The 288,358-nt window shown below is 45.1% G+C and overlaps 8 protein-coding genes and 2 gene segments (V, D, J or C); 6 read left to right on the top strand and 4 right to left on the bottom strand.

The window, feature by feature from the left end:
* Positions 1–7,691: 7,691 nt before the first annotated feature.
* LOC311168968 (T cell receptor beta variable 9-like) lies at positions 7,692–8,223 on the bottom strand. The segment is given in 2 exons: positions 8,175–8,223; positions 7,692–8,050 (listed from the first exon to the last, which is right to left on the bottom strand).
* A 2,787-nt stretch (positions 8,224–11,010) lies between these two features.
* Positions 11,011–12,334, bottom strand: LOC311168967 (T cell receptor beta variable 6-3-like). The segment is given in 2 exons: positions 12,265–12,334; positions 11,011–11,363 (listed from the first exon to the last, which is right to left on the bottom strand).
* A 41,711-nt stretch (positions 12,335–54,045) lies between these two features.
* Positions 54,046–59,998, top strand: LOC311168966 (cationic trypsin-3-like; the record flags this gene model as incomplete). Its single annotated transcript, XM_084230673.1, has 5 exons — positions 54,046–54,085; positions 57,767–57,935; positions 58,639–58,804; positions 59,672–59,761; positions 59,840–59,998. 5 exons carry the CDS (start codon positions 54,046–54,048, stop codon positions 59,996–59,998), a joined length of 624 nt encoding a protein of 207 aa, XP_084086799.1.
* Positions 59,999–63,097: 3,099 nt separating this feature from the next.
* On the top strand, positions 63,098–66,909 carry LOC311167996 (trypsin; the record flags this gene model as incomplete). The annotated part of the gene is made up of 5 exons (XM_084229218.1): positions 63,098–63,137; positions 64,728–64,887; positions 65,546–65,799; positions 66,072–66,208; positions 66,760–66,909. The coding sequence occupies 5 exons, from the start codon at positions 63,098–63,100 to the stop codon at positions 66,907–66,909; spliced, it is 741 nt and encodes a 246-aa protein (XP_084085344.1).
* Positions 66,910–70,562: 3,653 nt separating this feature from the next.
* LOC311168965 (putative inactive serine protease 58) lies at positions 70,563–75,210 on the top strand (the record flags this gene model as incomplete). Its single annotated transcript, XM_084230672.1, has 5 exons — positions 70,563–70,572; positions 71,509–71,665; positions 72,183–72,433; positions 74,554–74,690; positions 75,061–75,210. The coding sequence occupies 5 exons, from the start codon at positions 70,563–70,565 to the stop codon at positions 75,208–75,210; spliced, it is 705 nt and encodes a 234-aa protein (XP_084086798.1).
* Positions 75,211–78,545: 3,335 nt separating this feature from the next.
* Positions 78,546–84,887, top strand: LOC311168964 (serine protease 58-like; the record flags this gene model as incomplete). The annotated part of the gene is made up of 5 exons (XM_084230671.1): positions 78,546–78,585; positions 81,127–81,265; positions 81,479–81,735; positions 84,512–84,651; positions 84,738–84,887. 5 exons carry the CDS (start codon positions 78,546–78,548, stop codon positions 84,885–84,887), a joined length of 726 nt encoding a protein of 241 aa, XP_084086797.1.
* A 21,819-nt stretch (positions 84,888–106,706) lies between these two features.
* LOC311168963 (maltase-glucoamylase-like) lies at positions 106,707–258,159 on the bottom strand (the record flags this gene model as incomplete). Its single annotated transcript, XM_084230670.1, has 93 exons — positions 106,707–106,727; positions 107,752–107,801; positions 108,820–108,908; positions 110,021–110,145; positions 110,942–110,998; positions 111,376–111,460; positions 111,571–111,719; positions 112,215–112,331; positions 112,434–112,468; positions 112,741–112,874; positions 113,626–113,764; positions 114,784–114,868; positions 115,089–115,223; positions 115,932–115,994; positions 117,406–117,513; positions 118,735–118,863; positions 120,321–120,446; positions 120,985–121,097; positions 121,523–121,619; positions 122,165–122,333; positions 123,312–123,466; positions 125,469–125,744; positions 127,100–127,255; positions 128,306–128,473; positions 129,220–129,269; positions 130,251–130,339; positions 131,094–131,218; positions 132,307–132,363; positions 133,145–133,229; positions 133,362–133,516; positions 134,198–134,314; positions 135,668–135,839; positions 139,840–139,957; positions 142,453–142,537; positions 143,720–143,833; positions 145,160–145,258; positions 145,350–145,481; positions 147,770–147,895; positions 149,127–149,239; positions 149,976–150,075; positions 151,201–151,372; positions 155,406–155,560; positions 155,864–155,973; positions 156,108–156,231; positions 162,168–162,250; positions 163,401–163,503; positions 175,989–176,159; positions 176,989–177,038; positions 178,321–178,409; positions 179,507–179,631; positions 184,621–184,677; positions 185,571–185,655; positions 186,264–186,412; positions 188,830–188,946; positions 189,037–189,071; positions 189,206–189,339; positions 190,247–190,385; positions 191,039–191,126; positions 191,586–191,720; positions 195,520–195,582; positions 195,877–195,987; positions 196,199–196,327; positions 197,466–197,591; positions 198,340–198,452; positions 199,804–199,900; positions 200,141–200,309; positions 201,333–201,487; positions 204,168–204,368; positions 204,729–204,878; positions 207,622–207,789; positions 208,284–208,333; positions 208,979–209,067; positions 212,293–212,417; positions 213,283–213,332; positions 214,362–214,450; positions 215,135–215,289; positions 216,891–217,007; positions 218,269–218,440; positions 220,074–220,191; positions 221,746–221,830; positions 223,364–223,477; positions 224,311–224,427; positions 224,557–224,688; positions 225,840–225,965; positions 227,217–227,329; positions 229,330–229,429; positions 230,318–230,489; positions 230,986–231,137; positions 231,503–231,612; positions 232,833–232,953; positions 239,298–239,365; positions 241,244–241,364; positions 258,085–258,159. The coding sequence occupies 93 exons, from the start codon at positions 258,157–258,159 to the stop codon at positions 106,707–106,709; spliced, it is 10,692 nt and encodes a 3,563-aa protein (XP_084086796.1).
* A 162-nt stretch (positions 258,160–258,321) lies between these two features.
* Positions 258,322–259,317, top strand: TAS2R38 (taste 2 receptor member 38; the record flags this gene model as incomplete). The annotated part of the gene is made up of 1 exon (XM_084230669.1): positions 258,322–259,317. One exon carries the CDS (start codon positions 258,322–258,324, stop codon positions 259,315–259,317), a length of 996 nt encoding a protein of 331 aa, XP_084086795.1.
* A 16,853-nt stretch (positions 259,318–276,170) lies between these two features.
* LOC311168961 (putative inactive serine protease 58) lies at positions 276,171–280,479 on the bottom strand (the record flags this gene model as incomplete). The annotated part of the gene is made up of 5 exons (XM_084230668.1): positions 276,171–276,320; positions 276,718–276,854; positions 277,668–277,915; positions 278,528–278,666; positions 280,476–280,479. The coding sequence occupies 5 exons, from the start codon at positions 280,477–280,479 to the stop codon at positions 276,171–276,173; spliced, it is 678 nt and encodes a 225-aa protein (XP_084086794.1).
* A 3,996-nt stretch (positions 280,480–284,475) lies between these two features.
* Positions 284,476–288,358, top strand: part of PRSS37 (serine protease 37) — a gene marked incomplete at both ends in the record, with an annotated part of 5,132 nt that continues 1,249 nt past the window's right edge. Inside the window, 3 exons of the mRNA XM_084230835.1 lie at positions 284,476–284,509; positions 286,355–286,496; positions 288,016–288,273. Coding sequence (XP_084086961.1) covers positions 284,476–284,509; positions 286,355–286,496; positions 288,016–288,273 — 434 coding nt within the window. The remainder of the gene's footprint in view (positions 284,510–286,354; positions 286,497–288,015; positions 288,274–288,358) is intronic.

Raw genomic sequence — 288,358 nt, 5'->3', positions numbered from 1 at the left:
TGCGTGACTTCAGAATCCACTGGGCCTGTGGGAGGAGACACACAGGAGCTGAGGCAGAGCCAGAGGAAGCTTCTGCTCAGCATCACCAGGGTAGGCTGGTCACCTGGCAGCTGAGGCCCTCCCGGGCTCCCCAGGGTGCCAGGACCCACCTGCTCCCAGGAGACAAAAGGCCACACAGCAGAGGAGTGTGGAGCCCATGGTGGCCTCAGGCCCTGGTAGCTCCTGGCTCGGGGGTCTGTTAGTCTCCTCCTGGGCCCTGATTGGGCACTTGCCGCTGATGTCACTGCTGTGATGTCACTGCCCTGCTGTTCCTCTCCCTGCAGGATTCCTCTGGCCTGCTGTGCCTTTAGCAGGACCCAAGGCTGGTCACTCTTTGTCCATTCCTGTAGGCACAGCCTCACGTGGTTGTGTGTGAGCTCAGCCCCTCTTCATAAGCCCAGAAACTTCTGATCTCCACTGCCCGTCTCTCCTCACACCAGCCCATGATCCCCCAACTCCTTCACCCTCTGTTTCCTTTGCAGGTACTGGAGCTGCCCCACTGGTGGCTACTGAAGTTCAAGGCCCATGTTCATTTCCATGGGCAGAGGAGGCTTATCATTCCAGGTCCTTGTCCTCCCAGTGTTCGATCCACCTGCCTGGCTAGGTATTTAGCTGAGACTTCCCTTCAGCTGGGCCCTCCTGGGCTCTGTCCCCCTCTGGTGCATCCCTACATCTGTGGGCCCACAGCGCCTCTTAGTGGCCACCAGCCCATAAGCTCATAGATTCATGTTTTCTGTCCTAAATGGAACAGATTTTTATTCTGAACCACTCTGAATTTTACTCTGACATGTGATCCCAACGTTCCCATCTACAGAAATGAGCATTTTACATTCCCCTCCTGGCCGATGCAGGGTCCCCTTCTATGCATCCATAGCCCGGGACCAAAGAGTGTATGAACCAGACTTGGATTAAGGCAAAAAAAATCTGTACCATGACAATTAGTACAGTCAGTGGATGAGAAAAGACAGAAGAATTCAGCTTGTAGATTATGAAGTCTATGGTGCCTGTGGATTCTACATGGAAACACCATTTTCCGTTGCCACCAGGGCTGTGACTCAGTCGCCCTGGTTCACAGCTTTGGCGGGGACCCCAGGGCTTCAGAACTCACTGTGCTGACAGTGTACAAGTGCTCTGATGAGCCCCGGGGTGCTGGCCCCGCCTTCTTGTGCAGAGAGGAGTTGAGCCTGCAGCGCTGTGCATAGCTGGTGGCACAGAAGTACACAGCTGTCTGGGAGGGGGCGGCAGACTCCAGTGTGAGCAGGAACTTGGCTTTATCTGGTCTAGAGACCTTGGACCCACCAGGGATGTCTCCTACGGCACTGAGATTAGTATTCGCTGAGTAATAGATCAGCCTTAGCCCGAGTCCCAGGTCCTGGCGATACCAGTACATGTAATCATAGTCCATATCCTGGGCACAGCTCAGCTGCCCACGCTGTTTTGTCTTCAGGATCTGGAATCTGGGGATCTGAGAGACCCCAGGCTTCACCACACCTGTGCACAAGGAGATGAAGCTGATGGAGCTGCAGACACAATGGAGAGGCGGAGCATTGAGGCCTTGACCGTGTCGCCCAGGACTCACCTGCCTGCAGGAGACCCCAGACGCCCCAGCACAGGAGGGCGACGCTCATGGCAGGGCCAGGAGACTGAGGGTGCTGGGGCTGTGGGTGCTGAGAAGGGAGTGTGGCTGTGAGGGAGTGTTGTGAGATGTCACAGGCCTCCTGGCCCAGGACCAACCTGTGACAGGGCCACGCCCCTCCCTGGGGTCCAACGCAAAATGTCCAGTGAGTGGGAAGATGCATCTTCCTGGGTTGACACAAGTCATACAGTTTCTTCACCTCTGTGTCATCAGTGTGTTGCTTTTCCTACGTGTCATTCTGGAGAGAGAGTTCACATCACCCTCGTTTATTCCTCTCAATATTTCTTTTTTTTTTTTTTAAGTTTTACTTATTTATGCATACAAGAACTGGGTACAGGCCAGAGATGCGGGGGTGGAGGGGTGGAAAGATTCACCCGAGAGAGAGTGGGGAGCAGAACAGGCAGACTGACTGAAACACACTGCTGAGAGGAGCAGCGGGGAGACAGGAAAGGTCTGCTTTGCCATATGGGCTGCTCCCTGGCTGGCCGAGGTTCAAGCTTGCACTGCAGAGCCCGCGGATAGCTTCACAGTGCTGCCCTCAACCTGCTGCACCACCAGGGAAGCCCTCTCAAACATTTCTATCCTTAGAGAGTCCCAGGGATTTTCATGACGTCTGTGTCCCAGATGGTCCCAAAAGAGACTCATCCTGTCACTCATCTTCCCCTGGGAGGGATTCCCCTGCTGTCTGATCCCACAGCTCAGGGTGGGGCCATTAGCATTTCATGACAACACCCTTTTCTCTGTTTCTGGTCAAGTCCCTGACATGGACACTGGCCAGGGCAGCTGGAGACTGCCCTGCCCTTGAGCCCAGACCCGTGAGTGGAGGGGCAGTGGCAACAGACACACCTCATGCATCGCTGCTCTTCCTTGGGGAGACAGTGGGTGCTCAGAGCTCACAGGACCCCAGGAGCACAGCTGGGGAGGGTGACTCCAGGGTGAAGGGAAATGTTCTTTTTTCCTTGGGTCATCCCATATCACAGGGACGTCTCCTCATGGAGAACAACTGGCACTGAGTGATGCAAAAGTGGGGCTCACAGTGTTCTGGGTTGCAGATCCCCTCCGTCGAGGGCCTGCGCCAGCCCAGATCTGTGGCTGTGCCCTTCATGTTGTGAATCAGGTTTGAGCCTGGGGCCCACAGATCATGAAGCCAGTCCTGTGGCATGACCTGACCTTGTGCTTCTCATCTGAGGGCCCTGAGGGGGTGCCGGGTTCCTGGGGCTCAGCTCCTGTCCTGGGTCTGGGGAGTCAACAAACCTGGCCTGGAAGGAGCCGTGAAGCCAGAGTCACAGGAGCAGACTGTTCAGGACACTTCCTGCAGGTGCATAAATAATCAAAGTCTTAATGAGTGATTCTGTGTCTTTCCCCCAGGGTGAGGTCCCTGCTGCAGCCCTGCTCTCGCCCTCACTCCTGAGCTGGGCAGGAGGGTTTGTGCTCTGGGCTGCTGACCTGCTGGGCTTGCCATGCTGCTGGCACAGAGATAAAGGCCCACATCCCCCAGCTCCACACGCCTCATGTTCAGCTCAGAGTGATGGTCTTTGAATTTCTCACCTTCGAATTGTTTAGGAGGACTGCCTTTTTCTTGCTCTTTCCACCATAACGCTGAAACAGGAACTCAGGGCCCTGGCCTGGGCCTGCTGGTACCAGTACACAGACTCGTGTCCATTCTCATAGGAACATGTGAGGTTCGTATAATGTCCTCTCGCTGTGAGCAGATACTTGGGGTTTTGCGTGACTTCAGAGTCCACTGGGCCTGTGGGAGGAGACGCACAGGAGCTGAGGCAGAGCCAGGGGAAGCATCTGCTCAGCCATCACCAGGATAGGCTGGTCACCAGGCAGCTGAGCCCTCCCGGGCTCCCCGGGGTGCCAGGACCCACCTGCTCCCAGGAGACAAAGGGCCACACAGCAGAGGAGCCTGGAGCGCATGGCGGCCTCAGGCCCTGGCAATTCCTGGCTCAGGGGTGTCTGAGTTATTCACCTCCTGGGCCCTGACTGGGCACTTGCTGCTGATATCACTGCTGTGATGTTACTGCCTTGAAGTTCCTCTCCCTGCAGGACTCCCCTGGCCTGCTGCGCCTTTAACAGGACCCAATGCTGGTCACTCTCTGTCCATTCCTGTCTGCACAGCCTCTCGTGGGTGGGTGTGGGCTCATCCCCTCCCCACATGCCCACAAACACCCCTTCTGCTCTGCCTGTCCTGACTACTACTAGTTTCTCATCCCTTGTCCCCCAACTCCTTAACCTCCACTTCCTGTGCAGGTGCAGGGATCTGCCTCCTTGGTGCTAACTAAGGTCAAGGCCGACATTTAGTTCGCTGGGCAGGGGAGTGTCTCTGGCTCCAGGTGTTCCATGAACTACTAGCAACTCAGACCCCTCCCTGACAAGGCAAATAGCCAAGACTCCCCTTCAGCTGAGCCCTCCTCAACACTGTCTACCCCTCTGGTAACCCACATCTATGGTCCCACAGCGCCTCCCAGTGGCCACAGGACCTCAAGCCCATGGATTCCCCCCCTGTGAGGGAATCAGAGCTGACATTCCTCCTCCAACCAGGTGCCCAGCTCTCCATTTACTGCCCTCTCAGCCTGGCTGCCCTGAGATTGTGTGAACTCATTGTATGAACCAGCATTTTGGTTAAGAAGGGAGTGATTATTACACCACTGCAATTAGGATGTGATGGTGGAAAACACCATGCAGAGATGCAGGCCATGAAAACCATGTTTCCAAACGCAGCTCCTCCTGAGCACAGACGAGATGAAGGACTGTCCCTGAGGGCGATTCCCCTGTTAGAGTCCAAAAGGCCAAGAATTGAGCCAAGGGTGTGTCTGAGACGAGGTCTCATCCTGCTGTCTCCCCTGACCCCTCACTCTGTCCAGGACTCCTGGTGTCCAGGCTACTCCAGCATCAGAGAAGCTCATGAAGAGCCAGAGCCCCCCACTGCCTATGGGGGAGTCTGTGTGTCCCCTCGATGAGATATTTCTTAGTTAGGGTCTGGAAATATGATCCAAGTATCACCGTTGGGGGACAATTCCCCCCGGCCTGGTGTACAGGGGATACACCAACTTTACCTACTAAACATTATTTGAGGGGAAGAAAGTGGTGAAGCCAAGTCATGGTTGACACCGTGTGAGCAGATGTCAGACCTGAGGATCCATGCTGGGCTAGTAGGTGTTGCGCTACCAGGTGGAGGGAATCAGCATTTCCCAGATACCATTTCCTTTACATCCTGGTCTAGAGTGTGTCAAGGAGGGACTTGTGCAAACTTCATTATGTGGAGTCACAGCATTTGCCTTATAAGATTAACATTGAATGAAGATGAAAAATAAGCAGACAAGAAGCTGGGAAATTTCACCATTCTACCATTAAGTCCCCAGGCTCCACGAGAGACGAACACAAGTTGAGCTCCTCAGTGAGGAGGGTGAGCGCCTGGGGAGCAGGTGTGGGGCTGCGCTGCCCAGAGCGGGAGTGAGCCTCTTCTGGAAGGAAGAGTCCATGTCCAGGCCGGGGAAACAGACCCAGACTCTAGGATAAGAAGGGGTGATGGGTGAGGACAGGGGGCTGGAGCAGAGAGACCAGGTGAGCTGTGCAAGATAAATCAGTAGCCACGGGGGCATCTGACCCCAGGGCAGCTGAGGGGTGACTCACTTACCCAGGTTCACACCAACTGCAGGGACCCCCTATTTTAGGGTTCCCTGAACTCATAGTCTGCAAAGGGCTCTGCTGTGTCCCAGAGTGCAGGGCCCCCGCCTTCTTGTGCAGAGAGGAGGTGAGCCTGCAGCACTGTGCATAGCTGGTGGCACAGAAGTACACAGATGTCTGGGAGGAGGTGGCAGACTTCAGCATGAGTAGGAAGTTGTTCCTATTTTCTCTGGAGACATTGTACCCCTTGGTGATGTCTCCATTATATAAGGTACCAGAAGAAGGGGTGTAATAGATCAGCCTCAGTCCGAGTCCCGGGTCCTGGCGATACCAGTACATGTAGTCGTGGTTCATATCCTGGACACAACTCAGGTTCCTGCTCTGTCCTGTCCTCAGGATTTGGAATGTTGGCTTCTGAGAGACCCCAGCCTTCACCACACCTGTGCATAAGGAGATGAAGCTGATGGAGATGCAGACATAAGGGAGCGGCTGAGCACTGAGGCCTTGACCATATCCCCCAGGACAGGGGCCCTGCCCAGCTCTCACCTGCCTGCAGGAGACCCCAGACGCCCCAGCAAAGGAGGGGGACGCTCATGGCAGGGACAGGAGACTGAGGGTGCTGGGGCTGTGGGTGCTGATGAGAAGGGAGTGGGGCTGTGAGGGAGTGTTGTGAGATGTCACAGCCCTCCTGGCCCAGGGCCAACCCGTGACAGGGCCACGCCCCTCTCCAGGCTCCAATGCAAAATGTCCAGAGAGCAGCTCAGAGTGGGAGGAGCAGCATCTGAATCCAGGGCTCCCAAGGGGTCTGAACTCTCCATCAGCCAGTTGATAGCTGCATGTAGGTTTCCTTCCTATGCTGTAACTCTTCACAGTACACTGACATTCTCATCTAGATGGTCTGTAGTTTCTCTTGTAGGAAAATCCTGATGTGATCCTGGTGGTTTTTATGACTCCTGTGTCCCAGCTGCTGCCAATATTCTGTTTGAAATTTAAGTCTGGCTCATCCTTTCCTGTCCTTCCACCCCCAGAGTCCCCTGCTGTCTGGTCCCAAGCCCCAGGGCAGGAGCTCCAGCAGTTCACACTCATTTTGCTGTTTCTTGTAAGTCACTGACCCGGGACACTGGCCTGGGCTCACATGATTCGTGTTTCTAATCTGAGTCTCCTGATGTTCAGTCCATGGTAAAACCACAGGGCCCGGGTCTGGGCGAGGCAGCACCCCCAGGGCTGGCGTGAAGGACAGACACTGAAGCAGAAACTGAGGGGGGCCCTGATGCTGTAACCACGTCTCGGACCTTGACCTGGGTGGGAGTCGGTTCCATGTCTGCGTCCAGGATTTTCAGCCCCAAGAGTTTGAAGGCCTCGCAGCAGGACAAAGGGAGCTCAGCTTATTTCTCCATTCTGCACCCTAGTGCATACTTGATTCCGTCATGTTGTTTAAGTTAAAAGCCCATTTCCTCTTCTTCAAAATGGAAGCAGTCACTGCATCTGCCTCTTGTCTCACTCTGTTCATTGACATTGTAACTTGCATACCTTTATGCTATGCAGCAAATTATTCCTGAGCTCCAGCATCAGTTATCTTCTGAGTTCTACCAGAAAAGACTTGACCCAGGAAAGCATGATGCTGTTCTCTTCATGTGCATCCCCAATGGCTCTACACCAGCGCAGCTGGACACTTAGTCAGGAAGAGTCAGATAGTTTGCGTAAATACCTAGCCTTTCTCATTGTAGACCGTAAAACTCTGAAAGCCAAGAAACACTTATTTTCATTATTTATTTTATGTGCTATGGCATCTTGTACAAAATTAGGGATGTAAAACTGTTGCATAAAGGAGTGTAATGAGCCCCCCATGGGTGTGGTATGACTTGGGGGCTGCACTTGCCTTGCAGACATCATGTGTCAGTCCCCTGTGGGGAGAACCCTCCTGGGGGCTCCCGCCCACAGCGGCACCAGCAGATCCCGGTGTCCTGAGACAAGGAGGCTGCAGTGCGGGATCCCGTGTTTCCTCCCTGTCACAAGGAAGGATCCGTGGGCATTTTTGTTACCGATGTCCATGTTCCTCGGAGCTTTCAGGGTGGAGGTTGCGAATACCCTTACAGAAGCATGAGCTGCCCAGTCCCGCTAATGCGGACCTGGCAGAGGGACCCTGATGGGGGCCAGTCTATGGGGTGGGGGTGGGGCAGGAGTTGAGGAACAGACATGAGGTTGATGTGTTACTCCATGGTTTGAAATGTGTGCCCTGGAAGGCGACCTCTGTGCAGACATGTAAAGAGTAATCCATCCTTGCCTTTTCATTTCCGTTGTCATGCAAGCAGGTCACACAGGAGCCCAGAGACACTGTCCTGCCCCCAGGGCTGAGCCTGCTGTCTCAGCCCCGCCCTCCCCCTCACTTCCTGAGCTGGGCTGGTGGGTTTTTGTGCTCTGGGCTGCTGCTGCTGCAGGGCTGTGCCTTGCTGCTGGCACAGAGATACAGGGCCGTGTCCCCCAGCTCCACGAGGCTCACGTTCAGCTCAGAGTGTCGATGGTTTTCGAACTGCCCAGCTTTGAACCGGTCAGAGTTCTTTCCTTTTTCTTGTTCTTTCCCATCATAACACCGAACCAGGAACTCGGGGCTCTGGTCCGGGGCCTGCTGGTACCAGTACACATACTGGTGTCCAGTCTCATAGGAACATCTCAGGGTCACGTTCTGTCCTCTCGCTGTGACCAGATACTTCGGGGTCTGCGTGACTTCAGAGTCCACTGGGCCTGTGGGAGGAGACACACAGGAGCTGAGGCAGAGCCAGGGGAAGCCTCTGCTCAGCCATCACCAGGGCAGGCTGGTCACCAGGCAGCTTAGCCCTCATGGGCTCCCCAGGGTGCCAGGACCCACCTGCTACAAGGAGACAAAGGGCCACACAGCAGAGGAGCCTGGAGCCCATGGTGGCCTCAGCCCTGGCAGCTCCTGGCTCAGGGGGATCTGCGTTAGTCACCTCCTGGGCCCTGATTTGCACCTATCGCTGATGTCACTGCTGTGATGTCACTGCCCTGCTGTTCCTCTCCCTGCAGGATTTCCCTGACCTGCTGCGCCTTTAACAGGACCCAAGGCTGGTCACTCTCTGTCCATTCCTATCTGCAATCTCTCACTTGGATGATTGTGGGTTGCACCCCTTTCCTTGTGCCCTTAAGCACCCCTTCTCCTCTGCCTGGTCCTGTTGCCTCTAGTTACTCCCAACTCCTGGAGATCCACTTCCTGTGCAGGTACAGGGAGCTGCCTCCTTGGTGCACTCAGAGGTCAAGGCCCTCGTGGGTCCACTTCCTGGGCAGAGGAGTCTGTGTGGCTCCAGGTGTCCAGACCACTCAGTCCATGCCCACGCCTCCCACACACACACAGGCCTGTGTCCTCCCTGTGTCATAGCTCATGCCTCCAGGGTGCCTGCAGCTCTGTGGACCCACAGCGCCTCCTCGTGGCCAACGTCCACAATTGCATCCATTCCCATCTTCTCTATCAGGACAGAACCTGCCCTGCCCTGCACCCTGCAGCCCACAACACCCCAGTCTGCTGTTTTGCCCGTGGGCAGATTTAGGGCTTATCTCATTCCATGGTGGCCGTTGCATTTGCTTTTAATGTAATAACTTTTGTTCCTAGAAATACTAAGCAAGACCATAAGAGAAGACAGAATAATTTAGGCCATAGAGATAAAGTCCAATGATATGAAATGGAGCAGCCTGGACACACTTTATCCCACACAAGGCACCTTCCACCAACCCAGCCAACATTATGCATCTCTGTTTAAGTTAATTTTCATCAAATGCAGACAGTGCATTCATAAAGAGGGCTATACATTTTTGATATTTATTCTGAAATCATAAAAGTGAAGTGAATACCTCGTCAGCGCTAACAAAGGCAGATCTGGCTGGGACTGACATTGGTTCTCAGTATCTTCAAGGACCATGTGTAAGTTCCCAACTCCATAGATCTCCTCCAAAGCTTCAGGAAATCTCCTAAATATCAAAACTATCTTTGTAGACTATACTCCTTCTGGTAAAACAATGTGCCACATTTTATTTGGAAAACGTCCCCACACACGACACTTGGCTTGCTCCGGCAAATGCACCCTGTGGCTAGGCAGGTATGTGGACTGGTTACGTCCATCCCTCTGAGCACAGGACTGGTAACCAGGGACTAAAGCATGAAAACCACCGGGACATGAAGTCCGTGCATCACAGTTCAGTGTAAGTCTAGAGGGCTCCTGCACTGTCAGTTTTCTACTTAGTTCTGGCATTTTCCTTTTTTCTCATTCACTCCAGATTCCCACCACCTCTGCCCCTTGATGCCCTGTCCATTCTCCCCAGCCCCTCCAATTCATGCCTCAACCTTTCATTCAAAACACCTCAGCACCCATAGTCCTCTGTGTCCTCTGCCCCCCACCTGCTTCCCCGCCCAGCCCCCTCCCGCTCTGCATACCTCAGTCTATGGTCAGCTGCAGGCTGGTTTTAAAGTTTGTCTTCTTCTGAGCCTGTTTCGTTTCTCGATGTTCTACACGTTTGTGACACCGTCCTGTGTTGATCTTTCTCCTACTTGCGGCGTATTTATTAAACAGTTCTTGATTTTCTATTGTTGAACTGTACATGTTCTTATATAATCGTTTATCTATCATTTATTAGCCCCTTGTCAATCAGCTTTTGTGGATATTCGCTCCACTCAGTTGCAAGTCTTTTTAATTGTATGTATTTTGTTCACCTTACAAAAGCCTTTTAACTTGTGAGAGCCAGGTGGTATATTTTTGCTTCTTTCCCTTACTATAGGGTCTGAGGGCCCAGTAACATCTGTATGGTTGATGTCAATCATATGATGTTCCATGATATGATGGCGCATACCACTCATGTTTTCCTCACGATGTTTAATTGTGGCAGGGTATATATCTAACTTTTAATGCATTTGGAGTTCATTTTTGTGTATGGAATTAGAGTGATCCAAATTCATTCTTTTTGGTGTGACCTTCTGGCTTCCCCAGCACCATTTATTAAAGACTCTGTATATGTCCCCCATTATGTGGTTCATATATATCATATGATCAGGCAGGTACTGAGGGGCCTGCTCACTTCTGTGACCACTGCCCCGTCCAGTCAGTGCTTGTCATTCATTCATTCATTCATTCATTCCATCATTCACGCCCCCATCTCTCCTCACCATTCTCTCTGGATGGGATCCCTGTAAAGCACACTGTAATGAGCACAGAGTCAGAGCATTTACCTTCATGGGGTTAACATCTACTTGAGAATCAAACCCGTACAGGTACTAGAAACTCCATCGAGCCTAAATTTACCCACAAAGGGCACAGGCAAGCAGGACGGATTATGAGAAGGAGGCTGAGCTCCACAGTGGGGGAGGGAGAGTTCCTGGGGAGCAGGTGTGGGTTCACAGCCCACAGCAGGAATGAGCCTCCTCTGGAAGGAAGGGTCCATGTCCAGGCAGGGAAACAGACCCAGTCTCTGAGATGAGAAGGGACACAAGTGAGGGAGGATGGGGGCTGGGGCAGAGAGGCCAGGGGAGCTGTGCAAGATAAAATCAGCAGCCACAGGGGCATTGGCCCCAAGGCTCTGAGTCAGGTCAGGACAAATGATTTCTTGTGCATGCGACACCCTCACCAGGAAAACAGCACCTGCTGCAATCCAAGTGCTCCAGGGTTCCTGAACTAAAAGTTTGCAAAGGGCTCTGCTGAGACCTAGGGTCCAGGCCCCTCTGCCTTCTTGTGCAGAGAGGAGGTGAGCCTGCAGCACTGTGCATCTCTGCTGGCACAGAAGTACACAGATGTCTGGTTGGGGGTGGCAGACTCCAGCGTGAGCAGGAAGTTGTCCTGTTTTGGTCTGGAGACGATGTACCCATGGTGGATGTCTCCTTTGTCTGTATTATTGACGTCAAGGGAGTAATAGATCAGCCTCAGCCCGTATCCTGGGTCCTGGCGATACCAATACATGTAGTAGTGGCTCATATGCTGGACACAACTCAGGTTCCCACGCTGTCTTTTCATCAATATCTGGAATCTGGGGCTCTGAGAGACCCCAGCCTTCACCACACCTGTGCACAAAGAGATGAAGCTGATGGAGCTGCAGACACAATGGAGAGGCTGAGCACTGAGTCCTTGACAGTGTCTCCCAGGACTGGGGAACTGTCCAGGACTCACCTGCCTGCAGGAGACCCCAGAACCCCCAGCACAGGAGGGGGACACTCATGGCAGGGACAGGAGACTGATGGTGCTGGGGCTGTGGGCGCTGAGAAGGGAGTGGGCTTGTGCAGGGAGTGTTGTGAGATGTCACAGCCCTCCTGGCCCAGGGCCAACCTGTGACAGGGCCACGCCCCTCCCCGGGCTCCAATGACAAATGTCCAATGAGCAGCTCAGAGTGGGACAAATCCATGCTGTCTCACAAGTAAATGAACTCTCCATCAGTCAGTTTACAGTTTCATGTAGATTCACTTCTATGGTGTAATGCATGCTAACAAACTGACTCTATTCATGTAAATTCACCTTTAGAAAGAATCCTGATCTTATCCTGGTAATGTTTATGAACTTTGTCCCAATATTCTGTTTGAAGATCAAGTGAAGCTCATCCTGTCACTGACCTTCCCCTGGGAGGGATTCCCCTGCTGTCTGATCCCACAGCTCTGGGCGGGGCCATTAGCATTTCATTACAACACCCTTTTCTCTGTTTCTTGTGAAGTCTCTGACATGGGACCAGGGCAGCTGGAGACTGTCCTGTCCCGGAGCCCAGCCCCGTGCGTGGAGGGGCAGCAGCAGACACACCTCACATGTCACTTCCCATCCCTGGGGAGACAGTGGGTGCTCAGAGCTCACAGGACCCCAGGAGTACAGCTGGGGAGGGTGACTCCAGGGTGAAGGGAAATGTTCTCTTTTCATTGCCACAGTGACATCTCCTCATGGAGAACTACTGGCACGGAGTGATGCAAAAGTGGGACTCACAGGTGCTCTGGGGCCAGATCCCCTCCTTAGAGGGCCTGCGCCGGCCCAGATCTGTGGCCATGACCTTCATGTTATGAATCAGGTTTGAGCCTGGGGTCATAGATCATGCAGCTATTCATGCAGCCTGACATTGTGTTTCTCATTTGAAGGCCCTGAGGCTGTGTCTGGTCCCTGGGTCCAGCTGCTGTCTTGGGTCTGGGGCAGTCAGCAAACCAGGGACTCGAAGGAGCCATGAAGCCAGAGTTACCGAGTAGCCTGTTCAGGACACTTCCTGCAGGGGTACAAATAATCAAAGTTACGATGAGTTATTTTTGTGTCTTTCCCCAGCGCTGAGCCTCCTGCTGCAGCCCCCGCCCTCACCCTCACTCCTGAGCTGGGCAGGAGGGATTTTGTGCTCTGGGCTTCTTCTCCTGCAGGGCTCTGCCAAGCTATTGGCACAGAGATATAGGCCCGCGTCTCTCAGCTCCATGGGCATCATGGTGAGCTCAGAATGATGGTCTTGAACTGCTTAACTGTGAATCGTTGAGGGAGACTTCCTTTATCTTGCTGTTTCCCATCATAATACTGAACCAGGAACTCGGGGCCCTGGCTCAGGGCCTGCTGGTACCAGTACACAGACTTGTGTCCAGTCTCATAGGAACATGTCAGGGTCATGTTCTGTGCTCTCACTGTGACCAGATGCTTAGGGTTCTGCATGACTTCAGAGTCCACTGGGCCTGTGGGAGGAGACACACAGGAGCTGAGGCAGAGCCAGGGGAAGCCTCTGTTCAGCCATTACCGTGGCAGGCTGGTCACCAGGCACCTGAGCTCCTCCCGGGCTCCCCAGGGTGCCAGGACCCACCTGCTCCCAGGAGACAAAGGACCACAGAGCAGAGGAGCCTGGAGCCCATGGCAGCCTCAGGCCCTGGCAGCTCCTGGCTCAGGGGGGTCTGAGTTAGTCACCTCCTGGGCCCTGACTGGGCACTTGCCGCTGATGTCACTGCTGTGATGTCACTGCCCTGAAGTTCCTCTCCCTGTAGGACTCCCTTGGCCTGCTGCGCCTTTAACAGGACCCAAGACTGGTCACTCTCTGTCCATTCCTGTCTGCACAGCCCGCATGTGGGGGGGTGTGGGCTCAGCCCTCCCCACATGCCCACAAACTCCCCTTCCCCTCTGCCTGTCCTGCCTGCTGCTAGTTTCCCTTCCCTTGTCCCCCAACTCCTTAACCTCCACTTCCCGTGCAGATGCAGGGATCTGCCTCCTTGGTGCAGGCTGAGGTCAAGGCCCACATCTACTACCCTAGACAGGGGAGTCTCTCTAGCTCCAGGTGTTCTGGGACCCTCTAGTGACTCAGTCCCCTGAGTCACTGACAAGGCATGTGGCCAAGACTCCCCTTCAGCTGGGCCCTCCTAGACACTGTCTCCCCCTCTGGTGTAACCACATCCCTGGGCCCACAGCACCTCCCAGTGGCCACAGGTTCTCAGGTCCATGGATTCCTCTCTGGTGTGTGAGCCAGAGCAGACAGTCCTCCAGCCACCCAGGTGCCCAGTCTCCATTTACTGCTCTCTGGCTGAAGATTTAAGTTTGACCTTCAATTGCACCCTTAGCTTGTGTGAGTTGGTGTTGTAACCAGCATATTTTTTATACCTTTGCAATTAGTATGTGATGATGGACAAATAGTCTGTGATGGACCAGCCACAAAAACAACTTGGTTCTAACCACAGCTCCTCCTGATCCATGAAATCTAAATATTTCCTCATTTTTTTTTACTAGTTATTCCTGAGTATTAGATACTGCATTTATAAAGAGGATTTATATATTTTACACATAATTTCTGATTTTGTGAAGTCTTAAAATATGTCAGCCCAAACTAACACATGCAGCTAGGACTAAGTCCTTATATTTAATTCCCTTAACCTATAGACATCCTTGTTCTTTTCTGTTATATCCTATCCCTAACCTGAAAATATATCTCATTATCAGAATTACATTGGAAGGTTTTAAATTTTATGTATTTTTTATTATAAATTTCATAGCAGAGATGTAAGGCTTATACGGACTAATACACAGATGCTTGTTCCACAAGACACTATTCTATGCAAGCTCTTAACATACTCTCTCTGCCTCGTGCTCACTCACGCTCACACTCGGGAGCTCAGGCTGGGAGGCCAGGACCTGAGTGTGAAACCCCACGCAGAGTCCTTGCATCAGAGAATTGTTCGTGATCAGTGAATCAAAACTAGCAGAGGCCAAAAGTCATAGTTTACTATTTATTTCCGAGTCTTTCATAGTAAAATCTCTCTCTCCCTCTGAGGCCTAGGCTCTCATTTCAGTAGATGAGCACATTGTGTGAGTCCTGGCTTAAGCCACAGGTGGAATGTGGTCGGGTGACCAGGCCTGGGTTGGGAATTGCGGCCTGAGCACATGTGCACCCCGGGCACAGGAGACCAGGCCTCGGGTCTTCCTGGACATGGCAGATATGGCCTGAGAGTCTGAGGGGCTCAGGTTGGTGACTGTGGTCAGAGGAAGGAGAACATTTGGGGATCGTCCTCCATCCTATAGGTGTTTGGGTGTTTCCCTTTCCTGGCTGGTGTAGGGCCTCCATAAGGGGCAGGGTCACCAGCTCCCCCAGAGGGCAGGCTGGTCCCTCAGCCCTGATCTACCTTTGATGAGTCAACAGATCACAGAGGACATCAACTCCCATCAAGGAAAAGCAGAGAAGCAAAAGAAAGTTCCCATCTCAGCCAAGAAGCAGCGAGGCCTGGTGAGCCCAGCATGATCACCAGTAACCAAGGACACAGCTGACCCAGAGGCATGCAAGGTGTGACTTGTCACCTGGGTTCACACTGCCCAGGGCCTCAGGGCTCCAGGGTTCCCTGTTCTGGGTCAGCAAAGGGCATGATGAGTCCCGGGGTGCTGGCCCCGCCTTCTTGTGCAGAGAGGAGGTGAGCCTGCAGCGCTGTGCATAGCTGCTGGCACAGAAGTACACAGCTGTCTGGGAGGTGGTGGCAGACTCCAGTGTGAGCAGGAAGTTCTTCTTATTTGGTCTGGACACGTTGTAGCCTTTGGGGATGTCACCTTCGTTTATACTCTCGGAGGTAATGGAGTAATAGATCAGCCGCAGGCCGAGTCCCGGGTCCTGGCGATACCGGTACATGGAGTCGTGGTTCATCTCCTGGACACAACTCAAGTTCACCCTCTGTCCTGTCCTCAGGATCTGGAATCTGGGTCCTGAGAGACCCCAGCCTTCACCACACCTGTGCACAAGGAGATGAAGGTGATGGAGCTGCAGATACAATGGAGAGGCTGAGCACTGGGGCCTTGACCATGTCCCTCAGGACAGGGTCCCTGCCCAGGACTCACCTGTCTGCAAGAGACCCCAGACCCCCCAGCACAGGAGGGGGACGCTCATGGCAAGGATAGGAGACTGAGGGAGTGGGGCTGTGAGGGAGTGTTGTGAGATGTCACAGCCCTCCTGGCCCAGGGCCAACCTGTGACAGGGCCACGCCCCTCTTCGGGCTCCAATGACAAATGTCTAGTGAGCAGCTCAGAGTGGGAGGAGCAGCATCTGAACCCAGGGCTCCCAAGTGGTCTCTACTCTCTGTCAGTCAGTAGATCATTGCATGTAGATTTCATTCAGATGCTGTAACTCCTCATAATACATCACCAGAGCAGGCTGGTCCGCAGGCAGGTGAGCCCCTCCCGGGCTCCCCATGTGCCAGGACCCACCTGATCCCAGGAGACAAAAAGCCACACAGCAGAGGAGCTTGGATTCCATGGCGGTCTCAGGCCCTGGCAGCTCCTGGTTCAGGGGGGTCTGAGTTCGTCATCTCCTGGGCCCTGACTGGGCACTTGCTGCTGATGTCACTGCTCTGATGTCACTGCCCTGCTGTTCCTCTCCCTCCAGGACTCCCCTGGCCTGATGTGCCTTTAACAGGACCCAAGGCTGGTCACTCTGTCCATGCCCTGTCTGCACAGCCCGCACATGGTGGGTGTAGGCTCAGTCCCTCCACACATGCCCAAAACTACTTGTTCTCCTCTGCCTGCCCCTCCTGTCACCAGTTGCCCAGCACGTGACCCCCTACCTTCTTCACTCTCCAATCCAGTGCAGACTGTGGTCAAGGCCGTGTCCACCTCCCTGGGTGAGGAGTCTCAGTCTCTCCAGGGGTCCTGGGACCTCCCAGTGACTCAGTTCCCCTCCCTGACAAGGAATGTGGCCAAGACTCCACTTTGATGGTCCCTCCTGGGCACTGTCTCCCCCTCTGGTGTAACCCACATCTGTGGTCCCACAGCACCTCCCAGTGGCCACAGGTCCTCAGGCCCATGGATTCCCCTCCTGTGAGGGAATCAGAGCAGACATACCTCCACCAGCCAGGTCCCCAGCTCTCTGTTTACTGCTCTCTCAGCCTGGCTGCCTTAAGGCTGATCTTCAACTCCACCCTGAGATTTTGTGAACTCATTGTATGAACCAGCATTTTGGGTAAGAAGGGAGTGATTATTACACCACTGCAATTAGGATGTGATGGTGGAAAACACCGTGCAGAGATGCAGGCCATGAAAACCATGTTTCCAAACGCAGCTCCTCCTGATCTAGACAAGATGAGCAACTGTCCCTGAGGGCAATTCCCCTGCTAGAGTCCAAAAGGCCAAGAATTGAGCCAAGGGTGTGTCTGAGACGAGGTCTCATCCTGCTGTCTCCACTGGCCCCTCGCTCTGTCCAGGACTCCTGGTGTTCAGGCTACTCCAGCATCACAGAAGCTCACGAAGAATCAGAGCCCCCCACTGACTATGGGGGAGTCTGTGTGCCCCCTCAATTGAGAAATTTCCTAGTTAGGGTCTGGAAATATGATCCAAGTATCACTGTTGGGGGACCATTCACCTGGGACAGGTGTGACTCACTCAACCGGGTTCACATCTCTTGCAGGTCCCCTTTACTGCAGGGTTCCCTGAGCTCAGCGTCTGCAAGGGTTCTGCTGTTTCCCAGGGTGCAGGGCCCTTCCTTCTTGTGCAGAGAGTTGGTGAGCCTGCAGCACTGTGCATCACTGCTGGCACAGAAGTACACAGATGTCTGGGAGGGGGCAGCCGACTCCAGCGTGAGCAGGAAGTTCCCTGTACTTGGTCTGGAGGCATTATACCCATCGGGGAAGTCCCCTTTGTCTTTGGATCCAACAGTATATGAGTAATAGATCAGCCTCAGCCCGAGTCCTGGATCCTGGCGATACCAGTACATGTAGTCGTGGTTCATATCCTGGTCACAACTCAGGTTCCTGCTCTGTCCTGTCCTCAGGATCTGGAATCTGGGGCTCTGAGAGACCCCAGCCTTCACCACACCTGTGCACAAGGAGATGAAGCTGATGTAGCCGCAGACACAGCGGAGAGGGTGAGCACTGAGGCCTTGACTGTGTCCCCTAGGACAGGGGCCCCGCCCAGGACTCACCTGCCTGCAGGAGACCCCAGACCCCCCAGCACAGGAGGGGAACGCTCATGGCAGGGACAGGAGACTGAGGGTGCTGGGGCTGTGGGTGCTGAAAAGGGAGTGGGGCTGTGAGAGAGTGTTGTGAGATGTCACAGCCCTCCTGGCCCAGGGCCAACCTGTGACAGGGCCACGCCCCTCCCCGGGCTCCAATGACAAATGTCCAGGGCAGCTCCGAGTGGAGAGTATGTTTTCCTAAATGTCTTAAGTGTTAATCTTTGCTCAACTCTTTGTAAATCAGTATGAAAGTTTATATATATATATATATATACACACATATATATATAACGATATTATTCTTCACATCACATTAGTCTTATTATATTTACATCTTTAAAACTTAGTAAAAATCGGGCCTCCCCAGTGGTGCAGCAGTTAAGCGCTGGGTTGCGAAGCTGCCCGCAGCCTCTGCAGTGCCGGTTCGATCCCCGGCTGCTCCCCAGTCACCGGAGGAGGGTCCCGCATGGCGCGCAGACCTCTCCTGCCGCCCGCTGCTCCCCTCAGCAGTGTGCTTCGGTCCTTCTGCCTGCTTTGCTCCCCGCTCTGGCTCTGGTGAATTCTCTCACCCTCCCGCGCTTCTGACTGTACCCAGTGCTTGTATAAATAAATAAATAAATCTTTAAAAAAAAAAAACTTAGTAAAAATGTTTGTAGGATCCTGATGTGTGCTATGGCTGGTGAGTTCCAAATAATCCAAGATTTTTTCTGGCATCCAGTGACCCGGTCCTGCTTCTGTCCTTCGGTCTTCAGTGGTGCCACTGCTGTCTGGTCCCCAAACCCCAGGGTAGGATCATCAACATTTCAGGCTCATTTTGCTGTTTCTATTTTTTTTTAAAGATTCATTTATTCATGCATACAAGAACCGGGGTACAGGCCAGATGCGCGGGAGAACAAGAGGATTCACCAGAGACAGAATGGGCAACAGAACAGACTGACTGACTGAAATACCCTGCTGAGGGGAACAGTGGGAGATACAGGAGAGGTCTGCCGTGCCATGTGAGTAGCTCCTCATCTGCCAGGGATTGAACCCGCACTGCAGAGGCTGCGGCCAGCTTCACAGTGCTGAGCTCAACCGCCTGCGCCACCGGGGAGGCCCACGTTTAGCTGTTTCTTACAAGTCACTGACTTGGCACACTGGCTCGGCAGCTGGAGACCATCCTGCCCCAGAGCCCTGCACAGTATATGGAGGGGCAGTGGCCACAGACACACCCAGCAGGTCACTCTCCTTCCTGGGGGATCAGTGGGTGCTGAGAGCTCACAGGACGTCCTGCCCAGGAGCACAGGTGGGGAGGGGCTCAGAGGAAGGGCAGATTCAGGGAGATGGAAAATGTTCTCTTTTCATCTGGAACATCCCATGTCACGGGGGCATCTACCCGCAGAAACGCTGTCACTGACTGATAAATGGACGGGGGTGACAAAACGGAATCCCGACCTCAGAGGATGTGGGTCAGCTCAGATCTGTGGCCCTGACCTCCACGTTCTGAATCAGGGTTGAGCCTTGGCCCCACACCATGCAGCCGGTGCTGAGGCCGTGACCTTGTGTTTCTGAGGTCCTGCGGGTGTGCTGGGTTCCTGGACCTCCAGCTCCCATCGTGGGTGTGAGATGTCAGCGTCCCAGGGGCCAAGAGAAGGACACAGACCCTGAGCCCAGAATCACAGGAGGAGCCTGATGTTGGAGACTCAAGTCCAGGCCCTGGCCTGTGGCCTGGAACACCAGGGGGTCCTGGTCGGTGCCCAAGACTCTGCCCAGGATGGAGGACACGCAGCAGGGGACTGGAGGCAGCAAGGCCAGAGCAGGAGGGGGCTCCCCTCTGCACTCTGTGTCCTGGGGAGCTCATCTGTCACCCATGTCACTAGAGCACCTCCTCTGGAAGGTCAGATCCTGAAGGAAGGAATGTCCCTTTATTTAATGCATCACAGGGGAGAGTTTCCAACATGGGATTAGAGCCCACGGGCCAGTAATGGGCCCCTCCCCCTGCATCCTAAGGGTTGTTGCTTTTGGTCACTTTGTCTATTTCAAGGGCTAATCCCTAATGGTTCTGTGTGGAGGGAGAAAGGTATTACATTTGTCTTCAGGTTGTGTAAAAAAACTGAAGTTTTAATGATGACGAAGGCATTTTAGGGGCACAGGCAAGGGTCAGTGACGTGCGGTTTTCTCCCCATGCTGCTTTTACCTGGAAATATCAGTTTAGCAGTGAACGTGCCTCTCCCCTGACAGGTGATTTCCTTGCGACGTCAGATATTTAAGGTCCATCGTGCACATTTCACATGACAGCCCTTACATCTACAGCAAGACCATGGTTATTCTCATTTGCTCTTGGGTGGAGACACAGCAGAAAATTAATGATGCAAAACTGCAATGAAAGGAAGCAACGAATGAGTATCAGCCCTTGAGGACTTTGCCTCAGAGTCACTGCCTCAGGACAGCGCACTCACGCGCTGTGTGGACGCCCCTTCTGGGCTGAAAATTCATTAAAGCCTCCGGCTCACACACCTCCGCGGAGGTCACGTGTCCTAGGCCCCCGCAGGCCATGGGGCTGAAAGCTGTGACCTTCCTTTTAGTCCTTCCAGGGCTGAGCCTCCTGCCCCAGCCCCGCCCTCACCCTCACTCCTGAGCTGGGCAGGAGGGTGTTTGTGCTCTAGAATGCTGACCTGCAGGGCTTGCCAAGCAGCTGGCACAGAGGTACAGGGCCGCGTGCCCCAGCTCTATGGGCCTCATGTTCAGCTCAGAGCGATGGTCAGTGAACTGCTTAACTGATAATCAGCCAGGTCTGTGTCCGTTGTTGTTTTCTTTCCCATTGTATCGTTCAACCAGGAACTCGGGGTCCTGGCCCGGGGCCTGCTGGTACCAGTACACAGACAGTTCCAGACTCATAGGAACATGTCAGGGTCACGTTCTGTCCTCTCACTGTGACCAGATACTTGGGGTTCTGCGTGACTTCAGAGTCCACTGGGCCTGTGGGAGGAGACACACAGGAGCTGAGGCAGAGCCAGGGGAAGCCTCTGCTCAGCCATCACCAGGGCAGGCTGGTCACCAGGCATCTAAGCCCCTCCCGGGCTCCCCAGGGTGCCAGGACCCACCTGCTCCCAGAAGACAAAGGGCCACACAGCAGAGGAGCCTGGAGCCCATGGCGGCCTCAGGTCCTGGCAGCTCCTGGCTCAGGGGGGTCTAAGTTAGTCACCCATGGACCCATTGGGCACTTGCCGCTGCTGTCACTGCTCTGATGTCACTGCCCTGCTGTTCCCCTCCCTGCAGGACTCGCCTGGCCTGCTGCGCCTTTAACAGGGCCCAAGTCTGGTCACTCTCTGTCCATGCCCTGTCTGCGTAGCCCGCATGTCGGGGGGGGGGGGTGTGGGCTCAGCCCCTCCCCCTATGCCCATAAACACCCCTTCTCCTCTGTCTGCCCTACCTGCCGCTAGTTACCCAACCCTTGGCCCCCAACTCCTCCACCTCTATTTCCTGTGTAGGTGCAGGGAGCTGCGTCCTTGGTGCAGGCTGAGGTCCAGGCCCACATCTACTACCCTGGACAGGGGAGTCTCTGTGACTCCAGGTGTTCTGGGACTTTCCAGCGACTCTGTCCCCCTCCCTGACAAGGCATGTGGCCAAGACTCCCCTTCAGCTGGGCCCCCCTGGACACTGTCTCCCCCTTTGGTGTAACCCACATCCCTGAGCCCACAGCGCCTCCCAGTGGCCACAGTTCCTCAGGCCCATGGATTCCTCCCTGGTGTGTGAGCCAGAGTAGACAGTCCCCCAGCCAGCCAGGTGCCCAGCTCTCCATTTACTGCTCTCTGGCTGAAGATTTAAGCTTCACCTTTAATTCCACCATAGCTTGTGTGAGTCGGTGTATGAACCAGCACGTTGATTAAGAAAGGAATGATTATTACACCTTTGCAATTAGTGTGTGATGATGGACACACAGTCTATGATGTTCCAGCCACAAAAAAATTGATTCTAACCACAGCTGCTCCTGATTCATGAAATCTAAATATTTCCTCATTTTTTTTTTACTAGTTATTCCTGAGTGTTAGATACTGCAGTTTTAGAGAGGATTTATATATTTTACACATAATTTCTGATTTTGTGAAGTCTTAAAACGTGTCAGCCAAACTAACACATGCAGCTGAGACTAGAGTCCTTATATTTAAATCCCTTAACCTTTAGACATCCTTGTTCTTTTCTTTTATATCCTATCCCTAACCTGGGTGATGAGTCTCACTATCAGCATTACATTAGAAGATTTTATATTTTATGTATTTTACATTATAAATTCCCATAGCAGAGATGTAAGGCTTTTACGGACTAATGCACAGAAGCTCGTCCCACAAGAGAACATTCTATGCAAGCTCTTAACACACTCTCTCTGCCTCGTGCTCACTCACGCTCACACACGGGAGCTCAGGCTGGGAGGCCAGGACCTGAGTGTGAAACCCCACGCAGAGTCCTTGCATCAGAGAATTGCTCGTGATCAGTGAATCAAGATGAGCAGGGGGCAAAAGTCATAGTTTACTATTTATTTCTGACTCTTTCAGAGTAAAATCTCTCTCCCTCTGAGGCCCGGGCTCTCATGTCAGTAGACCAGCACGTTGTGTGAGTCCCGACTTAACCCGCAGGCGGGACGTGGTCAGGGGAAGACAGGACTGGGAGACGCGGGCCAGAGCGCATGTCCACCCTGGGCACAGGAGGCCGGGCATCGGGCCTCGCTGGACATGGCAGAGGTGGCCTGAGGAGTCTGAGGGGCTCAGGTTGGTGACTGTGGTCAGACAGTCAGGATTGTCCTCCATCCTGTAGGTATGTTTGGGTTTTGCCATTTCCTGGCTGGGGAAGGGCCTTCATGAGGGACTGGGTCACCAGCTCCCCCAGAGGGCAGGCTGGTCCTCACCCTGGATGTCACTTTGATGAGTCAACAGATCACAGAGGACATCAACTCCCATCAAGGACAAGTAGAGAAGCAAAAGAAAGTTCCCATCTCAGCCAAGGAGCAGCGAGGCCTGGTGAGCCCAGCATGATCACCAGTAACCAAGGACACAGCTGACCCAGAGGCATGCGAGGTGTGACTCATCACCTGGGTTCACACTGCCCAGGGCCTCAGGGATCCAGGGTTCCCTGTTCTGGGTCAGCAAAGGGCATGATGAGTTCCGGGGTACAGGGCCCCGCCTTCTTGTGCAGAGAGGAGGTGAGCCCGCAGCGCTGTGCATAGCTGGTGGCACAGAAGTACACAGATGTCTGGGAGTGGTTGGCAGAAACCAGCATGAGCAGGAAGCTGTCTATGTCTTCTCTAAAGACCTTGTACCCATCGGGGATGTCTCCCTTATATATCTCATCACGGATTGAGTAATGGATCAGCCTCAGCCCAAGTCCCGGGTCCTGGCGATACCAGTACATGTAGTCGTGGCTCATATCCTGGACACAACTCAGGTTCCTGCTCTGTCCTGTCTTCAGGATTTGGGATGTGGGCTTCTGAGAAACCCCAGCCTTCACCACACCTGTGCACAAGGAGATGAAGCTGATGGAGCTGCAGACACAACAGAGAGGCTGAGCACTGAGGCCTTGACCGTGTCCCCCAGGACAGGAGCCCCGCCCAGGACTCACCTGCCTGCAGGAGACTCCAGACCCCCCAACACAGGAGGGTGACGCTCATGGCAGGGACAGGAGACTGAGGGTGCTGGGGCTGTGGGTGCTGCTGAGAGGGGAGCGGGGCTGTGAGGGAGTGTTGGGAGATGTCACAGCCCTCCTGGCCCAGGGCCAACCTGTGACAGGGCCACGCCCCTCCCCGGGCTCCAATGACAAATGTCCAGAGCAGCTGAGAGTGGGACAAGCATCATTTGAATCCATGCTGTCTCACAAGGGTCTGAACTCTCCATCAGTCAGCTTACAGCTTCAAGTAGTTTTCACTTCCATGGTGTGATACATCACAACAGACTGACTCTATTCATGTAAACTCACCTTTAGAAAGAATCCTGCTCTTATCCTGGTAATTTTTATGAACTTTGTCCCAGATGCTCCCAATATGCTGTTTGAAGATCAAGTGAGGCTCATCCTGTCACTGACCTTCCCCTGGGAGGGATTCCCCTGCTGTCTGATCCCACAGCTCAGGGCGGGGCCATTAGCACTTCATGACAACACCCTTTTCTCTGTTTCTGGTCAAGTCCCTGACATGGACACTGGCCAGGGCAGCTGGAGACTGACCTGCCCGGAGCCAGGCCCCTTGCGTGGAGGGGCAGCAACAGCAGACACACCTCACGTGTCACTGCCCATCCCTGGGGAGACAGTGGGTGCTCAGAGCTCACAGGACCCAGGAGCCCAGGCAGGGAGGGTGACTCCAGGGTGAAGGGAAATGTTCTCTTTTCCTTGGGTCATCCCATGCCACGGGGACGTCTCCTCATGGGAACTACTGGCACTGAGTGATGCAAAAGTGGGGATCAAAGGTGCTGTGGGGCCAGATCCCCTCCTTAAGGGCCTGCGCCAGTCCAGATCTGTGGCTGTGACCTTCATGTTGTGATCAGGTTTGCGCCTGGGGCCCACAGATCATGAAGCCAGTCCTGTGGCCTGACCTTGCGTTTCTCATCTGAGGGCCCTGGGGGGCTGCTGGGTCCCTGGGCCCAGCTCCTGTCCTGGGTATCGGGGAGTAGCAAACCCGGGACTGGAAGGAGCCATGAAGCAAAAGTGACAGGCACAGCCTACTCAGGACACTTCCTGCAGAGGAGGAAAGAATCAAGTCATATTGAGTGATTTCTGTGTCTTTCCCCAGGGCTGAGCCTCCTGCTGCAGCCCCCACCCTCACCCTCACTCCTGAGCTGGGCAGGAAGGTGTTTGTGCTCTGGGCTGCTGCTCCTGCAGGGCTGTGCCAAGCTGCTGGCACAGAGATACAGGCCCGCGTTCCCCAGGTCCACGGGCATCATGGTGAGCTCAGAGCGATGGTCTTTGAATGGCTCAACTTTGAATAATTTAGGGAGACGTCCTTTCTCTTGCTCTTTCCTACCATAATACTGAACCAGGAACTTGGGGTCCTGGCCCGGGGCCTGCAGGTACCAGTACACATACGGGTGTTTTGTCTCATAGGAACATGTCAGGGCCACGTTCTGTCCTCTCGCTGTGACCAGATGCTTGGGGTTCTGCGTGACTTCAGAGTCCACTGGGCCTGTGGGAGGAGACACACAGGAGCTGAGGCAGAGCCAGGGGAAGCCTCTGCTCAGCCATCACCAGGGCAGGCTGGCCACCAGGCAGCTGAGTCCACCCAGGCTCCCCAGGGTGCCAGGACCCACCTGCTCCCAGGAGACAAAGGGCCACACAGCAGAGGAGCCTGGAGCCCATGGCAGCCTCAGGCCCTGGCAGCTCCTGGCTCAGGGGGGTCTGAGTTAGTCACCTCCTGGGCCCTGACTAGGCACTTGCCACTGATGTCAGTGCTCTGACATCACTGCCCTGCTGTTCCTCTCCCTGCAGGACTCCCCTGGCCTGCTGCGCCTTTAACAGGACCCAAGGCTGGTCACTCTCTGCCCATTCCTGTCTGCACAGCCCGCATGTGGGTGGGTGTGGGCTCAGCCCCTCCCCATATGCCCACAAACACCCCTTGTCCTCTGCCTGTCCTGCCTGCTGCTAGTTTCCCATTCCTTGTCCCCCAACTCCTTAATCTCCACTTCCTGTGCAGGTGCAGGGAGCTGCCTCCTTGGTGCTGACTAAGGTCAAGGCCGACATTTAGTTCGCCTGGCAGGGGAGTGTCTCTGGCTCCAGGTGTTCCATGAACTTCTAGCAACTCAGACCCCTCCCTGACAAGACATGTAGCCAAGGCTCCCCTTTGATGAGCCCTCCTCACTGTCTCCCCCTCTGGTGTAACCCACATCTGTGGGCCCACAGCGCCTCCCAGTGGCCACAGGTCCTCAGGCTCATGGATTCCCCTCCTGTGAGGGAATCAAAGCTGACATTCCTTCTCCAACCAGGTGCCCAGCTCTCCATTTACTGCTCTCTCAGCCTGGCTGCCTTAAGGCTGATCTTCAACTCCACCCTGAGATTTTGTGAACTCATTGTATGAACCAGCATTTTGGGTAAGAAGGGAGTGATTATTACACCACTGCAATTAGGATGTGATGGTGGAAAACACCGTGCAGAGATGCAGGCCATGAAAACCTGTTTCCAAACGCAGCTCCTCCTGATCTAGACGAGATGAGTGACTGTCCCTGAAGGCGATTCCCCTGCTAGAGTCCAAAAGGCCAAGATTTGAGCCAAGGGTTTGTCTGAGACGAGGTCTCATCCTGCTGTCTCCCCTGACCGTTTGCTCTGTCCAGGACTCCTGGTGTTCAGGCTACTCCAGCATCACAGAAGCTCATGAAAAGACAGAGCCCCCCACTGCCTATGGGGGAGTCTGTGTGCCCCCTTGATGAGAAATTTCCTAGTTAGGATCTGGAAATATGATCCAAGTATCACTGTTGGGGGACCATTCACCTGGGACAGGTGTGACTCACTCAACTGGGTTCACACTCTTGCAGGACCCCGCTACTGCAGGGTTCCCTGAGCTCAGAGTCTAGTCTGCAAAGGGCTCTGCTGTTTCCCAGGGTGCAGGGCCCTTCCTTCTTGTGCAGAGAGGACGTGAGCCTTCAGCACTGTGCATCACTGCTGGCACAGAAGTACACAGCTGTCTGGGAGGGTTCGGCTGACTGCAGCGTGAGCAGGAACTTCTCCTTTTTTGGTCTGGAGACATTATACCCATTGTGGATGTCTCCTTTGTCTGTACTATTGATGCAAAGGGAGTAATAGATCAGTCTCAGTCCAAATCCCGGGTCCTGGCGATACCAGTACATGTAGTCGTGTTTCATATCCTGGACACAACTCAGGTTCCCACGTTGTCTTTTCGTCAGGATCTTGAATCTGGGGTCCTGAGAGACCCCAGCCTTCACCACACCTGTGAAGGAGGAGATGAAGCTGATGGAGCCAAAGACACAGCGGAGAGGCTGAGCACTGTCCTTCACTGTGTCCCCCAGGACAGGGGCCCCGCCCAGGACTCACCAACCTGAAGGAGAACCCAGAACCCCCAGCACAGGAGGGGGACGCTCATGGCAGGAATAGGAGACTGAGGTTGCTGGGGCTGTGGGTGCTGAGAGGGGAGCGGGGCTGTGAGGGAGTGTTGTGAGATGTCACAGCCCTCCTGGCCAGGGCCAACCTGTGACAGGGCCACGCCCCTCTTCGGGCTCCAATGACAAATGTCTAGTGAGAAACTCAGAGTGGGAGGAGTAGCATCTGAATCCAGGGCTCCCAGTGGTCTGAACTCTCAGTCAGTCAGTAGATAGTTGCATGTAGATTTCATTCAGATGCTGTAACTCCTCATAATATATCACCAGGACAGGCTGGTCAGCAGGCAGCTGAGCCCCTGCTGGGCTCCCCAGGGTGCCAGGACCCACCTGCTCCCAGGAGACAAAGGGCCACACAGCAGAGGAGCCTGGAGCCCATGGCGGCATCAGGCCCTGGCAGCTCCTGGCTCAGGGGGGTCTGAGTTAGTCACTTCCAGGGCCCTGAATGGGCACTTTATCGCTTATGTCACTGCTGTGATGTCACTGCACTACTGTTCCTGTCCCTGCATGTTTCCCCTGGCCTGCTGCACCTTTAACAGGGCCCAAGCCTGGTCACTCTGTCCATGTCCTGTCTGCACAGCCCGCACGTGCTGGGTGTGATTCAGTCCCTCACCATATGCCCAAAACAACCTGTTCTCCTCTGCCTGCCCCTCCTGTCACCAGTTGTCCAGCACGTGACCCCCTACCTTCTTCACTCTCCAATCCAGGGCAGACTGTGGTCAAGGCCGTGTCCACCTCCCTGGGTGAGGAGTCTCAGTCTCTCCAGGGGTCCTGGGACCTCCCAGTGACTAAGGTCCCCTGTCTGATAAGACATGTGGCCAAGACTCCCCTTGGATGGGCCCTCCTGGGCACTGCCTCCACCTCTGTTGTAACCCACATGTGGGCCTACAGCGCCTCTCAGAGGCCACAGGTCCTCAGGCCCATGGATTCCCCTCCTGTGAGGGAATCAGAGCAGACATACCTCCTCCAACCAGGTGCCCAGCTCTCCATTTACTGCTCTCTCAGCCTGGCTGCCTTAAGGCTGATCTTTAACTCCACCTGAGATTTTGTGAACTCATTGTATGAACCAGCATTTTGGGTAAGAAGGGAGTGATTATTACACCACTGCAATTAGGATGTGATGGTGGAAAACACCGTGCAGAGATGCAGCCATGAAAACCATGTTTCCAAACGCAGCTCCTCCTGATCATGCACGAGATGAACGACTGTCCCTAGGGTGATTCCCCTGCTGGAGTCCAAAAGGCCAAGAATTGAGCCAAGGGTGTGTCTGAGACGAGGTCTCATCCTGCTGTCTCCGCTGACCCCTCGCTCTGACCAGAGCTCCTGGTGTCCAGGCTACTCCAACATCACAAAAGCTCAGGAAGAGACAGAGCTCCCCCAGTGCCTGTGGCAGAGTCTGTGTGTCCCCTCAATTGAGAAATTTCCTAGTTAGGGGCTGGAAATATGATCCAAGTATCCCCATTGAGGGACAACTCACCTGGGACAGGTGTGACTCACTCAACTGGGTTCACACCTCTTGCAGGACCCCGCTACTGCAGGGTTCCCTGAGCTCAGAGTCTGCAAAGGGCTGTGCTGTTTCCTGGGGTTCAGGGCCCTTCCTTCTTGTGCAGAGAGGAGATGAGCCTGCAGCACTGTGCATCACTGCTGGCACAGAAGTACACAGATGTCTGGGAGGTGGTGGCAGACTCCAGTGTGAGCAGGAATTTCTTCTTACTTGGTCTGGAGACGTTGTACCCTTTGGGGAAGTCTCCTTTGTCTATGGATCCAAAAGTATATGAGTAATGGATCAGCCTCAGTCCATGTCCGGGGTCCTGGCGATACCAGTACAAGGAGTCGTGGTTCGTATCCTGGACACAACTCAGGTTCCTGCTCTGTCCTGGCCTCAGGATCCGGAATCTGGGGCTCTGAGAGGCCCCAGCCTTCACCACACCTGTGCACAAGGAGATGAAGCTGATGGAGCTGCAGACACAACAGAGAGGCTGAGCACTGAGGCCTTGACCGTGTCCCCCAGGACAGGAGCCCCGCCCAGGACTCACCTGCCTGCAGGAGACCCCAGACCCCCAGCACAGGAGGGGGACACTCATGGCAGGGACAGGAGACTGAGGGTGCTGGGGCTGTGGGTGCTGCTGAGAGGGGAGCGGGGCTGTGAGGGAGTGTTGGGAGATGTCACAGCCCTCCTGGCCCAGGGCCAACCTGTGACAGGGCCACGCCCCTCCCCGGGCTCCAATGACAAATGTCCAGAGCAGCTGAGAGTGGGACAAGCATCATTTGAATCCATGCTGTCTCACAAGGGTCTGAACTCTCCATCAGTCAGCTTACAGCTTCAAGTAGTTTTCACTTCCATGGTGTGATACATCACAACAGACTGACTCTATTCATGTAAACTCACCTTTAGAAAGAATCCTGATCTTATCCTGGTAATTTTTATGAACTTTGCCCCAGATGCTCCCAATATGCTGTTTGAAGATCAAGTGAGGCTCATCCTGTCACTGACCTTCCCCTGGGAGGGATTCCCCTGCTGTCTGATCCCACAGCTCAGGGCGGGGCCATTAGCACTTCATGACAACACCCTTTTCTCTGTTTCTGGTCTAGTCCCTGACATGGACACTGGCCAGGGCAGCTGGAGACTGTCCTTCCCGGAGCCCAGCCCGTTGTGTGGAGGGGCAGCAGCAGCAGACACACCTCACATGTCACTGCCCATCCCTGGGGAGAAAGTGGGTGCTCAGAGCTCACAGGACCCAGGAGTACAGCTGGGGAGGGTGACTCCAGGGTGAAGGGAAATATTCTCTTTTCCTTGGGTCATCCATGCCACAGGGACATCTCCTCATGGGAACTACTGGCACTGAGTGATGCAAAAGTGGGGCTCACAGGTGCTGTGGGGCCAGATCCCCTCCTTAGAGGGCCTGCGCCGGCCAGATATGTGGCTGTGATCTTCATGTTGTGAATCAGGTTTGCGCCTGGGGCCCACAGATCATGAAGCCAGTCCTGTGGCCTGACCTTGCATTTCTCATCTGAGGGTCCTGGAGGGCTGCCAGGTCCCTGGGTCCAGCTGCTGTCCTGGGTATCAGGGAGTAGCAAACCTGGGACTGGAAGGAGCCATGAAGCAAAGTGACAGGAGCAGCCTGCTCAGGACACTTCCTGCAGAGGAGGAAAGAATCAAGTCATATTGAGTGATTTCTGTGTCTTTCCCCAGGGCTGAGCCTCCTGCTGCAGCCCCCGCCCTCACCCTCACTCCTGAGCTGGGTAGGAGGGTGTTTGTGCTGTGGGCAGCTGCTCCTGCAGGGCTGTGCCAAGCTGCTGGCACAGAGATACAAGCCCGCATTCCCCAGCTCCACGGGTATCGTGGTGAGCTCAGAGCGATGGCCTTTGAATTGCTCAACTTTGAATCATTTAGGGAGACTTCCTTTTTTTTTGCTTTTTCCTACCATAATACTGAACCAGGAACACAGAGCCCTGGCCCAGGGCCTGCTGGTACCAGTATACATACTGGTCTTTAGTTTCATAGGAACATCTCAGGGCCACGTTCTTTTCTCTCACTGTGACCAGATACTTGGGGTTCTGCGTTACTTCAGAGTCCACTGGGCCTGTGGGAGGAGACACACAGGAGCTGAGGCAGAGCCAGGGGAAGCCTCTGCTCAGCCATCACCAGGGCAGTTGGGTCAGCAGGCAGCTGAGCCCTCCCGGGCTCCCCGGGGTGCCAGGACCCACCTGCTCCCAGGAGACAAAGGGCCACACAGCAGAGGAGCCTGGAGCCCATGGCAGTCTCAGGCCCTGGCAACTCCTGGCTCAGGGGGGTCTGAGTTAGTCACCTCCTGGGCCCTGATTGGGCACTTGCTACTGATGTCAGTGCTCTGACATCACTGCCCTGCTGTTCCTCTCCGTGCAGGACTCCCCTGGCCTGCTGGGCTTTAACAGGGCCCAAGGCTGGTCACTCTCTGTCCATACCTGTCTGCACAGCCCGCATGTGGGTGGGTGTGGGCTCAGCCCCTCCCCATATGTTCACAAACACCCCTTCCCCTCTGCCTGTCCTGCCTGCTGCTAGTTTCCCATTCCTTGTGCCCCAACTTCTTAACCTCCACTTCCTGGGCAGGTGCAGGGAGCTGCCTCCTTGGTGCTGACTAAGGTCAAGGCCCAGGTTTATGTCCCTGGGCAGGGGAGTGTCTCTGGCTCCAGGTGTTCCAGGAATTTCTAGCAACTCAGACCCCTCCCTGACAAGACATGTAGCCAAGTCTCCCCTTTGATGGGCCCTCCTCCCTGTCTCCCCCTCTGGTTTAACCCACATCTGTGGGCCCACAGCACCTCCCAGTGGTCACAGGTCCCCAGGCTCATGGATTCCCCTCCTGTGAGGGAATCAGAGCAGACATACCTCCTCCAACCAGGTCCCCAGCTCTCTGTTTACTGCTCTCTCAGCCTGGCTGCCTTAAGGCTGATCTTTAACTCCACCCTGAGATTTTGTGAACTCATTGTATGAACCAGCATTTTGGGTAAGAAGGGAGTGATTATTACACCACTGCAATTAGGATGTGATGGTGGAAAACACCGTGCAGAGATGCAGGCCATGAAAACCATGTTTCCAAACGCAGCTCCTCCTGATCACAGACGGATGAGCGCCTGTCACTGAAGGCGTTTCCCCTGCTAGAGTCCAAAAGACCAAGAACCGAGCCAAGGGTGTGTCTGAGATGAGGTCTCATCCTGATATCTCCGCTCACCCCTCGCTCTGACCAGAGCTCCTGGTGTTCAGGCTACTCCAGCATCACAGAAGCTCAGGAAGAGACAGAGCCCCCCACTGCCTAGGGGGGAGTCTGTGTGCCCCCTCGATTGAGAAATTTCCTAGTTAGGGTCTGGAAATATGATCCAAGTATCACCGTGGGGGACCATTCACCTGGGACAGGTATGACTCACTCAACCTTGTTCATCTCTTGCAGGACCCTGCTCCTGCAGGGTTCCCTGAGCTCAGAGTCTGCAAAGGGCTCTGCTGTTTCCTGGGGTGCAGGGCCCTTCCTTCTTGTGCAGAGAGGAGGTGACCTGCAGCACTGTGCATAGCTTGTGGCACAGAAGTACACAGATGTCTGGGAGAGTTTGGCAGACTTCAGTGTGAGCAGGAAGTTGGTTTTGTTTGGTCTAGAGACCTCGTACCCCTGGAGGATGTCTCCTGTGGCGATGCTATTAGCAAACGTTGAGTAATGGATCAGTCTCAGTCCAAATCCCGGGTCCTGGCGATACCAGTACATGTAGTCGTGTCCCATATCCTGGACACAACTCAGGTTCCTGCTCTGTCCTGTCCTCAGGATCTGGAATCTGGGGTCCTGAGAGACCCCAGCCTTCACCACACCTGTGCACAAGGAGATGAAGCTGATGGAGCTGTAGACACAACGGAGAGGCTGAGCACTGAGGCCTTGACCGTGTCCCCCAGGACAGGGGCCCTGTCCAGGACTCACCTGCCTGCAGGAGACCCCAGACCCCCCAGCACAGGAGGGGGACGCTCATGGCAGGGACAGGAGACTGCTGGTGCTGGGGCTGTGGGTGCTGCTGAGAGGGGAGCGGTGCTGTGAGGGAGTGTTGTGAGATGTCACAGGCCTCCTGGCCCAGGGCCAACCTGTGACAGGGCCACGCCCCTCCCCGGGCTCAATGACAAGTGTCCAGGGCAGCTCAGAGTGGAAAAGTATCTTTTCCTAAATGACCTAAATGTTAATCTTTGCTCAACACTTTGTAAATCAGTGTGAAAGTTTATATATATGTATATATTTTTCATATGATATTATTCTTCCCAGCATATTAGTCTCATTATATTTACATCTTTAAAACTTAGTATCAAATGTTTGTTGGATCCCGATGTGTGCTATGGCTGGTGAGTTCCAAATAATCCAAGATTTTTCTGGCATCTTAGTGACACGGTCCTGCTTCTGTCCTTCGGACTTTAGCGGTGCCACTGCTGTCTGGTCCCCAAACCCCAGGGTAGGATCATCAACATTTCAGGCTCCATTTCTTGTTTTGTTTTTTTTTTTTAAAGATTTATTTATTTATACAAGAACCGGTGTATAGGCCAGAAGTGTGGGAGAGTGAAAGGATTCACCAGAGACAGAGTGGGGAACAGAACATGCAGACTCACTGAAATACCCTGCTGAGGGGAGCAGTGGGCGAGACAGGAGAGGTGTGCTGTGCCATGTGGGTAGCTCCCCAGCTGCCCGGGATTGAACCCGCACTGCAGAGGCTCGGACAGCTTCACAGTGCTGCGCTCAACCGCCTGGGCCACCGGGGAGTCCCGTACCTGGCTGTTTCTTACAAGTTACTGACTTGTCACACTGGCCCGGCAGCCAGAGACCATCCAGCCCCAAGCCCTGCACCGTTTGTGGAGGGGCAGCGGCCACAGACACACCCAGCAGGTCATTCTCCTTCCTGAGCGATCAGCAGGTGCTTAGAGCTCACAGGACCACCTTCTCCTCTGTCTGCCCTACCTGCCACTAGTTTCCCTTCCCTTGTCCCCCAACTCCTTAACCTCCACTTCCTGTGCAGGTGCAGGGAGCTGCCTCCTTGGTGCAGGTTGAAGTCCAGGCCCACATCTACTACCCTGGACAGGGAGTCTCTGTGGCTCCAGGTGTTCTGGGACCTTCCAGCGACTCAGTCCCCCTCTCTGACAAGGCATGTGGCCAAGACTCCCCTTCAGCTGGGCCCCCCTGGACACTGTCTCCCCCTCTGGTGTAACCCACATCCCTGAGCCCACAGCGCCTCCCAGTGGCCACAGTTCCTCAGGCCCATGGATTCCCCTCTGGTGTGTGAGCCAGAGCAGACAGTCCTCCAGTCAGCCAGGAGCCCAGCTCTCCATTTACTGCTCTCTGGCTGACGATTTAAGTTTGACCTTTAATTCCACCCTTAGCTTGCGTGAGTCGGTGTGTGAACCAGCACATCTATTAAGAAAGGAATGATTATTACACCTTTGCAATTAGTGTGTGATGATGGACACACATTCTATGATGTTTCAGCCATAAAGAAAATTGATTTTAAGCACAGCTCCTCCTGATTCAGGAAATCTAAATATTCCCTCATTGTTTTTTTTGATAGTTATTCCTGAGTGTCAGATACTTTGTTTATAAAGAGGATTTATATATTTTACACATAAATTCTGACTTTGTGAAGTCTTAAAACGTGTCAGCCAAACTAACACATGCAGCTGGGACTAGAGTCCTTATATTTAAATCCCTTAACCTTTAGACATCCTTGTTCTTTTCTTTTATATCCTATCCCTAACCTGGGTGAGAGTCTCACTATCAGCATTACATTAGAAGATTTTATAGTTTATGTATTTTACATTATAAATTCCCACAGCAGAGATGTAAGGCTTATACAGACTAATGTACAGATGCTTGTCCCACAAGAGAACATTCTATGCAAGCTCTTAACACACTCTCTCTGCCTCGTGCTCACTCACGCTCACACACGGAAGCTCAGGCTGGGAGGCCAGGACCTGAGTGTGAAACCCCACGCAGAGTCCTTGCATCAGAGACTTGCTCGTGATCAATGAATGAAGACGAGCAGGGGGCAAAAGTCATAGTTTACTATTTATTTCGGAGTCTTTCAGAGTAAAATCTCTCTCCCTCTGAGTCCCGGGCTCTCATTTCAGTAGACGAGCACATTTTGTGAGTCCTGACTTAAACCGCAGGCGGGACGTGGTCAGGGGGAGACAGGACTGGGAGACGCGGGCCAGAGCGCATGTGCACCCCAGTCATAGGAGGCCGGGCCTCGGGCTTTGCTGGACATGGCAGAGGTGACCTGAGAGTCTGAGGGGCTCAGAGCGGTGACTGTGGTCAGAACAGTCAGGGATTGTCCCCCTTCCTGTAGGTATGTTTGGGTTTTGCCGTTTCCTGGCTGGGGCAGGGCCTCCATGAAGGGCAGGGTCACGGGCTCATCCCAGAAGGCAGGTCAACTTCACCTCAGATGTCACTTTCATGAGTCAGCAGATCACAGAGGACATCAACTCCCATCAAGGAGACAAGCAGAGAAGCAAAAGAAATTGCCCGTCTCAGCCAAGGAGCACCAAGGCCTGGCGAGCCCAGCATGATCACCAGTAACCAAGGACACAGCTGACCCAGAGGCATATGTGGTGTGACTCATCACCTGGGTTCACAGTGCCCAGGGCCTCAGGGCTCCAGGGTTCCCTGTTCTGGGTCTGCAAAGGGCATGATGAGTCCCGGAGTACAGGGCCCTGCCTTCTTGTGCAGAGAGGAGGTGAGCCTGCAGCGCTGTGCATAGCTGGTGGCACAGAAGTACACAGATGTCTGGGAGGGTTTGGGAGAATCCAGCGTGAGCAGGAAGTTGTTTGTTTTTGGTCTAGAGACCTCATACCCATCGGGGATTTCTCCTTTGTAATTCGCACTGCGGATTGAGTAGTAGATCAGCCTCAGCCCAAATCCTGGGTCCTGGCGATACCAGTACATGTAGTCGTGGCTCATATCCTGGACACAACTCAGGTTCCTGCTCTGTCCTGCCCTCAGGATCTGGAATCTGGAGTCCTGAGAGACCCCAGCCTTCACCACACCTGTGCACAAGGAGATGGAGCTGATGGAGCTGCAGACCCAGCGAGAGGCTGAGCACTGAGGCCTTGTCTGTGTCCCCCAGGACAGGGGCCCCGCCCAGGACTCACCTGCCTGCAGGAGACCCCAGACCCCCCAGCACAGGAGGGGGACCCTCATGGCAGGGACAGGAGAAGGAGGGTGCTGAGGATGTGGGTGCTGAGATGGGAGTGAGGCTGAGAGGGAGTGTTGTGAGATGTCACAGTCCTCCTGGCCCAGGGCCAACCTGTGACAGGGCCACGCCCCTCCCTGGGCTCCAATGACAAATGTCCAGAGCAGCTGAGAGTGGGACAAGCATCATTTGAATCCATGCTGTCTCACAAGGGTCTGAACTCTCCATCAGTCAGCTTACAGCTTCAAGTAGATTTCACTTCCATGGTGTGATACATCACAACAGACTGACTATTCATGTAAACTCACCTTTAGAAAAAAATCCTGCTCTTATCCTGGTAATTTTTATGAACTTTGTCCCAGATGCTCCCAATATGCTGTTTGAAGATCAAGTGAGGCTTATCCTGTCACTGACCTTCCCCTGGGAGGGATTCCCCTGCTGTCTGATCCCACAGCTCAGGGCGGGGCCATTAGCACTTCATGACAACACCCTTTTCTCTGTTTCTGGTCTAGTCCCTGACATGGACACTGGCCAGGGCAGCTGGAGACTGTCCTGCCCCAGAGCCCAGCCCCGTGTGTGGAGGGGCAGCAGCAGCAGACACACCTCACATGTCACTGCCCATCCCTGGGGAGACAGTGGCTGCTCAGAGCTCACAGGACCCAGGAGCACAGCCAGGGAGGATGACTCCAGGGTGAAGGGAAATGTTCTCTTTTCCTTGGGTCATCCCATGCCACAGGGATGTCTCCTCAGGGAGAACAACTGGCACTGAGTGATGCAAAAGTGGGGATCACAGGTGCTCTGGGGCCAGATCCCCTCCTTAGAGGGCCTGCACTGGCCCAGATCTGTGGCTGTGATCTTCATGTTGTGAATCAGGTTTGCGCCTGGGGCCCACAGATCATGAAGCCAGTCTTGTGGCCTGACCTTGCGTTTCTCATCTGAGGGCCCCGGGGGGCTGCCAGGTCCCTGGGTCCAGCTCCTGTCCTGGGTATCGTGGAGTAGCAAACCCGGGACTGGAAGGAGCCATGAAGCAAAGTGACAGGAGCAGCCTGCTCAGGACACTTCCTGCAGAGGAGGAAAGAATCAAGTCATATTGAGTGATTTCTGTGTCTTTCCCCAGGGCTGAGCCTTCTGCTGCAGCCCCCGCCCTCACCCTCACTCCTGAGCTGGGTAGAGGGTGTTTGTGCTCTGGGCTGCTGACCTGCAGGGCTGTGCCAAGCTGCTGGCGCAGAGATACAGGCCCGCGTTCCCCAGCGCCACTGGCATCAGGGTGAGCTCAGAGTGATGGTCTTTGAATTACTCAACTTTGAATAATTTAGGGAGACTTCCTTTTTCTTACTCTTTCCTACCACAATACTGAACCAGGAACTTGGGGTCCTGGCCCGGGGCCTGCAGGTACCTGTACACAGACAGCTGTTTAGTCTCATAGGAACATCTCAAGGCCACGTTCTATCCTCTTGCTGTGACCAGATACTTGGGGTTCTGTGTGACTTCAGAGTCCACTGGGCCTGTGGGAGGAGACACACAGGAGCTGAGGCAGAGCCAGGGGAAGCCTCTGCTCAGCCATCACCAGGGCAGGCTGGTTATCAGGCAGCTGAGGACTTCCCAGGCTCCCCAGGGTGCCAGGACCCACCTGCTCCCAGGAGACAAAGGGCCACACAGCAGAGGAGCCTGGAGCCCATGGCGGCCTCAGGCCCTGGCAGCTCCTGGCTCAGGTGGGTCTGAGTTAAGTCACCTCCTGAGCCCTGACTGGGCACTTGCTACTGATGTCAGTGCTCTGATATCACTGCCCTGCTGTTCCTCTCCCTGTAGGACTCCCCTGGCCTGCTGTGCCTTTAACAGGGCCCAAGGCTGGTCACTCTCTGTCCATTCCTGTCTGCACAGCCCGCATGTGGGGGGGTGTGGGCTCAGACCCTCCCCATATGCCCACAAACACCCCTTCTCCTCTGCCTGTCCTGCCTGCTGCTACTTTCCCATCCCTTGTCCTCCAACTTCTTAACCTCCACTTCCTGGGCAGGTGCAGGGAGCTGCCTCCTTGGTGCTGACTAAGGTCAAGGCCCACGTTTATGTCCCTGGGCAGGGGAGCTTCTCTGGCTCCAGGTGTTCCATAAACTTATAGCAACTCAGACCCCTCCCTGACAAGGCATATAGCCAAGCAAGAGTCCCCTTTGATGGGCCCTCCTCACTGTCTCCCCCTCTGGTGTAACCCACATCTGTGGGCCCACAGCGCCTCCCAGTGGTCACAGGTCCCCAGGCTCATGGATTCCCCTCCTGTGAGGGAATCAGAGCTGACATTCCTCCTCCAACCAGGTGTCCAGCTCTCTGTTTAATGCTCTCTCAGCCTGGCTGCCTTAAGGCTGATCTTTAACTCCACCCTGAGATTTTGTGAACTCATTGTATGAACCAGCATTTTGGGTAAGAAGGGAGTGATTATTACACCACTGCAATTAGGATGTGATGGTGGAAAACACCGTGCAGAGATGCAGGCCATGAAAACCATGTTTCCAAACGCAGCTCCTCCTGATCACAGACGGATGAGCGACTGTCCCTGAAGGCGTTTCCCCTGCTAGAGTCCAAAAGACCAAGAACCGAGCCAAGGGTGTGTCTGAGACAAAGTCTCATCCTGCTGTCTCCACTGGCCCCTCGGTCTGACCAGAGCTCCTGGTGTCCAGGCTACTCCAGCATCACAGAAGCTCAGGAAGAGACAGAGACTCCCACTGCCTATGGGGGAGTCTGTATGCCCCCTCGATTAAGAAATTTCCTAGTTAGGGTCTGGAAATATGATCCAAGTATTTGGTCCCACCGTTGCGGGACCATTCATCTGGGACAGGTGTGACTCCCTCAACCTGGTTCACACCTCTTGCAGGACCCCGCTACTGCAGTGTTCCCAGAGCTCAGAGTCTGCAAAGGGCTCTGCTGTTTCCTGGGGTGCAGGGCCCTTCCTTCCTGTGCAGAGAGGAGGCGAGACTGCAGCACTGTGCATAGCTGGTGGCACAGAAATACACAGCTGTCTGGGAGGGTTTGGCGGACTCCAGCGTGAGCAGGAAGTTGGTTGTGTTTGGTCTAGAGACCTTATACCCCTGGAGGATGTCTCCACTGGCGATGGTATTAGCACTCGTTGAGTAATGGATCAGCTTCAGCCCGAGTCCCGGGTCCTGGCGATACCAGTACATGGAGTCGTGTCCCATATCCTGGACACAACTCAGGTTCCTGCTCTGTTCTGTCTTCAGGACCTGGAATCTGGGGCTCTGAGAGACCCCAGCCTTCACCACACCTGTGCACAAGGAGATGAAGCTGATGTAGCCGCAGACACAGCGGAGAGGCTGAACACTGAGGCCTTGACCGTGTCCCCCAGGACAGGGGCCCCGCCCAGGACTCACCTGCCTGCAGGAGACCCCAGACCCCCCAGCACAGGAGGGGGACACTCATGGCAGGGACAGGAGACTGAGGGTGCTGGGGCTGTGGGTGCTGCTGAGAGGGGAGCGGGGCTGTGAGGGAGTGTTGTGAGATGTCACAGCCCTCCTGGCCCAGGGCCAGCCTGTGACAGGGCCACGCCCCTCCCCGGGCTCCAATGACAAATGTCCAGAGAGTAGCTCAGAGTGGGAGGAGCAGCATCTGAATCCAGGGCTCAGGAGTGGTCTGAACTCTCCATCAGCCAGTTGATAGCTGCATGTAGGTTTCCTTCCTATGCTGTAACTCTTCACAGTACACTGACATTCTCATCTAGATGGCCTGTAGTTTCTCTTGTAGGAAAAGCCTGATGTGATCCTGGTGGTTTTTATGACTCCTGTGTCCCAGCTGCTGCCAATATTCTATTTGAAATTTAAGTCTGGCCCATCCTTTCCTGTCCTTCCACCCCCAGAGTCCCCTGCTGTCTGGTCCCAAGCCCCAGGGCAGGAGCTCCAGCAGTTCACACTCATTGTGCTGTTTCCTGTAAGTCACTGACCCGGACCCACATGATTCGTGTTTCTAATCTGAGTCTCTCCTGACGTTCAGTCCAGGGTAAAACCACAGGGCCGGGTCTGGGCGAGGCAGCACCCCCAGGGCTGGCGTGAAGGACAGACACTGAAGCAGAAACTGAGGGGCCCCCTGATGCTGTAACCATGTCTCGGTCCTTGACCTGGGCGGGAGTGGGTTCCATGTCTGTGTCCAGGACTTTTTTTTTTTTTTAATAAATTTTATTGTTATATTCCCCATACAATTGCAGCCCCCCCATTCTGACCCCAATCCCTCCCCTCCCGCCCCCCTAAAAGTGTCTCTGGTTCATAGTTTTTTGTTGATTTTGATTTTCACTTTCTTATAGTTATTCATTTTCCTGGTCCCTTATTTAAGTTTTCTAGATTCCTGCTATGAGTGAGACCATCCGGTATTTTTCTTTTTCTTTTTGGCTTATTTCGCTGAGCATGATCCCTTCCAGTGCCATCCATGTTGCTGCAAACGGCATGTGTTTATCTTTTTTGAATGCTGAGTAATATTCCATGGTATATATGTACCACATCTTCTTGATCCAGTCATCTATTTTTGGGCATTTGGGTTGTTTCCAAAGCTTAGCTATTGTAAACAGTGCTGCTATAAACATAGGGGTGCAGGTGTTCTTTGGAATTGATGTTTCTGTGTCCTTTGGGTAAATACCTAGGAGTGGAATTGCTGGATCCTATGGAAGCTCTATGTTTAGTAGGTCCAGAAATCTCCACACAGCTTTCCACAGTGGTTGGTGTGTCCAGGACTTTTTGCCCCAAGAGACTGAAGGCCTCGCAGCAGGGTGACGGGAGCTCAGCTTATTTCTCCCTTCTGCACCCTAGTGCACACTGGATTCTGTCAGGTTATTTAAGTTAAAAGCCAATTTCCTCTTCTTTAAAATGGAAGCAGTCTCTGCATCTGCCTCTTGTTTCACTCTGTTCATTGACATTTTTAGTTGAATACCTTTGTGCTATGCAGAAAATTATTACTGAGCTCCAGCGTCAGTATCTTCTGAGTCTTCTACCTGAAACGTCTTGACCCAGGAAAGCAGTTACTGTTCTCAGCATGTGCATCCGCAGTGGGTCTGCACCAGCACGGCTGGGGACTTAGTAGGAAGAGTCAGATAGTTCGGGCAAGTACTGAGCATTTAGCAGTGCAGACCCTAAAACTCTAAAGCCAAGAAACACTTATTTTCATTATTTATTTTATGTGCTATGTATAAAATTAGGGATGTAAAAATGTTGCATAAAGGAGTGTAATGAGCCCCAGGGGTATGTTATTATGGTGCTGCACTTCCCTTGTAAACATCATGCTCCATTTCTGCTGCTGGAAGGGCACCCTTGGGGGCTCCTGCCCACACAGGTGCCAGCAGATCCGGGTGCCAGCTGATCCGCTCCAGGCTGCAGTACTGGAGCCTGTGTTTCTTCTCTGTCACAAGGAAGGATCGATGAGACTTTCTGATCCTGATGTCCCATGTTCCTTGGAGTTTTCAGGGTGGAGGTTGTGAATATCCATATGAAAGCATGAGCTGCCCAGTCCTGCTAATGTGGACCTGGCAGAGGAAGCCAGATGGGGGCCAGGTGTATGGGGTGTGGTTTGGGGCAGGTGTTGAGGAACAGATGTGAGGTTGATGTGTTGTTCCACGGTTTGAAATGTGGGCCTGGGAAGGTGACCTCTGTGCAGACATGTAAAGAGTAATCCATTCTTGCCTTTTCATTTTCTGTGTCATGCAAGAGCCCCAGAGACACTGTCCTGCCCCCAGGGCTGAGCCTCCTGCCCCAGCCCCGCCCTCCCCCTCACTTCCTGAGCTGGGCTGGAGGGTTTTTGTGCTCTGGGCTGCTGCTCTTGTAGGGCTGTGCCTTGCTGCTGGCGCAGAGATACAGGGCCGTGTCTCCCAGCTCCACGAGGCTCACATTCAGCTCAGAGCTACTATTGCTTTTGAACTGCCCAGCTTTGAACCGGTCAGAGTTCCTTCCTTTTTCTTTCTCTTCCCCATTATAACACCGAACCAGGAACTCGGGGCCCTGGCCCGGGGCCTGCTGGTACCAGTACACAGCGAGGTGTCCAGTCTCATAGGAACATCTCAGGGTCACGTTCTGTCCTCTCATTGTGACCAGATACTTGGGGTTCTGCGTGACTTCAGAGTCCACTGGGCCTGTGGGAGGAGACACACAGGAGCTGAGGCAGAGCCAGGGGAAGCCTCTGCTCAGCCATCACCAGGGCAGGTGGGTCAGCTGGCAGCTGAGCCCCTCCCAAACTCCCCAGGGTGCCAGGACCCACCTGCTCCCAGGAGACAAAGGGCCACACAGCAGAGGAGCCTGGAGCCCATGGTGGCCTCAGGCCCTGGCAGCTCCTGGCTCAGAGGGGTCTGAGTTAGTCACCTCCTGGGCCCTGACTGGGCACTTGCCGCTGATGTCACTGCTGTGACGTCACTGCTCTGCTGTTCCTCTCCGTGCAGGACTCCCCTGGCCTGCTGAGCCTTTAGCAGGGTCCAAGGCTGGTCACTCTCCATCCATGCCCTGTCTGCATAGCCCACACGTGGGTGGTTGTGGGTTGTACCCCTTTCCATGTGCCCTCAAACACCCTGTCTCCTCTGCCTGTCCCTCCTGCCTCTAGTTACTCCCAACTCCTTCAGCCTCTACTTCCTGTGCAGGTGCAGCGAGCTGCATCCTTGGTGCAGACTGAAGTCAAGATCCCTCTCTACTTCCTGGGCAGAGGAGCCTGTGTGGCTCCAGGTGTCCTGGGACTCGCAGTGACTCAGTCCCCCTCCCTGACACAGGCATGTGGCCAAGACTCCTTTTCACTGGGCCCTTCTGGGCACTGCCCTCCCCCCACAGCACCTGCAAATCTGCGGTCCCACAGCGCCTCCCAGTGGTCATTGCCACAGACACAGGGATTCTTGTCTATAAATCATAACAGAAACTCCCCACCTCCACCTATGGGACTGTCCCCCATATTAACCCCACCCACCCTTCTGTCTCACTCTCAACTGCCAGTACACTCACACACCACACACACACACACACACACACACACACTCACACTCACACACACACACATCCTTACCGAGCTGGCTGATTTGGAATGCATCTCATCCATTTCAGCCAGTGGAAGCAAAGATTGTATCAACCAATAATGGATTAAGAAGGTAATAATTTTTATATTTTTGCACTCTTCTGCTAATGTGGCAAAGACAAGCCAATATAATTCAGGCCATAAAAATAAACAGTCAGATGATCTCAGTTGAATCCATCCTGGAAATAGTATCCAGGGGGCCACAGCCCCAGACCCCGCTCAACCCTCCTATTCCACAAATGAGTTAACTGGGCCCAATCCACAGCCCAGCGCCCTGAGGCAGGAAAGCTGCAGAGAGTCTAGAAGCTGCCAGGTGTGTGTGAAGGCAGGGAGTGTCCCTGAGAGGCTATGGCTGAGCTGTTGGCTCAGGGGTACGTGGCCAGCCTTACTCCCATCCCTCCGCTCACCCCTCCCCTGCACCTGCTGGATCGTCGGCAAGCAGAACAACCCCTCCCCGTCTCAGCCAGGAATCTATCTTTGAAAAAGTCGGCCTTCCCTAAAGAAATCCTGTCATAGAAGGAAACCAGAAACTCCATTCTCTTTCTAAGGGGTCTGTTGGTAGCGGTAGAGATAGGGATGATGACAAGTGGGGTCACATCTCAGAGGCACGCTCTGCCCCATCTCTGCAATCTAGTGGCCAGGGAGGGGATGGGCGGACACCGGGCTCCATTTGTCCTGTGGGAAGAGGCAGAGGCCAGCAAGAGAAGGGGGTGAAGTCTAAGCTGCCGTAGGGAAGGGAGGGTGGGGATCTCTCACACCTATTCCTGGGAGCACAGACCACCAGCATAGGAGCTGGTGGTCCATGGAGGGCCGGGGGAGCTGACGCATCTCTCAGCGAGCAGCGGGTCAGTAAGGTCAGGGCAGGTGCGATGACATCACCATCTCAGATGGCACCCTGAGACTCGGGAGCACCCCCACTGCAGGGGGAACCTTCGTGTGGCTGTAAAATGTTCAAACCCCGGGTGTGCTGGACGCCTCCAGCGGGGGCAGACACAATGTGACCACACACAGACCCTCTGAGAACTAGACCCGCCTTTCAGATCAACGTCAGAGGTTCCCTCTCTCCACCGCCGTGGTGAGCACCCATCCAGCCAGCAGCTGTCTGGCTGATACAGCACGAGCTAAAGACCCCAAGAATTAGCATCAAAGAGGCGGGAGGAAAAGAGCTAAGCCTGAAAGTGTTCAAGCTCCAGAGGAACAGAAGCCAGTGAGGACCCGAGACCCCGGCCGTGCCGCAGAGAGAGGGATCCAGAGACCCAAACCAGATGGGGGGCCTCCTCCTCCGTGAGGAGCCAGGGTCAGGGGGTGCGTTTCGAAAAATGTGGAGTATGTTGGGAGGTGGGGCTGGGGCTGAGACCGGGTGTAACCTGGATGGAAAGAGCAGTTGGGGGGTCCCTGTGGAAGGAGGCAGGAGGGCTGCTGAGGCACAGCGGAGTCTCACCAGAGCCCCAGGCCGATGGAGGATGCCTGGGGGAACTTGAACTTGAACCTGCCTGTCCTGTCTTCACCCTCAGACCCAGTGCTGTCAAGACCCAGCCAGGCCACAGCTGTCGCTGCCTGTGGGGGTGCCCCTGAGCCAACAGGTGGTGTGTGGGGTGACATCTGTGTGGGACCCAGTGGGAAAGGCTTCTGAGCCTCGGGGGCCCCCAGGGCTTCCTGGCTGGGGGCAGGAGGTTTGTGCATGGGGAGGAGCTGGCTGTGTGGCTGTGTGGGTGCTGCTGGCGCACAGATACAGGGCGGAGTCTTCTGGTTTCAGGGAGTCCAGGCGAAGGTCTAAGCGGGTCCTGTGTGGGCTGTCAGGTGAGAAGCGAATGGGCACGGTGTTGTTTCCGGTCATTTTTTCATAACTGTAGGCAAACATGAGCTCCGGTGGTCTCTTTGCATTCTGCTTATACCAGTACATGGCGTTGTGGCCCAGGTGTTGTTCACACTTCAGGGTCCCCTTAGTTCTCATCCCCATGACCAGGTGCTTTGGTGTCTGAGTAACTTCAGGGTCCATGCGGACTATTGGCAAAGGGACAAAATTTAGACAAAACCCCCGAAGAAGGAGATGGCTGCAGCCACAGGGAAATGACTCGGAGTCCGAGGACAGCCCCCTGAACCCCAGACTCACCTGCCCCCAGAAGACAGAGGGTCACACAGCAGAGCAGCCTGCAGCCCATGGCAGAGTCAGGGCTGGGGCCTCCCTCTAACTAGGATGTCCTGGTCAGGGGGCTGGGCTCTGGCCTCCTTGGCCTTGGTTGGTGGTTTTGCCTGTGATGTCACCATGTCTCACGGCTTCCCAACCCCTTTCGGGCCTTATATAGATGCTGATAGATGGTGGATTTGTAGCGAATGGGCTGGGGTATTCTTCTGACAGTTGCTCTTTTACTACTAGCTGCCCTCCTCATAGAGAGTCTCCATGTGTCCTTCCAAACACCCTTCTCACAGGGAGAGCATTCCGCGGTCTCAGTGCCCAAGTGTGATGGAGGCCTTGGCCCTGGTCCCTGGAGGGCGTGCCTCCACCCTGCACCAGGGCCTGTTTCTGACTAGTAGAACTATGAACCTGGCAGGCATCAGACCCTGGGAAGAGATGGGGGCACCATCCAAGGGATAAGCCACCCTCATTCCCTATAATTGAGGGTGCTGATCTTGGCTGGATTTACCTAGAGCAAACAGATTGCAGCATGAGCAACACCAGGCATCCAAGGCAAGACAAGGGACCATCAATTTAATTCAGAAAATGACTAGTTTAGTAACTTTGCAAAGTCTAAAATTGATGCACCCAACTGATGTAAGGATGGAGCCCAATGTCTTCACTTCCCTCTTTGCCCCATCCCTCCACTCCCAGCCCCTTTACCACACCCCTGCCTCAGATGTGTCAATAGAGCCACTGTGCCTCCTTGTGGCCAAAGCTGCACTTTTCTTGGCCACTTGTCAGCCCATCTACAGAATCCAGGCTCATCCAGCCCTCCTTCCACAGACTGGGGGAACAGCTAGAAGAGAAGGGTATGAAAATCTAGGGGAGTGTGGAGGAAAGAAATAACAAAAAATCTAAAACAACAAAAACAGTGGCCATATTTTCACTCATCCAGACACATTCAATTTTTACTCAACAGAGACTGTTTGTATCTGTATTCTTAGTAATGAGCAAAACAGAAATTATTGCAGGCCCTGTGGAGCTTATAGGCCATCTTAAATACTCGCTGAGGAATCTTTGGGGCAAGCACATAATGCCACATCTTCACACACAGGATTCTATTTTAGTGGGTAATTACACATAGTCACATTAACCGTTACAAGGGCATAAAATAGTTCCTTAAGAAATGGAACATAAGCAATGGATTCAGAATTTCAGTATTTAAATAGCTTTATATATGTGATGCCATATTTTCTTATCTGTTACATCAGGGGAACTGAAACAAAACCATCTCTAAAACTCATCCTTTTCTAACATGTTGGAAATTAAATCACTGGATCTATAGAACGTTTTCTAATTTGGAACCAGCAAGGATGACCCACCAAGAGTCATTTCTACTTTACTATTTAAACTCTCTTGATGTTCCTTGTCCTTTTAATTAATAAAATAGCATTTATTTTTGTAAAATGTATGGTTATACCAGTACTGAGTTTTCATTTTAGGATATTTGAAGATAAGAATGAGCGCAAATATAAAATGATCTATACTTGCTTACCTATTTAATAATTACTTACTATTATAGTACATTTTTGTTATCAAATTGAAATAAGAAGAATCTATATAAACCTATGCTGGAAGTAAGGAAGATAGTTACTATACTTTAAGTCAGGAGTTGATAATTAAAACTTTTTTCTTTTAACTTAGAGATGTACAAATGTAAAGGCATAGGGTTAGAATTTAAATGGGGTCAGATATCTTCCAACTTAGCAGGTCACTTATATGATGAGTTTCCAATCTGCTATAGTTGAAATACTCCATTCTTATGTATAAATCTAAAATTAACCTTAGTTAAAAAGCTAGCACTCTTACTATTAAATTATTATGATGAACATCCACTCTAACAAGGATATACTTCACCTAGTCCTTCTGTAATGAACAGCAAAATTTTGAATCAACAGCATTTTATTCTATTATTTGGCTTCCAATATGTAACAAAATCACAAAGATTAAGAAAATAATAGAATTTAAACTGAAACCTTGGACAAGAAAAAAGTGAAAAACTTGGTTGCCCTGAGAAAAATAGCCAATATAAGCATTACTCAAAGCAAGGGGTGGGTGAATGGTGAATTTAAGTTATCTGGATTCTGGATGTACCTGAAGAAGGAAAATTATCTAAGGCCATTCAGAAATGCAACTAGAACTAATAAAGACGTAGAATGGTCAACATGTAAATAAACTCAAACATCATCTACAAAAATAGTAATGGTATATGTTGCTTGAACATAAATAGAAAAGATATAACCAACTCCAACTTGACTGAGATTTAATATAGAAAACTGAAAAGAGGCCCCAAGAACATGTGGAAGGAGATTCCCTTTTTTCTTGGTCACTTTCTAGCTTGTGTACAGGCAGAGTGGGCCTCCAGAAGGCTGACCAAGAACAGGTTCTGAAAGACTTGGAGAGCTAAGTAGAGATTGCAGAAGACACACATAGCTGGGTGACTTTGGCATTCAAATTGGTAGAATGTGAGACATCAGTGAATATGTTGTGATTCATACTGAGACCACACACAGGCCATGCACTAGCACCAATGACACAAGCTAAGACTCTCCGAAGCGGAGGGCAAAGCTGAAACAGATCCCAACAAGTCCTTTATGCAAACCCACCCAAATTAAACCAAACACTCTCCAGAAGAATATAACATAACCCAGAACCTCTACACTATATCATCCACAATGTCCCACATACTCCCTTTATACACTTTCATGTATAATATTTTAGAAATTTCCTAATTGTACATTCTACTCTAAATCTCTCTGCTTTCTGATCCATATGACTACTACATTGAACCAAAATACAAATTTGGTTATATTGCCTCACTTAAGGTAGGATTGATGAATAACTACTGCCTAGATAGTTATGTCCAAAGTCCTTTCCATGCCTTATAATATCCTCCATCATCAGGCTCTGGAGGAGGCTTCAAAGATGACACAATGAGAATTGGAAAGCCTCATACTGGTCATCCCTCTTGAAGGGAGAGTCTATGATGCACACGCCTGTCTCAACTGGTGCTTTACTTCACCCTTTCTTTCGAGTTTACCTATCACCAACTTTCAAGTTTATTCAAATATTTTTCTGTTAAACAGTGAACTCATTGAAAACCTGAATTTCCTTTTAGTCTTAGAAACTTTTACTATCACTTTGCTTTTAGGCTTTTCTCATCACACCTTTTTGACTGTTTGTTTTCTTTATTTACATTGAAATAACTTTTCACTATCACATTATCTAAGTTTCAGGTGTGCACCATTATTAATCAACATATGTATATATGCACCAAGTTCAAACTGCTAAAATTCTGAATCTATCATTCCATATCATCATTCCCTTTTTCCCAATCTATTCACCTTCTCTTTCCTCTGGTATCCACTAAGGGGTCTCATAGTTCCAAAATGTATTTTTGTTTTATTTAGTTTATCTCTTTGTTTTCTCTATATGCCATATCCACTTCTTCAATAAAAACATGTTTTTCATCATAACAGCATATACATGTGCATCAGAGAAAGGCAAGGAATTGTTTTTCCATCAGTTAAGATCTTCAGTGCATGGTACAGGATCATTTCTTGTTTGCAGCATTCTGAGTCTTTGGTGTATTTACTGTGAACCCCTGTTTTCACTGAAAGGTAGGATTCTGTTTGACTTGTGTGTGGTACATGGGCTATGTTGGCATTCTATCCTTTAGACTGAACCTTTAGCCAGGGGCCTAACAGGAGCAAACAGAATCTCAAGTGGGGTAAACAGGTTGCCAGCACCCCTTCTTGCCTGGGCCATGGGGTTGTGCTTGGGAAGATGGTGACTGTGCAGGGTTGTGCCTCAGCTGTTGGCAAAAAAGATACACGGCAGAGTTGTCCAGCTTCACGTATCTACTTGAAGGTTTAAATGAGATTTGTCAGGGGATTCAGGCAGGAAACATCTTGGAACAATTTCATATAAAATGAAGTCCTTATTATCGTCAATAAACATAGATCTTCACGAATTTCTTGGAGTCCTGCTTCTACCAGTATATAGCATCACAGCCCAGTGTTTGTTCACATTTTAGGACTTCTTACTTCCTGTCTGTGTGGCAAGGTATTTTGAAGTCTGGAAAATGGCTGGATCCAAGGGGCCTGAGAAAGAAAGAGGCAGGATTGAGACAAGTCCCAAGAGATGCCTACTGGTGTGATGCAGAGGTTCAGACACAAAGCACGATTGTATCACTTGGGCACAGGACTCACCTGCTTCCAGGAGGCAGAGGACCACAAAGTGGATGAGCCTGGAGCCCACAGCAATGTCTGGAGCCACCATACAGGGCCCTTGTCCAGGGTCCAGGTCACCTTCTTATAGAAAAACCACCTGCAGGTCCCCTCTGTCCTGACAGTTGCTTTGCTGCAGGTCCCCTCTGTCTGACAGGTGCTTTGCCTGTGATGTGACAGCCTGTAAGTTGCTCCCATCTTCAGGGTCTCCTCTGTCCAGTCCTTCTCTGTTCTCAGATTTCTAGTGGGTGCACGTTGGCTCAGTGGAGAGGTCTTTCTTGTGTTTGCAGCTGCCTCCCTCTCCTATTCCTGCTCCAGGGTCAGCCTCCTCCTTCCTGCCTCCCCTTGGGGGTCCTCTCCCTGAGATAAGGTAATTTCTCTTCTCTGGACCACCATTTTCTCCCTCCTGATAATACAGGATGATCCCACTCATATCCTGCCTCCTTTGAATGTCCATTTTGCTCCTAGTGGACCCCTGATTATCTCAATGCTGGGGGAGAGCTGTCCTATGAGGTCTCCCCTGAGAACCAGCTGCAGACCATTTAAAACGCATGAACTGTTGGCAATCAAGGCAAACCCTGCTGATGAGCCCCTGGGAGGGGGGAGTGGTGCTGCAGCCCCTTCCTGTGATGCTGTCTTGGGGGGCAGGAGTCACAAGTCAGTGATGGGGGTGGGCAATGGCATGGGCGTGGGGGAAAATGTAAGTGATTTGCCATCCCAGAGATGTCTACAGGCCACTTTCTTCAGGCAAAGATGACAGCTCAGGGCAACAAGGCCTAAGGTTTCTCCTCTTGGCATTATTGACATGCTGCACCAGGTAACTCGTGGTGGGGGCTGTCCTGTGCACTGGAGGTATTTAAAGCATTCCTGGTCTCTGTCTACCACGTGCCAGTAGGACTCCCCACCCCCCTCAGTGACAACCTAAAAATCTCCAGACGTTGCTGAATCACCCCTATGGAGAACCACCTGCATTCCTGCCAACTGTCCTTCCTCTGCCCTACCAGGCTTCCTTCCACCCGCATCAGGGACTATGGTAGAACCACAGCTCCTCCTAGCGGTCAGCTCCCAGACCCTCCCCTGCAGCCAGTGCCCCAGGTCAGCAAGGACCAGAGAAAGGCCCAGGAACAAGACCAGGGAGGCAAGACTGCCCAGCGCCACCAAGGAGGCATCCTGTGTCTCTTTCTCTTTCTTCTTCCTGTCTTCCTCCTTCTCTGGCTCCTTCCTTCTTCTCTGTTCACACACGCACAAATACACACACACGCACAAATACACACACACAAATACACACACAAATAGGCACACAAACACACACAAATACAAACACAAATACACACACACAATGCTTGACAGCACTATCTACTACTTCAAAGAGAGTGAAAGCCCCACAAAGACAGGTGGTGAGTTGGTTTTTTGACTCAATGCAGAACAAGCACTAGAGACACACGAGCAAACAAAGCAGAAAGAACTGTCCACCCTCCTTCCGGGAACATGGAGTTCTGTCCATTCCTTTGCAGTCATTGAATGGGTACTCAGGGCAAAGTTGTAGGAAGACAATACTCTGACTCTCGTGGTGTTTGTATTCTGATAAGAACAAAAAGAAATTCATGGGTTGCCCTAGACTGGAAGATAAAAATGTGTTATGTGGCTGATAGGAAGAAAATCTGATCTATAAGCCTGATGGTAGATCAGTCATAGTTTATAGCTCTGGCAGAATGGGACAAAGGAGACCCTCTTTTGATCCATTCTGTTAAGTCTGGCCACCTGGCCAGAGAGCCCATGAAGTGTCAGTTTTATCATATTCTGTCTCTCTTCCCTCATGTTCAAAGTTTTCTCTGATCTAGGAAGGATCAAAGACTGACAAGGATTGTGACCTCCTATTTATTCTGCTCAGTTGGCTGCTAGTTCCTAGTAGCTCTGACCCTGAAAAAAAATTCCCCTTCTTTTTGACAAAAACACAGAAGTCAACATATGTGCCAGCTCTCCAATCATACCCCAGCAGGTGAAGCGATGACCATCAGCTTGTTTTCCAGATGAAAACCCAAATCAAAACCAGATGGACACCCTGATTCTGGCCATTCACCCTTCGCCTTCACAAGCCATCATCTTGGCAACCAAAGCTCGTCTATCTACTCACGATGTCTGTATTTACTATCTCTAACACCATATAGATCATACATATTTTCATCTTTGTCATTTGAAAGTAACAAATGACAATTAGCAAATATTGAGTGAAATACTATGATGACATTAGGCATTATTTATTAACTTTCAAGAATGATTATGTGCCCTCTTGTTGTGTTGTTGAGGAACTATGGCTGTTCTGTGGGGAGGAAGCGTTTGTGCCAACACAGACAGGTGAGCCCCAAGATAAGACTCTGCTCAGCCTGGGGACGACAGTGTGTGCAGACTGAGGTCACTGCAAGGAGAAAAGCTCCTAAACATGGGGCTCATTGAAGGGCCCCAAGGATACAGTCCAGCTCTGAAATGTCAGAGTCCCTCTGTCTCTCCACCGCCGTGGTGAGCACCCATCCAGGCCATCAGCTGTCTGGCTGATACAGCACAAGGTGAAGACCCCAAGAATTAGCATCAAAGAGGTGGGAGGAAAAGAGCTAAGCCTAAAAGTATTCAAGCTCCAGAGGAAGAGAAGCCAGTGAGGATCCGAGACCCCAGCGGTGCCACAGAGAGAGGGATCCAGAGACCCAAACCAGATGGGGGGCCTCCTTCTCCGTGAGGAGCCAGGGTCAGGGGGTGCGTTTTGGAAAAGGTCGAGCATGTTGGGAGGTGGGGCTGGGGCTGAGACCGGGTGAAACCTGGATGGAAAGAGCAGTCGGGGGTCCCTGTGGAAGGAGACAGGAAGGCTGCTGAGGCACAGTGGAGTCTCACCAGAGCTCCAGGCCGATGGAGGATGCCTGGGGGAATTTGAACTTGAACCTGCCTGTCCTGTCTTCACCCTCAGACCCAGTGCTGTCAAGACCCAGCCAGGCCACAGCTGTCGCTGCCTGTGGGGGTGCCCCTGAGCCAACAGGTGGTGTGTGGGGTGACATCTGTGTGGGACCCAGTGGGAAAGGCTTCTGAGCCTCGGGGGCCCCCAGGGCTTCCTGGCTGGGGGCAGGAGGTTTGTGCATGGGGAGAAGCTGGCTGTGTGGCTGTGTGGGTGCTGCTGGCGCACAGATACAGGGCGGAGTCTTCTGGTTTCAGGGAGTCCAGGCAAAGGACTAAGCGCGTCTTGTCTGTGTTGTTAGGTGAGAAGCGACTGGGCACGGTGTTGTTGTCAATGAGAACCTGGTTGTTGTAGTAAAACATGAACTCCAGAGATTTCTTAGCATCCTGTTTGTACCAGTACATGGCGTTATGTCCCAGGCGTTGTTGGCACTTCAGGGTCCCCTGGCCCCCGACCACTGTCACCAGCTGTTTCGGTGTCTGGTTAATTCCGGTGTCCATATGGCCTGTGGGGGCAAGAAACCGAGTACAGAAGTTCCTCTCAGGCAGTTATGAGAAGGACCAGAGTCTGAGGACAGAGAAGACCCCCATTTCCAGAACTCACCAGCTCCCAGGAGAAAAAGGACCACACAGCAGAGGAGCCTGGAGCCCATGGCGGCGCCAGACACGATGGGACCTTCCTGCTGGGCATCCTGGTCCTTTCTGGCTCTGAGCGAGGACTTTGCTAGACATCTCTGTCCCTGGTGGTTTCTAGAAACAGTAGTTTCTAGCTCACATTTCCTCTTCCCCTTCATGTCCCATGGGCCCCTTATTGGTTGGTTCAGACTGAGCGGCCACAGGCAGGCCCAGAGGAATGGGTGAATGAGAGCGAAGTGCTGATAGTGCAGGGTCGCAGGAGAGCGACTGTGTACCTGAGCTAAGGCACAGGGCACTGACTTGAAAGATAAGCCAAGGATCCTCAAGACAGGCGAGAGCTTCCAGACTTGACATGTGAGTGCAGGTGGTTCAGACCACAATCACCATCTCGGTTCCCCTTCGCCAAGAAGACAGCATTTTGAGGAGAAGGAAATTGGTTTCATTTATTCATTGACCAATGAGGAGGGGAGCTGACTAGAGTCTGAGAAACGATTGTCCTGCGCACTAGCAGAGAAGAGGGGGGCTTAACTAGAGCTACAAGGACATGAAGGGGGGGGTGCGGTCAGCCCCCCGTCACACCCATTCTCGTAACCTAAGTGTCTGGTGACTCAGTTGACACCAGCTGGTTTTCGTCACCATCTGGCGACCAGCCGTTCTGACGTTGTCTTTGCCAGGTTCTGTCCTTGGCTTTGTCTTGAAGCGAAGGCCCTTTGTCCTCGGAATGCAAGCACAGAGCAAGGTGTTAGTTCAACATGTCAATCAAGGTTTGTTATACTTTGAGGGGAAGAGTGTGTCTCTCTCCAAGGCAGAGAGAACCCTGTATCACTGGGGGTGAATTCCACATTTCAGATTTGGCCAGCCCTGGGGATGAGGGTACATGGCGCTGACATAGGCGAGGAAGGAACAGGGAGCCATGATGAATTCAGCTCTAGATAAAACGACCTGAAATGCAAGAGAACACTTGACCAAATAGGTTCAGGTTGAAGACCTACAGGGGGCTTAAGAGAGAAGGTATTCGAAGGACAGGTTATGAACCATAAAAAAAATATATAAAAAATCTAAGAGGAGGAATGTACACAGTGAGAGAATAATTTACACATCCTTGTGCCGGAATTATTTTATTCTTTAACAATGCAGGGTTTTGTTTAATGCCACTTTGTGTCATTATTTCAGTAAAACCTTATTCAACCAAGTCCCTGGGTCCTTAACCATATGGGGTCTACTTCTGAAAATGCCATTGTCCCTGTGTACTCATGTTTATGATTAACTCTAGCAACAGCATTGCCATATTTGAAAAATGGAAGCCTCCAGATGAATACATGGGTGTCTCCTCTCATCCCCCACCTGCTGCCTAGAGGCCTTTGTACTCATGTTTATGATTAACTTTAGCAACAATGTTTGCCATATTTGAAAAAATGGAGGTCCCTCTAGATGAATATGTGGGTGTCTCCTCTCATCCTCCACCTGTTGCCCAGAGGCCTTGGATTAGCGATAAGGTTGGTTGGTTGGGGGGTATATAGGGGACGATCCCTGGTCTTCAGAATCACTCCAAGCGCATTTGGAGAAATTCCCACCATGAAGACCATCGTCTTTCTTATGTTCCTAGGAATTGCTGGTAAGTCTTTTTTCCCCTTTAATATTGAAGTGAGAGACTGATAGAGACTAAATTTCTAGCCTCTGTTGGTCTCCTGTGTTGGTCAGAAATCCAGCACAAATATGTGGGTCTCTTTGCTCCACCTGGAAAAAAGAGGGAGGATGGAAAACAAATGGCTGAGAGGAGCTAAAAAGGCACAGGAGAGCAAACCAGCCCTCACTCTCTCCTCCAGGTGTGATATCACATGAGACTTTGCTACGTAATAAGGGTGACCATGTAATTTATTGACCAAATAGGAATGCTTTTCGAAAATAAGAAGTGACATAGTTAGTACCAGGATTGTTGGCATAAACTGTGCCTGGCAAATCAAGACCTTGAGGCCCAGTGCTCAAGGTCAATGCGGTGGGCCTTACCCTTCTCAGCTTCCACCCCTCCGGCTTTTGGGCTCCAGAGTAGAGCCCAGAGATGTGTCTACTTTGGGCAGTGTTGTTTCTTTTAAAGATGTGTTTATTTATGCATACATGAATGGGGGTACAGGCCAGAGGTGCAGGGGGTGAGAGGATTCACCAGAGACAGAGTGGGGAGCAGAACAGGCGGATCTACTGAAATACACTGCTAAGGGGAGCAGCGGGCGGGACAGGAGAGGTCTGCTGCGCCATGTGGGTTGCTCCCTGGCCAGTGGGGGATCAAACTCATGCAGAGGCTGTGGATAGCTCCACAGGGCTGTGCTTAACCCCTTGCACCACCAGGGAGGCCCTGGGCAGTGTTGTTCCAATGCAAAAATTAAAGTGGGAGGGACCACATCCCGTTGAGATCTTCCTAGAATTGGTTAGAAAAAGGTAGACTCCCTTTCACAGGTGAGACTGTACCTCACATACTGCCCTACAGAAATTAACCCCTTTTACCACCAGGCAGAGGTCGGGTATTTTGTCCAAGTCACATTCTTCTCTGCGTTGGTAGCTGCTTGGGAGAAGCAAAAAATGTCTTCCCCACTTGCCCAGGACAAATAGCTTAGGAATAGTTTCTTTATATGAAAAAACATTATTTTTGGCCTCAGACATTTTCAAGTTTTAACAAGACCACACAAAAGCATCCCTCTTCCTCCTGTACTAGCCCCCTCTTTTCTTTAACTTCATGTCTTCTTTCCTTCCTTCCGTCTTTGCTTCCTTTAAACAATTTAAAGTTACTCCCTTCCATGAACCCTTTTTGATCTAACATGAAAGTCCAGGTAAAGTACAGTTTTCTGGCTCTTTCTTGGGTCACAGCACAGTTTCAGGGCCTCTTTTTGTTCCAATAGGCTGTGCCCACAGGGTTCATATTACAAAAGGTGAACGTCAGGCATGTCCTTTCAGATAATGCTTCTGCTTTTGGAGATAACGCCTCCCCTAACACAGGACCTGTGTGTCCAGGGAAATCCCTAGATGCAGAGTCAAAGAAAGCTGGTCTCCACCCGGGGTAGCTCCCACTCTCACCACCTCTCTGGCGTCACGCAGTCATCACCTTTCCAACATGATGCTTCTGGAAATTTCGAGCTCAACCACCCCCTCATTCTATGTATTGATTCACCAATATAATCATCCATGTTGATGGAATTGTTTACTGCAGAATTGTAGAGTTTTGCTGAATCATGCCAGTAGCTCTGGCTCTGGTCACCTTGCCCCAGGGCCATGTTTGTGCTATTCTGCTGGGCAGGTGTGTCCTGAGGGTAAGACTGTGATGTTTGCTTTGTCTTTTAGCATATTTTAGAGTAGGAGACATCAGTGTTTCAAAATTTCTGTAGAGGGCCTCCCCGGTGGCGCAGCGGTTGAGCGCTGGGTTGAGAAGCTGCCCGCAGCCTCTGCAGCACAGGTTCGATCCCCGGCCACCGGAGGAGGGTCCCACATGGCACGCAGACCTCTCCTGGCACCCGCTGCTCCCCTCAGCAGTGTACTTCGGTCCTTCTGCCTGCTCTGCTCCCTGCTCTGGCTCTGGTGAATTCTCTCATCCTCCTGCGCTTCTGACTGTACCCAGTGCTTGTAGAAATTAAAAATAAATAAATAAATAAATAAAAACCACAAATGTTAAAAAAAAAAAGAATCAAAATTTCTGTAGAGTAGCATGTGAGACACATACACTGGACACATGTGAAAAACGTGTCCAGTGTGTGTGCACCATGGTGTAGAGAAATACTTGCGAGAATGCGCAGATTTAGAGTGGTTATTTTCAATGAGTCAAATTTAAGATAATATTTTATCTTCTGTGTTGCGGAGTTGACTGTATGGTACTTTGCTTCATTTGCTACAAGAATGTGTGTTATATGTAAAAACAGAAGTTTTAAAAATTGTTTTCCACCTCAGGATGTTTACCTCTGTGGTGTTCAATGTGCTGCGTATTTTTACCCATTCATTTGCTACAGAAGAGATCAAAACATTTATTCTAACTTGAATTTTTTTAATTTAATTTTTTTTTATTTATACAAGCACTGGGTACAGTCAGAAGCGCGGGAGGGTGAGAGAATTCACCAGAGCCAGAGCGGGGAGCAGAGCAGGCAGAAGGACCGAAGGACACTGCTGAGGGGAGCAGCGGGCGGCAGGAGAGGTCTGCGCGCCATGCGGGACCCTCCTCCGGTGGCCGGGGAGCAGCCGGGGATTGAACTGCCGCTGCAGAGGCTGCGGGCAGCTTCGCAACCCAGCACTCAACTGCTGCGCCACCGGGGAGGCCCCTAACTTGAATTTTTTAATTACTACAAATTACATAATCTACACTTTGGCCTCTTGTAATCTTCCATAACTTGTTTCAGCCGCTGTTCTATGGCTTAATTCATCATAATTACAAATTTCTTTGCTGTGGCTTTTCTAATCACTCCTCAACTGGCTAAATCTTGTCCAATATTGAGTTCCTCATCTTTCTGAGAACAAGGACAATGGAATAATCCCTTGAATCCCTCTTAAAAATATAGGTTGACAGGTGAGTGGCTTAGGAAATTGTGGCACTTTTGGTCAATTTGCTTCAGTTTCCTACAAGAATGTGGTTATATTTAAAAACAGAAGTTTTAGTACACCAATGGAACACTACTATAAATACTATAAAAATGTGAAACCTTGACTTTGTGACAATGGGATGATGCCAAGTGAAATAAGTCAGAAGGAGAAAGAGAGACAGGATGGTGTCAGTTATGGGTGAAATACAGAGATCAAAACAAAGGGTCAGATAAAACCAAATTAATAGCAATAAACTCTAGGATTCTGCTTCCAGAACTGAGGCTACCAAAGGGCGAAGGAGAGGGGAGAGCAGAGTGGGGAGTGACACGGGCTGTGAGGGAGGACTCTGGGGGCCTGCGTGGTGGCGAGGTGTGGGAGCATAATCCGAAGGGGGTGAGCCCGTATCTCTAAGTCATATTTAATGTGTAAACCATTGTTGCCTCATTAAAAAAAAAAGAATAAATTTAAATTAAAAAAAAACTTTTATATATATTAATTTTTTTAATGTATTTAAAATATATTTGAAATATACTGGTTGAAGTAAACTTGTAGTTCTGGACAGCCTTCATAAATGACATATTCTTTAAAAAGTTGCTTTCTTGTGGGAAAAGACAAAAAGAAGGTCTAGGCTGGCGGCCTCCCGTGCCCCCTGAGGAGCTGCGCTGCCCCTTCTCAGGTCTGCCTTTGGCGGGAGCCTTGGGGACCCCGTAATCTGCAGGGGCGTTCCCTCTTCCTCTGCTAGGGGCTTTACCCACAAGTGATGATGACTCGGATGACAAGATTGTTGGGGGCTACGTCTGTGCCAAGAACGCGGTTCCCTACCAGGTGTCCCTACAAGTCGGCTACCACGTGTGCGGGGGCTCCCTCATCAGGCGCCAGTGGGTGCTGTCCGCCGCCCACTGCTACAAACCGTGAGTGTGGGCCCCGAGCCTGCGGCGGGGGTGGGGGGTGGTCTCCGAGGCCGCTGGCTGGTCCTGGGCACAGTGGTGCAGTGCCAGGAAGGACATCTCTGGACCATCACCTCTGCTCACCCCACTGAGGAAAATGTCCCCCGTGTTCTCAGACGCTCCTTCTTCTGAGACCCGAACCCCAATACTTTTAACCTTCACTGAGCCCCGAATATCATTCTAACGGACGTTTTCTTTTCTTTTCTTCCTGCTTTTTCAAAAGACTATGGGATGGTGTATTTACCGTGAGCTCTGCCCTCTTAGCAAATGTTTACGCACATGAGAGTGTCAGTGCCACTAGCGATGCCCCTACTGGCCTGTGGCTGGGGCCCAGCCGTGAGCCATCAGAGGCTCCACTCCACGGACTCCTGACCTGCTCTACCCACACGTGACTCTTTCCTCCCTGGACGCGGTCTGGCAGCCTCCAGCTGCTTCTAGAGAGATTCACCATGACCGCCTCCTGCCCACTGTCTCCATGTCTGCAGGACATGGTCCTCCTGCCCCGCCCCCCACCCAAGTTTTCCTTCCAGTCCACTGGTGGGCCCGGTCCTGCCTCTGGGTTGCTCCGTGGGCTTGTAGGTTCTGATGGGGTGGCCAAAAGGGGGCTGTGAACGTAAAAGCAACACCTGGCCAATGAGCAGGCCTGTGGCCTTCCTGCTCTTTCCAGGAGCTTCCAGGTGAAACTGGGTAAACACAACCTCGCAGTCTCTGAGAGGACTGAACAGATCATCAACTCGGTGAAGGTCATCAAGCACCCTGGTTACAATCCTAAAACCTTGAAGAACGACATCATGCTGATTAAGCTGGCCAGGCCTGCCATCCTCAACAGGAGCGTGAGAACCATTGCCCTGCCCAGGGCCTGCCCCGTGAGCGGAACGTGGTGCCTGCTCTCCGGCTGGGGCAGCACCAGGCCTCTAGTGTCTAAAGCGGCCCTCGGGGCAGAACAAACAATTCCAGCTGCGGCTCAGCTGGAGCCGGGTATGGCGGGCTCAGCCGTCTTGGAGAACTTTGTCTGAACTCAGCCTGGTTTCCTCTTCTGCAAAATGGGGCCAATAACAATCCCTAGCTCACTCGTTGAGTTTAAGGACTACGTGAGATAATCTATGTAATGAGCCTAGAAGAGTGAAGGGCACTACTGAAGATATGATAGCTATTATTGTATATCATCATCATCTTTACTATTTTTATTTTTTAAAGATTTATTTATTTATGCATACAAGAACTGGGGTACAGGCCAGAGGTGTGGGGGTGAGAGGATTCATCAGAGACAGAGTGGGGAACATAACAGGCAGACTGACTGAAATACACTGCTGAGGGGAGCAGCAGGGAGACAGGAGAGGTCTGCTGCACCATGTGGGTAGCTCCCTGGCCGGGGATCGAACTCAGGCCGCAGTGGCTGCCGATAGCTTCATAGGTTTTATCTTAACCCCTTGCACCACCAGGGAAGCCCCATCTTTATTATTATAATGTTATTGCTGCCCTGCCCTTTGGGGGAATCCTACCCTCTGGGGAGTTTGGAGAAAGGGTTTGGAGAAACCCCTATCTGTGTTTTGGGGTGCTGGTCGGTGTCGACGAATAATCATCACTATGCCCTTTCTTCAGATATGAGCTCCCCCTCAAAAAACAATTCAGAAGATGAGGACAGGGCTGGATCCAACAGCTCTAATGTCCTGCGATGCCTGTCTGCCCCGGTGTTGCAGTCCCAGACTTGCCGCTGGGTCTACCCTGGCCAGATCTACAGCAGCAGCATGTGCCTGGGCTTCCTCCATGGCGGGAAGGACACCTGCAAGGTGGGTCTGCCTGCATCCCCAGGCTCTGCGTCTGCAGGGGGTGGACACGCTCCTAATGTTCTCTTCCTCTTACTGCAGGGTGACTCGGGGGGGGGCGTGGCCTGCAAGGGAGCCGTGCACGGCATTGTTTCCTGGGGTGCAGGCTGTGCCCAGAAAGGCAAACCTGGCGTCTATACCAAAGTCTGCAAGTACCTCAAGTGGATCCGCAGGACCATGGCGGCCAACAGACGCAGCTAATCCTCCCTCTCTCTTCCCCCTCACGCCCCCCACCCCACTCCCCTCCCAGGCTCTGTTCTGGGCTGGAGCCCACTGTAACTTTGTGTTGGCTTTGGAGGGGCTTGTAGTTCTCACATAGAGGTGTCAATAAAATTCCTTCATGAAAACTATTGTCATCCTTCAAATTCAATTTAGCCGAGCCGCTCAGATTAACCTCAAGTTTAGGCAAAAACACACACTTTATCGCTGGACTAGGACATGAGCCAATAGTCACTGTTCTGATTGTTTACAGCAGTTGGTTTTTTTGAAAGTAAGTTTCTTAGATCATCTTCTTTTCTGGGAATGAAATTACTTAAAAATTTCCATGCCTATCAGAGAAGTAAAGTGCCAGCCCACCTCAGTGGCTAGTGAGGTATTAACTGGGAAAGTGGCCAGAAAAGTTTTAGAAAAAGAACAAACTCTGGGAGAAAAAAGGGAAAAAAATTGCCTTTCGATGCTGGTGACTTGCTTCTGCCAATACAGAGGTCAACATACTTGTTGGAGCCCAGTCAACCCCCTTCAGGCACAGGTTCCTACAGTTCTACAAGGCCACTAAGTCACGCGCCTGGGAAAGAGATGACAGACACAGATTAATTAAATACAGACGGATCTGGGCCACCACGTCTTGAAGATAGGAAAAGAACTGTGGTTCCCAGCGCTCTGTGCTGGGCAGGAATGTGGGCATTCCCCGCGCGTGGTTCATGGCCCTTTTCCTCGGGGGAGGCCGAGGAAGGAACCCCCCACTTCCAGTGGCATCCTCAGTGTTGATTATGAATGAGAATTCATTATCTTACTGAGAACAGAAGTTTTGCTCCTAAGGTGCAGATGAGCATGCTTATTGAGTCTGGAAACTGTCAACCCACTTCTCCAAGTAGAAGGGATCTTGTAGTCCCAAGCTCCCCCAGGACCATGCCAGACCCTCAGATTTGCTCATTCGCTTTGCATAACTGGCTGACAGGTGCACGCACACCGCGATGCTTTTAGGGGCCCGGCCTCTCCCGGGTCCGCATGGGAGTGTTCTGCTAGTCACTTTCACTTAGAATACCACATCCCACTAATATCCACATCTGCTCTGCGCCACGCCACTCCCGGCAGCCCCCAGCCACCCCCATGAGCGAGGCTTGGAATTTCCCACCCTCATTTTGTCCAACCACCTGCAGATCCATCACTAGCGTCTTCAACACAAGCTTAGGAAGTGCATTGGGGATCGTTATTACTTAAGTAGCTATTTTATTCAATATCCTGTGTTCATTTTAATGTGCATCGGATAAAACTTCACCAAGACGCAGGAAAAGAAGTTTGTTTAAAAATCACATTGTAAGCACATCCCCAGCGCGTGCTTTCATTACACGCAACCAGTGTGAGAGTTGTAGGGGAAAGACTGAAGACTGGAAGCCATCACCTGGCATTTCCCCTGTACCCTTAACCCTCCAAGGCTTTAGTGACTGGAGAACCATCACGCTGCAGCTGCCAGGCAGGCCCAGCTTCCTTTGCCTCGAGGTATTTATTTGGGAATTTGCAGTCAAGCCTTGTTAAGTCCCTGCTTCTGGAACGCTCACTTTTCCCTACCTCAAAGAAGGGGTTCAAGTGATAATCCCAGGACTCGCCAGAGAGAGCTCTCTAGGACATGAGCCAATTATCATGAAGAGCTCTGCCCTGGATGCTTTTCCTGGGGCCAAATCTCAGATGAGGTTTGGGGATGTTTCAGGGGTGACATAGAATCAGAAAACATGCAGCACCTTATTGTGGGGGCATCAGCAGTGGACAATAACTGGACAGCATGAGGAGGCTCCCCCTTCCCCACCTTAGGCCCCACCTTTTCCCTTCTTCTTAAAATTTCCTGATCTCCAGGTTTCGGTGGAAAGCAGTTCCAGGCCCTGGGTGCTAATCACACAGGAGTGAAGGGGCCTGAGGCCCGTATTGTCCCAAAGCTCAAGGCACTGTCCCATGGCCATAGCCAGAGAAGCTCCTTGGCCCATTCCCACCCCCAGGCCCTCAGTTAATTCTCTCCAGGGGGGACTTTGATGTCCAGGGGATATTTGGTAAAACTTGGAGACATTTTTTTGGTTGTCATAATTGGGAGGATGTGAGAGTGCCACTTGTAACTAGAGGCCGGGGTGTTGATAAACATCCTACTGGGTGCAAGGCAGTTCCTTACAATAAAAATGGCAATAGTGCCAGGGCTGAGAAGCACTGCTTTCTAGTAAGTCATCTTCATATTTGCAGAAGCTCAAAGGGAAAAAAAATACAGAAATTACTTCTGGGGAGTTGACTTGCTGAAGCAGAAGCCTTAACTGCTAGACTGCTCAGGTGTGCTGTGCCGGTGGAGCACCCGGCTCTATCCAGTGGGGCTAGTTCTCACTAAGAGCCATTTATTCTAGATAGTTCTGCCATGCCCATTAATTGTGACAATTGAAATGACACAGGAGCCTACATCTTGGTTTTTTCAGATTCCCACAGGCTCCTTGGAGCCAGCCCTTAATTTGGTAAAGTTTAGATTGTTCTCCTGGACTATGCTTATGGCATGGGCCTGGACCATCACTCTTTTACCTGTTTTGAGCTATTGTCATTTCCAATCAGAATAATTTTCTCTTTTCTCAGGGGAATATATGGTTCCTATGAATAATGGAAGTTAACATGGAGTTTCAAGGCCAGAACTCAGGACAAATTATGTAAGCGTGAAGGAGCCAATGTCAATTAAAGATCAGGAGTGCAGGTTCACGATGGCCTTGGGACAAATCTTTATCGTGAAGATGGCCAAGAGGCTAAAGTTTCTGACTGGGAATCAGGACACCTGTCACCCTGTCCTGTGACCTTTATCTGGCTTAACATTCTGTTACAGGCAATAGTCCTCACCAGGTGGGCTCAGGACTTCTATTCCCATAACCTTTTGGAAAAGTGGAAAAGGTGACTGTTTAAATTTGATGTTGAATTAGCTTCCTTTTGGCACAGACCTGAATTCTAAATTTGGATTCATGAGTTTTCCATGAAATCATTTTCTGGCACATGTGGCCATGGGTGTCTCGAGGTATAAATACCTGTGGATGAAAACGCTTCATCCTACCAAACCCAGTGGCAACCATGAAGACCCTCATCTTCCTCGCTCTCCTGGGAGCTGCTGGTAAGTCTTGGCTATTCAGAATATCAGAAAGTTACCGAGACAATAGATCTTAAAAGTGCTCCTCACAGGAAGAAAAAACTTTCTTGTAATATGTCAGGTGACAGATGTTAACTAGATTTATTGTGGTGTTCATTTTGCAGAATATATGAATATTGAATCATTATGTTTATACCAGAAACTAATATAATCTGCTAATTACATCTAAAAAAATGTCTGTTATGTATGCCCATTGCATTTTTATACTGGAAGACAAAAATGAATATAGAATATCATCTCTGTGCTCAAGAAGCTTAGATGTTGAAAGAAGAGTGTATAGTACATTTTTATAGATAACCAAATTTCACTTATTGGGGACAACCACAGTGGGCAAGAATGATCAAGAATGATCACCTGTCTTAGAAGTTTCTAAGAGGCAGGATTTGCCACAAACATTAAGGTAAAGTCTATGACGAAAGAGAGCAAGGGGTAGTGAACATTAAGGCAATGGTTGTTTTGACCTTCCTAAGGACATGTGGTTAAACGATTGGGACTAAGGCCAACTCTGTACCCCTTGCTCTCTGTCCACTGTGAACATCAGTGTGGAGTCTCCTCTATAATCAAGGGCCAAGGGACCTCAAGACAAAGATAGTTTATTTCTCATGAATACACACTATGAGCTGAGTTTTAGATGGTTGCTAGTGAAGTCTCTCCAGTTTAAAATAATGTCATTCAACCATGAAAAAATGGACAAATGACTATTTCTATTTTTATACCACTAAGAAGTACTACTAAATTTCATCAAATTGAGCAGGTATAAATTTAAAACACCTCTGTCTATACCTTGAAATGTTTTTCCCAAAATTACTTTAAAATACTTAAATAATAGGGGATGTAATAATATGATCGCAGTCTTTTAGAGCTATAAGAAAAATCTCAACATTAGTGGATCAGACTTCACAGTGCTGTGTTAATTGGAAATGCTGGAAAGATCACTGGGATGAGGAGAAAGATTACAGAAGGAAATCTTAATAATGGTCAACGAAATTATTTCATGATAATTTTAAGTGAGAACCAAAAAGAGAAATTGGAGGGACAAAAGTAGAGAACCCCAATTTCCTTCCAGGCCAGAACATTCTCAGGTAGCCTCTACAAGCTTCCTTGTCCTTATACCATGCCCATATCCGCCCTTTACTAACTGCAACAAATTAAAAAAAAACACACACATGGTTATTAAAAATAATTTGAGCACCTATTTGCATGGTTGCTGGGCTGGATTTTGTAGGAGAACTATCCTTTACATCCTCAGAGAGTGATGGTCAGGGCTTTTATTGTGTAAGGGATCTCTGATCCATGTGGATGTGAGTGTATGTATAGAGATGTTCATCACATTTAAAGAATAAATTAGATACGCCTAATGGCATATGTATGTTACATGTTAAAGGTGTAGAATAACAAGGTCTTGAAAAAATTGCTTTAAAACCATCACCCGCTGATTGTGTGTGACCAGGGAACTTGGTCTGCTCTTTTGTGGTTGATTGGTAATGATTGGTGGCGAGTAGAATTCCAAGCTGAATCTGATTCACGGATGGTTTCCAACTTTTCTCTTGCCAGTCGCTTTCCCCACCAACGACGATGACAAGATCGTCGGGGGCTACACCTGCCAGGAGAACTCCATCCCCTACCAGGTGTCCCTGAACTCTGGCTACCACTTCTGCGGAGGCTCCCTCATCAACGACCAGTGGGTGGTGTCCGCTGCTCACTGCTACAAGTCGTAAGTGACCAATCTCCACATCTCTGCTCTCTAAACTGAACTCACTCCCCATCTTGCCATGTCACATCAGGGCAAAGTAGTCATGCCTGAAGAGTAAGCATTGCCATTCTAAGAGCCTCATTTCCCCAAGGGCATCGCACAGCTTTCTCATGGAGGCATGGGAGGGATGTGTGCGGGAAATATCCCTAGAGCTAGTTCAGAAGTATTAATCAGTAAATAGTCCTAAATGGCTCAACCAGAGAAAAAATACAGGTCATTTCTAGTACAATATTAAAATTAAGTACAGTCATTCTGCTTCCTTCATATTGCACTTCTCTGACTCCAGCCTTCTCTCCCTACAATCATTGGTAATCCCTACCAGGTGCTGATCAGTTGCGACCAGTTTCCTCCTCAATTCTCACTGCTTTTTAATTGGGGCCATTTGGTTCCCATTCCTTTGCTTTACTATTTAAACAAGATGGCAGGCGAAGGGTCTATACTTGTGTGACACCTCCCCGAGGGACACTGGTAGGGCTGCCTTCAGTAAGGATTGTACTCTCGCTGGTGTGCATGGATGCTCAAAGGGCATGGTCTCCCCAGTTATGCCATGACTGGAGTGTGCTGGCAAGGGGAAGAAGCTCAAATTAGATACTTAGGGAATGTTCATCTATTCATTTAGCCGCATCCAGGTGCGTCTGGGAGAACATAACATTGAGGTCATCGAGGGCAATGAGCAGTTCATCAACTCTGCCAAGGTCATCCGCCACCCCAAGTACAACTCAGCCACCATTGATAATGACATCATGCTGATCAAGCTGAACAGCCCTGCCACCATCAGCAACCGAGTGTCCACCATCTCTCTGCCAAGATCCTGTGCCCCCGCTGGCACCCAGTGTCTCATCTCTGGCTGGGGCAACACCATGAGCAATGGCTGTAAGTGTCGCCACATCTGAGAACCCTGGAGGTGAAAGGCAGAGAGGGAAATCTTATCATGGTCAATGAGACCAGGTGTCAAGGAGAGAACCAGTTGTTGGTTAGATTAGCTGTTGATTTGCAAGAGCTTCCACAGGTGAAATGTGTTCTCCGGAACTAGAGGTTATTGACAAATGCAAAAGAAAGAATGGGGAATGCAGGGAGGGATATTGAAAAAGAAGTTTCCAGGAATCTGGTGGGTTAACTTCCACTTTCATCCTTGCGTCCCACAGACAACTACCCCGAGCTCCTGCAGTGCCTGAACGCTCCCATCCTCTCTGACGCCGACTGCCGCAAGGCCTACCCCGGCCAGATCACCGGCAACATGATCTGCGCTGGCTTCCTGGAGGGCGGCAAGGACTCCTGCCAGGTGAGTTTCTTTACCTTCCTGCCTCCATCCCTCCAGCTCTGTATCATGCATTCCCACCAGATGTGCCCTTTCCAAAAACACAGGGGATTGAAAAAGCGGTCATTGGGATGGATTGTGAGGAGTGAGGGATAGTTGTGGGATCAGAGAGAAATTTCTTTTTGTGATATTAATGGTTAGGGCTATGGGTGAAAAAGACAGAGATGATGGTGTATGAGCGGGACAGCTAAACGCGCTTGTTCAGGGGCATGTTGCAGAAGAAAACTCTTTGAAAGGCGCCAGGCTAGCTGGGAGCATTCTACTCGCCAGTGTTGATGTCTTCTTGGTCCAACAAGTCTGCAAACTGGTTCCTCAAAAAAAAAAGGAGGAACCAGAAGGAGGGAGGAGAAAGGACAGGGGTGGAGTATGAAGGTTGAGGGTTGGAAATCCAGGGGAAGATGAAGTGGCTTGTGGAGGACCAGTGGGCTGGGAAGATGGCCCCAGGACCTTGAGGAGCATCTTTGAATCTCCCATCTGGGTAGAGTTGAAAACTCTGTCTCTTCCCCTTTTCTCAGGGTGACTCTGGTGGCCCCGTGGTCTGCAACGGAGAACTCCAGGGCATCGTCTCCTGGGGCTATGGCTGCGCCCAGAAGGGCAAGCCCGGCGTCTACACCAAGGTCTGCAACTACGTGGCCTGGATCCAGCAGACCATGGCTTCCAACTAAGCACCTCAATCTCCTCATGACCCTTCCCCTGCTAGTCAAGTTCACCTTCCTTCTATACCTGAAAAAAATGTCTAAATAAAAACATATTCTCCTGTACCAAAGGTGTCCAAGAACTGTCTTTCCTTGCTATTTGTGACCTTTTTCTTGAAACTGACTGATAACTAAGAGGGTGGACATAGAACTGAACTCTTATATGGAGACTGCATTTGAAAGATTATTCTTCAACCCAATCAAAATGGTAACTGATCACCTATGGACTCCAGACTCTGAGCAGGACACTGAGGACAGAAGGGGGACAAGGTTAGGGGTCATTCAGCAGATAATGACCGGAAATTACTGAAGCTAAAGTCTAGTACTCAGAGTCCTTCAACTCGTTCATGGAAAAGCTGGGATGAAGACCACACTGTTCTCATTCCCAAGCCTTGTGACTGATATGGGGGTCCTCTCCCCGTTCTCTCTAAGCTACATGAACCTTCGTGAGGGTAGGTCAATATGGGAAACCTTTAGATGGAGACTGTCTTAAAAATCAGAGATTCCCTGTATTTTCCAAGATTTAACTTATTGAAATGTTCTACTTTTCCAAGACCTTTCTTGCTGGCATTTGGGACTTTACTGCATAGCAGGCACCATGTCTACAGGAGACTCTCCTGCCATCAGTCCCCCAGGTCCCAGACTTTTTTTTTTTGCCTTGAGCAATAAGAAAAAAAAAGTACAAGTGGAGGTAAATTTGCATAAAATGTTCTCAACTGAGGCCCTGGAAATATTGAGACAAAAGTGTTCAGGGAGCTCTGAAACCCGCAAGAGTTCAGTAATTCCGAACCTGCAATTTCAGAAGGAAGAAACCGTGTTCCAGAACCATCCTCACTTCAGAAAGAACCACTTTCCAGAACACAGCTGGAGCCAACACTCTGTGAGCCTGGAAGGTTTGCTCTTGCTTAGTGCCCAGAACTCAGTTCTCACCTCTGCAGAGGTGAAACTGTAATAATAAAAATGACATTTGTTAAGCATGCTCTTTGTGCCTCTGTATGCTTACATGTTTTTTGGTTATTATTTTATCCTCATAACTTGCCTATGTGGTAGGAATTCATAGTTCTCCCTCTTAGAGCCCGGGATATGAATGCTTAAAGAGTTTAGTGTTTTTCTCAGTAAAAGGCAGCTACTAAAGGGCCTCCCTGGTGGCACAGAGGGTTGAGCGCAGCGCTGTGAAGCTGTCCGCAGCCTTTGCAGTGCCTGTTCAATCCCACTGGCCTCGGAGTAATCCACATGGTGAGCAGACCTCTCCTGTCTCGCCCGCTGCTCCCCTCAGCGGTGGATTTCATCAGTCTGCCTGTTCTGTTCCCCGCTCTGTCTCTGGTGAATCCTCTCGCCCTCTGGCACATCTGGCCTGTACCCCGGTTCTTGTATAAATAAAATAAATCTTAAAAAAAAAAAAAGGCAGCTACAAATCCTGAAACCAGGAACTGAATCTTTGTAGCTTATCTCCAGAGTCCACAGTCCTCACTGTTATGTTAATAAACATTAAAATGTCACCAAGATTTAAGGGCTTCACAGCAACATTTAAACATTAAAATAAAAAGGTGTTCTCAGAAACCTGGTAAATATGAGGAACCTAAGGTTACAATTATTTTATTTAACCAGCATGTATATAGCATTTACTATTTCCCATTAAAACTCACTGTTCTAAGTACTTTATAAATAGAAAATCTGAACAGGTCAATAGCAAGGAAAGAAATCGAATGAATAATGAAAAACTTCCTAATATAGAAAACCCCAGGACCAGATGACTTCACTGGCAAATCCTACCAAACATTTAATAAAGAATTAACCCAACCCTTCTCAAATACTTACCAAAAATTTGAAGAGGAGGAAGCCTCTTCCAAACTCATTCTTCGAGGCTAGTGTGGCTCGGGCCCCAAAGCCACAGAAGGGCAGCATGCCTGATGGAACCCACCAGCATGCCTGATGGAACCCACCCCTTATTATCAACTTCCGGAGCAGCTGGAAGGTTAATTTTCCAAGAATAACTTATAAAAAGGACTGTGGTGAGTTGGAGAAAGCAAGAAGTTGTCAAAGACAAAAACAGAAGAGGTAAGGAGGTTGATTTTATTGACTATTGCAATAAGACCCAAAGATCGGCGTCTCAGGAGGACAGGTCTGCCTTCGACTTTTCTGGACACAAATAGCCAAGTCACAGGCAGGAGACTTACAGTGAAGGCTGTTTTTGCCGTGCAGGGAATTCAGAAGCAGTCAGCAGGACAGCAAGTGTTGATCTCTCTGGCAAGCTTCATGGCAAAGCAGTCTAAGCTCAGCTAATCATTCGTGAGACAAAGGATGGGGAGCTGGCGGTCTGTGTGTGACCCCATCAGCGGGTGCAGGTGGAAGGAGAAAGGTCAGTGTTTGACCTTGCACAGGCAAGCAGGGGAGTCGTCTTAGGTCTTATGGGAGCCATAAAAGTGGCAGAGTCTTCTCTAGCACACATGGGGAGGCATAATTCTTTGCATAAGCCATTTCCCAGAACACAGCAATGTTTACCCACCGCAGTTTTGTTTCGAAGGACTCAGGAGAAGTTCAGCATGTCAGAGACAATCTGGGGATTGAATCCTTCTGACTTATCTCTCTTGCATTGTCCTTGAAGACCTGTGTTGTCACAAATGGCAAGAGTTCATTTTTTCCTCTTTTATAGTTGAGTAGTATTCCACTGTGCATCTCGACCACGCCTCCCTAACCCACCCCTCTCTCCATGAGCATTTAGGCTGGTTCCCTAACTTGCCATTGTAAATAAGGCTGCGACGAACATAGGAGCGCAGCCATCCCTTCAAATCAGTGTTCTTGTGTTCTATCCTCGGAGGAGAAAGACAAATACCGGATGTGCCATATAGAGAAACAAACCAAAGGGCTGGATAAAACAAAACCAATAACAAACCTTAGAAATGTGACTGTAGAGGGCCTCCCTGGTGGCACAAGGGGTGAAGCACCGCACTGTGAAGTGATCTGGGGCCTCTGCAGCACAAGTTTGATCCCCGGCCAGGGAGCAACCCACACCACGCAGCAGACCTCTCCAGTCTCCCCGCTGCTCCCCTCAGCAGTGTATTTCAGTCAGTCTGCCTGTTCTGTTCCCCTCTCTGTCTCTGGTCAATCCTCTCACCCCCCCCCCCCCCCGCGTCTCTGGCCTGTCTCCAGCTCTTATATGCATAAATAAATAAATCTTTAAAAAAATAAAAGAAATGTGAGTGTAGAACTGAGGCCACGAGGGAGGGGATGGGGGAGGAGAGGGCAGTGGGTCCTCCCCACAATGGACTCTGCAGCCTCGGGTGGGTGCGATGTGGTAACAGACACCTGAGGGGTGAGCCTGTACCGCTAACTCGTGTACAGTGTTGTCAACCCATGTTATCCCAGATAAAACAAAAGCTCTGGACTTCGTTCCAAGCCCTGACATTGCACTAAGTTCCTTGAGGGCTGCAGATTTCTTGTCTCTAAGGTGACGAGGGGCCGGGGCGGGAGAGGATGATTTATCACACGTATTTCCTAGCCCAGCGGGCAGGAGGCTCCGGGCCTGACGGAGGGGCTGGAAGAAGAGCCACGGCAAGGGAAGGCCAGTGACCCTTCACAGTCACAAAGGGAGGAGGGGAAGGGCTGTGTCACAGAAGGGGGCAATGTCAGCAGGTGTGTAGGGGCCAGCGGGGGACCTTCGGGGTCAAGGAAGGGGCAGCCGGGGCTTGGCTTGCTCTGCTGCTTCCTCTCTCGCTCGCGCCAGCGGTCACGCCCAGCTGTGGCTGATAGAGCTGGGCCTGAAGAAGGCCTCGTCTGACGACGTCTCCACGGTCCTGCTTCTCCCCCTCAAGCCCCAGTGAACGGTTTTCCCTGAGTTGCTCTTGATAAGAGCACTTGGGCTGAAGCCAGGCCTGCCCACACGTGTGCACCCTGCCCGGCCCGCCCGTCACAGCCTGTCATGATGTGGGGGCTCCTTTTCGCTCTCGTGGGTGCGGCTGGTAAGAGCCGGGGCCCTGTGGCTGCCTAGGGAGGGAGGGTGGCGCGTGGAAGGGTCGGGAAGGGACAGGACCAGCCTACTGCCTGTGCCATCTCTCTCCTGGCACTCTGGGGGTGTGACTTTCTAGGGTGCCCCTGCCCTGTCTCTGGGCATGGACTGTAGAAGGAGGGGCGCAGGAAAGAAAAGTGGGCGGGGGCAGGGACTCTGGAAGCCCCAGGACCTCACCCCACGAGTTTCCATTCCTTTCACCACTGAGTCAGGTAGTATTTAATTTTTTGCTCCCATGTTTGGCAAGAGTTAATTTAAAAAATAATATTTTTAATGCAATGATCCATTGTATTACTCCACAGAGTTCAACATGGCGGAGTTTCTGGTAGGCTGGAGACACGTGTTGGCTTCCTCATGTGAGGAGTTTGGGTCATATGCCTGATTCCCTCTGTTTATTAAACATATTTAAAATCATTTAAAGAGTTTTGTATCAAAACCTTCTCTTTTAAAGGTTTTTTTTTTTAAATTTTTAAAAACCTTAGGTTGGGAAAAACTACTGTAGTTAAGTCTCACCCCTCAACCTCTTTACCACTCTTTCTACCTACAATTCCTCTGATTTTCAGGAATCATTCTGGCCAAAGATTTAGAAAAGGAAAAGCCGAAATTAGCAGAAGATTTTACTATTCCTTACATGGTGTATCTGAGATCCAGCTCAGAGCCCTGTGTGGGGTGTCTCATTCACCCTGAGTGGGTGCTGACAGCTGCGCACTGCCCCCGGCCGTAAGTATCCTGCTCCTCACATCCCCTTACCATAAGCATCCTTCTGCTCACACCCCCTTCCTCTAAGTATCCTGCTACTTCTGGGAGCTGGAAAAGGACTATTTATTTATTTATTTTTGTGTAGAAGAACTGGGGTATAGACCAGAGGGGTGTGTGTGAGAGGATTCACCAGAGACAGAGTGGGGAGCAGAACAGGCAGACTGACGAAGTATAGTGCTGAGGGGAGCAGCGGGTGAGGCAGGAGAGGTCTGCTGCGCCAGGTGGGTAGCTCCCTGACTGGGATCAAACTCAGGCCAAGGTGGTGATAGCACTGAGACTTAACCCCTAGGCCACCAGAGAGGCCTGGAAAAGGAGTATATGAACAAAAGCAGGTCTGTCAAGACATCCCAACAAATTTTAGTGGCATCCTATGGAAATTAGAAACAAAATGAAAGAGAAGTCATTTTGGCCATTTCTTTCAGTTTTGACATTCTGTGACCTTGTTGCTTTTCTTTTCCCTGCCCCGCTTCTTCTCAAGTGATAAAATAAGACTGGGAGTTTATCAACCCAGCATCATAAATAAGAAAGAGCAGACGCGAAATTGCTCACTGACCATCCCCCACCCTGCATTCAACGCCCACACTCTGGAAAATGACTTGATGATGATAAAACTGTCCAAGGCCGCTGACCTCAATGCCCACGTGGGAACCATTGCCTTCGCCATGGAGCCCCCAGCCTTTAACGATTCCTGCTTTATCCCAACCTGGACTTGGAACGACTTCAAAAACAGTGAGTGCTGGCTCTGTGTTCTTCATCCTGAAAAGGGTCTGGAGCTCAGAACATTGTGGAGGGATATGTTTGAAGGGATTAGCTGATACGAGGTATAATGCTCTTGACCTTGGTTAGTTACTGCCAGGGTCTTAAACTACAGGATTGAAGGTCAAATGATAAAACCCAAAGAAACTGATACAGGGCAGCCAACAGCAACCAATGGAGCAGGGAGTAATGGTTAAAGCTCTAGTACATTCACAACCAGAATTCAGGGAACTGAATTCAAATGCAGATGGAGGAACGAGGAGTCCCCTCTTTAGAGCAGCGGTCTCCTGTGGGAGGGTAGCTCAAGGATAATTGGGGAAAGTCACCAAGCAGTTAACAGTCACCAAGCAATTAATGGAATAAAGCAAAGAGGACTTGAGGTAGGGTGAGGCAACAGAGGGGACTTTTCACCCTCTCCCACAGGCAAGCCAACCTATTGATGGTGATTCATTCAGCTAGACCCTGACAGACAAGAGGGTGGCTGAGGGAGCCCCCATTTCAGTCACCAGAGCTATTGCCAGGGAGTGAGTTGTACTTCCAGATCTACTGCTTCATCCAGTAGTTCCCACTGAGAGGTGGAGACTGGGGTGCTTCACAGGGAACTGGCTATTATGACATGGTGTTGGTGTCTCTCTGGCATGTCATGCTTCTGGGAAAAGTTGTCACAGTCCTGTTGTGGACACACCTCTCTTCCCCTCTGAGCTCTAATTGGGATGAGCAGAGAAGATCTGGTCTCTGCAGGATCAGGGCACTTTAGGAAGACAGCAGCATTTTTATGCATTTTTTTCTGGCTCCATTTTACTGGCCATAACTCATCGCACAATCTTCAGGTGTTTTCAAAGGATGGTGAGACCATCCTTCAATGTCTGAAATGAAATGAAAAAGCTAAATGGAATGAAGAAGCTATTTCTTATCCTAGCGAGGGAGCGCAGTGCTGAGAAAGCCCCGTCTCACACAAGGGCTTAGAGGACTTTGAAAGTGTGGGGGTGACGTCACCCATGAAGGCATAGACACTTGGGTGAGACTTGCTGATCGGCTGTTCCCGAGACCAACCTCAGCGCTTACTGGAAGGGCTGGTGGAGTAACTGGTTGGCTCTCCAAGTGACATTGCTTGATTGACTTCTAGAGCTGTGTTCAGTGAGGCAAATGGCCAGGGGTATAACCAGGTTCACACCCAGCACTGGAGGCTGCAGGACAAGTCACTGTTCTGTAAACAATAAATCAGAAGTGACAACTTTTTAAAATCAGTCTGTTGTTGGCAAATTTCATTTTCAATTTAGAAACATGCTTGAGAATCTAAATATTTTTTTTCTGACCAGCCCATAGCTGTCTGCTGCAAGGTTCCCATTACTTTGAGGAATACTTTATTATAAATAACTTAAATTGATTGCACCTCACTGTTCTATGTATTTCAATTCAATTTCCATAAAAACTGAACACTGAACAAAAGTTCTTTTCTGCCTCTGACCTAGCAGGCGTTGGTCTTCTGTTTTGGGATGTCAGAGTGGGTACACTCTACCAAAACATTTTGTTCCATAAGTAACATTAGGTTTAGCTTGAAAAAGTTCTGGTCAATTTTTTTTTTTTTTTTGGTTTGGATATGCTTTCTCCTTGTCACTCTCTACCAGAAATTAAAATTAATTAAATTACAATTAATTAAAATTAATACACACATATGAATCACCATTTATAAATAATCTATCATTAAAGGGCAATTTTAGACCTATTGTAATACTTTTCTCCCTTTATAATTAAGTGTAAAGATGAAGCAGGTGCCCCAAACCGGGGGAGTCTCGGGAACAATCACTTCACATCTATCACTTCTCGTGGTTTTTCATAATCCCATGGATTTCCAACTCCCTCCCTATGCGCGGTGGAGGAACAGCTGCAGGTCTCATATCTGCTGTCAGCAAAAGCAAATGCTCTAGAAGCACTGCTCTGACACAGACAGAGCAAGGAGCCCTACGCAGGGTGAATGCCCACTACCTGCAATGAATATCATCAGAGACTCATGTATTTTTAGCAGAGACTAAAAAGAGTCTATGTGACCAAGAAAGTAACCTCAGGCTTCATTTACCTTCTCTTTCCCACAGTCAGCGACCCAGACATCCTGACCTGGATAAACGAACACATCCTACCCGCCCACGAGTGCCAGAATAAGCTCAATAAAAACCTGGCTGCATCCATCATGTGTGTGGGGAAACCCCTGAACATCATGTCTAAAATCAAGGTATTTTCCTTTCTCTGGACAGGAAAGCAGCAAGGGAATCAAATAACTGGTGGGAGTCAAATAACACTCATGCAATAGAGCCCCGAGTGCCTTTCCTCTTGTCCCTCAGTCTGTGGGTTTATTATTAATGCTCCCCTTTTTTTATTGGAAGAGATTCTGGGTAGAACCATCTGTTCTTTCTCCTCCTGCTTGCACTCAGGTTGAGTCAAGCTTGAACCAGGAGGTGAGGCCAGCATAGAAGAAGGCTCTGGCCCTGAGTAAGTGAGGCCAGTTCCTTAGCTGCCTCTGCACTATGATGCCCCCCCTCCTTGGATATGTCTTGTTCTATGAGGACAGTACAGCATTGACCTCCTAGTCCTTCTTTCTGCAGGAAGTGTCCGCCTCTCCAGCCATCTGCAGTGGGCGAGTGCATGGGATCTTGTCCTGGGTCAAAGGAAGTGTCATCCTGGGCAGTGAAGGATTCTTCACCGAAGTCCCTCCCTATGCAAGATGGATATTGAAGATCATTAGTGCCCACTAAGACCTCTGTTCCTCCATCCCTGCAGTGCAATAGCCTCACGAATCCAAATGGAAAATATTCAATTACAAAAAATATGGCACTAAGAACTCACCTTGTGACTCCTGCTCTCTCTGTCATATAAGCTGCAGGGCCAATGAGAAATTTAACAACATCCCCACCGTTTGCTCATTAATTCCAAAATTATTGAACCATTAGCTATTTACTAGGCACCACTGCGCTAGGGATACCTGAGTAAAGGTGACAGTCTTGGCCATCCATTTGTCAATTACAAGACTTTGTTACAATTGCTCTAATGAGAAAAGCAGTACGTTCCATGAGAGTATAGAAAAAGACATCCTGAGGGGTAGTCAAGAGAGGTGTCACCATAGAAGCAATTACATGAGGGGACAATATGGTAAAATGGCAGAGTGAAGAGGTCAGGCCTGGGGTTTCCTGCCTTGTGGAAGGCACGTGTCTGCAGAGACTGAAGGATGTGGGTTTTCTTGCACAATTGTTTACTTTGAGCCTGGATACTTTTTCTCCCCGACTAGAGCAGAAAAAAAAAAAAAAAAAAAAAAGAGACGGATAATGTCTAAGACCCACAGCTTAGGGCCTCCCCTGGTGGCGCAGGCAGTTGAGCAGAGCGCTGTGAAGCTGTCCGTAGCTTCTGCAGCGCCGGTTCCATAAGGGCCGGCCGGCAAGAATTCCACATGGCGCGGCAGACCTCTCCTGTCTCGCCCGCTGCTCCCCTCAACAGTGTGTTTCATCACTCTGCCTGTTCTGCTCCCCGCTCTGTCTCTGGTGAATCTCTCACCCTCCCGTGAGTCTGGCCTCTACCCCAGTTCTTATATAAATAAATAAATAAATCTTAAAATAAAAAGACCCACAGCTTATCCAAGCACCTACACAAAACCACCTCAACTGTGTGTGTTAATGCCTTTGAATTCAACAAGGATTTTTCTTGTCATCTTCGACCCACCCATTTGCCTGTCTCGTCCCTATCCTCTTGCTGCTTCCTGCTCTGATTCACTGCCCAATCTTCTGTTCCCTCTTTTTGACTAAATTTTTCTCTTCTCATGCCCGACAATCTCCTCCTCCTTCTCGAAGACGTAGACAATGTGTAACTTCCAAAACCCCCTTTTTTCACACAAGATATAGACTGAGGAATTGTTATTAGCTCTGGGCTATAAGGCACATACCTCGAATTTAAACAATTTCCTCCCACAATTTATTGTGAAAATCTTCAAACTAACAATAAGGGTGAAAGAATGGTTCCATGCACACCTGCCACCTAGATTCTAAAGCTGAGTAATTCATTTGTTAAATTGTTACTTTGCATTGGTGCAGTGTTACAATCAGCAATTGATATTGATATATTATCATTCATTAAAGTCCACAGTGGATGTCATAATCTGTTCTTTATGTTGTTCAGTTCTATGGATTTGGATAAATGCATAGTGTCAGGTACCGCCCATTACGGTATCACATGGAATACTTTACTGCCCTAAAAATGCCCTGTGTGTGCGTGTCCCCAAGATCACTGATCTTTTTTTGTCTTCATAGTTTGGCTTCCAAAAATTGGAATCATACAATAGGTATTTTCTAGGCTGCCTACTATCACTTAGTAATACTCATTTAACTTTCCTCCATGACTTTTTGTCACTTAATAGCTCTATTTTTTTAAATCACTGAATCATATTCCACTGTAAGGATGTGCCATGCTTTGTTTATCCATTCACCCATGGATAGACATTTTGGTTGCATTGCTGTTGTTGCTGTTTTTCATATTTATTTATTTATCAATCTATTTATTTATTTATTTTTATATCATTGTTCATTTTTAAACAATATTTGCTTCCCCCCACCCCCTCAGGTGTAGTCCCCCTGAGTTTCCTTCACCAATGCACCCGTGCACCATCACCTCAGTCCCCTGGGCTCCTCCCTCCCTACCTCTCATCCCTCTCCCGCCTCCCCCCAGCAGGATGTCTCTGGTTTATAATTGTCCGTTTTTGCTCTGTTGTGTTTTGTACTGTTATTTTTTTACACTGATGTCTTATTTGGTTTCCCTATATACCTGCTGTAAGTGATACTGTTGCATCAAGTTTTATCAAGAAAATTTTCAACATTCATGTGTAAGTTTTTCTGTGGACATAAGTTTTCAACTCATTGGGGTAAATACCTAGGAGTGCATTTTCTGATTACATGGTAAGATTATGTTTGGTTTTACAAGAAACCCCCAAACTTTCTCCCAAAATGGTGCACCATTGTGTGTTCCCACCAAGTAATGGGAGTTCTTGTTGTTTTTCCACATCCTTGCCAACACTTGGTGTTGTCGTATTTTGGATTTTCACCACTCCACCTTCTATGTAGTGGAGCTACACAGAGGAGCTGCACCATGTACATTCCCACCCACAACGTTCCTTTTTCTCCATATCCTCCCCAACACTTGTTGTTTCTGATCTCTTTAATATGTGGCCCACTTTTAATCAGGTTCTTTCCTTGTTAAGTTTTGTGATTTCCTAATACATTTTGGGTATAAAACCTTGATGAGGTATATTATCAGATGTGTGTGCAAACTTTTTCACACAATCCATGGTATACCTTGATTTTTAGTTCTGAATACTTTGTTTCATTAACACCTGCCTATGTACCTATCACCCCCTTTATTCTATAAGCTCCTTGAAGGCAGGGGCATGGTCTTCTACCTTGACATCCTCAGCAGTGAGCAGAGAGCATAGCTCAGTCACATATACTATGAATTACTGATCGCATGGTTAAATGGGTAAAAGGATGAGTAACAATATGAAGGACAAGGCTACTATAACTCACTGAGCATTAGGCAGAGTGGTCAAGGTCAGCACCAGAGGCCTGGGCAGCGTCCTGGAGATAAAAGTCCGTGCCACACAAATGAGGGGTCAGCATCACACAGGCGGGAGGGGTCAGTGTCCTTCATGGGGTTCAGAGAGGGACCTGTCCACAGAGTTTGACAAAGTGGGGACAGAGAGGAGGAGGCTGGGGGAGCACTCCCGGTGCCAATGTGTTCCGGGCTGCCTGCCGTCTTCCCTGAATTCCAGACACAATCTCAACTCTCAGCAACCAAGTCACCAGGTATCTGTTCTTGTCCTTCCTACTCCAGACAACTGATTGCTAGACCCCATTCCTGGAGCTGTATCCTGTCACTAGAAGAATCCATTGGGATTCCAACCTCAGGACCCCTTATTGCTTCGTCTTACATGCACACACAACCTTCTGTTCTGGAGGCTCCACTTTACATAGTCCTTTTCCCTCCATCCTCTCCTTCTCTTCCAGAGACCCTGAGCTAAGCCTCCTCCTTCAAAAAGGCTTTTGACATCACTATGATGTTTATCCTCTTCTGGATGCTCTTGAACCTGTCTGGTGAGTGTACAATTTTCTCTTAATTTGCCCAAGAGAAATCCTGAAGGAAATATGCAAAATGGATAAAGAGATAAAGACAGGAGGAGGGGGCCTCCCTGGTGGCACAGGGGTTAAAATCTCAGCGCTATCAAGCTCATGCCAGTCATTGCAACACAAGTTCGATCCCCAGCCAGGGAGCAACCCGCATGGCGCAGCAGACCTCTCCTGTCTCACCCACTGCTCCCCTCAGCAGTGTATTTCAGTCAATCTGCCTGTTCTGTTCCCCACTCTGTCTCTGATGAATCCTCTCACCCCCTCTGGCCTACACACCCAGTTCTTCTATGCATAAAAAACAAACTAGGAGAAGGCGTTCCAGACTTCAGTACAGCTCTTGCTCCTCCTTCACCTGTGTCACCCTTCCCGCCAGCTTTCCTCCTGGGCTCTACCTGCCTACCTCCCCTTGGAGTGATTGCTTGAGTGTTTCTGGGGAGGCATGGACACTGAAACCCCCAGACCAGACCTGCTCTTCAGGAGGACTGAGATGAGACCCGTGAACTGTCTAGAACAGGATTGGTCGAAATGAGGGAATGGGGAGTAGGGGTGGGGGTTGAAGTAGGGGTCCAGTTAACACACAGCAAGACATTCAAGGGTTTGGTCTTGTCCAGGCCTGGTCCCTGTTACTTACACAAAAACATCGAGGATATTTATTGATCCTTTTTGTCTCACACCCACATCCAATCCATCTGGAACATTTTGTTGGCTCTATTTTCTAAACATATCTCAAATCCAACCTCATCTATCACCTCCAGCACCCACCACGGTCCAGGACCATCTCTTGACTGGACTATCAAATTATGTTAACAGTTCTCTCTGCCTCATTCTCCATCACGCAACACTTGTCCAGAGGGAAATGCTCATGCTTCCTTTACAGAAAACCCTGAAGAGCTTCCACATTTCACTCAGAAGACAAGACACTAAACAAAACCTTAACCTTGCACCTCTTCTTTGACCTCTGTCCTATTGACTCTTCCCAGCCCTCATCAGGCCCCCTATGCTGACCTCGGGGGTTATCCTTAAACAGCCCAATTGACTCTTTGTTTTTATAATTAAAACATATAATTAATTTCTTTATTTGTTTATATTTTACATCAGGTGTAGGCCCCATAAAATTCCCACCACCAATTCACCCGTGCACCATCGCCTTAGTCCCTTGTGCTCCTCCCACCCACGTTTTGATCCCTCTCCCTCCCCCTCCCCTGCAGAAAGTCTCTGATTTATAGTTGTCCCATTGGCTCCTGATCTAGCTGTTTCCTTGGCCTGGGTCTTGTCTCCCCAGTAAGGGATTCTCTAACTTCCCCACCTTCATTTCATTGCTTGTCTCACCTTGCTCAAGAAATCTAGCTGACTGGGATTTAACATTGCACAATGCTCTCCCCCCCACCGCTGTGCACACACACATGCAAACACTAATACATATATACTTGCACACACAAACATACACACAAGCACACAGACTCCTCTGATACCACCTAGCCCTCTTCTATCTTTTTCCCCACAGCACAAATCACCATTCAACACACCACACCACTTACTTATGCAGTGTGTCCATTATTCTGGAAGGTATTGAGGTAGAATGTATGAAGGCAGAGTTATTTGTGTTTGCTCACTATATAATCCAAGCACTTAAACGGACTCTAGCACATACTAGCTGCTTGATATTTACTTACTGAATGAATGGTTTTGCTCCCACTCACACTCTGTTAGCATTTGGTTTGTTCTTGAAATCATATTATTCTGCCTTATATCAGTCTGCCTTATACAGAAAGAGCTAAGGTTGGACAAAGCTTTCTAAAAATGGTAAAACTAGGACCTCCCTGTGGTGCTTAACAAAAGGTGCTTAACCTTTTGTTAAGCACCACACTATGAGGCAATCCGCAGCCTCCACAGCACGAGTTTGATCCCTAGCCAGGGAGCTACCCACATGGGGAAGCAGAGCTCCCTTGTCTCACCTGCTGCTCCCCTCAGCAGTGTGTTGCAGTCGATCTGCCTGTTCTGCTCCCCACTCTGTCTCTGGTGAATCGTCTCATCCCCCGCATCTCTGGCTTGTACCCAGATCGTGTATGCATAAATGAATAAAAATTTTAAAAAAATGGTAAAACTAATAAACCCCCCAGGATTTATTTCAAGAACAAACCAAATGCTAACAGAGTGTGAGTGGGAGCAAAACCATTCAATCAGATTTAAGATATGTCCTCTGAATTGTGGAATATATTTAAGAAACCTCATACTGTAATTTGAAAAATTATTTATTTATTGACTTCTACATTTATTTATTGACATCTAAAAGGGAGAACACATTTTATCTTTTGAAACGGGTATATTTCTATAATTTTTTTCATGTTTTAGAATAAAGTAAGCCAGTGTACAAATTCAATTAACATACAAAGGTCCTGGGGAAAAGAACAGAGGAAACTTAGGAAACTATTAGTAATTTTCTTTTATTTTTTTCTCATAATCCTTCAACAAAAAAGTCTCAGAAGTTCCTATCTCTGCCTCTTTCAGTTGCTCTGGCCTTTGATCCGGATTTCACAAATGGCGTCTCTACACCCTACTTGGTCTACTTGAAATCTGACTACTTGCCCTGCGCTGGAGTCCTCATCCACCCCCTTTGGGTGCTCACAGCTGCCCACTGCCACCTGCCGTGAGTGATGGGTCCTGCGGGCTCGTCAGGTTTTGGGTTCCAAAGTTGGGCACAGCGCAAGCCCCGCTTGCAGTCACTGCCCAATTCTACCGTATTAGGGAGGCCCCCGGGGTTGCTGAGAAGGGCAGAGCCAGGGTGGGGGAGACGGTAAGGACGCTGAGGAGGGATGAGCATTCTCTGTAAGTCCTCTCATGCAGCCCCACGACATTCCAGGAAGCTTTCGGTGATCCTGGGAGTTTCAAACCCATCAAATCCCAAAGAAAATAATGTCCAAGAGGTGGGCTTTGAGAAGATGATTCATCACTCAGGCTTCTCGATCACGTCTATCGATCATGACCTCATGTTAATCAAGCTGAAGGAAAATATTCAACTCAATGAGTATGTACAACCAGTCAGCCTGCCTCGTGAACCTGCCCCGGAGAATAGCACGTGCACGGTCTCCACCTGGGCCTACAGCAGCTGCGAAATCAGTGAGTCCAAGTTCAGTGTCTGCTCAGGAATGGACGTGCTTCTCCGTTGCTCCCCTTGAGTCCTGAAGTCCTTCCCAATGAGACTTTCTTCTGAACTCTTGGTTCATCCTTTTCATCCCTTCTCTTCCCCTGTACTTCAGTTGAAGGAGTCCTGCAGGTTTCCCCCACTCGATCTTTCCCTCAGCCTGGCTTTCACAGATGATGCAAGTGATGCTCATGGAAGACACTTGTTTTCCAGCCCAGGTGTGCTGTGTGATCGCAAGTCCTTTTACCTTTGGAATCTTAAGGTTCTTAACTCTAAAATGTGGCACATGTTAAGTTGGATATTATATTGTCAGACTCTTCCAGATAACAAGGAAACATAAAACTTTAAAATATGAAGTAAACACAACGCACTAAATAGAAGTAAATACTGCTGCATTAAATCAGAAAGAACTTTCTTGTACAAGATGGCGACTCAGATAAACAAAAGCTTAAGAAAAATATCTCTGCAACAGTTTGATAACATTCTGAATGTTCTCTTATTTCTTTAGTAAAATGAAAAAAAAAAAACTTCTGTTATTTTCACAAGGGGAAATCTTCTATGTATAAGATCTGAAATGACTGAACAAGATGTTCTACCTGATCTTCTATGTCACATGTTTCAGAGTCTATGAAAAAAAGCTTGGGGGAAATTAAGACCACTTTCTCTTTTCTAAATTTCATCCCTGTCTGCCCACGATCCTACCCCAAAATATTCATGCAAATTCATATCAACCATAGATATTAATCAAGATAATAGGGAGCACAAGCAAAATTGAACTATGTTAAGGTCCTTGAGGAAGAATTATTGATACAACTCTACTCGTGAGTAAATTTATTTGAGTATAATTAATACCCACCACATACTAGACACCAGAGTATGGGAAGAGGGCTCAGCTGGCCTGCATTCACCCACTGTCCTTTTTTCACCCGTTAGCCCTCCTTTTGTGGAAGCCAAGAGCAGTCACTCCCCACCCCCCAGTGTTGTCACGGCTCAAACCTTTTTAAATTGCCCTTGGGTAAGTGTCTTCAGACCTTCAAGTACATTTTATTGACTATATCACAAATAGAAATTATTTTTTTAGCTTTATTAGGAATAGTTGACAAACACATCATCTCTAAGGTACATGACCTGAAGTTTGATATCTGTGTACATTATGAGATACATTATGAGATGATTCACCATCACCTCACACGTTTACCTTCTGTGTGTAGGTGTGGTTGAGAACACCTGAGATTTACTCTCTTAGGAAATTTCAAGACTCCACTATAATATTATGAACTGTAGTCAACAGGCTGTCTATGAAACCCCCAGAGCTTCTTCATCTTATATCTGAAAATTTTGTATTGGATTAACATGCTTCCCGCCCCTCCTGGCAGCCACCATTTTCTACTCTCTGTTTCCATGACTTCAACTATTGAGATTCCACACACGTGAGGCCACGCCACACTTGTCTTGCTGCATCTGGAAATACCCCTCTTTCCCCTGGTGAGCGGTGTGTTTGCTTCATCTGGGTTATGCCACTGAATGAAAAAGAGCTGTGTCCACACAAAGCATAGCTTATCTTAATCGGGCTCAGGAAGTAACTAAGCATTTCCCAAAGGAAATGTGGAGCTGGACAATTATTGCTGGGCTAGAAAATAAAGCAGAGATTCTCAAATGTTTTCTTATTAAGAATTCATCTGTAGTTTTCAAATAAAGGCATTCCAATGAACACACCCCTAATAGAAACAAAGATCTCGATCTCAATATAAAATGCTTCTTCCAAAGAAGACGCCTTAGCAAGAAACTCTAGCCATGAACAGATCAGACTGTGTTCTTGCTTTCTCATTTTGTTGCAGGTGAGGAAGGACTTTGCTGTAACTTGCACAGTCAACAGCATTTGGGAGCCACTGATAGATAAGCAATAATTTGATTTTAGGAATCGAGAGACCCAGTTTTAAATCTTAGTTTTATAGGCTTAAGAAAACTATTTGTTGAGTACTTTTTTGAACAGATACTTGCTTTTCTGATTTGACACATGCAGAACTAGGCTCTGAACCCTCTAAAGTCCAAACATTGCCTCAGAGTACAAACTTACAACTAGTAGATCATTAAATCCTGGAGTTCTAATGCACAGAAAATGAACACTCACAGTATTTTATTATAACCAAACTTGGCAAGAGACTAGAGCTTAGGAATTCCTCCACAAACAAGAAATGATAATGATGTGATGTGACAGAGATGTGACCACAATAGCCATCCTATTGCCATCGACAAGTGGACCCCATCAACACGTGATGACTTTACATTTACATGATAATAGATCTCAAATACTTTTATCAAGTAAATCGTAAATAGGAATCAGTAATGAATGAAAAACATGGCACAAATAATAAACACGAACGCTCAAGAGAGAAATAAAATAAGATCAAATAAACCTCCATCTCAAAGGGCGCGCTCTCAGTGCTTAAACTTCCAGAAGACTTTCATTCGCTTCACTTCCCAGCAGATGCCTCACACTTACACACAACTTCCAAGAGGTGCATCTCTTGCAGAAAGAAATAGATACTTGTCTCTTGAGAGTTTGTTAAGCTAATCCTTTCCTCACGCCCTGTCCCTGTCCTGCTTTTTCTTGGTGTTTTCTCTCTTTTCTTTTCTGCCTGGAGACACAAATGTGTGTGTGTGTGTGTGTGTGTTGAGAAAAGGGGAAAAGGAAGAAGAAGTCTTGGTGTGTAATGATTCCTAAGGGGCGTCGACCTCTCTCTCCTGCAGCCCAGGACCCCACCTCCCTGCAGCACGTGGACATCTCGGTCATCTCCCCGAATCAGTGCCGCGACGCCTACAGAAGCGTCAGCATCAAGGACACGATGATGTGCGTGGGCATCGTGCCGGGCAGGAGGCAGCCCTGCAAGGTGACGAGCTCTCCGGGCCTCGTCTCCCCACTTTACTCCTGCGTCCTGCACCAGAGGCCAGTAACCCCGTGTCCTTCCTCCCGCAGGAGGTCACGGCCGCCCCCGCGGTGTGCCACGGCGCGCTGCAGGGCATCCTGGCGCTGGCCGACGGGTGCGTGCTGAGAGCGGACGTGGGCGTCTACACCAAAGTCCTCGACTACGTGTCCTGGATGGAAAACGTGATCCAGAACAACTGAGCTCCCGGGGCAGGAGCTCCGGGCGGTGCAGCCCAGCCTGGCCCCGGGCCCAGCCGCAGAATTAAATCTAACAGCCCCGGGGGCTGCACCACAGACATGTCTCGCTGCTGTGACTCTGCACGAGAACCTTCTTGCTCCCCTGTTGACGGGCCCACGTCCAGCACCCCTTAGACAGGCAGGGTTCACAAGGGGGGCTGCGTCTCAGTAAACACCGGAGCCCCGTGAGGGGGCTGGGTCTCCCCAACGCCCACGGTGCAGCTCCAGAACCGTGGGCCGATGGCGCCCCCTGGTGGAAAAAACTCCCCTCCCCACATGCACCCAGCTCGCACCCCCTTGGCTAAGGTGCCCTTGAACCGCCTTCTCACGGGCTCCCCCCCACTTTGCACCCCGGCCACCTGCTCCTTCTGCCTGCCCTGTGGCGTCCAGAGGGTCGGAGGTAGGAGCAGAGCGCCCCGCGCCAGGAGCACCTGCCCGGGCCCGGGCTCCCCAGGGTCTCGGCACGACTTCTCCCTCCCCCATGCGCCTCCCGCACCCCTGGGTGCTGGCGAGTTGCCTGCCCCAGGCATCCCTCCAGGCTACCTCAATAAAGAATAATTTAATATAAAATGATCCACTTGGAATTAGGGTGTGGGCAAGCCAGGTGGGGGCAAGGCCTGAGGATGGGGGGCTAGTAGGCAGCATGGTGCTTATGTGTCCTCGGGATGCAAGCGGGGGACCGCCCTGAGATGCTCATTCCTCCCCTGCTCTGAGCTCCCAGCATTTCTCCGGGTTTCTTCCCAGTCCCTGTGGGTTTTGTTGTGGGTGTTAAAGTGCATCCATGTTTAATGAGTGCTTGGAGAAAGCAGCCAGCCCCTGCGCCTGGGTGTTGTGCCAGGAGCTTCACCTGCATTGTGGTGCTTAATCCTCCAAGCAACCCTCTGGGCGGGTCAGGTACCCCTGCCTGTGCAGGCACAGAAGGGAAGGTTCAGGGAGGTTCAGTCTTTTCCCGAGTTCAGGAGCAGCAGAGTCCAGGTCTGTGGCTCAGCTCTGGGGAGCCCATGGGGGTGCTGCAACCTTCACGCAGGGGCCTCCCCGATGGGCAGTGGAAGAGCAGCAGGGCATCTGCTCCTCATGGAGAGCCCAGAGGGAGGGTTGGCTGGGAGGAGGCAGGTCTGGGGGCTGCCGGGCAGAGGAGGAGGAGCTGGTCGTGGCTGGGAGCCAGGCGTGGTTTTTGCCCGCGCGCCCGCGGAGGGCGTCTCACTGTGTCTATGCTGCAGGTGCAGTACAGCGTCCTGCTCTGGGTCACGTTGGCCACGCGCAGCTCCAGTTCAGTGCTGTTGACCCGCTTGACCCTGTAGTCCGCCCCAGGGAGGGTAGTGACCTTCTCGTCCCCATCACTCCGGAGGGCAGCCAGCAGCTCCAGTTGCCCCTGGAGATCCTGTTGGTACCAGCTCATCCAGGGGTACAGGCTATCCTTCAGGGTGCAGTGCAGGGTCTTGGCCTGCATGCGAGGTACCAAGACCCACCGGGGCCTCTGCTCCACCAGGTTCGCAGCGGCGTCTGGAACACAAGGCAGGCAGACTGAGGGTCACGGAGCAGCCACCCGGGTCTCCGCGCTGCTGGGGTCCCTTCCCTCCCTCAACTCACTGCATGACTCTCTCTGCCTGGCCTCTGACCTGTCCTCACGGCTGCCATGAGCACACAGCCCCACAACAACACGGGAAACACGGCCATTTTCTGGCCCCAAGGTCCTCCCGCAGGACAGAGTGACAGGGCTGTGGGACAGCCAGGCAGGCAGGAGAGCAGGATCCTGGCCTGTAACACGGCAGTTAGTGGCTGACACTCTCTGGGCCTGAAACTTGACAGGGAGTGGCTTTCTCAGGAAACTCAATAGTTTGTTTCATCTTCTCACTGAGGTTCAAAGCACCTTCCTGTTTCCTGTGGGCTTGTTGGTGGGACGAAGAGGGGTCTCCCCCAGCAAGCTTGGCATCCCCTTCCTGATAGCTGTGGGGCAGCGTGGGTGCGGACGTGGACACCCATCTCCAGTTCCCCGTGTTGGATGCTGAAAGGGCAACACACACTAAATGTAAGAGGCATAATTCTCCCAGCTGGAAATCAGGGAAGAGACTTCCCCCACCCCTGTTTTCTTAGAGCACTTACTTTAGAAATGTGGTCAATTTGGGAGCCTCCCTGGCAGCGCTGGTGGTTGAGGGCAGCACTGTGAAGCTGTCCACAGCCTCTGCAGTGCCCGTTCGATCCCCACCGGCCTCAGAGCAATCCACATGGCGGGTGACCTCTCCGTTCTCTCCCGCTGACCCCTCAGCAGTGGATTTCGTCAGTCTGCCTGTTCTGTTCACTGCTCTGTCTCTGGTGAATCCTCTCACCCTCCCACACATCTGGCCTGTACCCCGGCTCTTATATAAATAAAATAAATCTTTTTAAAAATAAATAAATAAATATTTAAAAAAAAGAAATGTGGTCAATTTTATTTTTTTAATTTAACTTTTAATTTATTTTTAATACTGGTTCACAACACTGGGTATGACTTAGGGATACAAGTTCATACCCCTTCAGATGTGTGTACCACCCCACCCCACCCCAGGCACCCATATTTTTCCCGCACAGTCTATTAGCCTCCTCCCCCCATGCTCCCGACCCCCACCCTCCCTGTCTTGTAGCCTCAATTCTTTTTATAATATTTCTCCAACAGCTCACAGTGTGCCTACCACCGAAGAGGGAGGCCCTGGGCTCACTTTCTTCACCTGAAAGATGAAGGTAACAATGAAATCTATTGCATGGAAAAAATGGATGAATAGATCAGAAATTCTTAGAATAGAGCTTGGCACAGACTGAGCACCCAGTAAGAGCTGCCTTCTATTATTACAGTGGTGAAGGTCAAGTTCAATTAAAATGTCAAAGCATTACCAGTAGCTTTTCTCTTTCTTTTATCGCCTAACAGTACTCAAGTGAGATCAACAAGTTCTCATAACAATTTTTTTTTTTGACCGAGGAAACATTAGCTTACAACAACATATGGGTCCAAGGTTCATTTTCTCACCACACCCTCCACCCAATGTCCAGTCACCCACCTTCTACACCAACCGCCCCCTACAGATAACAGTATGGGCTGGGCAGACAGGCCTCTGGCCGGCCTCACTCTCTCAAGGCCTGGGACTACACGTCATTTAAATAGGCACTGGGCACCTGGTGTCCTCCCCTTGCTCTGTGGCAGGATAAGGGATCCTGGCCCATCTCAGTTTACCCGGCTGGCTGTGCTGTCTTCCCGTACCCCCACCCCTCCCTTAATCCCCAGAGCAATTGGCATCGGAGGGTCGCTGTCACTGCTGTCATCTCCTGCCAAGATGCCTGCTCCTCAGGCAGGGTGGCCTGGCACCTTGGGGCTGTGCCTCCCCAAGTTTACTTTTTTTCAATTTGCAGAAGCTTTAGCAGCTGTTGCAACGTGGCCCCATGGCTCCGGCCAAGGCTGGTGGCTCCAGGCGGGCCTTGCCGACCTTCAAGTGGTGAGGGCCTTGATTTAAAAAAAAAATAAATACAGATTTTCATTATTTGCAACTCTGTATAAAGTGACTTCACCGATCATGTCTCCATTTCACTCCTTCGAATGCGCACAAAGGTCCACCCAGACCTTGGAAGTGACACGTGCCGATTCCCTTTTCACTTCGGGCTCCTTTGCCTATTCCTGGTATCGTCCGCTCCAGAGGGGAAGGCGATGAAGCTCTGGGAAGCTTGGCCCAAAACAACAGCTCGAATCCTAGAACAATCTGTAGGCCTTGGCAAGCCGCCTACTCAGAATTCTGAGTTTTGCTCTGGAAAGGGTCACTCTGGGGGCCAGAGGTGAAGGGGGAGGAAACCATAACTGGGCAAAAGGAGGAACGATCACCCCTGACGGCAGCTGGCCCGGAGCAGTTCCCCGAGTCCCGGGCTCCAGCCCTCCTCGGCCCTGTCTGAGCCCGAGGACCTTGCTCTGTGGCAGGATAAGGGATCCTGGCCCATCTCAGTTTACCCGGCTGGCTGTGCTGTCTTCCCGTACCCCCACCCCTCCCTTAATCCCCAGAGCAATTGGCATCGGAGGGTCGCTGTCACTGCTGTCATCTCCTGCCAAGATGCCTGCTCCTCAGGGTGCGGCTCCCCACCTCCCCAGCTCCTCCCCTGTCTTGGCCCGGCTCCCACCCTGGGCCCAGGTAAGCCTCTTCCTTCCACCTGGCCGCCTGGCTCCCCGCCGTCTCAGCCGTGCCAGAGCCGGGTGTTAGAGCTGCCCCCTTGGGAAATGTGTCTTCTCCTCTTACACACCCAGGTGCCGCTCAGGTGCGCCCGGCAGCTGCCGACCCCCTCAGCCGTCCCCTGCAGTTTGACGAGCTCAGTAGGTAAGAAGGAGAATTTGCATGAACAGGTGCCCAGCTCCACGGTCCCCACGGAGCCGGTGCCCACGCGCCTCCAGTGCATGCTGGGAGGCCCTGTGGACACCCACACATATGAATTTTTCAGACTCTCCGCTGCCTAGTGGAGGAGGGCACGGGGCTCCCTGAGTGACCTCCAGCTCCGGGTCAGCTCAGTCAGACAGTGGGCGGAAAAGAACTCGGGGGTCCAATGAGACTTTGGGCCTCCCTCTGGGAAGCAGTGAACAAATGACACCAGCGCCCTCCTCCAGGACCAGCCCTGGTGGAAAGGCAGAGCCGGGTGGGGCCTGTGGGTGCCCCGGGGCCTGCGGGAGCAGTGGGGAGCAGGACGGCGGCAGGTTCCCTGAAGTCACTCCAGCCACGTACTTGAACTTCATGACTCTTGACAGAGAATCTCTTCTTCTTTTTAAATATTTATTTATTTGTGCATACAAGAGCTGGGGTACAGGCCAGAGGTGTGGGGGGTGAGAGGACTCACCAGAGACAGAGTGGGGAACAGAACAGGCGGATCTACTGAAACACACTGCCCAGGGCAGCAGCGGGGAGACAGGGGAGGTCTGCTGCACCACGCGGTAGCCCCTGACCAGCAGGGGATGGAACGTGTGGCAGGGGCTGCAGACAGCTTGATAGTGCTGTGCTTAACCCCTTGGCCACCAGGGAGGCCTGACAGAGAACCTCTTTTTAAAATTTGATCCCCGAGTTCTGCTGCTATTTCTCCTTCGGCCACACCCGTGACTGTCTCCCTCGCTGAGCTGGGAGGCCCTCCCTGTGGTCTACGGGACATGACCTGACGCTGCCAAGTGAGGGGTGGGGGGGTGCCCTGGACTGGGGCCCTGCCCCCGCCCGCCAGCCCCATGGGGGCTCTGATGCGCCCGAGCAGCGTGGAGCGCGGACCCCAGAGAGCACCCCGACAGCCGAGAGAGTCTGCAGGGCGGCCCGGCAGGGGGTGGTCATCAAGCCAGTGACGTGAGCATCTGAAGGAGGCCGCCCCGAGGGCCGGGCGCGGGGCGCTGCTGGGGGCGGGAGCGGTCGGCGTCTCCCCCGGGCTAGCAGGATGCGGGGGGCAACCAAGAAAGGCCCAGGAAAGGAAACGGGGTGGGGGTGCTCCCACTGCTCCCCACTTTTCCCTCCTCCTGCAGGATAGTGGAAAACACAACGGGTTTGATCCCGACATCACCCCTACGCCTCGGGGGCCCCGCGTCGAGTCCTCGGGAGGCAAGTGGAGCCGCAGGACGAGACCCCGCAGGCTTCGGGGCGGCGCCCGCGGCCCTCGGGGGCGCTGCTGGCCGATGCCCCCCGCGGACGGCCTCGCGTGTGTGCGGGGCGCCCTCTCCCGGCTCCTCGCCGCCTGCAGGCTGGGGTCCCCGTCTCCTGGGGTCACCGGGCCTCTGCTCAGCCCTCCCTTCCCGCGGGCACAGAGGGCGCCCTGCCCGGCCCCTCCACACCCCCACGCGCCCGTCGCGGGCCGGCCCCGGCCCCTCCACCCCCCACGCGCCCGTCGTGGCCCGGCCCCGGCCCCTCCACCCCCCACGCGCCCGTCGCGGGCCGGCCCCGGCCCCTCCACCCCCCACGGGCCCGTCGTGGCCCGGCCCCGGCCCCTCCACCCCCCACGCGCCCGTCGCGGGCCGGCCCCGGCCCCTCCACCCCCCACGCGCCCGTCGCGGGCCGGCCCCGGCCCCTCCACCCCCCACGCGCCCGTCGCGGGCCGGCCCCGGCCCCTCCACCCCCCACGCGCCCGTCGCGGGCCGGCCCCGGCCCCTCCACCCCCCACGCGCCCGTCGCGGGCCGGCCCCGGCCCCTCCACCCCCCACGCGCCCGTCGCGGGCCGGCCCCGGCCCCTCCACCCCCCACGCGCCCGTCGCGGGCCGGCCCCGGCCCCTCCACCCCCCACGCGCCCGTCGCGGGCCGGCCCCGGCCCCTCCACCCCCCACGGGCCCGTCGTGGCCCGGCCCCGGCCCCTCCACCCCCCACGCGCCCGTCGCGGGCCGGCCCCGGCCCCTCCACCCCCAACGCGCCCGTCGCGGGCCGGCCGCGGTGCCCGTCGCGCGCTCTGGCGAGGCTCTCGCGCCGCCGCTGGAAACGCCCTTTGCGCACTGGGAATGGTCCCTGTGCGCCGCGCCGTTCCCCCTGGCGGGAGGCGTCTCTCCGCGGGGTGTTGACGGGCATTTCCCCGGCGGGCAGGGATGCCCAACATTCTCCACACGCCTGCCGGCCTCTGCAGTTCCCTGCGGAGAAAGGGCTTCTGAGTTCTCCTGCCCATTTCTTGACTGGGCTGTTTATTTTGTTTTTCTTGAGCCGTGAGCTCTTGGTGGGTCCTTGTGATCCGTCCCTTAGGTGACTGGAGTGCAAAGATGGGGGACCCGATAAGACAGTAATAACAGGACTAAACACAGCAAAGCAAAAACGGGCAATTATAAACCAGAGCCACCCTGCAGGGGGGAGGCGGGAGAGGGACCAGAGGGAGGGAGGGAGGCGCCCAGGGGACTGAGGTGATGGTGTGGGGGGGCCTTGGGGAAGGAAACTCTATGGGGCTACTCCGGAGGGGTGGGGGAAGCAAATATTGTGTAAAAATGAACAGTGATGTAAAAATTTTTTTAAAAATTAATATAAAAAATTCCATGTCAATGTATGAGAAAAAAATACATGTAAAATATATTTTTTCTCCAGGATTAAATAAAAATAGTTAAAAAATAAAAAAAACATTGGAAATACGACCAAAAGAAAGAACAAAACGCTAGAAGCTCTGGCAGAACCATGCATTTTCTGACGAAATCTGGATCGTTGCCTGAGGCAATGGGCGACTCTCTGGATGGGCCTCAGCAGAGGGGTCCTGAGTGGCGAGGGAGGGCCGTGGGCCTCCTCCTCAGCCTGTGCCCGACCTCCAGGGAACTCCAGCTCCTCTCCTGAGGGTTTTGCCCAGACCTCTCTGAGGTAGAAGCAGGAGCCACCTGTGTGATTCGTGGGTTAGGGAGGGACAAAACTCAAATTCAGGAGAACTCAACTCACTTCCAGTTTCCTTCTCCTTCCTCTGAGCCTTGGGTCCAGGAGAGGCACCTGGCGGGCTCCTGCAGGCAGCCCCAGAGGGCTCCAGGGGCCCGGTGGCCACAGTGTGAGCCCTGATGCAGCCCTTGCTTTCCTGGGGGGGGTCTCTACTGTTGGCTGATGTGTCTCCATCCCCCCAAGGGTCACGTCTCAGCACCCAGGTAGCCAGGTGCCAAGAGCCTAGCCAGCCCGGTGGGCTGAGCGGGCCTGAGAACACGCCAGGCCGAGGCAAGAGGTGGTCCTTAGCCCTGGAGCCCGGAACACGCAGAGCAGGGACGCGGGAGGCCTGGCTTGTGGAGTCAGGGTCAAGTTGGCAGCCACAGTTGACAGGAAAGGCCCAGGGTGGTGGCCGCTTTAAGAGCTGCTGGGGACTTCTGTGTCTCCCCTAAGAAGCTCCTCTGTGCCCCCCCCCCCCGACCGTGGAGACTTATAGTCGCCATGCTGGTCTGTGAGCCGCCTACTCACTGTTCACGTCCCTGCAGGGATCCTCCTCTGGTGACTGATCCAGAGGGTATCCAGGGAACTTCGTGGCCTGGAGACCAGGGGTCTGGCCTCAGCAGACTCCTTGCCACGGTTTGAGGGGCCGAGCACTGGCCTAGCACTGCAGTTCCTGCCTCCTGGCCGAGCGACACCGTCCTGGAACTGGTGAGGAGCCCGGGAGGTAGCGAGTGCGTCAGCTCTGCCGTCACTCCCCACGGAGAGTTCTGGATGCTCCATTAAGATCTCCTGCAGCTGGGGCCATCTCAGACCAGGGTGTTTTCGATGCGTGGGGGGTCACTTCTGGGCCTCCAGATATTTACACAGAGACTGGCTCTCCTCAAATCCAAGAGTTTTTTAAAAGTTCGACATGAAAAATCCTCGGCCACCTGACGGGTGGTCAGTGTTTGCTGTCAGGCTGCTCCATGGTCACCACGCACGGGAACTGGAGGCTTTGCTTTTAGGTAACCACTGCTACTCCAAGGACCCCACCCCCCACACACACACAAGCAAATTCTTTTAACCCCAATGTTCAGGTTAGAAAACAGCTCCTTGTCTGGGTTCCAGATGCCAACCCCAGCATCTCTGCTGCGGCCCCACTCACATGTCCGCCCTGACAGACCCCGGCAGCTGGGCAGACCCCCAGACTTCTACAGCCAGAATCTTCCGACAGCTCCCTCTGCTCAGCCCCAGATCCAGGGTGGTCCTCATTCTGCTTCTCTCCTTCTCTTCTCTTTCAAGTCTGGGTCACCTTCCTTCTTTTGTTTCACTGTCCCCTCCATCTCCTGACCTCAGCGGTTAGTCCTCACCCACATGTTCCCTGAGCGTTCCTGTGTGCATGATGTGAGGTCAGAGGAGGAGCTACCAGAATGAAGGGCAAATGGGACAGGCTCACCCTGCCCTGGGGTGATTCTCTCATCTCTAAGATGGGGTGAACACTGTGACCACAGTGTGCATGGGGGTGCATTCCAGGCTGTAGAATGTTATATAAAGATGCAGGGGTGGCATCTGGAACCCAAGGGAATGTTCTATAAAGACTCAGCTCAAGCTTCCAGAAGTCCCTCAATGGCCGTGCTCTCTCTGAGCTCACTCTGTCCACGCTGAGCTCATTCCCATCCCTGGCTTCCTCTGATACACCGAGGAAATCCGTATCAGCCATTAGAGAGTGACACTTCCTCTAGTTTAAAGAGGTGCATTTAGATCAGACATATTCTGGACAGGGGCTGAGATCAGCACAGCTGGGAAAGGTTTTAAGTCTTTCTGCACAGGGTAGGAGCCCGAATCAGTTGGATGCACGTCATCTTTGGGAAAGCTTCGTGACTGTCAGTGCTAGCACGGAGGCCAGGAAAGACCCCTCTAAACAACTTCATCCAGTAAATCACCCCCAAGAACTGACGTTCTTTGCAGAACACGATGGAACACTCATATGTCATTTTATCAATATCAAACCAAAGAAAATTTCATTGGCAGACCGAGGGAGTTGCCATATAGAAGCTTGTGCATGAACACACACATACACACTGTCCAGACGACCTCTACCAGCCCTTCTAAAATGACTCTGGTCTGTGGTTTGCCCACATTTTAATCTCAGCCAAAGCTCCCAGGAAGGCAACACACGAAGAGCAGCAAGTATGAAAAGCTTAAATGATAAATGGAGAAAAATAACAAAATCTGCATAATTATATCCATTAGCTTAATTATTTTACAAAGCGAGAAAAGACAAGCAATATTTAATTTAGCAATGACATATTTTGTTCCAGTTCAAATAAAAGGAAACCTTTTCCCCAGACTCACAATTTGAGATGCAAATTGCATCATGGCCATGGACGCTGAAGCGCCTACCTGCTGGGGGAGGTCACCGTGTACTTGACCACGACCTGAGAACAGGGCTAGGATATTGCTGGCCCAGGTAGATAACTCTCCAAGTCTTTGGTCAAATGGTTACAAAATTTTGGGAAGTTATTTTTTTTAACATCTATAATTATTTTTTTTTCTGTGATAGTAAAAGGAATGCATGATACTCCCAAGTTAGTCGTTTCAGTTCCTGAAGTCAAAGTGTATGCAAGGTCTGTAATGGCAGTGTTTCCTCTGTTTCTAACTACAATTACCATCTCTCTAGAGGCAATAACACTTCCAGCATATGAAATAGAAATACTGTCTTGGTAACCATGGTATCTAGAAAATCCATAGGAAAATAAAGTGCAAATTTAGTAAAGATCCTGTGCTTTGTTTCTGTGTGTTGTATCTACTAATATTTACTAAGTTAGAAATTAAAAATAGTCACTTGTAAAATATTTAGTTTTAATTCACTACAAATAATATTAACAACTGCATGTCAATATAAATAGTATATTTTTATAAATAATATTATTTTCTTAAGCAAAAATAATCAGTAAAAACAATGGTGTCATTTCATATTTTTTAAATCTGTGTAATGTCTGATTTAACAGAGGACAACTAGATTCTTGTGTCTGTATATTCAACTAGCATAAACCCCACACAACAAAGTCTCTGGACGATGCCATGGTATACTAATGAATGACTGAATGAAAACAGCATAGAACAACTTAGCATTATTATCAAAATAGGTCTGAATGTGGCTCTCAAAAAAAGTTTGGGGGCCTCCCATGGGTTCCCAAACTACATTTTGAAAATACTGTCCCAGCATTAAGCTTTCAAGAGTAGCCACTGGGTATATTTGGTTATGACTATAAATCTGTGCACAGGAGTCTGGGTGAGCTAAGAATGTGATAGATCAAGGATAAATGGTGAATCTGGATATGAAAGACAAAGAATATGCTGAGTCTTAACACATTGAAGAGATGTCAAATAATAAATGAAAATCTGGTAGCTAAAAAAGAAGAGAAACAAGGGTATGAAATATGATCCCATAGCAGGAACCATCTTTCTAATATTATAACTTTATACACGCATCTCTGTCTGAGATATTTCTGGTCTATGGATGAGTTAGAGACTTGAAGTAAATCCAGTCATTTGTAGTAATAGCAAAGGCCTATAATAGTCTCATGAGTAAGGTTAATTATAATTTCCTGGAACTGCTTTAATATCTATAAATAGATAGTTATCAAATATGTGGAAAGAATATCAACAGTATCCATAGAAGTAATGGTAGCAAAGTTTGGGAAGTTACTTTTTTTTAACATTCATAATCATATCTTTATTTTCAACATGGTAAAGTAACAAAATATTCCTAATTATTCCATTTCTGATAAAAATATATACAAGATCTATAATGGTAGCATTTCCCATATTTACAGTTACAGTTTGGATTTTTTAGAGAAAATAATAACTTCAATGTAGGTAATACAAAATTATTATCTAGGTAGTCACAGTATTTGGAAAAGTCCATAGGAAAACAAAGTGCAATTTTTAGCATTATTAAGTAAATAAACATCTGTGTTATTGACAACGGATGCTGGAGCACCCATGGGAGGGCCAGATCACAATTATAGTATTATGTCCTGACATCCAAGAACAAGAACGAGTCAGACTGCTAAATAACCGCACCAAAGCCAGTATTTACAGAGCACTAGTTGTAACGTCATGAGTAATTGTTTTTAAAGTGCTTGTTTTGATAGGCAGAGAAGCTTAATGGCCATGGTAGCTGTACTTATAGAAAAAGATGCAGTAGCATATGTATTAGCATTAGAAAAAATGGTTTTAGGTATAACTCTGAAAGTAGTTTTTAGGAAGAACTACTTATTGAGAAAGAGGTTGTTGTTAGTATTGTTGAGGGACTGCTTGATGAAGTTACAATAGCACTAGTGTCTTCAGTAGTTGTACTTGTCAGGAAGTGTAATAGCATTTAAAGTGTACAACGGTACTAGGTGGAACTTCTATAGTAGTTGTTGGGAAAGGATTATTTGTTGGGATAGTGGTTGTTGTGATGGTACTGTCTGTTTAGGTATTGATTTTGGCAGTTGGAGTAGGGCTAGTGTCTTCAGTAGTTCTGCCATTTGGGAAATGTGTAGTAGCATTTGTAGTGGCATTGGGAACAACTGTACTAAGTGTAACTTCCAGAGTAGTTACTGAGAAAAGAGTTGTTGTGGTAGGACTGTCTGTTGAAGTATTGCTTGTGGTAGTTAGAGTAGCAATAGTGTCCTCACTAGTTGTACCTGTTGGGAAAGGTGTAGTAGCATTTGTAGTGGCATTAGAAACAGTCGAACTAGGTGGAACTACTGTAGCAGTTGTTGGGATAGGACTGATTGTTGGGAAAGGAGTAGTTGTGGCAGTACTTGTTGTGGTACTGCCTGTAGAAGTCACAGTACCTCTAGTACCTTCAGTTATTGTACTTGCTAGAAAAGGTGTAGTAGTATTTATAGTGGCATTAGAAACAGTGGAATTAGGTGTAACTACTGCATGACTTGTTGTAGCAGTACTTGTTGAAAAAGGTATAGTAGCATTTGAAGAGGCACTAGGAACAGTGGAAATAGTTGTAGCTTCAGTAGTAGTTGTTGGGATAGGACTGATTGTTGGGAAAGGAGTTATTGTCACAGTACTTGTTGAAAAAGGTGTAGTAGTGTTTGTAGAGGCACTAGGAACAGTGGAAGTAGTTGTAATTTCTGTAGAGTTGTTGATAGAGTACAGATTGTTGAGAAAGGACTTGTTGTGGCAGTACTTGTTGAAAAAGGTGTAGTAGCATTTGTAGAAGCACTAGGAACAGTGGAAGTAGGTGGAGTTTCTGTAGCAGTTGTTGAGAAAGTACCGATTGTTGAGAAAGGAGTAGTTGTGGAAGTACTTGTTGAAAAAGGCATAGTAGCATGAGGAGGCACTAGGAACAGTGGAAGTAGGTAGAGTTTCTGTAGTAGTTGTTGAGAAAGTACGGATTGTTGAGAAAGGAGTTGTTGTGGCAGTACTTGTTGAAAAAGGGGTAGTAGTGTTTGTAGAGGCACTAGGAACAGTGGAAGTAGTTGTAGCTTTGGTAGTAGTTGTTGGGATAGGACCGATTGTTGGAAAAGGAGTTGTTGTGGCAGTACTTGTTGAAAAAGGTGTAGTAGTTTTTGTAGAGGCACTAGGAACAGTGGAAGTAGTTGTAGCTTCGGTAGTAGTTGTTGGGATAGGACCAATTGTTGGGAAAGGAGTTGTTGTGGCAGTACTTGTTGAAAAAGGTGTAGTAGTGTATGTAGAGGCACTAGGAACAGTGGAAGTAGTTGTAGCTTTGGTAGTAGTTGTTGGGATAGGACCGATTGTTGGCAAAGGAGTTGTGGAAGTACTTGTTAAAAAAGGTGTAGTAGTTTTTGTGGAGGCACTAGGAACAGTGGAAGTAGTTGTAGCTTTGGTAGTAGTTGTTGGGATAGGACCGATTGTTGGCAAAGGAGTTGTGGCAGTACTTGTTAAAAAAGGTGTAGTAGTGTTTGTAGAGGCACTAGGAACAGTGGAAGTAGTTGTAGCTTTGGTAGTAGTTGATGGGATAGGACCGATTGTTGGCAAAGGAGTTGTGGCAGTACTTGTTAAAAAAGGTGTAGTAGTGTTTGTAGAGGCACTAGGAACAGTGGAAGTAGTTGTAGCTTCGGTAGTAGTTGTTGGGATAGGACCGATTGTTGGCAAAGGAGTTGTGGCAGTACTTGTTAAAAAAGGTATAGTAGTGTTTGTAGAGGCACTAGGAACAGTGGAAGTAGTTGTAGCTTCGGTAGTAGTTGTTGGGATAGGACCGATTGTTGGCAAAGGAGTTGTGGCAGTACTTGTTAAAAAAGGTGTAGTAGTGTTTGTAGAGGCACTAGGAACAGTGGAAGTAGTTGTAGCTTCGGTAGTAGTTGTTGGGATAGGACCGATTGTTGGCAAAGGAGTTGTGGCAGTACTTGTTAAAAAAGGTGTAGTAGTGTTTGTAGAGGCACTAGGAACAGTGGAAGTAGTTGTAGCTTCGGTAGTAGTTGTTGGGATAGGACCGATTGTTGGCAAAGGAGTTGTTGTGGCAGTACTTGTTGAAAAAGGTGTAGTAGTTTTTGTGGAGGCACTAGGAACAGTGGAAGTAGTTGTAGCTTTGGTAGTAGTTGTTGGGATAGGACCGATTGTTGGCAAAGGAGTTGTGGCAGTACTTGTTAAAAAAGGTGTAGTAGTGTTTGTAGAGGCACTAGGAACAGTGGAAGTAGTTGTAGCTTCGGTAGTAGTTGTTGGGATAGGACCGATTGTTGGCAAAGGAGTTGTTGTGGCAGTACTTGTTGAAAAAGGTGTAGTAGTGTATGTAGAGGCACTAGGAACAGTGGAAGTAGTTGTAGCTTTGGTAGTAGTTGTTGGGATAGGACCGATTGTTGGCAAAGGAGTTGTGGCAGTACTTGTTAAAAAAGGTGTAGTAGTTTTTGTGGAGGCACTAGAAACAGTGGAAGTAGTTGTAGCTTTGGTAGTAGTTGTTGGGATAGGACCAATTGTTGGCAAAGGAGTTGTGGCAGTACTTGTTAAAAAAGGTATAGTAGTGTTTGTAGAGGCACTAGGAACAGTGGAAGTAGTTGTAGCTTTGGTAGTAGTTGTTGGGATAGGACCGATTGTTGGCAAAGGAGTTGTGGCAGTACTTGTTAAAAAAGGTATAGTAGTGTTTGTAGAGGCACTAGGAACAGTGGAAGTAGTTGTAGCTTTGGTAGTAGTTGTTGGGATAGGACCGAATGTTGGCAAAGGAGTTGTTGTGGCAGTACTTGTTGAAAAAGGTGTAGTAGTGTATGTAGAGGCACTAGGAACAGTGGAAGTAGTTGTAGCTTTGGTAGTAGTTGTTGGGATAGGACCGATTGTTGGCAAAGGAGTTGTGGCAGTACTTGTTAAAAAAGGTGTAGTAGTGTTTGTAGAGGCACTAGGAACAGTGGAAGTAGTTGTAGCTTCGGTAGTAGTTGTTGGGATAGGACCAATTGTTGGCAAAGGAGTTGTGGCAGTACTTGTTAAAAAAGGTGTAGGAGTGTTTGTAGAGGCACTAGGAACAGTGGAAGTAGTTGTAGCTTCGGTAGTAGTTGCTGGGATAGGATTTAGTGCTGGGAAATGAGTTGTGGCAGTACTTGTTGAAAAGGGTGTAGTAGTGTTTGTAGAGGCACTAGGAACAGTGGAAGTAGTTGTAGCTTCGGTAGTAGTTGTTGGGATAGGACCGATTGTTGGCAAAGGAGTTGTGGCAGTACTTGTTAAAAAAGGTGTAGTAGTATTTGTAGAGGCACTAGGAACAGTGGAAGTTGTTGTAGCTTCAGTAGTAGTTGTTGGGATAGGACCGATTGTTGGCAAAGGAGTTGTGGCAGTACTTGTTAAAAAAAGTGCAGGAGTGTTTGTAGAGGCACTAGGAACAGTGGAAGTAGTTGTAGCTTCGGTAGTAGTTGCTGGGATAGGATTTAGTGCTGGGAAATGAGTTGTGGCAGTACTTGTTGAAAAGGGTGTAGTAGTGTTTGTAGAGGCACTAGGAACAGGGGAAGTAGTTGTAGCTTTGGTAGTAGTTGTTGGGATAGGACCAATTGTTGGCAAAGGAGTTGTTGTCGCAGTACTTGTTGAAAAAGGTGTAGTAGTGTTTGTAGAGGCACTAGGAATAGTGGAAGTAGTTGTAGCTTTGGTAGTAGTTGTTGGGATAGGACCGATTGTTGGCAAAGGAGTTGTGGCAGTACTTGTTAAAAAAAGTGTAGGAGTGTTTGTAGAGGCACTAGGAACAGTGGAAGTAGTTGTAGCTTCGGTAGTAGTTGCTGGGATAGGATTTAGTGCTGGGAAATGAGTTGTGGCAGTACTTGTTGAAAAGGGTGTAGTAGTGTTTGTAGAGGCACTAGGAACAGTGGAAGTAGTTGTAGCTTTGGTAGTAGTTGTTGGGATAGGACCGATTGTTGGCAAAGGAGTTGTGGCAGTACTTGTTAAAAAAGGTGTAGTAGTGTTTGTAGAGGCACTAGGAAGAGTGGAAGTAGTTGTAGCTTCAGTAGTAGTTGTTGGGATAGGACCGATTGTTGGCAAAGGAGTTGTGGCAGTATTTGTTAAAAAAGGTGTAGTAGTGTTTGTAGAGGCACTAGGAACAGTGGAATTAGTTGTAGCTTCGGTAGTAGTTGCTGGGATAGGATTTAGTGCTGGGAAATGAGTTGTGGCAGTACTTGTTGAAAAGGGTGTAGTAGTGTTTGTAGAGGCACTAGGAACAGTGGAAGTAGTTGTAGCTTTGGTAGTAGTTGTTGGGATAGGACCGATTGTTGGCAAAGGAGTTGTGGCAGTACTTGTTAAAAAAGGTGTAGTAGTATTTGTAGAGGCACTAGGAACAGTGGAACTAGTTGTAGCTTCGGTAGTAGTTGCTGGGATAGGATTTAGTGCTGGGAAATGAGTTGTGGCAGTACTTGTTGAAAAGGGTGTAGTAGTGTTTGTAGAGGCACTAGGAACAGTGGAAGTAGTTGTAGCTTTGGTAGTAGTTGTTGGGATAGGACCGATTGTTGGCAAAGGAGTTGTGGCAGTATTTGTTAAAAAAGGTGTAGTAGTGTTTGTAGAGGCACTAGGAACAGTGGAATTAGTTGTAGCTTCGGTAGTAGTTGCTGGGATAGGATTTAGTGCTGGGAAATGAGTTGTGGCAGTACTTGTTAAAAAAGGTGTAGGAGTGTTTGTAGAGGCACTAGGAACAGTGGAAGTAGTTGTAGCTTTGGTAGTAGTAATTGTTGAGAAAGTACCGATTGTTGGGAAAGGAGTTGTTGTGGCAGTACTTATTAAAAAAGGTGTAGTAGCATTTGTAGAGGCACTAGGAAGAGTGGAAGTAGTTGTAGCTTCGGTAGTAGTTATTGGGACAGGACCGATTGTTGAGAAAGGAGTTGTTGTGGCAGTACTTGTTGAAAAAGGTGTAGGAGTGTTTGTAGAGGCACTAGGAACAGTGGAAGTAGTTGTAGATTTGGTAGTAGTAATTGTTGAGAAAGTACCGATTGTTGGGAAAGGAGTTGTTGTGGCAGTACTTATTAAAAAAGGTGTAGTAGCATTTGTAGAGGCACTAGGAAGAGTGGAAGTAGTTGTAGCTTCGGTAGTAGTTATTGGGACAGGACCGATTGTTGAGAAAGGAGTTGTTGTGGCAGTACTTGTTGAAAAAGGTGTAGGAGTGTTTGTAGAGGCACTAGGAACAGTGGAAGTAGTTGTAGATTTGGTAGTAGTAATTGTTGAGAAAGTACCGATTGTTGGGAAAGGAGTTGTTGTGGCAGTACTTATTAAAAAAGGTGTAGTAGCATTTGTAGAGGCACTAGGAAGAGTGGAAGTAGTTGTAGCTTCGGTAGTAGTTATTGGGACAGGACCGATTGTTGAGAAAGGAGTTGTTGTGGCAGTACTTGTTGAAAAAGGTGTAGGAGTGTTTGTAGAGGCACTAGGAACAGTGGAAGTAGTTGTAGATTTGGTAGTAGTAATTGTTGAGAAAGTACCGATTGTTGGCAAAGGAGTTGTTGTGGCAGTACTTATTAAAAAAGGTGTAGTAGCATTTGTAGAGGCACTAGGAACAGTGGAAGTAGTTGAAGCTTTGGTAGTAGTTATTGGGACAGGACCGATTGTTGAGAAAGGAGTTGTTGCGGCAGTACTTGTTAAAAAAGGTGTAGTAGTGTTTGTAGAGGCACTAGGAACAGTGGAAGTAGTTGTAGCTTCGGTAGTAGTTATTGGGATAGGACCGATTGTTGGGAAAGGAGTTGTTGTGGCAGTACTTGTTGTAAAAGGCATAGTAGCATTTGTAGTGGCATTAGGAATAACAGTACTAAGTGTGAATTCTATAGTAGTTGTTGGGGAAGGACCACCAGTTGTTGAGTAGGTACTTGTAGGTGTGGCAGGAACTGTAGAACCACCGAACAACCATGTAATCTCAGTTAACTTTTCTAGACTGATATTCTTGCAGGTCAATTCAATTGATAGTGTCTGTGAGAAAAGAAGAGGCAAAGTTGTATTTAGGATATTTTTATCTCATTTGAGTCATACCTTAAATTATAATTTAACAAAAAGCAATGCATTCATCCCTCTTCCTGAGAGCAGGAGGAGGATATAAAAACACCTTTTTAGGGCACTGATTCCAGACACATAGATATGGAGACCTTCCTGTGTACAGAAGCCTTGTGCTAGAAATCTCTTTCACCTTCATTTAGGGAGTGTTCCATGGCTCACAAGTATTTGCAGCTTTGATTAAAACCAATGTTGATGAAAATCTCTCTGCTTTGCCACCGGATTTTAATCTTCTTGAGGGAAGATGGCTTCATGTCTCATCTGGTGCCTGGCACACAACAGGCATCTGATATGCTACTTAGAGTCCCCAAAAGAAGGTGTTCAAAGATTTTCTGGACCAGTCTTAACTGGAACTATAATTTTCTTTTGAACTTAATACTCCAGGAAATATATTGTGAAATGGAGAACTAGAAATGACTACTGAGAAAATCAACTGGAGTTTTCAGAAGAGTGTTTTTCCAAAATCCAAATACCCTTAGGGCACTACTTGACCTTTTAGAAAACAGGAACTATAGTGATCTATTATCACTCTTTAAGCCCCTCCCCCTTGAGTTACTGGGTGCATATTTTTGGTATATTTAGCAATCTAAAGTGGGATATTTTTCCCTCCATGTTTACTCTTGATCATTCTACTGCTAATTTATCTTCCAGTGAGTTGGTCTGGTTCTGGTAACTAAAATGAATGCTACTAAAAGTTCCAACAGGGTCTGCTATTTATGTCACTCTCCTTTGTTAACAAGTAATTTTATCTTATACACAGGTGGGACATTTTGATGCTTAGCACAAATCTTACCAAAACATGAGATTTATAGATTTAAATAAGGATACAAAGGAAGGGGGAAACCCAAAACAATTTTAGGGGATCACTCTTTCCTTTGTTTTAGCCCCTGCCTCAGAATTAAGTAAGTTTGGTGATGCTAGTCTGAGAAACCAAGCTTAATACACAGCACAATTTCTTTGGGAAAACCATGGGAAGGATTTCATCAGACCATTTATCACTGATCTCTGGGTGACACTGGGAAAACCTGTACTGTGGTGCATTTTACAATATGATTCAACACACAACTTTTCAGGAACATGATCTACTGCACATATCTCTAATCCTTTCAAGGGTGATTTATATAAGTAAATATAACCACAGTAAAGATAGTGATGAAATTTTGCCGAATGATAAAATTAACTTATGGTAACATTCTTTGAGACATACCTGATTGTTAGGGTCACTGCAGAAATTTGTCTCCATGAATTGCTGATTGTTATAGGTGACTCTGACTTGTGTCACAGAAGTAGAATTTATCCCCCAGATTAAAATATCTCTAACATTCAGTGAGTTTGATTCATTCAAATACTTATTATGTACAGTGTGGATTTGCAATACGTTCTGTAAAGAATGTACAAAGAGAAAAATTATATAATGTATCTACTGCCAGACTATGCTCCACATTAAAATGTTAAGAAAACTGGCCTTCCCAGTGGCGCAGCGGTTGAGCGCTGGGTTGTGAAGCTGCCTGCAGCCTCTGCAGCGCTAGTTCGATCCCCGGCCCTGGGACGAGGGTCCCACATGGCACGCAGACCTCTCCTGTGTCGCCTGCTGCTCCCCTCAGCAGTGTACTTCGTCAGTTTGCCTGCTCTGCTCCCTGCTCTGACTCTGGTGAATTCTCTCACCCTCCTGTGCTTCTAACTCTACCCAGTATTTGTATAAATAAATAAATAAATCTTAAAAAAAAAGTTAAGAAACTTCAAATTACTGTTATGCTGGTTGCAGTTTTTATTCTTAATAAGCACTTCATAAAGATCTATTTCCTGAACCTCTGCTATAATAAATAAAATTTGATGATGCCAAAAATAGCTCTAGAAAAGCATTAGGGAAAGAGATTTTTGCCTATATTATTACTAATTCTTATAATGGTTTTGCAGAAAGCATCACTTCTCTGTTTCACAGATGAGTAGCCTAAGGCCACAGAGTCAAGTGACATGAATGTGGCTGCAGTCACTAGGGGCCTGTTTGCAAAGTGTTGTGCAAGATGATACAAGCGGAACAGCAATTATGGCAAAGATTGCCCAGACTAAGAACAGTCTGCCACAAATATAGTCATTTACCTAGACCATGAACTGTTTAAGTGTCAATACAGGGTTAAAATAATGTAAAAATCAAAATCAACAATCAAAATAAACCAGAGACACACTACAGGGTGGGGAGGAGGGATTAGGATCAAAATAAGGGGGGTGGGAATTGTATGGGGAATATAACCAAGATGAAAATGCATACATTGTGCAAAAATGAAAAATGATGTAAAAATATATAAAATAAAATAAAATTTCACTAAAACAATAATGTAGACTTAGACCTCAAGTGGCACGTGATTAAGACCTCAATGAAAATGACAGCGGATATTTGTTATGAGAAGTAAGAAAAAAATAACATCTCTGTGGGAACAGGAAAGTCAAGAAAGGACTTGGAAGAACATGGAACTTCAGAACACCTGGAAGGATGGACAGGGGTTTTAAAAGTGACATGGAGACAGGAATGGTGGGAGGAGCAGTTTGAACAAAGGCACACCCAGGGAATGCAATGGCTGCTGTAGCTGGTGCTAAGCAAAGAGAGAAATGACCTGGGCGAGTGTGGAAGATAAGATTACGAAGATGTTACATGATCAGTCAAGGAGACAGCTGCCAAAAAAAGAAGAAGAAACTCCTCAACTTTGATGGTGGCAGTGTAAAGAAAAAAGGAAAGAAGTTCAATTGGCATTCTGAAGAGGTCACGGGACTCTTGTGAAAATGAGAAAGGGAGATATAACGATGTAAATGCGCGTGCTGGAGCTACTCTTATTGACTTGGGAGAGCTTATTTGTAAATTTTCTGCAATTTTGCAAACCAGTTAATAGCTTGAAATAATCTTGAAGTTCATTAAAATGGAGAAAGTACTTACACCACAGAAATCTGCAAATACTACAAATTTGACCCACATCCCATAACCCTTACAAGTCAACACACAACTTATAATTATCCCCAGGGAAAGCTAGAAGCTTTCTTTCATTTCAGGCAACCGACCCTTAGGAAGATTCCACTAAATGACACATAGAAATTAGAAGCCGTGAATCATGACTTTGGAATAATAGAAGAATGGAATTCTAGAGTTAGAAGTTATTAAAGGGAAGTTTTGTAATAAAGAAACAGATTGAACAAGATAAGGAGTTAGCAGTAATGAACTACTTTGGAACTTCCAGATCAATGGTGTCATTAAAAGCAATATTTATAATGTTTTCTATTTAACTTTCCTAAATTAAAAACCAACAAAAGTGTATACATTTAATTAGTATGCAGAGTCTTGCACTTAGTTTCCAGAAGGCAAATGTAGGATGGTGTCAATATGACCTGATTCTAATGTATACGGAAAGAATTTCAAGGTTTCAGTTGGCCTGGAGAATTATACATATCAAACATCTCATACATATGTTTTTTAAAAATTAACATAATGTGAGGCAGTAACAGTAAAAAAAAAGATATAAAATCTAGCTAAAAATAGGCAACAGTCAATGAGTTAAACAAGTGCTTATTGTTATATGCCACTGAGGTTTTGAGGTATCTGCTTTGCAAAAGGAAGACATTATTTCCTGTGGAAATGTCATACAAATGATGTGTGTAATTTTAAATTCTCTCACCACCACATTTTGAAAAGCACAAGGAAACAGAAGAAAATGGTCTTCAAGTGTATTTTATTTAGTCGACTATATCTGAAATTTCATTTTCTCTACATGTACCCAATGGAAAAAATATTCATAAGGTATTTAACAATATTTCTAAGTGGACTAGTGACACCCAAGTGATACATTTCACTAGCTGCATGTGGCTAGTGACCATGATATTGGGTAGTGCAGTTCTAAGATATTCTCTCAATCCTGGGCACCATTGTTGTAAAAGAAATCTAGATTAACTGTAGTCCAAACAAAGTAATCAAATTTGGTAACTAGTATAAGCACAGAACAGAGAAAATGTGAAGTTAGCCTAGAGAAGCATGATTCTGAGACAAGAAGACAGAAGGGTCATATTAACAGATACCTTCAAATACCGGAAGCACTATGATGTAGAAGACACAACAGATCTGTGCACCAGTCCTTAGTGCAAATCAATACATAAAAATTGAGAGCAGCAGATTTCAGACTGGACATAGAATGATCTTCCTACTCTAAAAGTATGAACTCATTTAGCATACATGGTTGAATGACTGGATAATAGTCTCAAATTATCACCCCTCCCTATCCAGAACATTTTCCATGTAATTTTGCAAGCCTCCCTCACTGGATGAAGCATTATATTCTACCTTTGTCTCTGGGCATGGCCACATGACTTTGCTTTGCTAATGAGATACTAGTCAAATTGACGCAAATGAAAATTTTCAAAATCACTCAGGTATTCCACTTCTATTTTTGCCTTCTTTCTAAATCATGAAAAGGTAATGCCCAGACCTGAAAAAAAAAAAGACCTACTTAGGTCATCCAAGAGCCAGCTGACTGCCCAGGGGTGTGAGGAAGTGTGCCACAACCATCCAAGCAGCCCCACAGTCCCACTGCAGGTATATATGAGCCAGCCAAGATCGGCCAAGTCCAGCCCAGAGTCTGAACTCTGCAAACCCTGAGCTAAGTAATTCCTGTATTGTTACATGCAGCCGAGGCATTCAGGTACATTGTTATGCACCTTATGGTGCAACAGGTATCTCAGACAGCATTTATTTTTCAAAATTTTATCATCAGGTAATGTTTTTCAACCCATGGGAAACATGTCATACATTTAAGTACTCATTTCCTCTCTGCCTGGACATTACAAGAATTATTCTAAGTTTCTTTTTACAGAGTAAGGGTATACTGGATAATTACCGCAATAAGGACTATTTCTTCCTTACTTTAACATCAACAGACCTGATTTAGAAACCTAAAGGCAGGAAGGGCCTCTTAGTAAGAAGTGAGCCACTATATTTATATAGTTAGCTAATAACATTTAATGTGCAACTGAGAAACTATTTACAAAATTCAATAAAACAGTCTTACCTTAAATGCTGTAAAGTTTGCCAAGAAATACTTTCCATTCTCATAGGTATCTATAAGTAAGAAGAGAGAACCCTTTATATGATGCATTGTATACCTACTAGAATGGTTAAAACTATTTGAACTGACAACATGAGTGTTGGTGAAAATGTGGTCTTGTGGGGCTCTTAGTTACTGCTGTTGGCAGTAGGAAACACACAGATGCTTTAGGAAATAATTTGGCATTTTCTCCAAAAGTTAATGTATCATATGACCCAACGTGAAATTCTATTTCGTGTTCCTTAGCCCAGGACAAATGAAAACATATGATCACAAAATGACTCATACTGAAATAATCATACAGATTTACCTATAGTGGTGAAAAACATGAAATCAATATCCATCAATCAGTATGTGGATAAACAATCGTGGCATGCCCACACGATGGAACATTATGCGGGAGTCAAAAGAAATGAATTGCTTTTATATGGATGAATTTAAAAAGATACATTTTGCTAAAAAGAAGCTAAATGTAAAGAGTATGTACAAGATGACTGTATTTATGTAAATCCTAAAAAAGCTAAATTTAATCTACAGTGACAGAAAACAGATGAGTGATTACTAGGACGCAGAAGTGTAGCCAGTCGTGGGGAGCACTCACCAGGGAAAAAGTAAAAAGTGAACTTTCAGGGTGATGGAAATATCCTGCATCTTGACGTGGTGATGACTTTACAACTGTATACATTTATCAAAACTTCCAGCCCTGCATGGGGACCCTCTACTGTTCTGCAATAATTATAGTGCAGTCTCAGTGAGTGAGCAAAAGCTGCAGAACTCCCAACACCACCACTTTATTAGCAGTAGCAGAAATAGAGATTCTTCAGCTGTGACATCTATGGTATTTTTTTTTGTAGTTCATATTTTTATTTTTTTATTTTATATATTTCTTACATCACTTTTCATTTTTGCACAATGTATGCATTTTCATCTTGGTTATATTCCCCATACAATGGCACCCCACTTATTTTGACCCTGATACCTATGGAATTTTTTTTTGAATGGTGTATGGGGGCCCAGAACATTCACACTCACCGATGCTTTCTCCATCATCCCAGAATATCTGACCTTGCGCGGTTTCATTCTCATCCAAAGCAACAACCAATCCCATAAAGTTTTGTCGACTATGAAAAAAAAGTTATTTTTCTAAACTGGAGGTTATAAGAATGAAGGACAGCTTCTGTTAAAACTATTATCCAGGATGAAAAAAAATAATAATGCATTGAAGTGCACAACGTTCTAAAAATAAATATAATACAAGCTACTTAAAAGCTAATAGAACAAAATGCTTAAACTTTAATGAAGTATTTGGTATAAATTCAAATTTCAAATAGATATATACAGTGTGTATATCTATTTTTGCCTTCTTTCTAAATCATGAAAAGGTCATGCCCAGACCTGAAAAAAGACCTGAAAAAAAAAAACACACACGCAAATATATGTTCTAAGTAGCAAGATAAGATACAATTTTCTTAGAAACCCCCCACCAAAAAAAAACCTTCAGTAACTTCCAATTGCTACAGAATAAAATACGAAGTATTTTTCCCTTTATCTGCTCCAGGACCTGACTGGAACCTGCTGGAGCTTTATTTATTTTATCCCTCTCCCCTGTGTATGTTGCAATAGGATGGTTTACTATTCGCTAAAGCCAGCTCATTATTCACCTTTACTTCTGGAATCTTCCAGAATGTCTTTCTATTGTCTTCAAAAACCAGATTCTATTTATTATTCAAGACTCGTTCAAAGCCCTCTTTCATGTGAAACCATGTTTATACCACAAGGTTAAAAATTCACTTTTCTCCTTTGGAGTCGTTACTATTATTTTTATGTGTGTATCTCTGGACATAAAATGTTTTCGTTAATGTGTGACACATATATGTGTGTGTGTGTACATGTGTGAGTGTGTACGTGTGTATACTTAAATATAGTCTGGGAAGGAGCACTAAATTCCTGGATATCCATCACAAATCAATGAGCTCATTAAATTCCCAACACTTTTCAGTGTGGAAAGAAGTAAATGCTGCTGCCCTCAGGAGAACATTTGTCCTAGAACTTTGACCCAGACCTACAGACAACAGCTTTGCTCAAGGGTGGCTCAAGCTCCTCCTCTCCCGGGCCGCTCAGGTGACACTCACAGAGACAAATCAATGACACAGTCTGTCATTTAGTTCACTGACCCCCACAGCTCTGGTCAGGGGGGTCGCCTCATGATGGCAGAGCAAGGCCCCCCTCTCACCTGGCATGAGTGTTTATCCCAGAGACTTGCAAAGGCAGGATGTGGCCTCCTCTGATGTGAAGGTTGATGAGCTCAAGGGGCGTGGTTAGATTCTTCCATTCACCTCTCGACTCAACTATCTCCTCCTAGAATGGAGAATACAGGTAAAGGATGATGACAGAAAAATGGATGGAATGGACGCACGCTTTATTATAAGCCCTCCTTTCCCAGGAAGCCTGGTGGGTATTCAACAGGAGACTGGGTATTCAGCCAGGTGGGTATTCAGCACATCTAAGGGTAAGAGCTCTGATTTTCAGCTTAGCTCAGAACCCTGGCAATGTAATTTTTTCTCTATTCTCTTTATTCTCTGTATTTCTCTATTTCCCTGTATTCTCTTTTTTCTCTGTATTCTCTGTATTCTCCTGAACAGGCGGGAGTGGTGGCTGAGGGGACGAGTCAATGTGATATGGTGTCAGGTTTTACCTATTTAAGCTTTGATGGATACTTTTATTTAAACAAACTAATCATGGCTGAAAGGCTGAAAATTACTGCCTTCGAAAATAAGTGTCTGGGGTCTCCCCGGTGGCACAGCGGGTTGAGCACAGTGCTGTGAAGCTGTATGCAGCTTCCGCAGCACGGGTTTGATCCCCAGATGGCCAGGGAGCTACCCACAAGGCGCAGCAGACCTCTCATGACTCGCCCGCTGCTCCCCTCAGCAGAGTATTTCAGTGGATCCCCCTGTTCTGCTCCCCATTCTGTCTCTGGTGAATCCTCTCACCCTCCACATTGCTGCCTTGTACCCCAGATCTTGTATGCATAAAATAAAAATAAATCTTATAAAAAAAGGAAAGAAAATAAGTGCCCTAAATTCAGAAGAAAGCTCCAGGCCCTCCCCACCCTGCACAGAGCAATCTGGTCTTCACGGGACAGGGCAGAGCTTACCCTGAATAAGTCATACCAACGGGCTCTGGGGAAATAAGCCTCAATCTCAAAAGTGTTCTGAAACATAAAAGCAACACATCGTTATGAACAGTCCGATATTTCATTTTATTTTTTAAAGTTCTTTCTGTTGAATTAAGATAGAAAAGAGAATGTTATCGATGATTTTAAGAGTTTGGGGGTTTGACTGAGAAAGATCCAGAGAAATTCTTCTCCAGACACACAGAAAAGTAATTTTTTTTTAAATGGTTAACTTCATAAGGATGCAAGGTGACAAAGAGACTAGAATGAGATGTCAGTTTGCATGTGAAGTTCTGTGAGTGGAGATCCTGAAAAAGGAGGTTTTAGAAATAGTGTTTTGACAGATAATCTTTAAAATGCCCATCCTGTCCTTTGATTATGTGTCTGAGGCTCTCTATGGAGGTGGGGAGACTCACATGTTCCAGCACGGGGCTGATTAAGATGGCAGGACCCAGCATGAATTGACGGTCTATGTCCCAAGTTGTGTTGTCATTTGTAAACCTTAAAAAAATACATATGAAAACCTCATCTATATTGTTAGGACTGTTGTGGAGGGTTATTCACAATACATGCTCAGATCTGCTACTTGGGGCAAGAGGCTTTACACTCACTCGTGGAGAAGGGGCCGGATGACAGTGCTGCCCTCCACATGAGCCTTGTGCATCAGTGTGTAGAAATAAGGCAACATGATATATCTGATCCTGATGATGCCCTTTAAGTATGTCTCCAAGGTTGAATTCCAGGCCATGGGATGTTGATTCTAAAGAGATAAAGGAGCAGGTGACAGGTGACCTCTCATTTACTTGCTGCTAGCGGTGCCAGAAAAGGACTAGCAAGCACAAATCCTTTATGCAGGTTACACACACTCTCTCCATTCATTTCTAGCCTGCCCTGCCCCCATGCCAGCCAGTTACTGAAGCAGAACTTGCCTCCCACTTTGTATGGTGGACTCCTATGTCCTCTGCAGCCTTGAGTCCATATATGAAAGATGGGTCCCTATGCAGTACATGAATATAATTGAGTGTAACACAAACTCAAGTTGTGAAAACAAAGGGAACTTCTCCTTATTTTGCTTTATATAGGAAGTCATACAATCTCCTCTGATAACTCCAGGGTTTTAAACTCCATGGATTTCCAAGGCGTAGAGGCTCTGTCCATTTTTATGATTTTTCTCAATGAAGTATGATACTTGATGGTTAAAACAGAGTTCTTATTTGAGGACACAAAACACCTGCAGTATAAAATGGTGTCTCACCTTTGTCCCAATGGTGATGTGGCTCCTAGAAAGTGGGTAAAAGGCCCCCAATTGGATCCAGCGAACACACATCTCATTATCAGCATCTCCAAAGAGGCCACACATATCTGCTCCTGTCTGATAGAGTGCAAAATCAGAGCATGAGGTGTGGGACTTTTGTAGATGACAGACACATTGAAGTCCAACTGGATAATTAGTAATGGATCCAATATAACTTACATAAGGTATTCCAAAGAGACTGAACTCCATCATGCCTGCAATGAGAAGATACAGCTGTGAGGGACAAAGCAGCCCTTCAAGCGGTTAGGTTAGACCTGTCTTTCCAGTAACCCATTGAAAAGCCTTGAGACCACTTATCATGAGAATGTTGAAATAGGGATAAAGATTAGAATCCACACCTATAACTCAGTTCCTGTTGATTTCACTGCCCACATGCATGACGATCAGACACAATCAATGCAGCAGTGACCACACACCCCTGGCCCCCTCTCTGCCAGCAGACACCCCAGGGAAATTGCCTACATACCAATGATTGATTTTCTCATCTGGTCCCACATGGCCCTGCTGTCACCCAGCCAGTGACCTCCCCAACGGCCAGAAGAGGGGAATGTGGAACGGGTGATGACGATTCCTCGCTGTCCTGTCACCTCCTGCACGGCTCTGGTTGGAGGAGAACAAGGTGAATTGAACCTGAAACTTACATAATTGTATAGTGAAATGTTACTTCAATGAAAAATAAATTAATTTTTAAGAGATGGTGAATTTGAGGATGGACAGCCATGGAACTTGGGAAACCTACTTTGTATCCTATAGGCTCCATTTTGTCTCTAATAGCCTTTTTGAGACTTTTGGGTGAGTTGCTGAGTGCAGCTTCACTCAGCAGTTGCCTGTTTTCTCCTTAATGGAGAGTATAAAAGGAAAAGAAGCACGGGCTGATTTTTACACAAGACCGCACACTGCACTATTTTGTCAGAAGACTTGTCATTCAGTCCAAAACTTTTAAACCAAATTAAACTCACACCACTTCTTTGCCTGACACTTTAACATTGTCCTATGCCCTGACCCTGGTGGAACACACCTTGGGACAGCCCCTTGGTTTTGGACATGGGTAACGATCTTGATTACATTATAGCCTGATTCTTTCTTGGTTGGGGATGATGCAAACATTCGAAAATTTAGTTACAATGACTGCTAACAATTCCACGAATATACCAAACACCATTTGCTTACTCACTTGAAATAAGTGAATTTAACAACCTTCAGAGGTGCTGTGGTTACGTGAACAACCACACCTGGTATTTCGACATCCATGCATTGAAGTGACATCATGTAGATCGAGCTCAATCAATTTATGACAAAAGCAGCAATGTGGAAAGTGATCCTTATTGCTGGTGACACAAGCCATACTCACTCGTATGTGGGTCTGGTCTGGGACCACCCATACAGGCTGTGCACGTCATAGTGTCGCACCTGGGAGCCGTCTGGCAGCACCTGCTCACTCTCCATACACAGGGTCTGGCTGCTCAGACCCCTGTCCCTGGATTCCAAAACTGAGAGGAAAGGCTGAGTTATTTTCCAAACAATTCCCACATTCACTAGAAGCACCCAAGGACTTGACATTTATTTCAACCAAAAACTTGCTCCAACCTCAAGATTTTTTTTGTTTACCAAATCAATATCCTGTGACTTTATAAGTAATAAACACAAGGACAGCATATAGAGCTGGGAATATACCCGACTTTTTACTCCAACTCTGATGTTGATCAAGTGCTATCATAGCCCGTTCATCAACATAATAAAGTCCTTTGTTGTTATAACCGTCATTTCCACTAGATGGTAATATTTTCATGGGAATAGATATTGTTTCAATCAACTTTGTATTAATGTCTCTAAATCTATCTAATTTGTCAGCACTTGCCTGATACACAAAAATTAAGGGAGGAAGGGAAAATGGGAGGCAGGAAGGGTGATATAAAAGCAGGGAGAGAGGAGGTGAGGTTCCATGAACAACAGAGAGCTCAGCAATGACCTAGACATCCAGAAACTTGGATTCCAGATTCTGTCCCACAAATTCCTGGTTAAGTACTTTTTGGAAAGTAAGTCTCTTCCTGCCCTGGGTTTCTGTGAGGTGAGAGGGTTCAACTTTCTGAGATACCTTTACTGGCAAGGTCCTATTTCTGTCTGGTCTTCAGGACAATCAGAGAATGCCCTAAAGTATCTGTGAACCTGGGGAAAAAGAATGCCTGGACTAGATTATCATTCTCTAATCAAAAGTGGTGGTGGGTGGTATGGGGGGAGCAAGGTTATTTACAGCTCTAGCACCAGTTTATAGAGGAGATCCTATGAGGCATGCGTTGTCTGGATTCTTTCCTACCACATCATGTCATTATTTCTAGACTTGATGAGTAATTCATTTATTTGCACTTATTCAAGATATTCTATCTGAGATTTTATACCATGTATAAGAGAATTTTCTGTCTCCAAAAATTAGGTTCTAGTTTGACAATTAAAGGAAACCTTTTGGAGGTTTGAGCAGGGGAATCATTGGAAGACGTCTCCATTTACATACGTGGCATATAGGGTGGCTTATTAAGCACTTCATCTCTGCAGCCCCCAACAGATCCATTCACATAGTTCGTTGGTTCATTCATATCCTGCAGTTAGTTAGTGAGAGATTCCTTGATGTCAGAGAGTGTGGTCTCTGCTAGGGAGGACACCCACCTCATGGAGATGCACAGTCCCAGGACCTTAATTCAGTAACAAGTAGCCTCCCTTTCCATTCCCCCAAACCCGCCCCCCTTCTGGTCTCTGAATTGCTTCTCCATGTCTTGATTGCTAAGATTTCCAAACCCAAACCACTAAGGGTTCACTTACAATCCACAGGCCATCAAACTTCAAGCTCTTCTCTGGCTTTCCAGGGTTTTTATAGAGCTCTTCTATTTCCTTCTTCCACCACGCAGCTGTGCTTTTACGCAAGAAGTCAGGGAAAGCCACGTGGGCTCTGTAGAGCTGCAAGAGTAACACATACTCTCCCGTTGGGTCTCAGCGGATGTTTTGCAAAGACACCTGACCTAACCTCAGCTCTGGGGCTGGGGCTGCAAGTTTGCTGTGGACAAAGGTTAGGGAAGACTGATCCTATTCTTCATTTTTCTAGAAGTAAGTTAGTCTTCAATTCCTTATCAAGAAAGGATTCATTTTATGGCAGGACATTTAATCCTATGAACTGGAAAGTTAATTTCCAGTGTTTAAACACTGGAACTTCAGAGATATACATGCTTTTTCTATACTGGTTTAAATGAAGGAGACCAGTTGCCCAGGAAAATGAGTGGAGGGGATGCTACATGCCCTGGCTGATGTGGCACTGAGTGCCAGGAAGGACAATCCTCCTTTTCTCTAGGAGGTGAATTCTTTTGTACATAGACATTCACTAAAACCCTGTGTGCTCATAACATATGCAGTGAAAATAGTCTAGATGTTAGTTCATTATTTTTCAAACAACAATGGTTGTAAATGAAGCACAAGTCATTAAAGGCACACATGAGAAGGTACTTCACTTTTGAGTTCCTTTTACATATTTCAAGCATCTTTTTTAGCTAAGAAGTTAGCTGTTAACAAGCACATTCGACTTAGAGCTACTTAAGCGAACATCAGGATAAAACTAACTCATAAATACCCAGTGGTCCAGGGCAATGTAGACTGAAGTCTCTGCAATCTTACCTTGACCTGAGTTTCATGGTCAAGGGAGTCATCCACCGTCACACCGGGCAGGACTGACCCAACCTAGAGAGAAAGAAGACAAATTCAAACCTTGAAAGGCATTGGGCATGGACGGGAAGATGTTTTACATGACAGACTTTCCTGAAAACCATCTCTACAAAATCCAGTGGAAGCCTTTGCCATTTAGTTGCAAGGTCTGAATAGATGAAATTCTTCATATATTTCAGGTGAAAATAGGCTGCAGTCTTTGGACACATCCTATAAGTTTTTGAAATTTCACTTTTGAATATAATGATAAACTAAATCTGTTTAAATCTATCCCCAAACAGTTACCTCTCAGATAATTAGCTCCTTAGATGCGTGTCATAGACCCACACCGATGCTTCCTTTAAAATAACAAATGTGAGCTGGGGCTACAAGAAATAAGATTGATTTTCATTCACTACCCATATGCTTAGCTTCACTACTTTCAAGCAGCATCACAACTTATTGGGAACCTCAAGTATACATGTATTCTTGGATTTAAACAAGCCATTAAAGGCACACATGAGAAAGTTCTACACTTTCAATTTCCTTTTACAAAATATCGACCAATTTCATCCATTAACTATGCCTATTCATAAACTCATTAATTCACCAAACACTTACTGGACACTTACTACATGCAAGGCTCTCCTACAATATTTATCTACTAATATTTAAGTTAAAAATACTCCTTGTGTTCAAAGAGCTCAGAGATAGAACCCAAGAGCTTAGTTGTATGTGATCTGCTGAGGACAATATAGAAAAGGGAGATGCAGGAAGCCACAGGGACACTGAAAGCTTCCTCAGAGGGAATCCTTGATTGGTCTTGAAGCGTAGATATTATTTGGGCAAACTAAGAAGACACCATTCAAACATTCACAGTCCCCCGTGATAGGAAACAGCACAGTTTGAACCCTGGCAAAGAGTCAGGAAGGTCACCTAAAATCTTGTTGCTCTAAGTCACACAATGAAGGTGAGATTGAAGCCACCCAAGGAATTAAAAGAGACAAGGAAAGAAAGAGAATTTACAGGATTTATTTAGACACGAGGCTGATTAAGCATCATTAAGTCTAAGATGAGTGCAAGTTTTGAATGTTGTGACTGGGAGACACAAATTTCAGAGTTATCCTCAAAGGGATCCTTTATGATTGTTAAATCCTAAAGTCTAGGAAAATAAAGAATGGCCATCCGTGACCAGCTGGAATATGGAAGGAGTAAGGCATCAGAATATTTCCAGACAACAGTTCCAGAATGTTTCCAGTCCACTGATATCTGAGAGGATTAGACTGTAACCTTGATCTTAGTAATGTGTATTGAGCTAATCAGTATCAGAAATATTTCTAGTCATTAATAATTTACTAACGAGCTCAATATACTTTGCCAAGATTGATTCTTTTAATCAAGACAGTCTGACGCTGAATAATCACAGGCACCTTCTCCCAAGGCTTACCTTTCCCCAGACAATGTCATTGCTCTTGGGCCATTTGATGAACACATCATTTTCCTGCCCTCTTGTGAATGTAGGATATGCAGTCTCGTTGCCAGAAATGGCTGGATCCTGCAATAAAAGAGTTTAAAAGAGAAAGCATAAGAAAAACCTCTCTAAGAAAAATTCCTCTCCCAAATCATAACAATTTACAGTGTCAAAAGAAATGGTGAACCTCAATGCAAAAATAAAACCCATGGATAATTTGTCTTACGATGACTGAGTAGCTGAAAAATAAAATAATATATTGGTATGTCCCTTTACAATTCCTGAGGAAAGAAAGTACGTTCATGTTCAAAAACAGTTTCTGGAGATAAATCAGGTTAATAAGACATCACCCTCGGGTGGAGAAAGCCAGTTTAGTGTGTTTCCAAGGCATGATAGCAGCAGTCTTGAAAATAGGAAACTTCTTTCTTCTATTCTGTGGACCAACTTGTCTATCTGAAGGGGCCTTCCCTGTTCCCCTTATCCCAAGCCCTCCCCAATTAGTCTCATTAATAATCTCCTATCTCACAGTTGTCATGAATGTCATCCCCAACTGAAATTATTTTTCTTTAATGTTTATTTATTGTTTGTCTCTTTCCAACAGAAAAAAAAAATCCCTATAAGTGAAAGGACATTGTCTTATTCATTAATTTAGATTACACACACACACCTTTTGGAACAATGATTTTCAAAGACCCAGTGTTTCATTAATACTTGCGAAAATGAATGAATGAATGAAGTCAGCAAATAATGCCCTACTTTCTAATTTTTTCCAGCTAGAAGGGAAGACCATTTGCAAGTAACCACTTCTGTTTATCAAGATGTAGATTTCAATGCAAAATAATTGTTGTTCCTTATCTGTTTAGGCTTTAATTAAGAAGAAATAAATCCACTGAGCCTCACCACTGCTGGATATCAATACAATTTATGAAGTTTCAAACCCCCTGAAATAAAGATGAGACCAGGATACAGTTATTTCCTCTGAGACAAAGTCTGAAACAGACTTTTTCCCTCTCTGCAATATATCACCCTCTAGTTTTCCTAACCAGCAAGAGAAGAGCAACAGTAAGTTGTATCCAGTAACACTCAGTGATGAAAAATAAACATGGTGAAATGTCATCTTTTAAAAGCCATTTGTACTTGTTCTTTCCTCCTTTACACACTTCTTAAAATTAAAAAATAATTATATAATCACAGAAAATTGTAAAAACTACAGGGTAGCCTCATGTACGCATCACCTGGTTTCCATCAATAGTATAATCTTTGCACTATGAACATATGAAAATGGAACCATATTGAAATACTTACCAGAACAAGAATAAATTTCGTGCCATTTTTCTTCATGCCATCAATCAGGAAACTGAGGCTTTGAAAGCTGGGGCTGAGGGTGAAGTCTAGCTTCCGGTCCCTGTAATCCATGTTTATATGTTGGACATCCTACAGAAGGAAGGAGCAAGCAAGGTGCTTGGGTCTGCTGCAGTACCCCTCTGGGCACACAGAGGGCGCTGCCAGACCCTGTGCTGCTGCTGGCTGGCCCCAGCCCAGGTCCTCCTCATTCATCACATCACTCTCCTAGGCTGACTTTTCAATTCCGCGGACTAAAACTGCTTTCTGATTCCAGCATACAGATCACCTGTCCTTGTTCATTCTCCTTCTGCTCCCCCAACTAGAATTATCTCCCCTTCCTTCCTCTCAGTTCATGTCTTTTCTACTCTTCGAATCTCAGATAGGGTATCTTTTATTTCTTCTAGTAAACCTCACTGAATTTACCCATATTTAGAACATCACTATTTCATAGTTTTCTGGAATGCACAAGTTTCTGCCATTCCCATTGGACTGATGGTCTTGAGATGATAACCTTATCTCTCCTTTTTCCTATGTGGCAACCACCCAGGTTTCTGTATATGAAATACCCTCAGTCCATGAGTTGAATGTTGGCTAACATTGTTTCCTTTAGTTTAAAGGTGATAATCACCTGTCCTGCCTTAAGATTCTAGGTAAAACTCATTTGAAGGAACAGACACTTGTGAGTAACCCAAAACTTGGAAGAAGATGAACCCACATATTATTAACATTTATTGCCATGGTGAGATAAATATGTGGATTTTATCCCCTTAATTTTCCTATCCTTTCCCATTTATGTTTAGTAAGTACATGGTAGAGTAGCTTATGAAAAAATAAATAAGCCTGGATGAATGATTTGAATTATCTTGGATGAGAACATCCTAACACCGTTTAGTATTTTCATCTTCTAATCACTAATTGTTCTCTAGAATCTCAGGAGGTGAATTGAAAGCAGAGAAAGAGCACAAGCAATGAGAAATTGATAATTATACAAGGAGAAAGGGCACACTAGTTGTGGACTTCTGCTTGTTGACAGCAATTGACTGAGCCTCTTGGGGCTCCCTTAGGGGACTAGCTTGCCCCTGTAGGATATACAGACCTGCATGGATGTTTTAGAGAAAGTGAAGACTTGGTTTTCATTGTTTTCTTCTCATTGTCACTTTATATCCATATTCTCCAAGAATCACCTCAGTGTAACCTCCTAAAATTGTCATCATCTCCATGTGATTATTACTTAGGAGTCCCCAAAGTCATGATCTAAGCCCAGTCATGAAGACTATTGAGGATATTCCTAGCAGGAGGCTGTGAGTGACAATATTCTCCTATCACACAGCTAATGGCTGAAGGATCTATGCAACTCTCAATTTTGAACCCTTGATTTAAAAAGGAAGCATAAAACAAATTTATAAAGCAATAGACTAGATCTACATAGGACTAGCTCCATAACTACATTTTCTTTATACTGAAATGTTCATCAGCAATTTCTATGAAGAAATTGTCTACAAATTCCCATTACTAATTTAACCACAGGCTGAGTGAGGGTTCCATACATGGGGAATATTGGCTGCAATTGTTGCACGATATAAATTGGAGATTCCAGTATCATTCTGGTATCCATAGTGGCTCAGCTGGAATCCCAAGGCCCAATATGGAATCATTGCTGGTCGACCAATCAACTAGAATAAAACAGAGAATTGGTTCCAGGTAAATCTTAGGGAAGAAGAGATGACTGGCTTATATTTGAAGTAACTTGAGTAATTCTATTGAGTACAGTCTCATCTAAGAGGTCTTATTCAAGAAAAATAAGAAAGGCAAATAAATGTGGAACAACCATGGGGATGCAGAATGATAGAAAATCTCCCTGTACTTTAGAGCTTTCACTCAAGAAAAAGGAGAACCCAGTGATTAGACTGATTAAACATCCTTAAAAAGTCTACTTAGCAAGTAGTTAAGAGACATGTGGTTTCAGTATGCACGTATCATCTCTTAACATTGAAGCCTGACTTTCAGAAAGGATATAAGTAATACAGCAGGGACACCAAGGGTCAGAAGAAAAACATTTACCTACCTCTGGGCTAAGAACATGGGAATTCACAGTAACACTTTATGGTTTACATGATAGATGGAATCTATCTATCTATCTATCTATCTATCTATCTATCTATCTATCTAATCTCTTAGCTATTTATGTGATGGGACAGAATGACTACCAACCTCGGTGTACTGCTGAGTTACAAGCTCTGGAGTTGGCCCCAAAACCATATAAAAGTCTAGAATCCCTCCCGTGGTCCGGTATGTCAGCGCAGGGAGGGGCTGGAGTGTCACATCTGTTCAAAAAAAACATAGAAAATGAGGAGAATCCTTGTGACTGTAAATTACTGAGATAGGGACTCTATCCCCAATATTTCTATTTCCATACTCTTTAATGCCCACCTCCTCTAGAAAGTCTTCTTGCATGCACTGGAATCAGAGATGGATGTGCAGATACCCAAAACATAGCACCAACCTTATATCACTCGTGAAAAGGTGCTAAAGTATCACAGTAAAATAAGGTCATATAAGAGTAGGAACCTATTTAGTCAAGTTTACTCCCAACACCTAGTCTACAGCTCCTAATGCAGTTGAATAAATGAATGAATGGAAGTCGGTTCATTTATGCCATTTCTCTTGCCTTTGAATTTCTCTATATCTATTGGCATTTCAGATCCCAATGAAGGTGTCACAGTCATGTAGAGTGGTGCTGGAACCTTACCCATGGCGTTGCTGTTCAGCAGGAGCACCCCATGGGCATTGCCATCCTTCTCCAGTGCCATGTAGTAGGGGTGGACACCATAGGAGTTCTTCTTGTGCTAGGAGAGTCATGGGGAAGAGAAGGTGGATAATCAAAAAGAGTAAATGCAAGAAACCCTGTCCCTATCACCCCCCAAACAGCAAGGGTGCACTCAACCATGAAGGCACAATGTCATGTCCTTTATCCAGGCTTCCTTGACCCCAGGTAAATGGCTAAATGGCCTCCTCCTCCATGCCCTCCTTGTTTGTTATTACACTATAATAGCATGAATTATACTGCTGCCACTACTTATGCATGTCTTTACCTCATTAACTTATAAATCTCTGGAAAACAAACACTGTGCATTATTAAATAAGACAGTGTCTTATTCTATGTGTGCCTGGATCATAGAATATATTAAAAGTGTATTAAATAAATAAAATTCATAGTCCACAGAGGAACTTTCTTTTTGAGAAGAGCACATAACATGTGACTTATTTCACCTAAGAGTAGAATTTATCAATGTAAGGTAAGGCGGATTAATGGGCTACCATCCAGTGCATATGGACTAAAATAGAATAACAAAGAGAGAAACTGGTTGATAATCTTATTTCTCCGTCTTACCGCTGATGACTCATGACGAGCAAACATTCCCCACGTGTGCCAGTTCACGTCTCTTTTGAAAGTTTCATGCTCATTTTCCCCCAAACCGTAGATGTAGGGAGAGGGGAGGCGAGTGGAAATGGAAAGGAACATGTCGTTGAAGGTGAAGCCAGGGAGCTGAGAGTCCCAACTGCAACACAAAGGGCACATCTGCTCAGGCCAGCACAAACACAGGGCATGTCGGGACATCTAGCAGATTCAGTCTCCTGAATTACTGCGCATTTATATCCAGGGTCAAATACCATGGGAAGAACCAGTACTAACAATGATTGTGGCGCCCCACAGGTGCACTGGTTTGCATTGTCACTCTGTAGTTTGCAAGGCTGAGAACCCCTTTTCTGGGTCATGGGTTTGAGGCTTGAGGGACAGGACCACGTCTCATTCACCTTTTTATTGCGACTTCACATTGCCGGGTGTAGCAGCTTACATGACCGTAGGCATACATGGGTATGGTCTAAGCAGAATTTCCAACAGGAGGGGTGAAACTTAGAATGACTTTTCTAGATTGGCCAAGGGACTTCTCACCAAAGAAGGCAAAAAAATCAGACATGTGGTCAAGGAGAGCCTGTGGCTGCCCAGATCCTCACACTTGGGGGACAGTTTCTGTTGAATGGAGGACTTAGTCCCAGGCCAAGTCCAGACCTTCACATCATTCCATTCAGCAGCAGACAGGGAGCGAAAGGCGACTCCTTTTGTGCTTAGCATCATGGAAAGACTTCAAGCAAAGTCTGTAAGGAGCCATTTCTCTGTCATGAGTCACCTTTGTCCCTCTCTGCTGACCTCCATCTTAAGCTGCTGTTGTCATTAAACAGGGTTTTCTGTTCCGCTTAGCAGGCACGACAAGTGGAGTGTGCCTTTTTCTTTCGCAGACATCAAGCAACACTTCACTTTTGTAAACCTATGATTGATTCATTTTCTTCTTGAGTTAATGGCTAATAGAGAACTAAATCCCCATGGTGCAAGTAGGTGGAAATAGATGTACTCTCCATTTAGTGAAACACACACTTTTACAAAGAGTCTCCAAGATGACTGTTTCGCATGCATGAATTAGAACCCCTGGAATTCGACCTCCATCTACTCTAATCAGAGCCATATAAGCAGTGCTTACATCACAGTGTTGGAGCTTTTTCGTCGAATCTGGATCCCAAAAGGATTGTTCTGAACGCTGACATCGTACAGGCGGTTTTCAGGGGAGCCAACAGGAGAGGGAGGGATGTTCAGCGGCACCGGGACTTCGTATCTTTTCTTATTAGAGTCATAGATCTGACAAGAAGAGACAAGATGGAATCTGATGGAATCTCAGAGCTAAAGTTCCTCATGCCAGTGCATATAACTCAGAGCCTGTGTTTTCTGGCCAGTTTGCATCGTAATAGGAGGCATCAAATGTCCCAAAGTGACTAGCTGGGAGGCCACCACACACTGTGCCCTGTACAGACCCTGAGCTCAAAAACTGCCTCAGTGACAGCACTTCAAAGCCAGGGAGGACACCTCTAAAAAATCTGTGATAGAAGAGAAACAGAAGCTGAAGGAGAGGGTATGTGAGTTTATGGGCGTGTGGACATGTATATGTATGCACCTGTGTAAGAAAATTATGTGTGAGCATAATCTTTTGAATTGTTTGGAATTGTTTGAAATCTTGAACTGTTTAAAGTGGGAGAACTAAGATTTCATGGGGACACCGAGGCCTCCCTGGTGGCACTTCCAGGGGTGGTCTGACGTCTCCCCACCTGAGCTTGCTCTTTGGTGCTAGTGACCTGTCCTACCTGCCTAACAGGACTGAAGGGTGGGAAAAGTGGAAGAAGTGAAAATCAGGGAGGATTGTCAGTTACCATCACAAGCCATCACCCTCTACCTTATCGCATATTGTGACACCTGATATCACACTTCAGACAACTTTATCTAAAGCCTTGCTTCTCAAAGGTGTGTTTCCCAAATCAAACACAGCAATTACACCTGGGAATGTGTTAGGAAGGCAGAATATCAGGCTCCACCCCAGACCATTTCAATCTGAACGTTCATGGTCACGAGCGCCCTAGGGTGAGTCATCCAACACTAGAGTGTGAAGAGCAAGGTGTAGACCTGAGCTGGCCAAGGCACTGCCCACCTGTCACATGTGGCCACTGAGCACCTGAGTGGGTCTGAATTGAGACTCACTGTAACTACGAGACACACACTAGATTTTGAAGATGCAATGTGATTAAAACATGCCGAGGTACCTCTATCCTTGTATTTGGGTTACACGGTGAGATGATAATATTTTAGCATGGTGGTTAAATAAAATGCTCTTAAAGTTAATTTCACTTGATGTTTTCAAATACCTTTCTTAGAATAGGACTGCTGGGAAGCATATGTGCGTCACAAGGTGTTTCTATTACAGCAGAATAGTGGGCTCTAAGTGTGACCCCTGGCAGCATCAGTAGCACCTGGAACCTTGTTAGAAATGCAAATTCTCAGGCTGGAAACTCTGGGGAGAGGCCCAGCAATCTGAGTTGGAACTCTGTCTTCAGGGAATTCTGATGTATGCTCAAGTGAAGAACCACTGCTAAGTGAGGTATGAAAAAAGATGAAATGCTGACATTTTCAATAATGTGGATGAAGCTGGAAGGGATTGTACTAAGTGAAATAAGTCAGAAGGAGAAAGACAAAAAGAAAGATGGTTTCACTTATATGTAGAATATAAAGAAACAAAACAAAGAACAGACTAAACTACACCAAAACAAATCCCAGAAATCTGACTTTAGAACTGGGGCCACCAGAGAGGAAGGGGCAGGGACCCCGCTGTTTATGGTGGGGGGCTGCGGGGCCTTGGGCGGTGGCCATGGTGTGCAGCAGACACTGGTGTGAACCTGTACACCTGAACCACAGGTGTGTCACCCATTGTTATCTCAAAAATATTTTTAAAAATACATTTAAACAATAAATAAATAAGTCTAGCAATTCTGATTAAAACCAAAAAAGAATCACTGCTAAGAAATACTCTAATGTTGGAAGCGAGTTAACGACATTCTCATGAGTTTACCAAAGAGCAGATGTGATTTTTCTCAGGATGAAAGGATGGTTCCCTGAGGATATTCATCACTCTAGAAAACTCATCACCATGGTAGAGCAAAGGGCATCTCCCAGGTCCTCTATCTCCTGATGGTCTAAGCTCTGGGGCTCAGCACCCTCCTTTATAAAACGACTGGGACTAGAGGTGACCATGGCTGCCGAGAGTGCAGGGCTGTGAGTCAGAACAGGCTGAGGATGGGGATCATCCCAGGGTTACCTTGAATTGCAGCATGTTTTCTGTGTGGTAGATCACGCTCACGCTGAGTAAGCGGATCTTTGCAGAGAAAGGATCAGAGGTGGCCTCTGCTGCTGCTGCTGCGCCCGGTGGCACACTCCGGGACGATCGAGGTGGAGTCGCTGATCTTGCTGATGTGGGGGGTGCCAGGTGGGTGAGTTGCATGCTGATGCCCTCTGGCTGGTACTGAATGTTACTGGCCATGTAACTGGGGATGGTGTCGTGGAAACAGGTGGGCACACCAGCAACAGTGGTGGGCTGCAACAAGGAGACATTCATCAGCCACTCCACACCACATGCAGGTTACCACACACGTCGCTGAACACAGATAAGTCTTCACACCAGGCCTGTTGTCGTGGATTGAATTACATTTCCCCAAAAATGCTAAGTCCTAACCCCTGGAGCCTGTGAAAGCAACATTTGGAAGTAGTGTCTTTGGAGATGATCAGATACAACGAGGGAATTAGAACAGGGCTGGTCCACCATGACTGGTGTCCCTATTAAAAGGTATACTATGGGCCTCCCTGGTGGTGCAGGGATTAAAGACAGCACTAGCTATTGCCAGCCACTGCAGCACAAGTTCAATCCCCCACCAGGGAGGTGACACACATGGTGCAGCAGACCTCTCCTGTCCCGCCCGCTGCTCCCCTCAGCAGTGTATTTCAGCCATTCTGCCTGTTCTGCTCCCCACTCTGTCTCTGGTGAATCCTATCACAGCCCCTCTTCCCCACCCCCCACACCTCTGGCCTACACTCCAGCTCTTATATGCATAAATAAACAAATCTTTAAAAAAATAAATAAATAAAGGGGGGGCATGTAGAGGCAGAGACACGTGGCTTGCAGAGAGAACACCACGTGGAGATAAAGGCAGGATCAAGGTGATGTTTTGTAAACTAGAGGATGTGGGAGAGCAGCAGAAACTAGGAGCGAGGCACCAACAGTTTCCGGAGGAATCAACCCTGTTCACACCTCCATCTCAGTCTTTGAGCTCCCAGGACTGAGATTAACAAATTCCTGTTGTTCTAGATTGCCCAGTTTGTGGTACTTTGTTGTGGCAAGTGGATATATCCATCTAACACGCACACACACACACACACACCCTGGCCTCCTCTGATGTCCAGCAGGAACCCTATCTGGAGACAGATCTGCTCCCCTGTCCCACTGGCCCAGTATGATCTTGAGGAAATCCCTTATTTTCTATGACTTTTTATTCACTTTTAAAATGGAGAGAAACCATCTGACTGCACCTGCCTGCTTGGAAACTCCATTCTCCAGCAGAGGGGAAAAATCTCTTACCCTCCTCAGTATACAATGGACCCCCAAGAATCACTGCTATATCAAAGATTAAAATGGGGTTTTAAGTGCTGTGGTTGGAGAAGAAGAGCCAGGGAGGCAGCCAGTTTCTTCTGGCTCAGGGTCTCTGAGGGGAACAGCGACCACTAAGGGGGGGGCGGGTAACAAAATAACGCACCTGCTGGCAGCGTGTCTTCCTCCTTGAAGAGCAATGACGGTTCAGCCCATCAACGCTGAGAAGTGCTTTCTAGATGCCTACTGACCCATGGGAGAGTTTCTACAGCTCCCTGGTCACTGTGGGACACTGTTCCCACCCTTACCTCCCAGAGGCAGCCGCGCAGCTCGCAGCTCTCCTTGGAGACAGCTGGGTCCTCGGGGAAGCAGTTGAACTTCTCCGTGTCCTTGACCGGAAGAGACCAGGAAATGGAGAATTCTTGCCCCAGGTCCAGACCCCTGACGATCTTGAAGTTTACCACCTGGGGCGAGAGAGGCCACAATGACCACCAAGATGAGACAGAGTCCCTGGGTAGTGTCCGTCCCTGGGGTCCTGGACGTCAGGACCCGGGGAGCTAGCCGTCCCCCCAGGCCCTCTCTGCATGGGCTACTTGGAACACTGTGTTTTCTCCTCTGAAGCCTTTCACCTCTGCAGGAGAATGTACTGGGCTTGTTCCTGACCGTGCTCGCCTCTCGGAGACTGTGGAAGAGGAGCCGGTGGCAGCGGTGGTGTGAGGGAGCTCAGAGCCCGACAGGCCAGTGCAGGCGGCTGTCGGGACAATGGCTCAGCGTTCTGGAGCATCTGTGTGAGTGGGCACCAGGATCACTCCTGCAGGCGCCTAATCGCTATTGACCCGGTAAGGGGACCCCATGCGGTGAGTAACATGGCAGTCTCCGTTGCACAAAATAGAAAACTGAGATTCCGAGGGCCTTGATGCTTTGCCCAAAACCTCATAGCGAGGAGATCGGGCTGGGGGGCGAGGGCGGGAAGCTGTCATCCTCTGCCCCAAGGAAGTAGTGACACTCCCAGTGCTGGAAATACCCACCAACCACTGGAATCTTTTGCAAGAGATGATGATGTAAAGGACTTATCCAATAAGAGCCAAATCAGACTCCCCTTGTCTTTCAGCCAACGCTCATTCCTGCTATGGTATAGAAACAGCTTATCGTACTGAGGAAAAATAGCGACCGTCTCAAAGAGAGTCTCTGTTTTCAATTCGGGAGGACAAATGAGTAAATACTCCTCTGAACTGTACCAATATTTGGATTTGGGACCAGCACACTCATTTGAAATTTGCCCAGAGCACAGCCTGCTATCGGGGCCCCACTCCCACTGTGTTCCTCAGTCCCTGCAAACGCAGCCGGGGGGCATGTTTATCCAGCGCCCGTTTCTCCTTCTGCATCCTCCCCATGTTGATTCCCTGGCAAGCCAGTTGTCTCTCGGATTGCACAGAGTCTGAGAAGGGGAGGCTGACCGCCAGATGTCAGGCCAGTGCTCTGGGCACGCGGACTGCAGGAAGAACACTCCCTACCTTGGCTGAAGCATTGTAGACGACGGTCAGTTTGGGAGAGCTGTTATTAGCATGCATGACAGTAACATTAGCAGGTTCCTTGTCCATCCCTAAGATTATGATGTCTGTGAACATGAGGTTGTGAGGATCCGAATAATTATTGTTAATAATAGTTGCTTGCAGGCGGTTCTGGGAGGAGAGAAAAGTCACTTTAGAGACCAGGGACGTCACACTCTAGTTGTGCCCAAGCAACACGCAACACCTCTCTTTCTGAGATCCATGGTTTGTCTCTCCGAGGCTCTATGTGTCATCAGAGGAGAACACCCGGGGGATGGGTTATGCGGACTCGTCTTAAACCTGTTGGTAATACTGATATATTGTGCTTGCTTTGGTTTTTTTGATTTATTGAATTAAACTATTACTTGATTCTATTATTCAAAAAATATGTTCTTAATATGCTGCAATTTTCAAGGACTCCTCTTCCCCCACCAGCCTTACCGCCTGGCTGCCTCTTATTAATAGTCCCTTTGGGAACTAGCAAAGAGGTGAGTCATGCTCAGTATCCTGCAGATTCGCAAAGCCATCACTTAATACCTGTGCCCAAGGCCAAGTTTAGAGGCTGGAAAGAACTTCAAAAAGTCACTGTACCTCCACAATCACCTCCACCCACACCGCCATATTCTTGCACCGAAGGACAGATCTAAGAAATCTAGGCTCATACTCAGATTCAAGAAAAAAGAAAGAGTTCTTTACAGAGCTCACACTGACTTTTTATTGGCTTCTGTGTCTAACACAGATTAAAACGTTCATTTTCATGTTACTCCTGTCTGGGAGTGTCACAGTCCAGCACTGGGCTATTCCTCAAACTGAGCAAACTTGAAGCTCAAAGAGCAGGCACAGAACAGACACACTGTGTTGCACAAAATGGTACTCACAGAGGAGACAGAAAACTCGTACAGAATGTAATTCTTTTTAGCCACAGCATCTAAAAACAGAAAGACAGAAGCACCTGTTACTACAGGAACATGCTTACGACCTGGCTCTGCTTACTCAGGGTCCACCAGTTTCATCAAAGGTCCACGGAGCTTTCCTGGATGGCTTCAACCTGCTGCCATCACTCCCTCCCTGAATTCTCCTGGTGCCTTGTGGCACCATTTTGCTGGCGTTTCAGACATTCTGACTTATGCTACCGTTACCCACATACGGTGTATGCCTCCTGCTCAGCCAGGAGTTCCCAGGGGCTAAATCTATGTCTTACTCATATTTAAGTCCCCTGCATACAGTGCGGCAATAAATAGCAATACATAGTTGTAAATGATCATTTTATTCAGGGCAAGATCTGTATTTAACACAGACCGCAACCTACGTGAGGACTTGCATGGAAATCTTTTTTTTTTTCTTTTCTTTCTTGCTTCTTACTGAATTAACATTGGTTTATATCATTGTGTTTTAGGACAGATTCTCCCCCTGAAAGTGTTGTTACTGCACCGCACCCACAACCACAGCACCCACAGGCCTTCCCCACAGTCCACAGTGCTCCCTCCTCTCTGCTTTTGCCCACTCGTTTGGGTCGCCTTAGTTCTGTTGTCAGATTTCTAGGGTTTGTCTTACCTGGAAAAATCACAGCAGGAAAACAACCATTACACAATCAGACACTCCTCCCTCAAAAGTAACCAAAGCAGTCTTTTACAAGTCTATGAATAAAATATATTATTTGCCAGTACTACTGATACCCAGAGAAGAAAAGAGTTAAGCTAACATCTGTGGCTTTGGGAGTGTCAGTAGCATTCAAGTTGCTCCTTTGAGGTCTAGCTTAACGCTCTGGGCTTGGTCAACTTTCAAGAGAAACTGACACAAGCTGCAGAAACAAGCGTCAGAGACAGGGAGGTTTGTGCCCAGTGGGGTTTGGGCAGCCGCGTGGGCTCGCCCCCCTGGGAAGCGTGGAGGGTTCCCCGAGGCAGCGCACCTGCAGACACTCCATCGTCCCAGAACAGCTCTCCCTTCGCTTCTCTCTTGTAGTCCAAGGCAACAATGAGCCCCAGGGAATTCTTCCGACTGTAAAAGAGCAATTCTAGTGTCAGAGAATCAAGGACATAGAACTGTGCTGAACCAGCTCCCTTCCCGCCCTGGGGACGGATCATCCAAGAGTCTATCCTGGAAACTGAGTAGGTTGACATTGTAGGGGGCCGGGGGGCTGGGTGTGGGCAGACACCTGAGGTCAGGGGAATGGTAGGGGGGCAGTGTCTGCTGAAAATTGGGTCGTGATGATAGAAACAACCTGCACTTCATGGGCGTCCCTGTGCCAGGCGTTCCTCTAAGTGTCCTGTGCTCGTTGCTATTCCTTAAAGTCTTGTGATAACTCCAGAAAGCCAGACTCGCTTCATTTCCAGTTTACAAATGATAAGCGGAAACTCAGAGTAAGCTGCCTATGGGCACACATCTGGGGCTTCACCTGACCTTAAAGCAATGGTGACTTTCACATGATCGCCCCTAGCTCTGTTTTGCTTGCATGAAGGGGGTCCACTTGAGGGCAACTCCTGACCACATAGATATCCTCAAGAGTGACTCTAACTTTCGTACAATACGAAAGAGTGAAATGACAACCGAGGCTACATTTACTTTCAGCTGCAGGAGGACGGAGATGCCAACTTTGGGCTGACCTTGAAGTTCCTTGAGGAGAGAAAGATTTCTGACCAGAGGGGTTTTGTGGCTTGTTCGCTTGCTTTTGTTTATCTAACTTCAGCCTCTGTTAGTGCCCTGGAGCAGCGCCAGGGCAGTCACACCCTAGAAGAGCGAGGGCACTGCTTACCTGGCGTTGGTGGTGACACTCGGCTCCTGGATGGGAAAGATGTAGCCCCCTCGGAGATGAAGGCCCATCTTATCCTCTGGGAGCTGCAGCTTCACCGACTGCTTCCTCCACGGGATGGATTCGTTCTGACCAACAGAAGAAACACATCAGTCGGGTCTAGAGGGGACCCTGAGATGGATCATCTAGTTCAGTGACCTCATCTCAAAGAAAAGAATAGCAGGGCCTCCCCAGTAGCGCAGCGGTTGAGCGCTGGGTTGCGAAGCTGCCCGCGGCCTCTGCAGCTCCGGTTCGATCCCCGGCTGCTCCCCGGCCACCAGAGGAGGGTCCCACATGGCGCGCGGACCTCTCCTGCCACCCGCGCTCCCCTCAGCAGTGTACTTCGGTCCTTCTGCCTGCTCTGCTCCCCGCTCTGGCTCTGGTGAATTCGCTCACCCTCCCGCGCTTCTGACTGTACCCAGTGCATGTATAAACCAAACAAACAAACAAACAAACAAATAAATAAATAAATAAATCTTAAAAAAAAAAAGAAATAATAAAATATTAAAAAAAAAAAAGAATAGCAGAGACCCCTCCCCAAAGTCAAGAGTCAGACCCCACACAAACAGGTACAAATGATCGCTGAGGGTGCAATTTACCCCATTTCTTTACATCATACCACCGTGATTGCACAACTGGGCTTTATTTATTTATTTTTGTTATGCTATACATTTTATTTTATTTTTTTGTGTGTGGGAAAAATATAATTATTTTTTTAATTGTTTTTTTAAGATTGTTTATTTATGCATAAGAACTGGGGTACAGGCCAGAGGTATGGGGGGTGAGAGGATTCACCAGAGACAGAGTGGGGAGCAAAACAGGCAGGCTGACTGAAGTACACTGCTGAGGGGAGCAGCGGGCGAGACAGGAGAGGTCTGCTGCACCATGTGGGTAGCTCTCTGGCAGCTTCACAGTGCTGTGCTTAACCCCTTGCGCCACCAGGAAGGCCCACAACTGGGCTTTAATTCTCTAGAGGATCACAGCCTCGGGCCAGATACAGTCCTGATAACCACATACAGCCAGGCTGATAACGATGAAAATTTCCATAGACCCAGCCCAGTTATTCCTGGAAAAGGAAAAAACCTGAGTGCCCCTAAATGGAGTGCCCCTCGTCCCCGAGACGCCCCATTCTGAGACTGCTGCCCCTGATGCGCTCTGTGGGCGCCGCCTCACTCACCGTCTCATAGTCGTACCAGGTGGCATCTGGTATGTAAGCCTCCACCTGGACCGCGTCCTGGGGAGACACGACAATGCACACCTGAGCACAGCCCTGCCCAGGGCACTCGGCACCCCCAGTGTGGCTGCATGCTTCTCTGGACAATCGAGGCAGAGCTGGGGTCACCCCAGCCCCGGGTGTAATACAGATGCTCAGAAAGACAGAGCACAGGAAGACCCAAAGCACAGCTAGAAAGGGTTGGTTCATGGGTCCTGAATTTCCTAACAGAAGCTAAGAAGTGTGCGTGGCTGAGTGATTATAACCTGACAGGTGGGAGGAAGTGGAGCCAGCAGGGACCCCAGAGCCTTCCTGCTGGACCATCTGCTGGTCAGCAGGACCGGCCAGAGAGGGAGCCAAAATGCACCCACACAAGAACAGTGGCCACCTTACGTGCTTACAAGTGCTCCTCCTCCTCCCCCCGGCCCGGATCCCTCGCAGGTGGGGGACACGTGGTCCTTCACCAAGGACCCTCCTCTGCCCAGCTGTCCTTTCCTCTGCTCCTCCCACCACCCCTCCTTGTCCCCAGCCAGTCTCAGGAGCACATGCCCTCTGGTCAAGGGAAAACACACAGATGGCCGAGGAGGTGAACCCACCAAGGCATTAAAGGCCCTGTCTGCTTAAGTCACCAGCTTTAAGGTAACTTTGCAAAAATGGAAGTTTTTTGGCTGGGTGAGCCCTGTGGCACCGAGAATGACTGCCTTTCTGATTTCCTGATCTCGCTGTCATTACCTCAGATCACTCAGTTCTAGAGTCACAGGCCAGTGTGACAGCCACCCCGCTGTTCAGATTAGAAACATACTTTTTGTAAAACAGGTGTGATGAGGAGTCCGGGCCCCCATAGGAACTGCTTGTACACGTCCCACGTAGCCGGGTCCTGGTAGAACCTGGAGAGCAGAGAAGGCAGGCACGGCCCTCAGGACAGTGGCACACGGCGTGGGCCAACCTGGCCTCATTACCATGAGCTAGGTCAGCGAGATTAGCATCCCCAAGGGTCCCTTGAGGGTCAGAACACTCACTCGTGGACGAGGGGCCTCGCTACCGTGTCCCCCCGGGTGTGAGCCCGGTAGAAGAGGGTGTAGAGGTAGGGCAGCAGTCTGTAGCGGATGTGCAGGTAGTGCTTGGAGGAATTCAGCAGCAGGGAGCTGTTACCAAAGGCAGCGGGATCCTGGTCCTAGAAGAAGATGTAGCGATTATGGACATTTCCATCAGACTTCTCATTAGATTGCAGACAATGTCATTAAAAGAAAGGGCATCTCATCCCATCTTACTTACTCCCGCCCTGACCATAAACAATTTTTTTAAAAGGGACCTTGAACCCACTTCTATAGATTTGCCTATCAGAAATATGACTTGGGATAAAAGTGGACAAAGGTTGGATAAGTCAGGAATGTAGTGGGGTGTGGTCTGCCAAGCTAGTCAGGGAATGATAAAATGCAACACAGTGGGAAAAAATGTTCCTATCACTGGACTGTTTCTTCCTACCTCCTTCCTCCTTGCTCCCTCATGCCCAGGAGGGGCTTCCTTTGAATTAATTGCAGCAAATTATCAGTAAACTCCAATTGTCCCATCTCATATAAGGCGGTCACAGAAGTGACAGCAGCACCAAAGGAACATTAAAAACCCTTCTCACCTTTGTAGGTAAGCTCCCAATAATAAAGTCATTTAATAGAAATCTACCCCTTCCGAAACACCCTCACCCAGAAATGCTGCTTCTTAGGCCCATCACCCAAGAGTCATCTACTGTGTTCTTGCTCTCACGACCAACCCGAAGGATTTTCTTCAAACCCTAACTTTGAAAACAAAGAGATTATACAATCCAAGAAGCTTCCACCACTTCTCTTGGGAACCTTACCCTGAAGTCAGGCCCATTGTAATTTCTGGACAGTGGATAAAAGGCTCCGAGCTGCATCCACCTTGTGCAGAGTTCCTCTGTGACATCATGTGTGTAACCACAGATGTTGGCACCTACCTGGAGAACCAGCACATGTACAAGCAGGGTGGTCAGCAAGAGAGAAGAAAGATTTGACTGAGTACTGATATAGTAAGAATGATTATAAAAGAATCTTTCACACCCATCAATCCTCACTTAAAGAGGTCCCAGGCTTTCAGGGCAAGCCCCTAGCCAAATGGGAGAAAGAAACAAGTAAAAAAGAAAAATATTGCATGGTTTCACTTATAGGAGGAATATAGGGAAACCAAATATGGGATCAAGAAAAAAATAATAAATAAATAAAATTAGCAGTCAACTATAAATCACAGACATTCTGCAAGGGAAGGGGAGGTGGAGGGATCAAAACAGGGGAGAGAAGAGCACAAGGGATTATGGTGATGGTTCACAGGTGAATTGGTGGTGGGAATTTTATAGGGAATATACCTGAAAGGAGAAAGCATACAAGCATATATTGTACAAAAATGAACAATGATGTTTTACACACACACATACACACACATAGGAAAATAGGAAAAAAAATAAACAAGTGTGCATCACAGGTTGACTGATGAGAGAAAGAATGATTGTTTATCAGGGGTTCTTCAAAATTCATTTCCCAGTTTCATACTTTGCTATATACACTGATGCTCTGTTGATGGAATTTTTCCATTGATACTAACACATTTTACCCATGGTATCTGATTCCTAACTTCAGACATTCCACAAATGTCTACCCAATTAAATAGTTATTCCATACTGTTTTCTAGAAGGTGTTCAAGGAAGAGTAAAGAGCAAAGTCTGAGCCAGTGAATGATATTGGATGAACTCCACCCTCTGATGTCTTTACAGACTCCACCCCCTTCCAAGCCAATGAGATCACAAGACCCAAGCATTACAATTCACAGCATGCCATGAACCTGATTTCCTGAACAGGGGGCCCCTGGGAACTAGAAGCAGAGTTAAGAGCCCATGCTTGGCTTCTAACATGTGTGCTCCCACTCTCTTGCTGTTCTGGCTTCAACTTGTGCCCTGATTTCTCTGATCAAATGGTGTTACTGATAGGAAATGTCAGCCAATAAATCTCTCTTTCTCTTCCTGTGTTCTTCCTCTTCTCGTTCTCCTTGTAAATAAATCTTATTTTAAATTTCTCTCTGCATGTCTGATTTTTGGTCTTGTCCCAAATTCTTAAACTTCATAAGCATGCAGGTGAGGACTCACAATTTTGGTTTCCCCTATAACAAAGGCAGCTCATGCCACACATTAAAAAATGACATTTGCAATATATATCACAATGAGACACACACTGCTGCTTTTCACACACTCTTGAGACTGGTAATGAAATGAATTTAAGAGGACAAGGTGTTATGTTCTTTGGTTGAGGAGGAAACTCACCAATGGGATGCCAAATAGGTTGAACTCAAGGATGCTGGGGATGGACCACTGGAGATCATCCCATGTGGCCGCATTGTCTCCCAGCCAATGAGCAACATATTTGCCAGATCCAGCAAAAGTAGAACGGGATAAAATGAAGTGTCTATTATTGTGGAATATATTCTTCAGGGCCCTGAAAAATGAATACAGTTAATTCAATATGAAATGAGCTCTGAATGCCTGGAGCTCACCTATATCAAGGGCAGCAATGGGCTTTCCAGCCAAACTGAGAAAAACATCAGGGTATTTTAAGGTGGGTAAGACAGTTGAGCATTTTAAGAATTCTTCTTCCAACTTCTGGATAAAGTTTAAAACCTCATGTTCAAAGCTCTAGATTCCAACCCCCCCAAGGAATCTCTCTAGGCTCCAATCCTCTTGAATGTAGTTTCTTCATCTTGTTGGATCTTGTTATGTTCTAGCACTTTTGGTCAACAACACAACGGAACCACGTTTGAGGTTCTTGGTCTAATCTTCTTCCTTTAGACAAAGTTTTCCCAACATCCCTAAGTTGCATGCCTTGCTGCCCATTCATAATCCTGTTTAGCACAGCACCAGCTCAGGCTGGAATCCTGAATGATGTATGCTTAAGAGAAAAGTTTATATACCAGCTGGTTCCCAGCACCTGGGTTCCTCTGGAGCTTCAGAACTTATTAGCAATTCCCAATGTTAGGGAATATTAATCTATGCAAAATAATATTAATTGAAATGAATAAGTCTCAAAATATGATATCTGATACTCTTTATATATCTTAAAACAAAATATCAATTATTGTCTTCATTGTACTAGATAGACTATTTCTTATTAAATAAAACCACACAGAAAGGAAAGGAATTATAAACAGAATTCAGAATAATAATTACTTCTGGATGGGAGGACATGGGGAGGGGGTAGCATGTTGTCAGATGTAGACCATTTGCTAGCTTTTATTCTCAACACTTCTAATACTCTGCTGAAATGCCTCTTCTGCCTTTCTCCTTCCATGATAACCAGCTCACACCTTCCCATAGTGTTCCAAAATTGAAAATTAGTACAACTACTGGATTCTAGTAGCTGAGCCATGATTGCTGCTAGCTCTTTGCAGGCAAGCTCTTCTCTTCTGTCTTTCCTTACAACACGTGGTCCAAGACCAGTGTATCACCAAGTACAAGGCAATTCTTCATAAATACTGTAAAAGACACTTATGCTTCCCTACTCATATTCCAAAGGGTGTTACGGGGAGTCTACAAATGAAAGTGACTTGTGTAGTAACAGAAGACTGGTTTAAGAAAGTGAAGTGCTCCACTCTGATCACTTAAAGACTAAAAATGGGTGCAGGTTGGAGGAGAGAACTCACTCTTCAATGCCCATTCTCATTTGTCTGTTGATATAGACCAGTAGATAATTGGCTTTTATTGCCATAGACTGGAAGGTTTATTGCACTCTGAAATCATCCATCATGAAAGACACACATTCAGGATTCTCAGAGTGAAACCAAAACTGGGAGGAAGTTATTTGAGGTCACAGTTTACTTAGAGACTGGCTATTTTGCTAGCACAAATTAAGTAACTGTCTATTCTTCTACCAGCACAGAGGAACAATTTTACTCAGGGATCCTTAAGTCTCTCTTATCCAGTGTTTGGGTTTGGCCTTTTTATAATCAGGTCCTGAGTTCTGAGAGGATCTGATCTCTTTCTGCATTCAGCGTAGTGGGTGGTGAATTTTATTCTCAGGGTAGATCAATAACCACTATCCCCAAATTAGACTTCCAGCTAATACTGAGCAAAATAGTCAATAGATCTATGACTTAAATTCTCCTAATATTCACAGAGTGGCATTCTTATCCATTTTTTAACCAGCATTATTATGCTCTGATAATACAGAACTGCTAATTGTTCCCATATCATATACCATATCATTCTCCTATATGTCTTCCTATGCTTTTCTCCCCACACAAGATATTTTTACCTGCCCTGTCCATTTGCAAACATACACTTAATGTTTAAACCTCACCTCAGAGGTTAATTCAGAAAATGTTCTGACAGTGGAAAAAGATGAAAGAAAAATATTCAGAAAGGGTTAGATTATGAAGTTCCTTATAGGTCTTGCTAAAAAGGGTTTATTGTACAGAAAACACCAACCCATAAATAATCTTACACAAAGCAGAGAAATGAGCAAAACTGTAATCCAGAAAGATCACTTGAGAGCAGGGAAGAGTGATGCCCTTTACCTGCACCAAACCTGAGAATTTTATTAAAATGAGATTGTGATTCCCCAGGTCTGGAGCCCAAGACGCTTCATTTCTAATATTTTCCCAAGTGATGCTAATATTTCTGGTCCTTGAACCACACATTGGGTGCCACGAAGATAGATTCATGGGAGATAAAACCTTAGTCATACAGAATAATATTCTTTGTAAGTGATCATGATGACCTTAATTAAGAAGTATAAATAAGGCCTCCCTGGTGGGGCAGAGGCTTGAGTGCTGCACTGTGAAGCTGTCCGCAGCCTCTGCAGCATGGGTTCGATTCCTGGCTGGCCAGGGAGATTTCCACATGGCACACCAGACCTCTCCTGTCTCCCTGCTGCTCCCCTCAGCAGTGCTTTCTGTCCTTCTGCCTGGTCTTCTCCCCGCTCTGTCTCTGGTAAATCCTCTCACCCTCCTACACCTCTGGCCTATACCCCAGCTATTATATAAATAAAATAAATCTTTTTAAAAAAGAAGTATAAATAGGAGAAAAGGGTATGTTTGTAGTCATGCTGTCAGATAAAAAGAATCAATATCTGATTGCACGTAAGCATGCGATAGGAAGAAACAAATCAGGATGATACCAAGTTTCTCACCTGGGAGTCGGGTAGATAAGAATGGTATTGCTACTAACCAAGATTGGGAATTTAACAAATTTCAAAGATGATATCAGTGCTTTTGGTAATGGGTGTGGTGTAGTAACAGCCATCTGAACAGATGCAAACCTATACCTCTCAATTATATACAGAGTTATAAACCAACGTTAACTCAATAATAAAATAATGCAATAAAAATGTGATTAGCCAGAGTGTGGAGGCTGGATAGAAACAGGTATCAGAGTAAGGTGAGTGCACTGGAGTTACTGTAGACATGCAGGTAGAGATCAGAGGGTAGTACTGGATATCTGGGTCTGAAAGTCAGGGAGGTTATCAAATCATCAGAATAAATTACTTCAAAAACCATGAGAAAGAATAAATGACCTATGTGGTGGCATAAAATGAAAAGAGAAGCCTGGCAATCGAGCCATTAGGTTCATCAATAGTGAAAAAGTAGATGAAAAAGATCCAAATGTAGAGGTTGAGAAGGGACAGTGTAAAGAGCAGGAGAGCCGGGATAGAGTTTTGTCTCAAGCATGAAAGCAGCCCAGTTTCAAGGAAGTCCCAAGGAAAGAAATTGGTGGGGGGAATTTGCTGGGAGTTCGTCTTCAATTTCCAAAGTCATCGGCAAAAAAAATCTACGTGATATGGTATAATAGTACTGAGTACTTTCTAGGATGTATCTGCCTCTTTGCTAGACTGTAATAATGAGTGGTGATGGTGATGGTGGTGGTGATGGCAGTTGTGGTGGTGATGGTAGTAGTGATGGTGGTGGTGATGGTGATGGTGTGTGCGTGTGTGTCTCTTGGGACACAGGAGACAATCAGGAGGGAGAAAGAGGCCAACAGTGGGAAAAGAAGTAAGGAGTCTAGAGAATTGCCAGATAAATACAGAGCATTTGGGTAAATTTGAATTCATATAAACAATGAATAATGTTCAGTGTAAGTATGTCCAGAGAGAATTTAACTGGGTGTCCTGTATTTTTACTTGCTAAATCAGGCAACTCCAGTGCAGTGGCCACAGTACATTCAGTGATGTGACCCAAGCAAGGGCTATTTCCCACTGGGCTCTCTAAGCACCTTTATATTACTGTTCACTAGTATCCTGGGAATAATGAAGTCCCTAGCCACAATTAAAATCATGCTGCACAGAAACCCAGAGGATACAGGAAGAAATGTCTTCAGTAGCCTCTGAGACCTGAGTTTCTGCATTCCTATAGCCACAAAAAATATTTGAAAAATATAGCCATGGAAGATAGTAGACACCTCCCACCTCCTAGAATCTGGAATTAGGGGGAAACACAAGTGCTTACGAGTCTGTAGCGATTGCCATCAGGTAGCCATACACGCTGTGGAGGTCATAGTGAAAGCTCAATTTCAGCTCAGTGTCCATGCAGAGGGTTTTTTCAAAGAGTATTCTGTCCACTACCCCTGTGAGGAAACATCCATTGGTGAGACATTTCCTCACAGCGACTCTAGCGACATAACCACCCAGTCGTTTGCTCCCTGGTGACATTTCCTGGCCAGTCTCCAGCAGACATAATTCTTTCCAGATTTCAAAGTCTACCTTCAAGGCCACTTCTTACCTGCAGCCTACATGGAGCCCCAGGTAGGTCAGTAAACATTGTTTTGCATTCCCATTAGCCGGGAATGGTGCTGAGTGGCGTCACCTGAGAAGCCGCTCTTAGCAAGAGCAATCTATGATTAAAAATAAATAAAAACTGCCCATGTATACGTAACCAAGAAGAAGTGAGTGTACAGAGTCCAGATATGAGGACAATGAAAAGGGAACATTTTCACACTCCAGTCACACTTAAAAAAAAATTGAGATGGTAATTGGGGTTTCATGAATAAGAGCTTAACTATGATGAGTAAATAAGTCAGAAGGAGAAACACAAATGCCAGATGGCGTCACTCATATGTGAAACAGAAAGAAACCAAAGAACAGACAAAGCTTAACCGAAACAAATCTTAGAAACCTTACATTAGAACTGAAACAACCAAGAGGGGAGGTTGGGGGACAAGAGGCAAAGGGCAGAGGGCCCTAATGGGCTGTGGTGGAGATGATGGGACCTTAGTGATGGGTGTGGAGTGGTGACATGCATCTGAGGATGTGTGAGCCTGTACCCCTAAATCATGTTGGGAGCCAATAAAATGAAAAGTCATACCAAAAAAAAAAAAAAAAAGAATTCAACTCTTGCCTCTAGAAATCACCATCATTTCTGTATCTTCCCTTTCTCATGCCTAAAATATTCAACCTTTTCCACTTGTGGCTGTATTCTCTTTCTTCTCCTTGTAGACCAATAACCCGGTCATATCTGTATCATTCAGGGAGACTTGCCTGCACACAAGGCTTCCATATGAGACCCAATTCCAGAAAGTAATGGAACCAGGATGCACAGAGGTTGTTTTTCTACCAGCCCATCAAAGTCAGCCCATCAAAGTCAGTTATACTGGAGTCAGAAATTAAGATGGACTATAAAACATAAAGTAAATTCTATTTCTTGCACAGCTCAGTTTGTAAAATAAGATTCACAACCACCCCAATTATGAGAAAGAACATTAATGCTTTCCCAGGGTCAGTAGTAATTCATCAAAATATTTGTGATACTAATGTGTACTGCCCAGTTCTGGAAAGGGGAGAAGCAGACCAGCTATGAGACCGATCAATCTGCCCTAAGTAGGTAGACAGATGCTTAGGGAGCAGTGCTCTGCCCCAGTGCTTGCCAGAAGCAGGAAGAAGGTGATGGGCTTGCAGTTTTCTGTAGAAAAAAAAAAAAAAAAACCTTAGTTTTGCCAAGAAGATTAAGAGATTGAAAAGGAGACATGACAAACTGATCCAGAGAGAGAAGATACAGGAAGAACATGAACTGAGCAGAGAAGAACACAGAATAAGTGAGGGGACCAAACCAGCGTTTCTGCAAGAAGGTAAATGGTTTGGAGTTGAGATTCCACCTAAAAGTCCTTCCCTCCTTCAGTGACAAAAAGGGGTGCAATTAAAGTTAGAGGTGCAATTGAAGTGGACAAACCAGAATAAACTGGCAGAGGCAGGCTAGATGCTCACCAAGCCTGTGGTCTCTTCCTGAAAGTATAAAATCTGATTTCACATTTTGGAATTAAGGAGTATGTTACTGGGTTTGGTCAAAGGAACTGAACAAATTGAATATACCCACTTCCAAGCCTGTCCAGAAAGCTCCTCTGCCCTCTCTGTCCTTCACCTAGGAAGCCAGAAGCAAAGGACTCCAAGATGGGAGAAACAGACAAAGGAAGTAATAGACCCCTGAGTGACTGCTTGGATGAGAATAGCTCATCCATCCTGGAGTACTAGTTAGGAGCAAAAAACACACTTTCATCATGTTGATCCACTGAATGCTGGGATTCATTTATTTTAACAATGAAGAGCATATTTAATTCTATACTATTTCTTATACACACACACACACATACACACAAATACACATGCATTTTCAGTCAAATTCAGGGAACGGAAAATTGACATTCACAAGAAATAGGACTTACAAATAGGCAGGACCTAAAAGGAACCATTGCTGCTTTAAAATGCTGCTAATGAGCTTTGAAATAGTAAAGTTACAGAATTAGTGCAGTGGAAGGTAGCCTGCACCTTCAACTGTTCTGATACTCTGAGAAATGCTGAAATTGAAGCATAAATATGACAGGATTGGAGGATGCAAACAGGGTGGAAGCAGAGCTCCACAGCAGAGGTGCACACCACAGATGTACCCTTTCCCCACATGCTCAGTCTGGGACAACAGTGCTCCAAGGTCATCACAGACCAGACAGTGCTGTCAGGTCTCCAGAAGAGGAGAGGTGAGTGTCTGCGAGCGCCCCTCAGACACACTGAGTACTACTTAGGTCATCTGAAACCTGTCCCATGACTACATCAATGGCAAAGTGTGAATACTTACGAGGCGTGAAGGGAGGGGTGTTCAAAGGGTTGTTTTCACACGTGTAACTAGAATTCAAGGGAAGGCTGAATAACTCATCCCTTTCCTTCAAAGACACAAAATACACAAAATGAAAAATGTTACTGATGTAGAGTGGGCTTTGAGGAGTATCTATGAACTGGAAGCCTACTGAATCTGGGGTTTCTTATGAACTGATTTGGGGATCTTAAGTATTCTTCCTCATCTGTCTTAATGTCTATTTTAGTGTCAGATTAGATGGTACTGTAAGCGCCATCCAACTCTAAAAAATACCAGGACTGGGCCTCCCCGGTGGTGCAGCGGTTGAGCGCTGGGTTGCGAAGCTGCCCGCAGCCTCTGCAGTGCAGGTTCGATCCCCGGCTGCTCCCCGGCCACCAGAGGAGGGCCCCACATGGTGCGCAGACCTCTCCTGCTGCCTGCTGCTCCCCTCAGCAGTGTACTTCGGTCCTTCTGCCTGCTCTGCTCCCCGCTCTGGCTCTGGTGAATTCACTCACCCTCCCGCGCTTCTGACTGTACCCAGTGCTTGTATAAATAAATAAATAAATAAATCTTTAAAAAAAAAAAAATACCAGGACTTTTAACCTTTTATACATTGATTTCAGTCAGTTAATTACTTAATATTCCAAAGGCAGAGCTTGTGTACCATGAGTTTTATAACTTTTATTGTTGCTTTTGTTGGCTACACCTTGCCCTAAAGAACCTAAGATATGGGAACAGTTCCATATCATTTCCTCTGCCTATAACCCAGTCAGTGTGGGGCAAGTGAAGATAGAATTGAGACCAAATCTAATTTTTTAAAATAGACTATAAATAGGTGAAGCTGAATCCTGCTAACAGATGATTTTCCAGATTTCAAAGATATATATCCAGCTAATAAAATATAATGGGCTCATTAAATGATTTCTTAATCATTAACTTTAAGTTGTAATGGATATGTGCAATAAATAGTAGCAATTATAGCTCCTAATAAAATATTTTTAAGTTGAAAGGCAATTAGTGGAAGAAAATGCTGACGCCATCAGAAAGCAAAGAACTTTCCCCAAAAGAAATAACTAGTTAGTGGCAGATACAGAATTAAAACCTGGGATTTTAAGGGGTTTAATTTACTGGACATAAGCTCAGCATTTAGTAAAAGGATTTTAAAATACTACTGTGTCAAGCTGACTGTTTATTACAGACCAGAATCAAAGTTCATCTCAAAACTTGGAATGTCCATTTCCAAAAGAAATTTGATCCCAGAACAACTTACAATCCACACTCCATCAAACGTCAGATTTTTATAAAATTCATTGAGCTGGTCTTCCCACCACTGAGTACAAATTGGATCACTATAATCAGGAAAAACTGTCGGTCCAGGATATCCCTATAGAACAAAGAAGAAGATGATATCAATTAGTTCTGTGGATGGTTCCCTTATGCATTCATTGCTGGTTATTATTTCTGTATTATGTATACACATCTTCTTGATCCACTTATCTGTTTGGCAGCATTTAGGTTGTTTCCATATCTTAAGACAATGGTACCTCATTAATAAAAAACAATTACAAAAGGCAAAAAAAAGGGAGAGGAAAAAAAGTTCAGCTTCCAAATGCCAAAAAATAGATGACTGGATCAAGAAGATGTGGCATATACACACAACGGAATATTCCTCCATAATCAAAAAAGATAAACTCATCCCATTCGCAGCAACATGGATGGAGCTAGAAGGAATTATGCTCAGTGAAATAAGCCGGAAGGAAAAAGAAAAATACTGGATGGTCTCACTTATAGGAGGAATATAGGGGAACAAAATAAAACATCAGTGTAAAAAAAATAATAACAGTACAAAGCACAACAAAGCAAAACAGACAATTATAAACCAGAGACATCCTGCAGGGCATAGGCAGGAGAGGGATCAGAGGGAGGGAGGGAGGAGCCCAGGGGACTGGGGTGATGGTGCACGGGTGCATTGGTAAAGGAAATTCTATGGGCTCTACAGCTGGGGGTGGGAGGGGGAATCAAATATTGTTTAAAAATGAATAATGATGTAAAAAACAATTCTTTTAAAAAGTTCAGCTTCCTTAAGAGGCTCTTCACCAGCCTACATTAACTCCTGAAACTGCTACCTTAAGTAAAGGTTGGACACTGTAAGTTTCATGTAAATTAAAAAGACAGTCACTGAGACATTGGCCTAGAGCATCTTGCTGCGTTATCACAGTTGAATTTATTGTTTTGGGAAAGAGAAACTAGGAGGTGGGAGGATGTTACGAAAAAATGAATTTTCTTTAAATAATATATTGCTTTTCAATCATGAGTAGTATTAGAGGGGCAGGAACTAGCTTTATAGAGACCAGATCTTAATTATTCCCACCACCAAAAAAAGAAGAAATGATAATCATATGACATGATAGAATGCTAAGTGCACCTATAATGGTAATCATATCCCAACATACAAATGCATAAAATTAACATGTTAAACTTATACAGTGTTGCATGTCAAATATGTTTCAATTTAAAAAGTAAATCTTTCAGAATTTTAATCACTCTCCAATTACACCTACTGCTTTAAAATAATAAAGGAAACCTCTAAAGCCATAGAAACGGTAACAATACTATAACTTGCCTTCCACCCACCATCATACCTAAGTGCCAACTTCCCTAAATCATCACCAATTACTCTGATTCATGCCATCAACTTCTAAGAAATTACCTTCCCGAGGACAAAGCCAGAGTTGTCTATGATCCATATTCTCTTTTCAGTTCCATCTCTGTAGGGCTGGTAACTAATATCACTGAAGATGCCAGGAGTCTAATAAATAAATATGAAAATAAAGCTTGCTTTTGTCAATTTCTTTTGCCCTTTGAAAGGTAAAAGTAGGCAACAGAGAGTTTGAACATACCACAATCATGACAGATTTCAGTCCCTTTTGATGTAGCTCCTCTACATAACTGGAGAGATTAGGGTAAGCCGTCTCATCAACAGTGAAATCCTTGTTTGCCTCCATGTAGTCTATGTCAAAGTACTGGACATCCTGAAAGAGAGAGCCAGCCAGTTTGGACCTAGGCAGTGTCGCCAGCAATATGACACCTCTGCTCCCTAAACATCAAATCAGAAGCCATCATTTCTTAATGGTCCTGGTAGCTCCAGGACTCAGCTGCCTCCAGAGGAAAGAGCCCTTTCTGAAAGGGCCTCTAATGTTGCAGTTGGAGCGCTTATGGCTACCAGATGCATGTCCTAAGATCACGGGTGAGACTGGGGGACAAGGACAAGGACTGTGTCTTGCTTATCTCTGTAACTTGAGGACTTGATACTTGTCCTACAACAGGTCCTCTCTCATTGTTAGTTTGAACATGTATGTTAGTCATGCTATAAGCACATGCTAACTGGACCCTAAACATCAAGCTAGAACACACCATTGGAGGAGAACAAGGTCTTCCTGTCCTTTAACACTGTTAGAATACAGCTTAACAATGATCAATGACAATGAGCTTTAGTTAACCAAACTCTTATACGGACACTATTATTGTGGTTGCACACTCACCTGTGAGGAACAGGTACTATTCTTAGTGAGAAGATTGAAATGAGAAGGGGTTAAGTAACATTTCAAAGGTCATGTGTGTGGGAAGGTTAGGAGGTCACTAAGGGCTCTGGTGGTCTACCCTTTGACCCCAAAGGTTCTCTTTCTCTTTTTTTCCCAATCTGACATGTGCAGGTCTTCTAAGAAAGGGTCTATAGAGTCATGCTTGACTCTGAGGGCAATGGTATTTGTGACTTGGGCCAAGGCAGCAGGAGCAGCTCTAATTCTGCGGTGATATAGGACCCAGGCACCCACCACAGCCACATGGTGGGAAGATGATGTGTAGGACATAAGCTCATTTGTTTCTACATAAGCAATACCTCAAAAAGACAAACTCCAAATGATTTCACGCATGTGTTGTATATATAGAAAAAACAAGGAAACGAATGAACTAAATAAAATGAAAATAAAATTTTGGATTTTAAGACCAATTAGTAGTTACTGAAAGGTAAGTGGGGAGGTGTGGGTACTCTGGGAAAAGGGGAACACCAGTATCATGAAGGATAGAATTGGATTTTCAGGGTGAACTTAATGTAGTCTATATGGGTGTTGATTTTCAACAATGTACAACTGATACGTACTTTTCTAATACAATGTTAATTTAAAAAATGTCCTCCCCATAAGAGGCAGAAGGACAGATTGAAACCAACATCATCAAAGCTGAAATAGCTCTCTTTGGAGCCTGGTCCTGCTGTTTCACCAGCTCTAGGGAACTCAGTAAAGTTACTAACCATGCAGTGTCTATTTCCTTATTTACAAAATACTGATGGGTAATAAAGATGTGGCAAGATTTGGTCTTATTCCTCCTAGAATTGGGTTCTTGCAGATAGCTTATATGGGAGAAGCAAAAGGAACACAGAATCAATTTTCCCTTAACACCAGAGCAACAGAGTGAGTTTTCTCACAGAAAGAAAATCATCTCTCTGCCTACCTTCATTGCTACTCTGAGTGGGGACTGAAAATTCTGAGATCAAAGTCAGCTCTACCCATAATCTTCCCTCCTTCCTTTAGATGTTAACCAAATATATGTTTGGTTAACAGTTCCAAACAGTTCAAAACAAATAGCCCCCCACCAAAAAAAAAAAAGTTTCATAACTTCATTAACCATATGTTACCTACCTCCTGGAGGAACTTATCAAATATTGTACATTTAATAGTTATCTTTTATTATCTACTAGTAAACTTTGAACACCATAAATACTTTGTAACAATAAAGCTTTCAAGATTAGAGTTGGCTCCACCAGGAAGGAGCATACAAAGTCACTGTGAGAATTCAGGGTATTAACCACATCACCCCAGGTGTTGCTTGTCTTATAAAATCATAGCTGACTTTGACAGATTTCATCCTCTGTGCTGCAGCCATTATATGCAGATATAAGGCAGTCCTCACTACCAGTCCACCATGTCAGTCTTACATTTTATAAAGCAGGAAGCTAAGATCAGAGATGCTAATTAACCAGCCCAGTGTTGTATAGAGCTCAGAGGTAAAGCTAAAATCTAAACTATATCTGACTATAAACTGTGGTCATCCCAGAAGATAGGAAACTTAGCTCACACATTTCTGACAGTAGTTGTGCCTGTCTGTCCATCTGTCTATCTATCTATCTATCTATTTATCTATCTATCTATCTATCTATCTATCTATCTATCTATCTTTCTCCTAATATCTATTAGATGCCTGAAGTCTAAAAAAAAAAAAAGGAAAGGATGCTTTATGCATGATAAGAGAAGTTCCAACTTACATAGGGGACACTGGCGTTACGAGTCCTGCTAACAACAGTTTTCAATTTGTTGATGTCACCATAGGCCCTGCGACCAAGCTGGAACCCAAGGCTCCAGTACGGAGGCAGGAACGGTCGTCCAACAAGCTGAAAAGATAAAGAAAGAGGCGTCTAAACATTTAGAACAAATGCTGTTTCAGCACCATGTAGACGCTGAAATGCTGTCTCCATTTCATTCTCTGGGATCTAAAATGTCAGATCCACAAGGAATCTTCTAGGATAATTTGCAAAATCCCACAACTCATATCTTTCTTTATTAAGTACTGAATATATTCCCAATAACTAAAACATCAGAAAAGAATGGAATTTTCAGAAAATCTGGGAGAAAGAAGTAAGATTCAGCCACTGAGTAAGTATTTTGTGAGTGTTCGTGGGTGGCAAAGGTGGATGTGGGCACCTGGGATAGAGGGGCATGAAGCAAGTAGACTTCCTGCTCCTGCAGAGCTTAAAGGAAATAAGCAAGTGAATGTCTAATATAAATTCAAGCAGTAGTATGTGCCAAGGAGAAATAATAAGATTAAGAGTGGGATAGACATAGAGATGTTGAAATAAGTGCACAACCCCAATCTACAAGTTATTGAGATAACATTCTGAGGAGATCCGGAGAATGCCCCAGGTTACATGGCATCCCGAGCGCTCAGATCATCCAATCTCAGTCTTCTCAGCACAGAGCTTTCTCTCATGTCTCTGAATTTCCAAATAGCTTATTTTCACCTTATTAGTGGGGGATTTATTCTAAGGTGTCTCCACTTATAATAAATTCAGGCAGTGTCAAAAATCTCCTATTGGATTTTAAATTGTCCAGTATCTCCAAGTATATTTCATAGACCTTTTGTGTGTCATCTTGAACAAATCACTTCACCTTTCTCTAGCTGAGTTTTTTTGATGTCAGAATAAGGAGCTCAGGCTAATGGTGCCTAGTGTTCTTTCCTGCCCTATAGTTTGAGCAAAAATTAACACAGTTTCTTTTATATAGTCTCATCTCAATGAATTTTATTCACTGAATGAGTAAATAAACTTTGCTGATTCCTGGCCTCAGACCTCTGGAATAGGATCACACAGAGAGGGACTAAGAATTCCCTGAAAACAGGATGGAATCTGACAACTTTGCATTTCTCAGTTTTTGCACAGAACCTCTGTAGCATGAAGACAGCTGATAAATGTACATAAAAATAAACATACAATGAATGAAAGACTCATAATCAGGGCATTTATAATCCATAGTTTCCTCACCAATTTTATTGTTCTTTTGTTGGCTTGTAATTAGCATATGAGATAATAGTGATAAAGAAAAGACTACCTAAATGCAAACCCGTACCTCCAAGTATTCCTGAACCACTTGTTCTGGAGTATTCCCCAGGAATACATAAAAGTCAAGAATGCCCCCAATTGTGCGGTAAGTGATTGCAGGAGCAGGCTGAAGGGTGACCTCTGAAAGGATTAAAATGAGAGTATTAGAATTTTGTGATTGAAGATACATTCTTCTCTAGAATAGGAATACCTGAGGCATCCCAAACCAATTCATTCTCATTTTGAAGGAGATGAAAATCACACACATTACATTTGTTAGATGATCACTGAACTTTATGAATAAAACACTAATGAAGAATTGATCTTTTAAGAGAAAGAACAAATTCTATTTTAATCTGGTTATATAATAACACAAGTGTCTGGGATTTGTGAGTGATTTCACCCATAGGAAAAGCTTTTAAAACATGTTTTTAACTACAGTTAAAAAATAAAAAGGAAATTAAACCCTTCATAGAACACCACTAGTCCAGAAACTAGAGGAAGAAAGTTCTGGAACAGGGAAGGAGTGAATTACGAGAAACAGAGCACACAATACAGCCTTGTTGCCTACCCAGACAGCATGGCCCATGTGCAAAATCTACTGCCTTGTTTGGAAGATGCCCATCAATGGATCTTATTGTCTATAGTATTATGGGAAAAGTGCATCAAAAAAGTGTCCTGGACAATTTTCAATAAAAACAGCTTTCAGCATGAAGTAAATTTGAAAACAGATGACCCTACTTTTGGCTTCCGGTTCCCACAGGCCATTGTACATCCAATACATCTTCCATTAAACAATGATCTCACCATGAAAGTCATTGTTATAAAAGCAGCACATCAAGCCATGTTCCTGCCAAGACAAAAAGGTGCTTCCTACCCATAGCATTGCTGTTCATCAGAAAAATCCCGAAGGAGGACCCACTGGTGTCTTCAAGGCACAGGAGGAATGTGTGTGCACCATACAAATTGCTCATGCCCTGTCAACAGAGAGGGAAAAATGATAGTGCCCTGTGTTGAAAACAATTTCATCCACCCTACAACAAAATCAAAAGCTGTGTACAACATGTACATGGTCTCTGGTTTATAATTGTCTGTTTTTGCTTTGTTGTGTTTGTACTGTTATTATTTTTTTACACTGATGTCTTATTTGGTTCCCCTATATTCCTGTTACAAGCGAAACCATTCGATATTTTTCTTTTTCCTTCTGGCTTATTTCACTGAGCATAATTCCTTCCAGCTCCATCCACGTTGCTGTGAATAGCATAAGTTTATCTTTTTGATTGCTGAATAATATTCCATTGTGTGTGTGTGTGTGTGTGTGTGTGTGTGTGTGTGTGTGTGTGTGTATACCATATCTTCTTGATCCAGTCATCTGTTTTTGGGCTTTTGGGTTGTTTCCAGGTTTTACCTATTATAAATAGTGCTGCAATAAACATAGGGGCACAGGCTGGCTTATATTTTCTATGCCTTTGAATATTTTTCTTTCATTTTCTCAGCAATACATTTTCATTATATTTACAAAGGCACTGCCCATTTCTAGATTTTAAAAAGGAAAGAAAAAAGAAATTACTCCACAATTCATCTTTACTGCTTTAACGAGCATGTGATTCATTTGGTGATCTTGTTAAAATGCGGAATCTGATTCAGGCAATGGCCTGAGATTCTGCATTTGTAACAACCTCCCAGGTGATGCCAATACTGCTGTCGCTAGAACATACTCCAACTAGCAGAGACCTAGAATAATATTCAACCTGTCCAAACAGGCATTTTTTTCATCCATAAAGTTCTGCTGAGACCAGTCACCGCTGAAGTCCTCCTGTAGATACTCCTCATTTACACAGACATAGTCATTTAGCAGAATTAGTTTCTAATACGTATGAGGCTATCATAGAGTCATTAAATATTTCTGCCTTAAAAAGTGAGATGTTTGAAAAGCCAATATAGAAGGAAGTATGAGTTTTTAGCCCTCAAGTATTCCCTAACACAAACAGGTCCAAACTGGACGTGAAACAACACAGCTAGAAGAATAGCTGGAGGGACTTTCCACAAGGCAGGGAGCTGTTCTGTCCTGGGAGCAACAAGCAGAAGGAAGGGAAGCTCACCTTGACCGGAGGGGTGTCCCGGGTGAATATGGGCCAGGTCTTCCAGGCCATGCTGTGGCGGTACTGCCCGTGCACGTGTTCTCCCAGCCCGTACACGCTGACGTTGGGCAGTCGGAAGGACAGCTGCAGGTACTGGTTGGTGAACAGGAGGGGCCCGATGCTGCTGTCCAACCTGGCCGTGGAGCAAGAGGCAGTCACCCAGCAGCGCTCTGTGCCAGGAGACCGGCTACTCCCTTCCCTGCTCACTTGGAGAGCAGCTGTGTTAGGTATTGGCAGCTGCTCTCAAGCTCCCTGGGAAGGACTTTTGAGGGTGTCCCTGATTCCTTAATTCCTAAGCAGCTTCACAAAGGAGATGTGATGCCAGAAACCCAAGTTGGATAATTGGGGAAAAGAGTAGATGTGCCCTTGCATTTCCTGGCATTTACTTGATGCCAGGCACTACTTTGAATGTTGAGGTGGTCCTGCACCCCAGGGTCCTTGGGGTTGCCAGTGCTGCCTAAGGGGATGGGTGTAAACTAGCTTTCCAACCAGCCCCCAGGACCTGGACAGAGCAGTGCATCTCAAATTCCAACACCTAACATCTGGACAAAATGCTGGGTACAGTACCCTGGCCTGAACTCACCCCCTGCTCTGCTGAGAGAGGAGGCTGCTGGGAAGGGGGCAGAGTGGCCATTTTGTGATCCTTTAATATAGAGGAATCACATGGGCTTGCTTGATTTGGTTGTGGGAGCTACTACAGGCAGCAGCTGGATGGGGGAGCAGCTTCACTCCTGGGGGAGGGGGTCTCAGCAGCTCCACTGTATCAGCTCCCATAGCCTCAACTCCTCTTCATACCTTCAGTAGGTAACTGGAACTTCCCCTTTCCCTCTGTTCTGCTAGTTCTCCCTCTACCCTGTTGGATAAAATAATATTTTTCTTTTTCTTTTTCTTTTTTTTCTTTTTTTTTTTTTTTGCTGCAACAAAGACTCTTTTACTTGCATTTGTGGTAGCCGGTGGCTGGACCCAGAACCAGTAAGAGATTCTGACTCAATGAGTTTTTAGACCCTTTGTCTAGTAACATTAGGGCTTTACCCAGGACCTGATGGATTTACAAATGAATTCTACCAAAGATTCAGAGACGAATTAGTGCCTATCCTTCACAAACTCTTCCAAAAAATTGAGAAGGAAGGGACAATACCAAACACGTTCTATGAAGCCAACATTACACTAATACCAAAACCGAATAAGGACAACACAAAAAAGGAAAACTACAGGCCAATCTCCCTAATGAACACTCATGCAAAAATCCTCAATAAAATTTTAGCCATCAGAATCCAACAATGTATCCATAAGATAATTCACCACGACCAAGTAGGATTCATTCCAGGGACACAAGGATGGTTTAACATCCGAAAATCAATCAACGTTATCCAACACATCAACAAAAAGAAATATAAAAACCATATGATAATATCAATAGATGCTGAGAAAGCTTTCGACAAAGTGCAACACCCATTCATGATAAAAGCCCTTGAAATTCTTGGGATACAAGGAACATACCTCAACATCATAAAGGCCATCTATGACAAGCCAACAGCCAGTATCATCCTCAATGGTGAAAAGCTGAAAGCAATTCCATTAAGATCTGGAACAAGACAAGGATGTCCACTCTCACCACTGCTTTTCAATATAATACCGGAAGTCCTAGCCAGAGCAATAAGACAAGAGAAAGACATCCAAGGAATCCAAATAGGAAAAGAAGAAGTCAAACTATCACTCTTTGCAGATGATATGATAATATACATAGAGAACCCCAAAAACTCCACAGAAAAACTAATTCAACTTATCAATCAATTCAGTAAAGTGGCAGGATACAAAATCAACATGCAAAAGTCAGTAGCCTTCCTATACACAAACAATAAATCTGAAGAAGAAGAAATAAAAAAAACCATCCCTTTTATTATCGAAACAAAAAAAAAATCAAATATTTGGGAATAAATCTAACAAAAGAGGTAAAGGACCTATACAAAGAAAATTATAAAACACTGTTAAAGGAAATAGAAGAAGACACAAAGAAATGGAAAGACATCCCCTGCTCATGGATTGGAAGAATAAACATTATTAAAATGGCCATCCTACCAAAAGCAATATACCGATTCAATGCTATTCCAATCAAAATTTCAATGTCATTCTTCAAAGAAATAGAACAATTACTGATGAAATTCATATGGAATCACCAAAAACCCCGAATAGCCAAAGCTCTACTGAAAAAAAAAGGAAATGGAGGCATCACACTCCCAGACTTCAAACTCTACTACAAAGCCATAATCATCAAAACTGCATGGTATTGGAACAAGAACAGACATACAGACCAATGGAATCGAATAGAAAATCCAGAAATAAACCCACAGATTTATGGTCAACTAATCTTTGACAAAGGAGCAAAGACTATGCATTGGAGCAAAGAAAGTTTGTTCAATAAATGGTGCTGGGAAAACTGGGTCGCTACATGCAAAAGAATGAAGCTTGACCACTACCTCACACCATACACAAAAATCAACTCAAAATGGATTAAAGAACTAGACATAAGACCTGAAACCATAAAATACATAGAAGGAAATATAGGCGAAACACTACGGGATTTGCACATCAAAGACATCTTTACAGACACATCACCCAAAGCAGTGATAGTGAAGGCAAAGATAAACAGCTGGGACTACATCAAATTAAAGAGCTTCTGCACAGCAAAAGAGACAATAACAAAAACAAAGAGAAACCCCACCAACTGGGAGAACATTTTTGCACCCAACACTAATGATAAAGGACTGATCACAAAAATCTGCAAAGAGCTGATGAGACTCAACAACAACAAAGAAAATAATCCAGTCAAAAAATAGGCAGAAGAGCTAAAAAAAAACTTCTCTGAAGAGGAAATGCAAATGGCCAACAGGCATATGAAAAAATGTTCAACATCACTTGTCATCAGGGAAATGCAAATCAAAACTACCATGAGATACCATCTTATACCAGTGAGAATGGCACATATTAAAAAAACTAGCAACAACAAATGTTGGCGAGGGTGTGGAGAAAAAGGAACTCTTCTGCACTGTTGGTGGGAGTGCAAACTGGTCCAACCACTGTGGAGAGCTGTGTGGAGATTTCTGGACCTACTAAACACAGAGCTTCCATATGATCCAGCAATTCCACTCCTAGGTATTTACCCAAAGGACACAGAAACATCAATTCCAAAGAACACCTGCACCCCTATGTTTATAGCAGCACTGTTTACAATAGCTAAGCTTTGGAAACAACCCAAATGCCCAAAAATAGATGACTGGATCAAGAAGATGTGGTACATATATACCATGGAATATTACTCAGCATTCAAAAAAGATAAACACATGCAATTTGCAGCAACATGGATGGCGCTGGAAGGGATCATGCTCAGCGAAATAAGCCAGAAAGAAAAAGAAAAATACCGGATGGTCTCACTCATAGCAGGAATCTAGAAAACTTAAATAAGGGACCAGGAAAATGAATAACTATAAGAAAGTGAAAATCAAAATCAACAAAAAACTATGAACCAGAGACATTTTTAGGGGGGCGGGGGCGGGAGGGGAGGGATTGGGGTCAGAATGGGGGGGGCTGCAATTGTATGGGGAATATAACAATAAAATTTATTATTTAAAAAAAACATTAGGGCTTTATACATATTTATAGATACTATAAATATCTCAGTATATTCATCCACAATGGATATTTTCATTCCCTTTCTATAGACAAAGAAACTGAAACTGATGAGGTGAGGTATTTTGCTTGGTATCACAGAGCTGACTGGTGATTTGGTACCCAGATTTGAATATATGTCTTGCTAATATTAATCCTCATATTTTTCCAGTATAATTTATGATTTAAGCTCAGACTGTTGTTAGGGGATTGACAGGAAGTTTCTCAGGAACTAATCATTTGGAATGATAAACAGTGAAGTTGAGTTCACTTCAACGTAAGTCAAAAAAAATTCCATATTTCATAACACACATGAACCACGAGAGTATTTATATACCTTAACAAAATAGCTCATTACATTTCAGTATCCTTGACACTGCTATCATGACAGATAAACAGTGCTAATGATTTATGGTGAAAGTATCATGGTCCCCCTTATTTTATTGTGGTGATAGTGGGAACACATATTCGAAGATAAAGAAAGAGGGTTGAAAACTCACAAGACTTTGTTGTTGCTTTTCCTCACGACTTTGAGACTGAAAGGTTTATCATTGACCTGCCAGTCATAACTCTTATTGTCAGTCTCGGCAGTCCCATTAAATGGCATAATGTTTCCATGGGGGACTTCATAGCGTCTGTTCTTGGCATCCGTGATCTGTCAGAAGGAAAACTTCCATGTAAGATCATTTCCTTGTGGTGTGCTACAAAAGATTTTCACTCTCGAATAACCCCTGAGGAGAGCAGCTTTGAATCCTCAACCCTAAAGTTTCTGATTGGTGAGAAGAAAACACCTAATCAGGTGTCGGCCATCAAATATAAATCAGCCCATCCAGGGATTCCAGAGGCCCCCTCCGGAGCCTACACCCCTCTGCACAGTTCACAAAGGAGAATGATCTGGACCCAATGTAGGGGTGCTTCTTTCTTCAGAGGTGTAGTCAGTGGTAACACCCAAACAAACCTTAAAATGGAAACGTCTGGCCGTTTGATTTTCAGCTGTGAAGCGGGCGTCGATGCCATCATTTCCAAACATTAATGGGGTCGGCAACCTCTTCAACTGGGCAACATATTCTGGGAGCGGGGAAGGGTGGGGAGGCAGAGGGGACGCGAGAGAGAAAGAGGGAAGCATTTAGCCTCTATTTTACAATTAACTTATCTGGACCATAAAGAGCTGATCCCTGGGAAAATATTAGCCCAGTACTCACGTGCGTTCACATTTTCCTGTTTGTTTCTGACTTCATAGCCCCAGTTGGTGGGGAAGAAGCAGCTGGGGACATTAATATTGGCCACAGGCGCCCAGCAGCACTTGTACATCCCTACGCAGACTTCCTGTATGACAGCAGAGTCAGCATTACAGAGATGAAGGGAGAGAATTATATTTGTCTTTTTATTTATAAGCAATTTTATTCTAAGAAGAATTAAAGATAGGTCATAATGATATTCAATCATTCATTTTTTTCTTCTTTTATTCAAGCATATATCCAGTTATCCACTATGTATTTATTAGTTACCAGACAAGACACAGTTCTTGTCTTAAGCAAACTTGTCAGAGGAACAGTAAAGAGCAAACTCTGAGCCAGTGAATGGCGTCTTGAACGGACCCCACCCCCATCTCCACACTGATGAGCTCTCAGGCACCAAGGACTACAACTCCCAGCATGCCAGGAACCTGAGTAGTCAGGTAGAAATTCAAGACAGTGAAAGTAAACAGGCCTTGCTGTCTTGCCCCTCTGGTGCCAATGACTGCCTGTAGCCATGTGCTGCCAATTCTCACTTTTCCTTCTCCCTTTCTCCACCCTGTCTCCCTCCTTCTAACTTCCCTTATAAATATATATTTTTTAAAGAAAATTCTATATATCCATCTGCTTTGGGGTCTTGTCCCAAGTTTTTAAGTGCAGGTGTGATGACTTACAAATCAGGGCACCCTCTTTTATTTCTGGGGTTGCCCACTAACAAACTCGGATCTGCTGATAAAGCCAGACAATTCAGTATGATGAGATGACATGAGACATGAATGCTCCATAGTGGGCTCAGGGGCTAAGGGAACACAGCGGTGGCTGCACCCAGCCTGGGAAGCTGCAAGTAGGGTGGGGAGGGCTTCCAGGCAGGTGGGTGGTGAATGCAGTCCTACAGCACTGGGGGAGGTTACACAAGGGACAGCGGAGAGGCATTCCAGGCAGATAACGCAGAAATGCATGATAGACTCAGGAAAAACACAAGTTCATTGTGCCAAATGCAGGAGTAACTGAACTGAGGCTGGGAACACCCAGGATCCACACCACATGTCTGATGCCAGACTACACAGCTCAGACTTTTTCATGAAACAAGAAGACATGGCAAGAGAGCAAGAATGAAGTGGAAAATAAAGAGAAAACAGAATTAAGACAGAGGGTGACAAAAATTTCACAGCTGCTTCTTGCTTTAAGTCATTTCAGCTGACAAGAGTTTTCATAGGCATGCTCTATTTTCAGATAGTAGAGGAAATGGGTGATGCTAAACTTGTTACTTTGGGGGTATCTTGAAGTATTTGTTTGTAGGTTGAGGAAGTGAGGAGAGATGCTGGCCATGCACCAGCTAATAAACTGCTCCCCATCCACAGACAAGCACCCACACTCTCTCCTGAAGTTCTTTCCCTCCCTCCAAAATACCCAGTGTGAGCCAAGGTAAAAAAGACAGGCAGTCATAGATAATTAAGTTCAAAGATGACAGTCGAGAACTACTAAACATTTGAGAGAAACCAACACCATGATAGAAAAGTAATAAACTTAATTAAAAAAAAGGGGAGGAAACAATTGATACAGAAAACCCATAAGCCTTCAAAATATATACAATTATTATCTTCAAAGAGAAGTACACATCCTTGGCATATATTTTTTTTTCAGGTATTGAAACTATTTTAATTTACATTTTATATAATTGATATTAATTTGTGTTTTGCTATTGGATTTCTTTTTTGAACAATATAGTTAATGAATTTGATTTAATGAATGTAAGTACATCTCTGAGCACAATAATTAGCAAGTATCAAATATTTTAAACAATTTGCTTAGACATCCCATATATTGTATATCCTCTAACCATATGCAATTATTTTGGAAATTAGTAATTAACAATGTACATAAAAATATCCGAAAATATAAATAAAAATATAATTCCCTATAAAGCTCAATTAAAAGATGATGATGGCAAGCAATGTGAATATGTTGCTTCTATTTTAAGAGCCACAGAGAATATTGAAAGTTGATATATCAGACAAGAAGATTTAGTACTTCCTAATATTTGGACCTAACAACCAGAGGAAAAAAATCAAACCAAGTTTCAGATGATCTTAGAACATAATACACAAAGATAAAGAAGTGGGGAGAATAAGAATGCTCTTGGCAGCAACAAAGGGGATAGAGACAGAGCAGCGCGGGGAGGGCCCAAGGCCAGAGAATGAGTGATGTCATAGCTAGTGAACGACCCAAAACATAGCCCAAGAAACGAGGCAAGAGCAAAATGAGCTCCCCAAAAGTACATGAAAAATTAATGAGGAAAAGTAATTCATGAAAGAGAGAAGCCAATGCCCACATTCAGCCATTCAAAACACTAATTGAATGGCTAGTTTGTCCAGGTCTTTATCAAGGTCCCGGATTACAGCTCTGCCACCAAGCAGGGCTGGGGAGACACATGGCACCATGAACTAAATGCCCCTTGTCTCTACCCATGCCTTGAGATGCCACACTTAGTATGACCAGATGTAAGTGCACACATGTGAGCACAGAAATCTGCTTCTGGGACTTCCCATCACATTCCAAGTCTGAGTAGGCCTTCCTGCTGTAAGGCCTTGCTGGTAACTTCTATAGTATAAGGGTATGGTTTGATAGAGTTAGACGATCAATAAATCTAAAGAAGATTCTGTAAGATCAAGGAAATGTAAACTCTTACCAAGTCCTATTTTAACAGAAAGAGGAGACAAGGTTAGAAACAAAAGGAGAGAATGACAATGACTACATAGGGTATTTTTAACATTAAGAAGAATTTCAGCAAAACTAATTGTACAAATGCCTGCCAATTAAAGTGACATTCTAACTTGAATCTTTAAATAGTAAAATATAATTAAAATTAGGTAAGAAGAGAAAGAAAACCTAAAGGGAGCAGTAACTATGGAAAATTTTAAGAAGTAGTCAAAGGAACTGTCTCTAAAAAAATAATACCTTGGCAAGATGATTTAGGGATGGAATATTCTCATTACAAGTATATATATGGGAATATATATCCATACATATACAAAAATATAGATAGATAGATAAATAGATAGATAGATAGATAGATAGATAGATAGATAGATAGATAGATAGATAGACAGAGAGATAATTTCAAAAGTAGAAAAAAGTGAAAAGTTTCCTGATTCATTTTATAAAACTGGAATAATTCTGGTAACAAACTAGGCAAGGACAGTCCAAATAAACAAGCAGGCAAAAAAATATATATGCCAATTTCATTTAAAAAACATAGATGACTAAAGCTTTAGTGCAGTACTAGCAATTTTAATCCATTTGGGTATTAAAAGAATTAATGCACTATAGCCAGGTAAGACTTTCCAAGTGAAAGTTAAAATAAGTCAAAATTAAGAAATCTTTAATTAATTAAAATTTTAAAATAAATGAATAAAAATTAAAAAGGAAATCTTTCAATGATTCCCAACATCAATAAAAAACAATGCTATCATGTCAAAGAAAGTAAAATTTTTAAACTTTAATGATGTAAATTTATTTTTTTAATTTATTTATTTATACAAGAACTGGGGCACAGGCCAGATGTGTGGGAGGGTGAGAGGATTCACCAGAGACAGAGTGGGGAACAGAACAGGCAGACTGAAATACACTGCCAAGAGGAGCAGGGGGCGAGACAGGAGAGGTCTACCACGCCATGTGGGTATCTTGCTGGCCAGCAGGGATCGAACCCATGCTGCAGAGGCTGTGGACAGCTTCACAGCGTGGCGCTCAACCACCTGCGTCACCAGAGAGGCCCTGATGTTGTAAATTGAAGTGCCCAAAATTCATAAAGCTAATTGAAAAATAATATAAGGTATAATCAAAACTGTATTAAAACAAAACTAAAAATATACAAACATATGTGAAAAATATGGAAATATATGGAAAGCACATAAAGACGAGGTTAGAAGGTTACACACTATGGGATTTGGACATAGGCGGACCACTCCGAACAAGAAAGCCCCTAATATCTGCACATAACTATAATGCTGGAATCTTTCTGCTTAAAGGAACATAGTCAGTATAGATTATGTAATAAGAAGGAAAAGACTATGTCACAACACTATTCCCTGGGATAAGGTAGAATCTATGTAACATCCGATGCAATTGCTGTAGGGAACTATAATATGAATATAGCTTAAATAAATGTCTCCTGCCTACTATAAAAAAGCAATCACAGTAAAATCACAAAATCTTCTTAACTGTGCTCACAAAGTCTCCATAGATATAATTAATATTCCTGCCTCATTCTCTTCAGTCAGGGACTAAGTAGAAAAAGGGATTGGGTTTCTGGAAATTTTCTGCATAACTGATTTTCCTAAGTCTGAGATAGACTTTAAGTACATTTGCAACCTCTGAGCTCTTGATATATGGAGTATAAAAGGTCAGTTTCAAGGTTTTAAATTGTTCCAAAGTCTTTAGACCTCCATAAAAAAAGGTGCAATAAGACAAGAAATCTAGTTCATTCAGGTAAATATACAATCTTCCCCAATAATCCCATGTCGTTTTAAGCCACTCCTACTATCCTAGACACCAGTACCTTTGAGATATTGTTGTGATACTGTCAACCTATGTGACTACTACAATAACACAGACCCTCATAAACTCATCCCCAGACTGTAAAATTGACTCATAATAAATCACTTCATCTCTTCTATTTCCTTAACATCAAACTTTTTTCTAGAGTATTCACTGGGTATCTTCCAAATAGATTTATTTCTATGTCATTTTCCACTCAGAAATTATTGAATTTAAGAGAAAACTGACATGGAAATTACCTAATCCAACTTCCATTTGATACAGAACTTTTTTCAATATTCTCTGAAAGATGCTTAAATTCTATACATAGTCCATTCCTTCCAAAATCAGAAAGTCCACTTTCATAGTTAACATTTTACTGCTATTTCTTATGCTTATTCAAAATCAGTCTCAAGAAAGTTCTAGTCTCTAAGACCTATTATACTGATAGATTGCCTTTTAGATAAAATATCTCAAACAACAGACCTCCAAGGTGGTCTAGGGGTTAAGTATCAGGACTATCAACACTATGACCTGAGTTCAATCCCCAGCCAGGGAGCTGACCCACATATGGCGCAGCAGACCTCTCCTGTCTTGCCTGCTGCTTCCCTCAGCAGTGTATTTTAGCAGATCCTCCTGTTCTGTTCCCCACTCTGTCTCTGGTGAATCCTCTTACCACCCACACCTCTGGCATACACCTCAGTTCTTCTACACAAAAAAAACCCTCAAACTATATTGAAAAATTAGAAGAAGGATCTTCAGTGTTACAAGACAAGGAGAAAAAGAAATGCATATTAAAAAATAAATTTAATTGTTCTTATTTGCAGGTATCATATGTATTAGAAAAATCCAAGAATCTATAGACAAACTAAGAGAATTAATAAGTAAATTCAGGAAGCTAACTGATTACACAATCAACATTCAAAAACATTAATTTTAAATCTGTATGCCAACAACAGTTGGACAGAAATTCTAAATTAAAAAAAAATAGTTATAGAAAAGCAACCATCGGATAGAGAAAATCTAGAGGGGCTTTGTACTGACAATTTTAAAATTCTCAAAAATGAAGGGATTTAACATGTACATGGATTGAAATATTTACTTTTGTAAAGATGACAATTTTTCCAAAATTATTCTGTAAATCTTATGTGATCACAGGTTTTATAAGGAAATGGGCAGGCTAATTCTACATTGCATTCAAAAATCTAAAGGATCAAATAGGCTAGGATACCTTGAAGCAAAATAAGAATCATTTGGAGGACTTAAAAAAGAGCAACATTCTCGTTGGCTCTTCCTCCTCTTCTTTTTAACCTGACCCTGACTCCCTAACTTCCTTATTGTTGCTTTTTGGTTCAATAGGGCAAGAAAGAGATAACTCCAAGCAAACCAGAGGTTCATAATTAATTCTCCCCCACCCCTCTCCCCACTTCAGATACTCGTTGCTTTGCAATAAACCCCAGCAGATCAATAGCATGAGCCCATTTCTCTGACCTCTGTCACCGCGCCACCAGGCACACACTCTATCCTATCTGATTCAGGAAGGTTGTTTGGGCACTCTGGGGTAAGTGAAGTACCTGTAGAGAAATTGTAGGACAAAGGTGAACATTGATACCATGATTCCATTTCAGAAAGAAGCAGTGAAGTCACAGACTTCAACCAATTTACTTCCCCAATCCCTAATCACTAACTAGTAGCTTCTATCTGCACTAGATAGAGTGTTCAACACTCCTCTGAGTTTAAACACGTTCACTTTTATTTGTTTGTATTTTTATTGAACTATAATTCACATATCATAAAATCTGCCTTTTTAAAATGTACAATTCAATGGTTTTTAGTATTTTACAAAGTTGTGTTCTGTATGAATTAGCATGGGGGTTAGGATAAACGCAGACTGAAGGTCTAGCTTTATGTTAAATAAAAGAAATTACTTATTCATATACATTGAATAACAATCTCAAGGGACTTGTTACCCAATAAAAGTTTAATAGGGAAAAAGCAGGGATAAACCAAAAATGGCTTATATGGTTTTCAAATGATCTTTCCAAAGTCATAATTCTTCCTAGAAAACGCCTTCATGTTTACTGTGGAGAGTAGTGTTGAGAGGTTAAGTAGAGTTCTCAATATATTTTCACTGAATGCTTAATCTTCATTTATAAAGCAGCTTCATCAAGCTGAACAAACCTCAAGTTCAATTTTAATTACAAGTATAATTTCAAGTTATAATTTTATTACAAGTATGATTTCATATTACAGTAACTTGTTATTCAGAACATAATATGTGCACTAGGGAGGCATCTGTCTGAGTGGAATCGATGAAGAAATCATAGCTATTTCAATCAGAATATGGGCTGCTGGCTAATTGTAATTATACATTCGGGCCATATTAGACAGCCCTTAACTTCCCTGTAATCTTTCCTTTTCCATACCATAATGCATTTAGGTACTGTTCCCTTAACTTGACTCTGGACTACAAGACAGGCATTGATTTTGATAAGCCTAATTTTGCATCTTGCTCAAATTGCATCAAATGGGACTTGGATATCCTGACTACCACTAGCATTCAAGGTTTAGTTGCAATGGAAAAAAATACTTTCAAATACGGATTTAAATTAGCTGTGGGAGTGGCATGTTGAAAAGTGAAGGATTAAAATGAATTCTTTGGCCTCCAGAGGAGACTTCCTTGACCAATCCTTCCACCCCTGCAGCCACCAACACCTCCCTTACCTAGAGGATTCAACAGAAACAGCAGCAAGAGGATATCTACGGCCAGGATAAGTAGGTTGAAGACGAGCAGAAGGATTTCCAATAAAGAGAGCTTCTTCGCCATCTAAATGGACACAGACAAGGGCGTGATCAAGGCAACAGAATAGACCATTATCATGATGAGAATGTAAATTTGCTTGCACTGTGACCTGATTCTCAACATTACTCTTACAAAATCCAGAGCCTATTGGTCTCCACTCATCACAGGGTGTCCAGTTAACTCTATTTTGCCTACAGACGATTGAGAATTAACATCAGACATAAAGAACTGAAGAAAGAGAGAAGAGAGAAACCAGGAAGAGAGAGAAATGGGATGGGATACAGAAGAGAGATGAGGGGCTGAGATGGCTTATGAAGTCCTTTAGATGCCACTTTGCTCTTCACACCCTGAGCAGTAGAGAGGAGGTTATGATTGGAGAGAACAAGTAGCAGAACTTGCACCAGGTCTTCTTACTCAATTCCAGATCATAATGCTGAGGCTTTTAACTGCTGAGAGGTCACTAGCTCTTCCACTTCTGAACTCTTCACCTCTGCAGCCCATTGACTGGTCAGTAGGTCATGTCCATTTATTTCGCACTCTTTGATCACATTGAGGCTTCTTTTCTCTTTCCTGTCTTTTATCTCTGAGCTCTTCCTGTTTTTATCCCTACCTGAGCACTAGACCTTAATATCTGTCACCAGTTTCCCCTCCCTTGCTTCCTGAGCTTCTCTGAAATCTGCTCAATAAAACCATCTGCCCACAGACAGCTGCTTGATGCATTCAAGTGGCCCAATGTAGATGCCACTGGGTTGAGCACCTTCCAAAGACACTGGGTCTGCACGCTTGCTCACAATCTTAATGAACACTCTCCTTGTTCACAGCAGAAATTTCCAGTAATTCTCCTCAAGCTATCCCAACCTCTGTCACCTACACCCTTCCTCTGAGTCAGTATCATCCCCTACATTTCAGACAAAATAACTGTTTTGCAGAAACTAGTCTCCCTGTTTCTTACCCCAAGCTTTTTTATACAAATGATCCACATTGTAGAAAATTCTTTTCTTTCCCCCTCTCTTTTCAATAGAAGTTTTTCTTTCTTCTGTCTAAGCATAATTCTCCCATTTATTCTCTTTTAATTTCTCAAAAATGACAGTTGCCTACTCTCCTTGGCAGTCCCCACCACTCACAGGACTTTGTATAAGATCCGAGCATGTGGAGGTGTGAAGATGTGCCCCGAGATTATATTATCATTAAATGACTGGCAAGTGAATAAAATCTAAGGAAAAAAATGAAACTACAAATATCAGTATCTGAGACAAAAATATGTACTATTCTTTTATCATCTCCATCATCATTCACAATAAAATAGGCAGAAAGTGTTTTAGCATAAAAAATTTTTGAGGACAGGGCCTCCCCGGTGGCGCAGCGGTTGAGCGCTGGGTTGCAAACCTGCCCACGGCCTCTGCGGCGCCAGTTCGATCCCCAGCTGCTCCCCGGCCACCAGAGGGGGATCCCACATGGCGCGCAGACCTCTCCTGCTGCCCGCTGCTCCCCTCAGCAGTGTACTCCGGTCCTTCTGCCTGCTCTGCTCCCCGCTCTGGCACTGGTGAATTCTCTCACCCTCCCGCGCTTCTGACTGTACCCAGTGCTTGTATAAACAAAACAAACAAACAAACAAATAAACAAATAAATAAACATTCCTCTATAAAAAATTTAAAAAAAAATTTTTTTTGAGGACAATCCAACTGTATTTCTAACCCAGAGATTTAAATTTGTGTATACAACAGTCTGTTATATGTCTCGTGGGCTGTGCCACAGACTTCACTAAATTCAACATGTTTAAACATGAAATCATCTCTTCTCACATCCAGTCCCAATATCTGCCAATTCTGACAGTTTGACTGTTCCTCAAATAATCAATACCTGGAGGAACAGAATCACAATTTCCTTAAAATTCTGAGTATCTTTTTTCGGACTCCTGTCTTTCTGTGGGTTCTCACAGGAAGGACCCAGCCAGTTATGCTACTTTACAAATGTGGTTCCAGTCTGTTCCTTCTTCTCTGCCTGCACTGGAAACATTGTGGTCAGGCCATGGTGTCAGGACTGAACTCTGACCACAGCTTCCTGACTTACTCGCTGCTTCTTCTTTCTGTTCCTGAACTCCACTAACCCCACACTGCAGCTTGACTGACCTATATCAACAGAGAGTCATTTCCTTCTAGAGTCAAGTCTTCACCAGATAAAACAGAAATAATAGAAAGTTTTTAGCTTTGTAATCATAGGTCTTTTGTATTTTTGTTTGTTTCTTCATTTTTTAAAATGAAACAGTGTTTAAAAACACTACATTATAACATCATACATGTTTCAGGTGTACATCTTGAGCTGCATACCTTGAGAATCAGCTTGTATATATGCAACATCAAGCTCACTGTCAAAAGTTCCAATCTATCCTCCACCAAATCATGGTCCACTTTCCCGATTTACCCCCCTCCATCCCCCTTACCTCTGGTAACCACTACGCCCGGCTACCCAGCCTGTTTTCTCCCTTTGTTCCAGACATAACAAACAAATCTTTATACAGTGAGAACCCATAAATATTATGGACAGTCTCTCCCTCCCCCTCCCCTCTTACTTCATTTCTCTTTTAACTTTCCATTTACCTGAATCCTGCTCTTCTAAACTTCAGCTCAGTGCCGTGATTATTTCTGCAAGTATTTTCCAATTCAAAGACCGTTTCAGTTTCTCACAAAAACAGTCTTTAGGTTAATGGTTAATAAGCCAAGAAAAGAAACACCTTAACTGTGGAATGGAGTTGAGAAGCAGGGATCTATAGATTGCTTGCCCAGAGAACATTTAGGGTTGGGGTTTGGGATTGAAGTTAGAGTTTATTTTTTTTAAGATTTTATTTATTTATTTATACGAGAACCGGGGTACAGGCCAGAGGCAGAAGAGGGTGAGAAGATTCACCAGAGATAGAGCAGGGAACAGAACAGGCAGACTGATGGAATACACTGCTGAGGGGAGCAGCAGGTGCAACAGGAGAGGTCTGCAGCGCCATGTGGGACCCTCGCCGGCCAGCCAGGATTAAACCGGCGCTGCAGAGACTGCAGACAGCTTCACAGCGTGGTGTTCAACTGCCTGCGCCACCAGGGGAGGCCCTGAAGTTAGAGTCTATTAACTACTTTTCCTATTAGCCCAAATCTGTCAGGTGTCTCTCCAGGGGTCCAAATTATTCAATAGTTTCCTCTCATCCTCACAAGATACATATCATAGTAACATATTCACAAAAAATCCCTTCATCAAAGTTGACTAGGTGGGCATCAAGAGTCCCATTTTACAAATGACTGCTATGGAATTTTGTCTAGTCACACCCAGTTGTGGAACTGAGGCAAAGACTGGGAAGCCTTTCTTCTTAAACTAGTGCTTGAGGATGCTGCAGTGTCTCCTAGCCAAGATCGAGAGGATAAATTCCACCTCGCTTAGTTCATTAAACTTACAGCCTATAATCAGTACCCCACACTTAGTCCTTCTCCACATACTGTTTCTCTCCAACAGATTTTCCTTTCCAGCTTCTACAACCCTGAACAGCCTCTGCCCAGTTTGCTAATCCTCCTGGAGGCAGGCTCAGCTGCTTTAACTCCGGAAGTTCAGGACACTCTGGGAAGCCCCTAGGCATTTTCCTGCCATAGAAACTATGGTCATGCAGGCAGAGGACAAAAGTGAATACTCCTGAAGGTAGGAACTCTTCCCTACTGAGAAAAGCACCCTGCCCAAAGATGCTTTTCTATATCAAATGACATTTTACAATAATTAAAACCCAGGTTATTATTGAAACACCTGAATGTTTTTTATAGCCATTTCCCTCTCTACCCGAAAAGGCACAGTCACCTTTCTCTCAACCAAGACCATTATCCACAAGCTTCTGGAAGGTTCCCACCTGTGTATTCTTTTTGGTTTCTCACACTAGATCCTGCCAACTCCCTCTCCTCCCCACACACACGTCTCTCCTCTCCACTCAGCATTGCCTCCCTGCACGATCTCACCTCTACTCCTCATCCTCTGTGGGAAGGAGCCAGGTTCAGAAAAAAAGTAAGGGTCCACGTAGCAGAGGCGACAGGACCTTTGCAAGAAGAATATTGCAAGTCCCACTTGCGCGGGAGAGGTACTCACCTCATATCTTTTTATTGCCTGTGTCTGTTCAGTGGTTCTTGAGAAGCACTGAGCAAAGGTAACTGGGTTGGTGTTGCCAAGCCACCAGGATTGATTTATTGCCCTGCAAAGTTGAAGGCAATTGGAGAGGACGAGCCATAAAAGGGGCCTTGCTTTGCCTGCGACATGGAGAAAGCCCGATTTGTTAATAAAAGGGGAAGGTGAGGTTGTATTCTAGCGCTATTCTACCTCTATTTTCCTGTTCATATCCAATTACATGGCTTGTCACATAGTATTATACTTGCTGGTCTGTCCACATGACTTAAGTCAAGAACTAGAATTTTATCCAGCTGCGCTTAGCACTTTGTCCAGTGTCCAGAGATATTTTTAAATCCATGCTATTTGCTTAATAAGTATATGAAATGAACAAATAAATGAAAGAATGAATAGTTCTTGGCTCATGAACACATTGCCCCTTTCTCCAAGTTCTCTTGGTATAACTCAGTTTTTTATGAATTCAAAAAGCCTTCCCATCAAATAAAATGAAGTTCAAATAAAGTTCCAATAGATTTCCCACTAAATAACAGAAGCACCATTAAAATAGGTATTATATAACAGTAAACAGGAAGTCGCCCCTTCTGGATATTTGCCATGTTCTTTGATTGCTTGGCATCTTTAGGAAACACTAGTATTTAAAGATCTTCCTGCTTTCATATTCTGCCTGTCTAAGGAATGACCCAAAAATGCTCTTTCATAGTCTCCCTTCTGGACAGGGGAGAGATGAGTGGTGTGGCTCAGCCAGTGACATGGGCTATGATCCAGAAGAAAGTGAAAGAAGGTGCCATGTGCAATCCGAATTGTGGAGAGATCATTCAGCGGCAGCAAGGACGGAGACCTAGGGGAGTCCCAGCACGGTATGGGGAGAGGAGAGACAAGCTGTCAGACACGTGCTTAGGGGAGCAGCAGGAAAATCTCCCACAAGGTCCTAGGGAGATTGTCCAGGGCCACACAGCCTGCAACCTGACACTCTCACCCTCCTGAAATTTCAATGAGTCACGAAGAGCACTGACAAATTTTTCTTCTTACACTAGTGAAGTGGGTTCTTTTTAGCTGAAAATATAACTTCCATACCAAGACCTTTACCCTTTGAAGGTGTCCAATTCAGTGGGTCTCTGTATATTCATGAGGTTGTGTGACCCCTCACCACTCTCTAATGCCAGAACACCTCATCCTCTCCTAAAAAGTCACATACGCATTATTGGTCACTTTCCCTTCCCCACCTCTTCTTCCTGCAACCACCTGACTTCCTATTTTTATGGATCTGCCAATCTAAATATTTCATATAAAGGGGATCACAGAAAATGTGGCCATCTGTGTCTGGCTCCTCCCACTTGGCATGATGTCCACATTGACCCATGTTGTATGGAAATCCCTGTCAAAGCTTGGATGACAGCCATTGTGTTAATATATTACATTTTTATTATCTCCTCATCAGTGGCTACACATTGGACTGTTTACACTTTGAGGCTATTATGAGCAATTCTGGCATGTATGTTCACATGGACATATATTTTGAGTTCTCTTGGGGCTGTATTTAAGAGTGGAATTACTGAGTCAAATGTAATTCTACCTTTAACCATTTGAAGAACTGCAGGACTATTTTTCCAAAGTGGTGGCAGCATTTTATCTTCCTACCAGCAACCAAGGAGGGTATGTGTTCCATATTTTTTGTATATCCGATATAAAGCTATAGATGAGGGCACCCCATATTTTGATAGCATCTAAGATCCATTAGTAATATAGTACCAATAGAGATTCATGTTTGCTTCAAATACTTATAGCAAGTACACACACACACACACGTTTCTGTCTTTTTGAACTCCTGGTATGATTTATGTACCATATCTTTCACTCCCAAAACAAGATAGCCTTTGTTAAAGGGAAAATGTATGGATCTCATTTCAAATTGGAATGATGGCTTGGCCAATGACCAAAAAAGGAGATTTATCATTACACAAGCTTTTTCCATTCTTTGTGTGATAATTAACTTCCCACTTCCCCACGCTCCTTGGTGACATCATTCTTATCACAATGATGCAACCTGTTTCCTAAATGCAGAAAATGGTTAACATCACCATCTCTTCCTGCTCACAACCAATTGGGAGATGCTGGACCACATGTATGTCCTGACCAATGAAAAGCAACAGGCATTTTTGAAGGGAAGAGACAAGTATGTGATCTTGGATGTTCCAGTTGCTTATTAATAAGAAGGTAGAGATAGTGAATTTAGCTGTGGGCAGAACACCTAAAGTGCTCAAAGCATGCAGAGGAATGGAATCATCAGGTCAGAAATGGACCACATTATGACCTTAACTTGCAGAGCACCAGCCTCCCAGGTCAGATGCAAAAGTCTCAATGAGGTAGCCTCAAGGACAAAAAGGAAATGTTGGTGATACCCAACCATCTGCCAAGGCCAGCACAGCCTTGTCTGCATAGGCAGCTGTGATAATCAATGCTATAATAAGGGTGCTTTTAATATGAAAAGGAATGAATTTTCCCCTTTAATTAAAAGGGTTTGTAGTTGTTATTTTTATTTTATCATATAGATGAAGAGAAAAAGTGCAATGACGTGATCCAGAGAAGAGAGAGTATGTCCCCTACTAGCTGGCCAGGAGGTGTAAGTTGAGCAATGTCACTGCGAGGGACCACTCCAGGGTGGTCACAAATAAATGTGTCTCCATGTATAGTGGTTCTCAAAGTGTACTCTGGGGATCACCTTCTGGGAGGTCCTTGAGATCTTTACAGGTCTGTAAGAAAAAAACTATTGTCATGAAAACACTAAGAAGATTATTTTCCTTTCTAGAGTTTTCCAGAGCCTACAGGTGACACCAAAAAATACTGAATGCAGACACAAAGGAGAAATCAAGTTTTTCCTATTAAGTTGGATTTTAGAGATTAGCAAAAATACAATTCTTCTAATTTAGTTATGTTTTAGAAAATGCAGCTATTTACATTTTAATATGATAAAAAGCAATAGACATAAGCTTGTGAAGAAAATATTTTGGTACACCTAATAATTTAAGGGTGTAAAGTAGTCCTGGGACCAAAAACAGTTGAGGATGACTGATCTGGTGTATTGATTTTCAAACTTTTACCTATATGTAATATCTGTAAAAATATATACTTCAGTAAAAAGTTACTTAAATAAAAAGTTAAGGATATATATTATATGTATTAAGTATATACTATATATTTATTTTATATATATAATTACTTATACATAATTATTTAAAATTCTTTAGTCAAAGAAACAAAGCAAAATAACAGACAAAACAAACCTTGGGTCCGGACAGAGGCACTGCAGTTACCAGAGGGGAACAGGAGGGCAAAGGTATCCTGTGACAGGTGTGGTGTGGTGACGTGTGTTTGAAGACATGTGAACTATAATCCTAAAACATGTAGTGTTATAAATCAACATTACCTCAACAAAATAATCATAAAGTAAGAGAAAAGATGAAAATATTTTCAGAAAGAAATAAAAACAAAACAATTCTTTATTTCAATAGAATTCCAGTATGCGAGTAAGTGAATGATCAGAGCCAGGGTGTGGCACAATGAGCCCCGAACGCCCCCCATGCCCCTTCTCATGCCCCCTCCTTCTTCTCCCTCCTCATATCCACCCCTGGTCCCCACCCCCAGAGAGCAATGGTGAGCCCCAGTGCTCTGCACAGTCCCCTAATTTGGAAACCACAGCTTTAGAGAGACACTAGCATTTTACAGAAGACAGATGATCCCTAAGAGAATAAGTGGCTTGTCCAGGCACCAATGCAAGTCTCCTGACCGTAAAGATGGCTTCTGGGTTTTTCTCCCTCATATGCCCTGGCCAGAGGACCTGGCTCCTGGGATGGTGTGAGGCTGGGGGCCTCACACTCAGACATGGACACATCATTCCAGAGAGTGATAAAGACAGCCACAGGCCCAGCTCCTCATAGACCCCTTCCCTTTCCAGTCTAGACCGAAGGTCTTTGAGTCCAGGGGAAAAGGCTGCCTCAAGTCAAAAGGATGAGCGGACTCAAGAGAACTAAGATCTCAGTGTGGAGACTTGCCAGCCTTGTGCAGCTGCATGGGGTCTCGGTGCTGAGCTCAAGTCTGGAAGGCTGATGTGCCTGAATCTAGGGGTCCTTAATCTAGGGTCCCCAGACCTCCAAGACAACAATTTAGGAAACTTGTGACTGTAGATGGGGAAAAAAATTTGTTTACTAATTTCTAACTGAAAGTTAGCATTTTCTTATATTGTGATGGTAGACAACAGAGCACAGTACTGTATTTGTTTTAGAAGCACACATGAGTTTTTCAGAAATAGAAGCACGGGCATTTCCTTTCACATTGTGAGTCTGTGGTAGCTTTCTCAAAATACTGCATATGCTGGTCATGATATTGAAATTATGACATTATTAGCCTCAAAGCTAAATCCTGTTATTTAATGTGATCATTTAAATTACCTCATGTGCTATTAAACTTCTATATAAAGTATTTTTCTCAATGTACTATAATTAGGACTCCTTTAAGACAGTACACATTTTATTTTGTGCATTTTAGAGCATCATTCTTAGGAGAGGAGCAAGAGGCTGCCTATGGGGTCCATGACTCTACAATTGTGGGGAACTCCTTCACGCTTCACTCTGGGACTTGGCAATCCAGATGCTTCATCAGAAATTCTCTCATTGACATTTTTTTTTTGGCCAATAAGCCCTTTTTCCATCAATAAGCCCTTGATAGTAACAGAAAATATTTCTCATATATCTAGTGAAGAGGCTTTCCTCCTGCTGGCCTTCCTGGGCTGATTAGAGAGAGTGGACGAGTCTCCCATCAGTTTGATCATGGGGTTATTCTTTCTTATTTCACTAGTTGAAAAGTTAGCTCAAGCCTTCATCCAATGTCCCTTATTTTGATGAACATAAAACCAATTAAACAGTATTATTTTCTGTAACTTCATGCAGTGATACAAGAATATACAGGCAGCATCTAGCTTTGTGGTGTTTAAAAGGAATGATAAAGATATGGGGAAGTAAACATTCATTTCCAACATGTACACTTTCAAGTAATAGTAAAATTAAGTATCTGCATTAAACATTAACACAGAATTTCCTTATCCCAAGTTTTAGCCATCAAGTTAACCAATGCTGTTGCCAATTCTATTGCTGACAGAGTTGACATTTTACCAAATAGAGCAATTTTTATTATGATTAAAACAATGATCCAAGTACACATTTTTGCAAATCTAAACCTAGAGAAAAACCCACATCAGAGGTGGAAGGCAAAGGGTGGATAATCCTGAGGATGGTCATCCATCAGTGGAGCAGACTGCCTGGAATCTCGTGCCAAGACCAACTAAGAAACGTTTGCTGAGCAAGAAGTCTTAATCCCGAAGTGAAATGCCAATGGTCAAAATGCCACACAGTTCAGTTTCTTGAGAATTTGCTTGTTTTATTTTTCTCTGGCATATAAATCATGTACACTTGTGTGAACTGTGGTTATATACATTAGGCACAGAGTTTGAGAGGTAAGTTTGACACATTCCGGAGCACACCTCTGCAAAAACAAGTTATTTTCAGCTTCATACTCCTTCCTTCAGTTTTGCCTGCTTGAATCTCATCTTCATCCCCGTTTTCTACTGGCAAGAGTCTCCCCTAAGACCTCTTCTTGCTTTCAGACTCTTCTCCTTTCCGTGAGGCTGGTCTTCCTGATATTTTTACATTATCTCCGTAGCTGGCACGATCCATGCTATCACCTTCTGTATCTCTCCTCTTTCTTACTTTCTTTTCCTTCCCCTTAAATCATGATCTCAGCTCACTCTCCTCCCCTCCCTGTAGTCAACTTGCACTGTTCTTTCTGGATACTTTCTTGAGGTGTAACTCAAAGGCCTGGTGCTGTCCTGGCCAGCTTTTCCTTGAGCATTTAGACAGTGGGTCCAGTTCACTCCCTGATGGCACATACACACTTCAGCTTCCAGGCCTCTGCAGTAACTATTGTCAGGTGACCCATCAGTGTCATGTTGATTACTTGGAAACATTGAGGTCACCCATAGATTTCCCACACATCCCAACCATCTGACCTTCAGGGTTAAAAAACACAGATGGGAAAAAAATCAATAAAATGACAGATATTTTCCCCATACAGGGCAAGAATCAATTAAAATACAATAATTTTACGGGCACAGAGTACTCGTGGCTTTCAAACTGTGCATCGTCAGGATCTGGCTGCAAAAATTCACGGAGTGGTCCACTTCAAGGAAATGAACTCATGCAGCATGACGTCAGTGACCATGTTAATGCTTAACACCTGTTGAGAACCAAAGTCGCAGCACTGAGAATGTGGTGGTCAAAGTGGTTGACCCTGAGTGAGTCAGGAGGCTACGTAATTACGTAATGGTGGGTCCGGCCACCATCCAAGGCCTAGCTGCCAGGAGGGTGTTTCTAAATACCTTAGAGTACACAGTTGGCTCAGTAGCAGGGAAAACACAACAGAGCCCCTTTCGCCCAAAAAGCCATTTGTAACCACTGCAGAGAGACAGCCACAGGGAGAAAATGGCCTCCTTTTCATTCCCGGAGCATCCTTTCACTTCCTCCTCCCAGTTCATCATCCACCACCATCACCACCCAGGAAGTGCCCAGCATTTCAGCTCCTTTCTAGCATACACTTCCCTAGCACTTCAGTTGTGCGTGGTGGCGAGCAAAGTGTGCTCCCCCAGTTGCTCAGCGACAGCAGCGGGCAAAGTCCAAGGTAAGCACTTGGTAAAGTTGGGAGAGTTGGTTGACAAAGAAACCACAAATATGAGGAAAGAAATGAAAAATGCAAAACTGAAGGAAAACTTTTGTTTCAGATGTTGTAATCGGGAAAGATTAGGAGGGCCTCCCTGGTGGAGCAGGGGTTAGTTAAGCACAGCACTGTGAAGCTATTCGCAGCCACTGCAGCGCGTTCCATCCCCATCCAGGGAGCTACCCACATGGTGCAGCAGACCTCTCCTGTCTCCCCGCTGCTCCCCTCAGCAGTGTATTTCAGTAGATCTGCCTGTTCTGCTCCCCACTCTGTCTTTGGTGAGTCCTCTCACCCTCCCCGAACCACCTCTCCCCGCTCCCCTCCCCTCCCCCGGGCCTGTACCCCAGTTCTTGTATGCACAAATAGCTAAAAAAAAAAAAAAAAAGTAAAGATTATGAAAGAAAAGCAGTTGAGGAAAAGCCAACAGTAAGCACAGCAGCACAGATTTTGGAGTGTCGATTTCTGAGCCACTACCCTGCATTAATCCGAGGCTCAAATTCAACACTCATGAAGTCAGAACCAGCTCTGCGGTCAACAGCCTCAGGGGCATGTGAGCAGCAGCGCTTATGACCAGGAATCATCTGTGCCGGCGGGAACTTTATGGCCATCGCTGGCGGACACGGGTGGATGGATGACAAGGCACTCAAGGATTATTTCAGAGAGGAGTATGAATCCTGGTGGAGAGCAAAATTGAGAGCGAGCTGGAGGAAAACTCGCAGTAGCAAGCAGTGCAGTGTTTTGGAGAAAATTCCATAGACAGCAGTGGAAGAATTTTTATGAAAAGCTACACCACCTCTGAGTGTATGCAGGAGATTCCTTAACCAATTCATGCCATATATTTTTCGTTTAAATAACAGATAAAATTAAAATATTTCTATAATTTAACAATTAAAATATTTACATAATTTAAAAACTAAAATGTTCAAAAAATAATAAAGAATTAAATAAAATTAAAATAATAATTTAAAAATTAAAATAATTATAAACAGCCAAAAAGTCATACAAAATAGTTTAAATGCCTTTGATATTTCTTCACATTCAGAGTTTACCCCTTCTAAGCAACTTTGATGGCAATTTATCAATGTCCATGTCACTCCACCCAACCTGTTCTGTTCTTCTGTATTACCAATAACCTACTAAAGTGATAAAAATTAATGTCTAAAGTGTTTTGCAAAGCTTTCTATATGTTTACTATATATGTTTCAAGTGATATAAAGCATTGTGGCCTCTTTTTGCAATCCTTTCTTCTTCGTGGCACAGGAAATAATGGAACAACTTTTAACTTAGGGTGTCTTATACTTGACGAAACGTGGTAGTTCCAGCTGTTTGGAAAGATCTCCAAAGCAGAGGTGAGGGAGCAGGGGCAAAGTCTTACATAGGTGTGCAGATAAGAAGACATACATGGAAAGGAAGGAGTCAGACCCTCCTTCCAAAGGCTAATATATCACGAACTTTCCCCTCATCTCCACGCTGTCCTTGGTGACACCCCCAAGACAGAGGGAGTCCTGGGGGGGTTAGCAGAGGACATTGCTAGGGAAGGGCAGGAATCACTCAGGTGTCTCAGGGTTGAGAAATATCATTTGCATTTTTCACTGATCACTAACCTGTGTTGTAGAGTTGTAGGTGACTCCAGGTGTTACAGTGCCGCTGCTCAAGGTCATGCTGACACTGGGGGTGGAGACACTGGCCACTCCCCAGATATCAATGAACCCCAGCATCAAGCGCTCTGTGTTGCTGAGGTAGTTGTTGAGGATTACATGACTCGTCATCGTATTCTGTCAATTGGCGATCAAAGAAACCACATGAGGGAAAATAGCAAAATTCATTCCAATTTTTCCCAACCTCTCTTTGGGCATAAATGCAGATCATAATACCACAACCTCTGTCACCATCTTGTGTTGCTGGACAGCAGAGACCAGGGTTTCCAACCCTCTCTCTCCTGTTGCCAACTGTCCTTCCACAAAGGATTCTAGAATGACCTTGAACTCTAATATGACAAAACATCTCAGGGCCTCCCTGGAGGCTCAAGGGGTTAAGTCTCAGCACTATGAAGCTGTCCGCAACAAACGCAGGATGAGTTCTATCGCCAGCCAGGGAGCTGACCCACATGGAGCAGCTGACCTCGCCTGTCTCACCCGCTGCTCCCCTCAGCAGTGTATTTCAGTAGATCCGCCTGTTCTGCTCCTCACTTTGTCTCTGGTGAATCTTCTCACCCTCCTGCCACACGTCTGGCCTGCACCCCAGTGCTTTTATGCATAAATAAATAAATCTTATTAAAAAAAACCTCAGTTACCAAAGACCTTGTAGTCTACACAAGGAGAAACACAAAATGTGCAGGATAAAGGGCTAATAGCATAGAGACAGCCTGTCCACCTGCATCTTGGGAAGTTAAGATAAGTTACTGATGATACATGAATGGGTTTAATCATGGAACATTTCCTGAGAGCAAAGTAAATCTCTCTGAAGTCTAAAGAAAGAAAAGGATGCAAATTAGCAAGACAGGCAGTGAGGGAATTGTAGGTGGTACTTTATAGCTTGTGATATTCAGCACCCCACTGAGCCAGAAGGACCCCATTCTCCCTTCAGAGGATCAGTCCCACTCACCTCACGGACAGTAAAGTTGGCCAGGTAATAGAGTTGTTTTTCATAGGTATCTGTAAACAAACAATAAGGTAAGTGTGACCGGGAGGTCAGCCCTAGCATTCTAATTATTTCCTTGTCTTGGTTAAAGAAGTAGGGATGGTTTCTGTTTATTTTATTTTTATTTTTTATAGAGTTCCATTTGATGAGATTAGTCAGACTCTCACCTCAACCTCAGTTTGCATAAAATGTTTGAAGTGAGTGTGTATAGTTGGCTCTGTCTGGCAGTCATCTAATAAAATGCGGTTTCCTACCACCACTCTTAATACTTCTTTCTTGTCTTTACCATGCCCAACATCTTGTCACCTCAGAATTTCCAGATTCCTTCTGCTAGAGGCAGATACATATGCACACATACCTGCATGCACCACATTGCAACACCAAGGCTAGTGTCTTGGTTGGTTTATCTTGACAGATATTAAGTAGTATTTTTGAAAGCAGTCCCCAGAGAACAAATAAATGTCTTCCTTGTCCTTTATCCTTAATTTACATCACAGGTTCAGGGGTAATATGAAGCTTAGCATATCCAGTAAAGGTAGACCAGCCACAATCTTGTCACAGGTATCCCCACCCTGTACCCCACCTTTGTGGGTATTTTACTCTTCCCCATGTGCTAAATTCTTTCTAATTTGCTGACCACTCAAAGGCTATCCTAGAGCTGTGCTGTCCAAGATAATAGCCACGCACAAAATTTAACTAAGTTTAAACTCATTACAATTCAATAAAATTAAAAATTCAGTTCCTCGGGTGCATGTGTACATTTCACATGCTCCATAACCACCTGTGCCTAGTGGCTACCCCAGTGGACGACAGAGCTGTAGAATATTTCCATCACTGCAAGCCATTCTACTGGACAGAGCTTGTTTAAAAATAGCTCGCGATACTTGAGCCTTCCTCCTGCGAGTTCACCAGTTCCTGTGAACTCCTCACAGAACATCCTCACAAATAAGACACAAGTGATGTGACACTGTCTCTCTCACTGGGACAGGAAACTACATCTTTCAGGAACATGCCCTCAAACATAAAGGGCTTGGAACACATCTGGCGGCAAAGAGACTTCCCCTCCGACTCCCCTTCCACAGTGAGTTAGGACAGTTGGATAAAGACGAGAGATTCCAAGTTAAGCTTCATTTTCCTGCAGGAGTCTGCACAGCATACATTAAACACTTAAAAGTAAAAGAGAAAAGTAGCAAATGATATATTTTTAAATGCAGAATTGTTTTAACACAGAAAAGAAAGAAGCAGACCTATAAGAGACACATGTTGTGATGAATATCCCAGGCCCTCCATACTCACCGATGCTATTTCCATCGTCCCAGAAGAGGCAACCTTCAGCCCGCCCCTGGTAATCCAAAGCGACCTTGAAGCCTAGTAAATTCTTACGGCTGCAGTGAGGCAGGAGAGAGGCATTAGCTAAGAACAACGACATGGCCCCAAGCCAGGGGTTTTCATAAAGATATAAAGTCCCATGCTTCATGGTGTGGAGACAAATTCCTGTTAAAATCTCCATGAAGATCTGATGATACTAGGTACTAGGATTCAAGAGACCTGGGGGCCAGTTCTAGTCCTGGCTCCATTAGCTCTGTCACTTCTGTCAGAATGAGTGATGGAATCCAGGGAAATTTTCCTCTAAACTTTGACCAGAGCTCTATGTGTGCTGTGAGGAACTAATGGCCAACACATCGAACTCTTTCTTCCCCCACCCCCCACCTTGAGGAGACTGTGATGTTGAGACCTTCCTTCTTTCATGACCTAATTTCTGAAGCACAGTACAGTGAACACCTCAGTATTGAACTGAATTTTTGGAATCAAATAAATAGGGGGCCCTAAGAATTTTAGTTTGACATCAAATAGACAAGGATTTTAGTCCCTGCTCAACTACTTACTAATGATCTGACTGAGTTAATCACTTTGCCTCTTGACACCCCTCTTTGCTCATCTGGAAAATGGGGTTATTTCCAGCCCTTACAAGATAGGGTTTCCTTTTTCCTTTTTTTAAGAAAAAAAAAAATCTCCAAACAGCAATCTCCATTTTGCATAGTTCTGGGCTCAGAGAAAACATTTGTTATCATGTAGACACAGTCTAGAATTTCTAAATCTTGCATGGGAGGGCTCTCAGCCTCAGGCATTGTGGTGATAATGTTTACACAATTGTCCTGCAATAGTTTTCCTAGGCAAGTCAACTAAGACCCAGATAGTCTTCTACAACTAGCATCAATCATGGTTGCACCTGTTTCACTTCTATTTCAAGTGTCACTAATTCTACCTACCATTACACCCACTTAGAGCTAAAATAGGTATTAAAAATTATACAAAGAGCACAGAGACTGAAAAGAAATTAAAATGCACACAAACAAACCAATAAGCAAAAATGCTTGGTACACTTGCTTTTAGGCTTGAGGCTGCCACTTACAAGCTCTTGGGTTTTACCAAGTCCTGAGCTAACACACACTTGAAGGAGAACCCTGAGCTCATCACTCACCTCATGAAGGTGTTCTGCGCTGGCCGCTGCCAGGGAAGGATGTAGCCCCCACGGACATGAAGATTAATGTGCTCAAGAGGGGCTGGCAAGGTCTTCCACTCTCCCTGAGATGTGAAGTCCACACCCTATGGCCCAGAAGAAGACAGGCGATGGTGAGGGAGAGAACAGGTTGTCTGCCCACCGTTCAGCAGACCTCTCTTCTGCACGCGAGCCTGCTCGTGACCCTTGTGCACACACCTGTGATTGCACCTGCATGCACACATGGCTGCCGTGCAGAACCCTGTATAACTCTAGAACTCAGGCTGGCACCCCTTGTTTGGGGGGCCTCTACAGGACGGACCACACAGGATCACGCGCGACCTCACCCTGCTACCCTTCCACACCCTGCTTCTTCGTCAGAGAGCACTGCTGGAGGGGGCAGGCTGAGCCTCTCATGCATTTCAGGCCGGCTCCTGATACGTCACCCACCAAGACACTTCTAGACCTGCTCACTTCTCGCACTCCCCACTAGCACCAACTTAGCACCATTTACTCCTACTTGTCTGAAAAGATTAAAGTAAGCCAACTTACTTTACAAATCATTACCTTTAACACACTCTATCTTGCTTTGGGTTTGACATGTGTCTCTTGCCTCCTGTGTGACAGGAGAAGTGCTCTCACCCCAAGCCATAGAGTCCAGTTCCCAAGAAACCACCCTTCCACATTTTCTCAAGCAAGAGGCAGATTTCTCAGCTCAGTTCTATGGACATTCAAGCCAGGTGATTCTTTGTTGTGGGGGCTGTTCAGTGCTTTCAAGATGTTCCCACAGTCTGTCCATTAGCTGCCAGCAGTGTCTGTTCCCCACCATCACATTGTGACAACCAAAAATATCTCTAGACATTGCCCAGTGTCCCCTGGTAAACAAAATCCCCCATTTAAAAAATGATAACTTGGAGGTGAAGAGCAAAGCTGCCATCACACACCTCCACTCTTCGGCCCTGCTGCTCAATTTGTACAGATTTAATCCTAGTAAAACCATAATGGGAGGAGGTAGAAGGAAGCACAGTAACCAATAGGTACCACATTTTCTGGAACAGACTCGGCTTCATGCACTAGCCTCAGGACTCCAGATTCTGTGGGACTTAATACAAATTCCAACCCTACATCTGGGGGAGTTTTCAATTTTTCTCACTGATAACACAAGAAAGTTGGGTTACATGATCTCTGATAATATTTCCCTCTAATAGCTTATGAATAGTGGACATTTTTCCCATTGTTGTCCTATCTTCAAGAGAAACTTAATATATGTCAAGCTGTCAACATTATCTTCCTACCAAATGCTTTACTTCTCCCAGTGGGATTTTCCTTCTACAACACATTATAGCTAACTAGGCCATGGTTTTATTCTTCATAATATTTCATTTCTAGTACCTAATGAGTCACGGGTTTGTTTACTTCCCTTTACATAGTTTCTGATCACAGCTAGCCTGACAAATTCCTGTTAAAATCTCCATGAAGATCTGATGATAAGATAAGATCTAACAGCAGTACCATTAAAATAATATAAGGTGACTCCACATGGCCTTGTATAGGGAATTCACACCAAGTGGAGTCACTGGTGAGGACTGAGAAGACTCAAAAAAAAAAAAAAAATCCCAACATGGGTTCAACATGGGAAACAAGCAAAAATGGCCACAAGAAAGGTAGGTGAAAACTTTGGTTCATACACATCATCTGCTCTTCATCTTCATAAAAATAGGAAATCAATAAGTCAGAATAGGTCCACACCTCTGATTTAAAATAAATTATTCCCTGGGGCCTCCCTGGTGGCACAAGGGATTAAGCACTGCACTATGAAGCTATCCGCAGCCTCTGCAGCACAAGTTTGATCCCTGGCCACTCAGGGAGCAACTCACATGGCGAGGCAGACCTCTCCAGTCTCATCCGCTGCTCCCCTGCTTCTCCCCTCAGCAGTGTATTTCAGTCAGTCTGCCTTTTCTGTTATTCCCCATTCTGTCTCTGGTGAATCCTCTCACCCCCCCTCATCTCTGGCCTGTACCCCAGCTCTTGCATGCATAAATAAATAAATCTTAAAAAAATAAGGTAAAATAAAATATATTATTCCAGGAGCTTTACTAATCAAAATTTATGCCAAAACATACATATAATGAAGTTTCCTGCAGCACTTCACCACTGTTTCTAAAAAGAAAACAGACTAAGCTAGATCCTAAATGTCATTCCAGTTTAGTAAGTGACTCCATATGATGGAATATAATACAGTAGCTAAAAAGAATGGAGAGGAACTTCAAGGTGCCGATATACAAGATATCCATGATATATTATTAGTAGCTGACTTCAAGTGGTCTAATAGTATTTGTGTAAAGATGAAAGATTACTCTCTGCACTCATTTTTATCAGCAAAACTATGTAATAGACTATGAACAGGTTAGCTTTAGAAGGGGGACAAAGAGTTGGGGGAGAGGAGGATGTTGATTTGATGACTTTCCATCTGCCAACATTTGCCTTCTTCAGTTTTGAATTTTTACTAGTGGAGCTATTTGTACTTCCCTAATGTATTTTTTGTGCCCTGCAGAGCTTTCAGGGGATCTTTTCAGTTTCATATTCCCCGTGATGTCTTCTGTCCTTTAGTATGCCCACATCTGTTTCTCCTCTAAATTTCTGCACCATGTTTTGTTTTGTTTTGTTTTTTTAGGCATGTTTTATTTATTTATTTGTTTGTTTTGTTTATATAAGCACTGGGTACAGTCAGAAGCGCGGGAGGGTGAGAGAATTCACCAGAGCCAGAGCGGGGAGCAGAGCAGGCAGAAGGACCAAAGTACACTGCTGAGGGGAGCAGGGGGCGGCAGGAGAGGTCTGCGCGCCATGTGGGATCCTCCGCCAGTGGCCGGGGAGCAGCCGGGGATCGAACCGGCGCCGCAGAGGCTGCGGGCAGCTTCACAACCCAGCACTCAACCACTGAGCCACCTGGGAGGCCTCATTTTTCTGCACCATGTTTTAATTTGCCCCTTTTCATGTGGGCAGAGGGTGGAATGGGTCTCGTGCTGCTTGTGTATCCTCGAGAGCAAGGACCAGTAAACTTGGTCTGTGAAGGGCTAGATAAGCACTATTCTAGCCACGGGAGAAAGCAGCCCTCAACTCTGCTATTGTATTGTAAGCACAGTTACTGCTGCCCATGAGTAAACAAATGTGCATGATTGTGCCCCAATAAAACTTGATTTACCAGGAGGTAGTTTACCAGCCTTTGCTCTAGAACAGAGACTAGGTAACCACAATGTGTGCAGGTCAGTGAAAGGCATACTTCTCCATGAACTAAAACCATTCTAATTAAACATTGAGATTTTATGTTTTCCTAAATGGCTTGCTCCATCAATGTTTGGCTTCCTACAAGGTTTCTTCTATCTCTTCTTCCTCAACTAAAGCACTCTTCTATTGAAGAGTTATATACAAATTCAGGAATTACGGGAAATCTCCTTATCCGCCCTCACACTTCAGCTTTATGTGGCATGTGTGACTGTGCACATTTGTGTTTGTCTTTATGACATGCAGTTTTAGCTCCATATTCAATTGTGAGTTCCATGGGGAAACATGTGCAGCAACCCAACACCCAGCGCTCAGTAAACATGTGCAGCAACCCAACACCCAGCTCAGCCCTGGACAGGGCTAGGGCCAGATGAGAACTGTGAGGTGTCCAGGGTGCAACATCAGGTGGCCTCACCATCAGGGCCAGGCAAATGCAGGGTCAGCCTTCCAAAGGGGCTCCTCCTTCTACTGCGGGCCTCATGGGCCTTGCTGACCTCGCCTGAGTCCTAGCCCTAGACCAGGGAGCCCCTATATACTCAGAATGACTGACTGCTAGTGAATGGCAAGGTTAGCATGCAAATGTAGGACAAAGGCCAAGCTCAATTTAAAGAAAACTGGCTTTTTCCTGTAGGAAAGTCCTGTTTGGGAAGCACAGAAGTCTGCAAGCAATGCCACCCACACAGATCCAGGCCAGCCAAAAAAGGGAGTGTGTGAGGGAGGCCTCAGGGCCCCAAGAGAAACAGAAAAAGTTCTGAGAAAAGAACTGCCTTTATCCTTGCACTGATTTTCACCTAATCCCACTGCAAACACTTTGGCTAGAGGGGTCGGGGCAGGCTCTGCCTCCTGTCCCCTTGCTGCTATCCCGTGACTGTGTTTCCAGTCCCCTGCTTTACTTTCAGTAAAGTCAGATGAAGGCGAGAAAACACTTCCTTTGGTTCTTCCTTGAGAATCAAACAAATGGAGCCTCCCTGGTGGTGCAGGGGTTAAATTTCAGCCCTACGAAGCTATCCTCAGTCACTGCAGCCTGAATTCGATCCCTGGCCAAGGAGGTGACCCACATGGTGCAGCAGACCTCTCCTGACTCGCCCGCTGCTCCCCTCAGCAGTGTATTTCAGTAGATCTGCCTGTTCTGCTCCCCACTCTGTCTCTGGTGAATCCTCTTTCCCCCTGCACCTCTGGCTTATTCCCCAGCTCCTGTACGCATAAATAATTTTTTTAAAAAGGAATCAAACAGTTGTCTTTGTCACTACACAACCAACCTTGAAGCTTCTTTAGAAGACCTTGTTTTCCCCTCTGAGTTTTGGGGGCTCTTATTAGCCCAGAAAAGCAATATGACAGAAAATGATATATTTACTCCTCATTTCTAAACACACTTTCTTTACACCGCCTAAGACCTTGCTCCCCTTGGGAAATTAACTTCAACACCCCACTATCTACACCTGAGAGGAAAAGACCCTAAATACATATGAATTTACCATGTTGCAGGGAGGATGTGAGCAAAAACTACAGCTCACAGCATGAGTGTGAGAGTTTACTGCTATCACTATCATACATCACTGCAAAAAGGGGTGTTATAGGGAAGGATGAAAACCAAGACACAGAACCCCCCAGACTTCTCCACAGGAGGGCCGCCCTGTGAGGGAGGTGCTACTCCCCCACTTGGAGGTGAGAAAGCTGAGGCTATGAGGTTCAACGTGATTTGTCCCAGATCACAACCTAGTGGATTACAGAGCCAGGGTGTGGCCTGGAGTCTGTCAGATCCCAGAGCCTGTGCCTGCATCTCCCAGGCTGCACAGACAATCTGAAAAACTCACCGTGTAGTAGTCATACCAACGGGCCTTTGGGAAATACGCCTCAACATCTCTTTTACCCTGAAATTAAACACAAACAAGGCATGGACAGTTTTGTTCTGTTATTCGGGGCAGAGCAGCTAACTTGTACAGCAATGGGGTCAAAACAACAAGGGATGATCTTGGATGCGTATATCTCATCTCTCTAAAGGTCAACAATGTTGGGGGATCCTTCTGTCCCTCCCTCCTTCTCAAATGGGAGACTTGCCTACACAAAAACCATGGCTTCCACAAAACATTTTGGGATCCAGGACACTGGAGACAAAAATCATCATTTCCTTCTAGAATTCCTCCACATCCTCTCTAAAGAGACAAACTGAGATTGGGTCTGGGGCAGAGAAAATTTTGTAAATTTGATGGTGCCAATATTTTGAAATCACGATTAGGGCAGTAAGTTTGGGAGGGGACACAGTTAACCAGTATTTTAATCAAAAGCCTAATCATCAACAGAGGAAGCAAAGAAATAGTTGCCTAAGGACCTCTTGTGGAAGGATGGGAAGGGCCAGCCCACAAGATCACACCTTTAGTTCAAACAATATTTCTGAAACATTTAGTTTCAATGGTGATCGAAGATTCTAGTGAATTCATCACAGAGTTGCCCCACACGACCTATATTCCTTATTCAGATAATGAAGAAATCATGATATTCTAAAATGTATCATAAAGCTTTTTTTTTTCCTTTTAGATTAGCCAATGACTTAGAATTGATTATGTTGATTTTAAATATGAGCTAAGGCCCAGAATACCTAAGTGATATTAGACACCTAAGGACTTCAGTGCACAGGGAGAAGATGGGACAGAGGAGAATAAGGACCCACATCTCAGGATCTCCTCCAGATCCCATCTCTGCTCCCTGCCTTCATCCCTGGTCTCAGAGCTGGGGTCCTCCATTCATCAGAGGCCTTCATACTCACAGCTTCCAGGACAGGGCTGACCAGAAAGGCTGGGCCCAGCAGGAACTGGCTGTCTATATCCCAGGTGGCCCGTTCAGACACAAACCTGGAAGGAGAAACCAATGCACCACAATCAGGAGCCCAACAGAGATCCAGGCCAAGACCGTGAAGAAACTCCTCATGTTCAGATCCAAGTCAGAAATGAAGTTGTAATCTCTGCTGTCCTTTACTCCACCCCTGGGTGTGTCAGAGTAAGACATACTCATTATTTCTACATGACATGGAGTTCTTCCAACTCCAAAAATGGCTGGATGAAGACATGTGCTCACCTATCGTTTTCTCCATGTTTCTTAATCATGGCACATTTTGAATGCAAGAATGATCTTATCCCTCAAATCTCCCCCCTGGAATACCTTATTTTGTGACCTGAGATGCTACCAAAGATTGGTAAGTCTTCATATGCCTAAATTAGAATGAAATTACTCTGTGCTATATCATTTTGAGAAAAAATTTAAATGTAATAGCATTTTATCAATGGCTGAATGACTGAGGCATGATTGAAATTCAAGAAAAGGAGTAATAAAGTACGATCTGTGCCTAAAGAGCTTATGGCAAAGGCAATCATGCATTGAAATTAACTTGTAAGAATTGTTTTCTTAAACTGCCACCACATAGGATGGAATTATTCCTTAATGACTGGGATCCTGGACTCACTCGTGGAGAAGAGGTCGCACAACAGTGCTGCCATCTGTGTGGGCCAGGTGCATCAGGGTGTAGAGGTATGGCAAGATGGTGTATCTGGTCTCCAGGACACTTCTGGAAATATTTTCAAAGGCAGGATCCCAGGCCACAGGGTCTTGCCTCTGAAGGAGAAAAGAAGTGTGTTCAGAGCTCACACCCTAGGAGACGTAGGGGACTTCAGGAGATCACTAAATATTTATTCAAATGAAGCTCTTCATAGCTAAGCCAAAGATGATCTAGATGAGACTCAGATAATGTTGTGAATCAACTGAAAAAGGTCACTGAAGCTCTCCCAGGACAACTGATAAAATTTCCCCATATGACATTATCTGGGGGATAGACTTGGTACAATAAAGAACACTAAGGAATATATTCACTCAAGTATGACAGTCTTCCCTTGTACCGATTAACTACTCCTGTATCTTCTATTTTTCTTCCCTATTGCTCTGAATAGGACTAACAGTACTATTTTGAGTAAGTGTGTAAGTGTAGGCACCTTTGTCTTATTCCTGATACCAGAGAAAAAGCCTCCAACCTTTGAATAATAGCTGTGGGCTTGTTATATATATAATCTTTATTATGCTGAAGTAAATTCCTTCTATACCAAATTTGGTGAGAGCTTTCATTATGAAAGGGTGCTGTCAAATGATTTTTCTACACCTATTGAAATGATCATATGGGTTTTATCTTATTGTCTTCATGTTGTGTAGAACATTTGTCAACTTGCATATGTTGAAATATCTTTGCATCCCAAGGTTATATCCCACTTAATCATGGTGCATAATTATTTTAATGTGCTATTGAATTTGGTGTGATAACATTTTGTTGAGGAGTTTTGAATCTATATTCATCAGGGACATTGACTTGTAGTTTTCTTTCTTTGCAGCATACTTATCTGGTTTTAGTATCAGGGCTATGTTGGTCTTATAAAATGAGTTTGGGAGTGCTCTATTCTCTTCAGTTTTCTGCAATCATTCTGAAAAGCATTAGCTTAATTCTTCTTTAAGTACTTGATGGAACTTAGCAGGGAAACCACCTAGTCCTGGGCTTTTTTTTTCCCCCTCTGGGGGATTTTTGATCACTGGTTGCATTTCCTGACTTATTATTGGTCTTTTCAGATTTTATATTTCTTCATGATTCACACTTGATAGGTTTTACATTTCTAGGAATATATCTATTTTTTATAGGTTGCCTATTTTTTTTTTGTATATAATTGTTGTGGTCTCTTGTATTTCTATAGTATCAGATGTATATCTCTTTTTTATTAGTAATTTATTTAGCCCTTTTCTCTTTTTGTCTTAAGAAGTCTAGTTAAGGGTTGGTCGATTTTGTTTATATTTTCAAATTACCACCTGTTAGTTTCACTGCTTTTTTCTATTGTTCTTTGGTCATAGAGACCAAAGAACATTTATTTCTGTCTCATATTTGTAATATCTTCTGCTAACTTTTGACATAGTTTGTTCTAGTTTTGCTAGTTCCTTAAGGTGTAACATGGGTGGTTTCTAAGATCTTTCTTTTTCCTTAATGTAGAGTTTATCACTTTAAGCTTTCCTCTTAGAACTACTTCTGCTGTATCCCACAAGTTTTGATATGCTGCTTTCACATTGTCAGTTGTGTCAAGATTTATTTTTAATCTTTCTTTTGATTTCATCTTTAAAATTGGCTGTTTAATTTCCACATGTTTTTTGAATGTTACAGTTTTCTTTCTGTAGAGTTTTCTAGTTTTGAAAGAATAGCATGCAAATGGGCAGCAGGTAAATGGAGAGATAATCCACATCACCAATCATCAGGGAAAAACAAATCAAAACCATAATAAAATATCACTTCCTGTTAGAATGTTATCATCAAAAAGACAAAAGGTATCATGTGGTGAAAAGGGAGCCTTTGTGCACTATTGGTTGGGGTACATTGGTATGGAGTTAAAAATAAACAGTATGGAAAACAGTATGGAGTTCAAAATAAAACTACCATAAGATTGAGCAATGGCACTTCTGGGTATATATCCGAAAACCAAAAAAAAAGGATTCAGTATTTCAAAGAGATATCTCTCTCCCATGTTCATTATAACACTATTCACAGTAGCCAAATATGTAAACAAACTAAATGTTCATTGAGGGATCAATGGATAAAGAAGATGTGAGAGATATAGATATAATGGAATATCTTTCTGTCATATAAAAGAAGGAAATCCTGCCATGTGCAACAACATGGATAGACCTTGAGGGCATTGTGCTAAATGAAATAAGATGGATAAAGACAAATATGATCTCACTTATATATGGAATCTTAAAAAAAAAAACTCAAAGAAACAAACAGTAGAATGGTGGTTATCAAGGGGGTGGAAGATATGAGAAGGTGTAAGTCAAAGGTATAAACTTTCTGTTATAAATTGAAATATGTCCTGGGATCTAACGTTCAGCATGATGAGTATAGCTAATAATACTGCACTATATACTAACTATATGCTGCACTATATGCTAACAGTAGAGGTTGTCTTCCTAGTAACACAAAGCTTTTAAGCTAAAAGCTAATGTCTTACCCTGGTTCCAATGGTGTTGTGGTTTCTTGAGAAGGGGTAAAAGGCCCCCAGTTGCATCCAGCGAGCACACATCTCATATTCAGCATCGTTAAAGAACCCACAAATATCTGCTCCTGTCTGAAATAACATGAAATAATATGAGTTTATTACTTTCTGAAAGACATCACCATCTGTTTGGTGATGAGGAATGAGCCAAAGAACACTTACATAGGAGATGCCAAAGAGGCTAAACTCCAGCATGCCTGCAATCAGAACACAGCTGTGTCAGATGAGGGTTGCATGATCTGCCTCCTCCTCCTCCCTCCTCAGACCCCTTTATTGACTCTCCTCTCTCCCATCCTGAGCATCAGGGGCACCTGGGAATCAGCACACATACCAATGATAGATTTTCTGAGCTGGTTCCAGGCAGATGTGTTGTCTCCCAGCCAGTGACCTCCCCAACGGCCAGAAGAGGGGAATGTGGAGCGGGTGACAACAATCCCACGCTCTCCGGTCGCCTCCTGCGTAGCTCTGGTTGGAGGCGAAAACAAGGAGGTGATTGAGAGAGAACAAAGCAGGGGAGGGAAAGCCACAAAACTCCCAGGGTTCCTGAGCCTACAGTATGGTAATGGAATGTGTCCTGGATTATTTAGAGAGAATATGGAAATCTGAGCCATAATGAGATCTCCACTGACAGATCCAGATGATGAAGATAGTAAGGACAATTGTGCCTTTACATGGTGCTTTCCAATATTTTACCAAAACTTCACTGTACACTAAACTCAGCAGATTACCTAAAAATAGTGAGTAATGACCAAGTCTATTTACTCATTTCTTAGCTTTATATAATTGGGGAAGAAAGGTAAATTCCTTTATAAGTTTTTTCTTAGGATAATTCATGTTTTTCAATTGATTGGGCACACAAAATGGTATAGTGATAATTCAGTAAAATATGTTGGCTATTCAACAAGAATAAGCAAAAACCAAAAAATTCCATTCCAGGTATGAGTCATGTTTGAAATAGATTTCTAGTTCTCCATGTTCCCTTTGCCTCTTATAACTAAATTATTACAGCATTAGTTGCACTGTGTAATAACTGCTGGTGTCCCCATGTGTGCCTCCTCTGGTATCCCACAGGAGCCAGAGTAGAGGGACTCATAAATTTCAGCTGAAAGTTGATTGGAATGGCCAATTTGGTCCTACAGAATGACTGTCTGCAGGACTGTTAGTTTCTCACTTAGCAGGGCCACAATTGATCTAAATCTGCCTCCTAAGTATGATGACAGGGCCTGAGTCCATGTCCGTGAGTGTCCACTTAATAACTAAGAAGTGTCACATAGCTGTAACGAAATTCTTTTTCATCCTTGGAAGGTGTATTGAAAGGAAAAGGAGAGTAGTTTCCTCAGTCTGTGCCTGCAGAAGGGAGATGAGGACTCACTCGTATGTGGGTCTGGTCTGGGACCACCCATACAGGCTGTGCACATCATAGTGTCGCACTGGGGTGCCGTCTGGAAGGATCTGCTGACTCCCCATACACAGGGTCTTGCTGCTCAAACCCCTGTCCCTGCCGTCCAAGTCTGAGGAGAAAGAAGTCATGTAGAAATCACACCCACTCCTGGCCATCCCTGATCTCTCTTTAAGGGATTAGACTGGAGTTTAAGATTAGCTTGAGCCCTACAGGGGTCCCCCTCGTTCCCAGCAGGATGGGGATGTGCTCAGCTCTAAGCTACAATGGCACCCACAGATGGTTTCAACATCAAGTCCCCTCGAGGGTTCACCAAGAGAAAGTGGGGAAAACACTACAGAACAGACTCCAATCTAGTATTTTTAATATGTAAATTATTTTGTGACCCTTAGCATAATTCAATGAAGATATGTATTTGGAAACATGCAGTAATCTCTTAAGGCCATACAACTGACAGAGAGAATAATTTCTGGAGCCAAAGTTCATAGATTCCATGATGAGGTGAAGATGCTACTTTCCACCCACTGGGGTAATCACAAGTTCCTGTGAGAAACTGATAAAAGCCTGAAGAAGTAAGAAACCTAAAATATTTTGGAGACATTGCCACTGTCAAGCATTTTCTAAACAAATCTGAGAAATTCAACCGAAACCAAAGCACCGCTGAGGACATGCCCTGAGCAGTCAGGATAAATCCCTGCCACTGGGCCCTTACGAGGGTCATGCCTTCTAGCCAGGTCTGGCAGGAGATAAAGCCAATGTACTTACGTGGGATATAGGGAGGGTGGTTCAGAGGGTCATCTCTGCAGCCTGGTTCAACTGCCCCATTCACAAAGCTTGATGGTTCATTCATATCCTAGAAATGCCAAACACAGAAACAGCTTATTTTCTAAAATGATGGCATCTTGTAAACTCAGACACAAGGAAGCAGTGAAGAAACTGTTTACCATTCAGTAATCCCATAGATGTCAGAACAATATCTATTGATAATTGATTGGAATGATCAATGAAGACCTACAGAATGAGTGACTAGAGGAATTTTAAAAATTCCCTTTCAGGGTGTGAGGTGAGGCTCAGTTCCAAGGAATTCCTAGTAATCACCTTAGAGTTTTACAACAGGGACTTCAGGAAAGGTCCAAGGTATGAGGAATACTGGGGCTATTCCACCACCAGCTGGAGGAGCTTCAGTCTGATATGTCCAAAGTCTTTCTTGGGTGATTATTTCCTTGATAAAGGTCACTGATACATGTACTTAACACTCACAAAGATAGACACACATGTATCTACATGGACAAAGACACAAGTGCACACTTACAATCCACAGGCCATCAAACTTCAAGCTCTTGTTTGGGTTCTGTGGATTGTCATGTAATTCTTTCACTTCCCTCTTCCACCATGTGATAGTTGAAGTACGGAAAAAGTCTGGGAAGGCTGCATGTGCTCGATATAGCTGTAAAAATGAAATATAACTTGTTTGTTCCAAGCCAATATATTAGACAGCAAATGGGCACTTGCTGAAGTTTAATGTATGCAAAATCTCGTAATTCAGTAAAATATCAGTCAGCGATTCAATAAGAATAAGGAAAAACAAAAAAATTCCTATGGATACGAGTCACTTTTGAAATAGAGATATTTCCAGTTCTCCATGTTCCCTTTGCCTCTTATAACTAAATTATTACAGCATCAGTCATACTATGAAGTAACTGCTGGTGTCTCCCTGTGTGCCTCCTCTCATATCCCATAGGTGCCAGAGCAAGGAGATGCATCAATTTCAACTGAAAATTGAATGGAATGACCAATTTAGCCCTACAGAATGACTGTCTGCAGGACTGTTAGTTTCTCACTTAGCAGGGCCACACTTGATCTAAATCTGCCTCCTGAGTATGACAACAGGGCCTGAGTCCATGTCCATGAGTGTCCACTTAATAACTAAGAATTGTCACATAGCTGTAACGAAAATCTTGTTCATCTTTGGAAGGTGTATTGAAAGGAAAAAGAGGGTAGTTTCCTCAGTCATCATCTGTGCCTGCAGAAGGGAGATGAGGACCCACTTGTATATGGGCCTGGTCTGGGATCATGGTGATTGATAACTCAAACAGAGCCCAAGAAACATTCTGGGCATATTTGAAATAAAGTGAGCACAAATCAGACACCTTCTTAGCCTCTGTCTTTGGACTGCTATCCTCTTTGTACCAACATGAATGGTGGCAATTAACACCCTGAACTCACTATGCCACGCACCAGAGGCCCAGGCCTCCACTTCCGTCCTGCAGTGTCCTCACTCCTCAAAGACAACATGAGCCAGGAGAGATTGCAGCTTAGAAGGGGCAGACATCAGAGGCATCAGCGACAGTTTGGAAAGAAAGTTCTAGGTGATCCTCTCCTGTCTCACTCCTTTAGGAAAAGGAGTTGACAGGAAAGACTGCATTTTATTGTATTAGCCTATCTAATTATATGTATCAGTATTTTCTATGGCTTTAGGATCACTTGAGGATTGCAGTTGTGTGTCACCTAAATGGGAAAGACTTAAGGAAGAAGCTTCGACTCTCCATTCTCTCACCTACCTCAAATAATAAAAGCTGTGTCTTACTTGTAACTTGGAAGTGAATCTACGCTATAATTCCTTAACTCAATTGTAAGATTTTTAATAGCAAGGCCCTTATTTTATATTCTTCTGGTTGATCTTTGTATTTTCCACAGTGCTTAAAAACCTAACCTAAGGGCCTCCCCGGTGGCGCAGCGGTTGAGCGCTGGGTTGCAAAGCTGCCTGCAGCCTCCGCGGCACCGGTTCGATTCCCGGCTGCTCCCCGGCCACCAGAGGAGGGTCCCGCATGGCGCGCAGACCTCTCCTGCCGCCCGCTGCTCCCCTCAGCAGTGTACTTCGGTCCTTCTGCCTGCTCTGCTCCCCGCTCTGGCTCTGGTGAATTCTCTCACCCTCCCGCGCTTCTGACTGTACCCAGTGCATGTATAAACAAAACAAACAAACAAACAAATAAATAAATAAGCCTCTATTAAAAAAAAAAAAAACCTGACTTAAAATAAATGTTGCCTGCATAATGGTGAGTTCACATCATACACAGTAAATACCCATCACTTTCTTCATAGCCCATATTACTGGTTAGGGAGCTGCATGGTCCTTTGTATATCTCAGAAAATAGGTGCCTGTATGTTACGGATGCATTTTAAGAGTTAAAGGGATGAATAATGCAGGTGGAGAGAGCGAGGAGAACAATGGAAAGAAAGTTTGGTCTTCAGTTCTTATATACAATGGACCAAAAGTAAATAGGAACCCACAGATGCACATAAAAAGTAGAAATGGGACACAAAGGAGAAATTGGAAATGAATCAGAACCCAGAGGTTTAGCCCACTGAGAAATGGGAGAGCAGTGAGCTGAATTACTGAGAATTCATGAAGGGAAACAGAGAGATAAGATGTGATACACACACTCACACTCACACGTGTGCACACACACTGGAGTATTACTCAGCCATGAGAAAGAAGGCAATCCTGCCATTTGGGGCAACATGGAGGAGCCAAGAGAACATTCTGCTAACTGAGATAAGCTGGACTGAGAAAGACAGATACTGTGTGATCTCATTTATATGTGGAATCTAAAAACAAACACTGAACTCACAGAAACAGAGAAAAATGGTGATTACCAGGGGCAAAAGATTGGGGGAGCTAGAAGATGGTCATCAGCGGGTCCAAGTCTACCTTTCTAAAATGAGTACGTTCCGGGGAAATAGCGTACAGCGTGGTGATTGTAGTTAATATTGCACTGTATTGTTAAAAGCTGCTAACAGAGCAGATCTTAAGCATTCCCAGCACACACACACACACACACACACAAATGATAATGAGAATGAAGGTTGTGCTAATTTACCTTATGTAATCATTTCTTATCTGTGGATATCAAATTATCATATTATTATACTTTATACAATTTTGTTAATTATACTTCAGTTAAGTTGGCAGGGGACGAGGGGGAAATACTGAAACAGAAAATAAGTGAACAAAAGCCAAGGAGCCCAGGACCCTGAACTTGTCTGGCCTGGCAGATCCCTGTGTGCCCGTGGGCTGCCTGGGCCACCAAACTTCAACAAGGGAGAGAACAGGAAGTGGGGTGTTCACCCTTGAACCCTTACTGTGATCCTTTACAAGTACACCCCTGCTCGCAGGGGCCAGTAAGCTTCAACAAAAATCTTGAAACTGGGAGACAGGAGCAAAGGTGAAGAAAGCAAAGAAGGATGGGGGGTTTATAAGAGTGAAAATGGAGGTAACTGTCCATGATGAAAGGAAGCACAGAGAAAAGGACCCCATAACTCAAGCCTGGGGTGAGAGTCTAATTTAAAAGGGCAACTCAGGGCCTCCCTGGTGGTGCAAGGGGCTAAGCATCAGCACTATGAAGCTATCCACAGCCACTGCAGCACCAGTTTGATCCCCAGGCAGGGAGCTACCCACATGGCGCAGCAGACCTCTCCTGTCTCCCACTGCTCCCCTCAGCAGTGTATTTCAGTAGATCTGCCTGTTCTGCTCCCCAGTTTGTCTCTGGTGAATCCTCTCACCCCCCATACCCCTGGCCTGTACCCCAATTCTTGTATGCATAAATAAATCTTTTTAAAAAAATAAAAGGGCAACTCAAGGCAAAGGCAGCAACAAGTACACTAATTTCAGGAAAAGAGGATTTCTGGAGGCATCACCACGTGGAGACGCCATGGGCCTTTGGAGTCTACAGCTTTGGATCTGAAATCACCACTGCCGGGCCTCCCTGGTGGCGCAAGGGGTTAAGCACCACACTATGAAGCAATCCGCAGCCTCTGCTGCATGAGTTCAATCCCTGGTCTGCCAGGGAGCAACCCACATGGTGCAGCAGACCTCTCTGACTCGCCTGCTACTCCCCTAAGCAGTGTACTTCAGCCAATCTGCCTGTTCTGTTCCCCACTCTGTCTCTGGTGAATCCCCCTGCTGCTGCCACATCTCTGGCCTGTACCCTAGCTCTTGTATGCATAAATAAATAAATCTTTAAAAAAAATCACCACTGTCACCTCAAACCATGGACAAGAAATTTAAGTTCTCCAGGACTTCATTATGCAGAGAAATAACTGGTACAATACGACGTCCAGGATGTGTCCCTGAGTGCATTTCCTTCCCACACCTGCGCCCACGGCGAGGAGATGCCCTGTGTCCTGGGTACAGCTGCACCCCTCCCACACCCCTGCCTTCACCCAACACCCACCATGGGCCTTACCTTCACTTGAGTATCCCAGTCTAGAGAACTGTTTATAACAACATCAGGCAAATCGGGCCAGACCTGTGCAGAGAAAAATATTCAGAAGCAATGCACTAGGTAACTTTTATTTCCTAGGAAATTATATGCCATGGTACTAGGGGGAATAATATTTAGAGTTTTCAGGTAGGATTGATCTAGAGAAGAGTGGATCTCACCACGCACATTTATTCCTGAAAATTCCTTCACACTATTGACACATATTGATGAAGAAAATAAGAACTTCCAACCCCAGGCCCAGAGGGAAATTCTAAGAAATAGCTCAGAACACACACAGTGGCCCACCCCCGGTGAGGGACAGCGGGTCAGAGAGCAGACCTTGCCCCACACGATGCTTCCATCCTTTGGGTCCTTAATGAAGACGTCATCCTGCACGCCCCGACGGAATGCAGGATAGTCCTTTGTCTCGTTGCCAGAAATGGCTGGGTCCTGAAAACCAGATCCAGAGGTGACTCAGACAGAAGAAGGGAGGCATTCACTTCCACCAGAACTGCCAGCTTCTGGGAATCCTGGGAAATCACTTTTCTTATTGAACGTCAACCTCTCTACTCGGAACATGGATAGAAACACAAGCTACAGCTTTCTCCACCCAAGCCCATCCCTCTTCCAGACAGAAGCCACCCATTCATGTGGGACTAACCAGAATGAGGATGACACGCATCCCATCTCTTTTTATGCGATTGATCAGATCGGGGAAGCCCGCAAACTTGGGGTTGAGGGTGAAGTCCAGCTGTCGCTCCATGTAGTCGATGTCCGCATACTGCACATCCTGGGGGGAGGAGGGGAGAAGGGGTACACAAGGACTCTGAGTACCTGCTGGTGGCAGGCTCCAGATGAGAACCTCCCAGCACTCACGGATGGTGAATTTCAGATGACTTCTTTTTGAGTCTATCAAACTCTGCTATATTGTTTGTCACATAGTAGCTCTTAGGAAATGAACCTAATTTTCAAATGTTTAATGATATAGTAGAAAAACCTAAATGAGTGAGATAGAGGATGCTGATGCCTATCTAGAGGCTGTTGTGAGGATAAGGGAGAACAGTGGATGAGCGAGTGTCCTGCAAGTGATCACTGTGTGGAAGGACTGTGGTGGCCTTTCAGTAGAGACCGTCATGGTATCAATGATTCATATTCAGAAAAATAACATCATGTCAATTACCCAGGACTGATACGACCTGGATGGTAAATCTACCCTCCAAAGCACAAAGCCTGTAATTGCCTTGAAATAGCCAATGCCGGGAGCTATGAAATACAGATTTCTTATTAAGAATGAACTATTGAGAGCCAGCCTTTCCACTAGTAAGAACAATTGTCCACAATAGAAAAATAAATTGAATAAAATGAAATAAGCAAGTGGTTCAAGGGATCGGTTCACTGGTGATGAGCTCCTCTCTCTAGTCCTCACGTGAGGGACAGAGCACGCCCCCACGTGCATTTCCCCTGCTCCCGAGTTCACTGAGGTTAGCACAAAGCAGAGGGAGCACCGTGCTGCAGCACTGACAAAGTGACAGGGTGCTGGAGCTGAGGTTTTATCCACACACACAATGACCTGACTGAGTCTGAGATATCTTTTTAATTAAACAATATTACCATTTGGGGAACCTTCTATTACTGTGATATCAAGGATGCCTTTGACTAAATATTTCAAAGTCCGTAAAAGAAATGCAAGCAACAAACAGCAGAAAGAGCCCTAGAGCTGGCCTCTTGTCCTCCTTCCTTGGCAAATTACTGTGACTCTGTGATATGGGGACACTAATCCCAGCTGACCTGCTGGGTTGAGTCAAGTTCAGCATGATGTTGGAGGAGAAAGCATTTCGTACTTTGAAGAACCCCTCAAAAATCAAACTATCCAGACACAGAGAGAATTGGGGTCAGCACAGCCAGGACACCACAGATTATGAACCTACATAGGGGATCTTGGCAGCCACCATATTATCATACAAGCTGGCAATCTCAGAGTCATTCTGGTATCCATAGCGACACAGCTGAAAGCCCAAGGACCAGTAAGGAACCATCACCGGTCGACCGATCAGCTGGAAAACAGATAGAAAACATTAGCCCCTAAAAAGGAAAATATGGACTGAGTTTCACAAAGTAATAAGAATACTTTTCTAGTACCCCAGGTTAGATAATCAACAAACTCAAATCCAGAGACACTTAGAGGGTGCAGTGAGGGGTAGTACCTGGGAGAAAGCTTCTGGCTGGACCTGAGTGCCCTCTCTGGGAATTTTGAAAACTGATTTTATTCAAAATCAGATTCTAGCTCACTGGTTAAGAACCCAGAAACTGAGAGAAAAGTGCTGATTTTCAGAAAGGCTCCTGAAAATCAGACAGGCTCCAGTCCTGCTAGCTAGGTGACCCTGGGCACAAGTTAAAATGTTCAGTGATATGCAGTGAATGAGACTGTCAGTGACATACAGTGAGTTTTATATACGTGCTTGTTGCTGCTGCCAGAACATCATGCTGTCCTAACCATCATAACCACCATCACCACCACCCCAACACCATCACATCACCACTGCCACGTCCATCGTCACCACCCCCTGTATACCCAACACCATCACCACTGGCACCATCACTACTACTGCTAATCTGCAATGTTTTGAGAGGTTACAAGTTTAAAGGTTATTGAGATGTATTTATTACTCCTTACTTTATAAATCTGTCTTCCAAGAAGATCCACCATTCCACTTGCCAACTACCATTCTTCAGTTACTATACTAACGAATATAGGCACTTGCATGCAAAATGCCATTGCTAACCTATTAAACTCTCTCCTACCTCGGTGTACTGCTGAGTGACAAGCTCTGGAGTTGGCCCCAAGATCACATAAAAGTCCAGAATCCCTCCTATAGTGCGGTATGTCAGCGCAGGCAGAGGCTGGAATGTCACATCTGAAAATCAAAAAAAATGTCAAGCTAGAAAGCTTGAAGATGAGGAATTACCCCTGAAATTCATCCCTTTTCCCTCGTCCTGTGCCTCCCTATGATAGAGAGGAAGTAGTTTTACTATACCTACAAAGAACTGAACAAGTTACATGAAAGTCTACAGGGCCCCATTCTGAACTCCTGCCTTTGATGTGCTTTATTATCTAACATGCTTTGTTATTCTATTCTTTTTAAAATAGTATCACGATTTCTATTTTAGGATAGCACAAGTCTTGCAGGAAGTTGCAAGCGTAGTGCTGAGAGTTCCCTCGTACATTTCACCAGCTTCCCCCAATAATAACATCCTATATAAGCAGCGTACCTGGTCAACACTAGGACTGATGTGACATGACTGAGACACAGATGTGATGCTCTCTCTTTGGGTATAGAACATATTCAGGCTTCACACGTGCTTCTTTCCCCCAAGACCTGATTTTTTTAATCTACATTTTTTACATCATTGTTCATTTTTAAACAATATTTGCTTCCCCACCCCCACCCCTCAGGTGTTGTCCCCATAGAATTTCCCTCACCAATGCACCCATGCACCCTCACCTCAGTCCCCTGTGCTCGCCCTCCCTCCCTCTGATCCCTCTCCCTCTTCCTTCTCCCCTGCAGGATGTCTCTGATTTATAATTGTCTGTTTGTTTTTATTTTGTTGTGTTTTGTATTGTTTTTTCCCCTGATGTCTTATTTGGTTCCCCATATTCCTTCTATAAGTGAAACCATCAATATTTTTTCTTTTTCCTTCTGACTTATTTCACTGAGCATAATTCCTTCTAGCTCTATCCATGTTGCAACGAATGGCATGAGTTTATCTTTTTTGATGGCTGAATGGTATTCCATTGTGTATATATGCCACATCTTCTTGATCCAGTCATCTGTTTTGGGGCATTCCCCAAGTCCTGATTTTTGGGGTAAATATCACTGCCCATTTCCATACATATATGGAATATACATGCATATGTTCTTCATCTCTCATACCCTGAGTGAATTCTCTGACCCGAAGCTTCAGCACTAGCTCAATTCATACAGCTAAACCCCACCGGCTGACCACTTGGATATTCAGAACTTGCTTGGCTTTGCAGCCCTTCCTATATGATCTTTGCCAAGTAAGAATTGACTTAATTCTGGTTACCACATGTTAATGAACTGAAATAAATAGAAAGGTTGTACAGGAAGGAGAAAAGACAACTGCCCACAGACAATTTTGAATCCGGGGGGTAGGAGGGCGGGGGCAGCTAGGGGAAGCACACTCTAAAGTTCCTCAAAAATGATCAGTTCACAATTATAGGGGGTGACGCCGGCACCGTCTTACCCATGGCATTGCTGTTCATCAGGAGCACTCCATGGGCACTGCCATCCTCCTCCAGGGCCATGTAGTAGGGCTGGACGCCATAAGAGTTCAGCTTTTCCTGGGAGAGTCATGGGGGAGAAGGCGTAGGAGGTTAAGACTTGGTGGCTGAGAAAGAAACAACAAACACTGACAGCTAAGCTGAGTCTACTCTTCCCTGTGAAACACATCAAATGCATGAGAACTAACGGAGCCTGAGGACTGGCCCACTTGTCCAAAAGCAGAAAGTGAGCATCCTGGGAAGATAGAGCATGAAGTGCACACCTGGGTGGGTGGGGGAGCGGAGGGGGGGCACCCTTACCCCTGGGGGCTGGTCTCGGGAAAACATGCCCCATGTGTGCCAGTCCAATTTTCTGCGATAAGCTGTGTGCTCGGTCTCCCCGAAGCCGTAGAGGTACTGGGAGGGGAGGCGAGTGGAGATGCGGATGAACATGTCATTGAAGGTGAAGCCAAGGAGCTGAGAGTCCCAACTGCAACACAAAAAGGCATATTTGGAGAAAAAATGGGCAGAGATATTGGCCTCAAGCAGCTGACTTTTCAGGGACAGCGAAACTCTTGACTCCTCCCTCCTCCCAGAACCCTGTTAATCTTTCAAACAAAATTCGAAGTCCACTTGATTAAAATGATCATAGATGCCTTTGTGAAGAGCCCAGGAGACTTTGTTCGTTCACTTTGCTCTTTCACACCGTCCATTCCTTTCTCCCTCCCACAAAGCACATCTAAGCACTCCTCTACCCCTCCCACCCATTCGAGCCCTGACTTTACTCTTGCTCCCCTACAGTTTCTTTTCCACGTAGCGCCCAGAGTGATAGTTTTTTTTTTTTAAATCTCATTCTTTTCTGAGTTATAACCAGGCGAATTCTTCAGTGATTTCTCATCAAAACATCTTAGGAAGTCTTTAAGGTCACACCTGACACACACAAATCCCCAGCTTCATCTCCCTCCATTCATATCCTTACTACATTGCTCCAACCACACTGGACATTTTGTTTCTTGACCTGTGCACTCAATAAAATGCTGTTCCCTTCTCCCAGATCTCCACAGGGGTGTATGAACCTCTTCCAGGTTCTAGTCTAAATATCACCTCCTTAGAGAGACCCACTATGACCACAGAATCAAAAGCAGAAACTTCCCATTACTCTCCATCATTCTGTACAGCAGCTGTCACAATCTAAACCTACTAATTCATATTTTAACTTACATTATCCTTGACATTTGCTTATTACTTTTGGTCATGTGAAGAGAGACTTCACCTTCCACTACCATCCAATATAGAGAAGGCACTCCATAAATATTTGTTGAATGAATCTCTAGGTACCTGACATTGCCTTGGGAAATTATTCCTAGGAGACTACAGATTTCTCATAAGAACAGACTGAAAGGAAATAATTTATTAATCTGGGAATGGATACTGTGATGCTTTGAGCCATGACATGTCTAAGGGCAATGATCTGACATTGAGTGGGCAAAGTATCAGACATGGCGATACTTACATAAAAGTGTTGGTACTCTTCCGGCGAATTTTAATGCCAAATGGGTCCTTTGTAATGACGACATCATAGAGTCGATTATCAGGGGTGCTGGATGGAACAGTGGGTATGTTGAGAGGGACTGGAACTTCATACCGTTTGTTGTTAGGATCATAAATCTGGGGCCAGAGGAAATACATTTCAGCTAAGTACAGTACTCTTGAAATCTATACCCTTGATGTCTTTGACAGAATCTAAATGCTATATTCCTTTGTCTACTTTTAAGTTCACAGTATCAATCCTGTATTTAATTAACATACCAAAGAACTATGCCAGATTTAGCATTTGATCTGAGTCTATCACATCTAATTTATAAGACCTCTGTTACATTGACACACCTGCTCTGAATTGGTGCTATCTTGGAAAATCAGTCTGGAATCAGTATGTATTTATGAATGTATTATTTATTACTTCATGTGTAGATGTATGGATGTATATGATGACCTGAAATTTTTTCTGAATTGAGAAACACTCCCCCTAAAAATATGAACTCTACTAGGTTAAAATAATCATCCAAGTCCTTGTAAACTGACTCACTGAGTGCCTATGATATTCCTGCCTGATTTGCTACTCGACATTAGGGACAACCAAACTGAATAAGACACGGTTATTATTTTTTTAAGAAACCCACATGCTAGTAGAAGGAGAAAGGGAGGTACCCACAAGACCTGGGTGATAACATGAAGGTAGATCTGTATAGAAGTGCTGTGAGATACAGGGAAGGAGATGTCTAACACTTTTCTGGAATGTTTCATGGGAAGAGTACAGCTTGAGTCTTGAAAGCTTTGTATTCACTAGTAAAACAGAGAAGGAAGATCAGGTCATCCCTGATAGAGAAATAAGGCACAGAGTGATAAAGTGGGTTGTAAGGAGGCAAATATTATGGGGTTTACTGCACGGTCAGGACGTACAGCAATAAGGAGTTATAGCCAGAAACCCACACAAGCTCATTTATGTCAAATGCAGTACGTGCCTCCACATGCAGAGCCCAGGTGAGGACAGGAATAGAAAACAGCATCATCCCTGCATCAGGAGATCAAAGGAACTCAGTCCAGTTTGGTGTCAAAACATGAAGAACAGAAGGGAGGTAATGCCACTCTGGCATGATGTTTTTTCATTCACTCTCAATAGACATTTGAGAGTCAGCTGCCAGGCGCTGTGTCAGACTCCAGGACACAAAGACCAAAGGATGGATTCCTGTCTTTGAGAGACTTACCACTTAGTAGAGAAACAGAAGCTGACATAAAAATAGCCCATCACAGGTCCTTAGAGGTGATTAAATTCGAGGAAAAGAATGCCTGACTCTTCATGGGAATTTCACAGATATCCCAAGTTCTGGATCCAAAACTGAGCTCATCATCTTATTTTGCCTAAGTCCAAACCTTCTTAAGGATCCCGTTCCAGTTAATGTCACCACTGCCATTATAGAGACCCAAGATAGAAACTCGGGGAACATTCTTGATGCTTCCCTCTCCCTCAGCACCGACATGCAATCAGTCACCAGATTCTGTCATTTTACCCTCTCGATGTCTCGAAGAAGCCCACAGTCTCTGCCTCCTTTCCTACACTTGGTCTCAGGAAGTTGTCTCTCCTTTTTATTCTTGTCCTCTCAACCATTTCCTTCACACAGTCATCTTCTTTTTTCTATTTATTTAAATATTTTATTTTATATAATTCTTACATGATTTTTCATCTTTGCACAATGTATGCATCTTCATCCTGGTTATATTCCCCATACAATTGCACACCCCCTTATTTTGACTCTAGTCCTTCCTTTCCTCTCCCCTCCCTCCCCCCTCCCCCTGGTAGTGTGTCTCTGGTTTATAGTTGCTTGTTGATTTTGATTTTTACTTTGTATTGTTTAGTCTTGTTCCTGGTCTCTTATTTAGGTTTTCTAAATTCCTGCTATGAGTGAGACCATCCGGTATTTTTCTTTTTCTTTCTGACTTATTTCGCTGAGCATGATCCCTTCTAGCTCTATCCATGTTGCTGCAAACTGCATGTGTTTATCTTTTTTGATTGCTGAGTAATATTCCATTGTGTATATGGACCACATCTTCTTGATCCAATCATCTATTTTTGGACATTTGGGTTGCATCCATAGCTTAGCTATTGTAAATAGTGCTGCTATAAACATAGGGGTGCAGGTGCCCTTTTGAATTGATATTTCTGTGTAATTTGGGTAAATACCTAGGAGTGGAATTGCTGGATCGTATGGAAACTCTATGTTTAGTAGGTCCAGAAATCTCCACACAGCTCTCCATAGTGGTTGGACCAGTTTGCACTCCCACCAGCAGTGCAGGAGAGTTCCTTTTTCTCCACAACCTTGCCAACATCTGTTGTTGCAAGTTTTTTTAATAGGTGCCATTCTCACTGGTGTGAGATGGTATCTCATGGTAGTTTTGATTTGCATTTCCCTGATTACAAGTGATGTTGAACATTTTTTCATATGCCTGTTGGCCATTTGCATTTCTTCTTCAGAGAAGTTTCTTTTTAGCTCTTCTGCCCATTTTTTGACTGGATTATTTTCTTCGTTTTTGTTGAGTCTCATCAGCTCTTTGTAGATTTTTGTGATCGGTACTTTATCGTTAGTGTCACACAGTCATCTTCTTGATTGCAAATTAGAACAGATCTCATGGTCTCATAATGGTTTCTAATTGCTCTTAGGATAACATTCTAGTACATGGCAATGTGGGTAATGTAGAAGAGCAAGCTTAGCTCAGGGTTCTGTAACCTAGACTAGCAAAAGGTAATGAAACTCAGAAGGGCATGATCATCCCTTGACATGTAAACACCTACCTTAAACTGCAGCATGTGGTCCTTGTGGTAGGTCACCTTCAGATGGAGGGGGGATACAGGTGTTGAAGGAAAAGCAGAGGCATAAGATCCAGGCTTTAAGGAGAGGATAGCAGAGGCCCCGTGGGAGTCATACTGAATATCACTAACGGAATATAGCTCCCTGGTAAAATAACAGGCAGGCACTCGCGGAACGGGGGATTCCTGAAAAGTAAAGGTGAAGTCAGCTCAGATATAGGATTATCACAGAGAAAGGCTAGACAAAGCAACTTGCAGGGAGGTGAAAATCCAACCATCACTCATTTCCTCACATGTTGTCAGGTAGTAATGACCTTTCAATTCCTGGTCTCCATGTTAAGTATTTGTGTACACACACACACACACATACACACACACACACACCTGCCACTACCTGCTCATCCAGAAAAATATACAGGTTTCTTTGAAAGTCCTTTCTTTCTATAAATTTTAGGGAGTGAGTGCCATAAGCCTGGTGCTATGCTTGGGAATTATAGATTAATCCTAAAGGAATTTACTAGACAGTCACACCATTGGCATGGTTACCTCCCAGATACAGCCCCGGGCCACACAGTTTGTTTCACTAGCACCATGCTCATCTGGATAACAGTCTATCTTTTCTTCATCCTTTGTAATGCTCCACTCCACCGTGTATGCTTTTCCCAGCTCAAGATTAAGGCCTGTGATATGGGCAACCTGTCAGAATGAGGAAATGACAAAGAAATTTAGCCTCAAGACAAAAGCCTTGCAGGATGGAAAATTTCTTTTAGGAAAGGAAAGAGAAATCAGAGCAGGAAATCTGGACAACCCAGGTAACACACCACCAGAGTGTCTATAAAGAGAGTGACATGGGGGATGAGGACATCCAGATGCAACAGGAAAAATGTCATACTGTATCCAAGTCCTGCACATGACACAGTGAAAAAATTACATTAAATAAAACCCATGATCGCCCCTTTTCTGGCTCCTCCTGTGCCTCTTGTATCAAGAAGGCTCTCTTCTGCACTTCCCCTTGTATATGAACACACACAAACACAGCCCACGTTGAGCTGATCTTGCCCTCCATACCCCCAACCACTATCCCCCTGAAGTAGTGGCAAGAAAACAGGAATGAGAATCAGGAAATCTGGATTCTCATCTACAGTCTTCTGTGCAAGTCTCTGGATCTTTGTGCATTGGCAACCCCATTACATTTGTTTCCATTTCTAACATCCCATCCTCTTCATTTCTCCAAGTTCAAAGCCTCCAAACATGAAAGGGTCTTTGTACCCTACTCACTAATTCAAATATCTAGTATTTTCTATGCATTTTTTTTATTTTTGTCTCTTCTTTAATTCACAATTTCCATAGAGGAAGATCTCATTTGTCTAGAATGTAAAGACATCTTCTAAGGGTTATCATGCTTCTTGCAGACTTGAATTCGCCTTGCACTTCCCTGCATTACAAATCCCACCCCAAACCAATGTTCACAGTGGCACAGCCTTGATTCAGAATCAGTACAACACTCTGTGAGAATTAGATCAAATCTTTCTCATTTCACCACCTAAGACCCTCCAAAATCTGACCCACAAGTACCTATCCAAACTGATCTCCTTTCTGAAAGCGAATCTCACTGGCTCTGGTTCTACAATAATCACAGCTTTATATAAAGCTCTTCTCCCTACTTATGCTGACTTATGCTGATGTCTCAACCTGAGTGCTTTATCTAACCAATATCCTTTCTAGAAAAATGGTGCCCAATTGTAGAATATGCAGCTAGTTTCTGGCCCTAATTAAAAGCTCCCTTCTCACTCATTATTTCCATTTAGAATATGAAAGTTCCCAATTGGGGACTTGTTAATCTATGTGAGTAGCTGTAGCCACCAATGGGAGAGTGCAGGTCTGCTGGGAGCAGCTGACCAAGTGCTCCTTCCCTGATTCAAGAATCTGCCCCTTCACCTTGACCTGTTCCTTTTGGCTTCCTCTTCCATTGTCACAGGGCTACAGCAGCTGAAATGAAGCCATTTCCAATCACAAGAGAAGAAAAGACCTGAACTCTGACACCCTTGAGCCAGCAACTGAGCCCTTTTGAATCATACTGCCTGAGGGGGTAAAAATCCCAACTTGTGTAAAGTAGCATTTTTTTCTGAGTTTCCTGTCACTCATAGCTGAAGGCATGTCTACCAGATGCTCCACCCAGCTCCACCCTGAACTGTCTGGGGCTCTGCTGCATTAAGCTCAGGACCTTAAATCAGGCAGAAGTGAACATTTCTTATATGTCAGAATGCGTGATCTGTCTCCTTCCCAGCAGGCACCATAAATTATGTCTCCCAACCATCCAAGTTTTAGTAATAACAGTGCTCCTTTGCTTTTCTACTAACTCACTCATTTATTGAGGTGGTTGTTGTATGTGTACCCTTCAAATGACTTGCATTTGGTGATACATATAAGCATATATTTTATTTCTAACTTCATAATGTATGCTTCCTCAATATACGTTCTAAGACATAATATCAAATGTCATTGATAAATCAATATAGAAGAATAAATTTACTTATTTTTCTAAATTTGAAAGGTAGAAAGGATTCCATATAATGCTAGAACATCAGAAGAACTGTTTACAACGTGTTTAGGATTGTCGGTTCTCATGACAGGTGAGGAAAAGTATGTTATTATCATCTAACCAAAGCAGTAGCCATTAGCTAGGCTTCTCAAATTCTTTGATTTAAACTATTTCTTTAAAATGTTTGTGTTGGGGCCTCCCTGGTGGCTCAAGAGATTAAGACACAACCTATGAAGCTGTCCACAGCCACTGCAGCACGAGTTCAATCCCGGGCCAGGGAGCTGACCCATGTGGTGCAGCAGACCTCTCCTGTCTCCCCGCTGCTCCTCTCAGCAGTGTATTTTAGTAGATCCACCTATTCTGCTCCCCACTCTGTCTCTGGTGAATCCTCTCACCCCCCATACCTCTGGCCTGTACCCCAGTTCTTGTATGCATAAATAAATAAATCTTTTAAAACATAATAAAATAAAATGTGTTGGAGCAAGAGTCTATGTATCTCAACACAGTAAAAAATAATACATTTCAAAATTTTAATTCATGGGATATTTTACCTTTCTAGCATCAGCCAGCAGCATTCAGATCCACTCTTTTCTAATCCTGTTTCCCACATTCCCTAACTCTGCTTTTCCTCTGTGCCAATCAGGGAGGACAGAGACTGATGGCCAAAAAAAGGAATAAGGATGAAAGGAGATTTTTACCTTCTCCTGATTTCTCAGCAGTTCCCTAGCCCATCTGTCACCCACCCCTCCTCCTTTTTCTCTCCTGGCCCTCTGCCTTCCCCACCCCAGGCCTCAGAATGTGCTCTGGTCCTTCAGGAATCCATCCAACCTCAACAAGAGGGAACACCATAAGCTATGAGAAATTATGGGTAAATCAGCTCTGCCAGATGGTTTTTACCTCAAGGTTAGCATCATAGGCAACTTTAGGAGACATTGGAATCACAACATTGTGTTGTTTTACTATAACGTTCTTGGGCTCCTTGGTCCCAAAGACTTTAATCTCTTGAAATGCTAAATTGCTAGGGTCTTTGTAGGTTGCTTGCAGAATCTTCACATCTAGGCGTTTCTGCAAAAACAAACGAAGGACAAGGTCTGCCTGTAGCACATGAATTCTCAGACCACTTGGGGGCTGTGCGTCCTAGACCAGTTTCCCACTCCCTCAGAATGGCCCTTAGTTGTGTTTATAATGCGCTCAGTGAGTACTGTCTGATTTTAAATATTTTACTTTTAATTATTTTAATTTCATACCCCCCTGAGCAAAAGGCAGAGACAGAGGCACATAGAACAGAGACAGACACGAGAGAGAGAGAGACAGAAACATACCGACACAGAGAAATTCTTTTAAACTACATTTGAAAAGATGGCATTGATTAATCGATCATTGCCTCTTTGTACTGACATGAATGATTCCATTCTTAGGGATCTGGTTATAAATTAAAGTGTGCTCACTTATAATCATAAATGCCTAGAAGTTACAAATATAATCATACACATACAGGCGCGTGCTAATGGTCACCAGAAATGCCCACACCTGAGATTCATAAAAAACATGCTACTCACTCTGGTGAAGGAAAACTCACACAGGAGGTAAGTTTGTTTGGCCACAGTATCTGAAAGTAAGAGAAAGATGAATCAGACGGGCCTGCCCAACAAGGAGCAGATCTCAGCCTGGCCATTCCTGAAGCGCGATCATGGGAATGACAAGATCATGGACAGAGTCTCCGAGCCCACGCCATAGTTCGCCCATCTCCTTCTCGCCTTCACATTGAAAAGGCCAAGTGCATCCAAGGCACATGCCTGAGGAACCTGCTCCCTGCACGAGAGCCACAGAGATGTTAGGTCATTGGAGCCCAAAACATATGCTAAGAAGCAAAGTCTACAGTCAGGACCACTTGAAAGTGTCTTCTCTGGCCTCGCTGGCATGCATGTGTTTTTCACACTATCATGTGTGTTTCTAAGCACTATTGGGAAGAAATGCCCTGTGAGTGGCAGGAAGAGTCTTGAAAATGGCTTTCAGGTACCCACTACCCCTCAAGAGTCTCTATATTGTGGCCAATGGGAGGATTCTGAGACATAGAAACATGCTTTCTTTTCATCTGTGGTCCACCTCCCACCACCCCGCAACCATGCAACTAAAGCACATTTCTCTGGGGGGAATGCTGCATTCCCAGTGCGACTCCTCCCACAGCTGCATGGCCGGTGGAGTAAATCAGACACCGGTGCCGAAGCAGCAATGCCCTCATCACGGTGCTCACCTCTTGTTTCCCCATCATCCCAGAAAAGTTCGCCTTTGGCTTCCTCATTATCATCCAGGGCAATGATAAGAGCTAGCGGGTTCCGCCGACTGTGGGAAGCAAGACAGGTGTCAGAGACAAAGACTCAGGGCTCATCTCTTGAAGGAGCTGGGCATGTTGCCACCAAGTTTCAAATGGCAAAGGCCACTGGCGCAGATGGTTCTGCTTTTCTTTAGGCACAAAGGCAAAATCAACAGTAACCTCTTCCTCTAGAATCAGCCATGTCATGGAGACAGAAATACCCAGATGATAAGCCATAAACATCTATGTAGAAGGTAAGAATCTGAGCAATGAGTTATCACTGTAATCGCTACAGTGAAAGTTGCTGATGCAATTATTATTTAGAATCCAGACTATCAGAAGAAGAAGAAATGCTAGTCAATACATGGTTCAGCTGAACAATTTAGAGAGTAAACACAGAAGTGTTAGCTCTGCTGGGGGATGTAGAGTGGATACAGTTTTTTCCCTGTTTGAAAACCACTTTAACTCAGAAAGTAATCAAATGCTATAGGATGCATCTTTAGGATGGCAGCTTTCCTGGTTTGATTATTTGTTATCAGTTTGTTTTGCGGAGGAAAAGAAAACAGTCTAGTTGTCTACTTCACCATTTGGACTAGGAAACACCAAATGATACTCAAAAGATGGTGAAATAGATGGACATGGGGAAAGGGAGAAAGACAGAGGAGTTTCATTTGGAGCCTCGCCTTATCTCACCACTCCTCTGAAGACCCCCAAGTTCCTGCACCTCCTGCATCCTCCACTGACTTCACATTTCTTCCTCACTGTCTTCTTTTACAGTTTAGCCCTCTGCCAGGGCCTGTGCAAGTCAGATTCCAGTATCAATAAAACCACCTGCTCGCACTTAACATGCAAGTACTGTGTAACTCTCATTTGCCACAAAGTCTGAAAGACAGTAAGGAATAGACCCCACCTCTGTGGATGACCTTACAGATTATCAGATTCAACATATTCACCAAAAAATTCAAGGCAGAAAGAAAGAAGGACACAAAAGTTAAAATACTCATAGACTTCTGGAATGGCACTGGACCCCTCCAAGCAGTCCAGCAGCCTAGACATCCTGAAGGACCCTAAACATCTTGAAAGACCCCCCACTAAAGTGCTCCTGGTCTTAGATGAAGGGCAGCATGTGACCCCTGAAGGGAGTTAGTGTGATACTGAGATGATGCGCCCTGGCTTCCACTGAAGAGAAGTCAAGTGATCTCTAGAGATGGGAATTTGGATCCTGCAGATCTTTGCAGTGGAAACACAAAAATTAATATACATGCAAGATAATAAGAGAGCTAAAAAGAAAAACTGATAGGAAACAACTAACAATAGATTTAGATTCCCCCAAGGGCATTCAATACTCGTACCTTCAGATACAAAGTACTAAATAACTATGATTATATACCTAGTATTAAATACTTAAAAATATTGCAGAGGCAAGAAAGAAATCGGCTAAGGGACAAAAGAGTATTTTATTAAATGGCCAGAAAGTTGGAAGTGGCAGCGCTCCTTCTGCTGGAAGAGTTGGCAGGTGAAGACTGAGTTTCATTTGGAGGATCGTGATGCTTCCAAAAGAAAAACTCATTGATTATCTTGGCACCAGAGCATTACTCAGAAAACAGATGAAAGGAAAAACTTAATCCTTTCTTTGCCGTTCCTAAACAATCTGAATTTCAGGCAACCCAAGTAGTTTATGAGAGTTAAGTTCATTATAAACAGAATTCCAGTTAGTAATTATAAGAGGAATGACAGACTTAGATCATCACCATTTAGCAACCTCTAAAATGGAACTAGGCTACCAGCATCTATGATGTGCACATTCATTAGGGAAAAGGTAGAAAGGTAGGTTGACTCTACCTGAATTCAGAAACCAACCTTCACATCTCAAAAAGAGAGACATCCAGACATCATGTGTCTTAGAGGTGATGCAATAGTTTTGCACACCATCACCTCCAAAGGATGCCTGCCTTTGAACCTGAGTCTAATCAAGTCTCTCCAACTAGCTCCCAGCCCAGAGAGACATGAAGAGTAGAAAGGAATAAACTAAACTGCATCACAAGTAAGAAGTTGGTTCAGGAAGGGGGACACGCTACTGATCAAATGACTTGTCCTCTCCATCAAAACGATGACTTGAAAAAAAGAAGGGAGGAGATACTAATAGATTTAAAATAGATTTAAAATGGAAAAAAATGAGAATGTATATATGGCAAAGTATCCTAATAAGGGCAATAAACACAGAAGCTCAAATGCAGCGAAGGAGATGGAATGTTTGGGAAGAGCAAGATTTTCACTGTGGCTGGACAGCAGAGCACGCTATGGAGGAGACACAGTGGTTAAATAACTTGGAGCCAGATTGTGACAGGCCTTGAAGCCCCTACTCCTGAAAGACTTTGGGCTTCAAGCAGGGCAATAACAAGTTGAGCTCTTCATTTTAGAAAAACAAATTTGGCATCATCATGCAGGACAGCCTGAAGCTGAATGATCAGAGAAAAGGAAACCAGCTGGTATCCTATGTGGATGTACACACCATCAGTTTCATAAAAAGTCTACAATTTGAAAAATGAAAGTTGGAAAGGAAGTTTAAAAGGCAGAATGAACTCAGGATCTATTAAAAGCAAGTGAACTAATACTTTTAGAGATAGATGTAAATGCGTGCCTCCCTAGTATAGTGGAATCTATCACTTCAGCATTAAAAATCTCTAATAGGAGGAACCAGGGATATGAGGTTCATAAGAAGTAATTTTTGAACTGTGCTTTGTATTACAAGAAAGAAATGGCTCAGTGGAAGTAAAGGAATGGGAATTGAGATGATGGGGGAAGAGTGGCCCCGATGCCCTAGGAATGAGAATGAGTGAGAGAAGGGCAGGGCAGGATGGATGGATGGTCTCTGTGAGGAAGGCTGAGTAACCCACAGACCCCATTTTCCAGGAATTGGGAGGTTTCTTAGGACATGGGACTCTCCGTGCTGAAATTGCAATGGTCCTGGAAATTCTGGAAAGTTTACTACCTTACCAGTGGCATGTTTCGAAGAGAAATTCACAGGGGTTAGGAAGACAGGGTTTAGGGCCTTTTAAAATCCAGCTGGAGGCAACCCTAGTCACGGCTTCCTCAGAAGGAGTTGAGGGAAACCCAGGGAACGGAGTCTGAGGACCACAGTCACATCCCAGTCACTGTCCCCACCTCCATCTCAAGCTTCAGCATCTTCTGGCGGCAACACATAGCCACAGAAGCAGACTCCTGCTTTAAAGAAACTCCCCAGCACACTGTACCTGTCCTCAGTGGTTATGCCTGGCTGTTGTGTGGGGAAGATGTAGCCTCCTCGAAGGTGAAGGCCGATTTTGTCTCCAGGAAGATTCATCAGCACTTGTTGCTTCCTCTCCTTCAGCTTCTTGCCCTGCGGACAAATCAAAATGGCGGCCGACAGCTTACACACCTCTCCCTCATGCCCTGTGTGGAGTCACCTGCAACACCTCCCTCCTTTTCCCAAGAACTGAAAGACTATCTAGTCGTTCAATCAAACAGAAGGGGAAAAAAAATCCAGAGCAACAGGTTTTATCATCAGATAGGAATTTTTTTTTCGGGGGGGGGGGTGGTGTGAATGGCTACATATTACTGAATTATACTTACATAATATTCTCTAAAAGGTATATAGAAGATGGATCATTAGTTATCAGATACTAGGAAACAGTGACAGAGCTGATGATAAAAGGGGTGACAGGATGGAGTGATTATGGATTATGAAACTGTTTTGTGTCCTTTTTCTGGTGAGTTTCATGAACATTTGCATGTAGTAAAATTCACAGAACCATACACCAAAAGAAAAAGCAGTCAATTTTACTCTATACTAAAGAAAAGAATAAGTATGTAAAAATATGGTCAGTTAGGAATTTATAAGAACGTTTTATCATACTGAGGCTACTTGATATATATTATATGAGCTGAGCATTCTAAACAAGTTATCTGACCTCTAGTCAAGCTCAGATTGCTCATCAGCCCCTCCAATATTTGCCCACAAAACACTGTACTTGAGTCTTTATGTTGTTGCTCAGTAAAGTGTATGGACTTTTTTTTCCTTCAGATTTCATCATGATTAATATAAAGTGACAACAACTTGCTTTATCAGCTGTGAAATTGAAAAAGAAAACACTGGAGACACTCCTCAAAGGAAGAATGGAGGCTTCTCTCACCATGGGGGGCATCTAGTGTATGTGGCTGCCATTTTGGTCTCAAGGAGTTTAAGAAAAGTCAGAGCTACTTACAGTCTCATACTCATACCAGATGGCATCAGGTATATATGCCGTCACATTCTCTACAGCCTGAAATTAAAAAAGGAAAATCTGGTTTTCCATGGCTCAACATCTAGACAGGATAAAATGGATGTCGTAGTATCCCCTAGGGAACTTTTTAACCAGCTACCGAAAATGCATAATGACCTTCCTAATGTCTGCCATCAAACCGTACTTTCTTCCATTAATAATAATAGAAACAATAACTTGGCAACCCAAAGAAAAATCCCAAATAAAACCATGTTAATGATGACAAAGAAGAAACATGTTGCGAAAACTTCAGTTTTATGATGATCAACTCATCTCACATTCCCAACAGTCCCCCGGGCAAGTATTACTAATATCTCAGAACTCTCCCTGAATCATGCCAGTGCCAAATGGCAGAGGTACAATCATAGCCTGGTTGGTATGACTTTAGAGGGAGTGCTGGCCCATGCTACCTCTATGCCACCAAGCAGGTAACAATGTGTTACAAGAATCTGATGAAACAAGCAGGATCATCCCTAACTCAAAGTCACCCATAGGTGTTTCTACACTGGTTGGGAACTTGGTCAAGAAAAAGCCTTCTAGGGCCTCCCCGGTGGCGCAGCATTTGAACACTGGGTTTCGAAACTGCCCGCAGCCTCTACAGCACCAATTTGATCCCTGGATGCTCCCCGGCCACTGGAGGAGGGTCCCACATGGCGCGCAGACCTCTCCTGGTGCCTGCTGCTCCCCTCAGCAGTGTGCTTTGGTCCTGCCTGCTCTGCTCCCCACTCTGGCTCTGGTGAATTCTCTCACCCTCCCGCGCTTCTGACTGTACCCAGTGCATGTGTAAATAAATAAAAATAAATCTTTAAAAAAAAGAAAAGAAAAAGGCTTCTAGGGAAGAAAATGTATAAATATCAAATATCCAACTTCCCAAACCCCAGCATACTCTCCTCAGGATTGGCTCAGTCACAAATGTTGAAAATGGATGTGGAATAAAGAGAAGCTAAAAGGGTCCAGGAAGAGAGGAGTTTGGGGGGGTGTCAGGAACAGGAGCAAGCACCAAGGTGTCTCTGTGGGATCACTTGCCTCATACAGAACTGGAGTGATGAGGAGGCCGGGCCCCCATAAAAATTGTTCATGCAAACCCCACGTGTTGCTGTCCTCATAGAACCTGGAGATCAGAAAGATGTTCACTGAGATGTGGCTGGCTCCCCAGCCTACCCAAAACATGCCAGCCACCTGACAGGGGGAAAATCCCCAAATTATTCTGTGACACCTACTCAATCCCACCCCCCATTCCTACAGACAGATCCACCTGTCCCAGCTCAGGCTAGACCCTAAACATAGTATAATACAGAAGAGACCATCATGTTCAAGTTACCAAATCTTTCAAATTAAGAATAAAAAAAAGTAAGAATGAAAGAGCTACTGCGATTTATTTAGGCTATAGAATTTGTAGGAGACCAAACAAAGGCCCCACCTGGGTCCCATGACTGTTAGGCTAGTTCTGTCCCCAAAAGGGAACAGAATATGATTCTTAAATACAACTCTAGAATAGTACTTAGGCATCAATAACCTTGCAAACACCAGCTAAGTGTTCCTGTGTGTGTGTGTGTGTGTATGGGTATGTGTATATATACATATGTGTGTGTATACACACACACATACACATATATAAACATGAACATGTGTAAACACACACAGGAACACACACACACATATATACACACACACACACACACAACACACATATATGTCACTGTTCGAATTGTTTCCATTTTCACTCTGATATTTGATGATATAGTCAATGTCACTCAGTTGCATTTATAGATCCCTTTGGATTAGATGCACTTACTCATGCAGGAGGGGCCTGGCCACTGTGCTGCCCTGGGTGTGAGCACGGTAGAAGAGGGTGTAGAGGTAGGGCAGCAGAGTATAGCGGATTTGGAGGTAGTGCCTGGAGGACGACAGCAGCACAGACTGATCTCCAAAGTAGGCAGGATCCTGGTCCTGGAGGAAACAAGAGTTTGTAGTTGTTACCTGCCTATAAATAACAAAAGCATCTGAGAGTTCCAGGTTCCATTCAATGTAACTTAGAGTTTCTTTCCTGATGACCTGGGGCAAGGTTGCAAACTTTGCCTCTGAGCCATCAGGTTGTGTCAAGAGAGATGTTTCACCAAGTAACTGGTCACTGTCACCTTTAATAAGTGGCCATTGTCACCTACTCAGGAAGAAGAAATTTGTTTTATTATCCATTATAAACACAGTCCTTTAAACGCCTTTTAGAGGAACTCTCCTACAATGCTGGTGGGAATGCAAACTGGTCCAACCACTAGGGAAAGTTGTCTGAAGCTTCCTCGGTCTACTAAAAATGGAGCTACCACATGACCCAGCAATTCTACTCTTAGTGATCTACCCAAACAGTGATTTAAAAGAGCACCTGTACACCTATGTTTATTGCAGCACTATTAATAATAGGTAAAACCTGGATACAGGGCCTCACTAGTGGCACAAGGAGTTAAGATGCAACCTATGAAGCTGTCCACTGCCACTACAGCACAAGTTCAATCCCCGACCAGGGAAGTACCCACATGGTGCAGCAGACCTCTCCTGACTCGCGCGCTGCTCCCCTCAGCAGTGGATTTCAGTCAGTCTGCCTGTTCTGCTCCCCACTCTGTCTCTGGTGAATCCTCTCACCCCCTGCACCTCTGGCCTATACCCCAGTTCTTGTATGCATAAATAAATAAATCTGTAAAAAAAAAACCAACCTGGAAACAACCCAAATGCCCAAAAACAAATGACTAGATCAAGAAGATATGGTATATATATATACACAATGGAATACTATTCAACAATCAAAAAAGATAAACTCATGCCATTCGCAGCAACATGGATGGAGCTAAAAGGAATTATGCTCAGTGAAATAAGCCAGAAGGAAAAAGAAAAATACCGGTGGTTTCACTTATAGCAGGAATATAGGGGAACCAAATAAGACATCAGGGGAAAAAAATAATAACAGTACAAATCACAACAAAACAAAACAAAACAAAACAAAAACAGACAATTATAAATCAGAGCCAACCTGCAGGGGAGGAAGAGGGAGAGGGATCAGAGGGAGGGAGGGAGGAGCCCAGGGCACTTAGGTGAGGGTGCACAGGTGCACTGGTGAAGGAAATTCTATGGGGACTACACCTGGCAGGGGTGGAGGTGGTGGGGGCGGGGCGGGGAAGCAAACATTGTTTAAAAATGAATGATGTAAAATATATATAAATAACAAAAATAAATTTAAAATGAGATTTGCCACATAAAAAATAAATAAACACCTTTTAGGTATTTTCTCATGTGATTCTCATCACAAAATGAGCAAGGTAGCAGAGGACAGAGGTCTTTTTAGAACTCCACAGACTGCCTTTCCGACTGCAGCAGTAGCAACAGCAGCTTCTGGCTGCCGGGCTGTATTCATAAGGCCTCACCGACCCCTAGTAGCTGCACATGCGCCATAGTGAAGCACCGGGCAGGGTCAGTTCAACAGGCTGCTGGATGAGGAAGCACAGAGTGCCAGTCCTACTGTGCACCACATTTACTTTGATCCCATATCCTAGGAGATTTACCTTATAGCCTTGGCCGTTGTGATTCCTGGAAAACGGATAAAATGCTCCTAACTGCATCCACCGTCTGCAGAGCTCCTCAGAGGTATCCCGTAAAAAGCCACATATGTCAGCACCCACCTGGAAGGACACACAGACAGCAGGGATACCTCACACCCTCACCCCTCCACCTTTGCCTTCTAAGGGGGACCTCCCAGCTGAGCTGTGCTGATCTCCCCCAAAAAGGGACACTGTACAATGACATCGGAACTGGGTCAAATCCAGCGTCCACGATCCCCATCAGATGACGCTGAGTGAGTTACTTAGCCCTTCTGTGCCTCACTGTCTCCATTTTGATAAAGTGGGCACTGATTAGCAACATCCGCTTTTAGTAAGTGAAATAATGTAGGTAAAACACCTGACACAGAGCAGTTTTTTGATGAATAGTAACTAGGAATATTGCTGATACTATTTTAACAATACCACTATCAGAATTAATTTTTCAAAGCCTGAATCTTAAACTTCCACACACCTAGTCAAAAATCTGCAGGTTGCCCTTATAGCTCATCTGATTAGCTCCTCAAAATCCACCTCGCCAGCATCAAACTCCACTCCACTCCCACACACCAATCCCCACGGACACATCAAGTTCTGCCTACCACAGCTCTCGCTCCTGTTTCCTTCTCAGTCCTAAAGTGACCGGCCTCCAGCAGCCTGATAAAATATACCCACTTTTCAATGTTAAAGTTAAGTGTCAGCTTTTCCATGAAGGTTCTCTTGACTACCTCCCCTGATTCTGTTTCCCTCATAATTTTTCTCTAAGTCAGTAAGCCCTTTTTTAGGATCTCTCTTAACATTTAATTGTAAGTTCCTTGTGGCACTTACCCTGGCTGGTCATAATCATTGGCCATATAAATCCTCCTCTTACTAAACTATAAACTCTCTGGGGAAAGAGAAAATATTCTGTTACTGTATTTATGCTTTTCTCCTCTCTCCCCATGTGTACCAAGCTCAGTACCTGCATGGGAACGCTCAATAAATGCATATGTTGCCAAAGCCACCCCTAGGGTGCCGGCAATGCTGTTTCCTCATCTGGGCTCAGGATGCACAGAGGTGTTCAGTTTGGGAAGTGCAACTGCACATGCAAGGATATGCGCGCTTGTTTGCATGCATGCTCTGCTTTAATACAAAAACTCCAGTGACATCACTTGAAGGTTGCCCTTCCTCTCTTTATAAGGCAGTACAGGAAAGAATGCCATGGCATCAAGCCTTACAGTCTTGAAGCACATGCTCACAAGATATCTGAGCCATGGAAGGTAGAGGAGTCTTAAGGCTTGAAACCTTTTAGAATGAAGCTCTCTGGAGACTGAGATTCATAAAAGAGCTTGGGACATGGACTCACCATTGGGATACCGAAAAGGTTGAACTCAAGTATGCCAGGGATGGACCACCGAAGGTCGTCCCAGGTGGCTGTGTTGTCTCCTAGCCAATGGGCTGCAAACTTGCCGGAGCCCGCAAAGGTGGAGCGGGTTAGAAGGAAGCTTCTCTTAGTAGGGAACAGAGTCTTGGAAGCTCTACAAAAGAAGAGAGGCCCAGGCAGTCAGTGTGCAACCTCAGTCAGTCTCAGCTCCAGAGACAGAGCAACAGCACCAAGGATCAGAGAACCCTGTTCTTTCTAGCTCTCTCCCAGGAGGGGCAGAGTTGCTGTTGGGAGCAGACTGTACCAGTAAGAGTGCAGTTTGCTTTGTATTGTTTTGTTTTGCTTTCTATTAAGGTTCTCATGCTCCATAATTTCCAATCATTTCAAAAGCAGCCATGAAAAGGCAGTAATGAGAATTGTACAATTTTTGTGAAAACAAAGGTGAAATTCAGTGTTACATAGATATATGCATATATAGATAGATAGACAGGAATTGGTCTATCACTGCACATGATTTCAAACATGCACAAAAATGAGCTTATGAATAGACTTTGGAACTTCTTTTCAAGTAGAATTTTTTTTCCAGTAGAAATGCTTTAGTCATAATTTTATAACAAGAAAAGATATTTTATAAGCATGTATGAATGTGTATTTTATAAATAAATATAAATATATTATCTATACTTTTAAAATGAGAAGTCTGTATATATATTTTAATATTTTTGCTCTGTGATTTTTTTCATCAATTTTCAAAAAGGTTGAAATTACACTCATGATGTTGCTAAGTGATGTGGCTTTGGCCTGGCTTTCCTTTGTGACATTTACAGTAAGTAGAGGAAATTCTCAATATTTTTTCCCACACTATAGATTTTTTGTTGTTGTTGCCTCTTTTTTTATGAATTTATTTTATATAATTGTTACATCATTTTTCATTTTTGCATAATGTACGCATTTTCATTTTGGTTATATTCCCAATACAATTCCCACCCCCTTTTTGTGACCCTAATCCTAATCCCTCTTCTCTTCCCCCCGCCCCCCACTGTAGTGTGTCTCTGGTTTATAGTTGCTTGTTGATTTTTATTTTTACTTTATTGCAATTAGTCTTTTTCCTGGCCCCCTATTTAGGTTTTCTAAATTCCTGCTATGAGTTAGACCATCCGGTGTTTTTCTTTTTCTTCCTGGCTTATCTCGCTGAGCATATGAAAAAATGTTCAAACATAACTTGTAATCAGGGAAATGCAAATCAAAACTACAATGAGATACCATCTTTCACCATATTAAAAAAACTAGCAACCACAAATGTGGGTGAGGATGTGGAGAAAAAGGAACTCTCCTGCACTGCTGGTGGGAGTGCAAACTGGTCCACACTATAGATTTTGAGTCTGCACGCAAAGGGAGATACAGCATCGTAGAATAAGGGTGCTACTGAACCCCCAAAGCTCAGGTAACTTAGCCCTGCATACTCCCTCTGCATAGTGTGTCCCTGGGAAAAACACATGGGTCTTACACTCATGCAGAAGTGGACTTAAACTTTGAAAACTGAAGACCTGTTTGATGTTGTTCAAGTTACTTTCTTTCTTTCACCCTTCCACTCATTCATTAATTCATTCTTTCATTTCATACATCCCACAAAAATCTATTGGATTCTTTCTTCCCAATGTGCCAGGTAGTTTCTTCCTTCATTCAATAATAATAACCACAGTTCTTATAAAAGCACACTGGCACCTGGCATCTAGCAAGGTTAAAAATTCCCTCCTATAGCAGGTCCATAGCAATAGTGGTCTTACTCTTCTGTGGCGATGGCCATACTGTAGCCGTACAGATTGTGGACATCATACTGTTTGCCCCAGGACTGCAAAGCATCCATGCAGAGAGTTTTTTTGTACATAAGACCATCCAGGATTCCTGGGACAAAAGAGGGATCAGTCAGTGAGAGCCTCCCTGCTCCTTGACTGTCACAGAACCTATAAGGGTGATTCCCTGGTCAACATTTATTGTGGCCACCCTGTAAATGATCATACTGCTTGCCTGCTATCAAAGAGTTACCCACTGGCCCATACACATTCCCCCTCCTGGGTCCTCCTGAGACTCCAGATGGCATATGGAAGCAAGAGGATACAGTTACACTTGAGGTTCAATCTGAATTCCTCAAGCTTAGCTCATGTAAGTGGTCCAAGAATAGAAATAGTGGGTGAGAAGGTGTCAGTTTCTCACCCCTTCTCTCCACTGACCAGTGTCGTAAAGGAAGATTGTCTCTTCCGTTCATCTATTCTATTTCATGCTTCTTGTACTCTAGTTCATGTCTAAATTACCTTTGGATCTTAACTACTATAATGGTTTCTTAATGGTTTAATTACTACTGATCTACTGATTTTCTAAATCACATTGTACTTTAACTAATAATTCCCAAGCCATTTGACTATCATATTTTCTTCTTTCTCAAACATAAAGTTTCTACTGAACTGTTTATCTCAATTGGCCATTTAAGTGTAAAAGCAAAAGACTGCTTAATGATAATGATGCATGCTAAAACCTTCAGAAGGACAGGAGAATGCTTTGTGGACCATTTGGTTTCTTTTGTGTGGCAGTTTTAAGTCATCAGTTTTTAAAACCTGTTCTTTTTAATGAAACAACTTGACCAAAAACCTGTCACCGACTTTTGAGACCCATTAAAACAAAGTTTAATGAGGAAAACAAAGTTCATATCACAAAACATCTGGAGTGGGAACTGGTTGGCCTCCCATCCAAGCCCCGCAACATTTGATTCTGACTCATCTGCCCCAAGTTCCTAGTAGCCCACTAGACTGCAAGTCTTCATAAGATGCAGCTTATGAATTTCAGCAGCTCACCCCTACCTTAATAAGATATGACATGCCTGTGGGCCTCTAGCTTTCTTCAAACTACAATAAATGCTATGATTCCAGGGCCACATCCTTAGAGACAGTGTTGTCAGATGCAATCAGAGCTCACTAACATGACAGTCCTTGGCTGACTGTGACTTCCCAAGCCACGGCCTCTTGCTGGTCCACCTTCATCCTCGCTTCACATCTATTCTTTACACTCTTAGCATCAGCAGACTAACCCTCATCTGTAGACAGGTTACCTGGTCTCTCTCTGGTAAGTCCTGACATGCGGGGACGGACCTAAGAGGAACACTAACCCCCAGCCTCCAGGCTCTGCCTTGAACCTTCTCTGGGCCTCCCCTGAGCTACAGATTGGGCTGCATGTTGAAGGACTAGATTGTCCCTTTTGCCTCTCTTAGGAAAGCATGATGTGTTTTGATTTTCTTTCTTAGTTTTGTTTTGGTATTGATTATTCTTAATTAATTACCTGTAATTTTCCTTTCCCTATGTGCTCTTATGTAAAAATTCCTTTGTCTGGCTGTTCATATCTAACCTCATGAACATTAAACATCAAATATGAATTGTTATTTTAATCAGACTAACCACCAAGACTTACTGGGAACGAATGGGGGATTATTCAGACTGTTTTTAGAACATCCTGAAAGTGAACCATCAACAAAGTTGGCGACTTCATTCATATCCTACAAGACAATGAACAAAAACTCTTTTAGGAAAAGTAACATTTCCCCTTATGTTGCACTGATGGTACTCTTTATTGTAATTTTTTTTTTTTTGAAGAATCAGAGAAATGATTCTGGATATTTCTTTTTTAAAGAGGTTCTGTGTATATGGAGAGAAATAAATGTTACTGTCTTCTCTACCCTTTAAAAGTTTCATCAGGAAGTTTCTTAAAATTCCTTCAAAATGAGGGCCTCCCTGGTGGCACAAGGGGTTAAGCACCACACTACAAAGAATCCGCACCTTCTGCAACATGAGTTCTATCCCTGGCCAGCCAGGGAACAAAACAACATGGCGCAGCAGACCTCTCCTGTCTTGCCCACTGCTCCCCTCAGCAGTGTGTTTCAGTGGATCAGCCTGTTCAGCTCTCCTCTGTCTCTGGTGAATTCTCTCACCCCCTGCATCTCTGGCCTATACCCCAGCTCTTGTATGCATAAATAAATAAATCTTTTTAAAAATTCCTTCAAAATGATAAATATCTAGTCACTGAAAATGAAAAATTTTCAAATACAGTAGATTAAACAAATTTCTATTCCTCTGATTCCAGAAATATCAACTTACACACACACTCTCTCTCTCTCTCTCTCTCTCTCCACACACACAGACACACAGAGCACATTTACACAGATAAATATAAGCATATGCAGAAAGAGGGAGGGTCTGGGAAGAGGCAGACCAAACTGCAGATGGTAGATGGCATTGGTTGATATCCTTCTAGAGGGTTTTTGGTTGTCATCTTTTTCGCTCTCCTTATTGTTTGAATTTTCTACATTTCTCTTACAAAAAGAAAAAAATTCAACTCTTGTGCTTCCTCAATAATGCTGAACATTTGCTGCATGGCACTTGACATGACATGATTATCTGTCCTCCCAGTCAGTTTTGTCAAACTCTCAGGTACTTTGACTCTGCTCAACTTGTCCAGCGTGTCCAAATGAACTGACAATCCAACAATTCATTGGGCTTGCAACAATGTAAGGAGTAGATGACCTATTTTTATTTCAGCTCATTCATTTCTGTATTTACTTCCAACTTTAACAATCTTATTGTGATCCTAAGCTACATGTCTTGGGAAGGATATATGAATACCAAGATAGGGGGTACTTAGACTTGTTATCATATTTGCTTTCCTCTTCCACTTATGCTCCATATAGATGCACACGGTCTGAATATTAGTCACCTAATAATTAAAATGTTAAGAATTCACAATCCAGGGCCTCCCTGGTGGCACAAGGAGTTAAGCACAGCACTGTGAAGCTGTCCGCAGCTTCTGCAGCATGAGTTCAATCCCTGATCCCCGTTCGGCCAAGGAGCTATCCACATGGTGCAGCAGACCTCTCCTGTTATGCTGCTGCTCCCCTCAACAGTGCATTTCAGTCAGTCTGCCTGTTCTGCTCCCCACTCTGTCTCTGGTGATTCCTCTCACCCCCTGCACCTCTAGCCTGTACCCTAGTTCTTGTACGTATAAACAAATAAATTTTGAGGAAAAAAAAGCTCACAATCCAGATTCCATCAAATTTCACTTCCTTGCGGAAAAGCTCAAATTCTTGTTTCCACCAAGCAGTACAAAGAGGGTTGGTGTAATCAGGAAACACAGATTTTCCAGGCCAGACCTGCAGGGGAAAAAGAAAATTGTTGATTAGCGTAAACTGACTGGATATAGAATTGAACAGTGGCTGTGCAAAGCATTCCCAGCACACTCACAACTACGATGGGGGTGCCCAGGCCCAGGTTCTTTCAGCGAGGAAAGTGAAGTGCTCAGGATGTGAAGAATAATCATCAGGAGGGGTCAGGTCAAAATCTTATTTAGAAAAAGAAATGGCTGAGTCCTTCAGAAATGGTTGACCTTCAGCTCTGGTTCACCCTCCCTCACCCTCCCTCTCACTGTCTCTACTTCCAGGCCTCTGGTGGTGAGGGAGGGAGAACACTGTAAACTCCACAATCCACCACAAGTTGTGGGCCCTCCCCATCAATTCCTGCTCTCCTTTTCTCTCCTGCCCACATCTCTCAGATGCTAGGCAGATGGGACAGCAGCAGCCTTAGAAGTGAACCAGCAGCAGGTAAAGGACAAACAGAAGTTTAAGAAAGAAGTGGTAGGATTGTCAAATACTACTGAGAAACAAAGTAAGAAGAAGGAAACAGATCGTCTGCATTTGCCAGTGAGGAGGATTTGCCATCTGCCAACCCAGCGGCAGCAACGCTCAGTAGGCTGTGGACAGTGAGGCTGCGGACCAGCAGCAGGTGAGCTGCTGTCTCCAGGGACTCAGCTGGGAGGACAGGTAAGAGGGAGGAAGCTAACAGACATGTGGGGGTGCAAGGACAAGGGCAGGTTTCTCTGCAGCATATGTAAGGCATCTGAAAATGGAAAACCAAGCCATATAGGCACGCAGACGCACCACACGCTGCCTCAGCTGCTCCCCCACCTCCAGCTTCCCCATAAAATCACCTCTCCCTGCAGCGGAGTCACACCATCAGACATGTTGACCCAGACCTTCATGCTGGAGCCCCTGTCGTACGGGCCATACGGGCTGCTTTGGGAAGAGTCAGTGGAGATGGCTGGATCCTACAAAGGGGGACAACAATGAAGGACCAGACTGTAAGCTAGAGGCGCTGAAAGGAGATGGGGGTTAGGAATCAAAGGAGGGGAGCAGGGCGAGCAAGCATCTGGCTGGGGTAAAGAGGCGGCACGTACCACGATGATGACCAGCTTCTGCTTATTAGTGTGTAACTCCTCAGCAAATTCAGGGAAGCCTTTATAAGCCACTGGATCATAAGTGAAGTCCTTCCTCTTGTCCATGTAATCAATATCGGCATGCTGAACATCCTGGAAGGACACACAGAGCCCAGCGTTTAGTCCCTGGGAGGGTCCCTGCTTAAATGAGTCGTTCAAGTAATCCCGGCAATTCTCTACGCTCCCCGCTGATGCTGGGCTGGGCTCCAAATAGTCTTCATCTATCCCTAGCATCTCACTGTTTCTTTTCAATAGTAATTTCAGGGCCTCCCTGATGGCACAAGGGGTTAAGTCTCAGCACTATGAAACTATCCGCAGCCACTGCAGCATGAGTTCAAGGCCCAACCAGGGAGCTGACCCACATGGCACAGCAGACCTCTCCTGTCTCCCTGCTGCTCCCCTCAGCAGTGTATTTCAGTAGATCTGCCTATTCTGTTCCCCACTCTGTCTCTAGTGAATCTTTTCACCCCCACACCTCTGACCTGCACCCCAGCTCTTGTATGCATAAATAAATAAATCTTTAAAAAAAAATAGCAATTTCAAAAACAAATGACCCATTGCTTCCCTCAAGCCTGAAATGAGGTTAACTACCTTGTCCAACCTAGTTGCCTGCCCTCAAGCATTAAAAAAATCAAGCTAATAAGCAAACTATGTCGATTACAGCAATCACTATAAAAACTATTAGGTGCCTTAATCCTCCACTGTCCATAAGATAAAAGGAGAGAATGGGCTGTCTCTCCCACTTCTTCACTCCACTATAACCACATTTTGTTGTGTTTCTCTTCTACTTTAAGTCTTCTTTGGCATTTATTAAAAATAGAAAAAAAGAAAAAAACAGGCCTAAAATGGAGTCCTTTATACTGGATTTCCACCCAGAATTGATACTTATTATAGTTTCAAACTCCCTCACGATAGTGACCCTAAAACAATCTGGAATTTCCTAATCAGAACCAGAGGGGTTATCTGCCTCATAAGACACCCCTCTCTGCCCCCAAGGAAGAGGGTTTTACATGCAATTATCTTACCTTTTGCTAATAACCATTCCCACCCTCCTTCTATTTATAAACACCCTCCATTTTGCATGAACCCCTGCAGCACCTCAAAAACACGCTACCCGGCTCATGAATCACTTAATAAAGTCAATTAGATCTCTAAGCTTGTTCATTTTTGACATTGTAGACAGTTGTTTTTATTCCCCAAGGGAATTCTTTTCTTTGGGGAAGCTTTTTTTAAGCCTCACTTACATAAGGAAGATTTGCTCCACGGTTTCTTGCCACGACTCTTTTCATGTTGTCAAGGCTTCCGTAATCATAGCGACTGAGATGAAATCCAAGTGACCAATATGAGGGTAGGACTGGCCGCCCAACAAGCTGAGAGAAATATGTGCAATGAAAGTTAATAAATATAGGGCCTCCCTGGAGGCACAAGGGGTTAAGCATCAGCACTATGAAAGAATCCACAGCTACTGCAGCACAAGTTCAATCCCTGACTAGGGCGCTGACCCACATGGCGCAGCAGACCTCTCCTGACTCGCCCGCTGCTCCACTCAGCAGTGTATTTCAGTGGATCCACCTGTTCTGTTCCCTGCTTTGTCTCTGGTGAATCCTCTCACCCCCCACACCTCTGGTCTGCACCCCTGTTCTTGTATGCCTAAATAAATAAATCTTTTTAAAAATGTTTAAAAAAAGAAAGTTAATAAAGTGCTCTGATTTTGATGAAACTTTTTCTTGGTCTTGGTTTGGGGGCACAAGACCAATTTGCCAACATACTGTTTCATTGTTAGAATATATGTCTATTTTCCTAACCCCTTTATAAATTGTTAAGGTCTAGGTCAACTTATTTTTTTTTTAACCAAACTCCATATATAAAGATGACTGATTTTTTTTATTATTTTATATTTAGTTTTCTCTTACATCATTCTTCATTTTGATATAATGTTTGATTCTCCCCTTAGGTATAATCCCCATAAAATTCCCACTACCAAATCACCCATGAACCATGATGGATATTTTCTAAATTTTAATTTTGAGTAATTATAGATTCAAAAGAAATTAAGAGATTTTAAATCTCTGCAGATCCTAAATTTTTATTTCTGCCATTGTATTTTATGGTCTTGTTTGTCTCCTTTTGCATGTTCTTATAATTGATCATTTTACATTACTTTTTTGCCTGTGTCATCCATTATATGTTTCTGAATTGCACATTAAAGTGTTTTATTTATTATTTTTTGAGTTGATATTTGGTTACATCACTGTTTCTGTAATATAAGTGTAGGACACCCCGATTAGGCGCTGCTGCTAGCATGTGCCCACTGCCAAGGACCCCACAGTTGCCATCACAGACCCTCCCTTCTTTGCTCTCATCCTTCCCCTCCCCTTAAAATGTTAATAACATCATAATTGTTTCATTTATTTTGTATTATTTTTAACTGAGGTAATATTGGGGTGCCCCTATCAGGCATTACCACCACAGTGAACCCACCATCAACTCACCCAGTCTCACAAGATAGACCACTGGGCTTCGTTAGGGTGGGGTCAACTTACAATAGCTCTGCAGGACAGCTAGGAGTCACCCCTGCACATTGGGGTACCTCGGCCATAATCACAGCGTCGTGAGCTTACCGCCAGATACTCTTGAACAACTTGCTCTGGAGTATCTCCCAGGAACACGTAGAAGTCAAAAATGCCCCCAGTGATGCGGTATGTGATAGCTGGGGCGGGCTGGAGGGTGACCTCTAGAATGATGGAAAATAAAGAAAAATGAGAATTCTTTCTAGAGTGTGTTAACCCCACATCAGGGTTAACTGATGTAGGAAACATTCTTAATAAAAAAAGACCCATTTCATGAAGATGTTTTGAATAAGCTACTGTGGCATAAAGATTATGTTAAACTGAAGACATCTGAGTTTCTGAAATCCCTTATCAACCTAAAAGCAGAGCCTTTCAAAAGCACTGGGTTGTTTATAAATCCCCTCTCCCAGAGGGACTCTAATCTTCTCAGAGACAGGAAGTTGGCACCACATCCAAATAAATTTTCTCATAAGAATGTTGGGTTCCCAACTATTCTCCCAAGGGCTAATTTACGTTTCTAAGTCGTTTTTTTGTTCTCTAAGTGCCTTTCATCCTCCTACATCTTCTAGGAAGCACTTGCGCTAAGTGCCTTTCTCCCCACCCCTCACATCTGTCCACTAGGATGGTCTATAAGCTCCAAATCCTACCCACCCTTTTGAGTTACCCTTCACTGAGCACCCTTGAATGTTGCATGTATAAGTAATCACTGTCTGTTCTCTTGCTAACCTGCCTGTGATTTTGTGATTTGCCGGTTTCCATCAACTGAACCAAAGAGGACAAAGGAAAATGTTTTCTTCTCTGACATTCACAACTACAGGAAATGCTTTCCCCATGCCCCAGATCCAGGATTATACCCTTCACATTTAGGGATAAAAGGCCTGAAGATCTCCAAACTCTACTCTTTGGTCATAGGACCAACTCATGCATAGATTATGGGATCCTGTGAACTTTCCCTTTAAATCTGACTCAACTTGTTTTCTGGTTCCTTTCATCTACCTGAAATGAAATAATTCTGTATCATCTCAAGACTGTTCAGTATCTTAGAATCATCTTAGCCCACCCATGGTGGCTCTCTCTCTGTTGGTGAAGGTTGGGGTCTTTATTTTTTTAATTTCCACTTCTTTGCAAATGAATACTTTTATAAAATGATGTGAAAAAGAATTACTAGGGAAAGTTTCATGCATGCTCTTGGATGCTAAGGCAACGTTTACTCTCTTACCTTAGACATGAAATAACTTGTGAACCAGGGCCTCCCTGGTGGCCCAGGGGTTAAGTCTCAGACTATAACCACTATGGCCTAAATTCGATCCCCCATCAAGGAGCTGACCCACATGACTCAGCAGACCTCTGCTGTCTGGCCCACTGCTCCCCTCAGCAGTGTTTTCAGTCCGTCTGCCTGTTCTGCTCCCAGCTCTGTCTCTGGTGAATCCTCTTACCTCCACTCCACCTCCTCCCCCCAGCACCTCTACCCCAGTTCTTCTATGCAAATTTTTTTTTAATTTAAAAAAAAAGAAATAGTTTGTGAACCATCCATAGGCCATGATTTGAGTAGCACTGATCTAGTCCTTTGATTCTCAGTTGAGAAGGAGATGAATATCTTATACCTCCGTCAATCCTGGGGGATATGTCCTCTTCCCCTGTGGTGACTGATTTATTGCCGCTGGAATCTGATGTTTCACTACTTGGCTTTAAACAACCTGATATTCCTCTGCATGATGCTTATCACTCTACCTCGCTACCCTGGAGTGTCTGAATGTGACAACCGCTCAGCTGTAGCAACCTGGTTAAGCTCAGCACCTGCCATCATTAGGCCCACGTTAGGATTCTATCAGCCTACTCCACTATATCACAGTTAAAGAAGGGAGTAACAACTAGTAAGAAACCGCTTAGAGTAGATTACAGGAAAGAGTTAGTCAGCTGCCTTACCTCTAGAAAATATTCCAAGAGAGGCAACCAGGTTCAAGGAAATAAATCAAGGAGAGCTACCCCATTCATGGGTGAACAGGCAATGAAGAGGGGTGACACAATCAGGGACCACACAAGGCCCTAAGCTCTGGTTTAGATATTCCTAAAAGACCCCAGTCCTTTTATTGTAACACTGTAACAAAGGGACTAAAAGTCACTCCTGTGCCCTTTGTCCACAAATATTCCTTCAGAGCTTTACCCATGGCATTGCTGTTCATCAGAAACACTCCAAAGGAAAACCCACTGCTGTCTTCAAGGCACAGGAAGAAGGTCTGTGCACCATACAAGTTAGCTCCATCCTGCGGAGAGATAATTAAATAACAAAAATTTACAATCTACTAGTCCAAACCCCACATTGTCAGAAATGGTTCAGGAAATTAGTGCTAATTGTGTGAATACTGAATAGGGAAATCATGGTTAAATTTGAATAAATGTTTAACATCCAAGATCTAGATATGGTTGCTGTAAACAAGTGAATTATTGGTTTCATCATCTGTTCAATAAGGTAAAGGATTCTTATTTTTTCAGAATTTCTTGGTAAACAGAGATAATGTCCAAGAATAGTCACTTAATAAATTATTCTTATAACCACCCTTGAAAATTGCTTAACAAGACCTGTAAGTATTGCTGAGCCTAGAAAACAACTGCTTTGGGTTTTAGCTGTCAAAACACAACATGACAATGACAGCCACAAAATTCCATTCCTTTTACTCTTTCACTGCCCCAGACATTCTTCACACAAAGAATGTCTGAGTATTTTAATTGATATTATACCCTCGTTTGCTGGCAAACCTGTGAAACTGGTGATTCATAAAGGGTAAACCTAAAATATGGAGATCCCAGCTAACAGTGGACAGAGTCAACATGCATGGTCCTCTCCCCAAGACTTCTTAGGCCAGAAGGAAAATACTGTTATTTACTGAGTTGTTATTTAAAGAAGCTGTTATTTACTGTGCACGTCTTGTGTGGCAGACACTCTTCTAGACTCTGTATGTGTACTTAATTCCCACCACTGTCCAAAGAGATAAGTTTATTACCTCCCAGACCAGAAAAGGAGCTGGAGACACAGAGCAGTCACATGCCCTGAACCACACAAATGGTTCTTATTCCTAACCATTGTGTTGCCAGGGGTGACTTTGAGAATGAGCTATGACATCCAGGGAGAGGGGCCCTTCCTGAAAGCTCACCCCAGTGGGAATCGTGTCTCTGGTGAATATGGGCCAGGTCTTCCAATCCATGCTGTGGCGGTACTGCTGGTGCACGTGTTCTCCCAGCCCATACACGTTGGCGCTGGGCAGTCGGAAGGACAGCTGCAGGTACTGGTCGGAGAACAGGAGGGGCCCGATGCTTGAGTCAAACCTAGATGCAGATGGGGAACAGGGCCAGGAAGCCAAATGGAGAGAATACGACTGCTTAGAAAATGTCCTTTATGTCTCATGATGTGCTACCCTCAGTTTCATCCACCCCACCTGCTCTCCTGTGATATTCTTCCCTGGACACCAAGAGATCAGGAGGAGCCACATGGCACATTTCTTAGATCTGTCCACCAGACATTCCTCCACATGACTAAAAGAGTATACATTTGTTATATTAGATGGTCCATAAGTAGTTGCTGGTGGTTAAGTGGTTAGAAGAATAGAAGTAAAGGAAAAATAAAGAGGAGGGGGGAATGAGCAAACAGAAGGAAGGAGGAAGGCAGAAGAAATGTATCTGCATGGAGCTGCAGCATCTAGTCCCCAATAGCAGCTCACCAGCTTTGGGAGTCTCCATGAGATGCACTCTGCTCTCAGGCTTGCAAACCTCCCTCCCCTACCACCTTCCTACTTGGCTCCCCAGACAGGTTTTCAAAACTCACAGGACACGGCCAAGTTTTTTTCTGATCACTTTGATACTAAATGGCTGGTTGGAGACTTGAACTTCATAGTTGGTGGAAGCAGCAGCATTTCCTTGAAAGGGCTTCACATGCTCATGGGGTACTTCATACCTCTTCTTTTGGAGGTCAGTTAACTGTCCAGACAAAGGAGGGGAATGAAAGTCAAAATGAAAACTCTGTCTTTCCAAATCAGAACCACCCCCCAACCCCAACACCAGCACTTTAGATATCAGACCACTGGCACCAATCCAGACACTCTGTGTCTGCTGTAGGCTCACACCTTGTACCACCAGATTCAAATGCTTAACACTCTACAGCACTAAGAAGTTATCCCTCTAAAAGAAGGCCACAGATGGCTTCAACACATGGGTGCTAAGTAAGAATAATTACATAAAGAAAAACATCTGCATAGCCAAACCATCTTCTTTGTAGTAACTGTAGCTATCCAGTAGGGAAGAACACTTCAAAAGGATTTTTTTAAATATAAACAAAGTCCAACCTTAAAGTGGAAACGATTGGCTGTCTGGTATTCCGCTGTGAGAAGGACGTTGATAACATCATTTCCATATGGGGATGGAGAAGACAGCCTTTTCAACTGTGCTGTGAAGCCTAATGGGTAAAGAACAGGTGTTTTCAGAGCTAGCTGAGTAAATTCACAAATAACAGCCACATGAAATGAAGCTTTATGTCAAAGGGACTGGTAAGCATCTTTATTGCCCAAAAGAAAGACCATATACCTCATCATGCACAATACCACCTTAGCCAGATTCTGAAGCTGGGTACCGTCATTATCTAGCCAAAAAAAACATGCCTCTTTTCTACAGTCTGATTGAGAACCTCAACCAAAGGCCTAACTCCCTTTCCGCCACAAACTCAGCCTTTATACTTTCAGCCCTCAATGTGCAAGTAGACATTATCCCTTCTCAGGGATTTTCATCGCAGGTGGTCATATTCACTGATGCCATCTCCCTAGTTATGTAATAAGCCAGTTGAGAGCTTATTAGAAAAAACTCATCAGGCTAAGAGCTTCTAGGCAGGAAGCCTGCCTTTTCCTGTATGTTAAGAGGCTCCCCAAAGTTGTCACCTTCCAGCATCCCCCAGAAAGTTCATTGCTATGCTCTCCATTTTAGGATGGGAGAGAGAAGTAGAGGTATTTAGTTTTTGCACACTGACATTGATTAGTTAACTTTCATAAGATGTTTATAAAATTGGGGTTGTTTCTATATCATTAAAATCACACTGTATTAGATTTGGATATGGTCTCAGAGGTTACTGAGTTCAAATCATGCTCTTTAAATGTTAAGAATTTGGTTAGCATTAATCATTCCAGTTCCATATTGTAACACATGGCAGGAATTTGTCCTTTTTTACAACTGAGTAGTATTCCATTGTGTGTATGTGTGTGTGTGTGTGTGTGTGTACACACATTTTTCTGATCCACTCCTCTGTCCTTGGGCACTTAGGCTATTCCCATAATTAAGCTATTGTACAAAGATGTAAATCTAAATGACCTCAATAAACATAATTTGGGAAAAAATTTAAGGAAATCAATTTGAGATTCTCAAAAAATGATAATAAGAAACTTGGGGACAAAAAGGTCAGGATGTTTGTACAAGGTTACAAATCTCCATAAATACAGAGCCAAGAATAGAGCATGTCTCTAAATTCCCAAGACAAACAGTGATTTTTTTCTCTGTTGCCAAAGTAGATTCCTGTCCTTGCTAAGAGAAGCACCCACATGTGGGCACAGGGCTGTGCAAGCTGCTATGGCTGCATAGGAAGTGGGGCCTTTAAAGCAGGAGCTTCTGCCTCATGGTTGTCTGGCTTACCTGCTCCTGTGTTGCTAAGGTCACCCACCATGGAATAGCCATGATTGTTAGTATAGAAGCATGAAGGCACGTTGACAGAGCTCTGAGGTTGCCACCAGCAGCCACGCTGCTCACACACATCCTGAAATAAGAGATCATCAGTTACTCCTTCGACATGTAGGATACTAGCAGTTATCAATATCATCTGAGTTTGTGGCATCCTTAACTTCATTTGATAAATAAGGTAACTGATATATAGAAAACTCACGCTGTATCAGTGTAGAACTTGTACTCAAAGCTAATCTTTCTGACGATTGTCTTTCCCTATTATATATAATAAAATGGGGACCGCAAAGCATTCCAAGTCTGTTGTCACAATAACAGAAATATGTTTATTTAAATATTCTAAACTACAATACAGTTATATTACCAATAGCCTCAAACGACAAATGGAGTTTCATTTATATCAGTGTGGACTTCAAAAAAAAGAGACTATAATCAAATTTATTCAGAAACCAATCAAGTTCATTTCAACAGAAGTTTGAAACCAAACCAATCCTGCTTTGACATTTAGACATGTATATTACATGTACATATGTGACATACATTATATACATATATAAAATAATCCCTCAACTCCTCCCAAGGCAGAAAGTCATTGCTCCTTGATACCCAAATAGATTCTAATTCTTATTTAAGAATAAGGTACCTGCCACAATTAATGACTGAGTCAAGCGGAGAGTTAAATGAGTACAATCCCTTCCTGGAAACTCTTTGGGAGGCGCAATTAGGTCAAATGCAAAAAGATAAAAAGAAACCCTTCTTCTTGGATCTGAGCTATGCTTAGTGACTTGAAACTAATAGAATGTAGCAAAAAGATTAGAATAAAGAAAGCCTGAGTTTCCTGCCTTGCTTGTTTTCTGACTTGCTCTGTTGGAACCCTCACTCGGGGACAAGTGAGATGTAGTATGGGACTCACATAGCAAGGAACTGAGAAAGGTCTCTGGCCAAGAGCCAGCAAGAAGTAGAGGCCCTCAGTGCAGCCATCCTTGAGCCAATGGATCCTGCCATCCTATCAACAATCACATGACTGGGCTTGAAAAGGAACACAGTCCTCGTAGAGACCATCTTTGCAGTTGTATGAGACTTCAAGCCAAAAGCCCCCAGAGATAACAAGACCAGATCTCCAACCACAGAAACTGTAAGAAAATAATGTTTACTGTAGAATAACTAAGTTGTAGGACCACCATTGATTGGCAAATGCATTATTTTACAGACAGAAAGCTCAAGGCCACAAAGATCAAAGCCACAGAGGTGACGTGCCTGTCAAAGGGTCACTCATTAGCCATTGAAAAGGCAAGGCCAGAAACCCAGGGCTCTCGATCTCCACTCCTTCTGCCTGTAGTCTGAGCTGAGGATCTGCTGAGCACATTTTCAGGAAGACATGGCAATGCTTTACAAATAATAAGAAAAATTTGCTTAGACATCTTAACCACCAGGTTAAATGACATGCTACTTTCTCACTAACAGGGACTGCTAGTCTGTGATCAATGCAGCTAACGGATCACATTCCCTGTGAACTCAGCTTCAATCAGCAGTGTCTGTTTTTTCCTTCCCAAAAGCACTCAGATGAAACTTCAGCATAAAGGGAAAGAAGAAAGGTCTTGAAAAGGGTGTTAAAGATGGTTTTTGTAGACTGCAGAGAGTTTAATCATTTCTATGTTGAACTAGAAAAAGCAAAGGGCAAAGAGTACCCAAAGCAGCAAGAAACGTGAGCAATCTCTGCGAGTCCGTGTGAAACACCAGTTCCTGGAGTAGAGCCAGGCCATGCTGAGAAGGGGGAGGAGAGCAGAGCCCCAGGAATACAAAGAAGGGGGCAAAAAGTAGGGGAGCCCTAGTAGTTGTCAAGAGCAGCAGAATGAAGACAAGAAAGGGACCGAAGGAACAAGAAAAAGTAGACCCAAGACACAAAATGCCCCTCTATGTTGAACATGACAATTAAAACGTAAGAGAGGGGCCTACCTGATGGCACAGGGGTTAAACACACAATGCTATCACAAGCCACTGTGGCATGAGTTTGAACCCCGGCGAGGGAGCTGACCCACATGGCTCAGCAGACCTCTCCTGTCTCACCCGCTGCTCCCCTCAGCAGTGTATTTCTGTCGGTCTGCCTGTTCTTTCCCCACTCTGTCTCTGGTGAATCCTCTCACCCTCTCCTCACACCTATGGCCTACACCCCAGTTCTTATACACATAAATAAATAAATCTTTAAATAAATGAATAAAATAAAACATGAGAGAAACTGCCAAAATAACATAGAATCTATAATTTCAAATACAGTACTGAGGGGAAACTAAGGCAGGAATACATGTTATGGGAGGATAAGAGAAGAATAAATGGAAAATATAAAATGAGACATTAGGGAAAAAAACTGTCATGTCATTATTTCATTCAATATTTAATTTAAAAAGAAAAGATAGGGGTCTCCCTGGTGGTGCAAGGGGTTAAGACGCAGCACTAGGAAGCTATCCGCAGACACTGCAGCATGAGTTCGATCCCCAGCCAGGGAGCTGACCCACATGGCTCAGCAGACCTCTCCTGTCTCATCTGCTGCTCCCCTCAGCGGTGTATTTCAGTAGCTTCACCTGCTCTTCTCCCCACTCTGTCTCTGGTGAATCCTCTCACCCCCCCCAAACCTCAGGCCTGTACCCCAATTCTTGTATGCATAAATAAGTATTTTTTTTAAAAAGCAAAGATAGATTATACTTAGAGAAGTAAATGCCACTAAAGTTGCTTATAGGAGGCACATTCAAACTTTAAGATCACAGAAGCACTGAGATTAAAAGGGAGGGGGGCGTGGAGATGCATGAGAAGAATGCCAACCCAAGGCCAGTACAGCTGCAGAGATAGCAGACAAATAGACCCAAGGGGAAATTCATTATCAGGGAGCGGGGAAGTCACATATGATGACAAAAAGGCTTATTTTATGGGAAATATATGACATCTCAAACTTGATTTTCAACTAATGATAAAGATTCAAAATATTTACAGAAAATTTTTAAAGAGTCACAAGGTAAAATTGAAAGAGTACATAATGAAATATTTTTAAGAGCTCCCTCAGTATTAGGTAAAGTACGCAAAAGGTAAAGGTATTTTATTGTTTACATATATGCACACACATATCTATGCCTATGACTTCTTAAAATTAAAAATATATTGGAGAGCCTAACCTGAAAAACAAATAGAAACAAAAAATAAAACTTTAAGGCTACAAAGGATGAGGTCAAATTGTCATGATTTCCATGCATAGTATTGACTATGTAGAAACCTAAGAAAATGTATAGAAATAAACTTTGACTTATTAAGTTCATCATTATTATTTTAGATCTTTTACTTTCTTCTCAATGTTGTAACTTTTTTCCTTTTCACCTTTAGGCTTTTAATGTTCCTGTTATCAGTTCTGAGATATGATGTCACATAGGAATATGGACGTTTGACTTTGACTCCATTAAGATGTGAAATTTCTGTTTATCGAGAGCATAAAATAGATGAACACAGCCTCTTAAGACTAGAAGATATTTACAATGTATGTGATTAAAAGAATTGGAATTCAGAATAACACAAACAAGAAACTTGTACACATCAAAGTGAGTTGGAAATAAGTCACCGATGACATGACACCTCTGAGAATGTGTGCACCATTAGGAAGCAGCAGATCTAAAATTTAGGAAAAAAATCAGGACCTCAGTAACTGGAACATTTTAAAGAGAGGCTCTCTAGGATATGCATGGGGTCTAAGTGTAACCACAGAGACCCAAAGAAGGCTACACAGGATCTTAGAATGAAATATTTGAACATTACCCAATGTAGAGTAATGAATGCTGTAGGCATTCGAGATAAGTAGAAATATAATGGAAGTAGGATCTTCAACAGGAGTTTCAACCACGCATGTCATGGAATTCAGAGCAGATGCTCAGACACTACTGCAGGAATCGTAGCATGAGGTAGTGTCATCCGACGGCCGTGTGAATGGAAATAAAGGACTTAATTCTGGGAAACAGTGTTAAGGAAAGTAGTTCAAATAATGAAATACTGGCCCAAAAGATTGAAGGGGAGAGTTAAGCAAAAGTTCTGTTGTTTCTTCCTCAGAGACCAAAAGGGTCCAAGAACTACAAACAGAAATCCAATGGTTAGGACAGGAAGGCAGGTTGTATAAAGAGGTAACGGGTTGTGCCAATGTCACAGTGAGACATCCAAGTGCAGGCACCCTGCAGCAGCTGCCACCCCACAACCAAAGCTCAGGACTAGATATGTAAGAGCAGAGACTGAGGACTCCTGAAGATCATTCCTCCGAATAAGGCTCCCAAGGGTGCTCAGGATGGTTTGATACATTCCTTTGTCTTGTCCTGCATACATCACATTATTGGGAGCAAGAAACAATGGAGTCTACAATAAAGAATTACCTGCGAGAAAATTTGTGGTATTAGTTCTTTGTAAGTAATCCTGAAGGAGGTGGGAGAGATAACATAGTGGAGCAATGGCCGCACCACTGGAGACTGCCCAATCTGGGGTCATGGTCTTAACTCCGTGCCCCTGTCCTCCTCCACAGAGCTGTGCACTGCCCTAAACATAAACTTACATAAGCTATAACGTGCACATCAGTGGCCAGACTCAGCCACTCAACAAGTGTCTCATTCAGCATATAACACCTAGGACACCTAAAACATGCAACAAAATAATGAAGTAAGACCTATGAACAAGCAGGCCGTTGATGGTGCTCCAGGAGTATTTCTCTCTGAGTTAACAAGGAGCAGACCAATGAATGAAGGGGAAGGGCAAAGATTACTTCAGTTGGGCAAAACATATAGAAAAAAGCAAAGGTCATTACTGAACAACAATCTTGATACCATGGTATTTATTAAAAGCAGCTGGTCAGGGCACTGGGTTTGTTCTAGTCTGAGGATTTCACGATCCTTAACTATTTACCAGGTTGGCCTTCTCTCTCACATGCCTCCCACAGAGCCTCCAGACTTCCTGTATAGTTTTTCCTCCATCACTCTGCTCCAAGCTGCAGTTCCTAGGCATTTTAGCTCCTGCAAGCTACTTCTCTGGTCCTGGTTCACTTCTCTTCCTAAACTTGCAGCTTCCACAACCCCAGGTGTCACATCCTACAGCTGACCTTTCAGCTCTTCTCCTTGATGCCTTCATTCATTTCTTGCTCAGCATCGATGCCATTCCCGTCAATTCCAAAGGCCCAAGTCATAGCAATTCTCATTTTCTACTGTTCCCATCTCTAAGACTTTGTCCAGGTCGTGGGCTCAATTGTGAGCCCAGACAAGACATGTCGAATTCCACATCCTCAGGACCTCAGAACTGATTTTATTTGGGAAAAAAAGATTGTGGCAGATGCAATTAATTAAGAGATCACCCTGGCCCTTAACCCATGTGACCTGTGTCCTTACGATAGTGGGAAGCCAGGACACACACACACACACACGGAGAACACCATGAGAAAACAGAAGCACAGATTGGAGTGAAGACTTTAACAGCAAAATCAAGGATTGATGGTCATTGCCAGAAACTGCTCAGACAGACACACAGATCAGCTTCTGCCTCAGTACTCAAAAAGAACCAGCCAACACCTCAATTTTGGATTTCTGCCTTCCAGAAGTGTGAGAGAGAAAGTAGGGAAGAAAAAAATAATCTTTAGACAAACCAAAAGAGCCACTCAAGAACATCACAGACATGCAGCTCTCTCCCTCCAAGATGCACACACAGCTGGAGTGGGCGTGTGGGGTCCAGGCACCCCACACACCAAAGCCCTCCTGTATCTGACACAGGTCTGCCTCTCACGCCAGTGGATTACCTTTGATCTTCATTCATTCTCAACGTGCAAAGTGACTGATAGGGCATGTGCAATGCATTTTATTATCATAATATCCCGTTGGACTTCAGTTGCTAGCCACCAAACATCTCTCTCATCACTCCCCAGATGACTGCTCTATCTTTAATCAAGTGTTTATGACCACCTTCCATCTAGAACGTGGCTCTTGAAATGATGTCCTTATCTTAAATAATGTTTTATGCATATGTATGGCTTTATATGGTGGATCCTGGATAACCTTTGGAATTGTGAAAGGAGAGAGACAGCCAAGAGAGGGCAAGAAACAGAAGCAGTAAGAGAGGGCGAGCGAACCCAGAACTATGAAGTGTTAAAAGACATATCAATTTTTAGCATAAGTCAGTCCCAAGTCTTGCATGGGACATACTTACACTAAAAATGTAGTCATTGTGTATCTGAATTTCAAATTTATGAGCAGCCTGTACTTTTATTTGCTGAATCTGTTGACCCACAGCAATTTCAGGACTCACTCTCCTGAACCACCAAGTGGTGCCATGCCAACAACTCTCTGAGAGTTACAAACAGGGAAAATAAAGCTACCCAGTGTCAAAAACTCTTAGGTGAAAGCAAGATCCATAACTCACCTTTGTTGGTGTCTTTTCGGGGATGCAGTTTATCCGTTCTGATACTGGTATCCCTGAGCACTCAGAACCTGTGATAATGCCAAAAGCAAACATAAAATGACTCTCAGATAGGTTTATATCAAGCATTCAATATCCCCCCCAGTTTTCAACACCTCCTATTATAAGGACACCACTTGCGATTGGACCTCATGCTGATGTACTTGAAATTTATGCATTCACTCTAGAAGGCCTCTGTGTTCTTACTGACTGTATTACCTCTGCATAAACCCTCATCATCTCGTTCTACCCCCAAGGACCTTGCTATGAGACAGTGCATACAAGAGCAAGAGCTTGGCCGTGAGAGTGGGAACTCACAAGGTGGGAGCCAGATTTACGTTCTTGAGGCTAGAAGTCGGCAAACTAGGATCTGTGGACCAAATCAGTCACAATCTGATTTTTAAATAGTGTACTTACAGTCACAGCAGGTTTTGTATGTATTATCTATAGCTGCTTTTGTGCTATCTTAGCAGAATTAAGTAGTTAGGACAGATACCACGTGGTCAAACAACTGGACCAACCCCAGAGATTTCGACAAACTCTTAAGTATTACGTATCTGGCCTTTCAGTCTGCAGATTGTCTATGCTTCATCACCACTCCCCGCAGCCAGTCGTAGTTTGTCTACTCATAGAGCTTGTGCAGCATATGTTATTGTCTGGGAAGTTGACCTCTCTGGTCAGAACCCAGTGCTCCTTGTTTAGTCACCAGGAAGTTCCTCAACAAGGGACACTATGTGTATGAAAATGTAAAGTCTCCATACAGGTCTAGAAGGTCAGCTAGCATCTACTTCTTGGCTTTGATTCACATTTTAAAATCAGTCACAAATCACATTTATTGCATTCTAAAATAAGGAAGTGAGGTTTCTTTAAGGCATGCTATAATAAGTTCACGACCACAGGAAGACAAAACATCAAGTCTTCCAGAGCCTCTTTCTTTTCATCAGGGTTTCCAATTTAAAAACACTAGAAAAAAAAATAAAAACACTAGATTAAAATGACTCCGTACATGTGCGACTCTCTGCATAAAGATTTTAGTTCCATCTTCAGGATTGTAGAATTTTAAGAGTTGAACAACTTTTAAACTCTTTAACTTCCCAGAATGTAAACCTGGCATTTCTGTAAATCTGGCATTGATGAGGAGGTGAGGAGGGACAGATGATTCCCTTTAGCCACGGAAAGGCCCTTACATTGCCTGGCTCTTTCATGAAGCTTCTCCTAGAGGACTCAGCTAAAAAATCAGGGATAACTCAGCAAAACTCAGCCCCTCTTTTACAATGTAACAGTTCAACAAACTTTCAATAAAAGAAAAAACACTCTTATTTTCTTAAAGAACCACACTTTGGCTAAAAAGATTTGACTCAATTATCTGTCAGCCTTTCATATCAGAGTAATGTTAATTTTTTTTTTTTTAGTAATGTTAATTCTTATTGCTGACAAAATTAGACCTATTTAGCAAAATTCGACCAGTAGATTTCAAATGTCCATTGTGGAACCCTACACTCTACTAATTGGCAAAAGAAAGTGTTAGAACTTAGGCCTACAGAGAATGCCTACTGAGCTGTCCTGGTGTTAATTAGGTGCTCCCCAACATGCTTACCACCCACACACATGCACACAAGCATGCTCACACTCACACACATGCACGCACACAACCCACATGTGGGCACACACGTGCACATTCATACAGCCCACACATGCACACAAACATGCTCACATACATGCACACCTGCATGCACTCATACAGCCCGCACACGTACACATACATGTGTGCACACTCATACACCCATGTGCATGCACACACTCATCCAATTCACACATATTCACACCAGGGAACATGAAGGCCTGCGCCTCTGTGGGGACTGTGGTTCTGCTCTGAGGAGCTCTCTCCCAGGAGGGGCCCATTGTAGTACCTGATCCAGAATTCCTGGCTGAAAGCACAAAGAGTGGGATCGTGACGACAAACAAAATAACCAGAAGGGCGCAGAGCATGAGCTCCAAGTTAGTACAATCTTTCAGCTTTCTTCTTGCCATCTATCAAAAAAAGAAAGAAACATTTTAGAGTTTCAACAATCGCTATCAACTTTTTAAAAGGAAAAGCTCAAACGCACACATAAGTAGAATGACTAATAGAGCAAACCCCCATGCACTCAAACTGACTGACCCATGGCTGATCTGGTTTGTTTTCATCCCTACTCGCTTCTCTCCTTACTCCTTACTCTGCCTTTGCTATCTATAAGAATGCTGTTCCTTTGGTGCAAACAATACCTCCTCGGAGCTGACAATTAGCTGCCTTCCCTCCCTCTCCTGTTCCCACACTTTATCTATGTGTAAAGTTTTCACAGAGGGTGAGCTGCCTCCCCCTATTGACTTTTTTTTATTGATAATTGAGGTGATGCTAGTTAAGGGCACTGTGTGGGGTTAGGTCACACTGTCTCCCTCAGCAAGTGGGTCATGGCACACGCCTACCCAAAGCCCAGGTCCAGGCCCAAGGCCCAGGCACACCCACCACCAGCCAGTCTGGCCCTCAGGAACCCCAACGAACTTTAAGCTGCTAGAGGCCAGTGAGGGGGAGTCTTGACTATCCCTGAGTTATCCCTCAGTCTGAGAGCTTGAGACACCAATTTCCTCAGTTCTGAGGGCAACCGGGGGCGCAGAGGGGGTATAAGGGAAGACAGGCTGGGGAAGTTCTTCTGGGAGTGGAAACCAAGGACCGTTCCATGAACCTAATGATGCCACCATCATTTTCCTCATGCTCCGTGATGTGAGAAATGCCTCTTTGGGTGCCCTCCTCCCCCAGCAGGTGGCACTAAATGAGCATGTGCTGGTTGGGGACAAGACAGAAGAAACACCTGTGCCTGGGCTTTGTATCCTAGAGGTAACTGTGGGTCCTCATTCCTATTTCCCAAAAGGGAAGAGGAGGACAAGACACCTCAGGGTGACTTCCTCCCAGAAATCTCACCAGTCACCATGGAAGCATAAGTGAAAAAGAAAGAAAATTTGGAGCTAAAAAATAACTTAAGGGCCTCCCTGATACATAAAGGGTTAAGTGTCAGCACTGGAAGCTATTCATAGCCACTGCAGCACAAGTTCGATCCCCCACCAGGGAGCTGACCCACATGGAGAAGCAGACCTCTCATGCCTCCCTTCTGCTCCCCTCAGCAGTGTATTTCAGTCAGTCTGCCTGTTCTGTTCCCCACTCTGTCTCTGGTGAGTCCTCTCATACACCTCTGGCCTACACCTCAGCTCTTTGTGCATAAATAAATAAATCTTTTTTAAAAAATAACATAAATCACAGCACAATCACTTATTTTAGGATCCAAGTCAAGCTTTTTACACCAATTTTCTTTGAAGTATGAAAAGAGGTACATCAAGGTCTCCAGGAAGGGTCTTCCAGAATATCCACCTCCTCCACATGACCTTCGCAATATTTCTCACTTAAAAAGTAATGGTCTGCAAGCCTAGCCCAGCTGAAGACCAGCCCACAAGTCTCCCCTGTTCTCTGGGCTCTGCTATTCTCAGTTCAGAGCCTGCTGGTTCTGCCAGGCAGAAGCGCCTGCAACTCCACAGCAGAGCCCCCAGCCCAGGCTCATGGTGAGCTGAGATACTCTGCACTGTTCTCTGCAGCGTGATGGGCCTGTCTGCTCCTTTGTCCATATCGTACAGGCCCATTTGGTACATTTCTATGAGAATGTCAGTGGAAGTCTTCCCAGGAAGAAATGTCCAATTCTTTGATTAGTCTACCATCTTGAATCCATCATGTAGGTTTGAAAAGTTTCCCAGATGATTCTGACTTTCAGTCTCTCCCCACTGCTGTTGGAAAATGACCTTGGGAATTCTGAGATGATCCCTGGTTTAACAACATGGTACAGTGTTGTCCTATCAGGTGGGAGGCGGAGCTGCAAGTGTACACTAGGACAGTGAAATGGGACAAAGACAAAATAGGAGACAGTGATAAGGGGAAATAAAATCACATATTTGGAGGGGGTTGTGGGGAATGGGTGGCCCCTTGTGAAAGTCTTCAATGCAGAACTGCCCCTCATCAAAGAATCCCACCCAACACTTCCATAGGTTTACAAGACCCTTTCCTTACTCAAATTGTGAGCTCCCAGGGTATGAGAATGATGCCTGCTCTTGCCCTTTCTTAGTCTCCTAGGTATCTCCTAGCAGAATCTGTTTAATAAATACCTATCAACTGACAATATTTTACTCCCTGATTAAATATTTACAAACTATCTGGATAAATACCCTGATTAGAGTACATCATGAAAGTACAGTAGGGGATAAAATGCTCTCTGCACTGAGGAAGCTTAAAGTCCAAAAGTGTTACTTCCTTCTACACAACAAAAGCAAGAAGTAGAAACAGCACTGCTTCTTGGGACTCAGAAGACTTGAATTTTATTCTTGATTCTGAAAATAACTAGCCAGATGACTCTGGGAAATGTACTGAAACTTTCTGGTTCTCATTGTCCTTATTCATGAAGCAAAGGGGTTGAACTAAAACTATACAATTCATACCGATTTTTAATACGTCATTTTTGGGGCAATCACACAAATTGAGTGCTTCTTTGTCCCTCCCTTCCACTAAAGATGCCCACGCCAACCACATGTCAGTATTTCCCTCCTTTCTCTACCTTCAAATTTTCCTTCTCAAGGTGAGAATCTGCTGATGGACTGTGAGAAGATCTGAGCTTTGTTCCCAGCCCCCCCCCCATTTCTTGCTGGAGTAACCCAAAGAATTTACTAAACAATCTCAAGTCTCGGTTTTCTTACCTGTAAAAATGGAACTAATAAGATAGATTATTCTTGTTATCTAATGTCACCTTACTATAAGAACCCGATAAAAACAACCGAAAGGATAAAGTGTCACAAGCATTATGTTGCAATTTACAGGCAAGAGTACAGTTGGTGAGTCCCATGTAAGGAACACCAAGCTCCTCAGAAAGTCTTCACAGTTCTGCACGCCCCTAAATTGCTCAGTGTTTTGTGAAAAGGCAGTTACCTGAGACACAGGAACAGAAAGTGGGGAAGACCCAGGAGAGTGGTGAGCTTGGTGGCCTTGCCAATTCCAGGCCTGCTTTCCCCACCTCCCACCCACAGCTCCTCTCCAGGCTGCCAGGAAAACCACCATCTTTACTTCAAAAGCACACCCCTTCCCGCCTACCTCAGGTCTTAATTCAAGTGTCCCCATTTGGAAGCCAGAGGTCCTCAGCGCAAATGCATTGTTTACACTTCCACGTGACTCATTCTCCACCCAATCAACATGCTCTCAATCACCATGTTCTCTTCAAGCAAAAGAAGCTTCCTCAGCCTTTGCCCAAGGATTAAATGCCAAGAGGACTTCCTTCTCACCCACAGGTGGGAAACTGTTATTTGTCAACATAAAGTCCTCTTACTATGCAAGAGGAAAGGGAACTCCACCTCTCTCACAAGGATTGCTTTCTAAGATAGGAAGTATCTACCTAGAATTGTTCTTGCTTGTCTTGTGCCCAACACCTCACATTCCCAAAGGTTTTATAAAATATCCCATAATGTAAATTTTGCATATAAAAGTCCATAAAGATTGAGTCCCTGCCTAACATAATTAGGTGACTGAATGAGGTAAAGAGTTTCTCAGAAGCCTATCAAAATGACCATGGGGGTTAATAACAGTTGTGAGATTGGAGGCTGTTCTTTACTTTAATTAAATTAACACTTAACTAAAAATTAAAATTTTTCCAAAGTTTACTAACACAGAGTTAGACGTTATGAACAAAAAGGGACTCACATAATGCTAGTTAAACCATAAATACCATATGCTCAGTAAAAACTTGACAAAGAGGATTAAAGGCACTTATACCCACAATCTGAAATTCTTTCTATAGAAATTTAGTCCACAAATGCACTTGCACCTGTGAGAAACCATGTACAGATAAAGGTTTTCATTATAACATGCTATATAAGAACAAGAGATTGAGAATTGGGTAGCTTGCCACAGAAAGAGAACTATTTTCTAGCTATACAAGAGTAACATTTCCTTAAACCTTGAGAGGAAAAAAATATCCTCTTTGGCATTATCTGACTGATCTTACTTCCCAAATTACAGGGATCTTAATGGTGAAACTTATGTATCAATTAGGGAAACAATTAAGGAAAAATCAAGATAAAGAAAATTGGCAAAAAGCAAAAAGAAATAGGAAGGAATCTAAATAGCTTTAACTGCTTTCAAAAGAAGGAAAAATGTTTTGAATTACTGCTATTGACAATCTGTCCTCAGTCTTTGAATATTCTATTCCATATGGCCAACATAAACTGCAATTTTAATGTAAGCAATGACACTAACTAACAAAGATTTAGCAAATATTCTGAGAGGTTTTGCATAAGTGGTTACATGCAATCCTCAATAACCACAAGTTACTTCCTACTACTGGCCTCACTTTCAGATGAGGAAATGAAATTTCAGCAAGGTCCAATAGCCTGCCTGATGCCACACAACTGATAAGAAGCAAAGCCACTACCTGCCCTTTGGACTCCACAACCAGAACTTGTAGTCACTACTCTGTGTTCGATGCTATCATGGCCCATATCATACCCCAGCTTAGCTATATGTGAGGTGGTGGTTTTATCAAGTGGTGTCTGCATCATTAAGCAAGTACTTAGAAAGTACACAGCACCAGGGCACATTGTTTCATTCTGTCCTCACAACCACCCTCCAAGCAGGGCCTGCCATTACCCCATTTTACAGATAAGCTAATTGAGCCCCATTAGGGCTAGGTGACCCAAGGTCCAGACCTCAAAGCCAAGCTTTCCAGGCTATCTGAAACCAAAACCAGTGTCCACCACATGATGCAAATGCAAAAATTTACAGTTTCATAAATAATAAAGGTTTCGAAATTAAGAAGAGGTGGGCCCTAGAGGGGATGCCTAGGTCCTTCCAAAGACAACACCAGGGAGGGGGTACAGGGCTCATGGAAAGAAAAGGAAACAAACATTCTGTATCTCTGTCTCCATAGCACTTGGGGATTTTAAAGTGGTTTTAGAAGTATCTGGAGCATGTTCATGGCCCACATCACTGTTTTAAATTCTCTGTAGACCAAGGAGAAAAGCTATTGACACCCCTCGTTCCCAAGTTTATTATCACCGCTTATGGATGCTATGTCTCTGGAGAAACGGAAGACCTGATTGCAGTTTGTTTCTTCATCAGTTATGTATTCAGTTCCTACCAAGCACCAAATGCTCTTCCAAAAGCTGGTTACACAACAACAAACGATAAAAAAAAAAAAAATTCTTTCCCTGTGGAATTTATATTCTGGTGAGTAGAAAGAAAAAAGAACCATGGACTAAATTAGTAAATACACTTAAGTTAGACTGTGTAAGCGCTATGGAGAAAAATAAATTGAAGGGAGGGAAAGAAGAGAAATGTGGGGGTAAATGTTGCAGTTTTCATGAGGCTGGTCGGGGGTATCTCACTGAGAAGGTACAAAATATTACTGTTACCTAAATCGTGCAGATTCTAACTGATTCCAAGTTTTGCCTCTTGAATTAAAATGGTTTATAAATAATTGCCAAAGCTCTTTCTCCTGGTACTGTGGTAATTATTTATGCAAAGTAGGTAAATAAATTCAGGTGGAGGCCCCAAACACAGAAAGGCTATCTGAACTCACTTGGGAAAACTGGATTATCGGCACCCCTTTTTTATTATTATTATTTATATATATATGTATTTTACTTCATTTTTTCTTTTTGTACAATGCATGCCTTCTCCTCTCAGGTGTAGGCCCTGTAAAATTCCCACCACGTTTACCATCACCATAGTCCCTTGTGCTCTTCCCTCTCCTGCTTTGATCCCTCTTCCTCCCGCCTCCCCTGCAGAGTGTCTCTGATTAATAGCTGCCTGTTAATTTTGTTTCTTAATTTATTATAATTATTTTTTCCTGATCCCTTCTTTGGTGCCTCTACATTCCTTCTATAAGTGAAACCATTTGATAACTTTTGTTTTTTTTCTGGCTTATTTCACTGAGCATAATCCCTTCCAGCTCCATCCATGTGGCTGCAAATGGCATGAGTTTATCTTTTTTGATTGCTGAATAGTATTCCACATCTTCTTGATCCAGTCATCTATTTTGGGGCATTTGGGTTGTTTCCATATCTTACCTGTTGTAAACAGGGCTGCAATAAACATAGGGGGCGCCGCTCTTTTTTGAGTGAGAGCCAGTCTCTAATTGGGGTCTGGTGACCTAAGTCTTTTCTTTTAAAATCCTTTGACGACACAAGGCAAGACAGTGGGAAAGAGAGGCTTGGTTTTACAGAGACTGGAATAAGTCGTAACTAACCCTCAAAAATCCTGGGTGAAATGCAGTGATTTTGTTCATAGCTCCCAACTACTCAGCTCAGGATTGGGAAAGGGAATGTCCCCCAAGTCTGTTCACGCCCAAAGTGCAGAGATGTCAAAGCAGACTTGGATCCCACTCAGATGTCTGAACCTGGAAAAGCTGCTTAACCAGTCCAGGCCTCGGTTTCCCCATCTGAACCACAAAGGGAGATCATCACTAGCAGACAGCTGTGACCCCTGTGCCTGAGGGACCTGCGCGCCAAGAGGCTCGCCTTCCACGTCACATTCTGCAGCTGCCTCCTGAGCCAACTTTCTTCTTCTAGGTCCATCTGCTTATTCATACCCCACACTTATGAGGCAGTGTGGAAAGTCACCCTACTAACTCAGCAAAAGCAGTTATGAAGGAATACCCGATGCTAAAGCCATTGGCATCATGGGTCCATGTGAGTGATGAACTGTATTAAACTGGGAGCACGGGGAAGAATGCCCCTCACTTGCTTCTTGATAGCACATCAGCCTCACCCAACACAACAAACCAAAGACCCCTCCTTTCTCTCTCTCTCTCCATGCCCACCACACTTTCTTGCTGTTCCACACCAGGACCAGAGCGACAGACAGTTTGGGGATCAGGAGGCCCCTTTAGCCACCTCTCAGTCTCTCTGCCACCTTTACCAGTGAGCCCACGGGCTTGGTCGTGACCTCCCTCTCTTTCCCAGTAGTACGTCTTCCCACCTCAGTAGTAAGAAATGCCCACGTGTGTCCAGCTGAACTCCAGCACCCAGAGGACCCAGTCCTTTTTCATTTTAAATTTTACCAGAGAGAGGCCAATAATAATCCACACCCCCCAAAATGGAACCCATCCTGCCTTAAAGGTGGCTGCCCCAAACCCCCAACTTTCCTTTAGAACCTCCTTCCAGACTCCACACAGACCCTCTCACCCTCTCACTGTACCCCAGAGGACCAGACACCCTTCCCTCTGCTCTTGGCTAGTTTATTTGAGCATTAAGTGCTTCCCAGACTCACAGGGAAGCAATCTCTCTATGTTCTCTAATAGGTATCCCTCGATCACAACTCCACACCCTTATAGAAGGAAGGTGCAGCAACACTGTTAGCTAACCCCCAAATTCCAACTCCTTCCCCTCATTCCCCCCACCCCATCTTCCATAGCAGGAGAAAACTACAATTTCCCTCCCCACATGGGTCTATGAAATCATTCTTCACACCACAAACAGAGATACAGCAACATACAGGCTTAGATACAACAGGGTGTGAAGATCCAGCCTCTATCCAGAGGAGGAAAACATACACAGGCAGTTGCACACACACACACAGAGAGAGAGAGAGAGAGAGAGAGAGAGAGAGAAAGATGCATGCATGAATTTTGTTTTGTTTGTGTGTTTATATCATGTTGTGAATTGTTGTTGATATTTCTATTTGTCTATGTTTAACAAATTCACAAGGGCATTTTGACCAAAGGACAGCAGCACAAATCCACACTGTTCTATGCACACACACCAGGAATCCTAATGGACACTGGGTTTATGACCATACCTCATCACCTCCCGCTGATCCACTCTCTGAAGGAGGGCCTGGTGTTAACAGCAGAGAAGCAGAGTCCACACAGAGCAGCAACAGCCCAGGTGACGGCGTTACTAATGACTGCCAGCTTTTATTGTCAGTATCAGATCTACTAGTTAATTAGTAATCACAGGCTTCCCATGAGGAGAACATACCTAAGATCCTAGAACAAGAAGCAACCAACCTGACTCCTCTAAACCCTGCAGGCCCTGAATGTTTTCTACAGCAGTGATATCTATCAGGTGCATGGTAAAAGAACATAGTCCAACTCAAAGTGTAGGTGATAAACAGAAAAAAATAAGGAAACCCAGGATCCCAGAAGAGCCCATCTCTCCCTGTGACCTCTAACCTTTCTGCAGCAGGTGACACTTGGTGGCCCAATCTGCTGGTTTGCATTTAAAGGGAATAGCTGTGAGATTTTTCAAAATAGTTTTATTTTCTTCCCTCCAGAAGAGGTACCACGAAGACTAGCTGGCAGTCTGGTGCTTCCTGTGGACCTCCCTTAGATTTATGTTTTTAAATTCACGACACAAAATCTATAAGGATACAAAGAAAACCAATTCCATTGAACTACTAGAATATTTTTAATGCAATGAAGCAATGTCTGTGCTTCCTCAATAGTACATATGCAAAGTAATGAAACTAGACCACTAATTCATACTATTACACAAAAATTAATTCAGAATGTATGAAAGATTTGGATATAAGACCTGAAACTACAAAATATATAGAAGAAAACACAGGCAAACATTTCATAATATACATTTCAGAGTTGTCTGTGTGGATTCATCTCCAACATCCAGGAAAATAAAAGAAAATACAAACAATTGGGGATGCATAAAACTAAAAAGCTTCTGCATAGAAAAAAAAACCCATCACTAAAACAAAAAAAACACCTTACTGAATGGGAGAAAATGTTTGCATATCATACAGCTGACAAGAGGGTGATACCCAAGATCTACAAAAGAATCATACAACTCAACAAAAAGCAAATGGGTAGAAGATCTAAAGAGGCACTTCTCCAAAGAGGTCATACCAATAACCAATAGATACATGAAAAAAATGTTCATTATCACTTATCAGGGGAAAGCAAATCAAAATCACAATGAGATACTACCTCACACCTAGGAGAATGGCCCCACATCAAAAAGACCAGAAACAACAAGTGTTGGCAAGGATGTGGAGATAATGGAATGTTCTTACATTTGGTGTGGGAATGTAGACTGGTCCAGCCCTTGTGGACAAAAAGTATGGAGATTTCTCAAAAGGTTAAAAATGTATCTACCATATGACCCAACAATTCTACTCCTATATGAAGAATGCAAAGACACTGATTCAAAGGGATATATGCACACCTATGTTCACCGCAGCACTATTTACAATAGCCAGGTTATGGAAACTACCTATAAGCCCAGAGGAGTGGATGAGGAAGATGAGATATATATACATAATGGAATACTACTCAGATATTAAAAAAATAAACTTTTTTAAAAGATTTATTTATTTTATGCATACAAGAGCTGGGGTATAGGCCAGAGGTGCAGGTGGGTGAGAAAATTCACCAGAGACAGAGCAGGGAGCAGAACAGGCAGAAGGACCGAAATACACTGCTGAGGGGAGCAGCAGGAGAGACAGGCGAGGTCTGCCACACCATGTGGGAATCTCCCTAGCCGGCCAGGAATCAAACCCGTGCTGCAGAGGCTGTGGACAGCTTCACAGCGCTGCGCTCAACCTGCTGCACCACCGGGGAGGCCCCATACGCTCATTTTTTGTTGATTAGGAGCTTACTCATGGCCTCCCAGGTCCCTGGATCTCACATGTTATGGTTTAGGGGCTCCACATGGCCAGAATGTCTTTCAGCACCACCCTGGACACTCCCTGATTAGGTCCTCAAGTTTCCTGTGCTCACTATCTTTCCCTGATGACAGCATTCTTTCTATTCCTTTTTCCTGTGCTCAGACCATTTGAGTTCCAATTCATTGCCTGGCCACTTCTTACTTACTCATCAAGATTCTACTGCAAGTCTACTACTGATTTTTTTTTTAATTTTATTTTATATATTTTTTACATTTTTCATTTTTGCACAATGTATGCACCTTCATCTTGGTCATAGTCCCCATACAATTCCCACCCCCCTAATTTGAATCCTAATCCCTCCCCCCCCATAGTAGTAGTGTGTCTCTAGTTTATAGTTGCTTATTGATTTTTATTTTTACTTTATTATAATTAGTCTTTTTCCTGGTCCCTTATTTTGGTTTTCTAAATTCCTGCTATGAGTGAGACCATCCGGTATTTTTCTTTTTCTTTCTGGCTTATTTCACTGAGCATGATCCCTTCCAGCATCATCCATGTTGCTGCAAATGGCATGTGTTTACCTTTTTTGAATGCTGAGTAATATTCCATTGTGTATATGGACCACATCTTCTTGATCCAGACATCTATTTTTTGGGCATTTGTGTTGTTTCCAAAGCTTAGCTATTGTAAATAGTGCTTCTATTAACATAGGGGTGCAGGTGCCCCTATGATGTTTCTGTGTCTTTTGGGTAAATACCTAGGAGTGGAACTGCTGGATCATATGGAAGCGCCATCTTTAGCAGGTTGAGGAATCTCCACAGAGCTTTCCATAGTGGTTGGACCAGCTTGCACTCCCACCAGCTATGCAGGAGAGTTCCTTTTTCTCCACATCCTCACCAACATTTGTTATTGCTTGTTAAAAAAAAAAAAAAAAAAAACTCTTGCCATTCATGAGTGACATCATGGATGGAACTAGAAGGCATTATACTAAGCAAATAAGTCAATGGTTGGCATCACTTATATGTGGAATATAAAGAGATCAAACAAAAGTTCAGATAAAGACAAACCAATAACAAAGTCTAGTTATGACTGTAGAATTGAAGCTACCAGAGGGATGGGGGAGAAAGCAAAGTAGGGAGGGGGTACCATGGGCTGTGGTAGAGGAAGGGTGTTGGAGTTGGGTGTGGTATGGTAACATACACCTGAAGGATGTGATTCTATACCCGTAAATCATATACAGTGTTGTGAGCCAGTTTTACCTCATTTAAATATGGATAACAGAAAAGACCTGGAATAAAAAGTATATATTGTTCTATTTTATGGGCACCCATATCCCAAAGTGCTCAGAGAAATACTAGCCACTTACCGAGTCCCCACTATCTAGTTCCTTCAAGCTCTTGGTCAAAGACAGACTGATTTGAGGGAACTATCCTGGCCACTGAGCCAAGAAGGGGCTGCTGAGCGCCAGTGTGTTCTCCCATCTTCTTGGCATTAAACATGAGTTAATGGATTCTCACTTCCTGGAATAAAATCCTCACAGAAAATAAAATACTCATCTGTCTAAATGTTACCAGCAGTAAACTGTGTTAGATGACCCTGAAAGTATCTCTAATAGTCCATTAGTCTAATATACTTAAATATAACACTAAAATTGAGATAAATCACTTCTTGGGAGAGTGTTTCCATGTTAAACCTTCAAATGGTAGTTTAGTGGGTTCTGTAACATTTCATGGAAAGAGAGTGGGGTTTGGAAGTAAGTCAGCCTGGGTTTAAATATTGGATTCTCTACTTACATGCTCTAGACTTTGGGCAGTCCTTTAAATTTTTGGAAGCTCAGTTGCCTTCTCTTTAAACTAGAGATGATAACATGCATGCCATAATATCATTCCAGGTCTAAGCCAAAATAGTGAGTACCTGGCATCTGATGTCAATTTCCCAATCCTTCCCCAACTTCTTTTTTCTGAAAATAAAATACAGTAAACAGTGCAATTAGCTTAAATTCTGCTAAGAACCCTTGCTCCAGTTCATCTACGCCCAGGAATAACATCACTAGGTTGGGTTGAAAGAGGGAGCCTCTTCCACCAATGGACCAGCATCACAGAGAAGTGAGCCACCAGTGCCTCCCACGCAGAACTAATCCCACAGGCCAGTGGAGCAAAGCCAGGCCTAGTCCATTATTTTGTTTGAAGGAGTCACACACACTGCTCGAACCCACAAACACATGGCTCCTATCCCCCTTCCAATCACAAATCATGTCCATCTCTACCAGCTACACACTTGAAATGTACCTCTTTCTTATCGCAATGAGTTGATTTTCCTTCCTTTGTTTCAGATACAAACTCTTCACATCAGAGGCTACCTGGAAAGGGAGAAATGCACTTGTTTGGGGCAGCAGTAATTTCTCTGCCCAGAAGTGCTCAGAGGAAGGTGAGAGCAGAAAGGACTTACACTGAGCATTACAGCATATCCTTTCTTGTGAAATACCTGTTACTCAGCAATTTCACATCAGCTTTCACCCCTTCCTGCCTCTTAACCCCACAGACTGAGCACCTGCCACACGCGTGCAAATCCAAGGAGAAAGTTATTAGGGATAAAACATTGCCCAAGATTCACGAGCTAGTAATAAAACTTCTTTTGGAACACCTTGCAACTTTCAGAGCACTTTAATCTGTATTATGTCATTAAGCACAACAACCCTAACCAGTAGGGCAGGTACTTTTAATGCCCATCTATAAATGAGGAAACAGAAACTAAGGACAATCACTTACTAAAGGTCACTCAAATAGCAGCAGAGTCAAACCTATGCAAATTAAATTTCAATCTAGTGATTGAATATTCATAAAGTACAAAGTCAGTAAATTTGAAAAAGCAAATAGTTGCTTCTTCATTCTATATATTTGTTCATTCATTTAAAAAAAATTCAAAGTTAACTCCCCACCATTTCTACCAAAGTGGAAATTGTCAGATCCTATCATTTATCAAAGTTTCCCATCCTCATCTCAGATGGCTACTTTTCTTTAATCCCAAATCCTGACTAGAGACCCCCAATATTTCCTCCCCACACCCAGAGGACACCTGCCAACTCCTACAGGGAAGGGCAACACAATCCTGACCTCTGGTGCCAGCTGATTGGGCCGGCACTGGACAGCTGACCAACCTGGTCCAACCAGATTCTTCCTCTCTGACATTAGGATTTGAGACACAGAGTCGAATTCATATTGCATTGGGCACTAAGATCATATCATTTTATTGAGACAGAAATTAGAGTTTACTAAAAAGTACTTGCTTTCCCAAAAGAGAAAGGAATAAGCACGTAGAAAGTAGCAAGAATTAGCGGGCATTTAAATTCAAAGAAGGAAAAGCAGAGAGACGAGCAACTGGTACTTTTCCTATTTCTATGAAGTAAATTTCAGGTGATGCTCCTGCTTCTTCGCCAAATTACTGCCTCTACTACGCCTGCCATCACCGCTTCTGCGACACATATCCTGCACCCCCTTCTTACTGCCGTTCTCGACACATAGCAGGCCTGGATTTGGGGTTTCCTGAGACGCTCGCATACAACAGCTCCAATGCCACTTGACCATGGAGTCTAACAAGAGTCCGAATTTCATTTATGGTGGAGCATTTGGGTGAGGGCAGCTAACTCCTCCCGCTGACAAGACAACACGGATCCTGAATAAAGCTCCTGGTGCCTCCTGAGTGGAGGCCATGTGAGGTGTGGCTATCTCTGGGATGGTTCCAGTCTTACTCCCTCGTAACCCAGGGGTTCTCACATGCCAGTGTGCATGGGATTACCCTGAATGGCTAGTTCACACACAGATGAGCTCCAACTTCAGAGCAGTTGCTTCCACAGCCCTAAGTGGGGTCCAACCACTTGCATTTCTAACAGGTTCTCTGTGACTCTGACCATCCTGTCTGATGTCACGTGCGATGAATTGCTCGAGATGACCTGAATGAATGAGTCCTCCAGTCAGAGAGCCTATTTAATCCACCCTCTGCATGCAGGGCTGGCGTGAGGACAAGGCCTCCTGACATGCTCCAGGGGTCTCTGAGCCTTGCTGCCACTGGTGGCTACAGTTTTGTCCCTGGGTCAGGTTCCACGGCCCAGTTCTCTCTCCCCTCAGGGCCTCTCCTGAGTGGCTATGTGCAGTGTTGTGAGAAGTTCTCAGCCTTTAACCTTCAGTGCAGGAAGTATGTATGGCCCCAGGAGCAAAATCACATAGAATCTAGCGAGGGCTACACACGAGACTACATCCTGAGGAATGCATCGTGGACAGCATCACCCTGGCATTAGGGAGATGACCAACTAAGGGAGCAAAAGTCTAGCTGTGTGTCACATAGCCTGAGGAACACAGAAGAACAGTATCACATAGTCCCTGCTTTTGAACAGCTCGCCGTAATGGCAAACACAGACAAATGCAGATTTTAATAAATAGGGTGAGTGCAACAGCAGTGGGATGAGCAAAGCATGATGGAAGCAGAGAACTACAGGCCTGGAGTCCAGAGGCCCTCATCCCAGGGCTGCCTGGAGAAACCAGGAAGAATCCCCTTCAACACTAAGGACTTCTCTTAGATTTTCGTTTGCACATTACCAGTGGCGATGCTAACCCGCGGGGCTGACAGACGTGTCCTCTCAGGGATCTTAAGTGAGCCTAGAGCATGTGTGCATGCGCGAGATTATCTGACAGTAAAGACAGTTCTGTTTTCCAAAGTTTGTAGCGGGTTGAAAGGGCTCCTTCACGGCTAAGTTCCTTTGGGCAATACTGCCACCTGGTGTGCAGAAGAGGAAAGGAGGACCAGTCTGGTCTGCGTGCTGACCTCTGCTGGGTTGTGGCCACCGAAAAGAATGAAGGACCCAACTGAGGGCATCACAAGTACACTGACTTACGCACAAGGTCACTGCTATGTGATTATGTACCATGAAGGACGGCCTGATTCTCGGGATAGGAATAGTTCAGGATAAAACAGGACAGGCCATTTTTAGTAACGATTAATCTGTGTGGCATTACTTGTAAATAAAAGGAGCTGTAGTCAGAAGAAAACATGAAAAAGACAAAATGTCTACAGAGACAAAGGGGGCAGCGCACATAACGCATATTGAAGAAAAATTTAAAGGAAAATGAGGGAAAGAAGACAGGATGAAGAACATCACAGACACATCTGGTAATTACGACCAACAGAGTGCCTGTCCTCATGGATGCATTGGGAACAGTGAGACGTTCAGAGGGAGCCAACGGCCCAGAGTGAGACCATGAAGAATTGGCAGAAAGAACCAGTGCAGCACGAGGGAGAAGATGAACAGAGGCTGGAAGGCTCTAGCCCTGCAAGGAAATACTATTGGGCAAACCAGCCTCTCCACGTCTTCTTCCCCTTCATCTCCATTCATCCCCAGATGAAATGGTGGCATGAACGAAGCATGATGGACAAGAATAAAAGTTGCTCATCTATGCTGAGAAATTAGTCTGACATTGTAAAACTTTTGCAGAAGTGAAGCTGAAATCAGTTCACATTCCTCTGCAGATCAAGGTGAATTACCCATGCGGGGAAGCCCAAGCTCACCAAATGTTTGGAAATGTTTAAAAATGGGAGAAAACTAGACTTCAGAAATGACACCCAAGTGGGCCTCCCCGGTGGCACAGCGGTTGAGCGCTGGGTTGCGAAGCTGCCAGCAGCTTCTGTAGTGCCGGTTCGATCCCTGGCTGCTCCCCGGCCACCGGAGGAGGGTCCCACATGGCGCGCAGACCTCTCCTGCCGCCCGCTGCTCCCCTCAGCAGTGTACTTCGGTCCCTCTGCCTGCTCTGCTCCCCGCTCTGGCTCTGGTGAGTTCTCTCACCCTCCCGCGCTTCTGACTGTACCCAGTGCTTGTATAAATAAATCTTTAAAAAAAAAAAAAAGAAATGACACCCAAGTATGTTAGAATACAATGTCCAGGTATGTTTAAAAAAATGTTCTCGTTGTTATCCATGGGAATGTTATAGATGACAAAACGCTTATTTGTGAAAATTCCAATCATTCAAAAATGTTTACTGAGTAGCTAGCATGAGCCTTCATGAAATTTACCTTTTTAGTGGGGGCAGGTAGATACAGGAACTAAATAACTGCATGTCTGCAGGAATATTCCACAGGTTAAGGATGACAGTAAGCACCCAACATGCTTGCTGTAGTTAGGGACAGTCTCTGACAAGGGAGCTTTTGAGAAGAGACCTTCTGAGAAGAAAGTGAAAGTATGTAGGAGGAAAGTAATTCAATTTGCAAGAAAAGCAAGTGCAAACGTCCTGAGGCAGGAGGGTGCTTGGTGAGTTCACAGGACAGGAAAGGTAGCTGGTGGGGAGTGAGGGAAAAGACAAGGGTCACAGATTGACAACTGAGAAGGAACAGAGGCCCAAATGTGTGGGGGACCTAGAGGTTACGTCAGGACTTAGTTGTTATGATGAGAAAGATGGGAGGCCCTGAAAGGTTTGAACAGAGCAATGCCATGATCTCAGTTCTACTGTCACACAATCATTACTGTTGCTTTGGAGAAAATGGGGTAAGAGAATGAGGTGGGAAGCAAAAAGAGAAGTAAAAATCTTCAGCAATAATCCAAGTCAGCTAGGCCCCTGGCCCTCTTCCTGCACAGCAAGGTGCTGTCTTGCTCGTGTGAAGACTCCTCTTGCCAAACACAAAAGCTGGCACAGTGATGATGATGACTGAACAAACTGTCAATGGCAGCCAGGCCAGTCATAAGCTGGTACCAGACAAGGAATGGTCCATATATCCATATTAAAAACATAAGTCTGGGAGAGACTCAGGGCCCAGAGGTGTGGTACAGGCATGCAAATGGAAAGAGGCATCATTTCCAAACTCAGTTCCCCACAAATCTACACGTACTTGGCCTGCTGCCAGTTTCCATGAACAAATCCCATAAGCAAATCCCACTCTCCTTTCTACTCACACAGGTGCAGATGGACACGCAAATCTGGGCTTGGGACATTGAGACCCTGTCTTGTTTGCATCCCTGATGCTGTGATGTGCTCCTCTGGGGAGACAGCAATAGAGAAACACCTGGGTTAGTAAAGGCTTCTGCCTCACCCCAAAAAAAGAGCCATCACTCTCCCACTCCTGCAAAGAGCCCTTGCGGGGAGAGATCTTATAAAACAGCGCCATTCCTCTGAGAGTGCTGCCAGGACTTTCGACGCAGCCACTCTGGAATACATCTAGGGCGAGAGTCGGACGCCTGCGGAAGGAGAAGCCTTGGCTCAGAAGACACACTCACCTTTCTCTGCCAGCTGGCACGTGAGGCTCACTTGGCCCGGGAGGAGGGACACCATGTTGACGCTGACTCCTGCCGTCACCGTGTCCTATGAAGTCAAGGGTGTATTTCTGGTCCTTTCAGTCCTGGAGTTTGCGGTGGGCATCCTGGCCAATGTCTTCATTTTTTTGGTGAATCTCTGGGATGTGGTGAGGAGGCAGCCGCTGAGCAGCTGTGACCTTGTCCTGCTGGGTCTCAGCCTCACCCGGCTCTTCCTGCAAGGGCTGCTGTTCCTGGATGCCATCCAGCTTACCCACGTCCAGCAGATGAAAGACCCACTGAACGTCAGCTACCAAACCATCATCATGCTCTGGATGATCATAAAGCAAGCCAGCCTCTGGCTGGCCACCTGCCTCAGTCTCCTCTACTGCTCGAAGATCGTCCGTTTCTCATACACCTTCCTGGTCTGCTTGGTGCGCTGGATCCCCAGGAAGCTCCCCCACATGCTCCTGGGTGCTCTCCTGATCTCCTGTGTCTGCGTCACCTTCTGTCTGTGGGACTATTTTAGTAGGCCTGGCCTCATCGTCATGGCGACGGGAGTCATGAACCACAGCAAGGAACTCAATGTGCAAATCGTACAACTCCATTTCTTCCATGCCTTCCTCATCTGCAGCCTGGGGGCCATCCCCCCTTTCCTCATTTTTGTCGTTTCTTCTGGGGTGTTGATTGTCTCCCTGGGGGGGCACCTGAGGACAATGAGAGCCATAACCAGAGACTCACGAGACCCCAGCCTGGAGGCCCACATCAGAGCCCTCAAGTCTCTGGCCTCCTTCCTCTGCCTCTACGTGGTGTCGTTCTGCGCAGCCCTGGTGTCGGTGCCTTTACTGATGCTGTGGAAGCACAAGCTGGGGGTGATGGTCTGTGTGGGGGTCATGGCCGCCTGTCCCTCAGGACACTCAGTCATCTTGATCTCAGGCAACCCCAAGCTGAGAAGAGCTTTGGGGGCCATTCTACACTGGGCCCAGAGCAGCAGATGGGGCAACATGGACCTCAGGACACCAAATCCCTGCTGAGAGTGGACAGGAAGTGGGCTCTTCATGAACTTGCCCCCAACTGGCCATAAAGCCTTCATAAACCTATCCCAGTTCCTTCTGCAAAAATTCCCTTAGAGTCTCTCCACTTGACATCCCAGGACTCACCCACAGAAGAATAAAATACTTGAAGCTCTAAGCGTGGCCTCGGCAAGTGGCATTTGTTCCTGAAGTTTGCTGGATAGAATGAAGTAAACAGAGATGTCAAAGTATGTGGATTATCAGTGCTTGGCGTGAGCCAAAGCACCAGTAGTCACCTCTTCTGGAATAATTTCTAAATTCCAAAGCAGTGGGGTCAGCTTGCATGTGGTTGCCAAGTCTATTTCTTAGAACTGGTGTCAACATGATACTTGGACATATTTTCACTATTATGGCAATTATATGACCCTGGTCGAGCTCTGCGGTTTTCATGGAAACATAAGAAATGAAGAGACAAACTGGGAAGAACAATTATGTCATCATTTCAACTTCATGAGGTACTACTTTAAAGCGCCCCAGAAACGAGAGGCTTGGAGGTCATTTTGTCAGAAATGCATGTTCAACCTGCTTTACAGTGGGAAGAAAGAGGTCGAGATTTGCCCAGTAGGGGCCCTAGGCACTAAAGTCAAGGGGGTCACTTGCCCTTGAAGACAGCAGTTCACCTGGTACCAACATTGGTCAAGACAGCCTAGCTAAGTGTTATGTGGCCTAGATCCAGCATCTTCTCTCTGGCTGCACATGAACCCAATCAGGAAGGCTCCCTCAAATCAGATCCTAAAAAGAAAGCATAGAGCCCACCAGGCATCCAGCTCTTGAGAGGCGCCTGGTACTGCTGGTGTGGGCACCTCGATGCCCCCTCCTGTCAGGTCTTGATAAATAAATCCAATTACTCCTCCCAGATTTTCCAGACACACGAACCTTTTGGTCACAAAATTTGCAACTTTATCTGGGTCCTTTCCTTGGAGGACACAGACATTTTCCTAGTTTCCCTCAAAGGTTCCCACTCCTGGTTACACATTGAAATTCCCTGTGGGGGTTTGAAAAATCTCAATGTCCTGGCCACGTCCTAGCTGATCAGACTGAAGCTCTGGCTTCAGGCATTGTGGTGTGTTTGTTTGTTTTAAGATTTATTTTTATTTATTTATGCACACAAGAACTGGGGTGTAGGCCAGAGGTGGGGTGGAGAGATTCACCAGAAACAGAGTAGAGAACAGAACAGGCAGATCCACTGAAATACACTGCTGAGGGGAGCAGTGGGCGAGACAGTAGAGGTCTGCTGCGCCATGTGGGTTGCTCCCTGGCCGGCCGGGGATCAAACTCATGCTGCAGTGGCTGGTGATCGCTTCATAGTGCAAGACTTGAACCCCTGTGCCACCGGGGAGGCCCCAGGCATCCTGTTTTAAAGCAACCTGCATGATTCCAGGGTGCAGCCAACATCAGGGACCAATGCTTCAGATCCCCTTTTCCTAAAGCTGGGTGATAGACCCTCTGGCTAAACTGTTGTGTGACCTCTGAAGCCCACTTTCCTCTGGAGGACTTGGAGAAATATGATTAGGAAAGAAACCAGGGGAGACTCTTCTTGTAAGCTCTGTCTGTAAACTCCATTCATCTCCATTATCTTGCTGCCCTCCACAGCTTTATTTTCAACAAGATGCTTCATACAATGTCAAATTTATTAAAAAGTTGCAAGTGTGTCCCTATAACCTTGTATCCAGATTCACCCATAAGTTATATTTTGCCAATTTCCCTTTCCCCCATCCACCCTTTACATGGACATAAAATTCCAATGCAATAATTAGGGTTCCCTTGTTGTCATCCCCTCTTAAACATTTGTACCTCCCTGCAACATGGTTACATGAAATTTATCCTCCATTTATGCTCAATATATTCTCTCATTTGCTTAGGCCTAGCATATAGGGGAAAAGGTTTTAGAACTGCTATCTTATAATAGTGCAGAAAGCAAAATGACTAGCTAGAGCTCAATATTTGCTTATAATAATTTTTCATTTTTAGGCAAAATGTATATACAGAAAAAAGCAGAGATGTTAAATGTACCATGTGGTGAAGTTTGATTAAGTGCACATGCATGGAACCAATACCCCAAATAAGATACTCTGTGTTGCCCTCAGCAGGCAACAGTCCAATATTTCTCTTCCACTCAATCCCCACCCACTAGAGGATCACTATCCTAATCTCGCCCCACAGATTATATCTTTCCAACAATTAGTTTTGTCTGTTCTTATATGGAATCACTGAGTAGAAACTCCTGTTTCTACTATTTTTGCTTCATATCATGCTTTTGAGATTCATCCTTAATAGCGTATGAATCACAACAGGCTTAGCCCCATTGACGAATGAGGATATTTGGATTGTTTACAATTTGCGGGTACTGCAAATAAAGCCTCTCAACAGGCTTGAATCCATCTTTTTGTAGCCATAGTTTTTATTCCTCTTAGAGAAGAATCTAAGAGTGCAATCACTATGTCATAAATTTGATGGTCATTGAACTTCACCAAAACCTGCTAGAGTGCTCCCAAGTGATTCTAGCATTTTGAGCCTCCATCCACAATACAGTAGATGTTCCTCATTCTCCCCAACAGTTGGTATTGTCAGTCTTTTTAAATTGAGGGCATTCCAGTGGAGGAGAATGGTATCTCATTATGATTTAATTTGCATTTTCCTGACAAAGAATGATGTGGAACACTTTTTCACACGCTTCATTTGTCTATCTCTTATTATAAAGTAACTATTAATATTTGATTTGTTTGCCCTTTTTTAACATTGAACTGGCTTTTTACTATTTATGTGTGGGAGTTTATTGATTTGTATGTCTGTTCTTAAAATGACGTCTTTTTCTTTAAAATGGTCAATATGACAATCTAAAAAAAATGTTATCTCTCTTCACTTGTTTGTCTTTAACTTCAGAAACATTTTATAGTTTTTAGTGCAGAAGTTTTATATGCCTTTTGATGAAATTATCCCCAAATGTGTAATATTTTATATTATTGTATATGGAATATTTAAATTTTGGTTTTCAGTTACTTACTGCTGGTTTACGCAATATTTGCATATGGATTACGCATCTTGCAAATTTCCTAAATTAACTTGTAATTCCAATATTTTTTGTAGGTTCTTTGAAATTTCATACTTCAGCCATCATGGCATCAGCAAGTAAAAACAATTTTTCTTCTTCCTTCACAAACTTATGCCCTTTATTTATCTAACTTTCTGCACTGATTGGGATCTTCCTACAATATTGATTGAAGTACTCGATCCCTGCCTCAATCCTGACCTTAGGGGAAAAATATCCACCATCTCATCATTAAGTAAAACACTGGTTTTACTTACAAGTGTTCTTTATCATATTAAGCATGCCATTTTTATTCCTGGTGTGCTGAGAAATTTTTTATCATGATTTGGAGTTGAATTTAATTAAAGGCTTTATTTGTATTTATTGAAATGATTTCTCTCTCCTGATTTTGTTAACATAATGATTTGCTTTGAATAAATGTTAAATATTAAGTCAGTCTTGCATTCCTGTAATGTAATAAACCCTACTTAGTTATAATGTAGTATTATTTTAATATGTTACTCTATTTTATTTGCTTCTGTATTATCAAGCAGCTTTGCTTCTATGTTCATGAGGAATACTAACCTCTGTGTTTATTTTCCTTTAAAATATCTTTGTCAAGTTTGGTATATATACATATGTACATACCATACCATATATATACATATATCACACCATGGAAAAGGTGGAATAGATCTTAAAGTGTTTTTGAACAGCATCATTAATGAGTATCTTGATATGGTATTTGAAAGAGAAGGAAGAATCAAGGAGGTTTTCAGTGTATGAGTGTGTTGAAATATGATCTAATCACCAACAAAAGAATGGAAAAGTTAGGAAAGGAAGTGGGTCAAAATTGAGGGAAAATGCTAAGTGTGGTTTGTAACTTATTGCAAATGGGTTGACATAATTTCATTTAGTTGGAAAACATCAGCAGATTCTTGGTACTGAGTCAAAATTCAGATTAGAGGCTAGAACTAGGGAAATATTAGCTTCGGAAAAGAGAAGCTAATCTGGAAAATATAAGTTTTGAATTGGGTTATAAAAGCAAAGGAAAAACATTAGCAAAGTTGGATCCATAGAGCTTTGGAAGGAACAAGTGGGTAAGAAGATGTAAGGAGGATGGGTTAGAATGAACCAGATACTTTTGAGGGGCGTAAGGGAATAGGGAGGGGGGTTTCACAATACCTTCTTTGTAACTGTCCCTCCTCACAACTACAACTAAAATGTTTACTACGACCCTGCCCCAAACATATTTGATGGGCCCATTCCATGCCTTAATTACCACATCCATGGATTTCTAGCACAATGTGTTTCCTGATGGATGGTGCAATGAGTAGACTTTAGTTCCTTACCATTATAAAGTTTCCATCGTGGTTTTAAGTTCACTAACAAGCTTGATTTTCAAACAAACCATCACAGAATGTCTCCCCAGTCACACTTACTTATTTGACCTTTCAACAGTAAAATATCAAAGCTTTTCTTAGTACACAGATATATGTCATTTCTTGATGTTGTAGATATCATGGGTGTCATTTTAATAAATTCACTGCTTGCATAAACTTTTTAATCAATGCCATAAGTGAACAAAGCTAGCTGCTTGGAATTATTATTTATACCCTTGCTTTCATCTGTTGCAATAAAACATAACAGATTATTTAATTCTTCTCCAGCAAGTTCTCAGTCATTTTCAATATTCTAAGACATAGTGTTTCTGGCTATGATATATTTGTGAATGTTTAATTCTGCTGAAATCATATAATTTCTTCTTCACTCCATAAACAGTCTTTTAAAAATTTATCATCTGTAAAAAAATTGGGAGACATGTCTTCACAAAAGACATAGTGAGACTTTATTTGCATTCAGAAATTAATCCATTGGAAAATTGAATTCCTTCAGTTAAATTTTTATCAGGTATGTTTCTATATTGCAGTTGTTCTTTAATTTAGTTCATAACTGTGCTGCTTAAGTTTTATTATTTGACAAAGACACATTTTGCATTTTCAACACATAAAACATTCACAAAGAACTCTGTTCTCTTCTATTTTTCTGGAAACATGTAGACTCTTTGTTCTATATTTTGTTTTCCCTCTTTCAAAAGAGACATGGCTTTAAATAACTCTCGCTCTACACTAAGGAGAAAACAACTTTGCAAGCATGACAACAGCTGGCAACCAATTCCTTCCATTGAGGTGGTGAGACCAGAGACAGACCATCCATCCATCATATCTATCCATCATCTATCTTTTTATCTACTTACTCATCCAGAAAGAATTCAGATTCAGGGCCTCTCTGGTGGTGCAAGGGGCTAAGACACAACCTATGAAACTATCCACAGCCACTGCAGCAGAGTTCTATCCCCGGTCAGAGAGGTACCCACATGGCGCAGCAGACCTCTCCTGTCTCCCCGCTGCTCCCCTCAGCAGTATATTGCTGTTCTGTTCCCCACTCTGTCTCTGGTGAATCCTCTTACCCCCACACCTCTGGCCTGTACCCTAGTTCTTGTATGCATAAATAAATCTTTTTTTAAAAAAAATTTTTAAAAGAAAGAATTCAGTTTCAGTGCTAGCAGTGATCATAGCTGAATATGTGAACATATATGGACTTTTTTTGTCTGCTCAATTTTCTTTGCCAATATTTTCTAACCTTTTTTTATAGTGAGCATGTTGGTTTATATAAGGGAAAATGTAATTGAAGGAACACATCACATTTCATATGCAATAAAAACTCCTTGATGAGTATCGTTCACACTCACTTCACCCCACCTCCAGCAGCATGTCTCAGAAACACCACACAGCCACTGGCCTCATGTGGCCTGGAAGGTGAGCAGTAGGGGCCAGGAGGAGGAGCCCATGGCAAAGGGGCTGAGCAGCACTGACTGACAGTGGAAGGAGCCAGTCACACCAACTCCTGGTCTCTGATCTCAGACTTCAGATGGAGTTCTTTTCTTAAAAATATTATTTTGTCATTGTTTCAGATTTGCAGAAATGTTTCAAGAGCAGAATAAATAATTCCCGGATACCCTTAACTCAGATGCCCGCTTTGAGTGGACATTTGATTACATTTTCTTCCCACTGTATTTCAAAGAGATTCAGATGCAGAGAAAGGGTAAGTCTGTGTTGAGGTATTTTGTGTTCCAAATACTCCTAAAAAATGTTCTCCTCTAGAGGATAAATACTGGATGGTTTCACTTACATATGGACTGTAGAGAAACCAAACAGAGGATCAGACAAAGACACCTGTCAGGCTGACCCTTGAAAGCAGGTGGATCTGAGACATTCAGGAGGGTAGGAGGAGGGAGAGGAGAGGAGCAGACAGGGGAGAGGAGGGCGTGCTGGAGGGAGGTGGGGACTTGGGGGCCCCTTGGTGGTGGGGAAACTACTGTGATGGAACCTGAGGGGAGAAATCCTATATTGTGAAAAAATAAACAAGGGTGTTTTTAAAGAAAACCTGCTCCTTTCTATTTGAACCCCCCGGCAGGAAGCTTCCTCTCACGGAGGCGGCAGACTCCGTCCCCCTCTCCACCTTGCCCCACCCACCCCCTTTGCCAAGGTTGCTGGGGGACGCTGCCAAGGTGGAGAGGCTGTGTGAGGCAGGACGGTGCCTGAGCAGAGGGAGCATGTCCCAGAGGGACCACCCCCCCCACACACACACTATGCATGCACAATGGTTGGTTCTTCCCCAAGGCCAAGGCCAAGGCCTTTAGGGACAACTGTTCTGTCTGTGAGTCACCAGACAGACTTTTTATGTCTGGAGCTTCTGACAGCCAGAGTCTATGTGGACAAGACTACAAATTAAGGCCTTCGGGGCCAAGTTAGGGACCTTACCCTTAAGGGTACGAGCTGTCAAAGCCCAGGAGGGGATTTATTTTGTCAGGCAGAGAGGAGGCCACAAATGAGGGCAGGAATGAGGCTGGCGCTTTGGGATGGCTGAGAGAGAGACAGCCTAGCAAGCTCAAGGTGCCCAACGGGCACAAGATCCTGTCCATCCTCTGGACGTGCACCGGGCTCCTCCTCGTAGCCCTCAGTGGCAAATAGTCTTCTCAGCCCCAGGGTGCTCTGAGAGAGAGGCGGGTGTGGCCCTGTGGAAAGCAGCCTTGTTGCAGTCTGATGGGGTGCCAGACTCTCATCCCCAGGGCTCCTCCGCTCCTTCACCATGAACTGGCGGCTGATCATCTCTGGGCTCATTGTAGTGGTGCAAAAAATTGCTGGAATGACTCTGTTTCTGCTTATTGTGAGTATCTGAGCAATCTCTTACCCCACCCCCATGTCATCTTGTTCTGACTTCTCTCAGACTATGCGGCTAAATGTCAAGGTTAAATGCCCAAGTCTTTCCACTGCGAGCAACTGACAAGACCTGCGGGCAATTGACAATGACCTTCCAGCTCCCCCACGCACCGGGCGGTCAGGTAGCTCCTCTATCATGAAGATGGGGGCTCGCCAGGGTCTGCGGGGCAGAACCCCACACTATAGTACTTGGGCCACTCACATACTCACTGGGCACTCTGAGCTGAGGTACTCGGCTGACAGCTCCCATCACCCCATGGCAGGCTGGAGAAAGAGCTGTGTTTTTAAGATAATGTGCTTTCTACTGAGTGAGAAGTTTCCCTCCATGTACATAGAAACATACTCATCCAAACGCTTAGAAAAAGAGGCTTCAAAACAAAGGATTTTACTGCAATTGGGCAAATGGAAGGTGCTGCAGCAGAGGAGCCAGCAGGGAAAATAAATAGGAAGGAATTATGATGAGGAGGCGGCAACTGGGTAAAAGGCGTCCTCCTGGTGAGCGAATCTGAAGAAGCAATTCCTATCACATCAGAGTGGGAGGACGCCTGCCTGTGAATACACTTACTCACAGAAAATCCACCCAACTCTGCTGGCGGAGGGCTCAGTATTTCACACGTGAGGTTGCACCAGCTGATATCCCACTACTTAGGATGGATTGGCAGGTTACATTGATGTCCTGCTGACCTCAGGAGAGAAACACTGGCTGACAATCGTGGCAGGGACGCTGAGGCTCTCCTGGACTTAAGGGGCACCTCGCTCTAGTGCTGTCTTGAGGACAAACTCTGACGCACAGCTGTCCTGTTACCTGGCACTCACCAAGTCAGTTGACAGCCTCCATTTTGCTGTCCCAAGGACACAGCCAGCACCTGATTGTGTGTTTCCTCTCCTGCCTATGACTTGAAGGACTTGGCCCGGCCTTCTGTGCCTGCTCACTCATCTTCTGTCAGGCTATATGCTCTTTTTTTCCCCTGAAAACTTTAAACATCCTGGGGGAAGGCTCTCCTGCCTGTTTTCCAGGAATCTTTACCCTCCCCTGATGTTTCATCCCCTCTTTTTTGGCCATGACCTGTTAAGGCATGTAAGAGTTATCAGGGCATCCATGAAGAGTGAATGTGGTCCAATTTGAACCAAAGGAAGATAATGAACAGGAGTTGTGTTGTGATGGGGAGAGATGAAGAAAGAAGAGCTGAAGAAAGGGCAGATTTGGGAGTGATGCCTTCTCTGAGCTCTCTGGGCCATTGGGACTCATGGTGAGAGGATGTGTGCATCAATAGGTCAGATCACAGGCTCAGGTCTCAACTGGGCCTGGCAAAGGGTCAAGATTAGGTAGGTAGAAAAAACTAATCATTACAAATCAGCCCTAAATAGCACATGGAGTGAAGACAGTTCACTTCTGAAGTCAAGGGCATTGACACTACCACTGGAGAAGTGGCGTCACTTGGGATCTGTACCACAGATGGCACAAGACGGATGCCCTCTGAGCCAACACTGCTGGTGCTGTGCCGGGAGGTGGAGAGGGGGTTCCCCTCAGGTGTGTGTACCCCTGCATGCATGTACACATGGGAGTACCTCATAGGAACACAACTCATGGATGTTCATCTCTAGCTGACCCCAAGCAAGAGACTTTTCCAAATGCTACTAAACAATAGAAAGAGACTTCTCCATCTCTGAGCATCTGTTAGTGCTGAGAGGCATCTCTAAATCAGGAAAAAGATTTTTCTCCACTGGAAAACTTTCTCTGACTCAGAAGGGACTGATTATTTTGTCACTTTGAAAACTTTGAAAGGAATTAAAGCAATTAGCTCCTTAGATGCCACACACCCTCACTTGGCTTCTGCTAATGTACCAGCGCACAAAACCACCCAGAGTTTTCTCTGGAGAGAGTCTCTGCTGCACCCCTCCCGACCCCTCTCCTGTGCCCCAATCCCCTCACAAGTAAAACACAAAAATCTTTTGTTCTTATTCTCCCCTTCTGGAGTGAAGGAGTTCTTCACTTCTGGATTTGGGGAACTAATTATCCTGTCTGTCATCATCAGCACCACACAGGAAGAACTCTGCCTCAAGTTAGATTAATGCAAAATAAAATTTGAGGGTGCTGTTAAGCAGATGTCATCTTAATCTTGGAAACTGGGCCTCCCTGGTTTTATCACCAGCCACTGCAGCATGAGTTCAATCCCCAGCCAGGGAGCTGCTCACGTGGCACAGCAGACCTCTCCTGCCTCACCCGCTGCTCCCCTCAGCAGTGTATTTCAGTAGATCCACCTGTTCTGCTCCCCACTCTGTCTCTGGTGAACCCTCTCACCCCCCATACCTCTGGCTTACACCCCAGTTCTTGTATGCATAAATAAATAAATCTTAAAAATATTTTTTTTTTAATCTTGGAAACTGAAGGATGTGCTCAGGGAGTATTTGATAAATTTTTTGTCATGGGCTCCTAAAGACCATTTTCCTTGGTGATTATTCTTTCAGATCCTATTTCTAGAGATAGAGTCTGAGAGTTAAAATCATAAAAATCTTAATGATCTTTGTATGAATTTATCAGGTAAACTAGATACTTTACCTAATTTCATTGGAGATTAGCTTCCATTAATCTCATTAGCTTCCATAATCTCACTGGAATTGGAAGAAAGTGTGTCTTGAAAGCTGGTAGAAAACTTGCCCTGGTGAAATTGAGCCTTAGATTCTTCGGTCCCCTTACATGGTATATGAGATGATGTGTGCAGATGAGGTAAAATGTGAATTGGGTAAACCAGCTCACCAGAGGAAATCCTTGGATTAGTTTTATAGTGTCTCTCTTAAAACCCAAGGTCAGAGTTGACTTCAACTCCTTATCTGACCGATGATGTGAGCCTAACAAACATACAACTTATTGATCTAGTCACTGGCTACAAAGGTAGTCTAACCTGGCTTTTTGGGATTTAGTCTGGTGGATCACCAGACTTTCCATATTTTTAACTCATTTATATGCTAATTAGTAAAAGGAAGTAAGAGTATAAATTATCTACTATACTCCTGGTACAGAGGAGACATTTTATGTTGAATAAGGACATTTCCCGACATAACAAGAATACCATTATCACAAAGGAGTAATTAATGTTACTGCAGTAATGTAAAATATACAGTTCATATTAATGATTTCAATTTTTTCCCAAATTTGTAGCTTTAAAAAAAAATCAAAGATTCTATTGAGGTACATGCATTGCATTTGATTATTTTGTCTTTTTAATTTGTTTTTAAAGGATTGTATTTTCTCTGATTATTTCTAGCTTTTTATTTCATTTCATTTTGGTGGGTTTTTGTTCCTTTTCTCAATGTCATTTATAATCCTTCACAAAATATGGCTGTTCTTAGGCACCTTGTAATTTAGTATTTGCTTCTAAGATGATTTGGAGTACTTTTTCAATTTTTTCATACCATACTGAGTTTTTTGTGCACTCCAGAGATTTTAAAAAGTGTTCTGATTTCCAGTGTTTTTTAATATTTGTAAATGCATTTTAATTGTGGTTAGTTTATGTTACAAATTTGTTTTACAAAAACAGCCTTACAATCAGATTACAAAGATTATTATACTTTTTTTGTCTTTGTTTTCCTAATTTGAGTCAAAATGTTGCTCTTCAAAGTCACTTAGAGCTGCTAATATCTAATGGCCATAGGTACTTTATACACCAGGTTCTTCAAGGAGGTTGTACCACACATTCACAACACAGATTCTTTTTTTTTTAAGATAATAAATTTTATTGTTATATTCCCCATACAATTGCAGCCCCCCCATTCTGACCCCAATCCCTCCCCTCCCGCCCCCGCCCCTCCTAAAGTGTCTCTGGTTCATAGTTTTTTGTTGATTTTGATTTTCACTTTCTTATAGTTATTCATTTTCCTGGTCCCTTATTTAAGTTTTCTAGATTCCTGCTATGAGTGAGACCATCCGGTAGTTTTCTTTTTCTTTTTGGCTTATTTCGCTGAGCATGATCCCTTCCAGCACCATCCATGTTGCTGCAAATTGCATGTGTTTATCTTTTTTGAATGCTGAGTAATATTCCATGGTATATATGTACCACATCTTCTTGATCCAGTCTTCTATTTTTGGGCATTTGGGTTGTTTCCAAAGCTTAGCTATTGTAAACAGTGCTGCTATAAACATAGGGGTGCAGGTGCTCTTTGGAATTGATGTTTCTGTGTCCTTTGGGTAAATACCTAGGAGTGGAATTGCTGGATCATATGGAAGCTCTATGTTTAGTAGGTCCAGAAATCTCCACACAGCTCTCCATAGTGGTTGGACCAGTTTGCACTCCCACCAACAGTGCAGAAGAGTTCCTTTTTCTCCACACCCTCGCCAACATTTGTTGTTGCTAGTTTTTTTAATATGTGCCATTCTCACTGGTGTGAGATGGTATCTCATGGTAGTTTTGATTTGCATTTCCCTGATGACAAGTGATGTTGAACATTTTTTCATATGTCTGTTGGCCATTTGCATTTCCTCTTCAGAGAAGTTTCTTTTTAGCTCTTCTGCCCATTTTTTGACTGGATTAAAAACCACCCCTTTTATTATCGAAACAAAAAAAATCAAATATTTGGGAATAAATCTAACAAAAGAGGTAAAGGACCTATACAAAGAAAACTATAAAACACTGTTAAAAGAAAAAGAAGAAGACACAAAGAAATGGAAAGACATCCCCTGCTCATGGATTGGAAGAATAAACATTATTAAAATGGCCATCCTACCAAAAGCAATATACAGATTCAATGCTATTCCAATCAAAATCTCAATGGCATTCTTCAAAGAAATAGAACAACTATTGATGAAATTCATATGGAATCACCAAAAACCCCGAATAGCCAAAGCTCTACTGAAAAAAAAAGAAGGGAATGGAGGCATCACACTCCCAGACTTCAAACTATACTACAAAGCCATAATCATCAAAACTGCATGGTATTGGAACAAGAACAGACATACAGACCAATGGAATCGAATAGAAAATCCAGAAATAAACCCACAGATTTATGGTCAACTAATCTTTGACAAAGGAGCAAAGACTATGCATTGGAGCAAAGAAAGTTTGTTCAATAAATGGTGCTGGGAAAACTGGGTCGCTACATGCAAAAGAATGAAGCTTGACCACTACCTCACACCATACACAAAAATCAACTCAAAATGGATTAAAGAACTAGACATAAGACCTGAAACCATAAAATACATAGAAGGAAATATAGGCGAAACACTACGGGATTTGCACATCAAAGACATCTTTACAGACACATCACCCAAAGCAGTGATAGTGAAGACAAAGATAAACAGCTGGGACAACATCAAATTAAAGAGCTTCTGCACAGCAAAAAAGACAATAACAAAAACAAAGAGAAACCCCACCAACTGGGAGAACATTTTTGCACCCAACACTAATGATAAAGGACTGATCACAAAAATCTGCAAAGAGCTGATGAGACTCAGCAACAACAAAGAAAACAACACAGATTCTTTTACCTGCATTCCATCCCAAGACTCCAAACTCCTGGCCAAGTTCTTCTCAATTTGCATACATTAAAGTTCTTATTTTGAGCTGTCGAGTTATTTGATCTTAACAAATGCATAAGGCATATGCCACTTTCTCCCATACTGATTTTCATTGCCACCAAATTCCCCCACACTTCCCTAGTCAAACACTGTCCCCTTATCCTAAACAGTGAGTATCCACTCATCTCTTTCCCACCCCCATTACTTTTTCCATTATGCAGAATATCTTTAGAATTGAGTCAAGCAATATGTAATCTTTTGCTTTGGCTTTTTTCACTTAGTAAAATGCATTTAAGATTCTTCCATGCTGTTGTGTGAGCTCACCCTGTTGTATTACTGTATGAAAATATGCACATTGTATAGGCAGCTCACAGTTTGTTCATGTGCAGAGTTATTCACTTAGGAACCAAATTTGTTAAGTTCAGAGAAACCCTAGGGATGAAATCAAGGGAAAACCAGAGAAACTTCTAGTACTTCTCTCCTGAGCTTAATCAAATTTTAAAATTCTTACCAGAAAATTTTAATAGCCAAAATCTCCCTTGTCAGGAGTTTCTTATCACCCAAGTTCTCTTCTTCCCAGGCTCCAAGTTCTGACTTCACAAAAAGTTCAGACCAGTCCCCTGATCTCTTCTGTGTATCTCTCTAATTCCATGCGACCCTAAAGAACCTAAGATGCCCATAAGTAGAAAATATCACCAAAAACTCCAACGTGTACACCAAAGACCCACAGGCCAGGCATAGGCAAGTGACATGAGCACAGCAATGCAGCAGGCCAACTCAAGATCCTGTCCCTCACAGCAACATCAGATAACATGCAGAAACCAATAGAATTAACTTTTTCAGCAGTCTGGAAATCACTCAGAGTTTTTAAGAAACCAAGGAAAGATTATTCAGGAGAAAGGGCAACTTTAAAGCATTGTGTTTTGGGTCTCCCTGCTGGTGCAATGGGTTAACGGGCTAAGCACAACACTGTGAAGCTATCCACAGCCTCTGCAGCACCAGTTCAATCCTCAGCAGGCCAGAGAGCAACCCACATAATGAAGCAGACCTCTCCTGCCTCACCCACTGCTCCTCTCAGCAGTGTGCTTCAGTCACTCTTGCCTGTTCTGCTCCCCACGCTCTCTGATCAATCCTCTCAAACCGTCAATCCCCCCACCCCATACTTCTGGCCTGTACCCCAATTCTTGTATGCATAAGTAAATAAATCTTTAAAAATAAATAAATAAATAGATAGATAAATAAATAAATTAATAAAATATTGTGTTTTTATTTACTCTTGTCCACATTTTACCCTACTTGGCAGCAGTCTTAAAAAGGACAATCTTCATTTCCAGTGTGGAATGAACCCAGCCCTGGCTCTCCAGAGATCAGAGAACTAAGGGATGTGCTTGCCTTTGTTTCACCTCATGTGGAACTCCTCTAGGGTGGAAAGCAGTGTCATTGCTCAAGTGTTTTTTTTTGTTTGTTTGTTTGTTTACAAAACCTGCAGCCTCCTCCCTGATGGTACAAGGGGTTAAGATGCAACCTATGAAGCAATCCACAGCCACTGCAGCACAAGTTCGAGCCCTGGCCAGGGAGCTACCCACATGGCGCAGCAGACCTCTCCTGACTTGCCCACAGCTCCTCTCAGCAGTGTACTTCAGTCAGTCTGCCTGTTCTTTTCCCCACTCTGTCTGTCAAAAATTTTCTCTTCATCACGATACCCTCCTGAACTTCATACTCCAAAGATGATCTCTGTACACTCTTTGCCAAACATTCTCTGGTCATACCAATGGGAACCTTTGTAAGAGAAACAGTGAATCTGCCATCCATCCAACTTGGCAGTCTGCTCATGCCACAGTCCTTTCCAGTCTGCCCAGCATGCATGCATTCTCATTGACTGCCCATTCATACACTTCCCCTCTAGGTCTTCAAATACGATGACCACCTCCCTGAATTGGTTGTAGTGCGAGGTAAAGATTACTAAGTGGGCTTCTGTCAAAAATTTTCTCTTCATCACGATGCCCTCCTGAACTTCATACTCCAAAGATGATCTCTGTACACTCTTTGCCAAACATGAAGGGGTCAAATGTGAAGGGGTCAAAATGTAGGGGCTGAAAATATTTTTCAAAAAGGTTTAAGTATGCTTATGTTTGCTTTTGGAAAAATAACCTGACATTATAAAATTAGCAGAAGTTCATGTTAAAAATTCAAATTGTGCATAAGGAAGTAAAGTTAAAAATTAAATATCCCTCTAGAGAGGTCCCATCTATATATCTGTTGTATGTCTCAACAGTAATCTATTCACACACATCATCTATAACCATGTACTCTTTTATCAATAGTATTTCATACTATTGTCCTGAAACTTGCATTTTCCCATGTGATATATTATAGCACATATCTACTGCATTTTCAATAATTTAATAGTCTCCTTAAAACTATGTCATCATTGTTTAACCACTCCCCTATTGATGGACAGAGTTGTTTTCAATTTTTTACATGAATAATAATATTGCAATAATATATAATCCTTATACATATGCCTCTACATTTTTAAAGTACTTATATTTAAATATTATGTTTTTTCTATATTTTATCAAACTGCTTTCCAAAAAGTTACATCAATTTATAATCTCTTGAAATGAGATTATATACCAACATTAAGTCTATCCGAAGAGCCTCAAGGCAGTATGTTTCCATTTCAGTGTTAACTCTCTGCAGATCTTGGAAAGGACACTAATGTGTCAGGATTCACTAACTGCATAATGTCCTGGAAATAAGGACACATCCCAAACTAGTCTTAGTGACTAATTATTTTCTCCTTTTCTGGAAAGACTAAACTGATATTTAAAGGTTTAAATAATTTCCCTAGACACACAGCTAATTAATAGGCTGAATTTTGAAACCAGACATATCTGATTCTACAACTTTATATCAACATCTACTCCCTCCCTTACAAGTGAATCTCCTCTCCTGTTTAATAAACTTAAAAATATTCAAGTGGCAGACTTATGGGCAGACCTAGAGAATGATTGTAATGTAATAGAAGAGGGGTAGAATGGATGCTGGTAAGGTTGTGGAGATCATCAGGTTTAGCTCTTGTGTTTTAAAGATGAGACAAGATTCTCTGTATTTACACAGTTTGTCCATCCTAGGCTAAGTAATGGATCTCATCTATTGATTTTCAATTTCTTAAATATTTCCAAAGAAGGAGCTGGACTGGGACAAAAAAGGAAGATGTCAAAAGTATGTAAATAGTAATCAAGTGTTTATAGATAAACATGGTGAGGTTAGAATTGTTTACCCAGGAAACCAATGGAAATAAGACCCATAATCAGATTTCTGAATAAACACTACAACTATAGCTCAAAATACAGAAATTATTATTCAAAAAATTACACTGACCTCTTGATGGCCACAGCAAGCCTAAACAAAACCCGAAATTTGTAGATATTCTAAGTAACTAATGGAACCATTAACTACAGCAGATACATAGAAAGAGAAAGACATACACACACACACACACACACACACACACACACACAGAAAGAGGACACATTTGGTCATTAGAAGAATTGCTAAAATGTCTAATCAGTTTTCAACAAATTACAGCTCAGTTATGTGTTTCAAATCATACACTCCTGGTAGTTACTGTCCTGGTAATTACTGTCCCTCATTTCTACTTGTCTTTTGTGTTCTTAGAATAAAGTAGAGAATGTTTGAACAGAAATATCTGAGTTGGTAGAATCCAAAATCCTTCCTGAGTGAACTCTGCTTTTGAGAATAGCATTCTTGTTTTCAATGTTATAATACTTATTGAGGAGTTGGGAATAAGCAAAAGAAGCAATTACAGAAACCAGTCACGCCAACACCCAGGAGTCATCAAGTGATCTCTTTTGAAATTCCAGTCAAGTCTAGAGCCTAGGAAAGACTGGGACAGAGGTACAAAATGTGGTTGCCCTGGATCAGCTGGAGGTAATTGGTCAGGGTGTCAATGGAGATCTACAGTTTATTTTGTAGAAATAATGTTCTCAATCCATGGAACATAGCTGTGGAGGTCAGTAAAGAGAACAATGTATCCCTTCAGAATACATCCGGATTCCCAAGACAAAATTCCTTGTAACTCATTGCCACATATAGCTGGCGCAGCTGTAATCACCTGCCAGACAGAGTAGAGGTCGTCAGAATATTCCCAAGAATCCTCAACTCCTGCGTAAAAATGAAAGTCACTATATCTGCCTTGCAAGGGGCCCAGGGTAAAAGAAAAATAATGTGAAAGCTTCTTTCTTCTGCACTAACTACCCCTACCAACTAGTAATCCCTAAAAATAAATTTCAAGTCAGTAGCTGGAAGGCAGCTTTCCACTCCTCCATAATCTATTCCTCTCACCTCCAACACATGATGGAGGAGAACAAGTCATTATTCTCCAGCCCCATACTCTCTGACTTCTTAGTCTGCCTACAAAACCCAGACCTCAGAGAAGGAAGAGAGTTAACAGAAACACAAAGACAAAGAACAGAGCTGAGTTTACGGGCAAGTGAAATAAGAAAAGTTACCTGGCATTCCTCTTTGTTTCCTAGTAGGTATCCTATACAGAACATGTCCTCAAGGGATTTTTCATGCAGTACTTTTTTGCAGTTTAAGTTATGGTTCAATTTAATCTTAACGCTCTGCAGGTTACCATCTGTGTTTCCTGAGTGTAAGAAATAAAGGAGACTTTCATTTGTGTTTGCATTTTCATAAGGCACCCCACCTCCTCACCTTCAGGGCTTCTCAGTTAGAAAGGACCACAGAAGAAGAACTGATGGAATGTACCCTCGCTTAAACATAGCCACCTGCTCAGTTTACCACTTCTGACACGTGACCAGCAGCATCACAGGGATGGCTGATGGGAAGAATCTACACGTAAACAAGATCTGAATCCAAGCTCTGCCATCACCAAATTTGTGAGCTTTAACAATTAATCACCCAGTCTTGGTTTCCTCATTTATAAGATATAAATCCTAAAACAATTTATCTTCGTGGTATATGATGACAACTGTATGCTATGCATAGGATACTTAGTGCCTGGTATATAATTAGTATCCAATAAATGGTTGTTATTATCATTGTTGTAATTGATATCAATATCATTCCGGTAAGATAAAGGGAAAATACTATTTTCACCAATTTACAAATTAAGATTCAAGGAAGTTAAATAATTTGCCTATAACCCTATAATGAATGGCAGAAATAATACTCCAACATAGATCCCTGAACACCAGCCCCGGCATTATATGTTAAGGTAATACACACATGCAGTACCTTCATTTAGGATTTTATTCCCAGCATTCTAAAGGAGGACCCCTTCTACTCTAGAGAGTCAATACTGTTGTTCCATCTCTAGCTTTCCACCTGTGCTTGGAAATTTGGAACTGGGCCTCTAAGTTCTGATTTCGGCCCCTTCAGAGATCTTAGAGATGTGAACGTATCTAAGAATACAACTCTTCTTTTGATAGTCACTCACCAAATTCTCTATTGCTTAACCAGGTGTAGACTACGCAATCTTTGGCTTCCTTTGTCATGAGAGAGGGCCACTGAAAAACTCTTTTGAAGAAGAAGGTGAAAGGTACAGATAACTTTATCAGCATCAGGTCATTTTTAGGAGAAGTGGCTGTGAAGTTTGGGTGAATGATGATCTTCTCATAAGGTATAATCTCCCCAATAGCATCTTGGATATTTGGGGAACCACCGTGAAAGATGATCTGGAGGTCTCTGAAGAAATGAAGATGAGAAAAGAATCATAGCTACCACATGTGGCCATGTAGGTTGTATACTACACAATTCAACCAGTGGCTAGTCACACAGGCGATAATGTGAATGATGCCTCCTGGAGTTACTCTATGCAATGACTTGAGATCCACCCTCAGCACGATTCCAGAAAGAAGCGCCAATTCATGACCTAGAAATAGCTGGAAACAGCATGCAGATGGATAGTGAAGGCGTCAATGGGAATATTAGGTTCTGTTAGGGAGGCTCTTTGGGGGAGCTGGGGGGACAGGGACTGTGAGATCGTCAAAGGAAATGAGTAACAGCTTAGAGAGTTGAAATATTTTCAAGCTGAGGAAGATCATCTGAATATACTCTGCTCTATTCCTCTCTATCAAAACCTTGCTGGATTAACAGGGTTTTCTGATGGTGCTTTAGCAAAGCTGGAGCCAAAAGTCCTGCATGTTCCACTGAGATCCAGTTGAGACCCACTCACTAACATGGCTAAGACCCTAAATTTAGAGTAAGACAGCACAAGTATTTTAGAATTTCCAAGGGAGTAAACTGAGTCCCAGGCTTGGAGTCTTAGACCAGGGTGAACTGGTGCCCACCACTTACGGTAAGAAGCAGTGTGCCGATGTTAACACCCACTGAGGGGCAATCGGTGTCCCCACACACGAGTGGTAACTGGAATGCAGGTGTAATAAGAGAAGATGATCTAAACTTTCCGTGTCTTCTATATCAAATGAAATAACACCTGAAATACAGAGAGGATAATCGAGGCATATAACCCAGGTAAGATCTCAGACTGCCAGTGTCAGATACTATCAGTGTTTGTCAGCTATTAAACACTTAGCTTCTGCTCTAAGATAATAAACTGCCATCCTGTGCAGACACTGAACTAAGTACCTCAAGCACTTTTTAAATTTTTTAATTTTCATGGAAAACAACTATAGGATGGATACATTTTACATTATTTTACCTTAGAAACTTAACATTGGGAAACTTCCTTAAAGCCATGCTACTAGTGAATAATGGTTAGTTCTAGGATTCAGACTTCAGTTTGATTCCAAATACCATGCACTTCTCTACATGACCTCTCTGTTTTCTAGAATGGTTTAGCTCATGTCTAATCTCCCAAAGGTTGGCTCTATCCACAGTCGCAGCACTGCAGCCTTTTCCTACAACTCCCTGAGAGTTGTGCACAGGATTGATCTGAGACTAGTCATCATGATTCCAACAGAAACAAACTAACCAGATAAAATTAAAACATTAATTCTAGTATGAGAATAAAGGGAAAGAAGCTTTGGACAGATGGGCATTAGATATAGTATGGTACTTAATTCTCTGAAAAGAGATACTTGATTCAAATTCTGACTCGACCCTTATAAGTAGTATGACCTTGAACAAATTGGACAAATTATATCATGACTTCCTTATTTCCACACTGAGATCATAACTGAGCTTCTCTCCTACAGTTTTTGTGAGGATTAAATGTGGTACTATGTATGAAATGCTTGAAAGAATGCTTGCATGTAGTGCATGCACAATAAATGTTACTTCTTACTAATGCAGCTTTGAAGATATTTTTATGTTGATAAAAGACAAAATAATGCTCAAAAGAAGACAAAACCCTTCCATGACCCTCCACGTGGCTAAACATTAAATATTGACTGATAACTCCTATGTATTATTGCTATTTCTTTAATGATGACAGCTTTGGGTTTAAGTTAATCCTCATATCTCTTAAATAAAATTTTTGAGGTACCCAATTACCAGTTTTTCCTTCTGGTTGACTGCCTCTAATTCCAAACTGACACTTTTTCTGTCATCCCATCTTCAGAATTACCCAGCACAAGCACAAACCCTGTGAGAGGCCACCACACAGCCCTGCTCAGAAGTACACATCTGGGGTCTCTCTGGACTGTGTTCTCCCTGCCCTATAAAGCAAAATAAACTCCAGAGGTTTTTGGTGTTTTTAGTTATGATTGTGTTATTAGTGACATTTGACTGGTGGGTTCAACAATGTAGATCAAATCCAGCTTCTTGGATTTAGGAAAGGACACAGGGAAATAGAAAATTATTAACCAAAAAATAAATAAAAATCTACACTCCCAGGCCTCTCCTGGTGGTGCAGGTGGTTGAACACAGCGCTGTGAAGCTGTCTGCAGCCTCTGCAGCGCTGGTTCATTCCCGGCCGACAGGCGAGGGTCCCACATGGCGCAGCAGACCTCTCCTTTCTCGCCCGCTGCTCCCCTCAGCAGTATATTCCGTCAGTCTGCCTGTTCTGTTCCCCGTTCTGTCTCTGGTGAATCCTCTCACCCTCCCACACATTTAGCCTGTAACCCAGTTCTTGTATAAAAATAAATAAATCTTAAAAAAATAAATAAAACTCTTTAACAGATTTTTTTAAATCATTTTTAAATCAAGGCTAGAAGACCCTCAACTATATGACTCTTAGTCCACTTCTTTCCTCTACATTCCAGCTACACAGGTGGTTTTTTATTGCAATATATCACACCTCATAACCTTCACACTTGCTGGTCCCACTTCTCAAACAACCTACCCATCCCCCTCCCACATAATTTGTTCACTCTACTCAGTGTAATATTTTAGGAAGCACTGTGTGCCCTTAAAAAAAAAAAAAAGACACTGCTTTTTTCATGTTGCATTCAAGGAATGAGTTCAGAGAGGTGAGGGTATTTATCCCAGGCATCACAACCATTAAGTAGGGGAGCACAATTGTCTAATTATAGAACCACAGTAATTTCATATGGTGAAGTTACTTAGGTTACGCTGTGCCTCAGTTTCTTCTTCAATGAAGTGAGAATAATAACTCTTATCTCATAGATTTAATTTGTTATAAAATTAAATGAGTTAATATGCAGAAAACAGAGAAGTGTCCTTATGTAAGTATATGTTTTTAAGGTGTTGGTTATTACTATTATTACATATTATGTTTTATAGCCCAATACAGAGCAAAATACTTGCTGGTTTTGTTTTTTGTGTCTTTTTATAAATCCCTGCCCCTGTTGGGACTCCTATCTCCACTCTCTATCCTGGTGTACCTCTGAGCTTCAATCCAAGAATCTCTACCAGACACTCAAAGGAGGTAGAAGCCCTTAATAAAAAGTTTGAGTTGTATCCCACAAATGATTAAGGCTTTACAGAAAGTGGCTAGTTTTTTACCCAAACTTCCATTTGCCTCATCTGCCACCTCTCCCTCTCCCTCCACACTGCTCCATAGTCTCACCCCCACCCCCAATAAGGTCCTCACCAAGCTGACAACTTTCATCACTCACCAGTCACCATCAGCAAGATTGACAGAATATACTTCATCTTGATGCCTGAATCCTGCCCTACAGATAAGGCCTAGTGAAAACTGTCAGACGCAACGCAAGGCTAGAACAAGGATAGAACTCAGGGACTCTGCAGAGTGGGAGCAGTGGAGGGGGGAGGCAGGTGGGAGAGCTGAGGATGAGGATTCTAGAAAATCATCTATCTAGAAGTTTCCTTCCAGTTGTGATCCTCATGCAAAAAAGGATTCATCTGTCACACTTGCCTGCTCTCTTTTAGGCAAAGAAATCTCAGTCCAACCAAAACCTTCCCTATAGGAACATGAGTTCTAGGGACCTGGGTTTAATCCACATTGTTTGGGGGGTAAAATTCCAATGTGGGAGCCAGGTGAATCTTCAGTGAAGTTAAAAATTCCTCCCCAGTCCCTTCCCCTAGCCTTTCAGTTCTTCTCACTAGTTCCTTCCCCACAGTATATGAATGACTAGCACCTCTCCCCCTTCATGCCTCCATGACCCCTCTCCTTTCAGGGCTGCTCTGATGAAGCAGAGCTATGTCCCCACCCCCGTGTGTGATGCTGCCCCCCCCCCAATGATTGTCACACTCAGCCCACCGCCCACCCCTTCTCAGCACCACTTCAGAGCACAGGCTACATCTCACAATTCAGGCACTGAGTAACAGTTCCCAACCAACACCACAGCCAGGGACTCATGTCAGATCTTTAAATCCATGCTTTCTCTCTCTCTCCCTTCCCTCCCCCCCATAATTTATTTTTGGTGGCAAAATATAACACAAACATTTCTTCCATAGAAAATATGTTACATGGCAGAATGAAACAATAATAGATTTAGAGTCCCTATAAGACTGAGATTCTGTGGGATGAGACAGGGGACACATCTGTATCCATATGTACATAAAATCGGACCACTAGTAATTTAATTTTAAAAATTACAAATATGAAGAAATGTTGAATATCACACACATCCACCTATAGGATTCTAAAGTTATTTTTTCAAAGAAGTTTTAAGAACAATGTTTATATCACATCAGTATTAAAAAAGGGAAAAAATAAATGGGATTGGCAGATTGAACATGCAAAGGCTAACGTAATAAAAGTTGTGCATGTTGGAACATGAAAACCCAACCTTGGACATAATTTGATAGGCCTGGCAAAAGTTTTTGGAGTGGGCAGCGGGGATAGGAGTAGCAAAGAGGGAGTGCAAGGGAGATTGAGGGGGGTCCCTAAATTGTGTTAGAGTTAATTTTATGGGCTTCAGGGAACTGCTGAAGAGTTTTAAGGAGACTAATATGATCTCATCTGCAGTCCAGAGAGTAAAAGACAGTTCTGAGAAAAGGAGAGATTGTCAAGGTGAGCAAGGGTGGGGAGGGACACTCATAGTTCAAGAGAGACAACACCACAGCCTGGGCTAGGAGGGCAGTGGTGAGAATGGAACGATATGGGTGGCTTTAAGAGGCTCTGGAAGTAAGATGGACTTTGGAATTCAGTGGTAAGAAAAAGAGATCAAACAAATGGAACATAGAATTATCTCCTAAGAAAAAAAGGGCAGAAAAGTAGATTTGAAGGGTGGTAGGCAGGAGGAGTTTCATTTGGGCATGCTAAGTATCAGGGACCTAGAGGAGGGACAAAACAATACTTTCCAGACAGAAACTGTATGTCTGGGCAAGAGATGCCAATTTAAAACCCATAGAAAAACTGTTATCTTTAGACATCTTCTTCTATGTTGTGCTTCTGCTTTTCTGGCTTAGCTCTCATGCTCCCAAACCATTTTCAAGCTCCCTTCTGGCCCAGAGTCTTTCAAAAGATCAAGGTGTGTACTTGACCTCAGAGTAAAGTATATCTCTGACTCAACTTCTCATCAGTTTTAACTAATCCCAACCCTACCATGGAAAACCTTCCATAACTCCATCCTGTCTTCAAAATTTAAGCATATTTCATAAACCAATCCTACTCCCCATGTGGCTCCAGCTTGCTGGAAGGTTCGGGGAAGTATGTCCCTTGCTGTTTTCCATTTCACACATCAGGGAATTTGTATGAGGGACATATATTTTTCTAAGATCCACGAATGCTGGTTGATTAGCTGAAGCGTGGAGGATATGATTGAAAAGTTGTGGGTATCCAGTAATAAGATGTAGATTCCACTGGTCTTGCAACCATATGCATGTCTGAAAAAACCACTAAAATGTTTCATTTCTGTCACTTAAAATATCAAAAAAAATGGCACCAGTCCCAGCTCTGTTTCCTCTTTCCAGGATTGTTGACATTGAAATGAGATTATAGGCTTAGGAATTTTAAAGGGTTAGAATAATACAAAGTACAGTTCATTTTACATCCCAGACTAAGCTGGTATAAAATCACCAGTGAAAATGTCCATGATGAACTCAGTGCAGTGCACAGGATTCCGTGAGGGCTCAGTGAGTGTCAGCTATCAGCACTGCGTCTCACTGCCTTGTGAGTATATCCCCAATTATCCAGGGATGACCACAGAAGTCTGTGAGTGGCTGAGAAATCTTATCATTAGGTCAAAAGCACTCGGAGACCCTCCCTTCTGAATTGTCACCAACTTGCAGTAGACCCTAGATATAACGTAACCTAGAGCGTACACCATTCCCTGACTACTGAAATAATCATATAAAGTCTTCCATTTCCACATTCCCTGGGCTCACAGCTGTTGAACAGCACACCCAGGCCAAAATGGTGATGATGACTGAGTGATGAAATAGTGTTCAAAGGGAGAGATGAAGCTAGTGTAATAAAGATGGGAGGGGCTGAGAGAAAATACAAGTAGTTATGAAGGGGTTCAGAGCAAATGTGGGGCAGTGTCTTCCTGAGCTAAGGTGGAGAATCCTGTCCCCCAGGGTCATGGCCTCAGAAACTGTTGGGGAAGACAAGTCCTGAGCCTTGAGCTCCTCTCCCACACACAGTGGAACTCCACCATGCAGATGGGCTTTGGGGGCAGAGGATGAAGGGGGATGAATCCACAGGGACCTGGGCTTCTTTTTCCTTTCCCAAAAGACCATGAGAGACACAGTACCCACCTTCCAAGGAGCAGACACACCCCACCTGTCTAATGGGACCCTTCGACCCCCACCCCGTGCTGTGCTCCTGCTCCTGTGCCCAGAGCTGCTCTTCAGTCCATCACACATCCACAAGGCTAACCATATTCACTGCTTCTACCAGGTGCTCCCGAGAAGACTGTGCTGAGGGCTCCACACTCTGCTGATCTACATCTCAGAGAAAGATCTGGACAACTATGAACTTTATCTTTTGTCTGGGTGTCCTTGCTGGTATATTTTTTTGTGTTTTTTTTTTAAGATTTATTTATTTATGCATATAAGAGCTGGGGTGTAGGCCAGAGAGGGGGTAAGAGGATTCACCAGAGACAGAGTGGGGAGCAGAACAGACACATCTACTGAAACATACTGCTGAGGGGAGAAGCAGGGAGACAGGAGAGGTCTGCTGTACCATGTGGGTCAGTTCCCTGGCCGGGGATCAAACTTGTGCTGCAGTGGCTGGCGATATCTTGATAGCACTGTGTCTTTAACCCCTGCACCACCAGGGAGGCCCCCTTGCTGGCATGTATCCGTGACCACCTACTCTGTCCTATAAAGTGCTGGTCAAAATAGGACTGAATTAAGGCAAGTGTGGGCTGTGAGGAGGATGCAAAAGAAGAGTCATCAAAAGTGTCTCAAGACAGGCTAAGGCTGCGCTTCCAGCCAAGCTATGGGTGGGTGAGATGCACACCTGCCCTGGACTGAAGAGTGCCATTCCCCCCCATCCCAAATTGTGGGTCTTATCACCCACTGGATAAGTCCCAGTGTAGTTATAATAACAAAGAACACATTTTGACTTCTCCCCTTCTTGAAAAGCTTAAAGACTCAGAATGCAGGGATGCAGAAAGTGGAAACAAAACATGAAATACTGGGGTTCTACTGCCTGCAGTCCCTGAATTCCACGAATTCTTCTGAGGGCAGGGTTTGTGGAAGAGCCATCCCCCACCACTGCTGACCGCCTAGGTCACTTCACACATTTCCCTACATGAGTTTAGACAAATAAATTAGTTTATCTTTGTTTCAGTTTCTTCATTCCATGTCAGGTATTAGTCCTATATTACAGAGACTTTGTGAAGATTAAACAAATCCATGTAAGGCACTTAGAACAAGAGTTCGGCGTCTCATCCTTATTACTCTGCTTCCCGTTCCTCTTAGGGTTTCCAACCATGGATCACACAGAGATGAGTGGGGGAGTATAGGTCCAGGCTTGAGGAGAATTAGCAGAAGTGGGGGACAAGGACAGAACTGTTATTCTGAATCTAAAATCAGCCTTTCCCTCCTTTCTTCTCTATATTTTTTAAACAACGCATTTCTAAAGGCATTACATGTTCATATTAGTAAACTTGGAAATATTAAAAAAGTAGGAAAAAACAAACATCACTTATAATCCCTCCTCTCAATCAATACATGTCAACAGTGTTGAATTTACTCCAGGCTCTACACACTTTGCAGGCAATAGTTTAACTGTTTGTTTACTTGTTTTTAGACAATTGGATTACTGGTTTTAATGTAAATTGTTACTATTTTTATAATCCTTCCTTTCTGTTTAATATTCTTAGTACTACAGACTACGCTCCATTTGTTCATGTGCTTTTTTATGTCCATGTCCAATGTTACCACTGTAGCAGATATTTTCGTTCCCAATGTTTAGCTGCTATAAACAGTGCTAAAGAGTGTCCTTATTCATGGTCTGTACCTACTTCTGATTATTTCTTTAGAACAGATTCTTGGGGTTTGAATGATTAGATCACAGCTGATGATCCACATATGATTCTTGATGCCCATTACTAAGTTGCTTTTCAAAAAGATAGAATCAACTCCTACTTTGACAAGAAATAAATAGCATCTCATTGTACTTTCTTGGATCAAATATTATCAACATTCAACAAAAAATGATCATTATAAATATTAGAAAAATGGTATGCTGATTTAATTTACATATTTATTAGAAAAAAATATCAAACATTTTCACATTTCCTGACCAACTGATACTTTCTTCCTTTTCGACTAGGAAATCACTCATTGTCTTACCTGTTTTAAGAACATCTTATATATTCCAAATATTACTTATTTTCTCAGGGACAGTATTCTCTGCTCACTCGCTTGTGCAGAAAGAAGATCATGCTCCATATTTGGTATACCTCAAGTCTCATTTCAACCCCTGTGTGGGTGTCCTCATCAAAAACAACTGGGTGCTGGCTCCAGCTCACTGCTACTTACCGTGAGTGTAAAACAGCTTCTATGCATTCTACACCAGTGCTTCTCAAACAGAGGCAACTTACCTCTAGGGCATATTCAGCAAAGTCTGAAGATATTTCAATTGGCACAATGGAGTTTGGGGAGTAGGGTCTGTGCTATTGACATCTATCTAGTGAACAGAGGCCAGGGCAAAAATGCTGCTAAATAGCCTACAGCACACAGATGGCCCCCAACAACGACTCTTCAGTCCAGACAGTCATGAGTGCCACTGTTGAGGATCCCCTTTTCTACACATTTCACTTCCTCAGTCTCCTATCAGTTCAAGTTTTTGACTGGTAATATGAACAGTAGCTGATGGCACAATCCAAGTGGACAAATTGAGGAGAGTTTTTAAAATAGACTAATGACAAAGGTATGTACAAGCAATAGGGAAAACATAAAGAATTAGTCAGTGCCCCCAGGGTTAGTATTAGAAAGGTGCAATTACTAGCCCAGAACTAAAGGGGTGGGGATAGAAAGAGTGAGGAGAAGAGAGGGGATCGGGACACAGAAAAGGAAGAGAGAGGGCCTCCCCGGTGGCGCTGCAGGTTGAGCACAGCGCTGTGGAGCTGTCTGCAGCTTCTGCAGCGTGGATTCAATTCCCGGCCAGTCAGGGAGATACCCACATGGCATGGCAGACCTCTCCTGTCTCACCTACTACTCCCCTCAGCAGTGCATTTCAGTCAGTCTGCCTGCTCTGTTCCCCACTCTGTTTCTGGTGAATCCTCTCACCCTCCTGCGCCTCTGGCCTATACCCCAGCTATTGTATAAATAAAATAAATCTTTAAAAAAAAAAGGGAGAGAGAGAGAGAGATCTCTTTAGGGAGAGATATGCCTGATAGGAACCATAACCTTTGGCGACAGTCACTCTATGGCAACCAGGCTGAAAGGCAGCAGGGGACATAAATATTCTAACTTCACTCTTCTCCCTTCAAGTATTTCTGGTGCTTCCTATTAGTCAATCCCAATCAGAAGCCAGAGGACAAAAGCGTCACCAATTTAGTGCACACGTGTCACCATCCAGAGGGCCAGACCAGGATGCCATAGGTTAGGTTGTGAGAGACTGATGAAGCCAACAGGAGATATCCAACCCTCAGGCCATCCCAGCCTCTTATCCCCTCAAGAATCAAAATACCCACTGGGTAAGCTGGAGCTGGAGAGAAGGAGATGTATTTCTATGCCATGCATAATATTCCTCTCCAGCACGTGGAGAACGCTACCTAAAGACACTGTGGTGAAGGACACCATCATTTACTCCACTTAAAACACGAGTGAATTAATTCTGCGTGCCTCCATTGCTTCTGTGATTGCCTATGAGGTAGTCCAGAATCCAGACAAAGCACTTGGCGCACTGTAACATTCACGATAAGCTTTGGTGGTAGTGGTGGTGATGGTGGTTGGTGCTGGTGGTGATGGTGGTAGTGATGGTGATGGTGGTGGTGGTGCTGGGAGTGGTAGTGGTGGTGGTGATCGGGATTACTTGTAACCTCTTTTCCCTCCAGAAATCTGAGAGTGGTGCTGGGAAATTTCAAGATCAGAGTCAGAGATGGAACTGAGCAGATCATTAACCCCATTAACATCATCCGCTACTGGAACCAGAGTCACAGCAACCCCCAGGACGACCTCATGCTCATTAAGCTGGTCAAGCCTGCCATCCTCAACCACAAGGTCCAGCCCATTTCCCTTGCCACCAGAAGCGTCCAGCCAGGCACCACCTGTGTGCTCTCGGGGCTGGACTGGAGCCAAGACAACAACGGTGAGTACGCCGCCCCTGCAGCCCAGTCCCAGCTTGTCCTGAAGGGCACCAGGTCCTCAGCACTGAGGAGAATGGGTGACTAAGGAGAC

This window comes from Talpa europaea (assembly GCF_964194135.1).
Source record: "Talpa europaea genome assembly, chromosome: 3".
NCBI classification, from domain to species: Eukaryota; Metazoa; Chordata; class Mammalia; order Eulipotyphla; family Talpidae; genus Talpa; species Talpa europaea.
Note: the sequence above shows the minus strand (reverse complement) of the source record. Positions and strands in the feature narration are given on the sequence as shown.